This window comes from Microtus pennsylvanicus, chromosome 15 (assembly GCF_037038515.1).
Source record: "Microtus pennsylvanicus isolate mMicPen1 chromosome 15, mMicPen1.hap1, whole genome shotgun sequence".
Classification (NCBI taxonomy): domain Eukaryota; kingdom Metazoa; phylum Chordata; class Mammalia; order Rodentia; family Cricetidae; genus Microtus; species Microtus pennsylvanicus.
The window spans coordinates 33,593,663-33,837,455 of record NC_134593.1 but is presented as its reverse complement, the minus strand read 5'-3'; the positions used below and the strand labels follow the sequence as shown (position 1 = coordinate 33,837,455).

Genomic DNA, 243,793 nt, shown 5'->3' with positions numbered 1-243,793 from the left:
CCCTTTCCTGACACAGTGTGCGAAGCCAAGAGGTTCCTATTCTCTCCTAAAGGATAAGTTTACCCGGAAGAATAGTGTTTTGTTTGCAAAGTGAGAATCATTGACAGTTCCACCCCAAAGTTATCTTTATCTGTTCTGCCAGCAATTACAACCCAGATTAGGGCTCATGGCAAAGCTGCTGCTAAGCGTTACATTTTTATTCTTCAACTTACCAACAAGATCCTGTGGTCCCTTATCTGGTACTACAGCCAAATCACTAAGAGCAGAAGTTGAAACCCTGACACTTGAAAGCCCGGGGCATCCTGAACAAGCTGCTAGTTGTTTGTGTTGGGTTTTGTTAAACAATGCTCTGGATTCTGCGCCAATAAAAAGCCCTGGAGCCTGGTTTCTAAGGTTACTCTCACATACATAGCTCTTCATGCTGCCTACGAAGAAATGGCTCTTCTCAGAATCAAATTCATGTTCCCCCTGTGATTATATGTGTTTTGTCAGCGCTCATAGGAACTCTGGGAGGAGAGTTGGTCATGTAAGCGTGAGGGTCTCAGTTTGACCCTTAGGGCAGAGGTAAAAAGCTTGCTGAATGGGTTGGTGGGGTGAACCTTTGTGATCCCAGAGCTAGGAAAGCAGAGAAAAATGGATCTCTGGCATCCATAGGCTGTCAGCATAGCCTTCTCTGTGAGTTCTAGACCATTCAGAGATGCCTGAGGAGAAAGAAAGAAAGAAAGAAAGAAAGAAAGAAAGAAAGAAAGAAAGAAAGAAAGAAAGAAAGGCAGGAAGGAGAGAGGGAAAGGAATGATACCAGTCTTCTGGCCTCTGCACACACGTTCACACTTGCCCGTCTGCACACATACACACACCAAGCTGAAACAAAACAAGATAAAAAGCAAGGCAAGCCGGGTCTGATGGCAATGCCTGTAATCTCAGCCCTCGGAAGACAGAAGCAAGCAGATCTCTGTGAGTTTGATGTCATCCTGGTCCATATTGTGATTTCTAGGACAGGCATGGCGACATAGTAAAAATAGTGTCAAAGGAAAAGAGAAAAATGAATGAATGAAAGAAAAGAAAAAGAAAAAGGTAACTTTGCATGGGAAGGCAGTATAGAGGTCATTTTTCCAACCCCCACACATCCAGACAGTACCTTGGAGAGCCATGGTTCCTTTCTTCACTAGCCTCTGCCACCCTCCACTTGAACCCTTTCATTGGCACTCAGCTCACTCGTAGAATACTGGAGACATCTTACCATTGGTTTTGAACCCATTACAGTGCTTGGCCAATGAGATCTCCTTAGCCCTTTCAACCTCTCCCAGGGTTAGCTGCACGGCAAAGACGTAACCGACCCCGTGATGCTCAGCTGCCAGGAAGAGCAGAATCCAAACCCATATCTGTTCTTCCTCAAAGCTCAGGCTTTTCTCTGGTAAGTGCTCTGCTTCCCAGTATCTTTCTGGGAACCCCAGTTCTTCAAAGACCCCTCTGAAGAACTTAGAGTAACAAGTTAATCGCTTTATAGTTTAACCCCATAGCAAACTGGAGATCAAGTGCTGTTGTTGGCACTGCAAATAAGTATTACATTCATGTTTACAAGGAGTTTCCAACCATCATATTTGAGACTCTTCACAGTCTTCTAGGAGAGCTAGGTCAATCTCCATTTTGCCCATTACATAGTGGTCACTGAAACTTCCAGGTGGTATACAGCTAGGAGCAAAGTCCAGGTCATCATTAATATTATTACATGATGTCATGTACAGCAATATAGATTATAATTATAATACTGTCTGATAATAGTAATGTTATTACTAGTGTTATTATTCAACAATGCTATGCTTATCGTGTATCCTGGGCTGGCTTCGAACTCACTGTGTAGCTTGAATTTCCAATCCTCCTGCCTCCCTCCTCCTCCTCAGGGCTAGGATTACAGGCCAGCGGCACCATGCCCATTTTTGAAAGGCTGGAGATGAACTCATGCTTTAGGGCAGGCTAGGTGAGCCCTTCATCTGCTGAGGGGCGTTGTCATCCCCAACCAGATCTTTTAACCGTGGCTTCTGTGCTCTTCCTATGCCTCCGTGCTCAGTGAATAATGCAAACCACAGTCAATGAAGGCTGTTGATGCAGCCTCTTCTCCAAAGTAGCGTGTATGGGCCATGAGGAGACATCGCTCTGACCCTGGCTTCCGTGCTGCTTCCTTTCTTTCCTCCAGTGCTCCACTGTAGAGATTTGGTCTCCCCCATCAATCTGTCTCACGCCTACTCTTCAGGCAGCAATCCCAAGGAGCAATTCAATTCCCATTAACATTGCTACTTGACCTTTGAGCAAACCACATTTGATCAACAATGTTCTGGGGACTGGGTCTTTGAAGCGGTGAGATCAGACACAGGCAACCTCTGGCCACAGTGGTATAAAATGCTTCTATGTGGCCCACAGGATGCCAAACTGCCGCCTCCGAATATCCAGATGTTTGGCATTCATGTAGAACAAAACTTTGATTTGTTGGCCAAATATGCCTTTGTCATGTAATCAGTCTGAACCCTCTGGGATTTTTTTTTTCTTTTTTGGCATCCCGTAGACACTGCTTGTTTTTAAGTGTGTAGATTTTAGCATTTCAGCTTCTAGAAGGTACCCCAGCACAACAGACCCCACACCGCTTTCCAGTGCACAGATCTTGTCTTGTTGCTGGTCAGTCTGACCAAAACAGAAAGACAAAGTCAAACACATATTTTATAACCTCTTTAATCAGCTAACCACATACGCCTCAGAGGCCGAGGCAGTGTTCTGATGGGACACGAGAGAGAAGGAGAAAAATAATCCCTAAATTTTCGGTTACATCATGGAGCGTGACGTAGGGACGATGGGACCTCCTTTCATCCATCTGGTTTTCAGTCCTGGACTTTCCCTAGAATGGCCAATGAAAAATGTTTCACTGTGGTTTATTCTTGTTGTTGGTCTTTACCCAGCACCTGGAAGGAAGCACATTTTGTTGTTTGTTTGTGTTGTTTTTTGTTTTGTTTTCTCTGTAGGTTTTTCTACGGGGTTTCTCTGTAGCTTTGGAGTCTGGCACTAGCTCTTTTTTTTTTAAATTTATTTATTTATTAAGGATTTCTGCCTCCTCCCCGCCACCGCCTCCCATTTCCCTCCCCCTCCCCCGATCAAGTCCCTCTCCCTCATCAGCTTGAAGAGCAATCAGGGTTCCCTGACCTGTGGGAAGTCCAAGGACCACCCACCTCCATCCAGGTTTAATAAGGTGAGCATCCAAACTGCCTAGGCTCCCCCAAAGCCAGTACTTGCAGTAGGATCAAAAACCCATTGCCATTGTTCTTGAGTTCTCAGGAGTCCTCATTGTCCGCTATGTTCAGCGAGTCCGGTTTTATCCCATGCTTTTTCAGACCCAGGCCAGCTGGCCTTGGTGAATTCCCGATAGAACATCCCCATTGTCTCAGTGTGTGGGTGTACCCCTCGCGGTCCTGAGTTCCTTGCTCGTGTTCCCTCTCCTTCTGCTCCTGATTTGGACCTTGAGATTTCTGTCCGGTGCTCCAATGTGGGACTCTGTCTCTGTCTCTGTCTCTGTCTCCTTTCATTGCCTGATGAAGGTTAATATTCAGGAGGATGCCTATATGTTTGTCTTTGGATTCACCTTCTTATTTAGCTTCTCTTGGAACTAGCTCTTATAGACCAGGCTGGCCTCGAACTCACAGAGGTCCGCCTGCTTCTGCCTCCTGTGTGCTGGGATTAAAGGCGTGTGCCACCACCGCCCGACAAGGAAGCACATTTTATAGATACTTAACAAGGAGTATTGAAGAGCTCACTAGAGAACAAAATGGTTAATTTTCCCCTTGGAGAAGTAATGTTTTCCCCACCTTTAAGGATTCCAGACACACCTCAGCCTCCTTCTGTTCCTACGACAACCTTGGCACTCAGTCTACCAATCTTCGTGTCTCTTCTGTTTGCAGCTGTTGGTCCTTGTCAGGATCTGTGTCTGCCTGCTTCTCTGGTGCTCTTCACACTCTAGGAGCTTCAGGAGGCAGAAGATTCATCATTGACCCACAGTGTGAGAAGTCCATCAGCACTTATTGGATAGCTGATGGACTAAGCGGGCACGCATCCTGAGGATGTGGTGGAAAAAACTGTTGGTGATGAAAAGGCAGAGAGAAAACAGTACAAAGGGGCCAGGTATAAGATACTCCAAGGGCCCACTATCAGTGACCCAGTTCTCCAGATAGGCCCTTTCTCCTAAAAATTCCAGACCTCCCTACATAAAACCACAGGCTGTATGCGGTGGAGCCCCTTGCGCATGGCCTTTTGGTAGCTTAGCCCAATCAAAACAATCATCTCCGGGGAGCCAAGTTTCTGCCTTCTATCAGGCCTGCCAAAGTGACCTTTGAAGAGAAAAAGTGCGGGCTTTCCCGCTGAGTCCTAATCCTGTGGGACTCCATTGACTCAATCCCGACACTAGAAAGATCACGATCAGTGGCCACATTATAAACAGAACTGCCGTTACCCAGCGATGGGGATCCAACTCCATTCAGTGAGAGTGGGGGAGGGGCGCTCAGCAACCAAAACAACAGAGTTCTGTGGAACTGTGCCCCCATCAAGGGCTGAGATGCAACTTTCTTGAGATGGAGCAGCCAGACCTTGTTGATGAAGTCTTCATTCTCAGTGGTGTGGGGTTTTATTTAAGACGGACCCTTTAAACACCAGAAGGCACTGAGCCAGAGAGGAATGCCTTTCAGCAGAGCAACTGTAGATAACGATGGATAAGATCTCTGGAGAAAGGATGTCTCCAGATTATTTCAGCTCCCCCATGTAGATAGCTGGACTGTATCCACGAAGTTATAGAGCCCTGCGTGTTAACATGGATGCTTGCGTCGGTAGTAGAAGCTACTGAGCAATGTGTTATCCCTGAGACAAGCAAAGCACGGGGTCCTAACCTCTCTGGAAGTCCTGGGTACCAGTCATGGCCCTAAGGCCACCACTCTCTGAGTTCCAACAGAGACCACTTTGTTATCTCTTGGAGACTCTCTCCAACCGTGTTGCTGTTTGAGTCTGAAATATCCCCTACATTCTCGTGTGTTTAACAGTTGGCTCCTAGCTAGTGGAGCTGTCTTGTGAACTTGTGCAACCTTTGAGACTATAGACCAGCTAGCAGAAGTGGGGTGCTTGGGGTGGGCCTTGAAAGGGACACCCATTTTCAACCCTGACCCAGCTCTCTGCTTCCTGATACACTGAGATGTGAATCTGAGCCACAGGCTCCCACCCCCAAGGATAAAGCCACTCCAGCTCCCATGCTTTTCTTGCTATGGATGGACTGCACTGTCTGGAAGAGTTGACCGGCCTTAGCCTCTCCGCCCTCAAGCAGCTTCTGTCAAGAGGGCACAGGGAGAGGAAAGAAACTGACACACACTGTAAAGGGTGAAACAACAACAATCTGGACCCAGGCTTCGGAAGAATCAAATGAAACAAAGGACAGAAAGCTGAGAGCCATAGGCATGTTGTTTACTATGCCACTTTTGGGGAAAATGGGAAGCATTTGCCATAGTCATTTAGAAGGGAATAGTATATAAGTTATCTATAACTATTGGCCTTTGTAACATTAATTCTTTGTACTAATTAAAATGAAAATATTCAACAAAAACAATGTGGGGAAACACCTGTCCTGCAAATTAAAGGGAGATTATTAGCAGTCATTTACACAGCCGTAAAGGAGGCTCGGCAGTTAAGAGCAGGCACTGCTCTTCCTCGGTACCAAGGCTGGTTCCCAGTGCCCACACCAGGCAGTTCACAGCTGTATCTCCAGTTCCAGGGAATCCAGTGCCTTCTGGCATCCATCGCACCAGCACATATTAGGCATACACATGCGCACACACAAACGCACATGCACACGTAAGCAAAAATTAAAAATAATTTTTGCATATTTTAGTATCAATTCATTAAAATTTGCATTTGTATAAAAAGTAACTGGAAGGAAATTTAAATGAAAACTCACTTTTTGGAGAAAATGGTTTTGGAAGATGTCTCAGTTAGGGTTACCATTGCTGCAATGAAACACTATGACCAAAAAGCAAGCTGGGGATGAAAGGGTTTATTTGGGTTATACTTCCACATCATTGTTCATAATTGAAGGAAGTCAGGGCAGGAAGTCAAGTAGTGCGTGAACCTGGAGCTGATGCAGAGGCCATGGAGGGGTGCAGCTTACTGCTTGGCTCCTGGAGGCTTGCTCAGATTGCTTTCACCGAACCCAGGCCCACCAGTCCAGGGACAGCCCCACCCACTATTGACCTGACTCTCCTCCATCAATTATTCTCCGTGAAAACGCCTTACAAGCTCACCTACACCTGGATCTTAAGGAGGTATTTTCTTAATTGAGACACCCTCCTCTCTGATGACTTTAGCTTGGGTCAAGTTAACATAAAATTAGCCAGCAAAACCTATCCCTTGTCAACTTAACGCACAAACACATCGCTTTTTAGCTAGAACCTTTCCTTTCTCCTTTATCCCCAAGATGGAATGTTAATATGAACATGACAATATAAAACATAAATAGCTTTAAAGGTCCCACAGTCCTACAAATTCAAATACATTAAAACCCCAGTATCTTTAAACTATCCAGTCTCTTTAAAGAATCCAAAATCTCTTTTGAAAGTTCAAAGTCTTTCAACTGTGGGCTATTGTAAAAGTCAAAATTAAATCAAATACCTTCTCACTTCAAGAGGGAAGAACCAGAGCACAGTCAGAATCAGAACCAAACTCCAACAGTATAAATAATTCAACAGGCAGTGTCTGGGATCCACTCTCAGCCTTCGGGACTCCTCTTTGAGCTGGCCCAACACCCAGGGTTCTCTTGCTAATCCTTGATGAAATAAATTTGTATACAATTTATTATATATTATTATACAGTTGTATGCTTTTACCCTTCAAAACTAACTTTTGGCTGAATGCATCTGGAGTACCAGAAACCAGAAGCAGAGTCATATCCATCCTCACGGTCCCTAATTCATAACTTAGGTGTCTGTGACACTGGTGTATCAAGCATCATGGGGATTCTGACCTTTCTGTGACTAGCTGTTAGGGAGAGTGGTGTTCGAGATTGTTGATGGGGGATCTCGGTTCCTTTTCCAATGTGAACATTGAATCCTTTCTCAATACCTTCTGGGGGGTATTTTGGTTCCTTTCTGGAAAAAATAGAGATTCTTTGCTCATGGGTACTATAGAAACAGGCTATCAGGATAAGGAGCAGTAGCTAAGGGGAGTCTCTGATGGCTGAATTTTCCTGCCTGTACATAGCTCAGGCAATACACAGATTACCGTATGTTTTGTGGCTGGCTTGGAGGAGCAGTTTATTGGATGGCCAGTGTTGACCCATTCATCCTCTCGTCCTGCTCTGATGAGGCAAAGAACTCTTTCTCTGGATGGAAAGCATAGGAAAGATACTTTACGTAGAACAGAAAAATCCAAACAGCTGCTCAGACTGATTTCTAAAGTTCGGAAATTCGGAGGAGGAAAAAGATCTTAGGCACGAACTAGCCACTCCTTCCCTTTCATGGGACCATGAGGAAATTGAATTCTAGAGAAAATAAATAGCAGCCCAGCTGCCGGGCAGAAAGAGGGTGCATTTTCCTAATTCCAAAACTGGCTCTCTGGCTCCAGGACCCAGTTGTATTTCAGTGACCTTAACCTCCAAGAACTCCAGTCGGAACAGCCACCAGCAAGGCACAATATTGTCGAGGAGTGCCAGCGTCTTGGCGGCAACCAGCAGCTCTCAACTGGCTGGAAGGTCTGCCCGCCAGCAAAGCCTGGGACTGGAAACCCAGCCAAATGCCCGGGGCTAGTGAGGCGGTAGATCTTAGAGGAGACCTCACAACTACTACTTTAGGGAAGCAGTGTAATTCCTCACTGCATTCCAAATAGCTATTCTTATACAGATAAGTGCAGCTCTCACCCCTCTTCAAAGCACCGTCTCTCTCAGCAGATGGAGACCATTACAGAAAACCATAACCCATCAAAATGCAGGGAACAAGTGACTGTGGGTGCCTGGCCCCAAGTGATACATTTAGAACACAACTCCCCTCTCTGCGGGTCAGGGAACATTTTAGAAGAGGGTGCAGAGAGATTGTCAGAGCCAGAGGGTACCGGAAGATCTTCTGTGGGATCTTCTGGAAATGTCAGGAAAGCTACACCCGTAACGTTGAAACAATATGGCTTCCTAAACAAGAGCTGAAGAGAGGTAAGACTAATGATATATTCACATGGAAGGCGGAAATCTCCTAGACAAGAATTGCGACAACTGAGGAACACTAGGAGTGGAAAAAAAATAATCTTTCCCAGGGAAGAGTCCCCCAACTGGTTATCCAGTACTAAGTGGTCGACCTTGAAATCATATACATACAAGTAATATTATATTATATATACACACTTCACATACAATTTTTAAAAGGGGCCATGACTCGGGAGGCAGAGGCAGGCGGATCTCTGTGAGTTCGAGACCAGCCTGGTCTACAGAGCTAGTTCCAGGACAGGCTCCAAAGCCACAGAGAAACCCTGTCTCGAAAAACCAAAAAAAAAAAAAAGAAAAGAAAAGGGGCCATGAATTTGAGAGAGAGAAAGGTGGTGGTACATGGAAGGGGTTGGAGAGAGGAAAAAGGGAAGGGAGGAAATGATGTTACATTCTACTTTCAAAAATTAGAAAAATATTTTTTAAAATATTAATTAATTAATATTAAGAAATAAATATAGAAGTCAGGTGATGGTGGCACATGCCTTTAAACCCAGCGTTTGAGAGGCAGAGGCAGGTGGATGGCTATGAGTTTGAGGCCAGCCTGGTCTACAGAGCAAGTTCCAGGTTATCCAAGACTACATAGAGAAACCCTGTCTCAAAAAACCGAAAAGAAAGAAGAAAAAGAAATAGTGGTAGCCTGTGCAATTTTTCTGAGCTTACCTGATCTTTCCTGCGGAATCAAGCTTTTTCTTTACACATACGAAGAAAAGCCCAATGCAAAGTCAAAGGGAATGAGATTAAATTGCAATCGGCAAACCAGCATTGTAAATCAATGCCAGATTGTCACTGTTATTCTCAGTAACTGCGCCAGGTTACATGACTCACACATGTTAAAAAAGAAAAACGGAAAAGAGAAACCGGGATTTTCTCTTAGCTTGCTGGGATTATGCAGAAGGTGGTTAACGGATCCCAAATATGTATTTGTTTGCCTACTTAATTCACATGGTTAATGAATGCTTAAGCCAACAGTCAACTAGCTCAGCATTCAACATTTCTCATTGGCGTTCAAGTTATTTTTCAAGCCCAAAGAAGTGGGCTTGAAAGCAAACAACAACTTGTCCTCACTTTTGGGAAGCCAACCCCCCCCCAATCCACTCCCCACCCCTGCAGGTTTTAGAGTGCCCAGGGTTGAACCCAGGAGCTAGTGCACCCTACCACTGAGCTACAAAAAGGCCTAGCCTGAAAAAAGATGTATCCGTTAACTCAGCCATCTGGATCTAATTTTTTTGTATAAATGGGAAAAGGCACAGAGCATTTGAAATTGCCGGTGAATCACTGTAGCTTAAGCAAGAGCGAGGCGCTGAAATACGTGATGATTTTGCATCATGAGTCTGCACTCCACTGGGAGTCTTTCCTTCTTTTGGTCTCCCCACCTTCTCCTCCTCCTCCTCTTTAACTCCCTGGCACCCATCAGCACACAAGGTAATCTACACAATTGCGTTCCCCATGACATAAAACATGAAAACAGAGTTGGCTGCTAACGGCGCGCTTTTGACATCACACTTCATAGTGTTCTTTCTCTTCTGAAATCACTCACTGAGAAAATGGAGGTGGTGCTAGGTGAGACTCTGGGTAAATTAGCCCACGAAGTTGCTAGAGAAGGTGTGGGTATCGGCTCTTTAATCAGATAGCATCTGTGCCTTTGTGCAAGACACCAGTTAGCTCGTGCCAAGCACAAGGTTCCAGGTGACTTAAATGGTACCCGAACACCTGTTTACCATTTACCACAGGCTCAGCCAAAGTGGGAGTGGCCTCAGCCATGTGCTTTCTGCAGACTCAGGCAGATCACTGGGTCACCAGGAAGTAAGCCACACACTGGGCTGCCAGGCTGCTCATGATCGGTAGGTCTGGACTCCAGCAAAGGGTGGGTACTCACATCCCGCTGTGGACATATGGTGTTGGGTCATCAGCCAGATGGCAAGAACCCTGGCAAGAGCCTGGGCACAGATGAATGAGCTAACCTGAGCAGGCAGAGGCAATTAAGAAAGGCTAGGTGGAGAGCCGTCGGGGAGTTTGGCCCCAGAAGCTTAAAGGGAGTTCTGAGTACGGAAATCAGGGCCTGTGTTACCATGGCACATTCGAGTACCATCTGGATTCACCTCCACCCCGCTGGTGTGAGGAAGACAGTCCTGACCGCCTATTGTTCCCTGTGTACACTGCTCCACTATCAGAGTGTCCTGAAAATAAAAACCTGTAGATAAAAGGAATCTTTTCAGAAATATCCTCATGGAACTGAATGCCTTTCAAGTCTGTCTGTCTGTCTTTCTTCCTTTTTCTTTTTGGTTCTCGAGAAAGTTAGTGTATAGTCTGGTGGATGACGTTACCTGACCAGCCCTGAGGCCTCAGAGACTCTCTAATACCTTTGAAATGTTATACATAGCCCTGTGTGTAGAAATTAAGATTTTTCTGAGGAAAGGGTCTATATTTTCTTTTTATAATCTCACATGACTGAAATGATCTGTACCACAAAGGGAACCCAGCCCTTGGGGTCCGGAAAGGCCAACAGACAGTGGGTGTCAGAGTCTTGTCGTGTGCCTGGCCTTTGGGTACTTGCACAGTCCAGGATATACCCCCTGTTTCAGCCAAGAGTCAAGTAGGCAAACCCTCTGAGGTCCCCTGGCCAGCTGAAACCACAGCCTGTACCAGCATCAGCCTGTGTGGTGGCACTGAGGCCATGGCCCTTAAGGAAGCCACACTGAGCAGCAAGCAGAAGAACACAACAGACCCAGCCTTGGCAGGTAATGGCATGAGCCATGACTTTCGTCCCCAAGAGGATGGCACTGGTTACTTTTCCTCCATTTGACACCAACTAATGTCACCTGGAAAAGGGAAGGACTCTCAGTTGAGGAATTGCCTTTATCAGAAGGACATGTAGGCACATCTGTGGGGACCTTTTCTTGATTAATGATTGGTGGGGGAGGGTCCTGCCCACCTTGGGTGGTGCCACTCCTAAGCTGGTGGTCCTGGGCTAAATAAGAAAGCAGGATGAGCAAGCCACGGGAGGCGAGCCAGTAAGCAGCACAACTCTGTGGCCTCTGCTTCCGTTCCCACCTCAGGCTTCTGTCCTGACTCCCCTGATGAGGGACGTGATGTGGGAGTCTAAGCCAAATAAACCTTTTCTTCCCCTAGTTGGCTTTGACCAGTGTTTTTGTCGTAGAGACAGAAACCACACTAGAGCAAGGACTGAGGGGAAGAGTAGTTAGGAGTTGGAGGCCACGTTCCAGGCAACACTCTGTCAGGTCAGTTGAATGGTATTGGCCATGCACCTCCAGGCACTTATTTTAATTTCTCAATCTGGAGAACTGGAGAAACTGAACTAGATTCCTAAGGCCTCCTTGACCAAGCACCAACCAGGCTCACTCCAGACTCCAAGGTGTGGCCTGATTCCAGAGAGGAATTTGGAGATGTCTGTTGTCTTATTGGAAGCAGTTTCTGTTGCAAGGAGGAGGGCCCACTTGTTTGTCCCTGCCGCCCGGCTAGCTTAGCCCTGAAACTATACTAATTAAAACACTGCTTGGCCCATTAGCTCTAACTCCTTATTGGCTAACTCTTACATCTTAGTTTAACCCATTTCTATTAGTCTGTGTATTGTCACACGGCAGTGGCTTAGCAGCTAAGTTTCAGCACGTCTACCTCCGGCCGCGGATCCATGACATCCCTCTCACTCTGCTTTCTTCCTCCCAGAATTCAGTTCTGTCTTTTCTGCCTACCTAAGTTCTGCCCTATCAGGCCAAGGCAGTTTCTTTATTCATTAACCAATACAAGCAACACACAGAGGGGATTCCCACATCACGCTTCCTTATTTTTTTCCTCCAATGACTTGTTTGTTTGGCATTGTAAAGATGAACCAGAGCTTCACATATGTTAGGTGAGGATTTATAAGTTACCTCTCTGACCCTCGAGAGGGGGGTTTCCATGTGTATCTCAGACTGGCCTTGAACTCACAATGTAGCCAAGCTATCCTTGAATTCACCGCCCTCCTTTCTCTAACTAACGAGTACTGGGATTACAGGCCGGCATCACCATGCTCAGGGTCTCTTTATTTTTTTAACTTAAGCATCAAACTGTATGTTGTTTTAAATTTCTCTCTGTGTGTATGTATGCGTGAGTTCATGTGTGTGAATGTGCACATACATATCATGACATGCATGAAGAGGTCAGAGGATAACCTCGGGTGTTGGTCCTAGCCTTCCATCTTGTTGCTGGTCTCTGTGTTTGCCAGGGTAGCTGACCTGTAAGCTTCCAGGAGTCTCCTGTTTCCATCTCTCACTGTGAGGGCTAAAGTTGCGTTTTAAGTTTAAATTACTGTGCTTTAAAAGATCTATAGAACAAAATGTCTCTAAACTGTAAGCTTCACTTGCCCAAGGACAGACAACTTCCTAGAGTGTTGGGGGCTGTTGCTCTTATAAAAAAACAAGTCACGTGTTTTCACTTCTGTAAACAAGGCTGGTTGTCCCAACTGCACATGACTGCTTGGTCACACCTAAGTGGGAGGTATGTAGGCAGGAAATATGTCAGGGTGTATGCTTGGCCCTGATTGGACGAAAGCAGAAGTATGTATGTGGGTTTTGCTTTTATAACCCCCTGACGAATGTAATTTACTGCTATTCTCTGGAAATCGTTGGTATGGACCTGGCCAGCATCCATCTTCCTGGCCAGTATTTAATACAGCTTGCTTCAAATTTGGCTCAAAAATTGTGGTAGTGGTCTTATTTTTCCCCTGGTAGGATTAACATCATCTCAATGTAGGATCACGAAGATTAGGTGCTACTGACTCTGGCTTTCCATGGATTCTGAGGATCTGATCTCAGATCCCTAGGCTTGTGTGGTACACGCTTTAGCCACTGAACCATCTCCTCGGTGCTCAAACGGAAAGTTTTAAGAAAGTTCCTCCCTTCCTCCCCTCCTTCCTTCCATGTATCTTGACCCTAATCCTGACCTCAGCTCCTAACCTTTGACTCTAACCCAGAATTCTGCCCATGACTGGGAAGTAGCTCAGAATTAACTGCTGAATGCCATTACTCTGCTGGGTTTCCCTTAGAAATACTTCTCTCCTCCACGCATCCTCTAGCCTTCTCATGCTTGGCCATGCTAACCAAGAACTACTTCCTCTCATTGTAACACTATTCTGGCTTGCTTCTTCACGTCTATTTCATCCTGTATAGTAATACACCCATTAATTTTTTTGTTTTGTTTTTTGTTCTTTGAGACAGGGTTTCTCTGTGTAGCACTGGATGTCCCTGAACTTACTGTGTAGACCAGACTAACCTCCAACTCAGCGCTCCACCTGTCTTTTCCTTCTGTGTGCTGGGATTAAAGGTGTGTGACATCATGCCCCAGATAATTGGTGCAATTAATTATTATAAAAGATACAGATGTAGGGGCTTGTTGCTCTTCCAGAGAACCTGGGTTCAATTCCCAGCATCCATAAGGTCCCTTACAACTGTCTATAACTCCAGATCCAAGGGGATATGATATCCTCTTTTAGCTTCTGTGGGAAACAGGCACATAGGTGCAGGCAAAACACTCATCTACATATAATGAAAGAAAACTACAGATGTCCAAGATGAAACTTTTAAACTGACAAGAAAAAAAAAGGCATCAAAGGAAGAGAAACCTTTCTCTGTCTGCCCCTGGTGTAGGAGGGTCTTCTTTCTATGTGTTGCTTTCATTGGTTGAATAAAGAAAACTGCCTTGGCCTTTTGATAGGGCAGCCCTTAGATGGGTGTGGTAGACAAAACAGAATTCTGGGAGGAAGAAAGCAGTGTGACAGACAACATGGCTCTCCTCTCCTAGATGGACGCTGGCTAGACTCATGCTGGTAAGCCACAGTCAAGTGGCGATACAGATTAATAGAAATGGGTTAATTAAGATGTGAGAGTTAGCCAAGAAGAGGATAGAGAAAAATGGGCCAAGCAGTGTTTAAATGAACACAATTTGTGGGTTGTTATTTCAGGGTATAAGCTAGCCGGGCGGCTGGGAGCAGGGCAGGGGATGAAAAGCAGCTGCACCTCTTACAACATTTCCCCAGTTCTCTTTCCTATAGCCACACTGGTAGTGGTTTCTGGGTGGATCTTATGGAGCTATCCTGTCCCACACAGACACATCAAGAGTAAACTCACCCCTGTGCCTGGAGCCCTATCTTAAACCCTCACCAGTTAGACTGTAGTCCTGTTGGCCTCTTGGATATTTTTCCTCGAGCAGAAACTGCTGTACACATGTCCAGGTAGTGGCTGTGATTTCTTCAGACCACAGGGCCTATGTTTGCTTATAGTAGATTTTCTGGGATTTCTAGCAGCCATGAGCAGATCTAAAGATGAATGGGCCCCTGTGGAAACAGTGAGGAGTCTGATACTGAGCACCCTGATTGGGGTGAACCTCCTTCCAGGTCATTTCCCTGATCCCATTTCCACCCATCCTAAGTTTTCTCTCTCTGTACCAGCTAGAAACTGAAGTGACTCCATTTTGCTTCTGAAACAAAGGTTAGACTGCCTTCTGACTTCAGGAAGTAACTCTTTTCTTTTGCTTCTGCAGAAAGATCTTATCGTTGTTCCAATTGTTCCCCTAGTTCTAGGTGTGCCTTCTCTGGAAGTGATGCATTGGGAAAATGTGAGAAATAATAGAGGTTTTCTTCTCTCTCTCTCTCTCTCTCTCTCTCTCTCTCTCTCTCTCTCTCTCTCTCTCTCTCTCTCTCTTCTCTTTGTTTATTTAGACTCAGCCCCTTAGCATGCAGTACCTGAAATGTCTGAATTGTTGCTTAAGTGTATAAATTTTCTCCTATGTTTCCTGGTGTTCTTAGGATTTTTTCCTTTCCTCCTTTCTTTTTGACTTTGAGACAAGGTCTTACTTTGTAGCCCAGGCTGGCATAGAACCCACTATGTAGCCCTGGCTAGCCTCAAACTCACAGTTCCTGCCTCAGTTTCCTGGACTGCTGAGATAATAGACATGAGCCACCATTCTTGCTTTGAGGTTCTAGACATCTAGTGTCTGATATAAGCCATGTCAACACCCTTGGGCATAGGATCCTAAAGGTATTGCAACCGGAGTACACACCCTGTTAAGTTAGCAGAGATTGCCACTCTGGAAGCGTCTGACTAGTCTCTAATGACAGCCTTGGATTTGGAAACTATCCCTGCAATGACATCCCATTCTTGAGCGCTCCCTTTGAGGAACACAAACCAACGCCTTAGTAGATGCAGATGACCTTAAACTTGAGAAGCTCTGGACTGCTTTTAGCATCTACCTGAGACATAGGCTGCAGTGGTACATGTTGACACACACTAGCCTAGTAACATCTGCCGTTCATGGACTGGGATGAAGTTCTGATGGGCAGACTGGGGTTTGCCCTAGTCTGTGGGTTCTCATAGGATGGACTTGCAGAGAATCTTGCAAGCAGAGAATAATTTTTATGAAGCGTATGTGAAGAAAATGCCCCAGAAACCGTCTTTCCTTCTTGCACATTCACAAAGTATAGTAGCACACCCAAGGCTCTGAGAGGTTCATCATAAACTCACTTCTTAAGGTTTTGGTTTGTTTGCTAGAGACGGAGTCTCAAGTAGCCTTGGTTGGCCTTCACCTCACAATACAGCTGAGGCTAACTGGGAACTCCTGATCCTTCTGTCTTCATCTCCCAGATGCTGGGATTACAAACATGAGCTGCTGTGTCTGCCTACACAGTGCTGTTTGTTTGCTTACTTGCTTTGTAATGCTAGGAATTGAAGCCAGGGCCTCCCACGTGGGTAAGTGCTCTGCCACTGAGCTGTCTCCTCAACTCTCCACCCTTGTTATTTTTAGCAATAGTACTCTTTATGAATAACGTCCACCAGCAGCCTAAAGAGCTACAGCCACAGAACACACACCGAGAAATGCTGCTTTAGTGTGTCCACCCGTGCAGGTTCAGCTCCCTATAGTCAAACTGCCAGTTCACCTAAATAGTATATTGCACTCATCATATTACAAAGCAATAACACAGTAAACCAAAATTATATGATAGGCTACAACGATTAGGTAAAGCATATAAGTAAATCAATTATGTGTACACTATTGCCAAATGTTAATCCATTAACTAACATTTATATTTGCATATTTAAAAAGCTAGGTACAAGTGAGGTATGGTGGCACCCATCTGCAACCCCAACATTCAGAAGCTGAAATAGTCAGGGAGAATTGCAAGTTTGAGGCCACCCTGGACTTGTACAGGTGAGTTCCAGCCAACCTGAAATACGATGAGACATTGTCTCAATAAAACTAAAACTAAGTAATTAAAAATAAAAAGCAAAGTGGTTTTTTGTTTTGTTTTGCTTTGTTTTTTTGCAAGCCAAGCATGGTGAGGCATATCTGTAATCCTGGCATTTGGAAAATACATTCTAGGCCAGTCTGGGTCAAATGAGACTGATGTAGTTCTTGGCCTTTTGGATTGCATAAGCGAGTAACAAGAGGAGAACTGTGAGCTCAAGTTGGCAATCTACTTTTGTTTTGTTTTGTTGTTTTTTTTTTCAAAAAGGGATATTCACATTATAACTAATTATCACTGTTTTTTTTCTTCCAGAAAAACGTAGGAAAGGCACAGTCTCAAGACTATACATAATTCTTAAGATTCAGTACATCTAATTTTAATATAAAAATTTTACCAAACTTGTCGTAATTTTTCTTATTTTATTAGCATCATTTTGTCACTCACTGATTCATAGACTAGTGTTCTGGAACACTAGGAAAGCGTCTGAAACATGTCCAAGAGAGTAACATTTGGACTCTTCGGAGAAATCCCTGTTGATCATTTTAGCTGCGCTGCAGACCTCCGAAGATCTCAGTCAGACAACATGATTTATTGACTCATCCAGGCGCTGGAAGAAAAAGGCCCAATCCCTGCTCTTGAAAGCTAATGAATACAACATGCGCTGATCACTTACAGATATTTACTGACAAATATTCACAGACATATTACAGAGAGAAAACTTCAGTGCTGAGGGCATGTGACAGGAGTGACCAGAAAAGGGCCATGTTCACCAGGGACTATACTTTTTTTTCCTTTTATTAGAAAAGAAGAAACAAAGGCAGAGAGGTTAGAGAACACCGAAGTAAATCAATGTAAATAAGGCCGGATTCTGCTGACCTTGGGGTCAAATGCCTGTTCTTATTTGATTGTGGTCTCCATGTGTTTCTGATTGAATTTCCAATCGGGACAGAGATGACAGGACTTGTCGGCCATGGGTGGCTGGATCTGGTGTCAGGCTTCCTTTTGTCCACTTACCTTCGTGCAGAGGGAATCAGGAAGCACAGACTTGACTTTGGGTTTCCACCCAGAGAGGATTCTTGGTGATTTTCAATAGATGAAATATTATAAATAAAGTGGTTCCAAATAAAGGGTGTAGGACCTTCCTGTGGATAACGGGCCCTGAAGATGCTGCAGTCCTTTGGTCCCCCACATACCTTAAGTTCTCTCTAGATCCCCTGTAATACCTAATTCAATGTATGCTGGTTCCCCGTAGTATGCTGTTTGGGGGGAAAATCTGTACATATTTGATAGACTTTTTTTTAATAATGTTTTTAGCTCATGGTTAGTTAAATAATGAGGGAGATGTAGGACTGGGGGATGCCACATTTGGGAATAGGGAGGGCCTGCTGTTTACTATAGACAGTTCATAGAAGCCAAAGGGGAAACCATGGAACAGCAGAGCCCGAGTTTGAACTCAGGATGCTCTGGGTGCTCTAGAACATTTCTGTGAGTCCGGTTACCAGTGACTGGGGCTGGAGAGATGGTTCAACGGGTGAGAGCACTCACTGCCTGCTCTTCCGAAGGTCCTGAGTTCAATTCCCAGCAACCACATGGAGGCACACAGCCATCTGTAATGAGATTTGGTGCCCTCTTGAGGGAGAGACCTGGTCAGTCATATATGGGCTGCCCATGCACGCTTCAGCATTGCCAGGGCATACATTTTTTTCTTTTTTTTTTAACCAATGAAACACCAATGGCCAGATGAAATAACACAGCCAATCCTAATAGACTATTACATGTACAGACACGGGCGGAAGAAAGGAGAGGGCTCACTCTGCTTTCTGAAGAAACAAACAGGGAATTGAACAAAAGAGACAAGCCCATGCTTTTGAGGAAACAGGGAAACAGCTAACAGCCACCTGGAAAGACTGGTTACATTTCCCAATTTTGTAGAAGTCATTCATGATTAGTTTGAAGAGTCAAATATTCCCCTCAATGTGAAGGAAAAGCTCCTTTGTGCAGAAAAATCGCTTAAAATTTTAGAGATGTACCAGCAGACAGCTACATGTTACGATGCCCTCTGCAGTCATCACAGGCAGAAGACAGAGAGAAGGCTTTGAGGACTTAGCACGGATCTTGGTGACCTTGCCGGTCAGAAATCTGCACAAGGGCCTAAGAGACTGCAAAAACCAGGTCAGCATGTTAGGAGGACTTCAGGATTTATTCCCAGCGAAGCAGAGACTCGTGGTCTTTGTTTCCCTTAAGAAAGGATTGTTTTTCGCTTGCTGTTGATGTCCTGTGTGCTGTGTGCATCCCCACGATTCTTGTTCTGCACTGGGTTTGTCATCTGTTGGGGAAAACAGTCTCTACCCCCCTCCTCAATTTTAGGTAAGGGGCTACTGAGGACCAGGGAATGTGGGAAGAGTAGGCAAGTGTAAATACATTTTCATTTATTTGAAGTCATTTCAAAGCTCTTTGGACCCTTTTATCAGTGTATGTGCTGGTTAGGTTTTTTTGTTTGCTTGTTTTTGTTTTTTGGTCAACCTGACACAAGCTAGGGTCATTTGGTAGAAGGGAACCTCAATTGAAGAAATACCTCCATCAGACTGGCTTGTAGGTAAGTTTGTGGGGGCATTTTTCTTGATTGATGACTGATGTAGGAGGGCCCAGCCTGGCAGTCAGTGCCATGCCCGGGCAGGTGGTCTTGGGTTATATACAAAAGCATGAGAAGCAAGCCAGTAAGCAGCACTCCTCCATGGCCTCTGCATCAGCTCCTGCCTCTTGATTCCTGCTCTGACCTGTCTTCATGATGCGGAAGCTGTAAATTGAAATACATGTTTTCTTCCTAAGCTGCTTTTCGTCACGGTGTTTATCACAGTAACAGAAAGTAAGTTTGTACTTTACCTTCTGAGAAGTGTCTGTCTGCTTGCCCACTTGTTGATTGGATTGGTTTCTTGGGTGTTTTAATTTTTGGCATTCTTTTAAGATCCTAGCCATCAACAACCTAAATTTCAAAAGATGCTGGGTAGTCAAAGCAATCCTAAATAAAAAGGTAATGCAGGAGGCATCACAATACATGATTCTAAGTACCACAGAACCACAGGAAGAAAAACAGCCTGGTGTTGCCACAAAAAGATGTAAATCAAAGGCACAGAAGTCTTAGAAACGAATCCATGCCCCAGCAGCTACAGCTGTCCCACTGGAGTACACGCTGGAGAAAAGATGGCCTCCAGCTCATGGTGCTGGGAAAACTGGAATCTACACGTGGAAGAATTAGACTTGATCTCTGTCTTTCACCCTATCCCCAAATCAATTCAAAATGTAGCAAAGCCCTAAATGAAAGATGCACAGACCTTACACTGTCAGAGGAAAACAGGAAAACCCCTTCATGATAGAGGAATAGGGAAGGATTTTCTGAAAAGAGCCCTTAAGCCCACGGGAAATTAGGGTAAGAACTGACAAGCAAGATTGAATGAAATTCAAATGCGTCTACATTACAAAGGAAGAAACAGAGCGAAGAGACAGCCCACAGAACAGTGAAGAAACTAAGCTTGATGCCTAGTTTTAGAAGCTTTGAGGGACTGCAGGGAGAGGAGCCAGAGACAGGAGGATGGCGAGCGCACCAGTAGGTGGCGCCTGTTTCTTCCGGCAAAAAGTATGATTTGCTCTCAGCCTGGAATCTCAGGAATTAAGGGTAGTCCTTTCGTGAAGTCCGTGCAAGTGACATAGATCACGTCATACTTTTAGTGCTGAGTCGATGACGTCACTAGTTCCACTAGTCTGCTGCCTAGACTATCACAGGTCGCATTACTGTATGTATGATAAAGTTGTATCACGTCCGCAAGTCGCCCCAGCCTCATTTCCCCAAGCCAAGTCACCCACAGAGACTGCCAAGCCTTTGGTGCAGTCCCAGGAAATTGGCTCTCAAGGTGTGGGAAGGGAATGGGGCATTATTAGTCCTTCAGCTGGGTGGCCTTTAGGTGACACAGGTCCTCTGGCCCTTCCACGTGGGGCAAACCCTGGCTCGGTGTCCACTGTAGGTCACCCATGGCAGAACATTTGCTAGCAGACACGTCAGTTCCTGTGTCCCATATGGACAAGGAGAAGGTGCACATTGAAAAATCTCATAGCATCTAGGCTTGGGTTTAAGATGTGACCTTTTGGCGTATTAGGTCTTTGGCTTTCTAACTCTTGGGGTACCACTATCTTATTTGGGGCTCAGTGTTCTCCCTCATATGACAAAACAATGTATTTTATCATAAAACTCATCCTTTCTCAAAGTCCTTCCTTTAGATTTGTCTATTGGCATTTAAGTCTGGTCCCTGTGGTCTGCAGTAAAGGTTCAAAACTTAGTGACTGTGGGCTGCGAGTTCAAGTTTCCTCCCACTTTTGTAGGGGTGATTGCGGCTCGTTTCTTAACTTCCTCTGTCAATTGAAGGAAGCAATTTTTCCATTCACAGACTTCCTGGATTCAGAGAATTTGTGTGGTAAGTACCTAAATGCCAGGGGGCGTCAGTGAGGGTAAACCCACAGTGTAAAAACTGCCCTGTGGGGGGAACTCTGGGTCAATCATCCTGAACTACTCTTCCTCCCTGACACCTTATATTTCAGATCGCTTCTCTCCTCTCGCCCCGGTTTTCCCAAATGGCTTAAAAAAACAAAAACAAAAATAATAATAATAAAAAAAAACTCTGAGTCGCACACGTAAACCCGAAGGGGCCGGAGTGAAAGTCCCCAGGAACGCGCATCCAGTTCCAGCCAGCGTCGGGGGAGGAGCGCGCAGAAGCTGCGGAGGAGGGGCGGCGGGCGGGGGCGCGGGCAAGGGCGCGGGCGCGAGCTCGAGCAGACACATGCGCGCGCGCCGCCGCCGCCGCGCCGCAGCCCTCGGCTTCTCCGGCTGGAAACCTTTGCAATTGAGCCGCTGCTTCTAGGTCTGCGCCGCCCGTCGCCCCTCCCGCCATCCCGGGGCTTGCGAGAGAGCGCAAAGGGGACTCAGGGCTGAGGGGAAAACCTGTGACCCCCGCGCAAGAGCGGGGCGGGGGACCGGGAGAAGATGGCGACGCCGGGAAGCGAACCCCAAGCTTTCACGCCCGCCCTCTCGGTAACCGCCCTGCACCCGCACCTCCACCAGCACCACCAGCACCACGGAGGCACTGGAGGAGGCGCGGGCTTCAACCTGCCCTTGAACCGTGGACTGGAGCGCGCGCTGGAAGAGGCGGCCAATTCTGGGGGCTTGAACCTGAGCGCAAGGAAGCTGAAGGAGTTTCCCCGGACGGCAGCCCCGGGGCACGACCTCTCGGATACGGTTCAGGCAGGTGAGACGGGCCGGGGCTGGCCGCGCGTGTGCGGGACTATCGCACCGTCCCGCCGGGCCCGAGTGTTGCTACTAGGCTGGCTTGGCAGGAGCGGTTCGATAACGTGTGCGATGATTGCAGCGGGCACAGTGGCCCGTCTGGCCCGTCGACCCGTGACCCTGGTGCAGGAGCTCAGGGATGCGCCTACGAGCTGTGTCTGGCGCGCGGGAAGTGGGAGATAGCAGGCGACCTCGAGCTAGTCCGGAACATGAAGCAGGTCACCGAACTCTCCATGAAGCATTCTATGTCCCGGTGGGTGGGGAAGCCCAGACAAAGGTGGCCGGCCCTCGGTCAGCCCCGTCCTTTCCGCGCGGTGTCTTGGCCCCGGCCACGGCGCCGCGCGACCGTGGATTGCTGCAGCCGGAGAGGCGGTGCCAGCCTTGCTTCTGCGCCTGTGCGAGCAGAGCCTGGTGTCTGGCTCTCCCGCCCACACATTTCGGTTCCCTCCACCGGGACTCCCCGGTTCTCACTAACCCGGCCTTTGCGGGGGCCCTGCAAGGGAAGCGTGGCGTAGTAAATGAAAAGTAATTAAAGTGAGCCTGTTCGCCAGTGTGAGCCCGGCAAGTTGTAACTCGCGCCAAAGAGCAGCCGGCTTCTTCAAGTTGTGTCATGTGTTGACATATTTCGGAGATGTCTGCTTTCCCTTTGGTAGTCGGAGTTGTGGGAGCGGATCCATAAACAGGAAGGAGGGTGATGGAAGAGGGTTGGGGCCTTGGGATCCGTGCAGATCTGACTTGGTTTCCGACCATCCGGTTCCGTTCTCTGCGGGACAGTTTGTACCCCTGCTAGCGTCTAGCGTTTCTTGGGGCAGTGGGTGCCCCATTTTTGAGCCATTGCTTAGACCTCACGACTGTCTTTGCGTCTTCCGAAGTGCATCAGGTCTCTAGGGTTTTGAATTCTTGACTCTCCTATCAGGATCTTTCAGCTTCCTCTTATAAAGGAAGACTAGGGGGCGGGGCCGGGGGGCCCGGGAGGCCAGCTGCGCCTTTCGGAGGCTAGGTTTCTTGTTAGTGCCATAAACATTTATCAGAAGGCCTACTGAAGATTTAGATGGAGTTCTGAGTTCATTAGAGGCCAGAAGCACTCCTCTGGGGTCATTAAACGGTGATATTTGGACTTCAGGATTGTCAGGAATGGGCAAGCAGAGGGGAAATTCCAGAACTTAGTTCTCAACAGCTGGAGAGACTCTTGATAGGACCTCATAGTTACAGCTTCTCAAGTAGAAGTTATTCTTAAAAGTTGCCTGAATCATTAGCCTTAAAAAAAATGGTTGTGTACTGCAGAAAGTGGAGCCAGCAGGACCAGTATCAACACATGTTTGTGCAGCTCCGTTGCAGGCTGAGAGTTGTTTCAACGCTTTAGTATTGCTGATGCTTACTCCTGAAGTGGGGGTAAAGTTGCCATATATGCTGTGCTTGCATTTCTTTGATAAAACCAGTGCAAAAGTCGGAGGGGGGGTAAGGTGGGGGATACATCTTTCAGTTACAGTCTGTATGAGTGGTCAGTGCTTGTAAAAGGTCCTCTCTGGTTTCTTCTGGTTCTGTACGGCCTGGGGTTTGCAGGTGTTTAATTAGGAGCTTCACATATATTTAATACCCCATCAGAGTCCTAACTAGTTAAAATTAAGAGGCTTCATGTTAATTCCGCAGCCTAAAACACTATTATCTCGGGGGCAGAAGAGGCAGAAAGGGTGGCAGCTAAGTTTGCAGGCACTTGAGGCAATATAACGAAGAAAAAAAATAGTAGTGAAGAGTCAGTTGTAAAATGCAATACTCACACGTGTTAAGGATTGTTTTCTTTGACTCAGGTCAAATGCTGAGTGTAAACACACATATTCTCTGTTCTCTAGAAATGCTTAGATTAGACCTGGGGACTCCACCCTGTGATCCCAGGATCTGGAGGTCAGTCTGGACTTAACAGTGAATTCCAGGCCTGCCTAGGTTACAGGGTGAAGCCCTTGACTCATTCCTCATGCCTCCACACCCCCACACCCCCCAAAGAATATATTTAATTGAGCATTATTCGTGTGAGAGCAGCAAAGCAAAATAAAGGCATTCGTGGGTGGTGCTGACATTTCCTACACGGAAGGGGTTCAGCGAGTTGATGAACGTTTGGCAATAACAGATTCCATGCAGCTAGTGGTTTCTCCTGGGCTCCAGCTGACTATCTAAGGATGGCATATGAGGATCTCTAAAACCTTTTCATAAATTTTCCTCGGTAGTGGGAAGTAGAGAAAGCTGCCCTCTCCCTGTTAAGTTAATGTATTGTCCTGTAAAATGTAGCTTTTCCAGCAGTCGCCTCCGCAGGCAGGACTGCATGCTTGGGCAATACAACTCTGAGTAGAGAGATGCAGACTCGGAGACTAGAGACCCTGAACTGCACAGCAGAAGTCTAGGCCCTTGTCACCTGAATGCACGCACTTCGCTAACACGAACAAAACAAAACGAAGACAAAAACCCTCTTGCTCTCACTTTGAGGCTGCTTATTTACTTGACTTTCACTCAAAATGAGGTTTGTTGTGCGATGGCAGGAAGTCTTTCAGTAGGTTTGGCAAGAAGGGGGATGGGGGACAGTAGCACAGGTGTTCCTGTCCTGCCCAGATTAGAACTGGCGTGGGCATGGTACCTATGTGGTTAACTGTGAAATACTTGGTATCAGAAGCACATGGAGTCTCATTTCGAGGTGGAGAAATTGACCTGGAGAGAAACCAGGCAACATTGCTCAGGTTCCTACCCCTTCTCAGACATGGACCAGTGATTTGAATCCAGATGGCTCCTCGCTAGAGTTTGTGTTCTGAGGGCTCCTGTTAGGCAGAGGTTCATAGTGAATAGGGCTAGAGTTTGCTAGGCTCCTTGGAGGTTCACTCCATAAATGTTCATCTCTTCTCTCATTCCTATGAAGCTTCCACTCTGGTTTAAGGAAGGGATTGGGAGATAAAGAAAACAAAACCAAAAAATGGTTTATGTTGCAAGATGAGTAAGAGGGGTTTTTGGATGCGTGCGGTGTCTTTGTTTTCTAAACACACAGGCTGATTCGCACGGGCTGGAGGTTGCTCATGACAAGAGCACATAATGACCGGTCACAAGTATAAACGGAAGCACAGAATTGGACCTCATAAGAAGCCCATGTCAGCGAAGCACCCCCGTTCCTCTAGCGTTGGTTCATCACATAACATCAGTTCAGATGGAGATTTCCAAAAGTTTGCACTTATGACTGACATAAAGTAGATTGAAAAGAAAAGAAATTTAAAAGTGACTGGCTGCCTGAGCCTCTAGGAAGTAAAAAGAAAACCCTTCCTCACACAAGACTTTGGAAACACTCCTTGAAAACTGGTATTGTTTAGCCAGGCCTGGGTGGCACGTGCCTGTAATCCTAGCACTTGAGGGGTGGAGGAAGATTAGGAGTTTAGGGTCATCCATTGACCCTACATAAGACCATACCTTGAAAGAATAAAAAGGTTGGTATATTGTGACTGAGTGGCAGAGTTCATCATTGTCGGTGTTTCACTTACCAAGATCAAATGAGAGATGAAGAGCTGGTCTGTCTAGCCACGTAAATACTCACAAAGGCTGGGGCTGATGGAACTGGCCTGCCACCCCAGCTCCTCAGGACCGAACCAGGTGGATCACAGTTTCAGCGGATCCAGTTTGCCTGGGCTACAAGGTGGGTTCAAGGCCAGCGCCGGGAACTTGTCTCAAAACTGAAAGTTCAAAGGGCTTGGGCTTTCACTGGGTGGAAGAGTCCTGTGGGCACGTGTGAGTCTATAGGCTGAATGGTTCAGGACCTGGAACGTTCTAGGCAAGTGCTCTGGCATTGTGCTACTCCCAACCCCTGCATCTCCCCCCTCCCCCAGTGTGTAATTTTGTGTTTGAGTGGGGAGTGGAGTTGCGAAGTGTAAGGTGTGAAAAGCGAGGTAGGAGTTGCAGGAAACCACACAGGCGAAGTGAGTGTCCAGATAGCACCAGGCACCATGTGCAGCCTTCAGAGATTAGGGAAGGGTTCGGCAGCAGAGGTAGGATGCCCTTCAGGGTGTGCAGGATGGATGTGGGTGGACGTGCCTGCCCATGAACATCCTGTGGTTGGAAAGAGGAATCTAGAATGGGGAGGGAGAACCTGTCATTAACGGAAGAGAGGGTGTTGAGGCCTGTCCCCTGGTCATCTCCTCTCACCCCACTCCTGCCTGACAGTGGGAGTCAGCCCATGGAGTTTTTATGTGGTGTTGTTTGAGGACTCTGGGAAACCGCTGAGGCCTGGGTTTTGTCAGCTGGTGGGACTGTCATTCGCCCCTGTCTGACCCTAGCTCTCTTCAGTGTCTGAGGATTCAAGACCTGGGGGCAGGCTTATCTGCTACAGGCTGACTTCCTCTACCCCACACCCATCCTGTAGGCACAGAGTCCTTGGATGTGAGCATATTTTAGACATCGGAATCCCTACAGGGTTTGAAATGAAATCTGGTTTTGATATCATATCGTGCTGTGTTCCATAATTTTGGTCGTGAAGATTTTTCAGTGTTAAATATAGCGAAGCCTTTGAAATCACGTTTTCTTTTTTTTTCAAGCGTGTGCCACCAGGCCTTTCTCTTAAAACTTGTTTCTTAAGACGCGTGTGGTGGCGCACCCTTTTAATCCCAGCACTCAGGAGGCAGAGGCAGGTGGATCTCTGAGTTTGAGGCCGGCCTAGTCTACAAAGTGAGTTCTACGGCAGCCAGGACTGTTACACAGAGAAACCCTGTCTTGAAAACATCAGGAACAAAAACAAATAAACAAAAACACTTGTATTTTTTCATGAATATATCTAGTTATAGATTTTTTTCTGCTATTGAATTGATTTACTACTTATTGATGACACTTGACAATTTTTATTAATTTTTAGAGATTTTTTTACATGTATATAATATATTTAGATCATGTTCACCCCATTGCTTTCTCCTTTGCTCTGCCACTCTGGCCGAACCCCTCCTTGCAAATGAGTCCCCCTTCTCTTTCCATGACTTTGTGTGTGCGATTTCCCTGAATTTAATTAGGGTTGATTGGCTGGTGGCGTAGCGACTGTTAAGTTGTCCGTGTTCTGTTCACGTTGCCCTGTGCTTATGTGGAGCGTTTGTTCGTTGTTTGTCTACCCATCCATTCAGGAACCACTGGCGGTGTCCCTTTCCTTCCTGTTCGCATTCTCTTCTGCTGCTGATTAATTCCTTCCTTGCCAGGGCACAGAGGACTTCTGCTCCTAAAGCTTTTAATGCACTGTGATTCAGTATGCACGGGGGATGTGAATCACGTCCAGATGTGCTCGTCCCCGTGGTGCGGTGCGGCCCAAGGGTCTCTACCAACACGCGTGTTAGACTGCTTTATTGAAGAGCCGGTAGCATATACATGCTTCCAAAATAGTAACATACAAGTATAGGCCAAGACACCAGTTCATCATCAAAGAATAGCCCACAGCTGTTAATCTTGGTCTTTGAACTGAGTCTGTTAGAGGTTTCGTGAGTCCTGGTAACATCTTTAAGTTTTGCTGGTTCATTATAGGCCCAGATTTGCCGCCCGTCCAACCACTGACAACTTTTTATTTCAAGCGTTGACGAAGAATATTTCTGAGTTGCTGGAGCGAGGCAGCCTTTCCTACTGTATTGGTTAGTGACTCTGCCATCAGTATTTAAAGGGTACGTAGATAGCCTGACTCTTGGAGTCAGTTCCTAGCTTTGCTGAGACTCCTCTGCTTTGCTCATCTTGGCCATTGCTTGATCAAACCGAAATCTCCCCCTTTTTAAGTGAGCTTTTCTGTGCCCCCCTCCTGTGTTCCAATACATTGCGAGTCTTATATATAAAACCCCTGGATACTGAGCAGTGTTTACTTCCTGTTCCTGTCTCTGTTGTTGACTCCCTCGCGCTTTGGTGTTAACTGCAGTGGTCAAGTTATAAAGTTACAATGTATTATGAAATTGTTAATAGCTCACTGGTCTCACACACCTGCTATCAGAGGTTGAGGCCAGCCTGGGCTCTGGAACAAGGCCCTGTCTGAAAAACAATACCAAAAACAATAGAAGTTTAAGTTTGTAGCCATAAAACCGTACTATATTCCAATGGCTGAGTTGTTTATTGGCAAGGTGGCACAGCTCTTGGGGAGCCCAGCTCCTTCCTGTCAGTTGCTCCTGTTGTGTTCCGTGAAAGCTGTTTTTTGTGTGTGTGTATGTACACACGTGTGTTCCTGCGTATTTGACTATGTGCATGCATGGTGTATGTACACACGTGTGTTCCTGCGTATCTGACTATGTGCATGCATGTGCCAGAGATGGAGGATGTTCTGTTTCTTTTGTAGCTTTCCACCTTTTGAGAAAGGTCTCTTCCCTAGTCTGAGCTCAGCTCCTGGCTGTAGGGATCTGCCTGTTTCTGACTCCCCCCCCCCCAACCTTCGCAGGGCCTAAATGGGGGTGCTGGGGATCTGAATTCAGGTCCCCAAGGTTGTATGCCATGTACTTTACTGACAGAGCCTTCGCTCCAGTTCCAAAGTTTCTATTTGTGCCGGAACTTTGCTATGATAGGTTTTTTTATTTATAATTATTAAAAGCGATGAGAACAGAATAGAACAAACAATAACAGATTTCAAGAAAGAAAAGCGAAAAAAGAAGTTGGAATTCTAAGTTAGACTTAGTTTAGGAAAACTGGTCCTGTCAGTAGAAGGGAGGGTGAGGCATGCTTGCGTTGTTTCCCTCTTCCATACACTGTAGGAAGAAATGATACATTTTACTCTGTAGTAAGAAAGTATGCATTTTAAACCATGAAGTAACTGAAAAGACCATGAGACTGTTCACCTGAGCAGAAAGTTGAGGGGAGAATTAGACTGCTCTTGCGTATTCTGGGATGGGAAAAGAAGGGAAATGCGTTTTATTTTTTATATGCCTTATGCATATAAATGTTTTTCCTGACTGTATATTTGTGTACCGTGTGTGTGCCTGGTGCCCACGGAGGTCAGAAGAGGGGGTCGGATCCCTTAGAACTGTAGATAGAGATGGTTGTGGGACACCATGTGGAAATGAATCTAAGGCTTCTGCAAGAACAAGTGATCTTGACAACCGAGCCAGGAGATGTATTTTTGATACGAATTCTGTGTGTTCACAGTTGCCTTGGTTGTATTCTCCTATACTGGCTAAATAAGGAGAGTAGAGTCCCGGGGGGGTGGGGTGGGGGATGGGGCAAAGACAAAATCAAATCAGAAGTTGTTTCCTCCCTCTCTTCCTCTTCCCCTCCCTTCCTCTCTCCCTTCCCCCTCTCTCTTTCCCTCCCCTTTCCTTCCTTTGTTTCTTCCTTCCTTTCCCTCTTAAGACAGGGTCTCCCTGTGCAGCTTGGCCAGCCTTTAATTTTCCCTACAGCCTTGAACTTGACATGTGGTCCAGACGGGCCTTTCGTTGAGGTCTCTCTGCTTCTGCTTTCCAATGTTGAAATTTCTTTTTCTTAATTATAAACAATTGCTTTGCAGTCGATATGATTTTGGCTGAGGCAGGTGACCTTGCTTGACATGAAGCCAGCAGACTGCATTTAGGTCATTTGGGAATAGGTGATGGATCGTGGCATCTTCCTTGAGGCTGGCTTTTCTCCCAGTTTTCCTTTGCTCCCTCTGCTGCATGGGCCTTAAAAAGAGCACGGGATGAGATGAACAGGACGGGAGCCTTCCAAGGACTCTAACGTTTTCTCATCACTGGTCCTTTCCTCATCCTCTGGCTTCCCACGTGACCTCGATTTTCGACCGCAGACCCCTGGGCACTGTGCATTTGCCACGTTACGTGCTCCACCGGTACTCTTCCGTACTTTTGGTGTCTATGTGGTCTGGTGTTCCGTATTTTTGGTGTTTGTGTGGTATGGCGTGCCATACAGCTTCTGTATGCCTGACCTGGTGCTGCAGTCCGGCCTAGTTCTGGTTTAACTCACTTATCTCTGTCGGCAGCAGTGACAGTTCAAAGTTACACCTTGCCTTTCTAGACTGTTTGCATGCTGCTCTTCCATGTCATCAGCACGCGTTCCCACTCTTCACTGCCCTGCGGGATTGTGCATGCCCAGTTCATATTCCATGCAGTCCCAAAGCAAGCTGTGCTCCCCACCCCCTCCGCCCCACCAGCCTCTTCTTGAGCGTTTCTGTGTGGAATCATATGTTACTCCAAGGCATATTTGTGCCATTTCCTTACGCTTTTGTACTTCATTGTCTTCTTCTTTGGGTATGGGAATCTTCCCTCACAGTGACTTTGCTCCCCTGGTTTTTGTTACCTGTGGTCAGCTGTTGTCCAGAAATATTAAATGGAGAATTCCAGAAATAAGTCATACATTTTACATTGTATGTTATTCTGAGTGGCATAATGAAATGAAGCTTCGTTCTTCTGCATCCTGGCCAGCATCTGAGTCACCTGGCTGCCGGATGTAGCTATGCTCTATATGCTATTAACCCATTACTTACGGAGTGGTCTTTTTGGTTATGTGGTCCTCTGATGTAGTATAGCAGTCTTGTGTTCTGGTACTCGTCAAGTAGTAGTGTCACTCAGCGTCAGTGAACCTTGCTTATCTCACGTTGTCCCATCGAATGGGCGCTGTGTCTTCTTAGGTTGAGTATGGTATAGCAGGTATTACTTGTGTGAGTGTGCTTGTGAGTGAATGTGAGTGCATACGTGTGTGTGTGTGTGTGTGTGTGTGTGTGTGTCTTGGGGGTAGAGACAGACATGGCCTGAAGGGATGATTTTGGGGAGATGGTTCAGTAGGCAAAGTACTTGTGAGGACTCAAGTTTGATTCCTAGCTCCTATGCTGGAAAAAGCCAGGTAGGGTGGTGGTCTGAATCCCAGCGCTGTGGGGACAAAGCCAGCTGGATCCCTAGTGCTCTATGGCTGTCCCGGCTAGCCTGCTTGATGAGTTCTGGGCCAGAGACCACGTCTTAAAAAAGGAACGGAGCAGAATAGTACCTGGGGATGTCCTCTGGCCTCTGCATGTGCAAGCACACACGCACACATGTGCCTGCACACGTATGGGTATGCATACCCCACAAGAGAGACCACATTTCTCACAGTATTTTTATTTTATTAGTTATTGTTTCTTCATATATGTTTTTGTTTTTAATTACATGTATTTGTGTGTGTGTTTATATGAGTATATGCATTTGAGGGCAGGTACCCAAGAAGGCCCGTAGAGGGCACTGCTACAAGAGATTGTGAGCCCGATGTGGGAGCTGGAAACCAAGCTCAGGTCCCCTGTGAGAGTAGCAAGGGCTCTTTACTGCCGAGCCGCCCCTCTAGCCTCTATTAGTTGCTGTTTTTTATGTCCTGCTTTGCCTAGTTTGGAAATTACACTTCAGCATAGGCGTGCGTTGACATGCATTCTGTATACAGAGTTGATTACCACTGTGTTTTCAACCACCCATCTTGGACTTGGAGCATTTCCCCTCTCAGGAAAAGGGGAAGTGCACTGTTTTCTCCAGGTTTAGGTTTCTTCCTCCTTCCCTGGCTCATGAAAGTGGCTAGACAGGGGCTTTCCTGATTTTCCTGTGTGTGCCTTACAGGTTTGCCTCCAGAATAGTGAGCTGAACTCCGGGGCTCGTCTGACTTCTCTGCCCCTGGGCTCTGCACTTTCCGCTGCTATCTCGGATCCACCATGAGTTTGCCCTCTGCTTGTGTATTGTTAGCTCGTCTGTCATTTTCCTGGTGCTAGCTTTATTGGACATCAGGTGACCTAGAAGGAATTCTGGAAGAACTGGGCAAAATTTTTATGGAACCAAAGAGCAGATAAAGAAACTGGTAAATAAAACCTGGGTGAGCTGGCACATGGCCAGTGATCACAGCACTCAGGAGAGGCTGTGCCAGGAGGCTGTTATGTTTGAGCCTAGCTTGGGCTACCCTGCACGTTTCAGGCCAGCCTAAGCTACATAATGAGACCCTTTGGCGAGCACGAAATCAAACAGCAGATGCTTGTGGAGCTTTGGAGAAGAGAGAACCCTTATTCACACAGTGTTGGTGGGAATGTAAATTAGTGTAGCCACTATGGAAATCATAGTGGAGGTGTAGTAATATGGAGCGGCGGCAGGGCTGCGTCCCCAAACACCCCAGCCGCCTGCCGGGCTCGGCTAGCTTATGCCCCGAAATAATTACACAGACACTGTATTCATTTAAACACTGCTCTGGCCCATCTCTATCTAGCCTCTTCTAGGCTAACTCTCGCACCTGGACTAGCCCATTTCTTATCATCTGTGTAGCGCCCCTAGGTGCGCTTACCGGGAAGATTCTGCCTAAGTCCATCTTGGGTCAGAGCTTCATAGCGTGCGTCTTCCCTGGAGCAGGTAGCATGGCGTCTCTCTGAAGGCGTCTGCTCTGGAGAGGAGAGCTGTGGAGTCTGACCTCACTTCCTCTTCCTCCCGGCATTCTGTTCTGTCTACTCCTCCCACCTATCTTCTAACCAATGAGAGCCAAGCAGCTTCTTTTATTTTAACCAATGACCTTCCTCCATCATTTCCCCTTTTTCGGTTTAAACAAAAAAAGGAAGGCTTTAACCTTAACATAGCAAAATTACATATAACAATACAGTTATCAAGTAAAAGTTACATCAGAAACATTTATACATATAACAAAATTGACCGTAAATCTCTATCAATAAAGCAAAATCTATACTAATGCAAATTATTCATATCCATATCATATCCCCCTTTAAATGTAAAAGAACATTTATAAACCATATTTGGGAACATGGGCGCAGTTTTTTCTCTCCAAACTGCTTCCTGCTGAATGGGGGCGTCGTTAATTAGGTCTTTCATGGTATAACCTGTGTGCTAGTTTCATCTCAGTTGGCAGTTGAGCAAAGCAATTTTCTGAAGATGTTCACAGCAACCCTTCAGGAGGACGTGGTCCATCATACCAAATCGGAATAGAAGAAATCCATAGAGTCTCATCCTCTGTGAAAACAAAAGAAGAATCTCTTTTCCAAAGTATCATATCCTTAGATCCAAATTCTGAAATCATACCCTCATGATATCCGTTCTGGTTCCACTGGGCAGCCCATATAATGAAATGTCTCTCTGTACTTAGCTCCTTCACAGTCAAAAATTTTAAAGAAAACACAATAATACAAAGAATCCAGACTCTCTGTGAATTTTTCATTTTTACGCGGCTTATTTTTATTTATATCTATAACTATCTGTACTCTGTCTCTTTAAAGACTTTACTTTTACTTTTTTCTTTTTAAACCATTAACTTTATTCTCTATATTCTTTTTCTTCTCTCTCCCAAGCCTACGTACATTCATCCAACAGTGTGACTCATTTAGTGGTCTGAATCTGTCCTATTGTGAATCTGCAATTTTTTACTATTCAGGAGCACTTTTGATTTACGCCTTTAAATCACTAGGCGCTTAAGAATCTAAGCTGTGACATTTCTAGGTTAACTTTTTGCTTTTTGAGCGCACATCTTTGACCAGGCTGTCTTTGAACTCTCAGAGATCCGCCCGTCTCTGCCTCCCAGGCATTGGGATTAAAGGTGTTTGCAACTACACCTTGAACTCACAGAGATCTGTTCGTCTCTGCCTTCTAGGCACTGGGATTAAAGGCGTGTGCTACCACACCTTGAAGTCACAGAGGTCTATCTCCCTCTGCCTCCCAAGTGTTGGGATTAAAGGTGTGTACACACAACAACTCTCTTCCTTTTTTTGTTTTTTGCTTTAAGAACTTCAACTTTCAGCTTGCATACATTTTTAACACACTTTAAACCATTCAGAAATTTTCTCTGTCTTTGAATCTCTCTTTACTGTATATCTCTCTTTTTCTGACCACAAGAGCCTTTAATTTACTAAGCAATCTCAGTAGGACTAAAGGCGTGGCTTTGCCGGCTGGATCCTTAGCTTTACAGGCTCATGGCTGAGGTACTGGCTGTAGCCATGTTTATAGCCACAACTGGCATTTCAAGGTCCCTGCCAGTCAGCGAGCTACAACAGACAACACTCAAGTCCTCTCTCCGTAGCCGGCCCTCCTGCCTCAAACAGTCAGAGTTTGTCCTGGTAGGATGGCCCAGAAAGCCGGCATTTTAAAACAACACAGGTTTGTTCCTGCTTTTGAGTCAGGAAAATTTCAAAATGGAGGACGTACCATTTTGTGCTAGCTCTGGGGCTACCAGGTAGGAGCGGCACTCAGCAGTTTAATTCTGAGACTGAGCACGCAGCACAGAAATTCTTTTCATCCAAGTTACATCCAAATCTGACACGCAGAGCACTGTGCAGTCTGAAAACACGTCTCTGTATGGCGGCAGGAATCTGCCATGCTCTTCCGCCTGCCTAAGCCTGATTCTGCCTTCTGCCCAGGAGCAGGCGGGGAGCTCTGAGTCATCGTCAAGGTCTCAGAGCACTCTCCTTCAGATCCCAAGCGGGAACACAAACATAAAGCCAGAGTTTGCACTGGCTGCACGGCCCCAGGAAGCCACGCTTTGAAATGACACAGCGTTTTTTCTGCTGCTGTTGCCGAATCAGGAAATCTCTCTACAGCACACCACCAACAAACAGCAAAAATCTGTGTTAAACTCTCTCTCCCTTATTTTTAAGCCTTCTCAGGTTTTCTGTGGACTCAGTTAGCCACACGTCTGGGCGTCATTTGTAGTAATATGGAGCGGCGGCAGGGCTGCGTCCCCAAACACCCCAGCCGCCTGCCGGGCTCGGCTAGCTTATGCCCCGAAATAATTACACAGACACTGTATTCATTTAAACACTGCTCTGGCCCATCTCTATCTAGCCTCTTCTAGGCTAACTCTCGCACCTGGACTAGCCCATTTCTTATCATCTGTGTAGCGCCCCTAGGTGTGCTTACCGGGAAGATTCTGCCTAAGTCCATCTTGGGTCAGAGCTTCATAGCGTGCGTCTTCCCTGGAGCAGGTAGCATGGCGTCTCTCTGAAGGCGTCTGCTCTGGAGAGGAGAGCTGTGGAGTCTGACCTCACTTCCTCTTCCTCCCGGCATTCTGTTCTGTCTACTCCTCCCACCTATCTTCTAACCAATGAGAGCCAAGCAGCTTCTTTTATTTTAACCAATGACCTTCCTCCATCATGGAGGTTCCTCAAGGAAACGAGAAATAGGGGGCTGGGGAGATGACTCAATGGTAGAGAGCACTTACTGCTCTTGCACAGGACCTGGGTTTGGTTCCCAACTTTCCATGGTGGCTCACAACTGTCTGTAATTACAGCTCCAGGGTATCCAGGTCCTCTTTTGACCCCTGCAGGCACATGATGCACTTATGTACACTGAGGCATAGCCACATACGTGTGCACTGTATAAGCCATGAAATGGAGCTAGCGTGGATCTAGCTGTACCTGTCTCAGATTTACACTTCAAGGAGTTCACGTCGGTGTGCGGCAGAGACATGCCCATCAGTAGATAGATTTTAAAAGGTGACAGATATACATAATGGTGTCATACTCTGCCACCAAGAACAAGATGCCATTTGCAGGAAAACGGATGGCACCGGAGCTCATGTTAAGCAAAATAAATCAGGCCCACAGTGATGAATGTTGCTTGTTCTCCTCTCGAATTCGGAATGTAGACTTTTAAAAAGAAGCACTCGAAAGTAGAGGGGACTGTTTGAGAAACGGGAGGAGCCCATGGAGAGGGGTGGGGGTTTGAAGATCAGAGCACACATGATGTTCATGCATGACGATGTGATTTTGCCCATCGTTTTGCGCAGTGAATATATTCTACTAAACGTGCAGATAGAAAATAGTCAGTTTGTGGTGTGTGTGCGTGCACGCCAGAAGTATACAATGTGTGTCTTCCATCTTGCTATTTTTTAAATGTATTAAAGTCTGATTTTGTAACTTATTGAAATCTTATCTTTTTAATTTAAAAATTTCATTTTTAGATTTTTAAATTTTATGTTTAAATTTTGAGTGTTTTGTGTCTATACAACATATTCGTGCCAGATAGAAGAGGGTGTCAGATTCCCTGGAATTGGAGATACAGCGGCTTGTGAGCTGCCTTGTTGGGACTAGGAATCAAACTTAGCTTCTCTGTAAAAAAATGAGTGTTCTTAAATGCCTTAAAACTTTGTTACAGAGAAATTGTATATATATAAAAAAATCACATTCTAGTTTATTTTTTTACCCTCACTGAATGTGGAGCTCATGGTTGTCAGCAAGCTCCCGGGATCTGCTGCCCTGGAGCCAGCCACACAGCCGCAGACCGTGGTATTTGGCAGACAGATAGAAGAAAAATAGAGGTGTAGTTTTATCCACGTCATAGACTCTGATGAAGATGAAAGAAATAATACATTTGAAAATACTTCACACAATTAAGCATTCTCATTAGTAAGTGTGAACTTGCCTATCAGGAGCCCGAGTGGTTCAAACTGGTTTTCTGTAGCTTCTAAGACTTGACCAGGTTTTATCTTTATCTCTGAAAACCTGTCTCTTCTTATCTCTGAAAACCTGTCTCTTCGGTCAGATAAATCCTGACTACTGCTTTCTTTGCCTGTGGAACGGGGCTAATCATACCTCAGAGTTGTGGCGAGGGTGGTGATTACCCAGCTCTGCGGGGCCAGATATTACTTCAGTGTGTGTTCTTTGTTTAGCGCTAGCCAGGTGTTTTGCTTTGAGCATGGGCGGGGCTTAGTCAGTGTTGGCCACGCCTTCCCGTTGCCTTCCAAAGAGGGAAGAGGGTGGCTAGAAAGGTAGAAACCATTCTTTCCGGTCTGCTAGTGAGCCCTATAGGATTCTCTCATTGGGCCAAGGTCACAAGGTAGCAAGCGTGGTGGCTGCTTGAGCCGGTTAGCCTCTCAGTGCCTTGTGTGAAAGAGCTGTTGCCGTGGTCAGGAGGCCGCGCTGTAAAGGAGGGGAGGCTTCTGTCCCTCTGTAAGGATCTCAGCTCACACTCCACTAGTCCAGCCTTGTGGCAGACCCCCCAACGATCAGAAAATGCTCTGAAACCTCTAATGACATCTGGTCCAAAGCTGGGGAGAATGTCATAAAACCCACAGTAGTTCCGGATTAAGCATGTTAGTTCAGGATTTTACTGCCTGTGGTTTCGGGGGACGCGCACAGGTCCCTTGTGAGTTGACTTCCAGGCACTTAACAGTCCTGCAGAGCAGTAGTGGTCCGCAAATTGTAGGGCACAAAGTTCTTTTCGTAGCAACCTTTGTGAGTGAGAATTTGCTCTTCCAGGTTTCCTGTGGAAAGAATGCCAACCCAGGAAGGCCCGTTTAATCCTAGCAGGGGCAGGCCTTTGTGTTAATGGTGAATTCTTTCATCTTTGTTTCTTGCGTTTCTGGGTGTGTATGTGAATGTAAGCATGTGCCTGTTCGCGCGTGTGCATGTGTGTCTGTGTGTGTGTGTGTGTGTCTACGCGCTCACAAGCGTTCCTGTACAGAGGACAAACGTCAACCTTGAGTGTGGTTCCTTGGGAGCTGTTCTTCATCCTTTTTTGAAGGCATGATCTCTCTCTGTCCCGGAGATCATCGATCAGGCGAGGCTAGGAAGCCAGCAAGCCCTGGGTTCCCTCCTAACTCCACTTTCCCCAACGCTGGGATTACGAACTGGCACCTGGCCTTTTCGTGGTCCTGAGGATCGAACTCTGGTCCGCATGCTTGGCTGACGTACACTTTACTGACTCGTATGTCTTTGGGGACACATGACCACAGTTTTGGAGTGATACCCTGAGTTCTGAGACATGGCCATCAACCCGTAAACCAGGTTCCTGCCGCTGGAAGATAGTTCTTTTCTCCTAGTCATCCCCAGAATGTGCTAGAGGGGTCTCCACCCCACCCCTAGGCTCCTTGGTCAGTGGGCCCAGGCTGGGTGTAGCTCTTCCACACTGGTGTGGGCAGCAAAGACTGCCGCAAGTCAGGGGTGCCTTGAGTTGGTTCTGACGCTCAGAGAGGCTGCTGGGCACAAAATGTCCCAGATTTATATACTTCCCTATTTATTAATTTATAATGTAGATCTAACTGACACAAAAATGTCTTCCAACTCACTGCACTTACTCTCAAGTGCTGGGACTGCAGGTATGTGCTACTGCTTGTGCTTCCCTGCTTTTTAATATTTGTTATCTTACAAACTATAAATTGTAGAACTGGAGGGAAGTCATTCAATGTGTCTAAAGCTGATATTTGTAATGTGTTAAAACCAAAAAATACCCGTTTCTGCTTGGGTCCTCTGTAAAGTCACAAGGGACCTACTAGAGCTCCACAGATTTGGCTTAGGGTGGGTGACCAGCAGAAGCCTAGGTCTCATAGGGACAAGTGGATTAGTTTCCATCAATCAAGGCAGTGCTTAGAAAGTGCCAGTCTGTCATTGGCACGGTGCCAGAGAGCTCAAGTTGCTAGGACTTGAGCTCCAAAGGAAATAGCACTTCACTTTCTGTGCCTCAGTTTCCCCAGTGAGAAAGGAGCGTGGTGATCCTTGGGTTACTGTGAGGAGTAAATGACGGGTTATACGAGTTGTTTAGATCAACACGGGGCACAAGATCTGCCATTCCAAGGCATCTTTAGAGAAGATATCCACGCTTTAAGGATACGAAATCCTGTGACATCAGCAAAGCAATCTCAGTACCCTGAAAGGCTGTGTGTGAGCTGGCAGTGTGTGGGGGTGATGCTTGTACTCCCCTGACAGACTTGGAAAGATGGAAGTAGGTCGTAGCGTTCCATATGCAGGCCAGACAGATGGTGAAGTGTTTTTCTTGGTTTCCACTACTAGTCTGGTACAGACAGAAGCGTGGTTTCTCTCTCTCTCTCTCTCTCTCTCTCTCTCTCTCTCTCTCTCTCTCTCTGTGTGTGTGTGTGTGTGTGTCTTTTCCATTCAGTCCTCAGCCTGACCATGGTCTTCCATCTAATTTGACAAAGGTATCCTGAGGGGGGTGAGTTGGTAGTGAAGAATGTGCACATTGGGTCTGCATTCCTGAGCCACACAGTAGACTGAGGAGCAAGATGTAGCATTCAGCTCTTCTGTCTGGTGAACTGAGGGGCTGGGGAGGATAGCTGAGCCTGGGAGTACTTAGCTGACCTCACTGTCAAGACTCAAACCAATTTCTTCTTACTGTTTTGCCTTTGCATTGAAGTTTAATCAAAATTCATTTCATTAACCCCGCTCCCCTGAGGATGTTGTTACAGAAACTCATGGGAGGGGTACTTTGTGTTAAGTGGTATCACTCGTGGGTTCCAAACCCTTGTCGTGGTTCTTACTGGTTCCCAGGTCAGCCTTAAGCAACTCGGCATCTTTGTGTCTCAGAAGGGAACTCAGGTGGTCCAAGGACACTGTGAGCAAGCAAAGGTGGTACCCAGCTTGAGCTCAGCTCTTGCAGAAGGCCGTTGGCGGCACTGGAGGAACGGATGAGAGGGAGGCGTGAGATGAGATGATGAGACTCAGACCTGGAGCATTGGGACAGATGAAACTTTGGGTACTAGAGATGCTGGAGTCCGTCCTAGACTGATTCCTAACAGGGATTCCTAACCTGGATGACATCTCATGTCCTTCTGAAACAGTGTGCAGAGGGAATGTGTGCAAGCTGCGGAGAGTCCAGCCAGAGCCTTGCTCGTGTGTCATGCCAGGTATTAACTCCGTTGGTAAAAAACAAGATCTTAAGGAAGGAACTTGTTATTTTTTAAAAGGATAGATACATATTAAAAACCTCTAGCTGTAATGACTTGGAGCAGTCATTTAATAAAGGATGAGACAATAAAAATGTAGATGTATATGCTTATTATTTCTTAAGCATGAACGTTTCCTAGACTATACAAACTGTAACCCACTTGATCTTTCATTGACCTCTTACTAGATTTTAATCTCTCTAATGAGAAATGAGCAAATATCAGTTTGGTCAGAGACCAAGAAGTTCAGGGTCCGGAACATCGCAAATATCTACTTTCTGAAAGTTGTCTTTTTAGGGGACAAGAATCATTGATTTGATTTGTTAAAAATGCGTCTTAGTCAGTGCATTGCTTGGTTGCGCTTAAAATCTTCTAAGTGTGGAGCCAGGCCCGGGAGGGTAGGCCTGGAGTCTCAGCTACTGGGGATGTTGAGACAGGAGAATTGCTAATTTAAGACTAGTCTCGGGCATAAAGTTAGTTTCAGAGCCAGTCTGGGCTAGTCAGGAAGACCCTGTCTCAAAATAGGAAGTAGTAAAGAGGGTTGGAGATGTGGCTTAGTGGTGTTCCCTAGTGTATGTGGATTATTCAGTCCATCATACTGCCCCGAAAACATAAGGAAACCTAGGTGGGCAGAGGGTATGGCTCAGTGGTTGAGTGCTAACATGCTTGAGCCCATGGGGCTTGATCCCCAGCCCTGGAAAAACCCTAACATTTTATTGGTTTGCAGTTTGAATCTATTTTGAAAGAAGACTCCTTTCTCACTGTGCGTAGTTCTCTCAGAGACGTGGATGGTAATCTAGCCATGCAGTTTAAAGTAGGCATGCATGTGTGTGTGTGTGCGCGCGTGCGCGCACGCAAGCACATGCGCACGTGAGCACGTGTGTATGTGCATGTGTGTCTTTAGAAAGCTCAGATAAATCCAAGTTAATTTTAGTTTTGGCCATGGTTCAGATAATGCTTTCTGGTAACTGTGGAGTACTTTCAGGAATATTGCTACAGGGTTGCTACATCAGTGACCTACACTCCGCCACAGTTTACAGCCAATTGCAAGTCTTTATTCCAGCTGGCTGGGGCTACACTCAGGCATTTCAACCTAAGTGTAGCCCGGAGCATTTAGACCAAGGGGCTTTTAAAGACAGAACCCACCTCCTGTTACCAGCTCAGTAGCTGCAGGGAGGTTCACAGAGCATGCATTTTCACCTGAGCAAGATAAGTGGCTAGCTGGAGGGCGTCCTGCAAAAGCAGGTGGCTTACCCGAAGCTAAGAGAAATTAGATGGGGCATCTTGACCTCGGGTCCTAGAATAGAGTCGGGTGATTTTCTCCGGGATTCTCCAGCAGGAAAATCAGATTCTAGTGACACCTTCAGTGGCCTCAGCAAAAATATAAGGTGGAGGAACCTTTGCATTGTCTCTCCTTGTCACAGTATTATGTATCATAATCTATATGTCTGTGAGTTGGAATATGTTAAATGTGATGTATTTTATAAAGCTCAGTTGGGGGCTGTGAGGACGTAACTTTTGTCCAACCCCCTGTACCCCACCCTGACTGCTTTCTTGAATTGCTTGGTATGTTAATGAGACTGGATAGCTCCTCAGGCAGGGTGGGTGTTCTGAGGTCACCTGCTTGTACCTTTCGTGCCTGTCCCTGGGGAGGGCTAGGGATGAGGATTGTGAGGATTGTGTAATCCAGCCGGCGCTCATAGTCAGACAGCCCTGGAATTTCTAACGTGGCTTTACAGGGTTCTGTGTTTTTATTTGTCTGTTGTTTGTTTGTGGTGACTCTGGGTCTCAGACCCTTTCTCTCCTTGCATAGATAGCTTGTATTTGGTGTTACTCAGTTGCTGCCCACTGTATTTTATTTTTGAGACAGTGTTGGCCTGGAGCTTGCTGATTCAACTCGGATGGCTGAGCAGTGAGCCCCGGGATCCTCCTATCTCTGCCTCCCCTTGTGCTAGGAATTTATAAACACGTGGCAGAACGTGCAGCGTTTTCATATGGGTACTGGGGACTCAGGACAAGCATTGCACTGACTGAGCCATCCCCCCAGCCCTGTTTGGAACCTTTTACCCACACATGATGGAATGAATGGCTTGGACAAGCTCCAGCACCTCAGGAAGAAAGATTTTCACTTTTGCTCAGTCTTTCACTTTCTGTGAGAACATCCTAGATGCTATCAGAGGTACCTCAGGGGATGCTCATGAGTCCAGGTTAACTGGATGATTGTCTTACACCATTTGCTCTGGTTTAGTTACTAATAAAACCCCCTTTAACACATCTAACACATCGCCTATGTTCTGTAGTTATCCATGCACATAGGGCATGGTTGATGATAGACACCATCCTTAAAATTTTCATTCTATCTATCTATCTATCTATCTATCTATCTATCTATCTATCTATCTATCTATCTATCTATATCTATCTTCTATCTATCATCTATCTATCTATCTATCTTCTATCTATCATCTATCTATCTATCTATCTATCTATCTATCTATCTATCTATCTATCTATCATCTGTCTGTCTGTATCTGTATCTGTGTATGTTTGCATCCACCATGGTCCAGGTGTAGAGGTCAGAGGACAACCTGACAACCTGCAGGAGTCAGTTCTGTCCTTCTACCATGTGGGTCTGGGGCAGGGGGTATAGGGTGGGGATCAAACTCAGCAAGTGTCCTTACCCACTAAGTCATCTTTCCTGAATGACACTCATTTAAGCATAGTTTGAAATGGTGAAAATGAAGTGACTCTTCCATGTTTGCCCTCTGAATGGAAAACGAGGGCATGGCTGCTCCTAGGTACGGTGGAGCAGAAGGTTTATTGTAGATATGAGGGAGAAAACAGCCAGAGGCGTCTGGAAGGGTCTAGACTGAACTGGACCATGATGGGGGTGGGGATTGAGATGGGAGTGAGAAGGGAAGGGGGAGAAGAAGCAGGAGCCAAGAGGCCAGGAGCAAGACAGGAGCCCAAGAGGTAGCCAAAATGGCTGAGGTTCTATAGGGATCAGAGGACAGGATGGGATGGGATGCCTAGCAGTCTGGGCTAGAAAGTTTAGGGTAGAAGCAGGGTGAGAGGCGCTGGGGGTCTCTTAGCCACTGAATGAGAATGTCCAGGCTCCTCTGAGATCTAACACCAGTCAGCTTTGTTAAAGCAGACCCCGAAGTGGACAAGTGTATCCCAGTCGTCGTTGCCAGCTGCCGGGACTACCGTCCTTTGAAGGGATGAACAGCTCCCGGCTGGTTTTAACTTAGCATGCCAACAAATCATTTGATAAGGCACTTGGCATTGTTAGTAATTTTGACGAGCAAAATAATAGTATAAATTTAAAAAGTTCTGAGAGACCACACATTGAAAGGAGTATGTAGTCATGTAGACATGATTTGGAAAATGACACCAAGGCAGACACAGGGACCAAACAGACATAGAGCTGGGCCAGGGGGTGCCGCCTTGCGAGGGGCAGGAAGAATTAGGAAGCAGTTTTGTCCTTGCTGCTTTTCTGCTTGTTCTTGGGAAAAGGGATTGTCATGTAGTCCACACAGGCCTTGAACTTCTGATTCTCCTACCTCAGCCTGCCAACTGCTAGGATTGCAGGCATGCACCCCATGTCTGCTTGGAGAACCTTCGCATTGGTCGGAACACGCAGTGCACAGGTGAATACGTTTGTCAGCATTCCATACCGAAAGTTGGTGCATTCTACCGTCTGGCAATCATGTCTTCCTAAAGTAGACTAAAAGCACACCTATGTGTGTGCTCTCCCACCAAGAAAGCAGATCACTGTTGTATGGTCTCAGCCCTCCAGTCATTGCTGGTTCCCAGGCCACAAGCTGTTTTAAACAGCTGGAGCTTTGCCTGTCTCCATGCCTACATTTGGAAGGCTGGCTGCGTTGTTTTCATTTCTATTGTGAAGTAGCTCGTCAACGCTATCTTCATGAAATATTTTAATTCCGTTCAGAAGTGGCACTTGAAAAAAAACTAAAAAAAAAAAACCCAGATGAACAAAAAAAATCTAGTGCTGAGCCAGTTGCCTGTGACCACTGGGATACAGTTAGCTGACAGGCTTTAAGGTGGACGAGCATTGCCCAGCCTTTTGTGAATGCCACCTGCTATCGGGTAACCGTCCCCCTCAGCCTGGTCACAGGTATCGTTTATGTTTTGACAGCCAGGGCTTCTAGCTGTTAAGCAGCTTGTCAAAATCCTGCAGAGGCAGGGGGAGGGAGTCAGAATTTGTACCCCAGTTGTCTGCTTCTGAAACTTGAACCCCCTTTCTCACAACACCCTGTCATTGTGAGCTGCCCTTTGCTCGGTAAGTGGAGTGCTGGTTGCATCTGTAGCCCTGGGACCGTGTGGCCTGTCCCTTTCCGACTTCCTAAGGCACAGCTGCGATCCTGCACACTGCCTCTCAGACCCCCTCCCTGGTTCTCTCCCGCTGGCCCACCCAGGAGCAGCTGCTTGACAGGAGTCTCTAGGGCTTCTGGAATCTGGCGCCACCCTGCTTATCCTACCGGGGTCTCCCATGAGGCCTTTCTCAAGAGCCTCCAAGGCTCCAGCTGCCTTTCTCGTAAATGCCTTTATATATTCCCGGTTGAAGGCCTCCACTTTATATGTGATCGTATCTTTTCTGACCTCACTGTAGTTACCAAATAAAAGAGAACGGGAGCCAAACCCTGAAGTTTGTTTCCATCCCTGTAAATCATCCCCAAGTCTTAACTGCGCCCTCTTTTGCGATACCCCACTCCCACCCCCACATCCCCACCTCTCCCCTGCTCACCTTCATCTCTGGGCTCTGGTGGGCAGTCATGGTGATTCCATGACTCGTGATCCTAACATGTTTACACGTCTCGTCTCCAGTTAATAATCATGACCATAACAGCGATAGTATTTTGTTTGTTTTTGAGTCAGATATCACGCTCTCCCCTTGCTGTTGTTTTTTTCACGTTTAGTTCCCCAGACAGTCTTAGGAAGCAGGTACACCATGACTCTCATTTCCTTGAGGTTCAGAGAGCAAGGCACAGCAGCTCATAGGTACTCTGTGGAGAAACAGATTCAAATTCAGTTTGACTACTCCACCTACAGCTCCTCGATGGGAGGGGAGGGACTTCCTGAGGCAACGGAGAGGCCACAGCCTGGCATCTGCAAGAGAGCACCAGTTCTTCAAAGGCTGTGTTTAAACAATTATCTCAGGCTCACGGGCTAGATAGGAGGAGGCATCCAAGTCAAGCCGGAGCCTCTGCTCCAAGGGATGCCTGACTGTGTGGGAAAGGTGCCATGTTTCATTCTTTGGTCTCTCCGGGCCTGGCACAGGGGTGGATACTGGTGATGCATCTCAGTTAGTAATAGTTTGGTTGTTGGGATCATGAGCCTCGCTGGTGTGTTCTAGTAAGGGATTGTGCAGTCTGTAGTCTGTCGAATTTTTAAGAGAGCACTCATAAGCGGAGACATGTGACAGGTGAGTGACCCTGCTTAGCAGCCACAGGCTCTGTTCCTTACTTGAGAGAGAGAGAGTGCTGTGTGTGCAAGGCTTTATTTTGTGTGCGCACACACGTGTGTTCAGGTATGTGGGCATATGTGATGGGGTTGAGTGTCTACACTCATTCTCTGCTTCGTATTGATACAGGGGCCTCTCCCTGGCCCTGGAGCTCACAGGTTGACTGGACCAGCCAGCTTGGGAGCTCCTGGGATCTGCCTGTCTCGGGTTGTGTGAGCATGTGCCCATGTCGCACTTTGTTGAGTGCACGCTGGTGGTGATTTGAGTTCAGGTCCCCACGCTTGCGTGGCAGGCGCTTTACCAACAGAACCAGCTCCCCGTTCTTCTTTATCTTTAGAGGTAATTGCTCTGTGCTTTTCTAGAGTGGAGAAATACCACGGTGTAAGAGGGGAGGGACCCAGTGTCGTGGTTCTGATTTGTGGCTTGCTGCTGGTCTTCTCCAGGTGGTGAGCATCTCATCTCATCCCCTCTTCTTGCCTTTCATGGTTCAGAAGTCAATGGTAATGGCATGTTACTTTTTCCTTGGTGGGTTCCTGGCTCCAGGGCTACCCTAGAGCTCCTCCATTAGGGTAATTTATTGTATTAAAAGCTGTGACCAGGCCTGGAGAGATGGCTGAGTGGTTAAGAACAATGGGTGTTCTTCTAGAGACCCGGATTGGGTTCTCAGCACCTACATCCTGACTCACAACCACATATAACTCCAGTTCCAGGAGATCTGGTGCCCTCTTCTGACTTCCATGGGCACCAGACATGCATGTGGTGCACAGACATACATGCAGACAAAACACGCATACACACAATATAAATACATAAATAAAATAAAATTAAAAAGCCCTTACCTACAAAAAGGAACGTTCTTATGATATTATAAAATTAATATTACAATATATGGGAATCTAGGTTGTCAGGACATGTGTTTTTAACTGCCTGCACATCTTGGTGGTGGTTAGCATAGGTGCCCTAGCAGTTTTAGGTGACTGTCCTGTATCAGGTGTTTTCTGGGCTTTGGCTACTGACCCATTGTCATGGTTATCGGTGAGGGTTCCTGTTGAGGGCCTGTCTGTAGAGAACAGTTGTCAGTGGTGTCTCAGCCCTGCACGTTAACAGGACTGCCAGGGAGACTCATGCAACAGTGACTCCCAAGGTGGACTTTGCCTTTGGTACGCAGTCACTGGAGAAGAGCTAGCTGCTGGATTTCCGCAGAGCATTACGTCATTGCCAAAGTCAGTGGCGTTTTCCAGAACCGTAAATGATTCGAAATGGTGCTAAGTGCTCAAGTCTCGTTGTCTCTCACTGGCTGGTATCCTTTTCTTCTTGTGACCATTCATAGGGTGTAAGGGGCTTGGTGGCCCACATCAAAGTCAGATTCTGCCTCTGTCATTGGATGGGTGGTTTGGGGCCAATTCATACACCCTTCGAAACCTCTGATTGCCCCTCCCTCATATTGCTTATAGCTGTGCTTTGAACTCTTCTGTATACACAAGAACTATTTTAGAGAGGAGGGCTCGCCTCCTTGTTCCTAATCCCCCTCCCTGGGGACCTGCATCTGTCTCTGTCACTTGTCTGGGAACATAGCCCTTGAGTGCTACAGCTGTCTTCTGTTCCCCTGGCCTGTCAGTCCTGGGTGAGACCACTCCCCTCCCAGGCACTGCCTGGGGCTCCCTGCCCTGACTGTCCAGCTAGCTCACTGCATTTTGAAGGGAGGACGTCTGTACTCTCTCCCAGGCTCCCTGAGAAGCAGATAAAAAGTCTCTGAAGCTGCTGTAGTGCTCTGACCAGATACACTTATTGTCGTATTTGAGCCATGCTGGGACTTACTGCAATTCTTCTTTATGGACTGGGACTTGAGTTTGGCCCACAGCCTCTCATATGGCCCCGTGTCTTAGCCCTTGGTGACAGGTGAAATGGATGGTAACACTCAAAAGCAAAGTCTGTCTGTGTCATTGTGAGCACCTTTGAGTCACCTGGAACTCACTCTGGAGACCAGATTGGCCTCGAACTCACAGAGACCCCTCTGTATCTGCCTCCCTGAGTGCTGGAAATAAAAGTGTGTGCCTCCACTCTGACCTCAGAGTGACTCTTAACAGATGGGATAAAGTTTGGAAAAGACACTTTTTTCCTCTGGGTGTAACAAGATGCCATCTTGGACCTATGGCAACTGTAACAGTGTATTGCAGGGCTATGGTAATGGAGCTGTTAACACTGGCTGGGGGGGCTGGAGAGTCTCACTTGGGGGTCGCAGCCTTTCCTTCTCCCACCGTAGGTGGTCTTGACAGATGCTGGAGTATGTAGAAAGTAGAAGGTAATTGAACAGGGACTCCATGGTGCACTAGGCTGCCATCTTTGGTGGGGTGGGACTCTGCAGCAATGCAACTGTTTGGGGATTGCCTATGTGAGTAACCCATCATCCGTGTTTTGTAAACAACTGTTTTGGGATTGCCCATGTGAGTAACCCATCATCCATGTTTTGTAAACAAGCCCAATGAGCTCATTGTTGCACCACATTGGACTTCCGTGAAACTGTAGTTTGGTCTTTGGTTGGCATCCATCTGAGTTACGCATTTATTTGCACATCCCTAGAAAAGTTAATACAATTAATATTATTTCATTATATTGACTAGGGACAAAAACTGGATAAAAGTTGTACAACTTGTGGAATCATTTGTGGCTTGTGGTAAGAGCCTAGTGGATGCTTTTACTGAAAGATGTTGAAATAAGACAGAAAGATGGGTGGATGAATAGCGGGAGTGGATGGACGGATGGGGGAGTGGATGGACGGATGGGGGAGTGGATGGACGGATGGGGGAGTGGATGGACGGATGGGGGAGTGGATGGACGGATGGGGGAGTGGATGGACGGATGGAGGAAGAGGATGGACGGATGGGGGAGTGGATGGACGGATGGGGGAGTGGATGGACGGATGGGGGAGTGGATGGATGGATGGAGGAAGAGGATGGATGGATGGAGGAAGAGGATGGACAGATGGGGGAGTGGATGGATGGGTGGGGGAGTAGATGGACGGATGGGGGAGTGGCTGGACGGATGGGGGAGTGAATGGATGAATGGATGCTGGCAGGCTCTGTAAACTGGGTTCTTCTGAAGAGGATGTATCTGAAGAGAACATGGTGTCTACTTTTGTGGTGCCTCCTGTTCATTAGATGGAAGGAAAATGTGGCTACATTGGGTGAGAAGCGATGGGCAAGGAGAGATGAAGGTGACAGCTTCTACTCTCAGGGTTGGGGAGAAGCAGACCATGGTGAGTGATGAGCGGGACAGGACCACTTTCCTTTCATCTATTTGGAGACTTAAAACAACTGTTTATGCCCAAATCCCACTTTCTTTTTAGATAGATTTATTTTTATCTAATGTGTATGGTTGTTTTGCTTGTGAATGAGAAAATGAAATAAAAGGAGGAAGACCATGACTATCCCTAAAGTATGGAGAAGATTTTTATTGTAGAAGTAAGGGAGAAAGCAGGCAAAGGGAAGAGTCCATGAACATGGCTGGCCATTAAACCGGACCATGGGAAGAGAGAGGTGGAGGGAGAGCAAGAGAGTTGCTGATGACCAAGAGAGGTGACCTGGGCCAAGAGGCCATGAGACCAAGAGACCAGAACAGTCAAAGTGGTTGAGTTATCTAGGGATCAGACTGGGGAAGGGAAGTGAAACCCAGCCCCTGGGTGGGAGGGGCTTAGGATTGGGGGCGGGGTCAGAAATGCTGGAAGGAGCCACTGGCACAGGAGAGACTAGTCCTGTTTTGCTGTTTTGAGATCTAACAACCTGCGTGCCAGTATGTCTGTACACCTCTTGCATGCCTGGTGTCCACTGAGGCTAGAAAAAGGCATCGGATCCTCTGGAACGGAGTTACAAATGGTTGTGAGCTGCTAGGAATTGAACCCAGGTCTTCTGGAAGAGCAGTCAGTGCTCTTAACCCATGAGCTATCTCTTCATCCCTTCTACCCTTCCCCCCACAGTTTTTTTATTTTTTTAAAGAATTCCCATCTCAGCTATTTTTTCACTGTACTCTTGGGCTTATAAAAGGAAAATATAAGGGCGTTTTGCCTGTATGTATGTTTGTGTATCCCATAGGTGTCTGGTACTGGAAGAAGGCAGAAGAAGGTGTCAGAGCCTTTGGAACTTGAGCTACAGACAGCTGTGAGCCACTATGAGTGTCGGGAATCTAACCTGGGTCCTCTGGAAAGGTAGCTTAGTGCTCTTAACTGCTGAGCCCAGCAAAAGGGAAAGTAAACAATGTAATGACTTAAGAGGTCTTAAAAAAAAAAAGCCAGCCCAAATAACTTAAAGTTACAAAACACTTGTGTACCTTGGTTGCCTGGGTAACTTTGTGTTTTTGTGGTGGTTCTTCATCTTTTGCTTATCTGTTACTTTAGGTGAGTTCAGCCAGAAGAAGTGTTTTGTCAACAGTGCTAATAAAGGTCGGTCTGTACCTTGGTCTTTGGGTGAGGTTTACCTGGATAGTTCTTGAGTATTATAATAGCAGGTCCTTTTGACCAACTAGTGGTGAAATAAATGTAGGAAAAAGGTTGAAACAAAACCTCTCTGGTCATCAAGAGCTTTTCTCTTTTACCAGGTAGAGATCCCTGTTTGGTCTACGTTTCTGCTCCCCTCTCTCACCCCACTATTCAGACAAGCTGAAGGGATAACTCCATGCTGAGGGTCCCCATTGCCAGGACAAGGGGCCAGATGCTCTGCATGTTAGGAATTTAACAGACTTTCTATTGCATTTATTTATTTGTGTGTGTGTGTGTACATGTCTGTGCCTGCACACATGCAGATTTTTGAGCACGCTTTGTGCTCCTTCTACTGTGTAGGTTATGGCGGTTTTGCTCTGGTTTGTAAGGCTTGGCAGCAAGTGCCCTTACTGGCTGAGCCGTCTCATAGTGTTTTCTGCAGGTGTAGCGTTTAAGCTCCGCTGCTGTGTACCCCCACTGTTGATGATGGTAGCCACCAATGCGGCTTAGAGAACCACAACGATGTGTCTAAGTAGAGAGCTCTACTCTCTTGCATCCTTGCGGTCTGGCAAAGAAACTGGGCCCGAGAGAGCTTTCTTTGTCCGATTTATGCATACCAATGATTCTCCAGGTTGTAGCGTATGCTCCATCAGAGTGTGCATCTACAAAATTAAGAGCTGTGTGCGAGTGTGCGGGATGGCGGGGGGTGACAGAGTGGTCAGAGGTGGTCTCTGTTCTGATATCTCATGCTGTTCAGGTAGGAGCGTCAAAGCTTTGTGTGGAGTGTGTGTTTTGTGCCTCATTATATTGACTGTATGCTAGCAACAGTTCATTAGCACCAGGGAATGCTTAGAAAATAGTTGGTGATCACTTGCAAATGGAAATTTGTTTCCTCTAGGGAAACACACTACTCTTAAGGATAGACTGCATGTTCAGCAGTACACGGTCAGCTGAAGATGAACTCAGTGGCGTCATTGGAGTTTCCTTCTCTCATAATGTCATGTCAGGGAGTTTTCTTTTTTTAATGTTTATCTTAATTTTTATTTTATTTTATTTATATTTTTTCCTTCTTTGGGTATTATATATTATGGCTACCAGTTAAATGTTTTTATGGGATTCCTGGATGTGTGAATGAGTGGGTCTGTGTCTATATATCTGTTTCCTACTTTCTTCTTCTTCTTTTTGGTTTTTCGAGATAGAGTTTCTCTGTGTATCTTTGGTGCCTGAAACTAGCTCTTGTAGACCAAGCTGGCCTCGAACTCACAGAGATCTGCTTGCCTCTGTTGGGTTTAAAAGCGTGCACCACCACTGCCAGGCTATATCTTTGTTTCTTGAGTCTTTTCCTTCTGTTTGTTTGTTTTGTCCTATTCCTATGTGTTTTTTAAAAATTTGTTTTATCTTATTATATTTTATTATTGTTCCTTAGATGCTTGTTTGTTTTCTAACAAGAGACAGAAAGAGGATGGATCTGTATGGGAGGGGAGGTGGGGAGGAACTGGGAGGGGTAGAGGGAGGGGAAGCAGTAATCAGAATATATTATGTGAGGGGAAAAATCTGTTTCCAATAAAAGGAAAAAAAAAGCTAGTTGGTGATCAATGTGTGCTTATTGGGCAGATGTCTATGGAACTGAATGATACAGATAACATCACCCCGTTTACATAAGTGCATCGTGCCTGGGTCGGGAGGAACTCTGCTTTTCAAATGATGCCAACTTTGATGAATTTGTAGAAGTTGGAGAATCTTATTTCTCGTATCTGGATATTCCTGCCTGGCCATGGATAGTGGTCCCGTCCATGGTACTGTAGGAGCCTGTATTTACTCCTCATTACACTCTCTCCTGTCTTTCTATATTCGTTTGCCGTTAGAGTCCTAGTCCAGTACTAGAGATTACCACAGTGTTTGTGGCTCTCATTATGGTGATAAAGCTCTTGAGTTCAGTGACTTTGAAGAAGGAAAGGTTCATTTGGACTATAATGAACCTAAGTTTTGGTTTCATTGCTTGTGGCGAGGTAACACATCAGGGCAGGAACATACAGTGGAAGAGACTTCATATATATATATATATATAATATATATGTATATGTATATATATAACACATATGTTATATATATAAAAGATATATCTATATATATGTTATATATATAAAAGAAGTTTATATATATGAAAACGAAATGTCTTCATTTAACATACCAATCCAAGTTCCTGCTCCCTCCCCTCCTCTCATTCCCTCCACATACCCTCTCATCCCATCCCCCATCCCCTCCACTGAGAAGGGACATTGCTTTGTGGAAGATCCAAGGCCCTCCCTACTATATCTAGGCTGAACAAGGTGTACATCCAAAGAGAATAGGTTCCAAAAAAGCCAGTACAAGCAGTAGGGATAAATCCTGGTGCCACTGCCTCTCAGTCTGCCCCAGCCATACAACTGTAAACCACATTCAGAGGGACTAGTTTGGTCCATGCTTGTTCCTTCCCTGTCCGACTGGAGTTGGTGAGCTCCCATTAGCTCAGGTAGACTGTTTCAGTGGGTGAACCCATGGTGGTCTTGACCTCTTTGCTCACATTCTCGTTCCTCTCACTCTGGAAGAGATTTCTCCCCTCACAGCTGTCTGAAGGGAAAGGAAAGATAGAGCGGGAGGGGCTGGATTCCAGCACCCTCTGCAGTGCCGCCGTCAACCTAACTCTTACCATGGCACATGAAGGCTCCACTGTCTCCCAGTAGCGCTATACCACATGCTGCTGACTAATCCTTTGGCACATGGACTTTGGGGGACACTCAGTGGGGTGGGAGCGTGGTTCCAGCTTAGCTGAGTCCTCTTTTTGGCGTCACGGTATAGGTGTTTCCTGGGTCTGTGCTCGTCTGAGACTTGGAGCCTCCCATCCTGGTTCCCCAGGTTACTGACTTAATTCAATTCCTGTGGATGTGGAAGCCACAGTGGCCTTGTCCTTATTGATCACCCCCCCCTTTTCCTCCGTCATCTGATTAGAGCAGGCCTACTCAGGATGGTTCAGAGTGACTGATCAGAATCCTTAATGACATCTGCACAAACCACGATGCCCTGTAAAATGATGTATGTAACCATTAGAGTGCTACCTACCACATCCCCGGGTCTCACCCCCCCTCACTCAAGTGGAGGGGGTCATGTAGGATGTTCTTCCAGGCAGCACAGGTGTGGGGGTGATTGAATGGAGGGTGGATTCTGATTGGTGGTACCCTAAGCCATCAGCACTTGTGTAAAATACCTGAGCGAAGATACAGGTTAATGATTGTCGAATGCAGTGGCCAGCAGTGCATCACTTGCGAGCCGTTTCCTTGGTAACCGAAAGACATCCACGAAGAAGAACTAGAAAGAAAAAGGATGAGGGAGAGAGGAGGAGACAAAGCCTGACCTAGGTTGGTGTCACGTGGTATTTGTAAGGGCTCCCCCATCCCAGGCTGTTACTCCATTGCTCGGAGGTTAAGAGCTGGGAGTCTGGAATGGTCTGCTCTGTGGCACGGCTACTGTAGGTGCTCCATTAGTTAGACTGCAGTTTGCAGAGGTCTCTGCCTTGTGCTGAAAGTAGAACACAGGTAGGTCCCTTCTAATCATTGCACATGGGGGCTGCCCCCTCATATCCCGAGGCAGGGAGATGCAATGGGTGTTTGCTTGTCAAATCTCCTCGTTGTGGCTGGCTTTACAAAACAGAGTCGGAGTTGTGTGTCTGTGTTGAATTTGGCGAGGCAGAAGGGGTGTGTGCTTGGTAGTGCCCATGTGGTTCAAGTCTCCATGACTTAACACTACTCAGCCCAGCCCAGATTGCTTCCAGGGCAGACAAAGGCCTGTGTCCCTGACAGCCCTGGGCCTGGGTGCCATCTTGTGTAAACACCGCTGCGTTTAGCTCATCGCAGAGGCTGAAGGATGGTGTGTTAATAGCAGCTGGAGGCTCTCATTAAGATTCAGAGGAAACTATGATGGGCGATGGGCGCCGGCTGGTAATGTGCAGATGCGAAAAGCCTTTGTTTCCTCTGATTGGCAGACAGATGCGTGCAGAGATCCTTTTCGGGGTCTTTTCTGGATGGGACGGTTGATGGCAACTTTCTTTATTCCTTTTGCTTTTCAGTTCCTGCTCCCCTCCAAAAATAACCTACTGGTTGTGTGGACTCCCTTGAGAAATGAAGCAACTTGTTGGCCCTGTGGTCTCCTCAAGCTGGGGCAGAAGCAACAGTTGCTGGGTTGGACTCGTAGACATGCGAACTATGCAGTCAGATGGCGGGAGCTGGGTGTGCAAGCATGGGTGCCAGAAAGGGCAGGGCAGCTTCTGCGGGGGAGCTCTCTCGTGGAGGGAGAGAGGCAGTTCTTAGTTTGATTAAATTTTTTTTTTTAAACCGACACAGCCAGCCTCCTATTCTGCAGAGAAAACCCAGAGCTGAAAAGTTACATCCCATTGAAGAATGTCAGGGTGGTTCCTCCTGGAGGACCGTGGGTAGTGGTGGTGCTGTGGAGGGCATGCGGTGAGCAGAGAGGCTCGTGTTTTTTAAGCATGCATATGTGGTTTCTGGAATAGACACAGAATACGCTGAAGGACTTGTGTGGAAACCTTGGTGCAGCTGGCTCTGCCACAGGGAGGACTGCCACTCACCCCGCTCCAGTGTCTGATGACAGCACCTGCCAACATAGCTCGGCCAGCGGTCATCTGTGTTCATAGATCATCAGGGAAGTTAGTAGAACAAAGTGGGCCGTCTGAGAACTCCATGAGCAAGATGCTCCTCAGTTCACCGAGGAGGCTGAGGCAGGAGGATTGGGAGTTCAGGGTCAGCTTGGGATACATAGGGAGATATGTGTTCATATAATACACACAACTGCATGCATGTGTGTGTGCACACACACATATACACACTGGACTGATAAGCTATGGTTTTGTCTATACACCCCCACACATAGTGGAATGGTAGATTGATAATGTTTCTGTTTATACACCTGCACACATGGTAGATTGATGTATGTTTTTGTTTCTGCACACACACACACACACACACACACACACACACGCTGCGTTGATACACTATGTCTTGCCCTGTACACACATGACAGACTGAGGGCGGGATATTTTTGTCTATACACACACGGCGGACTCATGACCGTATGTTCTCACCTACATTCACGCGTGGTGGACTGATTACTGTATGTTTTTGTCTCTGGAGCTTGCTCTTCGCTTATCCCCTTTTCTACAGAGTCTCACTACACAGCTGGGCTGACCTCAAACTTGCCAGGATCTTTCCGTGAGCTGGTTTTACAGACAGGGGCAGCCACGCCAAGCTCGTTCTCCCCACAGCCCCCCATGCACGTTCACTTGGTAGCTAGTGGGGAGTAATGACTTTTCTTCTCCAAATCTTCATCTGCCTGACTTAAATGGGTGGTGGGGCCAGCAGTTCCTGTCCTGTGCTTTCCCGCCACAGAGCTGCTAATGTGGATCATAGATAACAACGTATCCATAGCCACTCATCCCCAGTTCCTTTTCCCGGGTGTCCTTGTTTTTTTGAGTTTCACATGCATCTCAGAATTTTTCCGCCCGTGCACGCATGGGAAGCTGCTGACCTTCTCCTCAATGCAGGCCTGCAGTGCAGACGTCCACATCACTGTCTGTTAAAAGGATCTTGCTTCTGAAATGTGTGTTGTATTCTCCATCGGGCAGTTTGATAGCTCAAAGCTGAAGGAACCCAGTGATTAGAATCTCAACACCATGAACTGCACGTGGTGGAATTTCAGAGTTCTTTAGGAGGACTTGGCATCTGTCCCTGGGAAAGAGGTTTAGATCTTGTCTCATGGAGAAGTGAACCGTCTGCATCCAGGAGCAGGTGCAAGAGGAGCCCCGGGGCGCTTGGCATGAATGCTGTTGTGGGTTTCTACTCAGTGCCTTTCCTGGGCCTCTGTTTCTCTCCCAGGCTCACTTCTGCCGCTTCCAACTTGGGGTAGGGGGGAAGTGGGGTCCGACTCATTCTTGTTTGATACTGAGCAAGCCTCCTAAACGCTTTGTAGTATTGTTTTCAATGGAGGAGTTCTTCAGACTAATGATATCACTTGCCTCATCTGCATCCAGGGAGGTAGTGAAGCTTGTGTTGCTGATGTTGTGAAGATGCTGGTTCTTTCTCATGGTATTCAAGAGCTGCTTAGCTATTGTCTGAATGTGAGGGTCTCTGCAGTCCCTTTCAGCCTCAGGTGTAGGGGTGGGAGTGTGCGCATATGCTTGAATCAGTACCTGCTCATGCTCTTGGCTGTGGTGTGTGGGCGGCAGAGGTCCGTGTCTGGTAGCACTCCTCAGCCCTTGTCTCCCCTGTGTTTGAGGCAGGGTGTCTCACTGGCTTGGACATTGTGCAGGCTAGATTATCTGGCCCACAGGCAATCCTGTTCTGGGATTCACCTGTTCTACATCTGCCCCCTCTCCTCCTGCCGGTGTTAAAAATGCTTGACACCATGCTAAACTTTTTAAAAGTGGGATCTGGGGACTGAACTCAGGTTGCTGTGCTTTTGAGTTTCACTTGCAGTTTACCAACTGGGCTGTCTCCTCAACTTTCCTCTGTGTCTTTTAGCTGTATCTCAATGGACTTTGGTTTCTTTAAGGTTTTATCCGTTTGCTATGTAAGTGTGTGGACTTCATACTTATTTACGGCTTATTTTGGGAGGTTGAGGAAGTGTGAGACAGGTCTCACTGTGTATACAGCTCTGGCTGTCCTGGAACGCACGCTGCCCATGAAATCGTGGCTATTCTTCTGTCTCTGCTCCTCGTGTTGGGGCTTCAGATGTGAGCTACCACGCCAAGCTAGCGCTCGACTTTAGCACGCTGTGTGGTAATTTTATAGTCCAGATCCACACGGACCCTATTAACACTGTTTTACAAAATACCACTTGTGGGAAATGGACCGTCTGGAACAGAACCAGATGCAAAACATGGGTGGAATGTGTTGTGCCAACTGGGGACCGCTGTGGAAGTCTAGTTTCGTTAGGTGTAGAAATTCCTCTTTCGGAGAGCTTTGGTGGGAACCAGACAGAGCTTTTTCCCTACTAAAAAGTAAAGGGGGAAGCCGGGCAGTGGTGGCGCATGCCTTTAATCCCAGCACTCGGGAGGCAGAGGCAGGCGGATCTTTGTGAGTTTGAGGCCAGCCTGGTCTACAAAGGGAGTTCCAGGACAGACTCCAAAGCTACAGAGAAACCCTGTCTCGAAAAACCAAAAAAAAAAAAAAAAAAGTAAAGGGGGAATCTATGGGGCTCTACCGGCGTGGAGAGGTAGTTCCTTAAGGGAAGTGCGGTTTGTGTAGGTCGTTGGAAGCCTTTCCAGATTGTCACACAAAGAGGTGCCAGTCTGTCCCCAGTGGGATGGGTTGGAGAGTGGCGGAGTTTCTGTCACCTATCTCAGAACATCTGGGACCTACCTCTCAGAGATGCTTGAGAGCAGATGCTGTACTCCTGTTGCTCTCGAGAATGCTTTTCCACAGCTTGCCAAACCTTGATGGGAACGAGTGTGAGCTGAAATCCAGGGTCCCAAATGGGCCCCCCTACCTGTGTATTGTCCGTTCAAGTAATTTTCATTTCTGATTCCAGCTCTTTCTTTTTACTTTTAACCTTTTTTCCCCCCCTGTCATGTCCTATAGATGTCTGCTTTTAGATCCACCCTGCTGTGTGAAATCCCAGTTCCTAGTGCTGTGAGCCAGTCTTGCAGGGGAAATCAGCACTCTGGAATTCAGCAAAATTCAGAGAATAGAGGTGTTTCTGTTGAGTTCGACCCCCTTAAAAGATTCCCGTATTCTCTTCAGAGGACCAGGGAAGCTATTTCTAGGCGGTCAGGTAGCTAGGAGAAGACAGGCTCAGATGATATTACATAAATATTGGCAGAAGGAGAGGGAGGAGGGGAGTGTGGCGGGCAGAGGGAGAGAGTGGCCATCGCTACGGCACAGGGACATTTTGCTGAACTGACCATTGTATTTGCCCTGGGAAGCTGTGATGGAAGGCCACATAGAGTATCTGTGACTGCTCGCCACTTGCAGTTGAGAGCTAGGCATGGCTAGAGCTATGGTTCCCACCCCCATCCTTATCCTCATCCTCTGAGCTGTACAGAGATCCCTTTTTGCACCAAGGACCGAGACTGAACTGTAAACGGTAGTTTTGGGGTCAGGATGGAATTCTGGAATGTTATATTGCATTTTGTTGGCATGATTGGTTTTTCTGGATCTTTCCTAGCAGGGAAGAATAGTAGGAATTTGGACAGATATAGCTGTTGGTTTCACCAGGATTTTATTGAGAATGCTTTAGTTTTTGCAGCACGGTCATATAAAGAACAGGGACTGGCCACTAAATGACCCGGTAGTGATTGCTGGCTCAGACTCATGAGATGCTGTCCTTCCTGAGGACCGAACAGCACGTGACAGGTGTGAGAAGAGGCTCAATAAGTCTAGGCTGTTCTTTGCCTCTCCAGGATGCTTGGGCTGCAATGACCACAGTCTAGGGACACTGCCTGCTCATGGTGAGGCCTCCTGTCCCCATTACCCTGAGTCCAGAGAATAGAGGGGTATGACCTCCCATGCCGCCAGACCCTGTGTCCTTTCCATCTCCTGGAAAGGCAGAACCCTTCAAGGAGCTCAGAACCCTTTCTAACTCTTCCTGTGCCCTCGGCAGCACTCCGCAGGGTCACTTGAAGCGCGTGTGTGACATCCATACTGATGGAAAGGGTGCCAGGGCAGGACCGGGTTTTGACAGCGATGAGCGAAGGCGGGTTAGGCAGTATTTCAGGACGCGTCTGATCGTTTTGAAGTAAGCGACAGACATTTTAAATAAAGGTGTTAAGATACACACACACACACACACACACACACACACACACACACGCGGTGACTGTTTGAGGGGAAGGTTTGAACGGATGGATAAATCTCTCAGGAGACTCATGACAAATATGATGACTTAGGAATTAAAAAAAAAATTCCAAAGTAGTTTGTTCTTGTGTTACAGTAAAATTTTAGAGATTGAATGCCGTTTGTTCCGCTGGTGAAAAGCTGACAGGTTTATCTACCTTACCTTTAACACTAGGCCTGATGTGGACTAGAAGAATCATAGCATAGGTTCGGGTGAATGGAGATGAGGATGTGATGGAGCCTAGGTATGGTTGAGGAGAAGTTTTTTATTGCAGAGATGAGGGAGAGAACAGCCAGAGGCATCTGGAAGGGTCCAGACCGGACAAGGTCTGCAGAACAGACTGAGCCAGGAGGTGGGGCAGGGTGTGGTGGGGGAGGGGGGAGCCAAGAGAGCACAGAGAACCAAAAATGGCTGCCTTCTATAGGAATCAGGAGTGGGGGAAGAGAAGCAAAGCCCAGCCCTTGGAAGGGAGAGGTGTTAGGGGAGGGGACAGTTTGAGAAGTACTAGGAGGAGCCAGGGGTACCGAGGGCGACCTGTCCTGGGTTTCTTGGGGGCCTGACATCAGGTAGCCATGAGAAGATGTAGCCCACTTGGATTTATCCACTGCGTGGGAACCTGTCTCTGTGTTCTCCCCTCCCAGCTGCTGACTGACTACCATGGTTTTTGTTTCATTTTGGTATGACAGAGTCACTAAGGGGTGGTGGGGCTCTGCCTCTTAGCTGTATGGGGACCTTTAACGTGATTTAGTGTGAGAAAACCAGAGGGCTCTGCGGATACTGGGCCACATTTCTCCCCGATGGGGCGGATAGAACTGTAAACGTGGAGTTATTTGATCTCGCCAGAGTGACTTCTTTCAGAGCTGTTTTTGTTTACAGCATGTTGTCAGGATAGTGTGAAAATCAGAGCCGTGCAGTTTCGGCATTATCTGAAGTCATAAAATACCTTTTATGCACACAGTAAATCTGGGATAGATTACAGTCGGAAACCTCCACAGACCCACTGTACTGAAAGTGGTGGCAGTTTTCAGAGATAAATAAGTAACCTATAATTCTGACTAAAGTCTCTGGCAGCTACGTGTTAAATAACCCTTGACTGGCCTCTTCCTGGTTCCTTCTTTTCCCGATAGGTGCCCGTTCCCTGCGATGTTTAAAGCCTCAGCGGCAGTTTCCTCTGCCCCAGCTTTTAATTATTAAGAAGCCTGAGGAACGTAGGTAGAAGAAAAAGAAAAAAACGGTACATTTTGCACACCCGCAAACCTTCCAGTTGGATTCATTATTACCCTTGTCCTGCGTGTGCCGTTATCTGTGTGCTGGTGTGTTTGGTTGTGTGTATGTGCACGAACATAGATGCACACTTACGAACGCGTCTGTGCATCTCTGTGCGTGTGTATACATACATGAGCAGTTCGAGGTTGCTGGAGTAAGCAGATTCCTTCCCCTCCCCCCTGCCGCTCTCCATCTTTTTCCTGCTCTGCATGTTGGACCAAGGGTCTGATACCCTAGGCTCTGTGTTTCTTCCCTGACACCGAAGTTTTCTCCTACATAAAGACAGTGACATTCCAGAATCCTGACATTGGCAGGGAGCTCATTCTCTTGTGAGGATGGGAGCTGTGTTCATCACATTCACAACCCCTCCGATGTCTCTGCGGTGTTCCTGGAAGATGTTTGTGTTTCCCGTGAGCTGAGATCCATTCACGTTCTTTGTGATGTGCCTGCTGGCTCTGGAACCCGTTGACATTTATGCTGGAGTCTAGAACGGCTCTCACTCGTCGCTCCTATCGGGCTGACGTTTCAGGAGCCCAGAGCCACTTTGAGGTGTGGGGTTGTTGTTGTTCGTCTGTATTCTGTATGGAAGGGAAGTCAGGATGGCGTTGTGTTGTTCATGCAGTCTCTCTCGAGTATGTGAGGTGGAAGGATTGAGGAGTAATTGGTGGTCTTTTTGCAGTGTGATTTTTGTGAAAACACAAACCTCCTCTGAGTATGGGGAAAAGTGTGGCAGGGTCACTTTATTGGACGTCAGTTCTGTACCCGCCTGCTATGAGGCGTCTCCTGATTTCCAAACACTAACTTGATCTGGCTGGGGCTTGTCCCCACGTCCATGTTTGCTTCTCCTTTGACTCTCCTGGCCATGAGTATGTGTCACTAAGAAGGTCCCATAGTGTGGCAACCCTTTCCATGCCATTTGTCTTACCCAACAGCCTCGGAGCTGCTTCATCTAGACTGGCCAGTAAGCCCCAGGGACCTGCTTCTGTCTGTCCCCTTGGCGTCGGGATTACAAGTGCATGTCACCTGGCTTCCTACATTAAGACTGGGGACTGAACTCAGGTCCTCGTGCTCCTGTGACAAGCATTTGAGCCTCCACGCTCTCTCCATCTCAACACTGTTACTTCTTCCATAATTTTTTGAAGGCCATCCCAAGTTAATTTATTCCACTTAGCACTTTTTCCTAGGTTGGGTGAGGAGGAGGTTTTCTGGGCCAATAGTGGATTTCCTCTGCTTCATAAGCAGATGCCTTCTCGAATACCTGGTGGATTCTGTTGGCGGTGTTCCTTTAGCTTCTTCCTCTCACGGCTGCTTGTCTCCTTCCAGGTAGGAGGAGATGTCGGCTCCCTTGTGTGTTTTTATTTTCTCCTTTTAGGAGTTGAGGTGTGCCTTCTCTCGTCTTAGCTTCCCATTGCTGCGGTATTTCTTGTCTTTTTGGTTCTTCTGTTTCACTCGCCCAGAACTGGGACTTGCGCTTAGGCAAAAGTCTCTTCCTGCTCTGCCACTCCTGTCCCATGTCCTTGAGACGCCCTGCCACAGAACTTTTCTGTTTGCCCCACAGCGAAACTCAGCCTTCACTTTGCTATAAATGGCAAAGTTACTGAATTGCTTTGGCTCCACGCCAAATACTGGAAATAATTTGAGAGTATAAAAACATAACTTTCAAATGAAAATATTTGTTTTAGGAGCCTTCGGTAGGCTTGTGTGTGCGTTCGCCATTTTCATAATGAATTAGTTCCTTTCTCCAATTGTGTGAATAAACCTTCCTGAACATCTAATTAACTGAGATGAAACTGATTCTTGTTGGGCGTTGTCATGACTCCCTTTTGAGAAGTCATAAATGATGCAATCGAATTTGAAGAGAACAATTCTGTTCTGAATGTGCATTTTATACACAGGAAAGGCTGCTCCTAGCATGTTCTGTCTTGTTTTTGTTAAGATTTGTTTTTACTTTACTTACATGTACACATGCATGTCTCTGTGTGTGCATGTGAGTGCCACATATATATATGGGTACCCACCTATGCCAGGGGAGGGTGTTGGATCTCCTAGAACTGGAAATATAGGATGTCGTGTGTCACCCCAGATGGGTGCTATGACTCAAACTGGGGTCCTCTGCAAGAGCAGCAAGCACTGTTAACTACCAAGCCACCTTTCTAGCCCTACTTGTCTTTTGTTTGCTTGTTTTTGTTTTTGAGAAGGAGCTCGCTCAGGCAGCTCAGACTGGCGAGGCTGGCCTTGAACTTCGATGCCCTTTCTTTCGCTGCCCAAGTGCTAGGTTCACTAGTGTATACCAGACATCCAGCGTTCACGTTCAAGTACAGTTTTCCTAGCTGAGGCTCCGTGCTAGCCACCTCACCCCTCTCCCAATGGCAATTAAGTGGATGAGTAAGGATAAGGCATAACTCTGGGTATATGAGAATGGCACAGTGAAACCCGTTACTTCATGTGCTAACTGGAAAATAATAATAATAAAAAAATTAAGATTACGATCTCTGAGAACCCTCAGTCTCCTAAATCACCCTCAGGGTCCTTCCACCTGAACAAGGCCCTAGGCGGCGTAATCAAGTTCCTGGCTTTGAGGTCAGTGAGACACTTGCCTTGGAGGAGAGACCTAACTGGCGGAAGCCATTGACGGTGCTTTGCATTAATAAAGCAGGCCAAAGGCTTTTTATCTCTCTAAAGATTTACATTTTCAGTTCAGCTGAAGCATCCACAGTGTGGGGCATGAGAGGGTCTCAGTGGTTATCTTTAGGCAGATTGTCTGTCACGGAGCCCTTAAACTTTGTCATCGAACTGGGTGAAAAGCCACCCCCAGTTTGCAAGGCTTCTTGGAATCATGTGGCTTACGAATCAAGACAGAGAATCCTGTTTTCAAATTCTTAGGGAGGTCCAGCGTCTGGCCCAGCATCTCCTTATGTCTCCCGGGCCTTTTTTAGAACGTAGCTGTGCAAACTCATGGCCTGCCAGTATTCCCTGCCGTGTGTAGTGGAATAGATTTTTAAGTCGTATCTGTTAATAGAGAGGGATCCCTATCACACGGTTATTTATTCGTATAAATATAAATATATGTATAAGCAGCTGGTCGCTGATGTGTGTACAGGAGTCCTGCTGAGGTGGGTCGCGGGGTCGTTACCTGTCTCTTGCTTCTGGGTTCCCCATCTTTGTCGGCCATAGACAGGAGGAAAGAACTAGAATGGTCAATGCTTCTTGCTGTGTCTGATGCTAAGTCCTTTGCAGGGATGTGTGTTGAAATAAGAGCGGCGGGGCTGCATCCCCGGCACCGGCCGCCCCCATGGCTAGCTTTCCCCAAAATAATTACACGGAAACTGTATTCTTTTAAACACCGCTTGGCCCATTTCTATCTAGCCTCTTCTAGGCTAGCTCTCGCACCTGGACTAGCCCATTTCTAATAATCTATGTAGCCCAAGAGCTGGCTTACCAGGAATGATCTTAGCCTGCGTCTGCCTGGACTGGGAGAATCATGGCGTCTCCCTGACTCAGTTTCTTTCTCCCAGCATTCCTTTCTGTTTACTCCACCCACCTAAGGGTGGGCCTATCAAATGGGCCTAGCAGTTTCTTTATTGCTTAACCAATGAAATCAACAGATTGATATATGACACTCCCCCATCAGATGTGGGGTCCCCCCCCCTCTCTGGTTGGAGGCTGTTGGACTCACATTGATTCCTGCAGGTCTGGCTTTCTCTTCTAAGTCCATGTTGGTAAAGGATGTTCTACCCCAGCAGGTGTGTTGCAAAGCTTTCTTGCCGTGGCCAATTCTATTACTCCAGAAGCTAGAGATGGCACCGCCTTCCCCAGCTCTGCTCCGTGTCTTGCCTGTGACTCTTGGCTGCTTTGCAGGCTAAAATCCAAACCAGTTTGTTGTGGAATCCCGCCCCGATAGGACCTTACCCTCTCCTCGTGTCTGGGCCTGGCTTTTGTGGAGGAGATGTAGGTTGGATAAAGTTTGTTTAGCATGCAGCTTTCTCCATTGCTGGCCCTTGTGCCTCTTGCATGTCTGTGTCCTTCTACTTCAGACTGACTCCTCAAATCCCTATGTCACTCTGGGCCAAGGTCCCCCACTCGCTGTAGCCTTTCCCAGGTCTCTTAAGCAAATTTTCGATTGCTAAGTGCACATTTCTCGTTTTCCTAAACCTTAAGGAAATTTAGGCTTTAATACAAGAAGTTTTATCAATGCATCACCAAGCATTACTGGGGATGTTTGGTTTTAATAGGTGTAGGTGTGCTTTGCTTGTCTGTGTGTCTGGGTACCATGCGCGTGCCTGGTGTCTTGGAGGCCAGATGAGGGCATGGGACCTGGAGTTACAGTTGTGAGCTGCTGTGTGGGTGCTGGGAATTGAACCCAGGTCCTCTGGAAGAATAACAAGTGTTCTTAACGGTCGAGCCATCTCTCTGGTCCCAGCTAAGCATGTTTTGACAAGACTTGAAACAAAAGTGTTTTGTATAATGTTGATTGATTTAGTCTTCCCAAGACATGAGTGGCCTAGATAAATCTAGCTAACCACGACATGTTATTCTTTAGAATTTTTTTTTTTAGGAGCCCTAGTGCTTAGTATAGGGCCAGGAGTTCAGAAGTTATTTATTGAAAAGTCTTCAGGGCGTGTCATGGGATTTGAATACATTTCTTTTCCTTGCAGCACTGGGTGAGCTGAAGCGCAGAGGCTGTGTGGACTTGGGGAGTGCTCCAGCCCTGAGCCACACCCCAGCCTGAGTCACGTGGTTTCCAAACTAGGGTAATCAAGGTGACTTCAGTTAAGGCAATAAGCTAGGTCCTCAGATAAGGGAGGCCACTCCGTGACCCAGTTGTTCCTGGGGTGGTTTAAGTGGCTCAACCTCTGTCATCGGCTGGCCACCATGCCTTTGTAATGAGTGCCTTGGTGGCTGCCTGTTGCCAGCTGTCTGTCCCTGGTGGAGTGAGGCACAAGGTGGGTAGATATCTCCTCTGTATCAGTTCCAGGGAGACGCCCAGCCTCTATCAACTTCCTGCCCCTCCAAATTCTGAGCTCACCCTGAGGTGATTTTGTTGTTATGGTTTTGATTAAGTTTTTCCCCAAATAACAATGTGGAAAAAGTCTGGATTATTTCATGTGACTTTAAAAAAACATATATCATTTCTTTTTATAAATTGGTAATGTATAATGCAAAGTTGTCGTTATTGACCTGATGGAACCTGGGATGACGTGTTCATGTAAATACTAATACTAGTAAAAGCGGATCCTTGTAGCCTCTGTCAGAATGTGACATGTGACAGAGAGAGTTTTAAGCTCTCTGCGAATTCGGTTGTCCCATTTAAGGGTCTATGAGGTGATGGCTGTTGTCCTCATTGGAGCACAGAGAGGTTAATAACTTGCCCAACATCACACAGCAAGTAAGTGGCAGAGCTGGATTTAAGTGCAGTCTGATTCCAGAAAACAAATCAAGATAGTCATTGCATTTTGTATTGTGTGTGCATGTGTTTGTGTGTGTGTGTGTGTGTGTGTGTGCATGCATGTGGGTATGTATGTGTTCAGGTGCACATGTATATGTAGGCCAGAGGCCAGGGCCTAGGAATTGCCTACTTGTTTGTTTGGTTTTTTGTTTTGTTTTGATTTTTCTGACAGGATCACTCACTGGCCTTGACTTGCCCTTTTGGCACGCTGACCACTGAGTCTCAGGGACCCATTGCCTTCATCATCCCAGTACTTCCCGAACCACCCCAGTACATCTCGAACCACCCCAGTACATCCTGCCCGCCCCCCCCCCCCCGCCCCCGTGCATCCCGAACCACCCCAGGGTATCCTGAACCACCCTGGTGCATACTGAACCACCCCAGTGCATCCTGCTCCCCCTCCCCCCCCCCCGTGCATCCTGAACCACCCTGGTGCATCCTGAACCACCCTGGTGCATCCTGAACCACCCCTGTGCATCCTGAACCACTTGGTGCATATTGGACCACCCCTGTGCATCCTGAACCACCTGGTTCATACTGAACCACTCCAGTGCATCCTGGACCACCCCTGTGCATCCTGAACCACCCTGGTGCATCCTGAACCACACCTGTGCATCCTGAACCACTTGGTGCATACTGAACCACTCCAGTGCATCCTGAACCACCCCGGTGCATCTAGAACAACCCCTGGTGCATCCTGAACCACCCCAGTGCATATTGGACCACCAAGCCTGGCTTTTCATACGGGTACTGATGATTCAGCTCTCACTTCCCTACTCCTGCTGCATGTCCTCCTGCCTACAACCTGCCACGTAGCATGCACCATCACTAACTCGGTACCCCTGCTCTGCATCTCTACCCCATGGCCTGATTCTCCTGCCTTCCCTACATGGCAGCCCCAGATGGGCAGGAGAGTGGTAGAACCACTGTGTTCAGGTCCTCATTTTTCCTCACTGGAGATGGATCTGAGCAGGCCGCCCCTTGGCTTTCCCTGGTTTATTCCTGACATCTGTTTCCTCTGAGTGTGTCCAGCTGGGGCCAGAGCTGCATCTGTTCTTCCAGCTTCCTCCTGCCTTTTCAGAGGTAATCTTCGGCTTGGCTTGTTTCTGTGGTGAATGCAGAAGACAGCGGGTTCTAGTCCCCATGTCATTGTCCCACACTTGTTGAGCCTTTGCACATGGCATGAACAGACCCAAGGAATTTGACAAGTCAGGCGAAGGCCTGTATGCAGAGTCCTACCTAGCCCAGGAAAAATTCTTTGTTGGTGATTGGTACAAGGTGACTGGCCCCTTGCAATCCATTTGTTCTTTGACTAGCCTAGTGTTCAAGTTGGGAAAGCAATTAAGTGTGGTCAACCTAACTGGGTGTGGCAGCTCACACTTGTAATTGCCAGCATTTGGGAGGCAGAGGCAAGACATTTACTGTTAGGCCAGTCTGGGTTACATTACGAATCTACTTCAAAAAAAGAAAAAAAGGCAAATGTATTTTAAGAATAAACAGTCACAGCATCAGTGAAAGCTCAAAACCTTTTAATCGTGATGTCAAAAAGCCTTTCACAGTAACCCAGTTTGATAGTTGAAAGCAGAAGTTTCCACAGGCTGTGCCTCCTATTTTAGCTTCACAGAAAGAAGAAGGTGCTCTTTAAGGTGGGGGAGGGAGGTGACAGGCTTAGGGTTGAAATGTGGCTCTGTGGTGCCTGGCCTATGTGCTTGAGACGTGAGTTGACTCCGGTCTACAGAAAGCAATCAAGTTTCTTCCATGGTGAGAATGTTGGGCGGCTGCACCCTGAACTTTCTATAAAGCATGGAAGACACACAGTTACCTCAAGGAGCTCCAGGGCCCTGGTCCCCTATCCCTAAACATTGAATCTCAAGCAGGCAGCCCATTCAGGTTGTAAATCCATGTGTCTGTTTTTCCTATGGAGTTAAAAAAAAAAGTCTGCGCTTGTTATTTTACTGCAAGGATGCTGTGTTAGGGACAGTATGCCTGCCATCTGCTCCGATTTCTATGATGTAAGACACTTGATGTTACCAGGAATAGCAAATTGGAACAAACCAGGCATTGAGTTTTATCTTAAGTGTGAATATGGAACTTGATAGAGAAATCTTGGAACAGAGACCCCTTTGTCAGGATGCGGAAAAAATATCTGTGAATTTTAATGCAAGTTAAATTCCAATTCGATGCAGAAGACATGAATAGACAAAGGGGATGGTTTGAGGGAGGTTTCTGGGGGCTGAGGAGGCCCTCCTGGGAAAAGAGGTGGCATGTGTTTGGGTCTAGGTCGTGCTGGCCTTCGACCCCCAAAATCAAATCTGCTAAGTTCTGAGCACCTGGCCCTTAGCCTGCTAAATTTCGGAGAGGAGGGGCAGTCTCCACCGTTCCTCAGCATCTGATGCTGGATGCTGAGTGTGCACAGCTCAGGGAACCTGATCAGATGACCAGAGAGCCACAGTTGATAGGGTCAAGTAGATTTTGTGTTTACTGCTGTTGTACATGAAGGTCTGAGAGACTTCAGTCAATCCATATAGTAAACGTTAAGGTTAGTCCACATCATGCAAGGTTGTGTATTTGTGAATGACCTACGTGTTAAAATTTGTTACCCCAAAGCAGCACTTGAGGTGCTTTCATGGATGTTGGTAGTCAGTAGATGTGAATGATAACAAAAATTTCCAGATGCGTGTACCAGGTGAGGCTGGACAAGGCTACACTCTTCTTGTCTGCTCCTCACACTGTGAGTTAGTGTCTCCATGGCGGTCTGCTTAACTCGGGGCTGTTTCAAATTGTCATGCTTCTGTTGTTGATTTTCCTGTTCAGAATGGTTCCAACCGTAGGACTGGTGTGTGTTTAGCGTTCCTAAAGGTGGGCTGTGACTTGCCTTAGGAAGGAAAGCCTGTGTGTTAGAAAGTCACTGTGGCCTGTGTCTCCAGTACTCATAAAGTAGCCTTTTAGTATAAAGGGTTTTTTTTTAAGTAGAGACAGAAATAAAACAAAGTTACGTGTTGATTGATTGAGGACAGTGTGTTGGGGGTTTGTAGGCCTCTGACCCTGAACAACTCGGTAGGATTAGAGGATCTCTAAGTGTTGATGGAGTGTTCAAGGTCACCTTGTACAGTAGGACTGGCACCTGGTAGTGACCAGGGTCACCGGGGGAAAGCCTCTCCTAACATCCTTCCCAGTCCTGAAAAGTACACAAGCCTCGTTGGGTTCTGAAGGGTCTTGAGACTGTATTGTGGTTGTGTTATCATTATTTATGTGTTACAGTCAGTGTGCATCCCCACCGGAGGGTGTGTATGCTCTGCTGGACCAGAAATGCGGACCAACAGTGGAGCCTAAACGAAAGGAAATCAGAGCATAGCACATTCTTTCCCCGGAAGCCCCGTCATTTCTTTATCTGCACCAATGGCTCTGTTGAGTGGTCCGTGTAGAGTTTCTGTGTCCTCCTGAACTGGTGTCCTGGCAATGCAGAGTCAGTGTGAAAACAGGCTCCATGGGACCCTCCCATGTGGGAGAAGTTGCTTTTCGGTCTACAGAAGGCTTTGCATTTCACTGTATGTTATTCTACAAGACAAATTTAAGGGAAAATATCCATTTCAAAAAAAAATTATCTAATTTTTTAAAAGTAGATGTGGCCCCATGCATGCTGGCATGTGTGTGTGTACCTTTCTGTAGTCTAGGTAACTTTTTTTTTTGTTTTGTCGCTCAGAAGGAAAAGAAGGGCAGGGGGAAGTGATAGAAACAAAACCAGCTCTGTTTGTCTGTTTGGGGAAGCATTTATTTTGGGGGGAGGGTGTCGGAGTCATTTGGCTAGACAAGAAATGAGAGACAGGATTTCCGGTGTGGGTTTTTGGTAGGGGAAGTGAAGGCTGCTACAAGGCCTGGGTTTGTTGTCTACAGAGTCATTGAAAAGTGACTTTCTACTTCTAGAACCATGGGTAATATTCCATGGTAGATGAAACCTCAGAACTAAGTGTGTGTGTGTGCGTGTGTGTGTGCATGTGTGTATGCGTGCACACGTGCGCGTGTGTGTATGTGTGTGTGCATGTGTGTATGTGTGCATGTGTGTGTGCATGTGTGTATGTGTGCACGTGTGCATGTGTGCACACACGTGTGTGTGTATGTGTGCATGTGTGTGCATGTGTGTATGTGTGCACACGTGTGTGTGTGCATGTGTGTATGTGTGCACACGCGCATGTGTGTGTGTCCATCCATCTCTGTCCATCTGTCTGTCTCCCTGTCTGCCTGTGGTGTCTGTTGATGGTTTTTGGATCTGGTGTGTATGTATTTGACTGTGGTAAGATACACATGACTTTTACCCTCTCGGCTATTTTAAGCGCACAGTTTGGTAGTGTTAATGCATCCAGACTGCTGTAGGATGGGGCATCTAGAATTCTGCCTTAGAACCCTGGAGCTTTGTCTGTGTCCAATAAGCACCAGCTCTATCTTCTCTTATCCCAGTCCTTTGAAACTGCTGTTCTTCTGTGTCTTGTTATGAATTTGATGACTATAAGTATGTCATGTAAGCTACACCTATGATATTACTGTTTTGTTTTTGGGTGACTGGTTATTTAATTTGGTGTAATGTGAAAAAGCTGGGATTGCGGGTCAGCCAGCCTAGTCCAACTAGTGAACCCTAGGTCCCAGGTAGAGATCCTGCCTTAAAAAACCCAAGGTGGTGTACACTGTTAATCCCAGTACTTGGGAGGCAGAGACAGGCGGATCTCTATGAGTTTGAGGCCAGCCTGGTCTACAAGAGCTAGTTCCAGGACAGGCTTCAAAGCCACAGAGAAACTCTGTCTTGAAAAAACCAAACCAAACCAAAAACAAACAAACAAACAAACAAACAAACCAAAAAAAACCCCAAAAAAACCCTCAAGGTGTAAGGTACTTGGAGCTTGACCTCTGGCCTCCACATTCACATACATGAAGATAAATCTGTATACCCTCACAAATATACACACAGCACGTGCACAGGGAATGGAGGTGGGAGATCATGTTCTGTTCTTCCACGCTGAGGCCATGCCTATGTGCTGATGTTTCGTGCTGTTTGGCCCTTCATTGTAATAGACACGTCTGCAGCTTGGGCTTTTTGTCATGATAATGTAAACATTTTTGTAAGCACCTTTATGTTTGGGGACTGTCTTTTTAAAAAATATTTATTTATTTACTTATTATGTATACAATATTCTGTCTGTGTGCCTATAGGCCAGAAGAGGGCACCAGACCCCATTACAGATGGTTGTGAGCCACCATGTGGTTGCTGGGAATTGAACTCAGGACCTTTGGAAGAGCAGGCAATGCTCTTAACCTCTGAGCCATCTCTCCAGCCCCCTGGGGACTGTCTTCTGAAGCTGTGTGTGTGTGTGTGTGTGTGTGTGTGTTTGTGGATGCGCCTCTGGACACACCTGTGCCGGTGACGTTTTAGTGTTTCATGGTGGTTTTCTCAGGTGTAAAGAGTGAAATCGAGGTCAAGAACGCGAACCAAAGGGTCAGCCTTTTAAAGCGTTCCTGCGCCTTATTTACTTGAGTTTGCCTTTCCTCTGACCACCGCCATGATTATACTTACTCAGAGTTGAGTTTGTGACTGACTTGGCAAAATGCTTTCCCAGCTTTCCTCTAAGAAGTGCACTCTGCCTCTTAAACCTCAGCATTTGTTTCAGTGTGCAGATACGTACGGTTATTGCTAATTTACATAGGATGCTTATTACTGGATCCGTCTTATATCTTGCAAATTATTTCATCTCATCTTGAATTATTATATTATTAGAGACAGAGTCTTTATCTTAGTCTGCCCTTGAACTCTTTTGTAGCCATGATGCCTCCACCTCTGCTTCCTCTAGCATTTTGGGGTTGCAGGCATGGGCCACCACACCCAGTTTACAGGGTGCTGGAGACCAAGCCTGGAACATGTGCATGCTAGGCAGACACCACCAGCTCTGCATGTACCCAGCCCTCATCATGCTTTTAATCTTAAAAGTTTGCTGTTCACAGGGCTGGGGTGCTTTTGGTAGTAAAGGGAAGAATGGCCCGCCTTCCCATGTGGTTCTCAGTGCACGGGATGACCTAACCCAGGGTTGCCTCATGACATTGCCACTATTGCCTAGTTGGTTGTTGATACCCATCTACTGAGGTCACACCACTGCCTAATTGGTAGTTGATACCCATCTACTGAGGTCAGATTTTCAGTAATTTTTCTTTTATAGTTTATTTCTAACTTCTTCCTGTGACACTTTGTTTATTTTTTAAATACAGTTTTACGATAAAGATAGAATTTCATCCCTTCTCCCCTTCCCTTTCCTCCCTCTGTGCCTCCTCTCTCCCTTCCTTCCAGTCCCTCACTTGTTTCCCCCACTCTCAAATTGATGGCCCCTTTCTCTTTGATAACTATCGTTCTGTAGTTGCTGGGAAACAGGCTCTTTGACAAGCTTAAGAATTAATAGTTGATATACTGTAGTTAAGTTTGTGTCCTGGATCTTCTGTCTTGCAACACTGTTGCCCACTGAGAGACATGGATCCAGCTCTGCTTTAATGGTGACTATCCTGGGTATAGACTCAAAAGGTCGAGCTCTGAATAAGCCACTTAAGCATGCCAAACCCGAGAGGTGTCAGGACTCAACATTGCAATATGCAGTCAACTCGGGGATATCTTTGGTTCAAATGGAACAGAACCTAGATTTTGGACATGCGGAAAGTCTTTGGAGAGAATCTCGCTTCCTTGGAGTTAATTTTGTTCCAATGTATCTTTTCGCCATGTCACAATCACCACCCAGACTGTGTGATATGTAGCAGCGACTGGTGTCTCCCGAAGGTGGAGGGCAGCATTCCATCAGCCCACAGCAGATCCCAATCACCCTTGCAGCTTATTGTGTTTGTAGCTTTGGATGGGCTGCCCAGCTTGTTGGCTTGTCCTTCCTATGAGATGAACTAGAAATAGGGGTTTTGCTTTTTCTCTTGAAGGGGATTTGTGAGCACTGAATGATGATGGACAATATGATATACTTACTGCACTGGCTGGCTGCCAGGAAGTGTCCAACCCTGTTGACACTTAGTCACAGGGAACCGATAGCTTTGAACTAAGATGGGAATGTCGAGTCCCTTTTTTCTCTGCTCTAAGGTGAGTCTGGGTTGTTTATTTTTAGCCGCTGCTCAACACTTTCCTAGCCGTCAATAGGCATTCAATTTAAATCTGTTGGTTGCTTGCTAGCTAGAGGGCTGTGCTGTGATAATAATGTCTGATTCTCTGGCTCCATCTTGTAACTGTGTTTTGTCTCTTGGGCTTTCTTGATCCAGGAGGGAGAAAGGTCTTTCCAGTGTTGCGGACATGGGACAGATATGGCCTGTCTCCAGAGTGCTGTTTTTGGCGGGCTGTGTAGGGAGCATGGGTGTGTCGGATCACCGGGAACAACAAGCCACCCTGTGGATCTAAGATCCTGGGAAGCCTTCCAGTTTCCTCCTCCTGAGCCTGACTCAAGTCTTCCCTGAAGTCTTCTGTCAGCTCCAGCCATGTTTTCTTCTGTCAGCCACCCTCAAGCTCCTCATACAACCCAAGTGGGTTACCAAAGATGTCTCCCAGAGCTGATGTCGCAGGGCTGTTTTGTGCCTAAGGAAAAAAAAAAAACCAAAAATGGGTGGGGGCAGGGAGCACTGGGTTGGTAATGCAATGATTAATTGGGAAGCCAAATACTAATATGGTATGGAGACAATGCCTCCACTTTTCTGATTGGATGTGTTATCTGATTGGATGCTATCCTCAGCATCTCTTTAGGTTTTATGTTTCAGATAATGATAGTAAACTCTTAAATTCAGTGATACTTAAAAATAATTAATTTTGCTGATGATGACATTGAACACAATTGGCTTGTTGGTTCTTCCCCACCACCAGGCAGGCTTTCTCCCCGCCCTCCCCCCCCCCCAGCTTATTTTTCTTTTTACTTTAAACTGTCAAAGACTATTGAAAGATGATGGGGCTAGAATGCCAGATGTGGAAAATAAAAAACAGAGCATCCATATAAAATGTTTACTTTTAAAACCCTTAAAAACATACATTCATTCATTTGTGTATGTGTGCATGTGTTTGCATGTGTGTACACGTGTGTTACCAAGGTATACTTGTGGAGGTCAGAAGGACAACTTGAAGGAGTTGGTTCTCTCCTTTCCCCACGTGGGTCCCAAGGACTGAACTCAGGACCACAGTTATAATGGACCAAGAGCCATTATCCACAGTGCTGGCTAGTCTTCTGTCAACTTGACACGAGGTAGAATTATCGGAGAGGAGGGAACCTCAGTTGAGAACATGCCTCCATAAGATCTAGCTTAAGGCATTTCCTTAGAGATTGATGGGGGAGGGCTTTGCCCATTGTGGGTCATGCCATGTCTGGGCTGGTGGTCCTGGGTTCTATAAAACAGCAGACTGAGCAAGCCATGGGGAGCAAGCCAGTAAGCAGTACTCATCCATGGCCTTGGTTCCTGCCCTGTTTGAGTTCCTTTCCGGACTTCTTTTGGTGATGGAAGTGGGAGCCAAATAAACCTTTTCCTCCCCAAGTTGCTTATGGTTATGACGTTTTCATCACAGCAATAGCAACCCTAACTGAGACATCCACTAAACTATTTTGACAATTCAAAAGTGATTATTTTCTTAATAAAACACAATCAATGGAATATTTCCGATCTACCAACATTAAAAATAACTAAAGAGGCTCTGAATATCCTCCTTCCCACTGGGTTATGGTCAGATCAGATGATTAGAAGTCAGAGATACTCTAGTTTTGCCAAAATCGTGAAAATGCTGCAAGCTTAAAGTAACCATCCTGGCTAACATCATGGTGCAGACTTCCTTTCTTGTTCTTGTTCTTTTTTATTTGCCCATTTGTTGAGAGAGAGACAGAGACAGAGAGAGAAAGAGAGAGAAGAGTTGGATGGGTGGAGAGGATCTGGGAGGATTTGGGAAGACTGAAAACCATGACCAGAATATATTGTATGAAAAATAGTTTTTCAGTCAAAACACTGACATTAGCCTGTAACTGGGCCCAATCATTTAGCATGAAGCATGTTTTAGAATAGTATTGACTTTATCATGTGATTTAATGGGTGCATCATGGAATGATTATGTGGGCATACCTTCCCTTCCTTCATTGTGAGGGGTTTTATCTGGGACTGTGTTTATCTGAAACTCAAACCAACCCTAGCAGCCTGTTTTCTCCTGCTTCCATAACTGGGGAGAAGGTGCTGAGGGAGGGAGGGCTGAGAGGTAGCCGGATAAAAGGGCTCAGAGTCTGGTGGCATCGTTGTCAGCCAGCCTTGCTTTCCTGGGAGTCCAGCCCTGTGCCTTCTCTCTGTTATCACTCAGGATAGGGTGATGACAGTGACTCCAGGCAGTGGGACAGCTTAGTTGTGAAGGACCACAGCAGCGCAGTCTCCTGGAAATGGTTACTCTCGGGCTGTGTTATTTTGACGCTCACTTGTCTGCCCTTTCTTTCCATGATCCTGAGTAGGGATGAAGTGGTAGCTGAGCTCCATAGGGTTTACCCTTCTCTGTTCTTGACCCCAGGGGCTTAATTTTTCCTCTCTTTCCTTGTCTGAAGAATGAGACTGTCCAGAACAATGTGACAAGGATTTGTGAGGTGCTCTTTACTGGCTGAGCTTCCAGGATAAGCCATTTAAAAAGGTCTTTTATCTCATTTCAACACTAGCTGCGGACTTTTCATCTCTCCTTCTAAGGAACCAGACAACTCCTGACCAAGATCAAATTAGCATCGCACTTAGCCCTTGAGTTTTGATGAGAGCCAAAGGTCCCGGGAGACTCTTAGCCATCTTCAGTAGTGGCTGAGGAATTAGGAGCAAGCGTTCAAATGGAGAAGAAAAGCGCTGGGCTGAGTGAGAAGCAGTGACATCACGGTGGGAGAGCAGAGCAAGGGTCCCTCGGATGAGGATGCTGAAGTACTCTTTGCAACCCTGTCTAAACTGTAGCTATTCAAAGCTCACATGTGGTTTCTCTGAGGAAAGAGGGAAGGGCATAGATCGCCCATGTGTGACATTATCTGAGTCCTTTCTGAAAAGACTGGAGACTGGAAAAGGACACCTTCGACTGCAGAGAGTGCTCCTGGGTTGGGCTCCGAAGCTGCCTGACTCCTGAACAATAACGTGTTCTTTCCATGCATCTTTATGTATTTATTTTACAGAAGCCCTGTGCCTTTTATTTGCTCAGATCCACCTAGGAAATATACTTGTATCCTGTAGGAGCAGAGGTTCAAATCTTGAGAAGACTATTCTGTTTAGACATTCCACAGTGAGAGTGGGCGGCCGAGTAGGAGGAGGATGAAGAGGGACCCCCTCTTCCTTTCGCATCCTCCTCCTCGCCCCTCCTCTCTTCCTCTCCCATCTGACTTTTCTTTTTTCAAAAATATCTATAAGCGTGCCCTTGCCGCTCATGTGCCTTTCTGTATTTTTGTTGGGCATTTTTGACCACCTTCACCATCCATCCCTATGCGGGGAAGGTTAAATATTTCTTCATGAGATGGATTCTGGGAAGATAGGAACCATTCTGATCTTTCAAGTTTTTTTTCCCTTATCATTTTCTCACTGTCTGAAAATGTGGTATTTCTGCTTATAAGGGTAGAGAGACCTTAGTTTGTGGCAATGGCTGTGACTTGGGATATGTTGAGGTAAGGTGTTGAGGGTTCTAGGGCTGGGAGGAGTCTTGCCATCTCAGCTTCAGTGCTCTCCCTCCCAAGACACAGAAGGTGCCCCACCACCAGGCCATCTAGTGGGGAAGCTGGCTTCCAGCCCTGCTTTGCCGGATTCAGAGACTTTCCTGCCAGCCGATGAGTAATCAGTGCAATGGAGCATCTCAGACAGCTGAAGTTCACTGGAACTGTGTTTGGTGAAAGTTGTCCTAGTTGTGATGTCGCCCCCACCTCCCAGGGTGTGGGTGGGATGCTGGGGGCTGGCTCTCCATCCCAGACCTACACCTCGTTTACTGGTAGCTGTTCTAAAGAAATTTGCCTTCTGAAACCTTGACTGTGTGGAACCATGATTCAGCTTGGTGACTGTCGCCATTTGGTGAAGGCTGGCTTTTCTCTGTGGTTTCATTCTTGGACCCCATTTCTCTGCTAGGAGCTGCACGAGAACAAGCCTCCTGTGTGGATCCGGCCCTTCCTCATTGTCACTTCGTGCCTTCCGCTGCTGTTGGGTGATAGTCAAGATCCTCTTCTCTTACCTGCTGCCATTGGTGACCAACCCACAGGATTAGAGTTGACTGAGTTGTTGAGTGGTACACAGAAAGGCCACTTGGCAGTGAAGAAGATTGTCTCCAAAGACGAGATGTAAATGTCATTTAGGCCCTCACAGGGAAGACACAGACTCAAGAGGGAAGCCTGGGCCCACGTCTTCCTGGGGGCTTCCGTGGGAGAGGCAAACAGGCCAGGAGACAGGGCAGGGTTTGTTCTTTGGAGAATGTCAGTGGCTTCTAGACTCAGTGTCCCGTTGCCTGTCGTCTGGCCTTGGTGACTTGGGGCAGGGGACATAAGTGCTGGGTATGTGAGAGGAGGAAAGGGAGGCTCTGAGCTAAGCGAGGTAGATGGAAAACACTTTGAGTGTCAGTTCGGCCCTGTCGTTAACGGAGAGCAAAAAACCACAGAACACTGCCCTGTTTTTATTCCTTCAGTTTATGGGGGAACCAAGAAATTCTTTAGCCAGGCCTGTTAGATGGTGTCTGTTGTGTGTGTTCTGTAGATGTCTGGAAGAGAGTGTTTGTTATTTTATGAGGCATGAGATCTATTTTATTTTGAGGTCTTCCTGTGATTTGGGGTTTACAGGAAAGACTAGATATTTTCATAACTAGAAACAAAGCTCCTTTATTTGAAACCTTGTAGATTCTTAGTGACAACTTCCTTGCCTTGGGGTGAGATTCGCTTTCTTTCTCTTTCTCTTTCTCTTTCCCCCTCTCTCTCTCCTTCCCTCCCTCTCTCCCTCCAACCCCCTTTCTTTCTCTCTCTCCCTCTCTTTCTTTCTTTTTGTATTGGAAAACCCTGCCCAGTTGAAATAGAGCCCAAATGCCATCTGCCATGTGTCCTTGTGTAAGCTTGTATAAGCTGTCATTTATTTATTTACATATTTATTACTTTAAAATTGATTTTATTATTTGTAGGGGCTCTCACTGTGTAGCCCTGGCTGTGCTAAGAACTTTGTATGCAAGCCAGGCTGGCCTCAAACTCAGAGATCTCTCTGCCTGCCTCTGTCTCCTGAGTGCTGGTGGTTAAAGGTGTGTACCACATGCCTGGCTTTGTGTCTCCATTTCCTCCTTCTTTATGCCTAAATCTGAAGCCTTGCTGCATTTCCAGGATGGCACTCACACCTGTTGGATTTTCTTCCTTGTGCATTTTCTTCCTTCCACTTGGCATAGCCCTTTGTCTTCCAGTGCGGTCCAGAGCCTAGGGTTAGGCCATGTGCTCAGCAGGTGTCTGCAGGGGTTGCCAATGGTGGCTAGCATCTCCCTGCTGCTCACCTGCTGGTGGCAGGCTTGACTCCATAGTTGAGTCTGTCTGTTGAGTGACTCAAGAGACAGTAGGAGCTGCTCTTCCCTCGGTACATGACGATGGTGATGCTTCTACGGAAGCCTTTTGAGGCATCACATCCGACAAGCCCTTCTTAGTCTATATGGGATTAGTGGAGTAGCCTAGTTTCTAGAGACCAAGGCCCTAAGGCAGAGGGAAGGGTTTAGAATAACTAAGGCCAGAGAGTAAATACTGCCTCAGAAGGACTTCTACCTAATCTTGCCCATAGGTGAGGTGAAATTATATTTCTATTTGAATAAAAGTCTCACACATCAAAGGCTTTTGGATAGCCCTGAAGCATAATTCAGTGGTGTGATAGGTTGAATAAGGACCAAAATGTCTGGATGTCTGGGTTGTAATCCTTGAAGCTTGTAAATACATCGTTTATAGGGATAGGGGGAGCCTTCAGATACAATTGAGGATCTTAGGGCAGAAAGATCTTTGTTCTTGGATTATCCCACTGAGCCATCACACACACACACACACACACACACACACACACACACACACACACACGCACCCCACTCACATACATACACAAACGTACACACACACCTTTACACGCATGCACACATATATACATATGCATAGACACACAGACACATACACACATACACACATACACACACACACACACACACACACACACACACACACACACACCTGTGCTGAAGAGAAATCGTGGAGAGAGATATATGTATTATCTTCTGTGTGGATGCTACCTCAGACCTGCACAGACAGCCGTTCACCAGAAGCTGAGAACCAGAACTCTGTTCAGGTGGCAGAGTCTGATGGTTTCTGCCCAATGCCAGTCCCACTGCCTTCTAAATTTCCGGTTTCCACATGCACATTTAAATTTTAATTTGGCTCGTTAAACACTTTTATTGGTACCATTGTAAAGCCTAATCTAAAATCTCAGGCCCTCAGCCACCTCAGGAAAACAACTGTCATTTATTGTCTCCTGACCAGGAGAGCCTGTTTCCTTGGGAGGAGGGGTGGGGTGGGGGGTCAGAGAGTCACAGGTGACTTAATCACGAGGAACTTCCCTGAGTGTGGCACAGTGGGCCTGTGCTTCTATAATGTAGTCGATACCGCTTTCTGTTTTGTTGCAGGGCAGCTGGCAGGGAGTGCGGAATCCCCGGATTATCCCTGTAGTCTAAAGGTCCTAAGTCACCCTCTGATCAAAGCAGAAGGCTGGCACCTGCTGGGTGCTCTGTGACCAAGTGGTGTCATCCAGGAAGGTGGGGGACTTGTGAAGGGAAAAGTTGTCAGAAGTTGGGGTGCAGAGGACATTTCTGAGTTTGGGTCCAGGGACGCCTTGCACAGACCATTGTTGGAGAAGGGAAGTGGAACATGTTCCGAGGTTTTTCTGCGTGTGCAAACTAAGGCGGAAGACGGCGTGCTCTCCCTCAGAGTGGCTTTGGACTCGTAGAGACACGGCCTGCTCTGCCGCTGGTCGCAGGCCCCACAAACAGGGTCATGTCATTTGGGGTGACTTTAGTATGTATTCCTACTCAGTGTAAGGAGAAACCCCTAAGGCAGAACTGGAATGATTGCTGAAGAAAAGAGCAATAACAAACAAAAAGAACCATTCCGTTTCTTAGCCTGTCATTTCAGTAACAGGTGTTTAGCTGTCTACAGAGTTGAGTCTACCATTTTCTTTCTCCCTTCTCCTGCTGTAACCAAGGAGACGAAGTTGAGTGGCAAGTGTCTGCCATTAATATCAAGGGACCCTTGTCAGCCTGCTGCTAAAAGTGTTAATAATGAAATAATGGGAACTTTCTCGTGAATTAATTTTTATAGAACTGCGGCAGAATGAAAGAAATAGCAATTTCCCAGGAGTTGACAGTGAACTTCGGGAGTTACTTTAAAGGCGTGCACATTTGCTAGGTCCTTCCTTTCCACCTGGGTTTTCAAGATGGCCTAGCCAAACACCTTTGAAAATGTTACTGAAGTATGATCTTGGGTTTATTTGTTATGCGTATGTGTGTATGCCATGCCTCTGTGTGTGTATGCACATGCCATGCCATGGATCTGGAAGTGAGAGGACAACCTACGGATCCAGTCTTCTCTTTCTGTGCGGGTCCCAGGGATTAGCGTCAGGTTGCCTCGCTTGGCGGCAGGCGCCTTTATGTCCTGACCCATCTCGCCAGCCACCCGCCCCCCAGCATTAAAATCAAGAGGTTGTTCTTCTTCACCAGCATCTCTACGCCTCATTAGATGAGCCAGGCCATGGGCTTTCATATCCAACTGGCTCTGTAATTATGCTTGTTAGCCTCTTTCCTTATTTTGAGTTGTGTGTATTGAAAGTATAGAACAGTCACGTCGTTTTACGTATCCACAGTTTCATTGAGTTACCACTCCTGTGTCTTCTCTTCTCCCTGTGGTGGATCGAGTACCTAAAACCTATTACACTGACAGATCTCCAGTATATAGTTTGATACTATTAATTACGGTTCCCGGGCGGTGCATTAGATCTCTATCCTGTTCACCCAGGATAATTGCATCTTTGTGCCCTTTGATCTACATCCCTCTGTGCTCCTATTTCTCACAGCTGTGCCTTAAGAGGGGGGCAGTATGGTCGTGGGCACCAGTGGATTCTGGGTGACTGCCTCCCCTCTTTTCATTTGGATGAGTGTGGGTGTGTGCGCACACGTACACGCGTGTGCACATGTTTGTGTGTTGGAGGCTTGCGGCCCATCTTGGGAGTCTTCCCCCGTCACTCCCGCACTCATCCACTTTATCCTTTAAGGTGTAGTCTCTCAGTCAGACCCAGAAACTCATTTCCCAGTGTGGGTGTTGCTAGCCCCCTTGCTCCAGGGATTCCCTGCTTCGGCTCTCTGAGCCTGGAATTGCAGGCAAGCTGCCCTACCCGCTCTGTGGGGATCCAGACGCCAGTGTTCGCCATTATTAGAAAAGCACTCTCACGCCAAGCCACCCCGGAGCCCCTGGGTGCATTCCGTCTGGTTGTTGAGAAATAAAATGGCTAGAGAAAGACCAGATTAAAGATGATAAATGAATAAAATCATAAAACTAAAGTTATAACCACCTGGCAGACGGATTATCATGATAAAAAGAAATATGCAATTCATAGAGGGTGAAGTCACTCAGGCGGTTTTTAGAAGAACACACCCAGTTAAGGAAGAACTTAAGAAAAAAATTCTAAGAAAGTGTAGTGGTTAGGGGTCGATGCTGTTTCCAAATCATATTTGGTGCTTTATATTGAATCAAATATTCTGGTTGGCATTTTTGTTTTTCATTGGAAGACAAATGCTTTTCCTTCGAAAATAAACCTCTTATTCCGACTTCCTTGTCCATTACAGTGTTAACTCCCTTTGCCTCGGGCTGTCACCTTGGAGGGAGGATATTGTGACATTTGAGATGTTGCTGATGAAAGAGGGACTTACTCTATTGTGTATCACAGGAAGGGAAGCTGGGGCTGTGACTCAGAAGATCCGATTGGAATTTTAATGTTGGAAACATTTCAGAACCACCGTCTGACCTTGGGCATGTGGACCCTGATGCTGACCTCAGTCTGTGGCTGCACCGCCTTCTGGTTTGTGTTTTCTGTCTCTGGTGCTGAGGATGGAACCTGGGGCCTTACAGCGTCAGCTAGTCTTCTCCCACTAAGTGACAGAGCCGTATCCTCCATCCTGACCACAGCGCCTTCCAGATTTTACTCTGAAGACCAGCTTGTCTTCAGGACTATGCCTACTTTCTTGTCCAGAGACCCTGATCTTGTTTCCTCATTGGCTAGCAGTGAATCAGGGTTATTACTGCTCATGATTGAGTTCTTAGTCTTAAAAACGTTTTCTCACTGGGCGGTGGTGGCACGACACCTTTAATCCCAGCACTTGGGAGGCAGAGACAGGTAGATTTCTGTGAATATAAGGCTAGCTTGGACTATGGAGCAAGTTCCAGGACAGACTCCAAAGCTACACAGACAAACCCTGTCTTGAAAAAAAAACAAAACAAAACAGAAAAGCAAAACAATTTTTTCTCATGGCTTTGTGGATAAGCTGTGGTCATCACAAATCTTGCTTTAAAAAAAAACCCCACCATAGGTCCTGGTCATGTATAGCACAGCCGGAGAGGGCTTGCCTAGCATGCACACAGCCCTTTTTCCAAGGATAAAGACGATTCAAATTTGTAAATGATTTTAAAATTTCTTAATTGATAATTACAATTGCATATGCTTTTGGGCACAGTGTGCTAATACTGTAATGTGTCATATACATGTTAGCACATGTATATTACATGGAATGATCCCATCGGGGTAGCTGGTATTTCCGTCTCTAAAAACAGCTAGCACACAGACATTTCAGTCTTGCTTTTGTCTTCAAGACTACGTATCTACCAGTTCTCTGTGTTTCTGATACATAGAGATGTGCCCAGCTGTGGTCCTCTGAAGAGATTGTGTTCTTACAAGTGAAGTATCACTGGTAATGGCTTGGTGGGAAAAATTTCCTGGAAGCTTTATGCTTCGAGTATTGGGAAAGAGACCCTGTTGGACACAGCGCTGTAATGATGTTTCATTTGTATTTTAATAAATAAAGTTTGCCTGAAGATCAGAGAGTAAAACAGCCCCACTGGTCATCCTTACAGATGTGTACAGGCAGTGCTGACACACACCTTTAATCCCAGTAACCACACTAGTTGCCATAGAAACCGAGCGACACATGCCTTTAATTCCAGTAGTGCGTGTCTTTAATCTCAGCCCTAGAGAGGATTATAAAATGGGAGGAAACAGCTCTCAGACTCAGTCTCATTCTGAGGTCCCTAGAGGCAGGATCGCCATTTTGGACTGAGAGGTAGGAGTGAGAGCCCTTGGCTGACTGCTCTGCTTTTCGGATCTTCAGATTGAACCCCAATTTCTCTCTCTGAGTTTTTATTAATCGAGCATCACGGCACAGCCTTCACCCCCCTCTCTGTTCTCTTGCCGGTGGCTCTCGGAGCTGTAGTTTGTCGATGGCATATATAGCTACCGCACATTCTGCTCCTGGAGCAGTTAAGTATTGCATTCTGCAAACGTAAACATGTGAATAGAAAATATCCTGGAGGGTGGTAGAGATTTTGCAGATCAGAAAAATAGTTTTTCAGTGTGTTGGAACATGTCAGGACCCTGTGACGTGGGTCAGTCCATCTTTTACTTAGGTGAACCAATGAGGCAAGACAAGGTACTAGAATTCACACTAGAAAGCGAGCAGCAGGAAACTGCAAGGGGCTGTACCCTGGGTGCGTGTGCACCTGTGTATGGAGGCTGGGGGTTGACCTGAGTTTTTCTTCCTAAAACTAGGCTGGCCAAACCCAGGGACCTACCTGTTCCCCGCCCTCAGCACAGGAATTATAAGTGTATACTACTAAGCCTGGCCTTTTACATGGATGCTGGGTATTGAACTTAGGTCCTCACACTTGGGCAATGAGCACTTTGCCAGCGAAGCCGTCTCCCCTATCCCTGGGAGCACTTTCTGTATGTGTATTTATTTTGGGAAGTCTGTGTCTTAGAGCCCAGAGAAGACCTTCCACTTGCCAGGTAAAGAGCCCCGGATGGTCTTGGGTGCTCAGTCTACACAAGAACCCCCAGTCGTTTACGCTTCCATGTTTTACTTGGCAGATGGCAGCATCTCAACCCTTCAAACAGGCAAAGGAGGTTGGTGACTTGGATATAATTTTGGACCAAGGACCTGTGACACTTGGTTCTCACCCCAGACGCATCACTGACTAGTGCTATGGTGTCATTTCATCCGTATCAACATTCCATTCTCCTATGGCTCTTGCCTTTCCTGGGGCAGCAGCAGGGGTGGGGGAGGTTCCTTCTGAAGTCTGACCTCACCGTGGGTCAGTCCTGTCGGCTTCCCCTTTGGCCCACAGCCAGGGAGACAGAGCAAGGCTCTCGCAGGGTGAGTCCAGTCATGGGTCCTTGGATACTGTTAGTCCTGCAGAATCTTTCGATCAGCTGCTCTCTTTCCCTGCGGCAATGGCGCACTTGTAGACTCATTCCCTCAGAGTTTCCTTAGAAGATAAAACAATGACAACAATAACATCAACAAAACAATTCCTAATGTTACCTTTCTTTTTCTTTTCTTCTTTTTTCCGTCTATGATAGGTCTGGAACTTTTTCCCTCATGCTAGACTGTCGTGTTCTCATTTTTATTTGCTTCATTTTTTTCATTCACTAAACAAATGTTTCTGAGAATCCGCTGAACACCCAGCGACACTAGATGTTTTTACACAAAGTTCAGTAGGACAAAGGCCCTGTCGTCGGGATGCTGTGAGGCTGTCGGTATGTTCCATAAACCGTGTGTGTGTGTGTGTGTGTGTGTGTGTGTGTGTGTGTGCGCATATGTACATGGAATGACAGGTGAGGCCTGGTATTAGGGGTGGTAGGTCTTCTGTGTGTTGTGTGTACGGAACTTTGCTGTGGCATTTCTCCCTCACTGGTGTCTAGAAAAAAGTGTCAGGAATTCTGTGCGTTTACATGAGTCCTGCATTTTCCTTGGAGATGATGAGAACATCCGGTGTTGCCGGACAGTAGACTGCCCTTGTGGAGACCCAATGAGGGCGTTCCCGTAAGGCCCAAGTAGAAGCCAGACAGGCGTCACGGCTGTGGCAGCCTTGCTGCTCTAAGGAACTTTCTCTTCAAGCCATGAAATATCTACCTAGTTGTGTTTTTCCTGTAAAGCAGCTCAGAGTTGAGTTCCATTTGCAGCTACTCAGGCTGTTACAGCCTCTCCGCCTACCTTGGGCTGTGAGTCCCCAGTGTGGGTTTGTCTTGTGAAAACGAAGGGGAGTTCCCTCCAGTTAAAAAAAAAGGCAAGTGTTAGAGAATGGTTCTTTACTCTTTACAAGTGCCTTTAGAAAAGGCTTGCCACCTACGTACCTAGAGTTCCTATTTAAGTTTCCTTCTTCTCCCTCAGTTTAAGAAGGTAGGCTTGAAGCCACCACCAAGAATTCTCAGGAACTCTGTTAAGGAAGAGATGTTTCAGCACAACAGGCTGAAGTGAAAGCACAGATCTGTAAGACGGGCCAAGGGAGGGTTTTATTTTATATTTTTATTTTTTTAAAAAAGAAAACAAACTTATCTTTTTCATTATACATACCAATCCAAGTTCCCACTCCCTTCCCTCCTCCCACTCCCCCACCTTCCCTCCCCCACCCCCTATCCACTCCACCGAGAGGGTAAGTCACATTGCTTTGTGGAATGTCCAAGGCCCTCCCTACTATATCTAGGTTGAGCAAGGTACCCATCCAAAGAGAATGGGTTCCCAAAAAGCCAGCACAAGCATTAGGGATAAATCCCAGTGCCACTGCCAGTGGCCCCTCAGTCTGCCCCAGCCATACAACTGTTAACCACATTCAGAGGGACTAGTTTGATCCTATACTTGTTCCTTCCTTGTTCAGCTGGAGTTGGTGAGCTCCAAGGGATGGTTTTATGTGAACAGATATTGGTGCTCACTGAGGTCATCATCGGGATTTTGGAAAGAAGTCACTGACTGAGCTCGGTGTGGGAGGCAGAGGGAAGAAAAGCGAACCTTTGGCTGGAGAAGCCGCTGGATCTTTGTGGTGTTTGCCACCATCCTTTCTTGGTGCGACAGAGTAGATGCTTGCCTCGCAGATCTCACGTGTGCAGACATTGAAGAGACCCCAGGTCTGCGCCCACGGATCCAGCTCTCCTGTTTCTGCCAGAGACACTTCCCGGAGTGTATAATTGTATTTTACATCTCACGTCTCTTAATACTGGGCTAAGCCTGTAGTTAAGGGAGGGCTGTGTTTAATTTCCTTTTGGATTAACACCAGTTTTAAATTATGAATGGAAGTAATGTAATTGTAGTGTCTGCTCTGGGTCCTTGAACTATTCCGACTCAGTAAAGCATTTCTGTATCTGGGTTCGACAGGCGTGATAAGCAGGTAGGCAGTGCAGAGGACTTTCTGGGTCCTTCATCAGCCACCCAGGCCCGTCTCTCCAGGCAACCGGGCTTAGCAAAGCTAGAAGTGTATTGTCTTCTTATTTTTATATTACTGGAGATGTGATGTGTCTGTTAGTCAGTAGTGTTTACAGCTACGTTATTTCTTGTAGAAAAATAAAGTAAAATGAAATAAACATAATTCTTAGAGAATTCTGTAGTTCTAGAGAAACAGGTATGCAGCTCAAAGAATTTTGAGGCTCTTAAAGAGTTTTATTTTTACTTGTGTGTGCATGTGCATGTCTGAGTATTTCTGTATGCTACATGTGGGTCGGTGCCCATGGAAACCAGAAGACCATGTCAGATTGCTGGATCTATAGGCAGTTGTCACCTGATCAGTGTGGCTGCTGGGAACTGAGCTCAGGTCCTTTGGAAGAGCAGCAACCTCTCTTAACCAGCGAGCCATCTCTCCAGCCCCCAAGATGGCAATTTAATCATAGCAAAAGCCAAAGCCGGTGTAGGTAGTCTATCAGAACAGGTTGCAGTATCGAGGGGTCCTTACATATTGTAAGCCAATAATATGTCTTCTGAAGCACTACACTGCCGAGCTCCATAGCTGAAGTCCATAGGAACTGGCCGTTTTGTTCTCCTTCTTAAGGATGAGGAGGGTTGCCTTTGCAGTTGGGCATTTCCATGCTTAGTGTTTAACCCACATTCTAGTTAAGACAGCACCAGACAGTATCAGATTAGTGTTTACTCCGTTCTCTGTCTGGTAGTGATGTAGAGTCAGTCATTAACTAAAGACAATTAGCTGTGTGCTATGGTGTGCTTGAAACATTTCCTGGATTGGTCTTAACGGCTCGTGGCTTCCGTGGGCTGTATAACCCAGTTTATTGAGTTCTATCTGTTGATCTGTTGCGGTTGTTGTGGGCATCTTTGGCCCTGAGCACAGAGGCTGGTCTTACGTGCTTGCTCAGCTCTGCCCCTCTGCCATGGAGTCACCTCAACTCTCAGTTTGGGGTCTTCTATGGTGGGTGTGGAAGAGCACAGATGTTTGTGTCCAGAAGCTTTTATCCCCCCCCACTTCGTTAGTGCTGATGAGGTTCTTTGAGTATTGTTGGACACACAGTGAACAGGACATTTCCGTCTGCAAAACGACGCTTGCCCGTTCTTGGGAAGTGTGCAGCAGGCTGGCTCCACGGTGCATTTTCTATGCCTGTCTGTGCATCTCATGTTCCCTGAAAAGCTTGTGTGTGTGTGTGTGTGTGTGTGTGTGTGTGTGTCGGGGGCAGCGGGTAGCGCTGTCCCACTGAGGGAATGCCAGGCACATTGTTCAGGGGAGGAGATGGCTAACTGACTAGCCAGACCCTGGTTCTACCCATGCTGCACTTGGAACAGGAAATCAAGTCTGGACTTTGGTCTGGGGCAGTAGCCTACTCTGAGAAGCTGTTGAACAAGTGAGTCCCAGGCTTCCCTATGCTTCCTAACGGGCGGCCCTGCCAGTGTTAGAAAGGAACAGGTAGAGATAAGGTCCCCGTCAGAAAGCTTCTCATAATGTCTGCTTGGGCCATGGGATATTGGTAGGGCTGTACCCTGATTCTTTGCTGCTTCTCTTAATTAGATCTCTCAGCAAAACGTTGTCAAACTTTTATTGCATTTGAGTCCATTTGATATTATAACACCCTTGATATTATAAAGTTCTGTAAAGCCAGCATGTCAAGAAAATATAAAGTTACCAAATTGCTTGTCAATGGTGATGATCGCTGTATTTTTGTAGGCAGTGTTTCTGGGAAGCACAGTGCGATGAAGCAGGGGCCTCAGGTGGGTGAGCTTGCTCTGAGGAGCTTCCTTTTCTTGATCCTGAAGGCTTCTGTTCAGTCTCCAGTTTACGTTCTGAGCTGCTCAGGGATTTATTTGATGAATAAGATATAGGTTTATTATGTCTGTGCGGCAGACATTAGACTCTAAACACATAGGAAATGGTATCATTCTTCTATGATAGGGTGTTTATGTGAGCTACTGTATAAACCAGTCCGAGGAACTGAGTGACGTGGAGTGTGCTTAGTTGCTGAAGGAGCCCAGGGCTGAAATGTGTGTAACAAAGAACAGTCATAGAACGGGGTGGAGTGGCGGCTTAGCTGGTAGACTGCTTGCTGAGCGGGCATGAGGACTTGAATTTAGAGCCTCAGCATCCATGGAAAAGCCAGGCATAGTGGCATGCCTGTAATTCCAGCGCTGGGGAGGAGACAGGAGGAGGCCTAGGGGTTTGCTGGCTGGCTGATCTAGCTGAGTCTGTGGGCTCTCCGGGTTCACTGAGAGACCCTGTCGCAAAATACGAGATGGCGAGCAATGGAGGAAGACAACTGATGTCAACCTCTGGCCTCCACACATCCTCATTCATGAATTTATGTGTCTGTACATGTAGCACACACGCACGCACGTATACATGCATACACACACCCCTTTCAGAAATGGAAACCCTTTATGCTTTTCTGTGGCTGTTCCAAAACAGAGTTAACTTGTGCCTTCTGTGTCGGTTGGATTCCTTCGGTGAATCGCCTGCCTGGTTAAGAGACGGTTAATGTAGTCAGTAACACTGAAGGCCTACCCAGGGCACAGAGCTAACCTGCCACGTCTTGGCTGCTGAGTGGGTTTTGCTTCCCTTCTGCCTGGGTGGGTATGATTTGCATCTTTGCGAACAGACAAGCGTCTGCTTGCGGATCGCCTGCAGAAGCTTATTAAAAAACAGTACAAATCCAGAGCCTGGCTCCCGCAGCAGGCTCAGACTTGCAGAGCCCTTGGAAGTGGACTGTATTCCAGCATCTGTTGAGCGCCTTCACCATCCTGCTGACTCGAGAGTGCAGCTCTAGAACATTCAGGAGAAGCGTCACTCACATAACCCCGAAAGGAGTTGTTCTGGGGCCATAGGACCCGGAAGATGAAAAATCCCACTGTGTGTGTGTGTGTTACACAAGTGTATTTGTTGAAATCAGTTCATACTAAGAATAAGCTAAGGATGTAAATTGGTTTCTAATTTGAACAATCCACCCTTCCCTTGGGTTTTCCAGCACTGTGCAGAGACACGGGGCTGAGGCTGGCGTGTCTATTGAGAAGGTCTTACACTTGCTGCTGTTTCTCTAGGAAGTCTGCCCTCGGTAATTTCCCTGACCTGGCTTTGTTTTTCGTGTGCTGCTCAGTGAGCTGAAGCCTTTGGGAAAACAGCGTTTGCCGGGGGCCCGAATGGTATAATAGCTGATCCCTCTGGCACGTGGCCCAGAGCAAGCAGGGCTTGAAGCTTTTAGTGTGGTTTAAAGATGCTGCTCTGTCGTGGGCATCCACTGTATTTAGGCAAGTGGTTTCGGATTAAGCCCAGCCTTCTGCTTCTCCTGGGAGCAGCTGGAAGGAGGCTGTTGCGTCCCTGTGAGTTGGGGACCCATCATCTGTATTTAATGCACTCTGGCTTTATCTTGGGAGCAGTTTCTTATTCGTGGTGACAGTGAGGCCCCATCTTAGTGCATGATAGCGCTGGGGTTATTAGAATGTGAAGGCTGAGTAGGGTCTCCCATGTAAACATTGTGGTCCTGCAGGAGACAGATATTCAAGAGAGTAGCAAGACAGCTATTTTTAGGGATGAAGAAATCCACAAACAGGATGGGTTTAAGAGTCTTTTAAAACTAAATCATTAAACTTTTTGTTATATTTATTTGCTTTAGTGTGTTTGTGCGGGCTCATGTGCCTGTGGAGGACAAGTTTCAGGAGTCTGTTTTTCCACCACGTGAGACCTGGGAATTCAACTCGGGCCTGCAGGCTTTGGCAGCAAGCACGTTTACCGACTGAGCCGTCTCCTCATCCTTGTTTAAGAGTCCTAAAAATCCTAGAAAGTGTTAGCTTCTCAGCACCAGGGAAGCAAAGTATGTGTTCTCTAGATTTTTAAACAACACCTACTTGTCCTCCTTGGAGCCCCCTCCCTCCTCCCGTTTATCATGGAAGTCAGTTCTTTCCTTCAGGGATGTGTTCAAGCCTGTCACCTTCATTCAGTGACATTGCTGATGGATGATTCTTTCCACTGCTGCCTCACCCTCTTCTCTTGACTCTGAGTGACTGGCACAGCCCTGCCTCTGTTTTTAATGCAGCAGTTCGCTGTGAGACTGAGCTGCTGAAAGACAGATTGAACAGAACGCCCTGCTGTACAGCCGCCTTTGTTCATTTTTGTTTTTGTCGCCTGGAATGTGAGGCGCATGGCGCGGATTGGAGGATGGAGGGAACGGGCACGCGTTCCCCTTAGCGTGGAGGGGCCTGGGTGGGGTCCACCTCACTTAGTTTTAGCATGAGAGCTCTTTGGTCGTCCCCAGTTCTCACGCATCTCCTAGCGCATCCGCCTCCCGTATTCAGTGGAATGCTCTTTTCCTTCTCTGCTGTGAGGGAGGACGAGGTCTCCTGACACAGTAGTTTGAGTTTGCCGAGCCTTCTAAGGGAAGCTGTAGAGGTGAAAAGTCTTGCTGAACAATCAGTGAAGCTGGAGAAGTTTCCCCTCCCAGGAGGTCCTGGGACAGGTGGAGGGCCTGGCAGCTGTGGGGGGCGGGGCCTTAGATGCAGCTGTTGGCACTGGTGACACAGTCTGTTTTAAATCAGGACAGGGAAGAAAGACATTAACATCATGACGGATTACTTGGCTAACCCCAAGAATGTTAATGATGTGCTAGAGCTACATTTTAACCCTTGTTACAGTGGCGGTGAGCAGAATTTTGTGGTGAGTAGGTTCATCTTGCTACCAAAATTCTTCTTCCTCTACCTCTAAAAAAAGTGAGCGAACAAACCAAAAAACAAACAAAAGAACCCCCAAACTAAAAATCGGCCTACCACCCAGAGCCCTTGGATCAGGCGCACAGAGACCCAGTGCCGTCTGGTCAGCCCTGTCTTCCGCTGTGAACTCCGTTCTAGCAGTTGTGCTAAACAAACCCACCTGCCTGTGCTACTGCAGCTCTGTCTGATCGCATCCCTAGCCCCTCTCCCATCCAAGTGCTCAGCAGTGATGTCCTGTTAGCGCCTTGAGATTCAGCCCAGATGCTCTGTTGGCTCCTGGCCTTCCCCGTCCCAGTTATGGACACTAAACTTCAAGCTCACCTCATATAAGTGTATGCTTTACCCAGTTAGGACCACGAAATTGCTCACCCGCAAACCGTGGCTTAAACCAACACTAGAGACTGAATGTTTATATTCTTCTCAGACTGTTATGTTGAAAGCCTACCTTCCAGTGGATGCTGTTAGGATGTGAGGTCTGTGGGAGGGGATGAGGCCATTTGAAGGAAGCCCTCACGAGTCAGTGACCTAAAAAGCCATCTCTGCTGGCACCTCAATCTCGGGCTCTGTGACTTCTAGAACGGTGAGAACTAAATGGATGTTGTCTGAGCTATACCTGTGAAGTATTCACCGTGGGCCAGAGCAAAGACAATATTAATCACTTTTTTGTTCTTGATTCTGGTGACAGGTGGGCTCAGCCAGGGAATCTGGCTTGGAGGGTCTCACACAGTTGCTGTCGGAGGGTGGAGAGAGCTGAGTTGACCCCAAAGATTTCTTCGCTCATAGGTCTAAAACTAGACCATGGAGGGATCTGACAATTGGGGCAGGGATTGCTGCGCTGATGGTAAATTCTCTCAGCGTGTTTCCTGCACTTGCTTTGTGGGAATCCTTTGTTGCTGCCCTTTTTGTACACAGGCCCAAGGCTCTGAAGCGAGTGTTCCAGAAGAAGCTCACCATGGAGATCACAGGTTAAGTTTCTTACATCCCATTCGTTCAGGTAGCACGGCCTGCTTACATCTGAGGACGGAAAACAGAGGTCCTTAGGTTCTTAGATGTCACCGCTTGGCGGCGGGGGAAATGTGAAAGAATGTGGAAAACCTTGAATTATTTTAGTTGGGGTCTAAAACACACCCGACATAAAATTCACCTTCTCCAGCTTCTCTACAGTTCAGCGGCCTTGAGTGCATTCAAATAATTTTGTAGCCACCGCCACATTTGTCTCAGAGTGCTTCCCTTATGTAACTGTAACTCAGTGCCCATGGGATGCGTCCTCCTTTCCCCTCCCACTGGCAACCCAATGTCCTATGAGTGGGGGCTGTTCATTTCCATGAATTTGACTCAGAATGCATCATCTGTTTGGCATATTTCAATTAACAGGGTGGCTCAGATCATGTTACAGCCTTTGTAATCCTTCCCTCCCATTTTTAAGTGTGTGTATACGTCTTGATTCTCTAGGCATCGCTTCACGAGTACGCGGTTCACTTCGCTTTTAGCTGTTTAAATAATGCCGCCCTTCTTGTGGGAGTACATTGGAAAGTGTGTTTTCTCTCACTGGACTGGACATTTCTGAGGGTTAGGACAGTGACTTTTCATATGGAAATCCCCAGACCTCAGCAGTAGCACAAGTAGTCACTGAGTGAGTGACAAACAGGTGGGTGGGTTAGGGTTAGCCAGACCTCCCAGGGGGCAGACTTGCCTTAAGAAGGATGACAAGGATGATTGGGTATTGCAGATGGTATGGGGAGTCCTGAAAGCAGCTGCCTTGAGGGCTGCTCTGTTGTAAAATGTTAACTGGATAGCACCCGGACAGGGTATTTTAGAAATCTGTGTTGTGCTGGCTGGTGGTGGTGCACGCCATTATCCCAGCACTTGGGAGGCAGAGGTAGGTGGATCTCTGTGAGTTCAAGGCCAGCCTGGTCTTCAGAGTGAGTTCCAGGACAGGCTCCAAAGTGACACAGAAAACTTGTCTCAAAAAACAAAAATACAAAGAAAAAGAAAGAAATCTGTGTTGTAAATTATAGTTGGCAAACAAGACATGAACTTACAAGATGATCTTTTAATGCTTCCAACATTTTTTTTAATCATCCACTGTGCTTAGCATATGGCTCTTTTACTCAGTAATGTCCTCTGAATTCACGAGATGATGATGTGAAACCACTTCCTGTGTCTATCAGTTAGCCTGTTTTTAATTACAATGGAAGCCTGTGAGTCTCGATGGCATGTTCTGTGCAAATGTATAACATAAGATTGGTTTTCATTAGCTCAGTATTAGATGCTTGCATGTGCAAAGCTGAATGGTAGCAGCTTATTCTAATAGCCCAAACCTGAAGTCAGATTCCTCTAGCGCTGACAATGGACACAGGGTGAGTAATAATAAAATTTGTGTTGAGGCTAGCTTGACTTGCCATTTTTAAATTAAGGACTATGAAGAAAGGAGACTATAACGTCATATAGCAAATGAATGGTCAAGCTTACTTTTTCTTGCATGAACGACGCTCTTGTGTGAGTTTATGAAAAGTTAAAAACAAACAAAAAAATCCAAATGACCGTGATATCCCAGCTTCCTGTCTTTATACCTGAGAGGACTACTGAGTAGCCTTTTCTTTTAATGTCTTGATTGGTTTAGCCTCACATTAGTGTTTGAGGAATGCCGGAGTGTTTTCAAATGCTTCCTGCATATTTTACTTAGGCAGTGTGTTCCGATGGAAAGACCTTTAGCTTTGGTAGCAAGGCTCCGTCATTTGTTTGTAAATATCCTATGTGGAAAGAGAAGAGAGCGTCAGGAAAGAGTCCTAAAGGAAAGAGTCGGGAGTCAGAACAGCCACTGGCCAGTGGACCGTGCTTGAGCCCATGCAACATTTGACGGTGATATTTTGGGGCTTTAGAGTGGGTGCTTGCTGGTCTCTGTGGGGGTGACACCGGCTGAGTCATTTAACCTCTTAGGAGCCCAGGTGATGTTGCCAAGGATGCCTTTCTTTCTGGCCCTTGGCGGGTCATGAAGTTTAGGGACCACTAAAGCTTTTTATTTGTCAGAAAGAAAAGTGCAGTTCGGAAAAGGAAAATGGTTTCTGCATCCCGGAGCTCATGAGAGGCAGTCAGGGACTTGGTTGGTGTTTGTCGTATCACACCTCACCGTCAGCCGGGTGTGTGCATGGATGCACATGCTGAGATGAGGAAGGATGCTGGGTCTGAGCTCCTCCTCCATGGAGCCTGCCCGTGCTGCTCCTGCTGGACACAGCCGTCAGTCATGGCAGCGGTAGCATGCCCTCTTCCCAGGCTTTCCTTGAGCCTGTGTGTTAGCTGCACTATTTTTTTTTTAATCATCCACATTATTTAAACATGTCTTCCCTTTGTACCTCGTCACTGTTCCAAGCCCAGGCTCACAGTGACATGATGGGGTGGTGTGGGGATGAGGACCGATCCCTTTAACCGTGCTGCGGTACAGCTATGGTATGAGTGACAAGGAAACACACGGTGACAACAGCAGCGCTCAGAAGACATCAGCTTCCTCCTGTGCACAGCTACGCTATGGTAAATATAGCTTGTTTTATTTATTCCGTGACTTTTGTTTTGTTTTTTTTTGTTTTGTTTTTGAGACAGGGTCTTATGTAGCTCAGGCTAACCTAGAACTCACTATGTAGCCAAAGGTGACTTTGAACTCTTGATCCTCCTGCCTTTACTTCCCAAGGGCTGGTATTGTAGGCATGTACCTCTCTGTCTTTAACATACTGAACTATGAAGGGCTACTTGATGGAAGGAAAGAGGCTACAGAAAGAATGAAAAGGAGATGGTGGGATGGTTTACCAGATAAAAGTGATTGCCGTGTAAGCCAGATGACCTCATTCCGTCCCTGAATCTCACAATGGAAGGAATAAATCAACTCTTATGGGGTTTGCCGCTGTGTGCACACACACGCACACACAAGTGCATGCACACACACACATGACAGAGAGAGACATACACACACATTGTGTTTTCTCTCTCACGCAGACACGTGCACACAATAATAATAGTATAAAAATATTTAAAGTTAAAAAGCAAGGCTGTAAGTCTGGTGTTAGCTGTGAAATATACAAAAATCTCTTGGACTCATCCTAAAAATATTTGTGTAGGGTCAGGCTTAAGGCACAAGTCTACACAGGCTCTGCCTGTGACATTGGACTTTGGAGTCACATGGAGGCTCTCTGTTGAGCTTCCTGGCACACCTAACCGCCAGCTGCTTTGAGATTCAGAACTGTTGAATGTGTGGTCCAATCATGAGTGTGACATGGTGGCTTCTGTACTCCGCTGCTTCCAGCCCCCAGTGACCAGTCCAACTCACCACAGAAATGTGGTGACCGGGCTGGTTTTGAACTCACAGAGATCCACCTACCTCAGCCTCCCAAGTGCTGGGACTAAAGGCGTGCACCACCACCAGCCAGCACAACACAGATTTTTAAAATACCCTGTCCGGGTGCTATCCAGTTAACATTTTACAACAGAGCAGCCCTCAAGGCAGCTGCTTTCAGGACTTCCCATACCATCTGCAATACCCAGTCATCCTTGGAAGGCAAGTCTGCCCCCTGGGAGGTCTGGCTAACCCTAACCCACCCACCTGTTTGTCACTCACTGACTACTCCTTGTACTGTTGCGAGCATCGTAAATTACTTTTATAATTTATTATGAATTTGACGGTGCCTGTGAAATCTCTCTGAACCCCAGGAAATAAATACTACAGATAGTCTGCCTTTCCTTTTAATCTCAGGTTCCCAAGAAGCTGGGGAGAACGTCGCAGAAGCCCAAGGGAAAGTTACACAGTTATTTAGGGCAAAATCAGTGAGTGCATTAGCAGCTCAGAACCCTGGGTCAGACTCCTTGAGCATCATGAAAACATTGTCTCCTCAGTGTTTGCCTGTAGCTCGTTTTGCCATTCATTTCTTATTTTGCTTGTTATTTTTATTTTTAACTTTGTGACCAGTCCCATGGAAATGCATTTGGTGTTATGTATGCCAAGCAAAAATGAAAATACCAGCATGGATACCGTTGCTAGCGAACTGCTGGGGTAAAAGCCCTCTAATTGGCTGGCTGGAGTTGTCAATGGGCTCCTGACTGGAACCCCTAGTAATTTAACCTTTGATTCCGTCTTGAGGAGTGTCCTCAGGATCCTAGAACCCAATGTGTGCAAGTCCAGTGGGGTCTGAGCCTTGGTGGAAGGCAGCGTGGTGCTGCAGCTGGTGACTGAGGAAATGACTTTGCGTCTGTGAGTCCAAGAATAACATTGATGACTTAGTTCTATAGCAAGGCTGGCATTAAGGCAGGGCTGTGTGACTCTGAGGTGTATCTGTCCTATTTTACATGACCTGCTGCCTAAGAAGCCGAGGCGTTTACTCGCTCCGGACTCGGATTTCAGTTAACATGCTACCAAGGGGTCAGTTCTGGTTTCTCTTTTAGTCTCCTTCCAAGATTCTGTGTGCATTAAGTAATGGCCTGGGGAATAGCATTGCTTGTCGGATGGGGATGAGACTCAGCGTTGAAGCTTTGAATTCTGGGAGGGATGGGTTTTGACTTTCTCCCCTTTGTGAAATGCTGTTAGGTTGATCCTAGAACAACATTGGCAAAGCATGGATTGATATGTCAAGGAAGGCAAAATATAGGTCGGCATAGTGAAAAAAGGATTTATAATCTATTTGTGTTGAGCTCAGACTTCAGAGAGGTCTGCCCCCACCAATGCCCCCACCCCGCCCCATGGTTCTTTGCAGTCCTCCCCTTGTGGCCTGGCCACCTAGATCTGCCTGGAGGGGGGATGTGCTCCCCATATCTGGTACCCATGTTTGTCTGAAGGCCTCGGGGAGATCTCTCTCAGGATTGGCCTCTGCTCCTTCTCTCGCCCTCCTCCCTCTGAACTCTATTTAGACTTACAGGAAAAGATTTGAGGCTTTTTGCAAGCTTTCCACTGTGAGGTATTTTGGAAGACTGTAATTTTGTTTGTTCCCTGCTGTACGCTGTGGCTTCTTCAAACATGAGTGTACTTATTTTCTACATCCTTTCCATAGCGGGCATTTCTTCCTCGACTGCCGGCCCCCAAAAGGAGGTTCTGGAATGCACTCTTCACACAGCGCCTGCTCCTTGGCAGTGGCCGTCTCTGCTGTGAACAAGCTGGCGGCAGCGCCTGGGCTGGCTCTCCAGGCACCTCCTTCTTCTTGCCTGGGCACTTGGCCTTGCCCAGTGTGTTGCAGGTTCCCTGGAAGCCGTGAATTACTGCTGAGTGATTATTAAACTTAATTTGATGATAATGAGGTGGTTCTGTGTAATAGCACTTTGGGTAGATTTTACCCATAAATTAGCAATTTGTGGGAGAGCATTAGTGAGCGGCAGGGACTCTCATGTCAGATTGTTGGGTAATTGGGGTTTGGAGCTTAGATTTTTCACTCCCCTGTACTCCTAGGAATTTTATTGTTCCTAAACTGCTACAATTTTAATCTCATTGGAATTTATTTTGGTATAAGAAATCAACTTTGGGCCGGATGGTGGTGGCGCACGCCTTTAATCCCAGCATTTGAAAGGCAGAGGCAGGCGGATCTCTGTGAATTCGAGGCCAGCCTGATCTACAAGAGCTAGTTCCAGGACAGGCTCCAAAGCTACTGAGAAACCCTGTCTCAAAAAACAAAAACAAAAACAAAAACAAAAAAAAAAAGGAAAGAAAGAAAAAAAAGAAATCAACTTTGTATCTAGTTATTCCTTTGAAACATTTTTGGAAAATGTATGTTAAAATAGATATACCATTAAATTTACCATCTTAAAACACTTGTGGATATGTGTGTCTTCCTGTACGTGTACATGAAGAAGCTAGAGGTTGAACTGCTTTTCTCAGTCGTCATTATGACCCCTATGTGCCCCCTCCAAACTTTTTTTTTATATATATACAGGATGGCTTACCGAACCTCGAGTTCTTGCTTGCCTAGACTGACAGGGAATCTGCCTGTCTCTGCCTTCCCAGCTGTGAGATTTCAGGCATCTACCACTGTGCCCACTTCTACATGGTTATTGGCTATTCCATCCCAAGTCCTGTGCCTACTATTATTACTGTCCACTCCTTTGTGGTCAAGGCAGAGAATTCCCATTGCAGAAATCAGAGCGTTTTCCATCACTTTCGTGTTGCCTTTAGCACAGGCCTAATAATGTGATTTGAACTTCAGGTGAGAAGGAGATTTTTAAAAAGCAGATTTAGATTACAAAAGAATGAGTCATAAAATGATAAGACCTCTTAATGTTTACATATAAAATAATGAAGGAGACTTGAAGTGGGGGAGGCCTTCTGAATATATTTTGCTATCACCTCTTTTCAGTGCCTTAATGGAAAATTTTTTTTTTAAATTAAGATGTTGCGAATAAGAATTGGACACATGGCTCAGCCTTTGACAGCATTGGCTGCTCTTCCAGAGAACCAAGGTTCAATTCCCAGCACCTACATGGCAGCTCATACTTGTCTGTAACTTGCGTTCCAGAGGGTCTGACACCCTCACACAGACACACATGCAGGCAAAACCCCAGCCTCCATTAAATAAATAAGTGAATCTTAAAAAAGAGAGAGAGAGAGAAAGAAGTTCTGAGTCATAGTTATTTGTTACGTATAAGGAACTCAAGATGAGCAAACGATGTGGTCCAAACAAGAAAAAGAAACCGTGGGAGAATAGGAAGTGTTTTGCTTCCGTTTATATCTCTTGGCAATTTCATGTATGGGTATGAACATCATACATCAGTGAAGTATAACACCCCGAATTGTCCCAGCAGGCCAAGCAGTTTCTAATTAAAAAAAAATAGTGTGAGATGGTGTGTACTTTACAGTCGGCAATCTTACCGCTCTTGGGCTCTGCAGGAGACATCCAAGTTTACTTGCAGAAGGGAGAGGAATCGTCCAGTCAACCCTTCCAGCTTTGAAAGTCGTGTTCTCACAATACTGTATTCAGCCACCACCACAAACATGCCTTTCTGATCCACGCCGTCCCAGCTAGGGGCGAACATTGAAAATTGGAAAACCAGGCACTTTTTAAACAGTTTGCTCTTTGTTTTATGTTTTTGGGCTCAAAAAAAAAAAAGTTGCCTAAGGAAAAAGTCATGGAAGGAGCCTAGCTTTTAGGTTGCCGTGGTGTTTTCGACTGTGATAATGTTCTTGTTTGGGGGAGTTGGTAGTAACTTCGAGTGTAATTGAACTCCACACTCTTATTTCTAAAGCACTGGTCATATTGGTTTCTAAATACGTCTAGTTAAATTTTGTCATCCAGTTACATGTGCTGGGTCAGGGTATCAGGGTAGTGCCATGCCACTGTTATTACTGAATTAAGTAATACACACCTAGAGGGTGCTGGGGTAACGGTGGGCCTGGGGTCGGAAGGTATGAGTTCCAGTCTTTATGAATTCCCTGCTTTGAGAAGTTCTAACAGTGTGGCATTGGCCTCATGGTGCAGCAGCTGTTGGTAGACTCTGTCCCAGCCTTTTCTCCTGCCTTGTCACATGCTCTCAGGATGGGGGAAGGGACGGGACATTACACTCCTTATTCATAGACCGATGTCTTCCTAACTAGCATTTTGCCAAGGTATTTCTCATGAGCCTTAAGCCCCAAATCAAGGGGAGAATAGACCCTGTCCTTGGCCGCCCACTGGCGATCTTAAATCGGTGTGGGAGAAACGAGCTTCACGGTGAGGCTCGCCCACGGCCGCTCTCCAGCCTCTTTGCTTTCCTGTATTCTTTTTAGCAAGCAGCATCCGCCGAGGCACTGCCCCGCATAGGTTGGAAGCCCCATGATACTCCCTGCGTGGCAGGTTAGACTGATGGCTAAGGCACTGCTACCTCCGCTTCACAAATGTCTCTCTAGTCTCAGTTCCTTTCCATTTCACCCTCCGCCTTCCCCTGCTTCTCTGGGAGGATATAAAGTAGATGATCCGTCATGAATCCCTGCTGAGTGTCAGTGCCCTGGGCCTCATGGTGCTAATAGTGGCTCCCCTGACAGCTACCCGCCCTTCTGTCCTGTATCCTGGCTGTGCCCTGGCAAGCTCCCGATTGATTGGTCCAGAGGCTCATCACAGGCCCATGATTCTTGGAAACCCTCCTCAGCCTTTGCCAGTGGAGTGGAATCTTACCATGTTTAGAGAGGCCCCTCTACTCTATGTACATTCTTTGTGTTCGCTTGTCTGCCTCCTCCCTGAGACTCAGTGTTGCTGTAGCTAATAAATTAGGTCTCACTCATGCCCGTTTATACCAACATGGCATATGTGTCTCACAGATAACATTCCAGTAAGTGACTGAGTGGCTGGGTGAATGTTCGAGTGGTTTTTGCCAGGATGGGAAGACACTCGCGAGTTTTCCCCTAGCACCCATGCCGGGTTGCCCAGCAACCTTCCATGATCTCCGGACGGAGAGATGCTGTCAGGGGTCTGTCTCCACTGTGACAATGACCATGGTCTCACTTTTAATCCAAACTCCTGTGATAGCCTGTATTGTGTGTCGCTATAGTAACCACTTTCCAGATGTTCTCTATCGACGACATCTTACTTTTCTTCTCCCCTTAAATCTTTGGCACCTTCTCTTGTGCCCACTCCCAGCTAACTGGATCTGCTGACCATCAGAAGGAACACCTCTCTCTGTCTTCACCCCATGTGTTCAGTTATCTGCATCTGTGTCTATATCCACATAGCCACTAGCTAGCCTCTCTTGCTGTAGGGGGGTTATCAGTGGTCCTGGGGAGGACACACTTGTATGCTTTGTCTTCTAAAGCACCAGCTTCCCTCCCTCACGTGATTCTCATCAGCACGCAAACATGCTAGCACGCTTCTTCCCTATCCCGGCCCTTTTCTGCTCTCCTTCATTTTGCTTTATATAAACACACTGCAACTTATTTCTCTCCTAAAGGTTTTTAGTTGTGATAGAATAATTAGAGAACGCACTTTTAAATTTATAGTATAGCAGGGAATAGTGGTACATGCCTTTAATACCAACACCCAGAAGGCAGAGGCAGGCAGATCTGTGTGAGTTTGAGGCCAGCCTGGTCTCAGAGCTACATAGAGAGCACCTATCACAAAATAAATAAATAAATGTTTGCATGGTTTGGGAATGTGAAGTACATCACATTGTTGTGTTGTGTCTCCAGAACTCTGCGTCTTGCAAAACGGGAGCTTTTCCAAGGAAACACTTGGCCCATGAAATGAGTTTTCTCCTTCCCTACAGACCATTCCTTTATCTTCTTCACTGTCCTTCCTGTGTATGATCAGTGTCCCAGGACTCAGCGATCCCCTCCGTTCTCACCCTTTCACTCATTCCTTGGTGAGTTTTCTAGAGAGATCTTCACTGTGCCACTTACGTCCTGACAGTCCTCCAGATCTGTCTCTCGACTTCTCACTTGGCATGCTTGCCTCCTTGTGTCTTTACCCGAGTATGTCATGGATGTCTCCACTAACAGGAACAACCGAAGGGAGGAAGGGCTTGTTTTGGCTTACAGTTTGAAGGGATGCAGTCCTTCATCTCAGGGAAGGCATGGTGTAAGGAGCGGGAGGCAGCTGGTCGTACTGCATCTGCAGTCAGGAAGTGGAGTCAGGCTGTAAAACCTCAATATCCGTCCTTGCCGACTCCCTCCCTCCAGCAAAAGTCCGCCCGCTAAAGGTTCCACAACCTTCCCAAATAGCATGGCCAGCTTGGAGGCCAGATGTTCAATCACATGAGCCCGTGGGGGGTTGGGATTTCATATTGAAAGCACAACAGAAGGCAGCAGCCGAGCCTGGCCATCCTGTGCTGCACCCATGGTTTGCTCTCATAGCCACCATGTCCACCCATCACTTTGGTCTTACCCCCTCCTTCCCTGCTGGTGGCAGCAGCCCTCAGCTGCTCTGGCCCTTGCTTCTTCAGTCTGATACACCTCTGGTAAGAGCCTTTTAAAGGTGAGTCATACCCCAGTTAAAATATGCAAATGTTAATAGGTGCTGCATATTTGCAGTTATTTGAAGCCCAGATTTTGCCCCCAGACCACATCGGTGTCGTCTTTTTATTTATATCTCACTGGGGTTCTCCCTGCGGGAGCCACACTGTCTTTTCCCCAGCCATCCTTTAGCATGCCACCTGTCCCCACCCTAGAGCCACTCACTGACTGTTTGCTCTGGGAAAGGATCTAGCCCCTCTGCCTTCGGGGACAATGTCTTTTCCTCTCGTACTACGAGTTCTTTCCTGGTAACTCCACTTGGAAGTCACAGCCCGCCCTGTGTTTCCTGGCATCCTTGTCCCCCATTTGCCGGCAGCTAGTCTGTCCTTGGTTCTACCTGCTGGGTCAGTTTGTCTTGCCTCCTTAGAATGTCAGTTCTGGGGCTGGGATGACGTCTGCGGTGTTTGTCTTCTGTGTAGAACTATTTCTGTCATGTAGTAAGTACGCTGTCAGGATTTATCAAGTAACTGAAGTTTTTCCCAAACAAGTGTAATTAATTGCCCAGTCCCCACTCTTTTAGACTTAATTTGAAATGTCAAAGTCTTATTTCATCCAAATCATTACCAAGATGATTTTTAATTTTCCCAAACAAAAATTACATATATGAAAATGTCATAATGAAAATTATTGTTTTGTGTCTTATCTAAAAAATTCCTTAAGATGACCTGTTTTCTAAGAACATACACGTGACATTTTAATTTTTCTAATGCTGAACATTTTAATATGAAATGCCATTAATGATAGTTTTATTTCATGCATACAAGGGAATTGCTTTAATTTTCAAGTAGATTTATATTAAAATTTTTTTCTTGGAGTTGTTACATTTAAATATGTTAGAGTACCTTTAAATCTTCCAAGTTCCATCTGCGTGGTAATATCACTGGTAACAGCTTTGAGAGGTTTTGTGGCAATGCTTTTTTTCTCCGCGACTTTCTAAGGAACATATGGAAGGGACACCGTGGGTAGCTTTTGAAGTTTTGCTTATTTGAGATTCATTTGACATGTGTGATTGACACCATGTGGTATCTATCTATTCTGAATCCCCTGGGTTTCTACTTCGAAATACTGCTGCCCCCTTCACTGTTGAGTCTGACAAGAGTGATTACTCGGGCTTCTCGACTTGCTGGTTAGCCTGAAGTTCACTCCAGATCAAAGCAGAGATCCATCCCGCTGTCTTGGACCCCTTTAAAACGGTGCTACACCTTCTGTGCCAAATTCAAAAGTCTCCTACGGGGTCAATAATTTCATCTTTGAGGATGAAAGATCTGATGTATGTGGTCTCATCTCTGAGATCATTTATAGTACATTTTTAAAAAAGAAAAAATCATTCTTGACTTGCCTTTAAAAGCCTTTTGATTTTTAAAGAGGAGTGACCAGATTAGAAATAGATGTGGATGTTTCATAAGCTATGAAAGCCTTGCATGCACTTGACCTCGGGTGGCAGAGAGGGGGGTTGTACTGATTTTCCACTGGTCTTGTTTGCCTTTTTATCTTTATTATTGGGAACAGACGTGTTGTTCAGCCTCTCTTCATACTTCAAGGATCCCGTACTCCTCCTTATTCAGTCTCCCAAGTAGCTAGGAGTACAGGTGCGCACTCATGCCCAGTGTATTGTGTCATTTTTTTCATATTTTTATATTTACCGTTTTGTGTATAATAAAGTAGCCAGTTAACGGTGGGGGCCCTGGTGAACTGATGCTTAATAGGCTTTTAATGTCGTGTTTGATTTCAGACGTTTCTAACTAAAGTCAAGACCTTGGAAAAATCTTTATGGTATGATCATTTTCTTATAAGGGTTTGAGGTTTCCCCAACATGCTTCCCTATCTTTTGTGGTTGAGGACCAGCCTTGCTGTCGGCATCCTCACAGTGAGCAGCGTTTCATCCTTGACGACAGGTCTACACTGCCGGTGACGTGCGAGATGGCGGAGTCCACTTACCGGTCCTTAGCATTTCTGGGCATTGCAACCTTTGCCCTTCAGCTTGGCTGACCTAGCAGCACTTGCTAGATTCCTTCATCACCAGGAATTCGTCTTGAGCAATTGCAGAGCAGAGCTGCTTCTCCCTCTGTTATCAGCTGTTCAGTTTCATCAGTGAGAAAGACCCCAGAATGGGAACTCCCAGAGGCCTCTGCCCCCACCCCCCCAGTCTCCTCCTCTCTCACCTGTTGAGCAGCTGCTCCAGGCTGTGTTGTTCCTTCCAGACAACCTTGGGCCTCTCTGCACCTGGAGGAAGCCCATCCCTCCAGCGGTCTGTGCTCCTGTGTGAATCTAAACTTCTCTCTAGAGTTCCCCAGCCTTCTTTGGACATGGAGACTGTTAGAGTGGGAACCATGAACTACCTGGGTCAGCTGTCACCCCTTGAGCCTGGGACGCTGCTAACTGCTTCCTGTGTTGCATTCCACTCCCCAACAGCCCAAGGTGCAAGCCAGTCTGGCGCATGCGGCCAACAGTGTGTGAGGAGTGGAGGGAGAGATGGGCTGAGCCACGGATGGAGGTAGACAAAACTAGCGAGTGTGACGTAGTGGATAGAGAAGCCATCAAACTGATTTTGAGATTTTTTTTGCTTGTTATACAGAAGCACAGTTAGTTTGGCCAGCCGTCACAGCACACACATGTAATCCCAGCACTTCAAAAGCTAAGGCAGGACCGTAAATTCAAAGCCAGCCTAGACTAATAAGATATTATCTGAAACAAACACCTCCCCAAATAAAACATATATATCTCTATGTATGCATAGTTAGTAAACAAGTATAATTCGTTTGCTGATATTTCGTGCGGAATATGCTCTCCAGTCTAATCTACTCTGTTTGTCACTCAGGCCTATTGCTTGCTATAATGGAATAAGTCAGTGGCAGCCTATTTGTGCCGATTCTCCTTGCAGTGCCATGATCTATGTGCGCGCCACTCTGAGGACTTACTCTGGAGGGCCTAGTCTAACCCTGTCGAGAACTCTGGAGCAGCGGCTGCTCTTGTCTTCATGCTATAGCCGAGGAAACTGAGGCACAGGCAGATTACCGTTTCCAAGTCTCCCTAGCCAAGTGGTAGGCCAGAGCTTGAAGTTTCACCGTGTGGCCTGAGCTCCAGCTGTGTGTAAGGGCCTCACCATTGTAGAATGTAGGTTCAAGGCTTGGGAAGATAAATTAGCAACCATCGTACACGAATAATAGAAATCCAGGTACCAAGGGGAACAGAAGAGCTTTGTGGCAAATAGTTCAAGCCTTATGACGCCGACCCGTGAGACCTCCTTCTGGGTAGATCCCTGAGAGCTGGGCTCTTCCCAGCCTTTTAGGAATCTGCTGTTATTTCTGCCTGTTTGGCCCTTGCAGTATCTGGTGGTTAAATCTGCCGAGTCAGGTCTGAGTCAGCCATGGGCTCTGTTCGGTTGCCTGAAGCCATGATCCCGTACTCTGGGGCCTTTCTAAACTTGCCCCTCCTGTGGGTGGGTGGTGAATCTTGGGGCTGGGCTCCCGTGTTTATGGAGCGGAGTAGAAAGTGAGGAAGCTGAGCAGGGATAGAAAGGCAGGAGACCTGAAGAAGGCCGGTGACCCCAGGCCATCTCTCTGCACAAAGATGGTCTGCAGAGGAGAGGCAAGTGGAAAGAGCCCCCACTACAGTCTTGGGAGGCACAAGGATGCATGCAGAGGTGTGCTGGGGCTTTTGACTTCCGCGTGTTGGTGACACATCTCGCCAGTCAGATGTCATGGCTGGTACTAATACAGTAGTTCCCTCCTATCTTGTTTCACTGTTTGTGCTCAGTTCCTCGTGGTCAGCTGTGGTCCAAAAATAACATTTGTCTTACCTCTCGAGAGAGACACCACAGCCATACAACGTTGATCACAGTCTATTACTGAAACGGTTCTAGTCAATCGCCCCTTATTGGGATTCTCTTGTTTGGCCTAGTTTGTAAACTCAGCTTTTTCGCAGGCATGCTTATCGAAGAACAAACAAAGGATGGATGGACTTCATCCTATCTGGGCTCTTTAGGCTTCCCCTGGGAGTTGGGAGATGCAACCCTACCGGCCATGGGGGAGATTGCTGGCTTCTGCAGTTACTTGACATGGCAGTCTGTTTACAGTTATACTTGGTTTTCCTGAAACTGGTCGTGATCTTGGCTTCCAGGAGTAGGCCTTTCCTGCTGACCACCCAACAGGATGTGGTCCATGAGGTCCCCAGCTGTCCCAGCCCACAGAGCTTGTGCCTCAAGGATGGCTAATGACGGCAAACTTCGGATGTTATTGCTGGCACATGGGGGCTTCAGCCAGTTCCCTGGGAGCTACCGCTTCTTATATAAAAACAGCCCGGCGCCCTCCCTCCCATCAGTCTTGCTGACTGCACACTGGCTTCCACGTACTGTTTTTCTCCCCTACCCTGCTTATTTTTATTCATTTGGCCACTTTATTTTAGGGCTCTGCATAGCTTATTTTGGCAGTGTGATACTTATTGTTTTATTTCTGGCTGCTTGGCTTTCGTGCGAGTACTTGAATTAAGCAACGGATGTGGGCAGATGTGTCTTAGGGGTGCTGGTTTGCTTCCCAAGTGTGTGTGCGCTTGGGTGTACTTGACTCCCCACTGTAGAGCAAGACCTCCAGGGTGGGTTTCCAGCAAGGACAATTGCCCACTTGGGCTGGGTGGAGACAAAGGCACCCGAGACATACCTTGTTCATTTGGAGACACCCTGTTCATTTGGAGAACACGTTAAAGACTGGGCCAGAGGTCATGTAGCTTTTGTAAGACCGTGGAGTGCTGACCAGGCCCCCAGAACTAGGCCGGTGGTTCATAGTTTTCCTTCTGACAAGATATACTCAGATGGGCAGTTGATCTCTCTGGTCCTCCAGTCTTGTGGGGCCGAGTGAAGGAAGGCTCTCAGGACATGCTAGTGGCTGTTCCCAGGGGTGGGACTCGGTTTTGCTGTTCCCTAGTCTGTGCCTTACTGGGGGTTATAGAGGCATGAGATGGAGAATAATTGTGGCGAGCACCTGGTGTCGCGTCCTGGTGTCTGTGTGTGGTGCACACACATAAAACAAAGGGGAAAAAATTAAACTAATTTTTTTATGTCTGTGGCTTTTTCAAAATATGTAAAACTTCATTCCTGGCCAGATTTTTGTTACCTGGCTTATACTGGAAACTTGCTGAGAAGGAAGTGAGAATAAGGGGTCAGAGCCAGCAAGAGCTGACTCCAATTGGGGCAGTATTTTTATCCTCACCTTAGGAGCCCGGTCAGGGGCTCTTTTCTTTCAAGCTTCCTCTTGGGCATAACTCCTACCCCTGGGAGAGCGCCAGCTGCTGAGGCTTGGTGTGGAGGCGGAGGATGCCAGTGGGGCTGTGTATCAGCATCTCCTCCTAGCTACCTCTGAATGGTGAGGAGGGGGAAGGAGAGACATCATGTGGACACCGCTAGAATTCCCATGGCTGAGTCTTGCGCTAGAGTTTCCAGCCAGGAGCCCCCAGCTTCTAAAACCCTGCCAGTCACCCCAGCATGCCAACAGGTATCTACTTCTATTTAGTTAATGAAACAGCCCTAAATAGATTCACTGAGAGCCCAAAGGCCTCAGAGTTGTAAGTGATCAACACACACACAAATCCTATGTTCAAACCCCTCTTTTTGAAAGGCTCAGGCCTTATTGGTTCTCTCACCACTGTGCACCACTGGTTTCTGTTGCCATTCGAAGTTAAGATGTGAATTGTCCTCTTACCCTGTGCCTGAGGTCTAGACTTCTTGCTCTTGCTGTGTTTTGAGTGGAGAAGTTTCATTCCTCAGACTCTGGGGTGTCTGTGATTCTGTTATTAGTGGGGTGGGTAAGTGTCTTCTTGGCTCCGCTGTCTTCTGTCAGGGTCTAAATTAGGGGTGTTCACTGCCCTGTGCCTTTGATTACAATGAAGTCGGAAATTCACTCCCTCTTCCCTTCTCCTCTTTTTGTCTCCCCTCCCTTCATTTTCCCTTTCCCCCTTCCTTCCTCCTCCCCTCCCTTTTCTTCCCCTATCCTCCCCTTCCTTCCCGCTCTCATTCCCTCCCCTCCTCTTCCTCCATTTCCAGGTCTTTGGACCTCTCCCTTCCCATCTCCTCTTCTCTCCTCTCCATCTCCTCCCCTCCCCTTTCCTTCCTTTCCTCTCTTCACCCTTCCCCTCCCCTTCTTTTTCTTTTGGGCAGGGGGCATAGAGTAGCTTATGTAGCCCCCAGCTGGCCTGGTCTTGTCTTTCTGTCTTGTCTTCCTCTGTTCTCCCTCGCTCTCTCTATCCTCCTGCCCTCTTCCGCTTCTGCTTTTCTTCTTGGTTTTCAGGGAACAGGAAGCATTCTGAACACATGTTATTTTGTAATCTGATAATCCAAGTTGAAACACCTTAGTGCGGACTTCCCTTCCACGCTAGGCATCCGATGGTTTGCTCTTACACGCTAGGCATCCGATGGTTTGCTCTTAGGCTTTATGTAAAGCTCAGAGGAGCGTCCATGCCCACTTTTTGGTACTCTTCTTTCTGTCTTCCACTAACAAAGTTGAAAATTAAACAGTGCATATAGAAAAAAAAGCCATATATTTGAAAGCCTACCAAGCTCAGTGCTTTCCTGTTTGTACTTGAGGCACGACTTTGCTTCCCTATGCCACGGTGACTATATTTTGGTTGAATTTTGGACAAATCAAACTGGAAGATTGATGTGTTGTCCTGGTCTTGTTTGCATCATTTCTTGAATAAGGGTGATCTACTGGGGGAGCACGGTCAAGCTCTGTGCTTTAGGCAAGTGACCCAAGCCTGTTCTTACCCATAGGTTGGAGGCAGTACTCTTCCATGTAGGGTTTGCATGAGGCATCTGCTATGTGCTGTACAAATTTCACCACCAGCTATATCTGTTCTTACAGGCACACTCAGCTCCTGATTTAGAGCACATATATTATATGTATGTATATATGTGCTATAAAGATTTCACCAGCTATATCTGTTCTTACAAGCACACTCAGCTCCTGATTTAGAGCATATATATGTATGTATGTATATATGATGTATATATACAATTTTATTCTTCAATTATGTGTTTCTGTGTGTGGGTATGAGCATGCAAGTCCTCTGGAGCAGGAGTTACAGTTGCCAACCACAATACAGGTTCTGTGCACCAAATTCAAGACCTCTGCAAGAGTAGCACAGGCTCTTAACTGCTGAGCCGTCTTTCCAGCCCCAGATTTATTAAGAGTATATTTCGGAATATCCCGAGTTATGGTTTGTTGTGAGTTTGCCGCATTTTTCTATTAAACATTTAAGCTCCTTGATTGCGTGTGGTTTTTCCATTTCTGTAGAAAGCATATACTCAGGAAATGTTGATGCGTGTGTAAATAATTCAGCTCTCGGTTCATTAACCCAAACAAACCCTTTTTGTTTTGCTTCAATTTCTGCGCTGCTGACTGAGGCAGCTGTTTTGTGTAGGCATCGGCAGAGTCTAGGCTGCATGTAGATTTCTTGCCTTCTGCTGTAGAAACTGATGCAAATCCAGAAGTATAGGCGCTCATGGTGCAGGGGAATTGTCACTAGCTTGGTACATATGAAGATGTACTTATTTGGGGACAGTGAAGGCCTGGTCACAGTGGATACCCACGGTCAGCAGCTTAGACCTTAATTTGTGATGGGTATGTGGCCTGACTTCTTTCAAGGAAGGACCTTTGAGAAGGCATATAGAGAATAGTACAATTAGAAACAAAAGTTTTAATATAGCCCCATTGGTAGCATCTTTACCTAGTGCGCATAAGGCCCAGGGTTCGAGGTCTTGGGTTCATTCTTCAGCTCTGAATAAATCTATGTGCTAGACGTTGGGGCATCTGCCTAAACCCAACAGGGAGATCAGCAAGTTCAAGGCCACCCCTACTAGATAGAGAGTTCAAGGTCAGCCTTGGCTAAGTTAGACCTTGTCTCAAATACAACCACAATATTTTCAGAGGGTCCTGAGGAGGCAGGCCTGTGGCAGGTGGTAACACTGGCAGCTGAAGCAGGAGGATTGTGAGTTCTAGGCTAATTTGAGCCTGCATAATAATATCCCGTCTCCAAAAGGGAAATCAACAAAATCACCAACACAAGCAAAGAAGCAAAGAGTTGAATAGGAAAATGTTAGATCGAGTATATAATGAGGAAGGACTAAGGGAGGACCAGCCCCACCTCTGCAGAGGCCTCTGTCAGCGCAGATCAGTTTGCCCAGAGGAAAATGGGGGGAAGAATGCTGAACTTTCCCCCACTCCTGGAGACTATGAGGAGATAAGAGGTGGGGACAGCAAACACCCTGTACTGTAAACACTGGAGACACCAGACCGCACGCCACAGTTGTCTCTCTGTGAACTTCAGTGGAACTTTCTGAGCTGAATTCACAGGAAACAGCCGTCTGTTTTCTGGGCACATTTCCTGCTTTGCAACACACGAGAATCTTCATGCCTTCAGGAATTGGATTTTTTTTTTCCGTTTTGGTCCTAAACATTCACGAAAGGAAATTTGTTTCACGCCCTGCCCACCCCCATCCAATGCCCAGGACTTGGCAGTCACTTCAGTGCTGTTTCTCCTTCCTGGTGTGGGGCTGGGGATCTAACCTGGGACTTGGCACAGAGCTGGGTACCATTCCCCTGCTGAGCTGCATCTTCAGCCCCCATCCTCCTGACAATAGCATCTTCTTCTCTTTGTATAAGAGTCTCTTCAGCTGTGAATGTAAGGACTATCGTCCCCCATTTTTTTATCATGGTTTTCAGGCATCTTTTTGTCACAAGCATTGTGCTCCTGTGTCAAGTTCACCCTCTTCCTTCAAGCTGTCTGGGAAGTTTTAAGTTCACGAGCATCAAGTTCCCAGTCTATCATCCTCTGGGTGCTAACTTCTCTCTTCACGGTGGCGTCCTTTCTTTCCTATCTTTGGTGCCATGTCTGCTGTTCTCACCTTTGCCCGTTAAGAATCTTGCATCATTTTGTTTGCGGGTGCTGCTGTGTGCTCACATCTCTGCACAGGTCATTGCCCTTGTTTTTGTGGACTTGGCTGTGGGGTTCACTTTTACTGGTAATTGTTTGGCAGACACATATTGACTCTTAATGGACATAGTTGGTTAATGTTAGCCTTGTACATTGTAAGTATTCTAGTGAATAAGAAATTTTTTTTTAAGAAGTGCTGGTTATGTGTCTGTTTGTAGGGGATATAACAGACAAATCCCTCCTACGTTAGGAGAGTTGGTCTCTGATTGGAGTCAGTGCATGTAATGAATGCAAGTTTGAGTGATGGTTTTGGGAACTGTGTGTATTTGTCTATGTGAAAAGATATTTCTTGTCTAAGATAATTTCCAAAGTTTAGTGAAGAGCTCCTTTTGTGTAGCCAGATGTACAAGTCAGATACCAGAAGCCCCACTGGCACCTTTGCTTCCCTAGTGCATGTGCTTCTGAATTTGCCCAAGAGATGGAAATAGTAAAAGAGGCAGAAAAACGATGACGTTGGTGAAGTTCAGATCATTGCCTGGAAAGCAGGAACGGGGCATCTATCCGGGATGTTGATGTACTCACGGCGCCTTCTTTCCTTTCTCTCGTAGATCTGTCTAAAAACAGGCTGGTGGAAGTGCCGATGGAGCTGTGCCATTTCGTGTCCCTGGAAATCCTTAACCTGTATCACAACTGCATCCGCGTCATTCCTGAGGCCATCATCAATCTGCAGATGCTGACCTACTTAAACCTGAGGTAGGTTTAACTGGGCACTTCTGATCACGTGCCTTCGGGGACCAGCCCAAAACCATGATGCGTCTGTCTGTCGATCATCGTGATTGACATCAATGATTGAGATGCCATTCTTGATCATTCTTGCAATTAAACCACAGAAATATTAACGAGGCCCTAAGTTTATAGGGCCCTTTGTATTTGCTCTTGGTGCTGGACTTCCCCCAGATGTCAGCAGGGCAGGGTTCTAAAAGGGAATATTGACATAGCATCATGTGTATAAGGATGCTAGCATGTTGTCTTCAGGAGTTCATGCAGATTTTGAAGGAGGAAGGGAGAAGACTGACAGTTAAGGCATCTCAAGAGAAAGGGAGGTAGCCAGTCTTTTTGAGTTCAGTCACTTTAAGAAAATTGCGGAGGATCTGATTTGTGTTGTGGTGCATGCCTTTAATCCCAGCACCTGGGAAGCAAAGATGTGTGGATCTCTGAGTTTGGGGCTATCCTTGTCTACATAGTGAGTTCCAGAACAGCTAGGGCTACAGAGGGGAAACCCTGTTTTGAAAAAAACGAATGAATGAATGATAAAACCAAAACAAACAAAAACCAAAAAAGACCTCCAAACAAACAAAAGAGAAGGATGTGGATGACCACTGAGCTCTCTGGCCAGAGAGTTTGCCATCTTAGTTCCCATTAAATGAAGCTGGTGTGTGCTGAGTCTTAGCCTTAGTCTGCCTTGGGTAGCATCGTGTAACACTGCACCGTGTTAATGCTGGAGACTAGAGTTTCAGGAAAATGAGTTCTTCTAGAATCTTGGTTTTAAACTTTGTAGCTGGATGCTGTGGTCAGATTCTCACTCCTTGTCCCCCAAATCCTTACCACACACTCAGGATCTCAGGAGAGAGGGTGTTGTTGTTTTAGTCCTTCTGTTGTAATGAAAGCCAACTCCCCTGTTCCAGCCGGAATCTTTTCTCGTGCCACTAGCGTCTTGATGAGTATAGGGTAGGAGCTAATTAATCAGCCAGGCTCATGGTGCGTAACAAATACATCAATTTTAAAGTTCAAAATTCCCAGCAAACCAGAGACAGCAACTCTTTATAACATAGTAATGCCAGTGTTTTTTTTGTTTATTATTGTTTGTTTTGTTATTGTTCTTTTGATTTTGCCTTTTGTTTTAGTTGGCTCCTGAAAAATTAGGGGCCTTTTGCTTTTTTTTTTTTTTTTAACCAAAACAACAAAGAGGCTTCCATCCTATTTCATAGGCATGCATGTTTTTCCTCAGGGTGAAGCATTCCGAGGAGTAGTTATCACGGGCTTTGATTTATTTATTTTTTTGAAAATAGAGTAGGGTGCTATTAGGTTATCTGCAGGTTCATCATCTATCTAATCTTTAGTTCTGCAGGCTCCTGGTGCATCTGTCCAACTTCAGTTTTCTTGCAGTTTCTGCCAAGCAGGAAGCTCGCTCCCTTAGACTTTCCTGGGAACCCACACAGCCGAATCTGTAGATTTTGATTCCCTGACTTCTCAAGAGATTTGTTTGTTAGTTGTGATTGTTGCCAAAGCATTTGACCCCAGTAGTTAGCCTATAATAGGTATGTATTATTATATACAACAATATGCATAATCAGTGTAACTTCATGTTGTTCTATTAAGTCCATATCTTTGGGGCATAGTTGACTATAAAATCCTAAAAACACTTGATGATCTATATTTGCATTAAAAAATTAGTAATGTATTTGTTCTAAGAAGTTGTAAGTTTCTTATTGATTGAGAATGGGTCATTGCTGTCCTCAAATGAATAGAAAGACTATCATGGAGTGTGGACTTGAGAATTCTTTAAGACAAAGAAGGGGGGGCTGGAGAGATGGCTTAGCGGTTAAGAGCACTGACTGCTCTTTCCAGAGGACCAGAGTTCAATTTCTGTCACTCACATAAGGGCTCACAACTGTCTGCAACTCCTGTTCTGGGGACCTTATGCCCCCTTCTGGCACCAGGCATGCAATTATTATATAGATATACATGCAAGCAAAGACTTACACACATAAAGTAAAATTAAAAAAAAATAAAAACTTCAAAAAAAAAAGAAAAAACAAAAGACAAGTTGTTGTTAATGGCTGAAGAGTAAGTAATGCGGTTGGCTCTCTGTGGTGAGTTCCTGTGTAAGGGAAGAGGAAAGAAAAGACTGTTCCAATTGCTTTCTGCATTTCACCCCATGTCTCATCTCTCATTGGTATTGGGAATTTCAAAATTTTGTCTGTTTTTCTTTTTCCACATTTCCTATTTTGAATATTAACATTTCTGAGACTTACTCTCTTGGATCAAACCATGTGTTCTTTGAAGGAACACGATAGGAGGGGAAAAAATTAAGAAAGAGTATGCCTCAGCTCTCAGGAGCTTAATGTGAGCATTCATAAAACACATATGGTTAGCCTCTAAGTTTTTTTTTAAAGCTAGATGATAATGCTATTATTTATTACATTTTAAATCTCTTTCAGCGGGGTGGGGTGGGGTGGGGGGAGGGATAATGTGTGCCATGCAGTGTGTGCGGTGGTCAGAGGGTGACTTATAACACTCAGTTCTCACCTTTCGCCTTGTAGTCCCTGGGGATCGAACTCGGGTCCTCAGGCTTGTTGGCAAGAGCCTTTACCCCATGGACCACTTTGAGAGCCCAAAATACTAATATCTCAGATTGCTGCGATGAACCTTTCTGACCCAAAGCAACCTGGGGAGAAAAGGATTTATTTGGCTTACGGGCTACAGTTCATCACTGAATGAAGTTGGGTCTGTAGCTCAAGAAAAGAGCTGGTGCAGAGGCCATGGAGGGGTGTTGTTTACTGGCTTGGTTCCCATGACTTGCTCAGCCTGCTCTCTTACAGAACCCAGGACCACCAGCCCAGGGGTGGTACCACCCACAGTGGGCTGGGCTGGGTCTTCCCCCGGCAATCATCAATCAAGAAAATGCCCCATGGAACTGGCCCACACACCAGTCTCATGGTGGCAGTTCCTCAATTGAGGGTTCCTCTTCCCAGGTGACTGATTTGTGTCAAGCTGACAAAAACTAGCCAGCCAAGTAGTTACTTTTGATGACCTCCTGCAGAAATCAGTCTGGATATGAATATGTAAATATGAAATGATGGTGAGAGCGAGTTTTTTTTTAAAGAAACCAAGAAGCTAGAGTTGTGTTATTCAAATAGTCTTTAAATGCTGCTTGACTAAAAGATAAAAGTTCCTCAGAACTGTATCTCTAGGATACTTCTAGGCTTGGGAGCGATTTGGGCAGAATGTGTCATAATAGCTCTTGCCGGAGAGTTTTACTTGTTGATTTTGAAATAGTAGGTGACTGCTGTAGCTGTGTACTTGCGAATATGTAACCTTGTCTAGACAATGCTGTTGGCACCCTCTGTGACGCTGAGTAATATCATAACCCCTGTGCCGTCCGTTGTCTGCGTGACAGCTTCCTGACTCAGACTGGCCCCCGCTCCAGCTGGATGCAAACTGGTAACTGGAAGAACTGAGGAGGCCATATTTGGGCAATAGCTTTAACAATTGGATGGGGGGGGGGGTCACCTACTTTTAATAAATTTTAAATATTCATTTATACGTATATATGTGTGGAACAGCTTGGGGGAGTCCAGTTTCTCCTTTCACCACGGGAGTCCTCGGGATTGAATTTAGACTATCAGGTGTGATAGGTGAGCCATTTCAATAGTCCTAACTCTATCTCCTTCCTAAGCAACTAAAATAAGTTCTTTTCTGTGGTGTTTGGCACTTGCGCTCCCCCTCCACCCCCATTAACTAGGAAGAAAAACTTTTTAGATAAAGTAATGCAAAAATGTCTTCCCAGATCTCATGTTTCCGTACTTAAAATGAAGCCGTAATGCTGGTGTGTTTCCGTGACGGTGGGGATCACACCAGGGCATGGACATGGAAGGCTTATGCTCCACCATGGAGCTTCCAGCTCCGTTCTTGCTATATTTAGAATTCCTCCCTTTCTTAAACAAATTACATGCAGGAATTACTAATTTTATACATTCTGAAATAAAAAAAGATCCCATATAAAGATACTTGGAATTTATGGGAATGTTCAAAGTTGGTTCCGTCCCCTGAGGATCATGTACATTTTGGCAGTGTAAACAACCATAAATATTTGAGAATTGTCTTGGTGATGATGAAGATGATGATCATGGTAACGGAGCAGGGACATGTTTTAACTGCGTAGCCAGGTTCTTGGCTGGCATCCTTTCTCCCTCACGTTATCTTCATCTTTCCGATGGCTGCTTTTGTGCCAAGAATCCTCGTGTCTTCTCCAGAGGCGGGATTGATTCACACATGAAAACATCCTCGCCGTAGACTGCAGTTAAAAACATGAAACTGGTTTCCACTTTCTCTTAGATGATGGAAATGTAGTATTTGTGGAAAATACTGTTTTATTGCTGCTTATGTAGCCTGGTTTGAAGCATCTAGCTTCTTTTAATCTTTGCTTCTTGCTGTTCGCAACCAAAGGTTATGTTAGTTCAGTGTGTGTGCCCCCTGCCTGCCTGCTAGAAAATGTCTTTGTCCAAGAAATGTGGCCAAGAACAATAAAAGTGATTCAGCAAGCCTGTTGCTGTATAGCAACAAACACTTGGAACCGGAAGCGCACAGAGAAGCCTAAAATCTATTTTAAAGGGCTGGAAAGGTGTTAGTGTTCCAGAAGAAACTAGAAGAGCCTGGAGCAGCAGAGGGCTTGGCTGCAGTGAGTGTTAGGAATCTTAGAATGGAGAGCGTGGGGGCTCATCTTGGAGAAGTTCAGGGATGGAGGCATCAAAACCCAAACTTTTTCAATGGGACTGCTTCCAGGACCAGGGGGAGCGGGTTTCCTATTCTCAGAGGAAACAGGACCAGCTGGGCCTGGGTTGCTCCTCAGAAGCCCTCTCTTCCCAGCTTGAGTTTGGAGCTGTTGCCCATGAAGGGGGTTGTCTGTGGCATGAAATGTTATCACACGGTAAAAGGAATGCATTCTGGCTGCCGCCTGCTTCCGTGGTACCCTTTCTGGCTGCTAAACAATGTGGAGAAAGAGCCAACTTCCTGATGGTCATATAACCAGTAGCCCCACATTCTTCTGGGACTCGTTCTCAGAAATGATCTTTAAGGCTCAGAATACCCACTCTCTTGTTTGAGGGACCCTGGGTTGGGGCAACTTTACAAGGCACAGTTGTTTCATTTTTTTGTTGTGAAACAAAAATTAATTTTCGTTGATCTCATGCCTTACACTGACCATTTCTGAAGAAGCTGTCTGCGGGAAAACAGTATGTCTTTGCTCTAGAAAATGGGAAAATTGATACCATTTTTTTCTGAACTTGGAGGTTTTTTAAAAAATTAATACAAACTTAAATCCCTACCTTTTTTATGAAGCTCTGTTCAAAAGGAAAAGAGTGTATGTGTGTATGGGTGTGTATGTGCATGCACGTGTGAACTCATGCAGCCACGTGTGTGCACATGCATGTGTGTATGTTTGCATTTGTGTGTGGTCATGCAGTGTGCTCTTGTGTATCTGTATGTGTGTATATGCATTCAAATTGTGTGTGTATGCATGTGTCTGTGTGCATGTAGCTGGTCTATGATAGTCACGTATCTTATGAAATCTCAGATACACAGAGACACCAAAACACAGTGAGCCAGACTGGAATTTGATAGTATTAATCTTAAAAAATGAAAACATTTTCCATGGAGTGGTAGAAGTGAAAGAGGCCATTGGGATGTCCAGGCTGCACGGTGCGCCTGTCTACACGTGGCTTGAGCCTTGGGTTTTCTAAGCCCTGGCGTTTGTTGATATGGACAGACATATAGTCAGAGAACCCTAAACTTTTGGATGTGTTTATAAATTGCTCTGCGTTAAGTGTGTGTAAGTTTCTGTCTCTTTGTTTTGTGCTGGCGTGCTACCAAACACAAGTAAGTTAATAATGGGATATTTCTTACCAAATTCCATTCCTTTTAGCATAGCCCAGGCTTGGCAAGACTTCTGCGGAGGATTTTTCCATTATACGCACCTGATCACAGATGTTTTCACTCCCTGTTTGTATTGGGAAAAAAAAAAGCCGGCGACACAAGAGTGACATTGTGCTCTCCCAGCGGAGCGCAGCCGGGGTTTTCGGGCTTTGTCTTCAGTCTGGTTCTGATCTTTATAGTCATGTTAAGGTCTTCGTGCCCCAGAGTAGCCCTCTGGAAATGAAGCAACACTTGCTCTGAGTTCACTGCAGAAATTCCTTTCCACTTACAGTCGTTCCCAGTGTTCGTTCTGTGGTCCCAAGTGAGCAAGTTCTAAATTGCATTTATTTTCCCAACTAGACCAATAAAAACACCTTGAAACGTTGCTGTTTCACTAATAAGCAACTCACTACATTTCCTGTATATAATATGAGAGATGGGAGAAAAAGCGCGTGCGCGCGCACACACACACACACACACACACACACACACACACAGAATTCTGGATCTGGGGAATAATTGTACTCATCACCACCAGCACCATGTAGCTGTGATGTCACTAAACAAGTCTTTCTGCAGCCCTTGTAGCAGGTGCGAGACAGGCGCACGCTCTTCCCCTGGGTCACACTGGGGGTGATGGAGTGAGGGGGGGCCCTGCTTTGGCATTGCGTAGGTTGCTGAACACTTTGCCCCTGTTATCTTGCTGAGCGCCCTCTCCACTGCATTCCGTGCTCTGCAGAACTATTTCATGAACCTGAAAGTAGTTGTTCTGGCATTTTCCAGGGAGCAGCCTAAGTATAGAAACAAGAAGAGAAAAAAAAAAAAACCTTTGTCTTTGAAATGCTGCTATAGTTCCCCCTTTAGCCTTCACACTGTAAGCGTGTGCATTCGCTTCTCATTTTTTTCCATAAGATTTTCTTTTTTTTTTATTTTTATGAGACAAGGTCCCACTATGTAGCCCTGGCTGACCTGGAACTTGAGGCCAGTGAGACTTCAAATTTCACCCAGATCTGCCTGTCTCTGCCTCCTGAATGCTGGGTTTAAAGGCATACATGACCGTGCCCAGCCCCCATGATTGATTATTTTTAATTGAAGATGTTGGGTGTGTGTGTATGATCCTCCCAATTTTTGTTTATATTATCTGTTGATCCTTCATCTTGTATTTCACTCATTTCTAGTCTGATCTATCATTTCCTTCATTCTGTTTTGCCTACAGGTGTTTTAATTTTCTAACCCAAGCTTTGGCTAAACCTGTAGTCCTCCTTGTTGCGGGATACATGATAACACCACGAACCACGAGTTTGTGTTTGTGTTCATTAAATATAATCAATGGAAGTGGAGCTAGCAACTAGTTGGTAGAAAGTAATCATAGAGACTTGGAGGGAGTCTGGAAGACTGATAGAGAGGTGCCCAGAAAATAGTAGGAGGGACTTTGAGTGTGGCAGTATTTCTTGGTTTGTCAGTGAGGGAGGGAAGCTCTTTTTGGAGACATTGGTAAGCTAGTTGCACCACAACCTCTCTGAGCTAGCAAGTTTTTACCCCAGCTTCCTACTCCTGAGCCTTATTGAAAAATAGAACGATAGAGATTTAATTAAAAACTCTATTTGATGGCAGTGGCAGGAGGTAGATCTGGTGGTGGCTTCTGGAGAAGTCCTGCAGAGCCACAGTTATTGAAGGAAACAGCTGTGCATACAGCTGTAGCTACTGTGCTGGAGATTAAATAACACGTCCTGCCTCGGTGCCCCCAGTACTGGGTTATAGTCTTGTCCCACTGAGCCTTCAAGGCGTGGGTGCCTATAGCTTTGGGTGGATGCCTATTTTTATATGTATATTTTAGTTTCTGGTACTAAACAAACTATAAAGACAATGAATGTAAAATGATTGTGACTTAGTTATTGATACCTCAGTACAAGATTGGGAAGTACTAATGTCCCAAACAAAGCATGTTATAGAAGAAACCAAAATGCTATTCACCCCATGAACCAGAAAGCAAAAAAAAAAAAAAAAAAAAAAAAAAAAAAAAAAAAAAAAACAAAAACAGACAGAAGGGGCTCTCTTCCAGAACACGCCCCAAGTGACCTAAGAGTACAGCAAAAGGCTCCACCTACTTTCTCAAGACCAATAGCTCTTCCTTTCCTGAGATCACCACACCAGGTGCCCAAGCCTTTAATGCATGAGCTTTGGTGGGGGGGTCAGTTGTCTAAACCGTAATATGCACTGATTTTTTAATCACCCTTCAATCTTTTCTACTTTCTAGCATTACTCTGACCAACAAGCTTTACATTTCCATGCCCTTGCTTTAGGTTACCTTTTAAAATTAATTTGAATTTGTTTCACTGTTTCAGGGAGTGTTTCCAGTTTGTAGATTCTTTAGATGGGTCAAGATTTGCTTTCTAGCCTGGGCAGTTAATTCTATGACTAATCCGTCTGCGCTTGCTGGAGAAAAAACAATATATACATGTAAAGACAGTTGTGGGTGACTTTTTAATTGGTGTTTACATATCTTACACTGTAACACACGGTGTGTGTGTGTGTGTGTGTGTAGCTGGTGTGCTAATAAGACTTTCATTGCTGTGTTTAAATGAGCAGGACATGGGTGGAAAGCATCTTTTGACTCAGAGTTCCCGAAGCTTGAGAGGCCCCTGCTGGGGAGGGAGTGGTGGAGCAGGGCTGCTCTCTTCACAGCAGCCAGGAAGCAGCTGGAGAGGATATCAGCCCTAAAGGGCTTCCTCCTCCTGCTCTTCTTCCCCCTGCGTCCCCAGCCTGTGAGCTGGTGCCTTCTCCATCCAGGGCACTCATTCAGATTTCTATCAGCACGTGAAAGAGTTGTACCTAGTGAGCTCATCGCTATAAATGGGGAAACTATTTCCTGGAGGGTGTGCATCTTTTTCCTTTTGGAGCAAGCATCCCTAGGACTACGGAGACCCTGTTGCCTGAAGGTAGGTGGGGCAGGACCAAAGAGTGACCCGCCCGTGTGCTCTGAGGGGAGTCAGTCAGCCTTCTTCCATTGGCCAGTGTTTGATGGGAGCCCTACAGGGAGGTGACGCAGAACAGTTTTGAGTGCTGCGGTGAGACCATGGTGACCTCAGCCAGAATGTGCCCTGGAAAGCAGCCTGACTTCAGTGGGGTGGCCCTACAGCAGCACTGACATCTGCAGCCCTTACGTAGAATCTGTAGAGCTTGCCAGGCACCCTTTATCACCATTCTGTGTAAAGGCAGCTTCTCCGCTTTGTTCCTTGGGAGTCCTCAAGCTTTTATGCTGAGATCTTCAGAAACCCCATAGGAAGGCTCTGCAGCGTTTACTACTGTAGAAAAAGCATGATCACAGTTGAGGCAGGATGTGGCTGATTGTGGCTCAGATGATGTTGCCTGGTCTGTTAGGGATGAAGCTCAAGGGTTCCTTATGCCTTTCACAGTTTCTGAGAGCTTAACACTGATTCATGAGTGGAAAAAGAACTCAGGTAGGTGTCAAAAATAATGGAATTCTGTTAGGTACTGGTGCCAGCGCCATTTTCTTTCCGTGGCCTCGATCATGCTTTCCTGTTAACTTTTCTGCCTCTTTCTGTTTCTTCTCCGTTCCCACATCTAGCTGCCCTTTCTCTTCCTGCACTTATTCAAAGCCCAATTTTCCCAAGACCTTATAGTATCTTCAAGACCTGTCTCACAAATCCCAAGTTTGTTCTCTGTCTCTTTGGCTCCTTTGAACACCATTCCTCACGTCCTTCTTTGCCTGCCATCTAGGTCCTCTTGAATGTCCCATTTATACCTCAAAATCCAGCACGAGGGGGCTGGAGAGATGGCTCAGAGGTTCAGAGCACTGACTGCTCTTCCAGAGGTCCTGAGTTCAATTCCCAGCAACCACATGGTAGCTCACAACCATCTATAGTGAGATCTGGTGCCCTCTTCTGGCAAGCATACATGGAAGGAATGTTGTATACATAATAAATAAATAAATCTTTTTAAAAAATTAAAAAAAAATCCAGCACGAGATAAAGTGTAGAGGTTTGAATATGTTTGAATACTTAGTCCCCTGTTCTTGAGGCTGTTTGGGAAGGCTTAGGAGGTATGGACTTGCTGGAAGAAGTGTGTCACTGGGGGCGGGCTTTGAGGTTTTAAAAGCCACAGGCAATTCCTGGTTAGCTCTCTCTGCTTCCTATTTGTGTTTTGAGATGTGATTTCTCAGCTGCAGTTCCAGCTGCCTGCTACCTGCTTGCCTGCTACTTCCTCTCTGACATCACGGACCATTAAACCTCTGGAACTATAAGCCAAAGAAATCCTTTCTTTATGCTGCTTTCATTGGGGTGTTTTACCACAACCATAGAAACATAACCAAGACTGTGTCCATTCTGTGTGTCTCTTGGCTTCTTTCACTCTTTCCCGTTTATGCTTTTTCTCTTCTCCATCACCTCTACCTGAGGTCTCAGGATTAGTTTGACCCCTTTCCTTCATGCCTTTTTGCACTAATCATTAATGACCAGTGCAGCATTTTATTGCCTCCTACTGGAAAATCTGTGCCTTTCTCCTGCTGTTTTCCTGCATTGCTTTTGCTGTTCTTATTCCAGAATGAATGTATGGGGGGGATGACCCACAAGCTTTGGCAATCCTGTTGCTGAGAAGGCTGTTGGATATCAAGAGCTCACTATCCTCTCCCTACCCCCCAGATACACACTCTCCCTATAAACACGTGCAAACATATAACCACAACCCAATGTTGTTGGTTCTGAAGATGTTTGATAGATTAACCATTTTTGGTGATGGCTGTTACTGAGTTCTCTTCGATGATCCTTTTGATTTTTAACCATTTGTTTCCATTTTAAAGGAAGATTTCAAGCCGTAGTTTTTTTAATAGTGAACACCATCCTCTTTGAATTTACAAACTCTTAGACATAAGGAGAAAAACTATGTGAGGTGGAGGCATTATCTAAGCGAACCGGACATTGCCTAGCAGTGGTTGCTATCCGCTGGGGTGTAGCAATATGGAATATCTTAAGCAGTGAGTTATTTATATTTGAGAGGAGACTGATGGTGTGTTATTGTGGGAAACAGTGCAGTTGTGCTACCCAAATATGGCACAGGCATGCACAGCTGAACGGCTGTGCAGCAGCTACTGCAGAATTGGGCTGGATTCTGAGGAGTGGCTTGCAAGGTTCATTCTGGGGGTCTGGCTTTGATAGAGTTCTCCTTTCAAACCAAATCATTGACCTTCTTAAAACATGCCTTTTATATGCGTGGACATGAAATTAATGGGTATAGTTTTAAAGAACACAGTTCAAGTTTTAATGGAAGTGACCATTGTGTGTTTCTAGTTTTAAGGCATTTTAAGTTTGCAAATGAGGGTCATACACAATTGCTTTCAAAGTGAGGTTTAAACTTGGACTTCCAGACTGGATGTGCGTATTTAACTTCAATTAAATCCTGGCTTTGGGCTGAGGTTAGTGCACGGAAGTAGCGCTCGTGAGACCCTGGGTTGAAGTCACGCTAGTAAGGAAGTAAACTTTCATATTGAAAAAAATTATGTAATGTATTACCTTTGTTCTACAATTAAGCATAAAGATAGTCTCTATTTGATTTTCACTTTATAGTATAGGAGAAAAGCGCATCAAAAATATCAGAGGTAACTCAAAGGCAGGCTGGTGTAGTTAATTGTGGAGACACATTCCTGGGAATGAAGGACATGGGAATGGGGGTGTTGTGATGAATGGGGAGGTCTTCATTCATGAAAGGAAGCAAGGGTGAGACCCTTTGCCCTGGGGGCTCTTCCGGAAGGAGGAAGCAGGAAAAGGAAGTGGTTCTCTGCGGACTTCGTTCACTGCCTTGTGTGTATGAAAACAAGCAGGTGTCGTTTGTAAAGAAGACAAGCCATGCTGCTTTTCGTGGGAGGCGAACAAATTTCACACCAAAGAATAAAAATAGAATCAGGTGAGGTATCCTGTAAAAAAGGAAAACTTCCTGGCTAAAGTAACTGCGGCTTCCTGCAGGTCAGATGCCCAGCGCAGTAGACAGTAACAATTGAGTCCAGCACAGGCAGTACTAGTTGAGCAGTAAGTAGAGATGTGTACACATGCTCTCAGCTGAGGTTGAGCCTCGTGTGGCCACACTGAAACCAGCCCTGCAGCTGTTAAGGCCTCTGGTGTTTTCTTATCAGTTCTGTGTAGGCTGTTTCCGCGACCTGTGACTGTTTAGAGACCTAGAAGTATGTCCCAGGGTTCCTGTTTTGTTTGAGAAAGGCACTGGAGTCAGGGAAGACCATGGCGTAGAGCTCCCTGTGGAAGCCTGCCCTAGTCCTGACTGACTAAACACGGACCTTGACTGGGGCTGGAACCCAGTTTGTCTCTCCTCAGCAGGCCTTAAAATGATTACATTTATTTTTGCCCAGCTCAAGTCTTTTAGGTCCCCAGTGATGTCACCCCTGCCCTGCTTCTGACATCTTGCTCATCGGTTTTTAAAAGCAGCTGGGACATCAGCGATTAAGGACAACAAATCTAACTAGCTAAGCACACTCTGCTCTTCTGTCAACTTTCCTTTGTAAACCGTGTGAGTAGTTGGATATGAATGGCTGCCTCAAATACGGACTGAGTGTTTGTCTGGCACTTTTGCGTCTAGAATCTCATGCTAGGTAGCTCTTTTACAGATGTTTTCATTTACTCATTTGTGTGTTTATATGTGCATGCGTATGCACGTGTGTCCTCCGTCTGCCCGTCCGTCCGTTCGTCCGTGTGTGTGTGTGTGTGTGTGTGTGTGTGTGTACGTGTGTGGAGGTTTGAAGACAACTTTCTGCAATCACTTTTCTCTTTTGCTAGGTGGGTGCTGGGGTGTACGTACAGTCAGCGTTGGTGATGAACTTCGTTACCTGCTGAGCTGTCCTACCAGACCAAGGCAGATCTTACTAGTGCATTCTTTTGTCCAACTAAACCAGAGAGGCGAAATAGAGCTTATCTAAAGCTGTAGAAATGGATGTTTTGGCAAAAGTGGGATTTGAATTCCTGTCTTTTGGCTTTAGAATTGGTGAGTATTCTACCCAGTAGTACAAAGGTCCTAGTAGATAAGTCTGTGGTAAACATTTATTTATTCATTTATTCATTCATTTATTTTGGCTTTTCGAGACAGGGTTTCTGTGTGTGACTCTGCCTGTCCTGGAACTCACTCTGTAGCCCAGGCTGGCCTCGAACTCACAGAGATCTACCTGTTTTTACCTCCCCAGGACCAGGACTAAGGGCATGCGTCACCACTGCCTGGTGATAAACATTTTTTCTATAAATTATTTCTGAGTCAGTTCTGTATCTTTAAATTAAGTGAAGATACATACACATCTATATCCTGTAGAATTAGGGGAAATAATATTGTTCCCTGATAGTGAAATCACATAAAGAATAATACACATCTGTGTTTTTACTTATTTCAAGAAAAATAACGCAAAAATATTCAGCAAAAAGTAATTAATTTAGCCACTCGAAATGGACACTGATAAGTCCTTTAGTCAAAATACATATAACTATTGCTCTCAGAAAATAACCCATCAAAAACGTCTCGGCCTGTGAATCCCTTAATTTAGGAACAAAGGGTGGGGTGCGGGTTTTTGAAAACTCTTCCTGGGGATGTAGGCAACAAACCAACAGAGCCAGAGATGGTCTTGAGCTGTGTTACTTGGTTTTATGATAACAAATGCTTGAGGAGTTACTCAGCTGAGAAAGACAGAAGTGAGATAAAAAAAAACCTGGTGAAAGCCAAGCCTCGGTCCCTCTCTAGTCTCCTTGTCCTTGTCCTCCCAGGCAGGGCAGGGACAGTGGCAGGAGGAGGTAGGCACGGCTCTCCAGAGGTGATGACAGGAATCTCAGGCCACCACAGTTGAACCTGCCTTTCTGTATCAACCCAACGAGCCCTTTTCACTACAAATCAACTCTTCGTAAAATGTGACCGAAATAAACAACAATAAATAAAATTAGCTTTTAGACAGGCCTCACTGGTTAGAGCTGAGAATAAATATTGGCCTTATCAGGTACTGTGTGAGCTTATTCTTAAACATTCTTTCCACGAAGGGTCTGTGTATAGCCTGGAGGCTTTATAGGAAGCAAGTGGGGAGTGGGGGAGGGGATGGGCCTTTGGGGCTTGCCTGGGAGAAATAGCTGGTGGCCTCAGGAAGCTAGGGCTGCTGACTTCTGTGGTGGATGTGGGCCTAGAGGAGACAGTTGCCCTTCCCCTCTGTCAATAGTTCTCTGGGGGACCATGGGTCTTTATTACTCATGTGCATTGCCTTCAACTGTCATGAAACTGCACATACCTTGTAACACAATACATGAACCGATGCTGAGGGAACAGGTGGGTGGCATGGAAGGAACACGCCCCTGCCTGTGGCCTGCTTTTATCATGACTAAATCACTAACCCTGTGGATTTGAGGCATGATAAGCAGCTTTTAGTGGGGGGAAAAACATTCAATCTCACCAGAAGAGGCCATGAGTGTTTTTATAAACTTAGATTTTTTTTTCTTAAATGTGTATGTATGTGTGGATGTCCTGTCTTTGGTCAGAAAAGGGGTAATCCTAAAGTTGGAGTTGAAGGTGGTAGTGAGCCACCCGGCATGGCTCCTCTGGAAGAGCAGCAGGTGCCTGAAACGACCGAGCCATCTCTCCAGCACCCAGAGGCTTAGCCCGTGTTCTGCCTGAAGCTAGCTAGCAGTGGCCCTCAAACAACTCCCGGGAGGTTGAGCCCGAAGAGCAGAGCCTTCTTAGCCTGGTGTTTGGTGTGGTGGTAATGACCTTGTCGCTTGTGGCGCTGGCCTGGTTAGGTGGTGAGACCTGTAACAGTATTGGAAAGATTTCAGTGTGCATCGGAAAGTAGAAATTTCTGGAAATATCCATCTCCCCCTGTTAAGTCAAAAATAAAAAGAAGGGCAGCTCCGCTGGCGCAGAGAAATCCAATTAGGTCAAATCAAGCCAAATCAAAATGCCCATGGTTTTATTAAGTACTGCACTCTTGGGTAGCCGAGGACATGGCGTGGAGACAGGACAGTAGGAAGCCCATGCAAACCCAGAACCATGTGTTTCTCCCCTGGGAGCCCACTTAAATACCCTGTGGGAGTGGTCCTGGGATTTGGAATCCGGAGCAGTGCAACTCCCAGGCCAGCGGGGCTAGGATGGATGCCAGGGCCTGGGGGCTACGCTCCAGACTTAACACCCCTCTCCCCCATAATCCTCTCTTCAGCAGGGGGTTGAGAGATACTTCCATGCTAAGGGAATTGCCTTGTTAACTTTCTTTTGGGCCCGTCCTCACTTAGTGAAATAGGATGTTTATAAACTGTTCTGCTTGTTTACAGTTTTGGTTGTGAGCTTAGCCTTTTTTTTAACAGCTGAGCCCTTTCCAGCCCCTGTTCCGCTTTTTGAAACCAGGTCTCACTCTGTAACCCGGGTGTCCCCTCCTAAGTGTCAGATTATAGGTGTGTGCCACCATGCCCAGTGGACACATTTATAAATATTTCACAATCACAAATTATGTTGTGAATTATTTACTCGTCACCTTTTAATAACCGAGTTCTCTTTTATAGAGGTGATGGCTACAGCGCCCTTCTCAGAGCTGAGAAAAGCCTGCAGAGCACCAAGGGGACCCTTATCCAACCAGTTTCCTTAACGGGTCCTTTCTAGGTGGGAGAGGTCTGTGGGAGGACTGAGAGAAGGCTGGTGGCCACTCCCTCTATCCTTAGAGCCTGGAAGAGTGTCATAGTCTGTTTTTCTAGAGGGGGCCCCCACCTTCTCTCTTCTGCTGGTCCTTTATGGGAAAGCTCCTCTGCCCACTTGGAAATAGCTTTCTTGCAGATCTGGGCCATGGGAGAAATTGCCAATGTGCTCTTTCTCTCCCTGATAGTTAGCTGGGCAGCTACTGCCTGCAGGAGGAGTCATACTGAGGTGTTGGTTAAGGGAGGGCCTCGATTAGATAGGTGCTTAGCACAGCGCCTGCTTTTTCTGAGCCCATAGGTTAAAGATGCCCTTTGGTGCCCAGATTCCTCCTTGCTGTATACAGGGGAGGTAGAATCTCTAGGATAGCAGGGCATGGGGTACGTACGTATCTCAGGGAGTTTTCATATATAGAAACACCCATGCGAGGAGCGTCTAATCCAGTTTATCTTGTTGTAGGATGGTTCTTTTCTGATTATCAAAGTCCTTGTAGGAATTTCAGAAAATATTGCAAACTGTGCAAAGGAAAAATAAAAACCACTTTTTTAGATACCCCTAAGCGCTTGCTAATGATATTTTGATAGGTTAGAAATCTTTCTTATTGTGACTTCCAGATGTTTTTGCCTGTAAATATGCATGCACGGGGCATGGCACTGAAATGTTACGCATGTGCGCACAGACACGTGGAAGTTTTTACCAGTCGCAACCACACGCCATTGGCTTCATCTGCAGAATAACGGGGAAAGAAAATCAGAGGAACTGTCTCTGTGGTTGGTGGCAGGACAGAGGCGATTTGTGTGGGGGAGGAGGCTGAGCTAAAGGACTGACAGGGACGTGTGGAGGGGCAACAAGGTTTCTTTAGTGGACTCTTTCTCTAAGTTAGAAAACTAAACGCCGGCAGTAGGAAGTTCAGAGACTTCTGTGTGAGCTCTTCGTGCAGAGAGGAGCAAAACTCCCTTCAGACTTTGTCGGCTACTCTGGGAAGCTGAAGCCTGGCTTCCAGGCATCCTTTCGCCTTTTCCCCAGCCCCCTTGCAGCTACTCAAGCTGACTGCAGTTGTAGCCACTCTTGTTTAAACTGTGCAGCTGAGTCAAGCATCAGAACTCCACCCACTGACTTAGAGGTTGCAGCAATTCTCTCCTGACCAACAGTGACTCGCCTTTGAGAAGCCGCACCCATGCACATGGCTATGTCTTACTTTTCACCCCCAGCGCCTCTCTCCCTCTTCGTGATTAAAACGAATGTTAAAACATCTCGAGTGCTGGAGAGATGGCTCAGCGCTGTGCTTCCAGAGGATCCAGGGTCAGTTCCCAGCACCCACATGGTGGTTTACAGTCTTCCAGTACCAGGGGATCCGAAGTTCTCTCCGGACCCCTGTACTCATGCGGTACATGTTCTTGGGCAAAACATTTGTAAACATTTAAAAAAGAAATCTAGCAGCAAATTCAAAATGTGCTTTTTAAAAAATGGCCAAGCAGTGCTTTTGGAGTATTTGTCCTGTCTGACTGAATTTCCTGTATATGTTGTCAGGAGAGGACAGTGACATCGCTCAGACAATGGTCTGTCCATGTAACAAAGCAATCGAGAAAATCAACTTTAAAAGACGAAAGGTTTGCGTTGTCTTTCCTTTAGAAGTTCCAATCTAGTCCGTAGACACCATTGCTTTTGTGCCTGTTGCGAGGCGCTACATCACGGCAAGAGCAGCGTTGTGTTCTTAGGAGGTGGTGTGCTTTGTTTGTTTGTTTGTTTTGAGACAGGGTTTCTCGGTGTAGCCCTGGCTGTCCTGGAACTCACTGTGTAGATCAGACTAACCTCGAAATCACAGCAATCTGCCTGCCTCTGCCTCCTGAGTGCTGGGATTAAAGGCGTGCATCACCACTGCCTAGCTGGTGGTGGGCTGTTAAGAGGCATCCTGTAGCTCTGGACCTTTGGGGACTACCTGAGCTGTAGCAGCACCTGCTTCCCTTGGTCTTGGTTTGGGGAAAGGTTGTCCTTCAGTCTCCTTCTGTCCTGTTCAAGGAGCTCCATGGTACCCTACTGTGCAAAGTCCGCCTCCTGCCAAGGCCAGCCCCCCCACCCCGTGTGTGTGTGTGTGTGTGTGCATGTTTGTGTTTATAATGCATGCCTAGGACTTGGGGAGAGTTGTGAGCTGCGGAGTGGTGATTTGATACGCATACCAGTGAAGTGGTTGTGCCTGGTGCCTAGCATCTTCCCGTCCTTAAGCAGCGGTCATCTGTTCGTGGAAACCTTCCAGTCAGTCCGTCACTGATCTGAAATATATGACAGACAGGTGTTGGACTCTTGACTCACCCGACTCTGCTTCAGGACCCCGAGCTCATTTTCTCTGTCAGATTCCATTTTTTTCAGAATTGTAAATTGTTTTCTTTTAAAAAAAATTAATGGTAATTTTAAAAAATTGGAAATAGTTTTTTACACAATATGTTTTGATTATAGTCTTCCATCCCTCAGCCACTTCCAGATCCTTCTCACCTCCCCACACCTAAATCCATGCTCTTTCTTGTTCTTTCTCTTTAGAAAACAAATAGGCTTCTAAAAAATAAGTAAGTAAAAAATAAAAAAATAAGATAAAAACCAACAAATGTACAGGCATAAACAGACAAACAAACAAACAAATAAAAAACAACACAAGCCAAAGAAAAAGCCCAAGAAACACATGTAGACACAGAAACACACACATCCACATATATAGAATGCCTTAAAAATCCCAAACTGGAAACCATAATATATGAGCAAAATACCTGTAAGGTTAAAAAAAATATTGTTCAGACTAAGCATTATGAGACCAAAAAAGAAAAGAAAAGAAAAAGGACTTCTAGAAACATTCTTCAGGTCATTTTGTGTTGGCCTTCTACTGCTGGGCATGGGACCTTCCTTAAAAGTGGTTTGAACATCCATTGAGACTCCATTGGAGAATGTTAATTTTTCTGTTGCAAACACTTATCAATTGGAGAGAGTTTCTGGGTTGGGGTAGGGGCTTGTGTCTACTTCCCCGCTTGCTACTGGGACCCCATCTGGCTTAGACTTGTCCAAGCCCTGTGCATGCTGCCATGGTCTCAGAAGTCCTCTGTGTGTCAGGCCTGTTGTGTCTCCACGACCTGTTTCCTTGGTATCTTCCACCCCCTCTGGCTCTTGCGATCCTTCTGCCCCCTCTTCTGTGGGGTTCCCTAGCCCTGACCGGAAGGATTTGATGTTGACATCCCATTCAGGACAGAGTGTATCAGAGTCTCTTACTCTCTGCACAGTTTCCAGTTGTGGGTCTCTGGCTTTGTTGCCTTCTGCTGCAGGAGGAAGCCTCTCTGATGATGGCTGAGCTAGGCGCTGATCTCTGAGTACAGTGGAAGGTTGTTAGGAGCCATTGTATTGCTACAGTCCTTTAGCAGAACAATTTGGTTTTCCCCCAGGTTCATGGCTTATCTGGTATCAGGTTGTTGGCCACTGGAGCAGTATCATGTCTGTGTTCCCTCTCTGGAGTGGGCCTTAAATCCAGTGAGAGAGAGGTTGGTTACTCCCCGAACTTTTGTACTTCTGCTGTACCAGTGTATCTTGCCCGCAGGTCACCACTGTAGACTGAAGGTTTTATAGCTGGGTTGGTTTTGACTTTGCTCTTTTGGTAGCAAGCAGAGTACTACTCTCCAGTACCATGGCACTAGGCAATAGGGATGAAGGCGCTAGGCAGGCACCAGCTAGGCTTCTCCGTGTTCAGTGAGTTGTGTTGGTGTTATCTCCAGCAATTGACCTTACTCTCAGTAACCTTGGTAATAGCCTGGCTTGGGTATGGGTTTCCATGGGGCTCTTATGCCCAGTAACTCAGATGAGATATAACCTCTTCCTGACACTGAAAGTTTCCCTTGGTGGCTAGAGATGTTTTGTTGTAGCTTTGTCTCCTGGCCATTTGATGCTTCCATTTAGATTTTTTCCACATTAGTGTATATTTTAAGAAGCTTCTACTGCCATAGATTTTTATATGACCCCTCAAATGGCCCTTAGAGTTAGCTGTTGCCCCTCCCACATTCCCTCCCTTATGCCACGTTTCTTTTTCCTCCCTGTTTGATGCTCCTGTTCCATCCCCATCCCCCAGTCAATACGTATTATTTCTTTTTCCTAGGGAGATCCTTCCTTTCTCCATAGTCCCTTGCTCTATACCTAACCACTGTGGTTATATGGATTGTATTCTGCTTATCGAAGACCTAATAGCTAACATCCACATATGTGCAAACACAGACAGTATTTGTTCTTTTGGGCTTGGGATACTTCATTCAGAATGATTCTTACTAGCTCAATCCATTTACCTGCGGATTTCCTGATTTTATTTTTATTTTTAAACATCTGAGTAATAGTCCATTGTGCAGATGTACCACATTTTCATTATTCCTTCCTCTGTTGAGGGACATCTAGGTAATTTCCACTTTCTGGCTATTATGAATGGAGTAACAGTGAATATGGGTGAGCAGGTGTCACTGTGTTAGGATGAAGCATCCTTTGAGAATATGCCCAAGAGTTGGCTAGCTGGTTCTTGAGATAGATCAAGTCCCATCCTCCTGAGGAAGTACCGTACTGCTTTCCCTAGTGGCTCTCCAAGTATGCAGTCCCACCAGCAGTGGGTGAGCAGTCCCCTTTCTTTCTATATCCTTGCCAGCATGACCTGTCGTTTGGTTTTACCAATCTTGGCCATTCTGGTTGGTGTAAGATTAAATCTCAATGTAGTTGCCAAATTGCATTTTGATATTTGTTATTCAATCTTGTCTGTCCACTCCTCCATTCTTTTTTAATGTGTTTTTTTTTTCTTGTGCACTTAATAATTTGAGTGATTTCATAGACAGAAGCATTAGAGTTTTTACATTTATAAAATATCTTCTCATGTTCACAGATGGGCATGGTGCCTCTGGCTATGAGGCAGAGGCAGAAGATCTTATATTTAGAGCCGGCTTAGATTGTGGAGGGATGCCACGGCCCCCAGGGTTACATAGGGAGCCCTTATCTTAAATAACCCAGAGAAAAATGCACTTGCCAGCCAGAGAACCCGCTCACAGGCAGCATCATGAAGTGGCCTTTCTGTTTACATGTATTCTTGTTGTATTGTCTTTACAGCCGCAATCAGCTGTCTGCCCTGCCCGCCTGCCTGTGTGGTCTGCCTCTCAAAGTCTTAATCGCGAGTAACAACAAGCTGGGATCACTGCCTGAAGAGATAGGTCAGCTCAAACAGTTAATGGAGTTGGTATGTTATTGATTTCTAAGACGCTCTTCTTTGCTAACTGATCCTAACCGTTAAAGGTCTTCTGAAGAACTTGGTTATAGATGGGCAGGGAGAAGGCTATAACCATCCTTTCCCACCACTATAACAAATACCTGAGATTGGGAATTTTATAAAGCAGGTTGTGTAGATCGCAGTGTTGGAGGCTGAAAGTTCATGACCAAGCTGGCCTTACCTGTTTGACCTCTGCTGATGAATTTCCTTATCTACAGCTGATGGCATCATGGTGGGAGCAAATGAGCAAGGGAGAGAGCATGTGACTAGACAGGGCGCCAAGCAGAGGGAAGGACCAGTTTTATGCGTTTATAATGGTCCACAGTCATTGGCCCTTACTGGGATCCCGCAAGCACTGTGATAACCCTGTATAAGGAAATGGTCTGATCACGTCCCGCTAGGCTCCCTCCTTAAAGGATCCCCTACCTCCTACCACCATCACACTGAAGACTTAAGTGTGTGAGCCCCTAGGACCAACATGGAAACTACAGCAGGCGCCTATCCTGGAGGTGTGTGATAAAGTCATTAAATGGGGAGACATGGTAGTGACAGCCGTGCAGTGCTGGGCTATGGGTCCTGAAATCCTGTGGATTACACCTGAATTTTACAGGCCTTGCAGTTTTGAAGTTGGCAGGTTGTGGCATCATAGCGACATGATTTTTGCAGATCGCATTTACATCCAAAAAAAGTATGGTTACGTCAGAAAAAATCTCTACTATCTAAGGTAGGACGCCATACTTAAAGACGTCAAAGAGCAGAAATAGCTGTGATTCTGTATGGAGTTTGGCATATGTGGAACAGTGCTGTCTCCAATCCTGGATATAAGCTGTGGGTCCATTATGCTGCGAGCTGATCTTGGCTAGGGTGTCCCTTCATCCCAGGTCCTGTCCCACACCTTAGTACTGTCACAGTCCTATCTCCTCAGACCCACAAATTACAGAATGTCAGAGCCCCAGTAGATTGTAGCAGTGGTATCATCCAGGCTCTTGACCTCTTGACCAAAAGATGGTACCCAGGCCTGCGAGACAATGATATATGGAAATTCACCGCTCATGGGAATTTGAGCTGAAACACTCTCATCATTGGCACTGTTCAGCAGACATCCAAAGCAAACCAAAAAAAAATGTGGTTTAAATGTAGCAGCGGCCATGTTTAAACAGTTAAAAGAAACAAGAGAAAGTCCTTTCTGTGATATTATATTTAACTCTAGAGAGGCAACTATGATCCCTGTATGTATGACGGAAAGCTATTGAGATCTGTCTGTCTGTACCCTTCTGTTTGTACTGAGCCTTTCCTACCAAGTCCAGTGTGCATCTTTCAGGGGTCAGTTGCCACACGTAGGATCTGCCGCACACTGGGTCTCACTGCTACCGAGGCTGGGCCACCACTTTCCTGTGACAGCTCTGAGGCCTTACTGTGTTAAGTTCTGTTGTCCCTGGGTCTGGGCAAGGATACTTTTAGTAAAAAGCATTTTCGAGGGGATGCAGTCAGTTGGCTCAGTGGGGAAAAGAATTTGTCACCAAGCCCAATAACTTGAGTTCAAATCCTTTGGACCTGCATGGTGGAAGGAGAGAACCAGCTCCCACAGCTCTCCTCTGACCTCCACGTGTGCACTGTGGCATTCAAAAACCACAACATTTATTTATGAAGTAGGTGAGATTTACTAACAGATTTTCCCCTTTAACCACAAAGGGGTGATGTGGCCTGCCTCGGTTAAGGTCATACACTAAAAATAGATTAATTTTCCTTTCCTTCTCATTTATCTTTGATTTAGTTTTATTTATTTATATATTTATTTAGCTTAAAATAGTAGTGTTGCTATAGCTAACCACGTCATGTCAAGATATTTTTAGTTATCAATTGGGAAGGAGTTCCCTGGAGAGCTAGATGTCGTATTTGAACAGGAGGCTTTTGTTTTTGTAGTTACAGATTACCAATTTGTTAAAAAAAAAAAAAAGTAAAGTTGGGCACTCCCTGAGCATGCAGAAAACTCACCATTTAAGGCTTGAGTGCCGAGGAAACCGCTCAGCCCCCTGGACTCTCATTCAGCATTGTTTGCTGGCTGTTTTGGAAAGGCTGTTTCCAAACATTTTCACATCAGAGTGTTTGGAATAGAATCATGCCCACTTCTCTTAAGTGTGGACGAACATTCCAGACTTCATGTGCACTTTAGGAACAGAGACCACACACTTCAGCCTTCAGAAGGAACACAGTGGTTCCTTCTTCTGTTTGCAAGGAAATCAAGCTGCAAAATGTCATTTTAGCCTTTCCATCGCATCGCGATACCCAAGAGTCTTAAGACAAACAGTGCCCCAAGTCAGCCATTGCCTTGCACAGCCAACACCCTGCACAGCCAACACCCTGCACAGCCATCACCTAGCACAGCCATCACCTAGCACAGCCATCACCTAGCACAGCCAACACCCTGCACAGCCATCACCCAGTACAGCGACCACCTAGCACAGCAACCACCTAGCACAGCCAACACCCTGCACAGCCAACACCCTGCACAGCCAACACCCTGCACAGCCATCACCTACCACAGCCAACACCTACCACAGCCATCACCTACCACAGCCATCACCCTGCACAGCCAACACCCTGCACAGCCATCACCCTGCACAGCCAACACCCTGCACAGCCAGTCTCTTGTACTTCCACCTTGATTCAGTCCCTGGTGCATTTATGGAGTCCTAACTGGTCCTTTTAGGCTCACTATTGATATTAGTCATCTAGAATATTCAGAACTCCTTGCCCACTCTAAATGGTTTCCTCACCGTCTCTTTCAACATAGATACTGTATATATGTGAGTGCTGATTTGTGGGGAAGGGAAAGAGAGAAAACTAACATTTGCTCAGCATCCACTTCTATCAGGCTGTTGTCTAGTACATTTACCGGCATCGTTTCATAAAGCCTCAGAACCGAGGAAGGCATGTTTACGTGTTACAGTTGAGAGTTGCTTTTGAAGCTGTCTACCAAAGGGGATGAAGGTTTGTGTCTGATTAAAGTCCACGACAGGATTGAGCTCAGTGCTACAACACTTGCTTGGCATGTGTGCCTCTCTAGTTTACATTCCCAGAACTACAAAGATAGTGTCTTAGTAGGGTTTCTATTGCCGTGACCAACACCATGACCAAAAAACTCATGGGGAGGAAAGGGTTTCTTTGGCTTATACTTCAGCATTGCTGTTTATCATGGAAGGAAATCAGGATAGGAACTCAAGCAGAGCAGGATCCTGGAGGCAGAGGCCATGGAGGGGTGCTGCTTGTTGGTTTGTTTCACACAGCTTGCTCAACCTACCTTCTTATAGAACCCAGGACTAACTGCCCAGGGATGGCACCACCTACCATAGGCTGGGCCTTCCCCCATTGATCACTAAATGAGAAAGTGCCTTACAGCTGGATCTCATGGAGGCATTTCCTCAACAGAGGCTCCTTCCTCTGATGACACTAGTTTGTGTCAAGTTGATATAGATAGATATATAGATAGGTACGTAGGTCAGTAGGTAGGTTGTTAGGTAGGTAGATAGGTGTGTGTATCTCTATATAATATATTAGGTGTTATATAATATATATATTAGATATTGTTGATAGGTGGATGGTAGGTGACATATAGTCTAAAGCCCAAGGCAGCCCCTCTCTACCTAGACTGTAGATGAGCGACTACTTTAGAAGGACTGTTTTCTTCTTCTGGAACTCCAGAGTTTAGTTTGCTGTGACATTCTTAATAAAGCTGTGGCAAGTCATGACTTGCAGGTGAGCAGGAGGTATTCTCCTGATGACTGTGGACAAATGGACATGTTTGAATCTTTTCTTACTATAGAACCTGGTCAGGTTTTTGGGGATCTGTAGACGTTTCAACTAAATCCCATTTAACTCATTCAAATATTTCAAACTTATTCAAAACAAGGTGTTGGGGGGGGGCGGTATAGTGTGTGCATGTATGTATATACACATGGTAAGATCTGTCTGTGCGTGTGCATGGGAGGCCGGAGAAGGATGTTAGGTATTCTCCATCACTTTCTGCTGTATTCCCACGAGACAGGATCTTCCATAGACACCAGAACTTGCTATTTTTCGGCGGGCCCCAGCAGTCCTCTCTCAGCCTTCCACCCCAGTGCGGGAGTTGACAGGTACACCATCACGCCTGGCCTTTAAGATTGGTGCTGGAGATGTGACTCTGGTCCTCCGGCTGCGCGTGCTCCTCCCAAGCCATCACACCAGCCCCTCTGCCTTGTTTTCTGAGCTGGGCCCTCTCTCTGAACCTGAGCTAGACTGGTCTGCCAGCCAGCCTCGGGAATCCTCTGATCTCTGCCCACCAGGGCTTGGATTACAGGCAGCTGATGTTGTGCCCAGATTTTTACGTGATTGCTGGAGGTGCAGACTCAATGCTCCTACCAGAGTTTCACTGGCTAAGTCATCTCTGAAGACATGGTTCTTTTTTTCTGTGCAGTCCGGCTAAATGATGAGGTGTGTTTGGTGAGCGGCGCTATTGTAAATGCCATGTGTTATAGTTAACCGACAGCTGTGAAGCATACCAGAAAACATGCTAACGGTTTGAGCAAGCATACTAAGAGCTCAGTAAAGTTGGGGCCTTTTATGGATGACACATTTGCCAAAGGCTCAGGAGCTTCCCACTGCTAAGTGGCTTGCTGGCCTTGTTTGCTTTTTCTCGGTTCTGTTGTCTCCCACTCCCTCACCACATGAGCATCCTGTTGTCCGTGCAAAAGAACCCAAGCCTGATTTGGAAACCTGCCTTTATACGCCTACCCGGCTGGCCACAGTCATTCTGGTTGGAAGATATGTTTCCAGGCCCTACCTCTACACACAGTTTTTTAAATTCTCTTTTCATGAACTGTTGGGTTTTTCTTGGGAATCTGAGCTAAAGGGCGAATGACAGACTTCTGAATAGAGCCCTCCCCCATTATTTTATGGCTAATGCTCCTGCCTCTGAGTTAAGTGTGGGATTGTGTGGCAATGCGCCTGCTGTATCATTTGTCCATTAGCGGTCTCTGGAAATGTCTTTGACCCCTCTGGTTCCTGTGGAAACCCAGGAGTTGCTCAGGGCTCTGCTGTGGTTTCCATTTCTGCCTATTTACTTATCAACTACAGGACATGAAGCATGCGTTTGTGGTATACGCAGAGAGGCCTGAGGTGAAGGGTCACATTAGAGAGACAAGGGTGTTAGGAGATTTATCACATCAAAGGTCGCTTGGAAGGGTTCGGGTTTAAATTAATATACAATATCCTCTTCTTTTTTCACGTTCTTACTGTAGGCACTGAGGGTTGTTTTATTACTGAAAACTGACATCACTGAGTCCATTATTTCTTGTTTAGCCAGTCAGTGAATTCTGGTGCTGAGAGGAAATTAGGATTATTTAACACTCATTTATTTACTTGTTCGTTTGGCTTGTGCAAGTCAGGAAACTCGGGAAAGTGAGTGCCCTCCTTCCGCCATGTGGTTTCCAGGGGCCAGGGACTGAGCTGAAGTCAGCAGGCTTGGCAGTTGGTGCCTTTTACAAACCGATGCTCGGTGCTTGGGTGCTCGTTGCTCCCTGTCTGTGAGCTCGCTGAGAGTAAGACACTTGCCGAAAGTCGCTCAGAGAGGCATACAAAAGGCATCTCTGCAGAAGGGCATGGTTCCGTGATGCCTGGAGACTGCTGATAATTTGCTTTCCCACCAGCTACATAGAAACCTGACTTCTCAATAGACCTTCCTCTGCTGCTCCGTTTACAAGCGTCGTCTAGCATTGTTAGTCTAGTCGTTGTTAGACTCTAAGAGAGTTGGGTTGGGTAGTCCATGAAAAGCTTACATTTGAGTATTAATACTGTTATAATTAGATTCGCTTCTCTCTTCGAGGAGAATTAAGTCGGTAAATATCTGTAACAGTTGCTTATGATCCTCACGTTGTACAGTTGTCATGTTATAACACTGATGCTCAGCTTAGTTATTCTCTGAGACATAGTAGCTTGGGGCTAATAGAACATTCAGAAGGAATTAATTTGAATATTTTAGTAAGTAAGTGAATGCGGAATTTACAATCTGATAATTTTCACTAATTGGAGTAAGGCAGTGCTATTTATTTTTAATTTATTTTTTAAGTATTGTCTTTTCAAAATAATCTTTAAAAAGCCCGAGGCCTTATTTAGCCTAAATATGCATGGAAATGTTCTAGAGAATGAGGCCATTCTAGAAATATTGCTTGTGCATTTTTAAAACCAAAACATCCCCAGACATGTAGACTATTATCTCCTTTTCCTCCTCCTCCTTCAGCTAATTAGACATAATTACCTGTGGGGTTTATTTTAATGATGATATTCATAACCTCTCTAAAATTTGGTTAGGTTCAGTGGCTCCTGGGGAATAGGACTTGCCCTGTTTTACCATATTGAGTGTACAGTGGTCACAGCCTGTCTGTCCCCTATGTAACAGATTTGCTTGGGAATTTTCTCCTTACTGTTTTATTGGGAGGCATAACTAGTAGGAATATAGACTATCATTAACATAGCCGACTTCAAAATCTGCACAGGCCGCTGTGCTTACACTTGTCCACAGGCTTTCTGTCTCTTAGGTGGAAAGTCAGGCGCCTTTGGGGTGCAGCATTGTTTTATGTAGGGTAAGTGGGTGCTATGTCTACCAGTATGTTTGAATACAGCCTGCAGGAGTTGGTTTTGCTCATAAGGCCATAGCGTTAGGGGTGTGTGCTGGGAGGAGTCACCTGGCTTTAGGGGACCAGCATTCTTCCATGCTAATTAACTAGGAGCGGTTGACACAGGGCAAGATATATATATAGTTTTCTGTAAGAATGGAGCAAGGCTGAGTTTGATCTCAGGACAGGGCATCCTGTGAGTGTGTCGCCTAAATGTGTAGGTTATCCTTTAGCTTCTCGTTTCCCACTCATGTTTTAAAATCATATTCATTACATCTTTGAAACTTGTGGGAATTGTTGAGTTCCCAGTGAGACAGATTTCCATAAACAGTGGAGCTCGCTTATAAGATTACAGAAGCTTAATTTGTAGTTCAGTAACACACGTCCTCCCGACAGATAGAAAAGAATCCCCCCAGATTCTTCCTCACAGCTCTGCCTCTACCTCTGACCTCAACCCTCCTGCACCAGGCCTGGTCTGGAGTACAGTGACCTGATGTGACGCCCGTCTCAGGCATGCCTGGGTTCCATGTGTGTGAGGGCTGTTGTAAACCAGACTGGAATGGGCCCATTGCGGATTCATAACTTAGTTAAGACATGGAAAGATCCAGTTCTCACAGGAAGGATTTGGTTTTGGACCCCTTGGCAGAATTGGCCATGGCCTAATTCTGATTTTACTTTCTTATCTATTGTTTCTGGTTCATTTGTGTTTCTGCAGATGTACTGGTGGAGGTTTGTTGTTCTTGCTTTGTTAATTTGTCTTCAACTCTAGAGGTGTGTGTGACTTTTGCGGATCAGGAGAAGGACAGCATCCTGAAGATGCTGTGACCTTAACCCCTCTCACCCTGCTTTTATGATGACAGGAGAGTGTAATGTGTCACCGAATCTGTGCACACCATTTTCATAGACTGTGGCCTCGTACTCTTGTACCAGAGGTGCAAATTGTGCCTCTGTGAAGAAGTGTCCTCTGTGCAGGCTTGTGACTGACGAGGATCACCCGAGGGGTTTGAGACAGAAGCAAAGCTAGAAAATAGAAATCTCTGACTGACATAGCCCTGGTCGAAAAGAGATCCTGGCTGTGGGGTTGAAGTAGTGAGCAAGGGATTGACTGATTCGTGAAGCATCATCTAGTCTGAAGGAAAGTGAAATGGGGATTTTGTAACAAGGCCTTGGTGACCTCTAAAGAGAAAGGATGTTTTGCAGGTTCATAAGTAACATGGGCTATTAATGACTAGACCTCATTAGGATAATTCTCAGTCTGCGTTTGGTTTTGGTTCTGTAATAGCCAGTGGAACCTACATGGAAATTGAGGGATATGTTAAAACATTCTGGGGTCCCAGCTGCAAAGCAGAAGGAGCCACAGTATTATGGGATGTTTACATCAGAGGGTACTGGAAATTTCATCTCTGCCTTATATCTGGCACTCTGGTAGGCACCAGAAAGGTGGAGAGAATAGTCCAGGGGTCCTCTCACCTAGAAACTCCCAGCTTTGTAGGAGGAGGAGGGTAATGGAACAAGTGAATTACAGGTACCACTGCCTGTGTAGGACCACAAAAAGGAAGGGGAAAATACCCATCCCTGGGTGTTGTTCAGAGCAGGAGAGGATCGTGGGAATGTCTCAAAGAGTAAAGATGAGGCTTGAGTTGAGCCATAACAGATGTGGAGGAGGCCAAGAAGACAATACCAGATTTTGCATATCAAGCAGAATGAGTCTTGGGGCTGGGAGACAGCATGGCCTACACCGAATCTCCCAAGTGGTGACTGCATGGCTTGAGCGTAGAATGCAAGAGAGAGCATTCAGAAAAAGTCAGGGGAAACTGATAGGTCTCCTCGCAAGGGCTGGGCCCTACTAATGTTTAAGTTGATGAACAACAGAATGGAAATTGCACTGGGATAGCTCTGAGGGGATGGATGTTGGGGGGACACTACAGAAGCCATCCAGAGAATTTCACATGCAAGAGTTGTTCTGAGAGAGAGCATAGTCAGACTGAAGGGGGGTTTAGAGTTGTAGGAGAAGAAAGCAAAGCCTGGCAACTTACTGGAACTGAAGGGAAAATGTGGTGGTGATGGGGATAATGAGTTTTTATAGGGTAAGAAGAGCCATGTCTTTATTTTATGTGGATGAGTTTGTATAGGGTAAGAAGAGCTGTGTCTATGTTTGATGTGTCATGAACTGGTTCTAATCAAGGATTAGTGGGGTACTGCCCTTCCAAAACAATGATGACAAAATCCTTTTACCCCCCATAGACTTGCTTACCAAATGTGTATGCAGTGGTTGGCCACAGCTTTCTGCCATGTGATAGGAAGTCCATTTGGAATAACTTGCACCATCAGCTGGTGTGCTCATGGTTCTCTGTGTAAAAACTTGGTATGATGGGAGGCCGTTTCCTCTCCTTCTGATCAGTGCCTCGTACTTCCTTCCTAAGGGCACCTGGCACCTGCCTGCCTGGGCTCACAAAGCCTCCTTTTCTCCAGCTGTGGACATTAGCTAGCATCGCCTTGCAAGTTTGTGGTGGGAATTGAATAAGATCTGAGCACCTTCGAAAAGAGAGTGACAGAAACGGCTAGTGAATGCTACTGACATCTCTTCTCCTTTCAAAGGACACAGGAAACCAAACTCCGTCTCTTCATTGTTGAGGCCCTCTGAGTGGGGAGCTGGAGACCAGTAGAAAAGTGGAATGTGGAGTTAGACAAGCATTTGCGTTCTTTGAGGAGAATTCACATGAAGGGGAGGGGGGCATTTTTTTATCCCTTTCTGACCACGCCCTCAACCCTCCTCTTGCTACAGGATGTCAGCTGCAACGAGATCACAGCCTTGCCCCAGCAGATAGGCCAGCTGAAGTCTCTGCGAGAACTGAACGTCCGGAGAAATTACCTTAAGGTTTTACCACCCGGTAAGAAAATAGGGCAAGAGGAAGAGCATGCAGGAGACATAAAAGAAAAAAACGTTTTTCTTTTATGATCTGTAGTGTGTCTTGTGTGCCTGTGCACTTTGGTTGCTATTATTAAGAATTTGAATCTCGCCGACAGATAGCAGAACAATGATGGTCAGGTTGTACAAATCAAGACTATAGGAACACAACCATTAACGGGATGGATGTTAGCTCTTTAGGACTGCTATGGAAAGGACCACAGAGAGGGCAGCTTAAATGACAGAACTGTGTCTGTTCATCGTCATAGAGGCTGGAAGGTGTTGGCCAGTTTGTTCCTTCCAAGGTCTTTCTCCATGGCTCGCAGATGGTCTTTTCCTTCCCGTCTCCTCAGAGCATCTCACTATTTGTGTCTCTGTCCTGGTCTCTTTTTCCTATTACACCAAAGGATTGAAGTCTGCTCTAATGGCCTCGGTGTCTCTTAAATTACCCCTTTAAAGGCTTTGTCACCAAATACCATTAAATTTTGACATATCGGGGTTAAGAGTTCTATGTCTGAATTTTGGGGTGAGGGACTTGGCCAGTCCATACCAGGGCAGAATTAATTTTTTTGGGGCTGGTGTGAACTGTTCTAGAACATGAAGCCAACAGTCTGGAGAGGACAAGCTGATTTCCTGAGATCACATTAGATTTTCCTTGAGGGCCCTCTGATGTCCAAATTGTTCTTTGAGAGTTTCATATAACATGTTTTGATTATGTTACTCCCCCTTCCCCAATCCTGACCAAACCCAGCCCTGCCTTCCTATCCAGCCAACTTTGTGTCTTTTTTTTTTTTTAAAACTCATCAAGACTAATTTTTACTCCCCAAGTATTCTTGGATGTGTGGCCTTCCATGGGAACATGGTCAATTCATCAGGGCCTACACTTTTTAGAGAAAATTGTCTCTCCCTCTTCTGGCAGCTAACAGTTGACAATAGCCCCAAGGCTAGGGGTAGGACTTCATGCCCACTTTCCATCTCCTTGCTGGGATTTGGTCCTACCTAGGTTTTGTGTGTGCTGTTGCAACTGCTGCAGATTCACATGCTAAGCTGCCCCTGCTGTATTTCAATATCATTTCCTGTCCTACCCACTATCTCTGGGTTTTACACTCTTCTCACCCTCCCTTCCTCAATGATCCCCAAGCCTAGGGAGGAGAAGGTAGAGCATTTATGTTCCATTTGGGGCCCAATCTCTTATCTTCATTTGGCGATTTGCCAGTCATTTACTACTTCTCAGATGAGGGTTTAGAGATGCGCTGATCTGTGGGTATAACAATAAGTTATTAGGAGCCAGTTTAATATAATGGCAATTTTTAGCAGAATAATAATAGTAGATTCTGTCCTGGGGTCTATTACCCATCTAGCCCTAGGTTCTTTGCCCTATCTTTAATGGTGCTGGATATGGGTCTCATCGTGTAGGGTGGACTTACATCCAATCAGAAAGTGGTTGGTTATTTGTATGATGTTTAGCCACCCTTGCACCAGTAAGCATGCCTTGCCAGGCTAGTCATCACTGTGACTCCCAGGGTTCAGAGTGTAATCCCAGGGTAAGAAGGAAGATTACTCTTTTTCTCTGATAGCACTTTTGAGTTCTGTGAATGCTGGCTACTAGGGATGATGCTTCCGGGTCAGTACCTGCTTGATTTTGCTGTGTTCTATAACTTAAGTACGTTGCCCCATCTTAGGTTCCAAGGTGACTCCATTTTAACTCCTGATATAAGTGCATATGATTACATTTAGGAAGCTTCTGCAGTAGCCAATTTCTGTGACTCTTTTGGAAGGCATCTCAGTGCCAATGTGCACACTTGGAGGCAGCTGCCGTCCAGTTCGGTTGGTGTTCATTAGTGTGGCATTTTGAAATCTGCCGTCCTGTTTTCACTTTCTTGTTCAAGACATGGAAAAACAGCTTCTGAAACAGTGCGGTGGAGCCCTGTAAAATGCATCATATGTGATGATAGAGGGCTCGGGGAGGGGTTCCCCTTGCTCATGCTGGCTTGCATTCGAAGAAGAATTATAAACTTCCTCTGTGTAGGTTCCGTTGCTTTCTCTGAGATGAGCTCATTGAAGAGATTTACTTTCTCCACTGGTTCCGGGGTGCGGTTTCATTTCTTTGAGTGTATAAAAAACATTTTCCCTAATAATAATAACTACAAACAATAACAACGATAACGACAAACAAAATTTTAATTCGCAGCACATCTGCACAGTACAGCCTTCCGGGCTTGTTATGAAGAAGCCCCTCTGCATTCGAGTGCCTGTGATAATCATTTTGGAAATGTCATAAATAATTGACTCCGTTTCCAGAAGGGAAAACCAGTTACGTCATTGTATGGCCACAGTGTGGCTCGGGGGAAGAGAACACACCTGCCGAGCCTCGGTTTCTGTTTCTCTTCCTGCGTCTCTCCCACCTTAAGGACATTCTTTTCCCTAAAAAAGATAAGAAATAAGTTGCCACTTGCTCTGCCTTCCATAATTATGTTTTCTCAGCTTTGATTGTTTTTTTAAAACACCCAAAGCTGAAATGTTAAGTTTACTGGAACATCCTTTTTAAAACAGAAAAAAATAATTCTGACTATCAAGTTTCTTTCTGCCTCTGTGTAGAGAACTCTGTGGACAAGAGTGTTGGTCCCTCCAGGCAGCCCATCCGTGGCCTTCCATATTTACCTCTGTTTGTTCTCCTGGGGATTCTTCCCTCGTGTGTTTTCAGTTTGAGGAGGGGGAAAAGAGAAGTTTGCAGCCCAGTCACCCTCACCAGTTTTGTGTATCTTACAATGAATAGAATGGGGAGGTCATGCTTCCATCTTTTAGGCCCTGATGGCAGGGGGACTAGAGGGTTATTCCTGGCCTCCCTTTGAATGGAGAGAGAAATGTTGAGTTCGTCCTCCTTTTCCACCTTCCGCTCCTTCCTCTTGTTTTCTTTCTCCCCCCTCCTCCTCCCAACCATCTTTCTTCTGCTTCTGCTCCATTCTTCCTCTTCTTTTCCTCCTGTTTCTTTTCTTCTTTTCTCTCTTCCTTTTCTTCCTCCTCCTGTTTGCCTCCGTCTTCCTGTTTTTCTGCTTCTCCATTTCCTCCTTTCCCCCTTGTCAACTTGCTTTCTTCCTTTACCTGTTCTGCCTCTTGACCTTTTTTGGATCAGCCTTGCAAGACTGTCATTACCTCCTATGCACGGCTGCTGTGGGAGCGTAGAGGTCTCATTCCCCTATGCTACTGCCCAGTGAAACCTATGGACCAGGCAGTGGTCGCCGGAAAAGCGTCCTTGGCTCTTCACCTGTGAGTTCTCCACTCCTCAGAACACTCCTCTGGTTATGCTCATAGTCTTCATTTTAATGGATAAACAATTGCTGGGAACACTTGCTACATAATAGCTCTTGTCTAAAAAGCCCCCTTTCTTCTAGCAAAGGAATCATAAAAGCCAGAACACAGAGTCCCATTAAATTTTAACACTGGTGTGAAAGCTTAGCTCTGAAGCAATCCTGCCCGGGAATTTCAATCCTTAGGTGATCCACAGACTGTACCATGAGGGATGTATACTGGCTAGTCAGTTTGTTCTTGGTCAACTTGACACAGGCTAGGGCATCTGGGAAGAGAATGTCAATTGAGAAAGTGCCTGCATCGGATTAGCTTGTAGGCAAGTCTGCAGGCATTTTCTTGATTGGGGGCTTCCAGCCCCCTTGGCAAGTGATGCTGGTTTCTAGAAGAAAGCAGGCTTAGCAAGCCTTGAGGAGCATGCCAGCACTCCTCCATGGCCTCTGCATCAGCTCCTGCCTCCAGGTCCCTGCCCTGCCCTCCCTTTGTGGTGGACTGTCAACTGTATGCTGAGATAAGCCCTTTCCTCACCGGGTTGTTTTGGGCCATGGTGTCCATTGCAGCAATAGAAACACTAAGATAGAATCCTACTTTCCCTTTCCTTTCAGTCCCATGCTTCCACCTCCACAACCTAGCTGCCCCCGCCACTCCTCCCCGTACCACATCCAGACAGCCCTAGGAGATGGTCTGAGACCCGTGCCGGCCGCCACTGGGGATGTGAGCTGCTCGGGGCATTGTGGACACACGGATTCCTTGGCATAGGTTTCGACATACAGTTCCCGAGTTTGTCCTATAGAGCCTCCACGGACTTCACTTTGAGGCCTGGGAGTTGGGTGTCCTTCGTCGTTCTAGAATTTTCTGTCCCGTCACTCCTTTCTGGAAGATGAAGTAATGCCCGGAGGTGTGAAAGGTGGAAAGCCCCTTACTTTCCCTGGGCCTTGAGTTCTGAGAAGACACAGCGCTCAGCCCCAGGGAGTGGTGTCGGGGGAGCCAAAGTCCTCTGCAGGGTTGTTTGAAAGCCTCAGCCGTGCAGTGGAGGAGGAGAAACTGCTGAGTCTTCCTTTAGGTGGGTGCCCTCTCCTTTGGGTCCTCTCCCTGTCTGGCTTCGGGCTGTCTTCCTCTTTAGGAGGCCGGAAGTATTTGAAACCACTATATTTTGGCCTCTGACAGCTCCCGTACCCGAAGCACAGGGCACTGTTCTGAAGTGACCCCACTGTAGTCTTGACCCAGCCAGCTCCGAGATCTGCCAGCGTCACCCTGGGTTCTGGCACTGCCCAGCCTCGCTTGGCTCTCTGGGAATCTGTTTGACTTCATTCCTAGCAGCTGCCAGTGTCGGTTGGAATACTTGAAATTACTGAGTGTTTGCTGTGCCACTGGGTGGGGACCTCAGTCTAAATGCAGCATCTTCTATGAGCTGCGCAGGGGCCAACTTCAAAGGCAACAAAACAAAGCCCAGCCAGATCGGAGTTATGGGGCCTTTCAGAAAATCCTAAATTAGGTAACACTAGGAAAATGAACAAAACACGACAACAACAACAACAACAACAACAACAACAACAACAACAACAAAATAGCCTCTGAGAAAATCAGGAGCATAGTGACCGAAACTTTTTCTGGCTTCGTGCCAACCAAGCGCCACTGAATAGATAAGGATTTTCTGTAATTAGCATGTCATTCCTCGTCAGCAAGTGCTTCAGGAAAACGGGTGACAGTTAGAACAATCGTGTTCTGTGTGACAGGGCTCCTGCAGTTCCTTTGCTGGAAGAGAAGTGGCTCCGTAGATACTATGAATGGCAAGTGTTCCCAGTGCAGCTTGTGGTGACTGAGCACCCAGGAAAAGATCCCTCCATTCAGGGAAATACTTTATATGTGCTTACCTTGTATAACAGCTGGCTTTTGGTTTTACTACACAGCATATCCCCCGATATGCAGAAGGTTAATTTTTGAGGGCGTAGCTGCTTGATCCTGCTGTTTTCTGAGATTTTCTTTTCTTTTCTTTTAATTCGTTTTCCTTTCTCTCTGTTTCAGAGCTAGTAGATCTCCCCTTGGTGAAGTTTGACTTTTCCTGCAACAAAGTTCTGGTGATCCCCATCTGCTTCAGAGAGATGAAGCAGTTGCAGGTGCTCCTGCTGGAGAACAACCCTCTGCAGTCCCCTCCGGCTCAGGTGAGGACCCGCCCAGAGCCTTGACCCAGTGGCCCCTGCTCTGGGACTCTCTGCACACCCAAGACTGCGCTAGGCATGATGGGTGCAGTGGGTATTCTCCTGCCATGAGTGAAGCTTTAATACATCTGGCTAAGTTAACCTTGGGATGCATCACATCTGTGTCACTGTTTTTGAACGCCCCAAGGTCAAAATTACAGGTTTGGTAATGTACCACTCAGTCATAGAATATTTGGACTACAAGGGGGTAATATGTTCCATATTTGAATGTTTGCTAGGAAAGTGGAATTTAAACATCTTAAAAATAAATAATCACTGATATTTTTGAGACAGGTATTAAATATAAAACTATAAGAAACACTCTAAAGTATGTATGTTTCTTCATACAAATAAGATTTTACAGTTTATTTTCTTTTTAAATAATGTAATGACTTATTAAATCAATTATTATCTTTGAAACTCTTAATTGTTCTCTATAGACTTGAAAATTAATGGTTTTTTTTTACCTTTTATGGTTGGACTATTACCAATATGGGCCCACTTTTATAAATTTTACACTATTGTCATTTAAATACATTTTTGTTAAAATTTAGTAGTTTTAAAAGGTTAGGAATTTCTTGAGCATGATTTTCTGTTCAAAGTAGAACTTGGAGGGAACAGGCCTGAGAATCCATGTGTGTTTTGTGGCTGTCATTAGGCGGTTGCTCACCAGGACATTCTGAAGATTAAATTGCACGGTTAGGGACTTGGAGCTTACATTTTGTTTTGTCACTGAGGAGTAAATACGTGTTACTGATGTCTTCCTAGATTTGCACAAAAGGCAAAGTGCACATATTTAAGTATCTGAGTATACAGGCGTGCCAGATAAAGACGACTGATCCCCTCTACCTCCACGCCATGGAGAGGCCTCATTTACACCAGCACGTAGAAGACAGGTGAGTTAATGCCTTCCTTCCTGAGAGAGCCTGCTTAGAAGGCGCATAGTCGCAGCTGCCCCGATAACTGGGAGCCAGAATACCTGTGTTTCATTTGTGTGATTCACACTTATGACTTAGAGCTTGGAAAAAGAATGGCGTTCAAAACGCTGATGCAGGAGAGACTCAAATCTACCTTCTCATCAATAATCAATTCTTCCCGAATATGTGTGTGGATGCTCATAAACAATATCTATTCTGGATCTTATGCTTCCAATTAACATAGCTATCTTAAACTATTATTGTAAAGCATTGCATTTTTTAAAGTTGGTGTTCTTAAGCTGGGCATGGTGGCATACACCCGTATTCCCGGTATTTAGGAGACCGAGCTAAGAGGATCGTGAATTTTAGGTCAGTCTGGGTCCGTACATAGGTGTATATATAGCAAGATCTTGTCCCGGCCCTGCTGTTCTTGATTTTAATGACTGTATCAAGCTGAAATGTATTAAGAGTTACTGATTTTCTGTATACCTGCACACTGTTAGTTGTATCTTAACACCGTTAAGACCCGCGGGCTTCAGTTTTTAAAATGCATGGATAATTTTTTTCCCATTTTTTTTCCTCTTTCTTGTGAAAGTGTGAGGATTCCTTCAAGCTTTCTTGGGCCATCTGTGCCGTAAGACAGGCCATGAGCATCCTGAGAGCAGAGTTGCCTCAGGGACACTAAGGAACAGCCTCTTCTAGAGACTTCTCCAGGGCAGGGACCTTTTGCTTTGCTCTTTGCTAAACAGGGTGACTTGAAATTTCATACCACCCTAATGGCATTTTCAAAATAATGCTATAACTATATATTGTTTATTTTATATTTATATTACCAGGTATAGTGAATCACAGGAAAGGTTTTCAAAATGATTGAAAATAGTGTTTTATTACCTACCAGATAAAAGCAATTATGTATCTTACTGTTTTTATATATGTACAATGAAATAAAATTAGTAACTATTTCAAAGCAATAAGTTGCCTCTCAGAGGAGGAAGTCCTGAGTACAGAGAATTATGATGTCCGTGGCAGCTGTGTATAGGTTCTCATTATGTCCTTTTCTTCATAGTTCTTAGGAGTAGACTGATTCATGTGTCACATAATCATAATTACAATAATGATGATAAATTTTCTACAGTGAAGTTATTATATTACTAATCGGTATATCTGGGTGGTCAGCTTTATGATTTTTAAATTTTTTTTTTCCTAACCGAATTCAATGATGATGACATCTCCCCAGTAAGAAGGATTCTGATTCGGGAGTTGGAAGTGACAATGGAGATAAGCGGTTATCTGCCACCGAGGTAAATCTGGTGACCCCGGTATTCTCCTTGGTTCTGGGTCCATCTGTCTGTGTCCACTAGCGTCTTCTTCTGGAAGAAGCCACGGGTGCGTTTGGATGATTTGCATTGACAGTTCAGTCACATGTGGGAGCACAGCTCGGAACCCCTAAGGTTATGTAAACAGTAGCTTCTGTCGCTCTGTCTCTGTCTACCTTATTATGTTAGAAATAACTCAAAAATACAGTCCCTGTCTTTTTCCCACTCCCACATTATTGGAATAGTCTTTACTGCTGAGTAAATATTATGAGAGGGCCAAGTCCTGTCCAAGCATGAAGCTCTTTTAGAAATACACCTGTCTTTAACAGTACTTCGGGAAGCGTAGTTATATGTATTCAGAAGAGTTAAGGCGTCAAGCATGCACTGTGTCTGAGTAGCTTATTCCCTGAAATGTTTTAAGTGAATGTGTGTGTTAGGGTGTGCATGTGCCACACCATGTGTGGGGGTTAGAAGGCAACGTGCAGGAGTCAGTTCTTTCCTTCCACCATGCGGGTTCCGGGGATTAAATTCACACACTCATCGGACTTGGCACCTCGCACCTTTACCTGCGGAGCCATCTCTCTGGTTCTTACCTGTAGTTTCTAGAACAGTATTTATAGTTCTGCCACTTCAGCTGTGTTCTGCTCAGAGAATTAAGTGTATTTGTAAGGTGAGTCAAATCAGTCTGCGTGACAGAGCTTCCTCTAGTGACATGGAGCACGCCATGCATGCCTTTTGTTTATTTTGTTTTTGAGACAGGGTTTCTCTGTGTCTCTTTGGTTGTCCTGGAACTCACTTTGTAGACCAGGCTGGCCCTGAACTCAGAGAGATCCACCTGCCCCTGCCTCCTGAGTGCAGGGATTAAAGGAGTGTACCACAACACCCAGCCATGTGTGGTCCATTAGGTCCCACAGGGTATCCTTGAGGTTGCAATAATTAGATCAGTTACTTCATCTAAAGGAATCACAGTTTTATTGAATGCAATTTCAGGAAGATTTTTTTTTCCAATTCTCTTCTGGTTTTGAGCTTTAACAAGCAGAAAAGTTTATTTTCCACAAAATGTGCTATAAAGCAGTGTATTTAAAAACAAAACAAAACAACCTAAAATTTGGTGCCGGGGCATGGATTGGGTAGTCTTGTAAAATGCTCGTTGTGTACCATGAGTTCAATCCTCAGTGCCCCTGGAAAAGCCAGCTCCAGAAATACAAGCCGGTCATCACACTGTGAGGAAGAGAGACAAGAGGAACCTGGAGCTCAGCAGCTCCGGCTAACCAGCCCAGCTAAATCCGTGGGATCCAGGCTCAGTGAGGAAGAATGTGGAGAGGGAGGGGGAGTTTCAGCATTAATCTATGGCCTCTACATGCTACACACACCACACACACACACACATTAAAAATAAAATAAATTAAAATTCCTCAGCATTTTTCTGATGAATTTCTTTTAAAGCATTTTGAAGAAGAGTTAGTAGGAAGTAAAAGGCAGCCACTAGCAGTGTAAGAAAACGCCCCACGTGAAGCCACATTGACAGTTGGCCGTGGTTCCCGGGTGCGGTGGGAACGCTGACTACATTGCTTTTCTATGTTACTGTCTATTTAACCCCTTAGATTTCACGAAAACTCCTAAGTCCTCTCAAATGGACCATTGTTGCAGAAACTAGCCACCCTGGACTTATTTTCCATTAAACTGAAACAATCTCTCCTTTATCTCTCTGCTAAGAGTAATTAAGTTCATTAATAAAACATCTCACAAAGAGCTTCATTATCCTTCTCCACTTATAAGTCGGATGCTAATCGCATTCTGAAGAGAGCCCAAGGAATTGCTTTCCCCCTTTAATTAAATGCATATCTTTGGACTTCTGCTAACTGTAAGGGTGGGAGGTGGGTGGAGGGAAAGGGGACTGTAGAAATAATTATAAATCAGTAGAATAAAATGAAGGAGTCTCTCCTTTGCCTGTCTCACTCCCATGCTAGCCTCTTGTCTAAGCATACCTCTAAAACGCTTGTTTTGTTTTTAAGGAATGGTAAGGTTTTGAATTATACTTGATGGTGTGCTATTTGTAAATGTTTTGGCCAGATCACTCCCCACTGAAATCTCATTGTCAGGGTCAGGGGTCACACCGGTACCTTTTCTCTGACGGTTGCTGTTGTCTGACTGACTTAACATTTGTTATGAAGGCAGTAGATGCATATTTTCCCCAAGTATAATTCAGCCAGAGCTTGTGGGGAATCTGTGAATATTTGTTTGCTGAGTGCTTGCCTTCTGCCTGTTTCTAAATCGGCTGTGCTTGTGTCCAAGAATGAAGAGAGCTGCAAACCTTGAGCAACAAGCCGCACACCTGTTTGTATGCTCTGGGGATGCCCTGCTCCCTGTGCCTTGGGATGCTTGTCACTTGTCACTAAATGGCAACACCAGAAATGGAGATGGGAAGATAAATGAGGATCTGTGTCTTAACTTGTGATACAAGAGTATGGCTTAGGGCCAATGTGATAGTTTGTGTCAAACATTCCCCTGTTACCTTGGGCATTGCATGGTCCTTGAGTGCCTATGGCTGTAAACTCAGAACGGGAGGAACCCTACAAGACTTTAGGTCGAAGCTTATATGTGGAGGTGTGTGTACAATGTTAACATTTTACATCTGCGCTCATCGCCAGCTCTCATTCATAAAGCAGAGCTCCCTAGCTTGATGAAAGTCTCACTCACATGTCCACCATCCCCCGTGAACAGCAGCTCTCCTGAGTTCAGACATCACCGTCAGGGTGTTTCTGAATTTGTATAGGTAGGTAGTTTGTCTCTGCTGTCTTTTACTCAGTGTGCTGTTTTAAGGCCAGGAGGCCACTTTCTTACAGAGTTCTCTTTGTCTGCACCCACAAGACTTCTCCTTTGAGTGACGTGATTCCCTTTTTATCTTTTTAGCCCTCCGATGAGGACACCGTTAGCCTCAATGTTCCCATGTCAAATATCATGGAGGAAGACCAGACCATCAAGGAGGATGCATGCCTTCGTCTGACCCCAGCTAAAGGTCTGACTGAGATGTGTGTAAAGAGCGCTTGCTTTGTAGGTTTGGCCACAGGGCTTCCAGCACCATGTACAGATGCGGAGACGATCAGTTTACTCTTTGTGTTATACATACTGTGAGCCAACTGACGTGCCCACAGGTGAATTTCATGTCAAGTCCCAAACTCTAGATAGCTCTTCTACAGGTGGAGAGACCAAGGCTCAGATAGTTTAAGTAACTTCCCAGTAATTTCTCAAGCCAGCTCTGCTCCTAACGGTCAATAATAGAGCCCTCATCCTGAAGATTATAGGAGAGTCTTTAGATTGATTTTTGAAAAGAAAATATTGATATGATACATAAGACTTAGGACAGCTCTACTTGCTATCATCAAATCTCCATATCTCAGTGACAGTCCAAATCGAGACTGGTGGTTGGCAGACAGCTGCCCTCCAAGGGTTGATTGGCAGGCCAATGCTCATTCCTCACCGTTAGCATGGATTCCCAGTGTCTTCACATCCATGTGTGTTAAGCTAGAGTGGTTGTGGGCTGGCCTAGAAGTGCCTATCTTTTATAAGACATGCTTTATTCCATGGGCATATCAATAGACTTGAGGTATGGGCTTGGGAATCTGTTGGACTGTAACCAAGTCAGTTGGTCTCATTCATCTCCTATAAAGACCATTAAATTAGATGGCCTCCAAAGGACTTTGTAACTCAAGAGCTTTGACTCTTAATCATCAAGTGATCACTAAACATTGTAGCTTGAGCGTCTCAATCCTCGTGAGAGCCACACTGTCATAGATAATGTGGCAGAATGTTGATGGCTCTTGTTTATTCAATGACTTTAAAAGAAAATATTGCAATTTACTATTCATGATTGAGGATGGAGAATGTTGTACACAAAGTGTAGAACTGTATCAGTGATAGATCAAATCCCAGGATGATCACTTTCTTTCACAGTTTGTTAGATTTATTCATTTTATTTTATGTGTATAAATGTTTTTCGTATGTGTATGTAAGCATACCATGGACGGGCCTGATATCTGCAGAGGTCAGATGGGGGCATTGGGTCCCCCGGGACTGGAGTTACAGTTGATTGTGGGTCACCATGTGAGTGCTGAGGGCTGGGAAGGGAACCTGAGCCTGGATCATCCCTAACAGCAACACACACTCTTACCTCCTGAGCCGCGTCTCCAGTCCCTGCCATGGTCTTCTTAAGGATCAGAAAGCTATTTTAAGGCCACCCAAACACTTTTCTTTTTTTTTTTTTTTCACTTCTTAGATTTAGGAAATTTGTATTTGTTTGGAACAAGGTCTTCCTACTTCCAGCCTAGGCTGGCCTGGGCCACTCTTCCTGCTTCTGCCTCTCCGGTACTGGGTGTAGATGAGCACCACCTCACCCGACTCTTAGCTTTAGATTTTTTTTGTGTTTTCTGACATATTCTTACATGATTTATTTATTCTTATCGTATGTGCATTGGTGTTTTGCCTGCATCTGTATCTGTGTGAGGCTATTAAAGATCCCCAGGACCTGGAGTTACAGACAGTTGCAGGTTGGTGTGTGGGTGCTGGGAATTGAAGCCGGGTCCTTTGGAAGAACAGGCAGTGCTCCTAACCTCTGAGCCTTCTCTCCAGCACCATAGATTTAGATTTTTACATTTAGAACTTGAGGGTAGCCTTAAACAAAGAGATTATGATAGAAACCATACGTGAACCCAAAAGTCTAGCCGAATACATACATGAAGATATAACTGTCACTGTGTTCATTCATGTAAATCTTATCACAATATGTAGCATTGGGGGTCATGTTTGAGACATATTTTTTCAAGTAAAATAATTAATCTTTTACTAGTAAGTTCCTCCTAACCCCTGACAGGGTTACTTTTTAGACTTCTGTAGTCTTCTGTGCAGACTTCACACAGTCCCCTGTGCTCTCCGTTTGTCTGTGCTCTGCCTGCTGGGACAGGTGATTTCTACCCCAGCCAGCATGCTCTTGCTTCTGGAGAGCCTTTCTCAGGGGGTAGTTTCTGTCATTGGTAGGATTTGGGGGTCTTGTCATGTTCTACATTTTCTGAAGATTTTTGGTTGCTTAAGGACAAGTCATTTACTCCCTCCAATGGACATGAAGGTACATATCTTAAGTGGCTTGATGCTTCCCATGGAACAGCCAGTCAGTATATTTTGTTGAACTTAGAATTTGAATTAATTAGCCACATTCTGCTGAGAGTGTAAAAACTCTCTTTTATAATTGTCTTGATTCTTTAAAACCATGAGGTGACATTTCAGGTCTTTTGTGGGGAGCTAAGCCATCAAACAGCCTTGACGTCTGACATTCAGTTTGGGGTCTAGTTTATTTTTTATTCCTTCTCCCCTGGTGAATTTTCACTTTATATTTTACGGGGAAGATTAAGTGTGGTTTATTCCTGGACCTTCCCAGGGGGTGAGAGAGGGTTTGGTAGCAGTTATCTGTGTGTTTGAGGACCTGTGCTTCATGCTTCTGTCCTGAAAGTCCTTTCTCTGTGTCTTCCTGACAGGAGAATTTCAGCCAAAGCCTTCCCTCTTGGGTGACAACAGCAACTCAGGACAAGAAAGAGACCAGTTTGCCGATGGAGCAGATGCTCTCCACTCGGGGTTTATGAACTATATTAAGGTAAGATGGTGCAGCTCAACTCATATTCCTCTGCTTGGCACCTTAGAATTCAGGTTCAAAGATTTCAGTCCAACTTTCCAGTCCTGTTTGCTGTTTGCTCCTGAAGCCTCCAATATGTCTGTGTCTATCATTGGGAACTTGCTCCAACCATGCTTGTCTCTGAATGGGACGAAGCTTATATATGTTTTTCGTTTGTTTTGTTTTGTTTTCTGGTTTAGGAGTTGCTCTGCTCCTTCTTCCTCACCCAGCCTCACAAGTCAGCAGCCTGACCAGGATTGCCATACTCATTTGCAAAGGCTCAAAATCATTTTATTTCCTCATCATGTTTTGTGTGACTACTTCTTGAGAAGCTCAGGCTTGAGAGCTCAGGCTGAGCACCCTTTTACCTTAAAACTAGAAATGCCAGCTGGGCAATGGTGGTGCACACTTTCAATCCCAGCACTCCGGAGGCAGAGGCAGGAGGATCTTTGTGATTTGAGGCCAGACTGGTCTATAGAGCAGTCCCAGGACTGGCTCTTTAGCTACTGAGAAACCCTGTCTTGAAAAACCAAAGAAAGAAAAAAGAACTAGAAATGTCCCAGGTTCCCGAGCTCTTCAGATTTTGGGACATTCATGTAGACATTAGAGAATGAGGATCTATAGTCCAAAATCTGAAATCCAAAGTGCTCCAAAAGTAGAAGCTCCAAAGTCATGTGGTTCAAAGGCTTCAGCTTGATGGGCTAGCAAGATGGCTGCCATATGGATGTCAGAGGACAGCTAATTCTCCTTACACCATGTGGATCCCAGGGATTGAACTCAGATCATCAGGCTTCGCGACAGGTGCCTTGACCTCCTGAGCCATCTTGCCAACCCCTCATCCATGTTTTGTGATGTTCACTTTGATGCTTTGACCCAGCTTAACCAATATTTTTTGGTCATTAACTCCAAGGACACCAGGAGAAAGACAAGCTAAACTTTATTTATGCTGCTTAAGATTCTAGTGACCTGTAGCTTTCTTTATGCCCTTGAGGTGGAGACAATTAATTTGGCAATTCCGTAATCAACCCTACTTAGTTTGTGCAGTGTGACAGTCTAAAACCAGTGATTCTCAACCTTCCTAATGCTGCGACCCTTTAACACAGGTCCTCGTGCTGTGGTGACCCCAACCATAAAATTATTTGCATTGCTGCTGTAATTTTGCTGTTGTTATGAATTGTAAATAGCCGTATTTTCTGATGATCTTCGGCGACGCCCGTGAAAGAGTCATTCAGCCCCAGATGGGTCGTGACCCCCAGATTGATAACCACTGGTCTAAACGGGTTATAGGCATCCAGAAGGGTAAAACTCAAAGTACAGTATCCCAGCTTTTTACTTTCGGAGCTTCCTCTCATCCTCTGTCTCCATCCCTATTGCTTTAGCTGAGCTCGTCGTGTCTCACCGTGATAGTTAGCGGTGGCCCTCGGGCTCCTCCGCCAACACTGGCCCTCTGCCACCAGCTGTTTTCTTAGAGCCCAAATCCAATGCGATTTCTCTCAGGTCCCTCCCACAAGGTTCTTTTGCATTTGACTCCTGTCTGTGTGGGACAGTGAGAGTCATGAGAACATGGGAAAATGATTGGGTCTTCATTGCCTCAAGAGTTTCCCTTAGGTTGAGACTCTAAGACTTGAAAAATGTGTTTGGAAGATTCAAGATCCAGTTCAAGTTCCAAAGGAAATCAGAGTAATTAGTAGAGCACATTGTCCCCCCAGATTCGAGAGTTCCAGGATGCTGAGGATCCTGGAAATGGCTGCTGTAGAGGGCGGGTCCTCTGGATAGAGACGCAGGAGTAAGCATGTGTTAGTTAGGCTCAACTTCTATTTTGTAACCTTATACCTAAGGACCAATTTGTGTGCCGTACAGCCCTGCACATTGATCATTGAAAGTTCTGTAGTCTATATAATCCTTTCTTACTTCCTGAATTGGCATCTTGTGTTTTGCTATTCTGGTCAGTTTTTTTTTTATCATTTGAAATAGTTATATTGTATACAACCACTATGCATATTAAATTATCCAATACCAAACCAGTCTACTTAGAGAGAATACCAACTTAGATTTCTGAGAGCCTTTGGCTACATTTTTGTCAGTCAATACCAAGCTTTGTTTTACGTATGTCTGTTGTTAGAGACACCTGGCTCAGTGTCAAGTCAGGTACGCCTTAATGGCGGAGGTCGGTTTTGAAAAATGTGTTGTTATAGAATTTCATCACTGTACCCTTGCCAGTCTCAGGTGGCCACAGCATCGTTATGTGTGGCTGCCTGTTACTGGTTTATTTGTATTGCGTTCACTAACACCGTCGTGCATACCTGTATTAAACTTACCTACCACGTCTTTCTTTAGTGAGGTGCTCTGAAGCTGTCCAGGGCTAGGCAGCATCTCAGCATCATAGTGGGGGCCCATTGTGAACTGTGAAAACATTTTTTTAAAGGCACAAACATATGAAAATGTGCACCAAGTGGGCCAGTGGTAACGCTTGTTCAGTTTTCACTATGAGAATTAGAGCCAGAAGGCAGAGCGCTTCTTATCCTGCCTCATCTGGAGCCTGCACGTGTTTAGTTTTCATTTTTGTTAATTACTGTGTGTGGTGTGTGTGTGTGTGTGTGTGTGTGTGTGTGTGTGTATCTATCTGTGTCTGTGAGTGAGAGTGTGTCTGTGTCTTTGTGTTACTCTGAAGTACCCCAGCACTGCTTTGGAGACTACAGGTGAATTTTTGTTGAGTGGACCTGTTCTTGAACGCTGCCTAATTTGAAGGGAAAAAAAGAAAAAAAAAACAAACAAGCTCAGCCGGCTAATGTCAGCTTGTTCTGTGCTCTCCATGTTTTGGCGACTTTTCATTTTGAGGTTGCCAATGAGAAGGACACCATGTCTCCACTAGCAAAGACTTAGAAGAACGGGGACACGTTGCTTTGGGTGTAACATCTAACAGTCTGTTTCTGTGGATTTCACTGTCATTTGCAGAGTGACGCACAGTTAGTTTATATGGTGGTTGTTAAACTGCGAAAGTACAGTCGGTGTAGTAAAAGTCTGGGTGGTTTTTGAAACACCCTCCTCAGGGGAAGTCTGGTCTTAAAGATACACTGGACCCAATGCTGTTGTGCCCCCACATCCCACAGTCCGATATTCTTTCTTCCCTAATAGGGAAATGTACCCACTCCAGGGTGGCTCCCTGCCAGTGTTGCTCAGCCTGGATGTTTTCCTTGTCTGAGGAGAAAGTCCAAGGAAGCACATGGAAGGCCCATAGCAGACACGGCTTTCCCAGGGTTCACTCGCTCTGTAGCATCTCCAGAGAACTTTGGTGAGGGAGGCTCAGGGAAAGCATTTGAGTAGTGTAGGGCCTTTTTTCCTACTGTTAAATACTAGTTAGTTGAATTAAACAAGGAACTCAGGTAAACTATGTTTTTTTAAACATTTAATTTTCTAAGGTTTTATTTGTTTATTTACTTTTTTTGAGACAGGGTTTCCCTATATAACAGCTATGGCTGTCCTGGAACTTACTTTGTAAACCAGTCTAGCCTCAAAGTCTCAGAGGTGAGCCTGCCTCTGCATCCCTGAGTTCTGGGATTAAAGGCGTATGCCACCACCGCCCCACTAATTCTAAGTTTCTAACTTTTTAAGTAATTGTGATAAGATATGTATAAAAAAATAAAATCTTTTACCTTAAAAGTTTTTGAGTCAAGTCTTGGTAGGTAGCTCAGGCTGACCTTGAAGTCACGATCCTTCTGGCGTAACTGACCTTCTGAATGCTGAGATGCAAGTGGACACTGCCTATACACCACCCCAACAGATCCTCCTAACCAGATTTCAGTGGCACAGTGCAGTTTGGGTTAAGGATATACATATTGTTACACTGTCCTCTTACCGCCAAAACCCTTTTCGTCGTTTAGAGCTGAGACTCTGTACCTATTAAATCTGCCCCATCCTGCCTCCTCTCTCTGGCAATCACTGCTTTCCTTCTCATCTCAACGACTTTGACGACTATGAGTACCACACATGGGTGCAGTCATGCAGAGAGTGTGTGTGTGTGTGTGTGTGTGTGTGTGTGTGTGTGTATGTATGTGTGTGAGTGTGTGTGAGTGTATGTGTGTGTGTGTATGTGTGTGTGTGTGTATGTGTGTGTGTGTATGTGTGTGTGTGTGTGTGTATGTGTGTGTGTGTGTGTATGTGTGTGTGTGTATGTGTATGTGTGTGTGTGTATGTGTGTGTGTGTGTGTGTGTGTGTGTGTGTGTGATTTCATACTCGAGCTTTTCTGGATGTAAAGACTATTTCATTATGTATCTCTAGCGTTTCAGTGGATACCTGGTTGGTTTTTGCCTTTTGCCTCTTGTGAATTACACTCCCGTGGACATGGGCCGGCACTGATTTTAATTTCTCATTGGTTGTCTCATGTGTTTGTTCTGTCCGTAGGACCAGGCAGAAGACTGTGAAGAGCTGTTGCGGATAGAAGAGGACGCTCACTGGCCGATGGACGGATTGTGAGTGTCAGGGCCGGGTCATAGGTCATCATCACTCCTCTTCAGGAACACTGGCAGTCATGTCCTGATCGATTTTGATCCATTTTTCTTAGGGCAAGTCTAGAGTCTTCCCCAGGCATACTAGTAAGAAGTTGCCAGCTTTTCTATGACTTTTTTTTTTTTACAGTACAGGGCTGTACACTATCTCTTCATTTGTGCTTTTATGAGGGACTATCACATAGGCTAGGTGACATGGGAGTTTAATTGGCCTGCAGTTACAGAGGCTTAGAAGTCCAAGATCAAAGGGCTGTGTCTCATGAGAGTGTGCGACAGAGCCGAGCTCCTGTGAATGAGCAGCCACCTCCTGTGATAACGGCACCCATTGCTCCCCTCGAAGCCCTAGATTCCCTCATGAAGGTCCCATGCCTAACACTGCCGTCTTTGGCATTGAATTTTCTACACATCAAGTTTGGAAGGTACATTTGAACCACTGCATAGGTGAATGTTTTATATATATAGTTGGCTTTGAGGTTTATCTGACTCGATGTTGTCAATACAGAAAACATAATATTGAGAATGTCTTCTGCTTTCCTTTCGTTTTGATTGAAGAAGCCAATAGCCAGACCTAATGTGAGGAGAGCCAGTCCCTTCAACCAGGGTCTTCTGGCTCAAATCTTTGAAAAGCACTTCTTCCGTGTCCAGTCTGATAACTGTCATAATTAGCACATATTAAATTCTGCGTTCCTGGCACTGTTCTATTTCACAAAGCACAGCTCAGTTCTTCCTTTTAGCTGTCCGTTGTCTGCCATTGTGCAGATGATGAAATTGCAGCACGGATTAATGATGTTCTTGTGTCTAAGGCTACAGAAGGCTAACATTTGACCTTGAGGAATCTTGTACCAAATGGATGTCTCTTTTTGTCCTACTGTATATAAAGATTTATTTGGCAAGATCTCCGGAGTGCAAATGAGTGTCTCGCCCAAAAATGAGCCTCTTCCAGAAAGTAGACTTGGTACCTATAGTGTAGGTAGATGTTTACTTCATAGGCTTTTTGCTTCCTATGGTCTGAGATATACGTAGGTCTCAACCTTCCACTATACTTTGTAAGGATGGTTTTTTTCCTTAAAAGGGGCTGGTACAATTGTTTAAAATGTTCTCTACTAGTAGGAATTCTTTGGCCTACATTGTACGGCAAGAAGAGCCAACTGTGATCAGATTTCTCCTCCTGGGATGCCCCTCCCTGCCATTCTGTTCTACCAGCTCCTAGTATGCACTTCTGAGATGCCAAGGAGCCCGGCTTACTGTAATAGCATACTATCCCAAGAAAAGAGAACTGAAAGCAGATAAATCTTTGGATATCTTGTTTTCAGTTTCATATCTTCTTTCAGCTCTGGCTGTAAAGTCAGGATCATTGGTAGAGCTATCTAGAAGGCCTGTCTTTATACAAGGTCAGATTTGTTTAGGTGTGTTGGGCCTGGTATGTTTGTTTCTTAAGCCCCACAGCTGATTTTCCTGCATTTCAGAATCAGGATTGAGAGCCACTCTCCCACACTGAGCCCCTCACACCGTAAAAGTAAGAATGTCCAGCCCTGCTAGTGCAACCTCAGAACGGATACAGCTCTACTCAGGGGAGCCCTTCGAGGATCTTAGAGAACTCAGGAAAGTGTGGAGCCCAGCTGACCTTGTCTATTGCCTGACTGGCCTGGGAGTCTGGAGTTAACATGGGCTTTTCTGCCCAGGGATTTCCCCCACCACCAAGGGACCCAACATGCAAGATACTGGCATGGCGCCATTACAGTATTGAGTCTGTCAAAATCATTTTTAGGAGGTTGATGGAGTTTTGCAAGGAGGCGCTTAAGATGTTTCAGTAGTCATTCTGCACTCATAACGTGGTTTTGTGTTACAGACTAGGGTCATCCAAAGATCAGGATTTGGATATAGTGATGATGGAGCAGTTCCGAGAGGCAGATTTGCTTCAGGATCCCAATGGGTATGTGCGTCTGTTCCCAGCCCGGGTCTTGTGTGTCAGTAAAGCCTGCTAAGTTACTGAGGACATGACTTCACTTTCTAAAATAGCTGTACACAATTTGTTCTCCATGTAACCACCAACAAAGTAAAGTCATTTAATTGCCTAGTCCCCAAGATCCAAAAGTGAAAGTCAGATTTTTGTAGCTATTGAGATAAGTTCATGCCTTCTCAGTCTTTGATGATGGATCCTTACCTCTTATGAGGTCCATATGGAATGCTTGGTAGAATTTACAGAAAGCAGATATGTGATAGAAGCACAAAACATAAACAAATTCTATTAAGGATGGAAATTTACACCTTCTGTGTATTTCTAGTAGTGCTAGGTATATGATAATCAGCCAATGTATTTCTAAAGATTTGGGTTGTAGATTCCTTAAATTTGAATTGGGCTCTATCAGGGACATTCTCTCTCTCTCTCTCTCTCTCTCTCTCTCTCTCTCTCTCTCTCTCTCTGTGTGTGTGTGTGTGTGCATGCGCGCATGTGTGTTTATGTATATGAGAGAGAGAGAGAGAATTTCTTAGATAATATAATTTCCACAGACAAAGCTCCTTTTTAGCCCAGCAGTGTCTGATGTTAGATGCTAACTACGTAGCTACTGCAGGAATAGCCCTAAACCTCTTCATCTAAATTTCCCAGGAGTCCCAGGAATGCGAAGACGATGGGGTCTTACTGTGAACATGGCTATTGCACACACATCACTTTTAGCTGGAATTTATAAACAAGGTGGCTCAACAGTCCAGGCAGCACCTTCTGCGGTGTCCCCTGGCCCTTTAAGAATAGTGGAATGTCCGTTTGTGTATGACTGGAAATCTTTAGCAATTGGTTGAAAAACATCTAAAGTTTTTAACATTACACTGACTGTGTATGTGTAAGAGCGGGAACGAGAGTGGGTGCAAGCGAGGGAGCTAGCACACTCTACAGCGTGTGTAGAGAGACCATGGGGGCAACTCAAAGGAGTCTGGTCTTCTCCTCCCACCATGAGGATCTCGGGACTGAACTCAGGTCAGACTTAGCAGCGAGCACCTTTCCCCAATGAACCATCTTGCTGGCCCATGAAAAGCATTGTAACTCTGAGGACATTGATTGATTTGAGGCGTGAGCCCGTGTGTGTGCGTACAGAGAATCAGGACTTAGCATGGCTGGTGCTAACAGCAGACTTTGAGTCACCCAGAAGCTGGTTTTGACCCAGTTCCAGCACCTGAATCCCATTTCTCTAAGATGGATCTACAAAGTAGAGAACCCACTTGCCTCTTAGGGTTGTAAGGATTTGAAATAATATAGAAACAGTTATAATAAAACTAACTTGGTCAGACATTTAAGTCACTTTAGTAGTATGTAAGCAAGAATTTAAAAATATGTGGCCCTTTCAAATGACTTGGGAAATTTCCTTAAGGAACAAAAGGACAGGAACTGTTGTTTTGTTTGATGAGAAATGGATAACTTTAACAGCAATATTTAGAAAAAAGGAAATGAACCATTTGGGAGTATTTTAAATATGTTTTATGGCTATTGTTACCGTTGGTGCTGAAATGGTCCTTATTTAATACTAACTTCTAAAAAGTTTAATTTAAAAATGCATAGTTTGAGTTCAGTTGTAGATACAGAATTAGGTCCCCATTGCATAAGAGACTGAAACAAATCTGGAAGGAAATATATTAAAGTATTTTGCTGTGGATCTTCCAAGACCTGGGCTGCTGGTGTCTCATCATCCCATGACGAGAATATGGCGGGAGGGCATGGCCGACCAAGGAGTGAGGCAACAACTTCAGTTGAGCGCGTAGTGAACACCCATCAAACAGCCACATGACATTGTAGGGCGGAGAACTGGGGCGGTGAGAGTCAGGTGCGGGAGAAAGCTGTGTGAGGCGAGGGGTGAGGGGCCGAGGATAGGAGTGAGGGAGGAAGGGCACGGAAGCCAGAGTGGAGAGCTGGAACACCGACGTCACGGGGAGAGGGCTCCGGTTTTCTGTGTTTTTGAGTATTTCGTCCTTACTCTACTAGTAAACGTTTTTGGTTTTTACAAAGTCTCACTGGTTAGCAGGTGATTCTCAAGGCGAAAGAGAAAAGAAAAGCAGGTCCTAGTTTTGTGGAAATAGCTGTGTCCTGCTGTGTGGGTTAGGACCCCGTCATAAAACAGGAAGACTGGGAGGAAAGGGTCTGCACCGGGGTCTCAGTGTTCTCTGTTGGGAAGTAGGTTGGGTTGGTATCCTCCAGACCAGCGGTTCTCATTCTGTGGGTTGACCCTCTGTGGGCTCTGATGACCCTTTCACAGTGTCACCTAAGAGCATCTGCTTATCAGATACTTGCATTATGATTCATAACAGTAGCAAAAGTATAGTTATAAAGTAGCAATGAAAACAGTTTTATGGTTGGGTGTCACCTGTATGTTGAGGAACCGTATTAAAGGATCGCGGCGTTAGGAAGATTGAGAACCACTGAGTTAGACAGACAAGCTCTGGAGTATATGAGATGAGATGAGTCGCTGAGAATGCCCAGTTTGCAGAATGGCAGGTGTGTGCAGCTCTGTAGGAGACCATCCCGACAGAATTCCAAGTAATGCCTAACTTGACGTATCAAGGCCCATGTCGAAACCATTTCATGTGGGACACTTTCTTTTCCACTCCGTTGGCTACTTCCATATACTTGTTCTGCATTTTAAAATAATTGAAATAAATTCGACAAGCTTGATTTTTATGGTAATATTCTTGTGAGCCAATGGATTCTTGTTTTGGTTTTTCAAGATAGGGTTTCTGTGTAGCTATGGAGCCTGTCCTGGAACTAGCTCTTATAGACCAGGCTGGCCTTGAACTCACAGAAATCAGCCTGCCTCTGCCCCCGAGTGCTGGGATTAAAGTCATGCGCCACCAACACCCGGTCCCAGATTCTTAATTTTTAACTGTAGAGTTGTAACTCAGAAAGACTTTGCAGTCAAAACCAGAGGTCATTGATGCTGTCATATTAACGTGTGAGCACCTTGGTGTGTGTCTGTAAGTACATCATTAAGATCATGATTTTATAAGCAATTATTGTGCCATTTTGTTCATAAATTGGAGTTAGGTGCAAACAGCTGATAGGAAACTATGTTGGGGAAGAAGCGTATTTGGAAAGCCTTCCTCTTTATCCTGAAGGCAGGCTTTGCGTGTCACTTGAGTTTGTAAAGTACATGGGCCAGTAGAGTTCACTGGAAATTTAATGATTTGACTTCTGTCTCTTTTCCCTCCTCTTTAGTCTGAGCACCGACATCACAGAGAGGAGTATTTTGAACCTGTACCCCATGGGCTCTGCAGAAGCCTTAGAATTACCTGATCCTACGTTCAAGTACGTTCACCGTTCATAATTAAGTATATTTTCTGTTTTTACAACAATGCATTTTTGAATTTCCAAATCCACTTTGTCTCTTTTTCTTCCCTGCCTTCCTGCAGTGGTCAGATGCAGCTAGAGACGTCTCCAGAGTGTGAGGTAAGGACAGAGCTTGGCATTGCCCTGTGGGAGGACAGTAGCGGCGTTAGTTCATGACACATGTTACCCGTTTCCTGCTTTTGTTCTCTAGGTCTGTTAGCCACTGTCCCTCGCCTTTCCTGAAAGATGAGAGTTGGCTGGTTGTGTTAGATTCTCTGCATTTCTTTGCCAGGATAAACTCTTTGGGTCAGACAGTGTGGCCACCAAACATGTATAGGAAGCCTGTGTCGGGTTAGAAATGGGAGGGAGGCCCATTTGATTCAGACACTGGAGCTGAGAAAAAAAAAGTCTGGTCACAGGAAGAACCTCAGGGACATGATGAAATGAGCTGAGGACGTCTGGGAAGATTAAAGGAGTTTATTCGGAGTTAGGAGACAGATGTCCGCACAAGCATAAAGATCTGCATTCAGATCCTCAGCATCTGTGTAAGAAGCCAGGCCTGGCAGCCGATAGCTGTAATCAGTGCTACAAGATGGAGACAGGAGCATCTCTAGAGATCACTGGTTAGCCAGCCTTGCTGAATGGGTAAAGCCCCAGGTTCAGATACAGCAGTGGTTCTCAACCTTCCTAAGACTATGACCCCTTTATACAATTCCTCATGTTGTGGTGACCCCCAACCATAAAATTATTTTTGTTGCTACTTCATAACCATAATTTTGTTACTGTTATGAATTATGATGTAAAGACTGACATGCAGAATATGGCACCCCTGTGAAAGGGTCATTGGACTCCCAAAGGGATTGTAACCCACAGGTTGAGAACCACAGAGCTAGAGATTCCTACTCAGAAAAAAAAAATAAGGTGGAGAATGATTGACGAAGAGTCCAGATGTTGACACCTGGTTTTCACATTTGCATACACATAGGTGCATACACGGATATAAAAGAATATTATAATGAGAAGCTGGCGGGAATCTTTGGGGACAGGATTAGATTGAGTTACATGGAAAGAAATCTTTGTGGTCATAGGGAAAACATTTTTGACATAAAACTAAGACAGATCCTGGAGAAAGCTTATCCCCGTTGTAGAAAGGTGGTTCTGTGCTAGTAGTTTGGGGGTTACAGCCCGTTTTTCTGTTGTTGTGATGAAACACTGTGATCAGGGCATATAAAAGAAAATGTTTAATTTGGGGCCCCAGAGGTTTAGAATCTATGACTGTTGTGCCAGGGACCGTGGCGGTAGGGGGCGGGGAGAGCGCACTAGCTGGGAATGGCATGGGCTTTGAAACCTCAAAACCAGCTTCCATTGACATTCCTTCTCCAACAAGGCCACACCCCCTAACCTTGCCAAACAATTTCACCGGCTGGGGACTGAGCATTCAGCTCTGTGAGCCCATGGGAGCCATTTTCATTCACATCACTGTGTTATACTCCTCCGGCCCCATAGGCTTGTGGCCATATCATAATGCAAAAGTGCATTTCAGTCCAACTTCAAAAGCCCCCATAGTCTTTTACAGTTTCAAAGTCTCTTCTGAGACCCAAAGCAGTTGTAACCCCTTTAAAATAAAAAAAAGCATAGTCCCAGTATACAATGGCCTAGAATATCTATCACCATTCCAAAAAAGGAAGGAACGGTGTCATAGTGAAGAAGGTGGATCAAAGAAAAGTCTAAGCAATTCAGCAGGGCAAGCTGTAATTCCATGTCTGATGTCAAAGAGCTTAGTGGCTCTGCCCTTCCAACTCTGTTGACTGCAGCACCCTTCTCTCTCTTGGGTTGGTTCCGTTCCCTGTCTGCAGCTCTCTCTGGCAGACATCCCGTGATTCTGGCACTCCAGTGTTCTCAGGGCTCTAACACAATCTAGGCTTCACTCTTGTGGCTTCACGCATTGGCCTTTTGGGGCTTCCATGCAGGGACTTCCCTACCATACACTTGACCTCAGAACTCTCTTTAACTATGGAGCAGTGGTTCCCAACCTTCCTAACACTGTGACCCATTAACACAGTTCCTCATGTGTGGTGACGCCAACCATAAAAATTATTCCATTGCTACTTCATGACTGTAATTTTGCTACTGTTATGAATTGTAATATAAATATCTGATAGGCAGGATAAATAATATGTGACCTCTATGGGTGTCACAGCCCACAGGTTGAGAACCACTGCCATAGGGGAAGGTCCCACCACCCCTTCTCTCCCTGGTCCATCATAACTAAACCAGACATCACCAGTGCCGCCAAATTCAGCTGTCCTTACTGGATGGAGCCTGACTATCTCCTTGAATTACATTTACACAAGCTCTGGTTAGATGCTTTTTTTAGCACCAGAAAAATGTCTGGGCCCTTTTCCAGACATTGCAGACTAGCTGGGTGGGGCCATGTCCTGAGGGCACCCCTCCTTTTGCCCCATTTGGCATTTAGCATCTTCTTATCTCTTTCAGCACAAGCCTGGGCTCCAACCTTCAATTTCCTGGTGCTCTTTTTCTTCTCAAACTGTATCTGTTGAATTTTTTCTTGTCATGCTGGATACTTTTCATTGTAGAGCTGTGTACGAGTTATTGCTAATAACTGCACAATTTAATAAATGTGAGTCTGTCTTCAGATATCTTCTGCGAAAGAAACTAGTCTCAAGCTTTTCAGTTTAGCTTCAGGCAGATTCTTAGGATAAGGGCAAAAACTAACCACATTCTTTGCCAAAATATCACAAGAACGGTCTCTAGCCCAGTTGCTAATATTGTCCTTCTCAGAAACCACCTGTACTTGGTCCCATTGCTCTTGGCTCTGCTGTCTTCCGCGCTCCTCCTAGGCTAGCTCTGTTAAGCCATGCTTACAGCATCCGACTGCTTTCCTCGTTCAAAGTCCCCACATTTTTCAACCTTTCTCTGAAACATAGCGTGGTCTGGCCTGTCACACTAGCTCCCTGCCTGGTACCAATTTCTGACTGCTTTCCTATTGCTGTGATAAAACACCATGACCACGGCAGGTTACAAAAGAACATGTTTAACTTAGCGCTCCTGGTTCCAGAGGGTTAAGAGTCAGTGATCATCATGGAGGGGAGCGTGCTGGCATCTAGGCAGATCTGGAGCCAGAGCAGTAGCTGAGAGCTTACAGCTCAGTTCATAAGCAGGCAGCAGAAGGAACCAACTGGCGGAAATGGCGTGGACTTTGGAAACCACAAAGTCTTCTTTCAGAGACATACCTCCTCCAATGAGGCCACACTTTCTAATCCTTCCTAAGCGTTTCTACCGACTTGGGATCAAGCATTCAAATTTATAAGCCTGTGGGGACCATTGTCACTCGGACCACCACAGAGCCTATTCCGGGAGTGGGTTCAAGATGGCTACTTGAAATACTGAGGTGCCCTACAAACCAGTACACGTCCTGGAGCTGCCTGCACACGTTCTATGAAGTAAAAAAGCAGTTTCACACTCAACATGCCTGTGCCAAAGAAATGAGGAAAAAAAGACATGTAAAGGGGATGAGCTGGGTTTGCAGAGTATGGTTACATTGTTAACGTCAGGGGCTAGTGTTTACATGATGTAGCTATCCTGCCTTTGAATTGCTAACTTCTGTGGGACTTAATTAACCTCTCTAAACTTTACTTTTAGTTTTGGTCATCTTTAGTCTAATAATAGCTATTGTACATCTCAAATGAGATGATTCAGAAGAAATCTCCCAGCAGCGGCAGGGAAATGCTAGCTGCTATTCTCCTGCTCTGTTATTGTTATTGGTGTAGTCTTCAGACAGAATCACAGCGCCACCTTTGCAAGTGAACCAGGATTGAACATCAGGGGACTTTGATTTGCATGCAGCCGTGTGCTGGTTTCTTACGCTCTCTGAGAATGAGTTTGTTTCTCTGTAGACCCACTTTTTAAAAGATTTTTTAATGCATATGAGTGTTTTGCTCTTGTGTGTACTACGTGCATGCCTGGTGCCCACGGGGATCAGAAGAGGGCCACACATCCCGTTACTGGAGTTACAGATGTTTATAAATTGCCATGTGCGTCCTGAGAGTCAAACCTAGGTCTTTTAAAAGAAGCGTTCTTAACCCCTGAGCTGTCTCCCCAGCCCCTCCCTGGTGACTTACTTTTTAAAAAACTTTCATATTTGAAAATATTTTTACTTCAAAAGGATTATAAAAATAAATTACAGGTTCTTTAAAAGTTATAAAAATATTATAATCTACCACATAGATTTTTCAGTACGGGCTAAATATTGTTAGTATGCAAATCTAAGATGTTACAAAACTCTTTTTAGCACTACCAGGACACCACAGGTATAAAATTCTGCACTTGGTCTCATATGACAGGTCAAAGTTTTGAAAACACAGAATCAAATCCCCTCAGATTTGTAGGGCATACATGAAATGAATGCAAACTGTGTAAATTAAGGTCCTGTTTCCAAGTTCCTAGTATGTATTTACAAATATTTCAAACCCAAGATTTCTGAAGTGCAGACTTCCAGCCCCTTCCCTTTGGGCAGGGCGAGTCAGCCTGGTGCTTTCCTGCATCTGTTCTGTTGTGTGGAACCTCTCCCTTTTCTCCACATCTGCAGTTATTTGACATAGCCGAGAGCGTGCAGACCACTCTCCGCTCTCCCTAGCATGTCGGTGTCGCGTCGGGTACATTCCTCTTCTGTGGACACATTTCCGTCCTCCACCTCCTAAGTGTATGCTGATTGGCTGCTTGCCTGTCGTCGGCCCTCCCGATTCCAGATATCAGTTGATTTAAAGTCGGTGTGGGCTTCCGCCTAGTGTCAGGCTTTGCGTTTGGTTGACACATCTCTCTGGTCTTTTTATTGTCTCCTTTGCTTTGCAGCATTTCTGAGAACTATGATGCTACGTTTGTTGAAAGTGTGGAGAATGCAGGCCTTTTCTGTTTTGGTGTTTTGAAATGGAATCTTGTGTAGCCCAGGCTGTTCTCTAACTCTAATAGTTCAGAAGATAGCCTTGAACTCCTAATCATTTTACTCCTCGCTCCCAAATTCTGGGATTATAGACAGGTGCCACCATAGCCCCAGCCAGGCCCTTTTTTTTTTTTTTTTGTAGCTAGGGTCGAATGTACCCCAGGCTGGCCTCAGACCCGCTGTGTATCAGATGGTGATCTTGAGCTTCTGTCTGTTGTGCCTCCACCTCTGGAATGTCAGGATTACAGGTGTGCACCGCCAAATCCAGGTTATGTAGTGCTGGGAATTAACACAGGGTCTTGTGCGTGCTAGGCTAATACTCTACTAACTGAGCCACAGTTCTAGAGCCACCCCCTTTCTAATGGAATGTTCTTCCTTTGCTGTTTGTCTCACGTTTCCTCATGATTGAGAGTCTGCATTCTCAGTTTGGATATTGCCTAGGTGCTGTTGTGTGCTTTTCCCAGGCCATCAGATCTAGGGACTTGCTGTGTCCTCTCAACCATGGCTTGTATTAATTCAAACGAGTACTAGCTAAGCCTATTCCATCGCTGTGTTACGATTACTTCATTTTCCCCATGTGACCGATGACAAGTCTGTGCAGAGATGCTTCAGCTCCCTGTGACTCTCCGACTCTCCTACTGCATGACTTCAGAGTGAGGATGACACTAGACTTCTAGACAGAAAAAAAAAAAGCTTCACTTCAACCTCAGGGCACGATTCCAACATTGTGTCCCTATTCAAAAAGACTCCTGATATGGAGGAAGAAAGAAGGCTTCGCTGGGTGCCCCGTCATGTGCCTCATAGTTTATCTGCCTCATCAACACAGGTGCTTCTTGACTTACAAGGGGTTTCTGTTCCCAATAAACTCTTGCTAAGTTAAAAACATTACCTTGAAAATGTTTTTAAGCCACGTACCCTAGCGGGCATTGTCGCTTTGCCTCGCGAAGAGTACTTGTTAGCTTGCAGTGAGGCAAAATCATTTCATATAGTGCCTACTTCATAATAGAATCTGAAGTAACATGTTGACCGTTGTACCGAAGCCATTCAGTAAATGACATGGTAGCATACACCTATGACACCAGCACTTAGGAGGCGGAGTCAGGAGGATCAGGAGTTCGGTGCTAGCCTTGGCTATATGAGGAGCTTGAGGCGGGCCAGGACTGTGTGAAACCCCGTCTTAAGAAAAAAAAAAGTGGAAAACAAAATGGTGATGGTTGGATTGGTGCATTTTTTACACAAGAGTAAAGCAGAAATTTTCTAAGTCAAACCTTCACGAAGTCAGGATTTTCTACTTCCAGCTTGTCAATAAATATTCTCTGGATGCTACCGTGCGTCACCATGGAAACTTCAAAGACCACGAAGGTCCAGCTCTTAGCAGTGTATATTCCAGGTGACTATTAGGAAATGCAGGAGTTAGCACGACCCATTCATGGATACAGGACGTGAAACTCAAGGCTGAGTGATGGGCTGGGTCCGTTACTATGGTAATGGGTAGGCCCAGCTATTTCATCACACTGCGTTGCCTTCTCTTATTGTTCAGTCTTGTTACAGTCTAAACTTTCACGAGGCCTGATTGCGTCAAACCTCTCCATCAAAGCTTGGCTTGGCAGAAGGCGAGAAGCCCAGCACACTTAGGAGGTCATGAGCAGTGCTTCCAGGAATGTGGAATGAGTTTGCAGAGGGCAGAAGAGGATAGCTATGTGCTAAATATAGACTGAGCCCAGTTCATGATTTTGTCTCTGTCTCTTTTTGATTCGGCAAGCCTTGCACAAAGCCAGGTACTGAGGTCTGTTATCATCCAAGCCGTAGCTGCACATTGTCCCCCAGGGTGAGCTTACGTTCTGGCCAGGCCAAGACAGGTCCAGCTTACTGTCCCGCCTTCCCACAAAAGTGCAGCCTGTCTGGCTGCAGATGGTGGCACATACCCATAATTCTGGCACTGAGGCAGGAGGATTCCAAGTTCAAGGTGAGCCTGGACTGTAGAGTGAGACCCTGTCTCAAAACCAAACTTATCCATTTCTAAGATTTGCCGGGGTCAAAGGTTCCTGAACTTGTCTCTGTTCAGCTTACAGTGCTCTCGGATATTTTAGTATGCTGTGAGCTGTTTTCTTTGCCTCAGTGAGTAACGGTTTTGGCATAAGGCATTCTCTTCCTTCTCAAGGCAGCTTTGGGTCCACAGCAGGCAGATCTCTGTAACTTCCAAAAGGAAGGGATGAGCAGCTGGTCTGATGTGATGAAGGAGATGAAAGTAAGGCCGCTGGTCCTGCTTCTGAGGTCACGTTTGGTGTTTGGCTACATGTCTGCACCCCTTTTCATCAGACCCCCATCAGTTTGCAAGCATTTGTTGCCTGCCGTGTGCTGGGTATGGCTCTTTGGGTGTGGAGGACTGGAGAGCGAGCACTGTAAAGTAGTGAAATTGTTGAGTGGCTAAAAGATGCTGATGTTGAAAACATTCTGAGAAGAATATGGTGCAGTTTGCCGTCCCGGGTCTGTTTTCTGTGTTCTTCGGGAAAGGGTGTGAGAGTGTGGCATGAGGGGAGGACACATAGTTTGACCAAAAGGTGGGGCAAGGCTTGCAGAAGATCTGCCTCCACGCACGCCATCTTCCTGAACCGTGTTTAGAAGACTGGCCACGTGAAATTGGGGATCTATCTTTGTGGCCATGCAGTGAGAATGTACCCCGACGGTTTGGACAGAAATGGGATCGAAGAGAGGAAGGTTTTGAGGGAACAGTGAGGAAAACCGGAAGAAGTCTCTTAAAGAGTCAGCGTAATACCCCTTGCTGGCAGGTCTAACAAAGACCCTTAACTGGGCAGGGACATGGATGGCATCTTATTCTAAAGGTAGTTTTCACTTTGGCTCGTATAAATGAGGACTATTTTTAAATAGCACTCCTCAACAGAATGGGCATCTTGGATTTACACTTTTATGAAGGCATGTATGAAGGTGTTTATACCTACCCCTAAACTTCGTATGTATTTGCGATTATATGTAAGTCACAGTTGGTCCCATAGTGTTTCTTATAATCAGTGATTGCCACTGGTGTGTGAATGAGGCTTCTCAAGGTCACTTGAGGTTCAGGCATATGTACTTACTAAAAGCTCCCAGTGTGCTACTGGATATTTGGAATTACTAGCTTGGAACATTTCTAAAAACCCATAATTTAAATGGAGAAGGGAACTAACTAGCAGGCAATTTGGTAACCCAGCCAGGTAAGATGTGTTCACAGGTACTTGGGAAGGGTCCCTATACCAGGGATCTCTTATCTTAGTCTGTGCTCTCCTCTGGATACTTTCTTCTATGACTACCACTGTGTAGCTTTAGAAAGTAGCAATATGATCCTCTTCACTACTTCACACTCAGATTAATTTTGTTTTTGCCAGCGTGTGCTTCTGGGGCCAGGGCTATGATGGAAATAGGAAAGATGCTGTCCTTGCCTCCTCTTTCTCACAAGCTAACAGAATTTGTGCATTTGTCTCTTCCTTAAGGTGCAAAACGACCTGATGTTACAGAGCAATGGGAGCCAGTATTCTCCAAACGAGGTAAGCTTCCTGAGATGAATGGAAGCTGAAGAAGTTCATGAAGACCGAACTGAAGTTTCTTTCACAGAAATGGGCACTCTCTCACACTGGGATGGACGAGTTAGTGGACGGAGAAATGCGCAGTCTCTAGCGCTGGGGTGAATGAGTTAGTGGACGGTCTCTGGGGTCTTTCATTAGTTGCCACTGTCACAAACCTGTTTGGCTGTCTATATAACTAAAGGTTCATTTCATGAGAAATAGCTTTTGGAAACTAGGGTTGGGGGTGTCTTTACAGAACACGTCAGAAAGTCACTCAGTTAGGTGGCATTGCCGCGGTTGTCGCGTGTGTGGGGTCAGCGTGCAGTTGCTGGGTAGAGGAGCTGTCTGCTCAGCGGTAGCTATTTCATCCCTCCGAGCTGGAGAGACTTCCTCGTGTGCCCTTTGGGATGACTGCACACATACGTTCAGCTGTGTCGGAGGAGTGGGTCGCCAGCGTTACGTCACCACAAAATATTTTTATAGCAAGCAAGTAAAAATTGGATGCAACCACAAAAACACTGCTAGTAACGCAGTTTACCAGGGTGCCTGGAAACAGTTTGCTGGCTGCCTCATGAAGCATTTACAGAATGATGTTTTTTTCTGTAGCCAAGAATGAAGCCAGGACTCCATCACTTTGCAGGAATAGCGAAATGCAGAGTGCTTTTATAATCATCCTTGACCCTACAAGTCCGTCTGGTTCTTCCCTTTTGCCCCAATCGTCTTCCCTTCTCACCCCACAGATGAGAGAGAACTCCCCTTCAGTGTCTCCGACTGCAAACATCACAGCTCCCTTTGGCCTGAAGCCTCGCTCAGGTATGTTGACCTCTGCTGATTCTTCTTCTGAATAACTCTGATTGCCTTTAGGGCCTCTCAAATGTCTACCTGAGGAATAGGAACGCGGCCAGCTCTAGTCAGCTGGGGTCCTGGCATCTGCGCGGCCGCAGCTTTGGGGAGATCAGGTGACTGTCTCGAGCTCTCTCGTCTGTGGTTCCAGGCATGGGCAGCCTGTTTTCTTTTGAACCACGGCAGAGGGGCTGGCGGCAAAGGGAGCCTGCGTGTAGGGAAGGAAGGTTCCCTTGAACTTTCTCCCCACAGAAAATAAAGGAGTCCCCTTTACCCTAAAGGTTTCTGGTGCCCCACTGAGCTAAAGGGCAGCCTGAAGGCAGAGTCCTCCCCAAGATGTCCCCAGTTGCTTTCTGAGCTTGGTATAAGGCCTCTGCATCGACTCATACAAGAGGGTGAGCATTTTAAGGCTTATATGAGTGGTTAGGAGTCAGGAGAGAATTTTTACAGGAAAGTGCCTTTGGCCTACTTGATTTCGATTTGTGTTACTATATCGACAAAAACAATTATAGCAATGGGCAAAGTTACCCTCAGTCTTTAAAAAGGACTAGCGATAGAACAGTACTTTTCTTTATTTATTTATAGCTTGGGTGCTATCTGCCTTTTTTTTTTTTTTGGACCACCTTTGTTTTAAATGTTTTGTTTTTTTAGTATTTACCAATAGTGCTTTGAAGTGGGTTCTAATAAAGGCCCTGGACACATGTGTGTAAGCACACCTGGAGGAAAACACAGGTGTTCTAAGCTTTGTGACAGCAGAATAAATTACAAGTCTCTGACTTGAAGAAATGATACCTATGGGAGAGACAAGATGATTCCTTTACGAAAGGAAATATTTTGTTCTTGGAGCACGTGGTTGATGGGCAGCGTGTGGCCAGGTGTGGAGGTTTCCGGGCCATGAGAACAGAGTGGGGGGCGGGGACAGTTGGGAAAAACGCTTCTAGAGGGATCAGAGTTCCTAGATCATTTTGCTTTTGGTTTTCAGTCCTGGAATTAAACCCAGGGGCTTGCGGATACCAGGCTAGTGTTCTACCACCACGCTATATCTCCAGCCCTAGAGTATGTTCTAGAAGGGAAAAGCCCAGATGAAATAGCATAAAACTCAAGTGACCAGCTGCCTCATGTATGAAACTGGGCATATATAGCTAAATATTGGCCGTGCCTTGATTTCCACAATCCCAGATCTGTTCGGGGAGAAATGGAGGTAACCACGGTTCTGCCTCCACTGCCTCATCTGGGGCTGCGGGCTATTTTAAGCCTTTGGACAGTTCTCTAAGAATGTAAAAAAAACATTTCATAATCGAAATCAAAAGTTGGATGACTCTCCAAAGATTAGCAGTCTTTTGGACCCTGTAATTTAGTTACAAAATGGGTTCAGTGACTTTTGATGCATTTATAGAGTCCAGCCTCAACTCACCAAGTCATAGGCTGCCTTTTGCCCGCACTGTGCCCAATTCCAGTACTGTGACGAGGTGAAAATGAGAATATTTATTTTACACTGGAGAAAACATATGCTATTTCCTTCCCAAGTTTCCAATTGCAGATTCCTTAACTACCCAGTGAAATTACTTTCTGGATATTGAGCCCAAAGATAAGATGTCTTATCATTTTATAAATAGCGAACTCAGAAGTTCTTGAGGGTTTTTTTTTTCCTTCTATGTTATGTGTACTGAATATTCAGAAACCATTTTTATTGAGCAACATTGAAAAGTGATTTTTAAGGCACTTCAAGGGTTAAAGGAAGAGTTGATGCGGTCAGTTCTTAGTTAAAACACCCTGTGAAACCTTACGGAGTGTCTTTAAAATCTACTGTCTTGATTTTTAAAAAGCATTAGCATATGCAATACTCTTGGAATCCTTTTGTTTTTAAATAGCAGATACATTTATCCACTTTGAGCTTTGTCTAATGTGCCCTGCAGCTCTGGCTGAACTGTGCAGTTGTATCTGCTGGTTAGGTGGTTAGAAGGGCCTGCAAAGGCCGGCGGGTAGGCCTTTTCCTCTCAGCTGCATAAATGATGAGTTCTGCCCTCTGCTGCCATGACCCATTAGGACTCTAGACGGCAGGCTTGTTGAACCGTTAAGATTACGGCTATTAACTGCATGCGAAGTATGTGACCAATGAGTACTAACTAACGCTCGGTTTTTATCGTTCTTCTTATTCCATGCGCCATCCTTCATTCTCCTCCTATATTGTGCATTTGAATTTAAATCCCATGTAACGAAATCCACTTCATTTCCACACGAACCCTATGCCACGCGTGAAATGCTGCGGCCCCTTTGGTTCCCCCTGGTCCTTGTGCATCTGTCCACCTGGCTCTCTCGCTCTCCTGCAGACCCAGCCCTCATTCTCCCTCCTATCTCCTTCAACAAACTTACGCAGGCACAAACATGGGACAACTCTAGCTACAGTGTTCCATCTGAAGGAGACACTGACAATGGTAGGTGTTTTGTCTCTTCTTCAATGTTTCTGTGGATAAGCCAGTGACTGTGCTACACATTGCTTAGTGTGTAGCTACAGACAGTAGATACTGACCTGCATGCTCCTTACTCGGGAAGCCTCCAAGGCGAAGTCTAGACAAGTGCATGTGAGCTCTTGCCCAAGGGCTGATGGTGGGACAGTTTACGTACCCCAGGGTGCTGAGTCCGGGAAGGGTTTCACACTGCTCTCTTCTCTCTACCTGCTCTGCTTGGGGTTTGGTTGGTTTGTCTGTTCATCTGCAAAGATTTGAGCTCACACATCGGGGTTTAGAATGTGGGTGTGGTGATACACTCCTATAGCATCAACATAGGGCAGGCTGAGGCCATATATATAGTGGAGCCCTGCCTCAAAAAATAAGGTTGATCTTTTATTGTCTGTATTTACCACATGGGGGTTTTAAAGGCAATTTAAAGGTATCATGGTGAATCCTAGAGTTTTGCACTGGAAATAACGTTGATATTGAACAGTGTCTAAAAATGAAATTACTCTTTTTTTCCTCCCCAAAGTTTTAATACATTTTGACTTTTATACTTTTTTGGTGTGAACTCCCTCACATTAGGATGCTGAGGATACTGAGTTCGTCTGATCATAATAAGTGCACGTTTTTAAAAATTGGGAACACCCAGTGAGTCTTAATATGGATATCCTAATTTTGTCTTATTAGATAGCTCAAGTAGTTCAAATAAAAATTGAATTATTTAGAACTATATACCACGTCTATCTAAATCTCTGTTCTGGTTTAACGCTGGTTGTAAACGCTTTACCTCAAACTCCAAAGGGATAGAAGAAAACAGTAAAATGAGATGTGAGGCTTAACCGCCGCACACACCAGCAGCACGTGTGTTTTCTGACGCCGGGTATGTCGTCTGTCATCTCTACAGTGCTTAGCAAATAAAGTTAGCACACTCACTGCGATCTCTGCTTAAAATTCAGCCACATTTCCAGCCTAATAAAGAATAATGCATATTCTGATAGGCTGATTCTACAAGAAATAATAGTATTTCGTAGTTGTCTAAATCAGTGGTTCTCAACCTTCCTAGCATTATGGCCCTTTAACACAGTTCCTCATGCTGCGGTGACCCCTACCATAAAATTATTTCATTGCTCCTTCATAACTATAATTTTGCTACTGTTAGGAATTGTAGACATCTGATTTTTCTGATGGTCTTAGGCGACCCCTGTGAAAGGGTTGCTCATCCCCAAAGGAGTCCTGATCCCCAAGTTGAGAACTGGTGGTCTAATATTTTTCACTGAAAATAAGCATGATTTAAAAAAAAAAAAGATTCTGAAACAAAATCCCCTCCTTATGTTATCCTACTTTAAATTCTGGGAGCTGAGGAGGGTTTGGTGGAAACTTTGTTCACAAGCTGTTCTTTTTAAGAATAAATGACCAACGAGAAAGAGGAGTTTCTGTTCTTCTCAAAGCCCAGTTGTTCATGGTGTGATATTGCTTACCAGAAATAAGCCTGGTATGAAACACTTTTGGGTATGATTTCTGAAACCAGAGGACTTTTTTTTTTCCAAGTCTGGGAAAGATTTGAAACTTTGAAACAGCAGAATTTCTCTGCTGGTATGTGAACCGATCACTATCAGAATATCTAGAGGTTGTGTGGATGTCGCTGTGAGACCGGGATTAGGGAGGCCTGCCTTCCTAACTCTTGAGTGTCTTCTGTCAGACAAATCTACATTCATTGCACCAGTAAGGACCTGATATGCAAGGCTGTAGGCCAGGCCTTCTTTTTATTAGGGATTCTGAGGTGCTGACAGCCAGTAATGAACATCTAAAAATGAAATAGCGTTGCATCTATTCTATGACCTTTTCTCCGTGTGTAACAACTCCAGCGGCTTACCGCATAGTACCACAGCAATGATAAAATGGATTGGGCAATCATGTCAGATGTGTTTTTCATTTTTCTTTATTTGATATTTGATTTGTCCCAAGTGTGGCACACATCTTCATTCCCTGTGTGTTTGACTTCGCCTTGTGACCGTAGTGTGCTCTTGCTCAGCTGAAGAAGCCGTGTGTAGAGGAGCGGAGGATCATGGCAGCAAGCTCTCTGTGTTGTTCTCAGTGCTTCCATAGAGCCAAACTGCTCTACGCCAGGCCTTCTCGGCATGTCCAGCAATGCTTCCTTCCACCTTTAAAGGCCTGTCTCTCCGGTGTCTTTATTATCTGACACCGTAGTTGTCCAGCCTTGTAAATGTTAGATTAGACTACCGTAACGTAACTTTTGGTTATTAACTTTGGCAAACTTGGAATATTCATCCCTTTGCTTATTGCCTCACTTTCCACACAAAACCTTCTTTTATTCAAGTCCCTTCCAACATTTTGTTCAAAACTGAGCTCATTTTAAATTCACGGTTTCCTTTGTAACATATTCTTCAAAGAGGTTTTTTTTTTTTTTTTTTTTTTTTTTTTTAATGACAAGCAGGCTGGACAGACCTTGGGCATCTGGAGACCCAAAGATTCTGAAGTCAGTCTGCTGATCAGGACAAATGGTGTGGAAGTCCATCTGTGACCCTGCCTGCTTCTGCTACTGGCTGGGGTGGCTTTCCTTCTATCTGATCATTACTGGGAACTCACCCTCTTCTTCCGCCTTAGCTGTCAGGCCTTCTTCTGTGGCTGAGTCTTCCCTTTCCCCATTCCCTTAGAAGCTGGAGACCCATCCTGGCCTTCTACTAATTTCGACTTATTTAAAATTGATCTTCACGTAAGGGCGAGTGAGTGGCCGACCATCTCAGGCCAGTTTGCAGACATCTCCATCTCATTGTGAGGACAGTGTACCCCTGGGTGTGGGAGGTTCCTTAGTGACTTTCAGCTCTGGATTCAGATTAGAAAGTCTGGTTCCCAGATTCAGAGACCTTAGGTGATCACTGGCGTTGCTGTTGTGTGACTTTTATTTTGGAGGTTAACGTGTTCAGACCTGGAAAGTAATTTGGTGTCGTTCTGTGAGAGGAAAACTAGAGAAGCTAGTCATCAGGACGAGGTCATTTCTGCAAAGGTGTTTCCAGGTGCATCCCTCCTTCCTGAGAGATCTGAAACACTTGTTTCCTTTGCTCACCAACAAGCCTGTGCCGGCACTGCTTTTGTGGGGTGCAGTAGAGCAAGCCACCAGCTCTTCCGGAGTCGCATATAGCATGCAGTAGCAATACACAGTGATGAGTGCTAGGAGATGCAGACAAACGTCTTTGGATGTGCACGGGAAGCAGCGACTGTGAGGAGAAGGTGAAGAGGCCAGTGACTGAACCACAGAGTGGAAAGATCAGTGGAATCCTTTATACGCATATCTCACCATCCTCCACAGGCCTGTGTTTAGAACTTTCTCTCCAGTCAGGCGGTGGTGGCGCACACCTTTAATCCAATAATATATGTACATTTGAAGCATTTGTTTAAAACTGTAAGCTACAGTTGAAAGACTTTTTTTTTTTTGATTGTTGGCTGTTCACAGAACGAACACCCCGGTGTGCAGGTTTTGCCGTGAAGAGGCCCAGGAATGTAAGATAAGCAGGCATGTCAGGGAATGAAAAGGCAGACCTCATCGCATGACCCCAGCATCCCTCGCAGGCTCCGCCAGCACAGATGCTTGGGTCGTGTGCAGTGAAGCCAGAGTTCACAGTTGACTCAACTTCCTCAGATTTCCATATTCACAATGGAATCGTCCAATAAAAACATATTGAAAATATCTAGCAGGTCGGATTAGATAAGATTTACCCAGGAATAAGTGCAGAAGGGAAATGGCCTCCACAGCAAACAGTAGGCCTGTTGGAGTGGGGTCGAGGCGCCCCTTGGTGACATATGGGTGCATTACCAAGCTCCATCCACATTCTTTGACGTTTTTGGTAAATTCGGTTAACATCTCTACGACATGAAGTTGCTTTTAGGGTTTATGCTGCTTTTCTCTTCCCATGGCTCTGCTTCCATTGCTTCTAATTTGCCAACTTGCCCTCGCTTTCTTTTGTAACTCCCCCCCACCAACTGGATCACTTTTTCCTTCTTTGCTACCTTTGGCTTTCTTTCTCTTTTTCCCTCCCTCCCTCCCTCCCTCCCTCCCTCCCTCCCTCCCTCCCTCCCTCCCATACTTCCAATTGGTCTTACTTCAGAGACTCCTGTGACACGCCTTCTTTTACCAGGGACTTCTCAGTTTGCTTCCCTCGTAAGTCCAGGGCACAGGCTCCATTCTGCCATTCCAGAAAGCCTTGTACGCACTAGGTCAGCCTTATTCTCCACAAACTAAATCAAAGATTGTGTCAAACTTCTCATCTACCCAAGCATCTCAGTGCTGCGTCTGGCATCTCTGGACTCATGTAGGACGAGAACTGGAGGATTCCGATGGATACGGTCTCACAGAACTCCATATTTAAGTCCATCAAGAACACACAGTCTCCCCACAGGTGTTGTGTTTACCAGCCGTATTTAAGTTTTAAAGTGTAATGAGCTGAGGCCATTTCTAAAGTGACCTTGTAGGCAGTGACAGAATGGCCGTAGACTCCCTGTATCCAGCGCTGTTTGAAGGACAGATGGTGGAACTGCTGCGGTTGCGGTGTCCCTGTCACTTGCTAGACGGTGGTGACTTCTGACGTGGGAATTCTCTGCCCAAACTGTCCTGAGTGTGTCGGCACTGCCACCACCTCCCCGCCAAATCTAAAAGTCCACACCGAGAGAACCAGATCATCCTGCCCCCAACAGCTTTGTGTCTCCAGGCTAAAAAATCTCTAGTAAGAAAAACTTAATTAACCTGCTACAATCACCCCCCCCATCCCCGTTTGAGACAGGACCTCACTGTCTAGCTCTGGCTGGCATGTGACTTGCTATATAGACCAAGCTGGTCGCTAACTCACAGAGATCCATCTGCCTCTTACAAGTGCTGGGATTAAATGCCTGGCCACTGAATTCTTCACATGTAGAATATTTTTATAAGGCAGCAAATCCACTTTTATTTATGTCCTTTCCATTAGCTTCAACCCGGAAGAGGTACAGCATCACACAGATTTCGTGTCCACTGGCCTTTGCAAATAGCTTGCTTTGGAATTTGGCTTGAACCAGGTCACTGTTTCCGGGGGCCAGAGTTATCTTTCCCCAGATTATTCTGGTTTTGTTCAGTTTGCCTCCAGGCGTCTCTAGGTTGTTCTTTTCCTCTCTACACACATCTCTTGCCTAAGAAGAGTTCAGTTTCAGCTCTGGCATGCACAACTTCAATTTCTAGAAGAGCTGTGCTCTCATTGGTTCCTGAGACCTCCTTATAAGCCAGCAAAAATGGCCTCGCAAACACGGCCTTCCTAATCCACTTGGCTCTTAGAAGTCCTGTTCCCAACATTCCTCCACAGGTGCAGAGATGGTGGAGAGTCATGTGGAATGTATTTTAATCATCTCAACTGTTGTTATCTCCGAGAAGTTTAGTGCATTTGATTTTTATGAGTCCCCCCCCCCCCCCCCCGTCGTCTGTTCATTCTGTTCTGTTCTATACAGTGCTAGGGTCTGAACCCAGGACTTCATATATGCTGAACAAACTACACATACAGCCCAGGAGAGTTATATATTTTCCTTTTTTGTTAACTTTAAAAAAAAAGATTTATTTTTATTTTATGCACATGGATGTTTTGTCTTTCATGTATGTCTCTTTACCATCTACATCTTTGATGCCCTCAGAGGCCAGAAGAAGGCTTCAGGTCCTCTGGAACTGGAGTCACAGACAATTGTGAGCCACCATGTGGGGGCTGGAGTTGAACCTGGGTCCTCTGGAGGAACAGACAATTAATTGTGAGCCACCTTGTCGGGGTTGAATTGAACAGACAGTGCTCTTGCCTGCTGAGCTGTCTTTTCAGCCCCAAGAGTATGGATTTTCTGAACTTCTCCAGAGCAAGCACTGGTTTCAACTTCTGCTCTGATAGGAAGTCCAAGGTCCCTGAGCCAGCGGTGATGAAGCCGCTTGTAGTTCCTCCAGTCTTTGCGACATTAATCCAAGCACATCTGTAAAGAGCTGACTCTTTGAACACCTAGGTGATAGGACAGACAGAGAATTTTTCCATTCCATTCTCAAATATATTGTCCCTCATGTCATTACCTAGTTCTTGATAGAAGCTTATTAAATGTGAAGCTAACAAGAACTGTTCTCTACACCTATCTTTAACATATAAAACAATTCTAGTATTTTCTTTTTTGATCTAAATTACTTAGATTTAAAGAAAGGTAAAACATATGATTAGAATATCAATTAAAAACAGGAGAAGTTAGAGGTGTGGGTGATGGCGTGTTCTCCCAACCCCATGAGACCCATCCCCCCTCTGGTTTATTCAGTCAGTCGCCACAAGACAGCTTTGCTGTCCACACAACCTGGAACCATAGCTCGAGATAATTTCCTTTTGATTACGCACATCAAACCTTAGCTGTGATCCTTGCTTCTGTGAATGATCAATACTTTGGGATAAATAAATAATTTAGTTAGTTGTACTAGGACTAGTCCTGTGTAGCAACATGGATTGATCTTTTCCCCCCATCTCTGTTGCAGTGTTTCTAAGACCTCAGAGAAACCTGGAATCCATAGACCCACAGTTTACGATTCGGAGGAAGATGGAGCAGATGAGAGAAGAAAAGGAGCTGGTGGAGCAACTCCGCGAGGTACTGGGGGTGGCACGTGACTGAGCCTGATGGTTACCGTCCCAGCAGCATTCTGTGTGTGGCAAACGCCTTCCCGAAGCATTGCACACATCCTAGTTACAGATCCAGCTAGGTCGGTCCCTGCTGGACTGTTTGTTACTGTGTGAGTCACTTAGCCTTGAGTTTCAGTTTCTCCCTATACTAAAGACCTGCAGTGAGTTCTGGTAGACTGTAAAAGAATGCCTGTTGTTTATTTGCCTAATAGTAATATTTTGCTAGTTTAAAGGCATGTATGTAGTATTCTGAAATTTGTATTCCAAACCATTCAGAGCTTTGAAATCCACCCTGTAATAAGCAAACCATTTGAATTCCTGTTGAAGGTGAAGACTTGCCTGAATGCCGTCCAAGACTTTCAGCTTCATAATGGTGGGGACTGGGAATGTGTGTTCGTTCACAGTGCTGTGGAACCTCATGGGCACCCTGAAAGTCTTTGTGTCTGCATAGGAAAATTATACATTTGTTTAAGATACTAACAGTCCCGTCACCAAGGAAGAAGCTGGTGTCAGCTGTGAAAGGTGGCCTGTAAGTTACTCATTCAAACAGACCTATTATGGTGAGGGCCGCAGAGGGTGAGAAGGCTTCTTCTGAGAGGCTGCAGATTTTATGCTGAAACCTCTCCTTTCTCTGACAAAAGCCCTCTCCCCAGTGACACACCTTTTCAAGCCTTTCCAAACAGTTTCACCAACTGGAAATCAAGCATGGGGTCCGTTCTTATCCAAACAGCTACACCAGCTTTGGGAAGGCATAGATAAGTGGATCCCTGGGGTTAGTTGTAAGAGATCCAGGTAAAAGTAAGCATTTCTGTTTCCAAAAATAAAGGAGAGAGTGAGGAAGAACCCCAAAACTGACAACTAATCTTCTTACATGCATGTGCATGCATACCCATGCATACCCATACATGTACACCACACACACACACATACACGGTGCTTACACACATACACACACACATATACACATATACATACACATACCACACATCTGCACATATATATGCATTTACATACATATACCACAATACACATGCACACATACACACCACACACATACACACACAGTGCCTACACACAGATCTGTTCTGAATGTCCAGCTTCATGAGCTCCCTCCAGTTTTCACTCATTGCAAGTCACTAAATTAGCTGCCCCATTCATAGCTGTTACTCAGTTCTAAAGAGCTTCTGCCTTAGCAGTAGCTTTTTCTCAGGGTTTAAAGTTATTTCTTGCTAGAGGATAGACTAGTCCCACCCATCCCCATCCTTCCAGTAAGCACACCTGCACAAGCTAAGTGCCCTGCAGGGCCAGGCATGGAACTTGAAGAATAACATGGCCTTGACCTCCATGGATTTTTGTCTCACCTCAAGTCTCTCTGGAGCCAGAGACACTAATGCACACACATTGAAAGCTTGTGTCCTCTACCCAGACAACTGGAGAGTGAGTGGTCTTGCAAGACAGAGAACTTTCAAACTATTGGTGTTCTACTCGCTCTGGACATCAGAGAAAAGATGCTAGTCCACCCGTGCCCTACTGGCAAGGGCCGAGTCAGAGACCGTCCTGTGGGAGCGGTATCAGAAAAGCCAAGGTAGAAACCAGAAATTCACCCTCACTAGTAAGGAGCCTGTCTGCTCTCACAGAGTCAGGGGAGACCCGTGTGGAGCCTGGGTCATTCCTCTGGAACCCCGCCAGAGAACGACCACTACCATCCTGCCTGCTTCCTGAGGCCAAGTGGAAAACTTAGACCTCTACGTTAGTCTCGCCATAACATGGTGGGAGTCTTTCGTTTTATATCAGACTAGTATCCTTAAACAGATCTGTCTAAATCCGAGTTTTAAGTAAACCTGAATCTCACAACACAATACAAAGAGCTAGCCAGATTTGGTCTTTATCAATCCGTTCATTCTGTTTTTACATTCTCATAACCAAAGCTAGGAACATACTGAACTGAAGTGATTCCAGGTGTAGTCACACAGGTGGGTAATTCCAGTCCTGAGGATGTGGAGGCAGGGGGACTAGGAGCTCAGGGTCATCCTCAGCTACACAGAGAGTTTGATTCTAGCCTGGGTTACATGTGCCTCTGTCTCAGAAACAAGCTACCAAAGGATTTTCTTATTACTGCAGTTTTAATTAAACCATATCAGGACAACTGAATCCATCTTTATACAGAGGGTTTTTAAAAAATGTTTGAAAATATTTAGCATGAGTATTTTCCAAACAGTCTCTCTGTGCCTGGAGTGTGTAGGTATGTCTGTGCATGTGAGTATGCGTGTGTGTGTGTGTGTGTGTGTGTGTGTGTGTGTGTGGTGACCAGGACATGACCTCAGCTGCCATCTACATTTTTGTGTCTGAGTCAGGGTCTCTCTCTCACTGACCTGAACCTTGCTGACTAGGATGGCTGGCTAGGTAACCTCAGGGACCCTCCTGATTTCACCTCCCCATTGCTGGAATTACAGGCATAGATTACCATACCAGACTCTGGATTCTGGTATCAAGCTTGGGTCCTTGCAAACCCTTCACTGACAGAGCCACCTCCCTACCTCCAGAATTCTTACCCTTGTACCCCTATTGAGAATAGTGTTCCAGTTCATATATCCAGCTGTGTTTAACACTACACTTGCTTTGGTGCCCATAGCAACTGGCTCTTTCTGCTTTCTACCCCCAGAGCATCGAAATGAGGTTGAAAGTGACCCTCCATGAAGACCTCGGGGCCGCACTCATGGACGGCGTTGTGCTCTGCCACCTGGCCAACCACATCCGCCCGCGTTCTGTCGCCAGCATCCATGTCCCCTCACCTGCAGTTGTAAGTAAGGCCAGAGAGAAGGAAACTGGCATTAGACAGGCTCTCTTTGCATGGAGTTATTGGTTAAAGATGCTAGTGGGATCTCCAGGAGTCTGCCCGGAACCCTTCCGTTGGGCCCCATACAACCAGAAGAACGGCGTGAAGCAAGGAGTTGGAGAAAGCAGCACTTTCAGTAAAGGGAGGCTGTTAAAAAACATGTGTGGGAAAGACAGAAAATAGCTGTTTCAGGTGTGGAGTCTAAAGAAGTTATGGATCAATGTGCTGGTTTAAAGCCATAGAGCACAGATTTGACCCTCACAAAAGGGTATTTACACAGCGAGGTACCTCTTCAGAAGGCTGTCTGGTTGAAGGCTTTTTCTTAGTGGTCTCTCTCATGCTTTTTTCTCAGTAGGGCTTCACTAGCTACTCACTAGCTAGCCCAAGCCGAGCCCTCCTGCCTCAACCTCCCCAGTGCTTGACAGATCTCTGTTCATCATTGGGAATCTTGTAGTGCTTATGGAGATAGGTGAACATAGAAAGCATCCTGAATCACCAACCAATCCCGGCACCAGGCACCACTCCGCTGCTTTTTCTCCTCCCTTCCCATCTTCCTTCCTCTCCTTCCTCTGCCAGGAATCAGACCCAGAGCCTCTGTCTGCCATGCAGGTGCTTTCCCAGTGAGCTGTATCCTAGCCCTGACTCTTGTCCTAGATGTCACAGCGCCTGGGACAGGTGGGAGAAAGCTACAGGGGCAGTTTGTGATCCAGCCTGCAAGAGTGGGCAAATCAGAAATAGGATCATCTGTGAAGTCCACATAGGGTTATACAGATAAGAGCAGAAAGAGTTTATGTCCACAGATTGGGTGTATTGGGGAAAGTTGAGGAGCTCAGGGGTGAAAAGGCAACCATGGATTCCAGATCTGTGTCTGAAAGCTTTGGGCAGGTTGCATCCTGTCTTTAGCTTGATACACCCGTCTCTGAAATAGACCTGCTCCCGAGAGGATGATATGAGGTACTGGAGAGACAAGTCCCATAAATGAGCCACCGCCACCGTCCCTGTTTATATATAGCTGAGCCACTCGTCTCAAGGTGCAATTTGGACCATGTAATCAGTGTGTCAGGTGACCACTTGTTGAAACCCCTGCCCTCCACTTCAGGGAGCTCTCGCTAGGACAGTTTTTATTCTCCTCTGTTTTGTTTATTCTGCTCTGTTTTGTTCTGGCAGCAGAGAGTAGCTGATTGTCTCGTTTTAGCTGTCAGCTTCTTTTCTATAATGTTGACTCTGCTTTTTCCTTTCAAAAATATGGCCACTTTTTTTTACCCCCTCAGCCAGCTCCGGAGGATCCAATGCCCTCTTCTGGCCTCCTCAGGCATTGGATTCCCTGGAGCTGGAGTTGGCAGCCATGAGTGCTAGGAACTGCGCTTGGATCCTCTCTTAGCCACTAAGCCAATTCCCCATGACACTGGGTGAGCTGTGTGCCCAACTGTGAGTTTTCTGAGACACGCTGGATTCTCTGGCTTCCCAGCAGAATGTGCACTGTCACCTTGCAAGGTGTCAGGAGACGTTAAGAGTCGTGAACCCTTACACTTTTATTTATGTTTCAGGAAAAACACCATACTTTTAAAGAGATCTTTTCATTTTAATAACTTTTTAAATTGAAAACACATAGGAAACAGTGGTTGGTAGGAGAAAATAGCAGAAAACACTGTTCTTCTGTTTTTAACATGCTCCATACATTTGTGTTTTGAATTATGATCTTATATACTCTATATATATTTAAAATCTATGGGAACCTATATTGTCTGCACCAGATCCTTCTTCATCACCCTTCTACCATCAGCTGCAGGGGTCTGTTTGTTGCAGCTCACTTCTAAATGCCCACTTACCGGAAATTCTCCTGTGGTCCGCTTGAAGTGTTTTTATTTTTAAAGTTAGGGTGTGTGTGTGTGTGTGTGTGTGTGTGTATACATGTGTGCATGTGCATGCGTGTGTATAGACATGTATATGCCACAGTGGTTATATAGAGATCATGGGGTAACTTACAGGAGTGGGTTATCGTCTCCTACTGCGAGTCCTGGAATCGAACTCAGGTCATTAGGCTTGGCTGCAGGTGCCTTTACCTACTAAGCCATCTTGCCAGCCCCTCAAGCAGTTTTGGATGGACCCAGCCCTGCTGTAGCTGTAGAACCTGGACCCCTGGTGCCCACCACAGTTCCTGCTCTGACACAGGAGAATGTGGTTCCTTTGTGTCTCCCTCACTGCAAACACATCACCGGTAATAACTCCCCATGTCACTCTACCCTTTCTTTTGGCTGTTGTCTCCAGCTACACTAGAGCTGTGTGGCCTAAGGTTTGTGTCCTTTTGTTCCACTGTTGCGCCTTCAGCAGCAAATGCAGCATGGGGAGAATAGACAACCAATATGGTTGCATCTGCATCGTCAGCAATGCTGAGTTCTGACCGTGCTACTGCAAGCATTAAGTGTTCTGATCTTTCCATTTCATGAGCCCCATGGTGTATGGTTTTGTAATGCCAAGCTCAGGGAAGGTAGTATGGACAGAGTCATTGCCATTCTCAACATAGTAAAGATTGCTTCAGGAGGAGAAAAATTCACTTCTTCAGTTTTTCCAGGCTGTAAGCAAAACATTGGCATACCACTTGGTGTGATTAATGGGAGTTTTGATTACCAGTGGTGAGGCTGAACCTTTAACCTTACACCGCCGCAGAACTGTCCCTGAACTAGGAGTACAGGATGGTGGCGGTGGACCTGTGGGACCACAGGGTGCTTCTGGCGCCTCACTTCCTCTAGAATCCGTACTTCTCTATTCCCTGAGTTCTCTCTGCTCCCCCTGTCTGTGTGTGGCTGTGCACAGCTATCCTGTGTTTGTCTGGGGTACTTGTGAGAGGACTTCCTCTTCCACCACGAGGAACAGCCAAGTTGTTTCAGCCATACTTTTTGCTTTCCTTTTTAAGGAAATTAATAGTGGAATATTTTTTTAAAAAATGCTAAGAAGTGTTGAAAATTTTATCATCATTTTTTTTTTTCTGTATGAATCCATCTGTGCTTTCCACGGTGGAGGTCAGTGCAGCAGTGAAGCTTTGGGTTAAATCTGCCGTTTTTAATGCTATTTTCCTCTTATGTGTCTTTGTAATTCAACTTTTTGTTTGTTTGTTTGGTGAGGAGACAGCTTCATGGATTTTTTTAACCCTTAGTATGGAAAGACATTTGTTGTTGGAGAAAGCTGATGTTTGTGGTATATTTTTAGGTGAACTAAAATGGGCTCTCCATCTGTATGATGAGAGTTTTTTGAGTGCACATACACAGATGTGTGAGCAGCTGGCATACATCCATGTCATCAGCACTGCGTACTTGTGTCTCTCTAAACCTCTCTCTACCAAGCACATATAAATGTCTGTGTTTGCACACATAGTCCAAGAATATGACCCACACTAGTGAGTTTTTTGTCTGTAGATGGATGTTTCTGGACCATGTCTTATCTTAATACTCTGTTGTTTTTCTATGTTTGCATTTCCAGCCCAAACTCAGCATGGCCAAGTGCAGGAGGAACGTGGAAAACTTCCTGGAAGCTTGCAGAAAACTTGGCGTTCCCGAGGTAACACCAGACTTAGTTCAAATGGCCACGTTTTGATCAAAACGTCATTATAGCTGTTTGAACCGTTGAGTAGACATCTTGTTTTTGTTTCACATCTTTTTTTTTTAAGTTTCAAGAAATAATCTTGACTAAGTGACACACATTTTGAACGGAAATTGTTTTCTTGCAGTGAAATTAGCGTGGTTTTACATGTGTGTTTGGTTCTAAGGAGAAGGGGGAATCATTTGTTTTAAAATGTAAAATTCCAGATTTGAAAGAAAAGGGCTATCAGAGAGTTAATAAGAATCAGAAATTCTGGGGGCTGGAGAGATGGCTCAGAGGTTAAGAGTACTGGCTGCTCTTCCAGAGGTCCTGAGTTTATTTCCCAGCAACCACATGGTGGCTCACAACCATCTGAAATGAGATCTGGCACTTTCTCCTGGAAAGTGTGTATATAATAAATAAATAAATAAAATCAGAAATTTTCTTAGCAGGAATTGCTGAGACAGTGAGTGGCCTAGGACCAGACCCATAGAGTAGCTAAGAGCAGCAGGTCAGAACCCGTGGGCTCCTTAGCCTGGGCTGTTTGACAAAACCCCTGACGGCATATTAATGGCTGGCTTCCATTCCCAGTGGCTGCATTTTAAGAGATGAGTCAAACTAATATTCATTAAAAATACAATTATTGTTATTGTTGGTGATAACAATGAGTGTGGCTTTGTAGTTGGCTAACAACTTAAATTTTCATTTTATCCTTCTGTCTGCTTTAGGCCCAGTTTGCAAGTCTTTGTGGCCCAACTAGTTATACAGTTTACTCCCCCCACCCTCCCCATCCCAGGCTCATCCATAAAGGCATCCTCAGGAAGGTGCTAGGGGGTTTTAGAGCCTTCCATATTTAACTTAACATAAAGTGACTTCAGGATTTAGGTAACAGCCACACAAATTAAGATGTCTCTTGCTGGGTGGTGGTGGTACATGCCTTTAATTCCAGCACTCTGGAGGCAGAGGCAGGAGGATCTCTGAGTTCGAGGCCAGCCTGGTCTACAAGAGCTAGTTCCAGGACAGGATCCAAAGCTACAGAGAAACCTTGTCTCAAAAAAAAAAAAAAAAAAAAAAAAAAAAGATGTCCCTCATCATTATGGTAAACAGAGATAAGTAGAAATTACATTTCTTATGACTTCAATGTTTCTTAATGATACAGGGATAAAGCAACTTTAAAAAAAGAACAAGCAGTTAAAAAACAAACTCTCCCACAAAGCCAGCACATTACGTAGGATCAAAACCCCTTGCCATTGTCCTTGGCGTCTCATCAGCTCTCATTGTTCGCCATGATCAGAGAGTCCATTTTTATCCCATGCTTTTTCAGTCACAGTCCAGCTGGCCTTGGTGAGCTCCCAATACATCAGCTCCGCTGTCTCAGTGGGTGGGTGCACCCCTCGTGGTCCCGACTTCTTTGCTCTTGTTCTCCCTCCTTCTGCTCCTCATTGGGACCTTGGGAGCTCAGTCCAGTGCTCCAGTGTGGGTCTCTGTCTCTATCTCCATCCATCACCAGATGAAGGTTCTAAGGGGGGAGGACCTAGGACTTACCACAGGGCAGGGAACCCTGACAGCTCTTTGGACTGGAAAGGGAGGGGGAAAGGAGTGGGGGGAGGGGGAGAAGGGTGGGAGGAGGGGGAGAAGTGTGGGAGGAGGGGGAGGGAAATGGGAGGCTGGGAGGAGGTGGAAACTTGTTTTTTTTCTCATTTTCTCAATAAAGAAAAAGATTAAAATAAAAAAAAACTCTCAGGAGAGACTCTGAGCTTGTGCATCAGTTTCAAAGTATACTGCACCCCTCTCCTCCTAGCCCCAACTTTCCTTTACTTCGCCCTCTTATTTTGGCTTAGGCTAGGTTAGTAGAAGGATTCCCGGATTATTTGAGAAAAGGCAAACTGTTTGTAAAGTGTCCTTCTATCAAGCTGTGTCAGTGCCAAGAAGGTCACCGCTGCCGTTTCTGAGAAACAACATCTCGTTTTGTTTACTTGCCTAAATGTCTTCGTCATCAGGTCTGCTTCCAACTCCGTTACTCTGTGCGTCTGTGTCGTTTGTGTGTCTTTGGATATCCCATAAACAAACACTCTTGGCTTCAGATATTTGTGAAAATACAATTTGTCTGATAATATGATTCTACCATGAGCTGGTAAGAGTTCCCCACTGTGAATCGGAACTCTCAAGCCAATGGCAGATGTAAGTTACTGCATGTGTGTTGGAAGGCCCAGATGAGTTAGGAGGGATCATTCTTGTCCCTTAGGCTACCCTTAGGTCACTACTACCAGGAAAAGAATACATGAGCAACTAAACTTCTTTACTGAGAAGGTTAAATAAGGAAGGCACACTTGACTGGAAAACCAGAAATTCTCGATTGGAAAGTAATTAGCAAATCTTCCTGCTTGCTCAACACAGAATGTTTTCATCTCACAAGTGCATGAGGGAATGCTTCATTCAAAGAGATGACGTGAGGTCTGTCTGTTCTCTGAGACTGTGTTAGTTCCGTGTTGTGATAGAATCGGAACTACAGCCTAAAGCCAGCACAGTTTGTATAGTTTATCAGGTACATAGGGGCGATGCCAGAGCTGGGCAGAGTCAGTTCAATGATTGCATGCAAAATCAGTTGATGGGATGGGAGCATTTTTAAAATTGCTCTTACCTTCATAATTTGTTCCATTTTATAAGAAATCTCCACCAGTACCATCCCAGATACTTGCTCCAGAGTTGGCAGTGCTTGTGAAGTATTTATGTACAGTTGAGCAGTTGGTCCTCAGAACTAGGAGGTGGTCTATTAACTATCCAGGAAGTGTGCCCATGTGGGGTGCTGTGAGGCAGCATTTCAGCTCACTAGATAATAGTGGAGGGTGTAGGTAAAACTCATCTCTTGGCCTGGTAAGCCCACTCCTTGCCGTAAGTGGTTCCAGCCTGGCTCTTGTGCACACATGGTGTCTTTGGTAGGCGAGATTCAGAACTGTAGACAGTATCAGACAACAGTAGTACCCTGTGTGAGGCTGCTGGTCAGACTGGCAGCTATCTCTGACCTTAGCCTTGAGGACAGTGCTCGGCAGGTGCCTAAATCATTTGGGATAGAGTCTTTGTATCAGCAAAGAATTTGAGTCTGGTTAAGTCTTGGGCCCATGAAGCCATTTACACAGCTGAGCTTCCTTTGTTGTTTCTGAGTCAGTTTGGCCTTCCTGTCCTCTGGTTTGCACGTAGCAGGTTCATGGTTGGCTGTCATTCCACATCTAGGCTACTTTAGAACTAGCAGTCTGTCCGGCTGAGAGAAGTCTCTCATTGATGAAGAATCAAAAATATAATACAGCAAATACTTATGTGGTTCACTGGGAAGTTTTCACCCAAATCTAAATAAGTCATCATAGTCATAGAACATCTTTCTTTTTATGTTGGAGAAAATAGACATTGGCATGTAGAAGAATAAAACTAGATTCCCCTCTTTCATACTGTGTAGAAGTCAGTTAAAATTGGATCATAAGTCTTCATGAAAGTTCGAAAGCATTGGAGGAAAACCTTTCAAGATGAAGGGGTAGGCCCTGACCCTGAATAGGACTTCAGTTGTTCAAGTTATGACAGCAACAGTTGACCAATTGGATTTCATCTGATTAAAGGGTTCTTCATAGCCAAGGAAGGACAGAAAGCATTTGCCAATATCAGCCCACAAAGGTTAATAGCCAGAATTCAGAAAGAACTCAACAACAGAAAAACTAGAAGAGTAAGAAGTTCTGTGAATAAATAGATAAATGAATGGAGGAGGCCGTTCTCAGGAAAAATACAAATGTCTAATCAATAGCTGGGAAAAAGTTTATTGTTCTTAGCCATCAGGGGATTTTAAAATAAAACCGTCAATGTCAGGAGTGGCTATCATTAAGAAAACAGAAAAGTGTGAGGTGGTGGTGGCGCATGCCTTTAATCCCTATACTGGGGAAGCAGAGGCAGGCGAATCTGAGTTTGAAGTCAGCCTGGCCTACAGAGCAAGAAACACAGAGAAACCCTGACTCAAAGGAAAAGAAAAAAGGCAAGAAACCAAATGAACAGAAAAGCTAGCGAGGGTGCCTGTCCTCACGGATGGAAATGTTAGTTACATCAGGGACTGTGGAGGTCGAGATTGCATTTCCTCAGAAACCTGAAGAGCTTCCATGTGACCCAGCTCTACTTTTCCTGGGTACACACTTAAAGGAATCCAGGCCAGCATCCCAGGGAGATACGTACACACCCTTAGAAGCACTGTTTCCGGTCGACAGGCTTGGAATCAGCCTCGCTAGCCATCACCAGATGAGTGGACAAGGAAACAGTGAACCATCTGCACCGTGCAGTTTTCCTCCCGCAATAGAGTAAAAGAATATTATTGTGCAGGAAAACGGATGGAACTGGAAACCATCATTTTGATCAATAAGCCACTTCAGAATGACAGACACTGCATATATTTCCTATATGCAAAGCCTGGGCATAAATAGTAGTAATAAAAATGTAAAAGTGGAGGGGTGGGCACTTTGGGTGGAAGATAAGTAATTTGGGCAGAGGCAGGCAGATCCCGGAGTTCAAGGCCTGTTGTATACATCGTTATAGCGAAAGCTACAACGAGACTGCCTCAGAATTTTTATTTGTTTGTTTGTTTGTTTATTATTTTGTAGACAGGCAGACATCCAAATTTGTCTCTGTTTCCTGTTAGTAAGCACTTGGTGTTTGGAGCGTCTAAGTCAATCTTCATTTTCAATTTCAGTCACGTTCTTGAGTTTAATCTTAGCTGATTTCTTAGGCTCTGCTGGCTGTGATTTTTTTTTTCTCCGTGTAATGGGAAATTAAATCAACATTTGCCTCAGAAGGGTTCTGAGTGGATTAACTGTTTTGCAAATGTTTTCACTCATTACAAGTAATCTGTGAAAAATGAGGGCGTTTAGTCTCTGCAAATGTAGTGTTTTCTCATTTAATTCTCAGGGATCCGAGAGTACCGTAACCTCAGAATTCCTCTCCACAGGCCAATTTGGGGAAAGCACAGAGGGTCAGGAAATCCCAGTTTCTCTCAGGAATTTCCTTCGTGGTTAGCCTCGCCAAGGCTGCAGCTGGGTTTTGGCTGTTGGCGTTGTCATGTGGGACCGAGTCAGCACCCAGTTCTATGGTGGTTGCAGCAGCCCACCACGTGACACACAGCGGTTGCCATGGCTTCACAACCGGGCTTAGTTAGTCCTGACCGTTTTTCTTAAAGGTCATCTTGTAATTTAAATGATCATAGTCTGAGCCATTAGGCCTCAGCTGCTTTAATTAAATCTAGCTTCCAGGACCTGGTGAGATGGCCTTTATGTCCCCAAAAGCGCACTCACAAGCATGTCCGCCGCCTCACTGACGTAACTGTCTGACCCTCTGCCACTGCTGCTCGGGAGCTGACCAGTGGTGCTCCTCGGTGTTCCTGCTTGCTTTTTTTTCTTTCTTTTTCTTTTTTGACAGAGTCCTGTTAAGTATCCCAGGCTGACCCCAAACTCTCGGGCTCTTAGGGGCTGGGATTATAAGTGTGTGTTACCACCCCTGTCAGAGTGGGTGGCTTCTACCACGGAAATACCCTGAGAAAGTCACATGGGCGCTGTGTTTAAGCCTCCGTCTCATGTCTGCTTTTCTCAGGCTTCCCTGGTCCCTGGGAAACTCATGTTTCAATTTGTGTTGAAGCCTCTGTTTTATGTTGACTTTTCTCATACTTTCCCGGTCAGATATAGCACTGCCCCAGAATGTTCTCAATGCAGTGGAAACCTCCGCTATGGGAAAGAGATAGTTCCCATCTCTTAGTTCATGGCCAACATCTGCCCCCAGTAAGATCCAGTTTCCATGTGGCTGCTTTGATTCTTGGGCGGACTCTTCATGTTATCTTGGTTCTTTGAGATCCACTGGGAATGCATGTGAGATTGGGTGGATTTGACATGATTTGTTAATTTTAAAATATCTTTTGTTGGGCCTGGAGAGATAGATGGCTTATTGGTTAAAAGCACTTGCTGCTCTTCAGGAGAACCTGAGTTCTGCTCCCAGCACCCACGCAGAACAGCTTAGAGCAGCCTGTAAGTTCCACTCCAGGGCATTTAGCGCCTCTTCTGGCCTCTGTGGGTACTGCGTGTGCGCACACACACATGCTGACGCACAAACACAGTACATACGTGCACACGTAACATCCGAGTAAATCTTTAAAAGCGTTGATTCTTTTTTTGTTAAGAGCATTGATGTGGGACGTTCTGTATATGTGCTGCTTTATTCACCAACCAATAAAAGCAACACACGTACAGAAGAACTTCCCACACCTGAGCATGTTTGCCATCATGAAGGATTTCCATCCTCATCAGCCCATCTGGGAACTTACCTGAGGTATCGGCTGAACTCTGAGGATGTAGGCAAAATGAGTCTTTTTAACTGGGATTGGTGTGCTTATCCAGGAAGCTACAGTACAAGACTAACCCTCCAGCAAGGTATATACAAACATACATGTAATAGGTATTTCAGATGCTTTGCTCACTTGGAAATTGTATCTGTGAAAAGTCACAAATATCGTCAATCTTTGTTAAAGTTGAAAGCAAAACATTTTTTTTTCTTACTGGTCAACAAGTTATAATTATTGTTAATATTGAGCTGCATGGATGGCTTAAAATCATGTTTCAGGACTGCTGTGGTGACACATACCTTTAATCCTAGCCCCCAAGGCAGAGGCAGGTGTATCTCTTATGAGTTCAAGACCAGTGTGGTCTATACAACAAGTTCTAGGCCAACCAAAATTACACAGTGGGACCCTAGCAACAGAAAAACCAAAACTCTCCTGGTTCAGAAATTCATTGTGTAAGAATATTTCGTGCTGACAGTGGTGGGCCAGGAGAGCTGTTCAGAAGTCTGAACACCGAATTATTACACACAGGCTGCATGACTATAAAACACAGAGACTGAGGCATTTTGCCATACTTGCGTAACAGTAAAAGGATTTAGATAATAACCTGTCATGCGCTAGCAGCTGTCCTACTGTGTATCTCAGAGGTCCTCTTTAGCCGATTCTGTTATGTCACCCCCATGCCTGGGAGGCCAAGTCTGGGGCTCTTGGGTTTGAGGCTGCCCTGAGTTATATTATGAGACCCTGACTCCACCCTCCCCCCTGAAAAAAAAAGATTGAAGATTCAGTTTTAAGATTTGTATTTTTCTTTAATAAAGTTTAAGCCCTCGATGTCCCTAATAGGAAGCTCATGCTCTCGTGCCACTGATGAGCACAGAACCATTTCACTGGTCCCAGGATTTAGTGTACATCACACAGCGTGCAGTGGTGTGACTGGGGCTAGGGGTTCTTGTCCAGTTTACGTAGGCGACCCTGGGAGGTTCTACTTTTGTCATGGATCGTCACACCTGAAATACGGTTTGACTCCTGCTATTTGCTAGTAAGCATAAATGTGTGCTTCTTTCCGGTTGTTCTTCTGTGTGTTGTTAATCGTATGCACTGTCTCTTTCTGTTCTAATGGCTGCCCTTGGATTAGGCCGACCTCTGCTCTCCGTATGACATCCTGCAGTTGGATTTTCGTCACATTCGAAAGACTGTTGACGCTCTGCTGGCACTCGGGGAGAAACCCCCACAACCAACTTCTACCCTCCGCGCCAGGGACCTTATAGGCTTCTGTCTTGTCCCTGTTCTCTTTATAGTACTGGTCTATATCACTTACCGCTGGAACGCTCTGTCCGCGTAACCCCTGCACGCGCATCCAAATGCTCGGCTCTGGCACCCTGGTCCATCCCAGCTCCTTCCTCCATTGGAGCCTTTGCCTTGCAAACTCCCATCCCTCTCAGCTCTTCAGTAAGCTATTGAGTTTTGAAGTTTATGAACATTTATGAACCAGATTTTTTCCAGAAGCACAAACTTTATAGAATGCAGTTCCCCTTGGGTAGTTTCTTTCCCTTAACAGTGACAGCAAAGCCTGTCAATCCATACCTCATGTTTCTTCATGCACACAGTAAGGGCGCCAATGCTGCTGCTGCGGGCCCTGCTCTCTCCCATGAGCCTTTGCTGCTCTGGGTAGTGGATAAGGGGAGCCAAGACAGAACAGGCTGGATTTAGCTTATGGGAATCTGGAGACTTGATGCTAGTTCGAAGTCAGGACTGGGAATTGAGTTGTAGAGGGGTTGCCTTGCAGAGACAAGAAGTCAGCATTTTGGCCCTGTATGATTCATAAAAGTCTCTAACGATGCCATTGCTGACCAAGTTGAGAAGTCTTATCTGGAGAATGGCTGCTATGCCGGCTGGTTAGTTGGAGTCCTTTCTGTTTGCTGCAAGAGAATTGTGAAGGGCACCCAGAAGGGTTGCCGCCCACGTCCACCACAGCATGCCTTCTCTGCCCTATGCAGGCATGTTCTGGGGAAGTGCCTTCCTGGTAGAGCGCCACCTGGTGGATCTGCTTACACTGCTTTTCCTTTTCGTTAGGGTTGTTCCGAGAGTCTGAGAAAAGTGTTTTCTAGAAGGGATTTCTATTTTTGCATAATGTATTAGGTCATTTTACTTTCATGATATGTCACATGACTGCAGATCCAGAATGTGATGGATTTGACTATTCAGTCTCTAATAAATCTATGGGTCTTGGAACATTCTTGGTACCGGGGCCTCGAGTTACTATAGCAGCAGCTACTGATAAGATTGCTCTTATTTTAGATGAACCTTGTTTTCTACATTTACTTTGTCCACTTGTCTTTTGATTTCCAGACCTGTTAACGTGTTTAGTTTTTAAGTCAGTTTTTAAAGGCTTGCTTATCAACACTCACTTTTGGAGCAAAACAATGAGCTTTTCATTAAAGGGGAAAAAATGTTAGACTCTAATGTAGACCCAGATTTTGCTGAGTTCTGGGATGCCTCTTTACAATATGAGAAGTCCTGCTGCAAGCTCCAGCCACTATCACCTGCTTTGTTTTATACCTTCTTGCCAAATGCTGCTTCTTGGGTGGGGAAGATGGTAGAGTTATTGTCCTCAAGGTAAATTTCAAGTTTGCTGGATGCAGACATTCCTCAGATACAGCTGCTAAGGATAGTATCTTATTTTTCTGAGCCAATTCATGAGTCCAGGGAAGAGGAGATTCTGAAAAAAAACCTCCATACTTGAAAGGATATATTTATAATGGTTCCTTGCTGCTAAATCAGATCAGAATTATTTTTAAACAGGAAGCATTCTTTACATGGTATGATGTTAGACTGTCCGAGCCTTTTCCTCCCTTCTTTGTGTTGACTGGGGAATACAGGGTACTTGGAAGCTGTTGGACATTGAGTTGTGTCTAAATAACCACAGATGTACTGAATTGCCTTTGGTGCTATCTTGTACTTTCAATCTGTAACAATAAAATCCCTTTGTACAGTGTCTGGTGAGCACCCTGAGCCATAAGTTGCTTAATAAACACAATTTGGGTGATTAATCCAAGTTTCTCTTGGCCCGTTGATGCATTTGTTCCTAGGTCCCCAGAGTGTCTCTTGGCATTCCCACGCAGCTCTGCCATGCATGGGGGCTGACTTTCAGTGACCACCACCGTTTGTTTGGATTTCTTTCTCCTCGCTTTCTTTATGGTGGGTGGAAGGGGAAAAGAGAAAACATACTGGGTTGCTGTCAATAAAAATTGAGTGAGTAGCGCAATTTCATGAACTGAGATTTGAACTTCAGCATTAACTGTCTGTGTATCTCTCCCCGGGCACCCCGAGGATCCTTTGGCCACACTTCATTTTTCATGTCATTAATTTGCACCCTAATGTGTCACTCCCTTTGACACTGGCTGTGTGATATTTCTTCATTATAAAGTATGGTCACTCAACAGACCGTAATTAGTTCAGCCCTTCAGGCAAAACTGGGAGCGAGTCATTTTGTTTATTATGAGCCCAGGCATTAATTTCTGCTTGGAACGCGAAGCCTCTCTGTGACACTTCTCCAAGGTCCCAGACACCAGCTCATGTGCTTAAGTGACACCTGCCTTTGCATCTCATCTGGGGACCCCTGACTGATCTGCCTTGAGCCTGAGAGGTGGGCGCTGATCCAGCAGTGTGATCTGTGAGGCACACCAAATCCCCGTCTTCTCATAAGAAAGGATGTTTTAAATATCCCCTCCTGTAAAGATAATATAAATGATAAAGAGAAACAACTCTTCCCATTTTCATTTTGCAGTAGCCCTTCATGACATCTATTTTTCTTTCCTCACTGCTATTGGTTGAAAATGTTCCCCTTCGTGTGAGGATTTCCAAACTTAGTGACAGCCCATTTCTAATGACTCCTTCTGGACTTCAGGGCCAGGTTACTTCACTGTCCTTAACACTACAGAAAAGGGGCCTTGTTAAATCCCAAAGCAGGGCGGCTCAGCTGGGCTTTACCGGTGAGAGTGGTTAAATAAATCACTTGATATCACAATGCATTCGTTTGTAATAATAATAATAATATTTAGTGCATGCATTGTCTCCAAAATTCACACAAGTCCCAGTCTGAGTTAAAATTTCAGGAGCCTGAGTATGACAGAGTGGTTACAGGTTAGCTAAAATGTCCAGGTGCTGAGAAGCGCACCTAGGGTCTTGCGTATGCTGAGTGCATTTTCTTTGTCCAAACTGTGTCCCATCTCCTGAAAAATACTTTAATCTAATGTTCTTTCAGAGTATTTAAAGGCGAGGTTTGAGACTTCAGAATTCCCTTTCAACAAACAGCCCTTTAGGTTGGTGGACCGCGTGTGTTTTACTTGACTTTCCCTGCAGTGGTGTTCATTCGTGGTTCATTCGATTACTCCTTGTGTATTGAGTGTGCATTGTGCATTGGCCCCTCTGGGAAACTCTGCAGGTAGAATAGTGACCAAGATCTATGTCCCTGTCTTCAGAAAGTCTGTAGTCCATGCCAGGTTCCAGCATTTGGGGGGCAGGACAGAAATTTTATGGTTTTTTTTTTTTTTTTTAGACTGATGGTCTCTGTTGCAACTGCCCAGCTTGTCATTGAAGCATCAATACTGGCACATGAGCTGATGCGCAGTTCTGTGTGCCAATAAAACTTTATTCACAAAAATAGATCAGGAATTGGATTAACTTGCAGGCCCTGATTTGTGGACCCCCTGATCAAATGGCTTCTTAGAAAACAAAGAGAGATTCAGTGAGAAGGACCTGGGGGGGGGGGCAATGACAGGATCTGTGAAACATATCGAAAGATGGCCTGACACTCAAGAAGGGGCGCCATGCAGATCCCTTGAAACAGCAAATATCCACTAAAGATTAGAAAGGTGTGTAAGCTGGGTCTGAGAGGGAAGGCTGTGGAAGGATGGATGTTTGTGGATAACATGGGGTGAGAAGGACCAGAGAATAGCCCGGCTACACCACACCACGAGGAATAAAGGGAGAGAAGTAGGGAGGGATTGACCCTGGGGGCAGAACTTGACCTTTGCACTCTTGTGCATTAAAATAACACACACTTTAAGCTTCACACAATTCAGTCTTAGAATGTTTCCTTTAAAGAAACAGGTGGAACCAGGGGAAGTAAGCTGGTGTGGAGGGCTTCATTTTAGACCAGTGGCTGGCCTCGGGGTAGGCTTGGCTGTCTGCAGTCATCGTAAGAACATGGCAGGGAGAGGAGAGCCAGCACTGGCAGCCATCTAGCCTTACTCCCAAGTTAGCATTGTTTCTCAGTGGCTCGCCTGCCTTTTCTGATCCTATTTGCTGTGGCTCAGGAAAGTGTGAACGAGAGAGCCTAATCCAGTGGTTCTCAACCTGTGGGTCAGGACCCCCTCGGCAAACTTGTATCTCTAAAATAATTTACATTACAATTTACAACCATGACACAATTAGTTACAAAGTAGCAACAAAAATAATTGTATGGATGGGAGGTCATTACAACATAAGGGACTGTATTAAAGGATCGTAGTGTTAGGAAGGTTGAGGCCCAGTGGCCTAATCATTTCCACCACGGGGGCAGTAACGCGAAGCACCTGCTCCAAAAAGCAGCCGAGTGTTTTAGGGTTAAGCTGGGTCATATTTGTGATTTCACCCCGCTTAAAAAAATAACAGCACAGGCTGCCCACGGATAGACTAGGCATCCTCCGTCACATTTTCAACAAGTCCTCGGACATCCTGCAGCAGGGCGGTTTTAGTTCGTGTACAGTCAGTTACCACGCACAGTGCTTTCTGCTGTAAGTCCTTTCCTGCTGTGGGCTGCGGAGGTGGCGCCTGACCTGCCTGACCTGCCTGGCTCTTAGAAGCCCTCGATCTTCCGCGTCGTCCCCGGTCCCAGTGTAAATCCACAGGAGCTCCAGTTCCGTTCCATCCTCTGAGCCCGCTTTGGGGAGAAGCAGGGACACAACTGCTGTGATAGAAAATGACCTTTCTCCACAATGGGTGACCCTGCTCCCCATTTCTGAGGAATCTCTGTGTTCATCTTTCCAGACAGCCCCTAGAGTTAAATCCCGTGTTCACTCCAGTCTTGTGGTGGAGTACCCAGGGCTGCTTCTAGCCTTCTAGCCTAGTTTTCTTAGATGACTCCAAGCTATCCACTTGATCTGAGGCTACCTCTGGCTGGGCCTGAATGAGAGGAGGAAGGAAGGGTACGAGGGTCATGCTTTTGTTTGTGTTCATAGGCGGTCCCTGACTTGATGATACTCAGTTAGGATTTTCTACACCTAAGATGGTGCCATTCTGAAAAAATGATATCATTTTCGCTTTCAGTGTAGGACTCAAACTGCATGAGCTATTCACTATATAGAATACATATTCTATATAGGTATAGAATAACTCTCCCCCCACCGACTGGACCACTTTATCCTTCTTTTGCTAGCTTTGGCTTTCTTTCTCTTTTTCCCTCCCTCCCTTTCTCCCTTTCTCCCTTTCTCCCTTCCTCCCTTCCTCCCTTCCTCCCTTCCTCCCTCCCTCCCTCCCTCCCTCCCTCCCTTCCAAAATAATGCCTGACACCAGAAGCTTAACTTTATTAAGTGTATAGTTTCCTAGTGGGTTAGAGGTGAGCTTGGGTGCTGGGGAAGTTAAGAAGAATGAGGAGGACATACCCTGACCCTTTAACCAGCTGCAGCAGAGGAACAACAGAGCCTACAGATTTCCTGGCCTGTACAGAGAGTGTCAGAAAAGGATGGGTACTGTCATCTAGGTATAGATGCCCCCTGAGTCACCATTCCTCCTAACCGGGGTCATGACTCCCTCTGAGTGTCAGTCACACATGGCGTCCATCCTTTCTGACCCTGACATTTGGCCGTGAGATTGACTAGCAGAGTAAACTCACCTGCTTGCCTAACAGAGGTCATCCATGAAGGCAATGGTAAAATTGTTCTTACGTTGCCATATGTGGTCATTTTCTAAGGTCCGGAGTCCAAGCCTCTCTTACTTAGGTAATGGAACAGGGCCACGTGACAAAGGTGCAAATGTCTTTTCATGGTAGTTTGTATACTGCCTTGTAGCGTGTGAAAGGTGGTACACCAGGCGGGGCTCCAGGTCGCTCTCCTTGAGGACTGTGCCTCAGACATCTCCCACAAGCGAAGGCAGAACATGAGGAAGTCGTATGCTCTGTGTGTCTTTGCCAGTTTAAAGAAAAGACCTTTGAAGGAAAGGTCATTGGGAGCTGTGTTCCCTGCCGTCTGTAGAGGCTGGAGAGATGGCTCGGTAGTTAGAGCACGCTGCGCTCTAGCAGAGGACCCAAGTCTGTTCCCGTCACCGCATCAGGGCTGTCACTCCAGCTCCCTTCCCGCCTCTGTGGACAGCTGCATTCAGAGGCTCACATGCTGACACATAGGCATGCACAAGATTGGAAATTAAAAAGCAAAACATTGGGGGAGCTAGAGCAATGGCTCGGTGGTTAAGAACACTTCCTGCTGTTGTAGAGGACTTGGATTTGGGTCCCAGCCTCCACATAGCAGGTCACAACTATCTGTATCTTCGGTTCTGGGGAATCCACTGCCTCTTCTGACTTGCAGGCACCAGGCATGCATGTGATGCACATACATACTTGCAACCAAAACACTCATGCACAGAGAATAGAAATTGCCATTCAAAAAAAGACCTTACAAAAGATTTCGTATATACAAACTGTGCCTAAACCACAGAAGGGTCACCTAGCATGTACACACTCTAGAAATGACAAAAAATAAAGTGAATTAGATCAAGGTTGGTGGTCGTTATAACCCTCTGTAGTCTGTGTAAATGAGTAAGAGATTTCCTTTAAACATGCGTTATTTGCGCTATTTCTTGCCCAGGCTAAAAGCTCTGATATTCTCGGTGTATGGGTTTTTTGTTTGTTTGTTTTAACTCCGTATCACTCAGTTATATAGTGAAAAGTTTCCTACTTGTTTAGATCTAGTTCAGAGTTGGGTGTGATTAAGAACCTTTCTGAAACAACCTTCACATATGAGAACTCATTTTCCCTGCAAGCCCAGAAAAGGAATCGACAATGGCTTGGCCCCCAGGGGAGGGAGCACGGACTGAGAGAAGCAAGCGGCATAGCCATTGGGTGACCCAACTCCCCTACTGTAGCAATAGTTCTCCGTCCTTGGCCCGTCATCTGAACTCTGGTGTTTTGTTCTTCCTTTCAGGAAAAGCTCTGTCTGCCTCATCACATCCTTGAAGAGAAAGGTCTGGTCAAAGTGGGCATGACTGTTCAAGCGCTGTTGGACGTCACTGTCACAAAAACTCTGTTCACATGAGGCCCAGCCCCCTCTGCTGGGTGGGCTCAGACTCTACCCAGAGCAGGGACCCCAGGCTCTGCCCCTGGCACCTGTACTGCTCCCCCACTCGCCACCTGCCAGTTCCCTGACCAGCTACGTTGACAAGACTTCAGCCGAAGGGAGGATTCGGGTCCTCTTAGAGTTGGTCTCCAGGGTTCAGGTTGGACAGGTGTTGTCTGACAGCCAGTGAGGGAGCTGGCAGAGATCGGAGTAGCACACCATTGCCTTTTCAACCCCCTCCATCCCTTCCACACTTACCAGCCGCCATTACCAAACGCCAAGCACAAACCGTTTCACAGTGAGTCGTGTCTGTTGTAGCAAAACCAAACTCCTTGCAGAATCAGTGGTGGGGGGCAGGGAAGGGGATGCAACCAGGTTCTTTTGCCACCAAATTTCTTCAAGATGTTTCTTGAGACCATTGCCTTTTTTGAGAAACTATTTTCAACACACAAAATATTTATATAAATATTATTTATTAGTGAGTCGTTATTCATCCTTTGGATGCAAATTGTAAATTAGGAGACTATTTTATTACTGCTTTTTTGTGGTTAAACAATTTATTTTAATATTATAAATACTGAGTTATTTCCGAGCCTCTTTGGCACATAGGAGTTCCAGGTCTCAGTGTTCCTATTTCCTGGTGTATATGATTCAGAAAAGGGAAATTAAGTAAGAAACACGTGCTTCTGTGACAGAGAGCTGTATTCTGGGGAGGTGACACACACCTTTTGATTTGTGGAACATCAATCTTATTTATATTTCTGCATTCCATCCAGTTTCCTACATTCCAGCAGCCCTCTTGGCCCCTCTTAGAGTGAACTGACTGAAATCGCCAGCGCACCCCAGAGTAATTTGTAAATAGCTATGTGGAAAAAAAAAAGACATATTAAACTTGAAGATGAAATGTGAACAGGTTATTTTTTGATTCATGTTTCTTTTGCTATGCGCAAAACATTCACATTTTAACACAGAGAAGTGGGACGTGTCCAGCCTATGTATCATTTTGCACTGTATTTTGGGTAATTGAGTAGCATCTAGCACCAAAGGTAGACGTTGAGGAAATGGATGAGGAACTGGAGATGATGGAAGGTCTAACTATAGGGTCTTAAGAGTTGGAGTCAGGAAACCAGCACTTCTTACAACTGCCGCATTCAAAAAGCGTGAGCTCCCAAAATGTCGACCGGCTCATTTTTATTGTAATGGAGCTGGTGCTTTTTAAAGAGACCAGACGTGGAAGCTTCGCGGTGTCTGGTAGGAAACTTGGGAAGTGAGGTGGGTCGTGGCGCCTCTCGTAGGCAGCTACATGCACAGCCATGCAGTGTGGGTAAAGGGCAAGTAGGCAGAGTGTATGAGCAGCCAGTGGGGAGCAAAGACAAGCATATTAGGACTAGAGAGGAGCCAGCCGAGGAGAGGAGCCCAACCCATCCTGCGGGTGCGAGAGCTTCCTTGAAGGCTTCGTAGGACTATACCGGGCAGTCACACCCATGCACACTCACGCTGTAGGTACGGATGGATACCCTAGCCATTCATCTGTCCAAAGCCTGCGAATGCTGACTGCACTTTCACCTCTGTACAAAGCCATTAGCCACAGTAGCTATGGGGGGTGACTGTCACGGTAGGTACAAAAAGACTTCAGTAGGAAGGAGTGTGTTCAACAGAGACAGACCCTCCACCAGGACATGGTTGGTGAGGTTTCTGAACACGGGGTTCCGACCGGCAGCTAGGAAATTACTTCCTATCAAATGTACTGTGCACTTTAACATAACTCTATTTTAATACTTTACTGCACAAATACCTGTTTTGTCAGATGGCGTAGCAATGTAAAGATGAGAGGGTTTTTAACAGTGTGTTCGACCGGAGCAGCATTCAGAGCTTAGCTACACAAGGATTTGGAATGTTGCGTCTTCGTGGCTTTGCAGCAGGGGGTCCTGAAATATATTTTTACATGTATCTTTGATGACATGAAGCTCAATAACCATGACTTTTGGATATTTTTTTAATTAAAATATTTCTTTTGATATTAATTTCCACTATTTTCTTGGAATTGGCTGTATCATACAAATGGCTTCAAATATTTTGTAAAAATGTTTTTTTTTAATGCAGTTCTTGTATGGATAAGATGTCTTCAAGATCCTTGTACACTGTTTATATGTGCAATGAAACGTGCGTGGCTGGCTGACAGAATGATAAGTGGACAGAATGTATATAGTGCAAACCTTTTTATTATTTAACAGCCATTAAAATGTTGAACTTGTACCAACCACCTTTGGGTTGACTTAGTCTGATGCTAATGTTGACTACACACACACATACGCACACAAACATAGGGTACCATTGCTCAAATAGATCATAGCAATCATATATTGTGAATATACATGAATCTAACTATATATATATAATTTCTCTTGTAACTTCTATTTTAATAGTTAGAATCTTACTAAATTGATGTGTAATTTAAATTTATTATAAATATGAAAAAATAAGGTTCAGTACTGTCTGTAGTTCTAGAAGGTCTTTGAACAGCTGCTAGGTTGAGAATAGATAAAAGGGCACGTGGGGAGAAGAATACATATATACCCTCCCTGCAGGTTAATATGCTTTTCCCCCCAAGCTAAAATTTACTTGTTATACAAAAACTAAAAGCAAACTTATTATGATAAGGCAGGGGGTACAATGAGCGTGAGAGTGGGGCGTCCCTCAGATCAAGACATCTCGAAGATGCCTTAGTTTCTTGACCCGAATTATGAAAATCATTTATTAATTGTCGATCTCAGTGTCTGTGCTGCTGGTGTTAGTGGAACCCAGGCTGCTGCCTCTATTGCCGCGTGCTCTGTTTCCCCACACCTCCGCTGGTTTCTTCTTATCACTGGAGCATGGGCAATACTTCCTCTTCACCCAAAGCCCCAATTCTTCTGATGACTTGGAAGCTAGTCTTTAAAAGGAAAGCTCAAACAATCACAAATACAAAAGCCCTGGCATTTTGCGTTTAGTGAGGTAGTTTTGGTTTGAGAGGTTCTACAGACAACGTAGTCTGTTCCACACGGTATATCCCCAGTAGACCTAAGTATAAGATTGCCTTGAGCAGGAAGCCATCTGCACTCCCTGATGCTAATATCCAGAACAACCTTTGCTAGTTGATATATGTCTAGACTATAGAATCTTGTCCAGGGTCAGGGATGTGGCTTAGTCTTGGTTTTTTTTTTGTTGTTGTTTTGTGAAACCTGAATTTAATTCCTGGAACCTACACATGAGAGAGAACTGATTCCCAAAAGCTGTCTTTTTACTCCCCGTACATGGGCTGTGGCATGTGTGTTCACCCCCAACCACCAAAATAAATAAAAAAAATCCTTCCCACTTTTACAGCTTATTGCATACACACTTCAAGCTATTGTAGGGGCTGGAGGGGCGGCTCAGCAGTCAAGAACCTTGCTCTTGCTGAAGAGGTGGCTTCAGTTCAGTCCCTTCAGCAGCTTCATGGGTGACTCAAAACTCTCCCAGCCCTGGTTCCAGGGGACCCAATGCCCTCTTCTGACCTCCACAGGCCCCAGGAGCCCATGTGGTGTATATACATACATGCAGGCAAGGCATTCATGCACATACATAAAAAATAAACCAAAAATACCTTAGATACATAGTTTGGACATGCTTATTATTCCACTATAAAATTTCACAGGGAAAAAAATTTATCTAAACTCATTTGTGTCTTCAAAACCAGTATGCCACTCAGGGTGTACTCCGCAGCGTGACATGTCACCTCCTCTGAGGGTTTGGAGACACATCATTGAATCAACAGCTGCTGCCGCCTCTGGAGATTTTACCCAGGATAAATGTCCTGTGTCAGGCATCAGGATTTGTGAGTGTATGTCTGGTCTTCATAGATGGAGTACTCAGAATACTCTTAATGGTAAGCTTTCTTGAAGAATAGCATGTGTGGGTAAAGTGGAAGAATTTTGTGTATGTCCTGGTAACTTTTCAAAGTGAACCGTCCCGTTACGCTCCAGTTCCCTCTTTGCTGTGCCTTTCCATTGTCCCAGTTTCTACCATAGATGAATGTGGCCAGGTCTGAAACCTTATGTAAAATAGTCACAAGTTCATATGTAATGTCGCCTCAATACTTTGACTCTTGTGTGTGGCCAAATCTGCTTGTGATGTGTTCGTTTTTATTAGAGTATCTCGTCACATGTTCAATTCTATTCATCCTAGTGCAGATGGACATCCAGCTCATCTCCAGATTTGGGCTTCTGCGATTGGTGCTGCTGCGACCATTTTCATTTGATTGTGTGCTCATATCTTGGAGTGGAATTGTTACATGGGGGCATGGATACTATGTTCAGACTTAGCTGACACCAACCTGCACCCCTCAGCAGTAACAGTGCATGTAACAGTAGCCATGTCAATAAGAGTCTGTTGTCTTCACTACAGTAGCTTTATCAACAAGAGTCTGTTGTCTTCACTACAGCCATTCAGGAGGGTGTGTAGTGGCATTTCATTGTAGTTTGTCCATTTCCTGCTTAATGAAGCACACTTGTGATAGAGCCATTCACATTTTTGGCCCGTTATAATAAACTTGTGTGAGTACGGTACCTTACATAGGCTTTGTCAGACAAGCCTATTGCAAACACCTCCTTTGTGGCTTGCCTTTTTATTTTTGTGGTCTGGAGGTTGACTGTAGGATCTCATGCATGCTGGGTGGCATTTTACCACTAAGCTGCGTCTTCAGCATGTTTTTTTTTTTTTAAATCTTTTTTCTTCTTTTCTTTCTGAGACAGTCTTGCTAAGGTGCTCAAGCACACCTAACTCTCTAGTCAGTGACAGTCTCTCTCCTCAGAGGCTGGTAGCTGCAATGACAAGCCTGCACTTAAGTCTGGCGTCTAGATACTGCATCATCCTTGTCCCTCTGCTTCTCAAATTCGTGGCTTCTTTTTATTATTGTCACATATAGTTGGATATCTGAATATATAAATAGCACCTGCTGAGTTCATATTGTGTTGCTTGCATGAATGACTGCTTGGGGAAGACTTTCTCCCTCTTGCTTGTAGTTCTTCATCTAGAGGTGGGAACCTGTGAGAGTTCTCCCATTTGCTTTGGAATGTCATCTGGCGTCACTGTCCAGGTCTTCTTTAAGCCGACATAACTTGTTGAGGTTTCACAGTTGAAAGCCTCTCTCTTCTAACTAAAAGACACAATCTGTCAGCTGTTGCTTCTTAGAGGAGGTGAGTTTTCATCCAACATAATGCTTTTTAACCTAATTCTGTCGCATGACTTATAGAACATGCTAACTTAGTATTGCAAGATCATTTTTTGTTGCTTACATCAAGCTATTTAGATGTATTCTTTAGAGAATGTGTGTGTGTGTATGTTTGTGTGTATAAGGGTTAGTAGAAATTCCTTTTGCGTTTAGGTATTAGGGTGTGTGTGTTGGGATAGTAGAAATTCCTTTTACATTTAGGTATTAGGCATCAATAAGAAACTGTCCTTGCAGGTTAGGATTACCTTACATAATGTTTGAGTTCAGACGTCCTGACTACCTGTCCATCTATAGGGGCCACTTGGGCTGTAACTGGCGTTTACCTTTGTTGCCAGTGATTGGCAGGACATGTGCAAAGCATAAATGTTAACAATTTCTAGGAGATGGGCGGCACTCCTGAGATCATGCCTGAGGTGGTCTTTGAGTATTTACATGCATGCGCACACACATACATCCATAAACACACAAAATTGAAAAATACACACAAATCCTAAAACTCCTATTAAAAAGGACGTGGGGTAGTATTCATAGCTACAGAATTGAATCTTTCTTAGCCTGTGCTATGGGCAAGTATGTGGGGCATTTTCTTGATGACAACTGATGTGGCTGAGGGCCCAGCCCACGGGGGCAGTCTGGGCAGCTGGTTGGTCCTGGGTACTCTAGGAAAGCTCAGCAAGCCACAGAGAGCAAGTCAGTAGAGAGCATTCTGCTAGTTCCTGCCTCAATTAACTGATGTGGACGTGTCAGATGGCAAACACTTTCTCCTCTTGATGCTGTTGGTCATAGTGCTTGACCCTAACAACAGAGGGAAAACCTTTGTTGACGGTGCTTGACCCTAACAACAGAGGGAAAACTAGGACAGAACCTTTGCGTTAACAGAAAAATCTAAGACTATTAAAGCAGTCAGGCTCCATATCATATTTCAAAAGGCTCTCTATTAAGTTCTTTAGGGAGTGTGTGGGTATTTACAGTGACCAATCACCTTTCTCTGTGAACTCACCAAGTTAAACTTTTCCATGTAACTAGGAGAAAGCGTTTGTTTAGAGTAACATGTCCGCTTACATGACTCTTTTCAGATTGGGTCTTAGTATATAATCTTGAGAGACTCAACAAAGCCCAAACCAGTATTTACCAATGCGTTCAGCTCAGTAGGTAAGAGAACCCTCACTGGACTGGAGCTGAGGAAGTCTGCAGACAGCTATGTGATGATGTGCGTTTACTAAAGTCTCCTGGGCCTGCTTCCCTGTCCTGTTAATGATCAGTTAGCAAATGCCTTTTAAAAATCAAATCCCTGAAGACACGGTGAGAGACCTGGAGGGTGAGAAATTTGTGCGAATTCCCTTTCAACCCTGACATCACTCCAACAGAACTGTATTCAGTCTAAGCCTTGGGGCTATTTAACAGGGATTTCCAAAGGACTCAAAAACTATCAAGTATTAAATTCCTATGTGAATTAATAACTGTGGAAAATAACTATCAGAAAGTTTGATATCTTTATTCAGAAAAGTGATTCAACTGCAGGAGGATGATCTTTTGAGAGGAAACCCCAAATCTTTTACTGAGCAATTCCGTGTAGTCCAAGGTTTATAATCCCGGTGAGATTCTTCCACCTGAAGCTATTCATGCGTTCAGGTATTTTGCATGATGCCTGATGTGGTCGGTGATGAAGGTTGCAATGAAGTAGTAGCTATGATCATAACCCTGGAAGACAAAGTAAGACATTGTTCTGTGCCATTCAGAAACTCCGACATAAATGTCTCTCTTACGAATGAGTCATTCAAACTCTCCTGTCATTTAATTTGCTTTTACATGCTCCAAAAAGTGACAGAATCTGAGGCATGTCACCTGATGTTCACCTTTGGCCTTTACATGCACAGGCACACATGGGTACATGTACCCTTATGGAAAGAGGAAGAAAAAATTCTCTTACCCATGTCCTATTTTTATTTGAGAAGAAAGGAATTCATCAAACTCTACATCAAATGGGGCAAGCTGAATCTATTCCAATGAAAACCACTGCTATAGGGGAAGGAAATGCAACCTTCTCTCCTCTGAGTACAAGGTAAGTAGCTTTGAAAGAAAAACATTAAGACTGGACGAACTTCTTAGAGATTTAAAATATCAATGGCCTGGGGAGCAGCACCACAAAATAAACTGAAAGTGACATAAGTCTAAGAACTTGTGTGTGTGTGTGTGTGTGTGTGTGTATATATGTATGTATGTATGTATGTAAGTATGTAAGTATGTATGTATGTATGTATGTATGTATGTGATTGAACAGTCTCTGATGGGGAAATTGAATTTTTCTAAGCATGTAAGATAAAAACAATCCTAACAAAATATCAAGCTTTCACTGGAGAAATAGGGAACTGCCTACATTTTCTTGAGTCAGTACATGTTCTCTTTTCTTGCAAAAAGGTCTGGAAGGTCACTCTGGATCCATCATGAACGAAGTTCTAATGCAGCCGTGTCCCAGTAACTTAAGAGTAACCTGTCTTCGAATGTGGAAGAGCATCCAAGAGGAAGGTCATCATGACTAAGACTGTGGCCTAGAACCACTTGATTTCCAACTTCTCAATAATTAGAGTTATGCCCGCTGCCTGCTGTGAGGGACCAAGAAGGAGTTTTGAAAGTGTCAACAAGAGGTAAGAGAACACGCTGACTACTGGAGTTCTGCCGAAGGTAGACAACTGGGGCTAAGCATGCCATCTTGGGTAGGGCTCAGTTTCTGCTTACTGAGCTTATTAACCAAGCGCCTCCCACTACATTCTCTAACTAACTAGTCAGTTTGGCTTGTCAAGCAGCTGTGTAATTCCCTATATTTAGCGACACTTAAGGCCCTTTCTCCTCCGCTCCAAACTCTAAATGGAAAAACGCTCAGTAGGAAAGCTGGCTCTGAGAATGTAAACCCATTCTTTCTGTCTTCAGTCAACTCTCAAAAGGGAAGCAGTGCTCCACACACTATGGATCTCCACATCAAAAGGTAGCACCTCCCTACATACTGTCTAGACCCAATTAGAAAGGCTCAGGTTGAACTTCGAGTGAATAAAGAAGAGCCGTGAAAGACCTTCATTTGCTTATGTACCAGTCAGAGTCTAGTGCTAGATAATGACCTTACACACAGCAGCAGAGATGGGCAGAGGTCAAAACAGCCCCGAATCTTCAAAAAAGCCCTAAGACTTGAGCAGAAAGACTAGCCTTCCCCTTTTTTCTAAGAAGGGGGTGCTATTTCTGGATGTTTCCTCAGCATTAGGCCACTGAACTTTTCTTCCCATTTTGTAACTTCAGTAACTAAAATCAGAGCATCTAAGGTCCTACTGTCATAATCAGAGTGTCTGAACACTGCCAGAGTTCTGTTGCATATCACGGTTTTTCAACTTAGATGCCACAAAGCTCCAGATTAAAAACTAAATGAAATAAATAAATATCCTCATGAACTAGTCCTTTCCTCTCAATCTTCTTTGGCAACTGACAAAACGTAAACATAAACTGAGAACATCTGACTTGACAATGAAGACAGTTAGCATGCACAGAACTGCAGTCATTTTTGTCTTTTTGTCTTTCTTTTTATATAAAACCTGTTTCCAGCTCCTGTTCACAGACAGAGAGTTAAAATCAAATAATCCTAAAAAAAAAATGCTATTACTTAAGGATGAAATACACACAGAGACTTAATAAGTGGAGATAAATATGAATGTGCATATATACACACACATTTTTATATGGTCCATACGATCAAACCACCCTTGTAAACATGGAATTACGAACTCTGTGAAAGCTAGAGAGGTAGCAGGCTACACCCAGTCTCCCCTTGTGCTAGCTCTAATTCATCCCTTTGCTCTTCAGAACACTGCCTAGAAAAGCCAGAAAGAAGACGGGCCAGAACTTGTGGCCATGATCTTGTTTAACAGTCCTGATTCCACCACACATTGAGTCCGTGCCGTGAAAGCATGGTGCGAACTGTAGGGAGCCACGCTGCACACTGCCTGCATTTACCTGAGCATTTCTCGTCATAGTTACACTGTAGTAGACATGTCAGACACGGCACCTTTAAGCTTTAACAAGTTTTTTATAAAACATGATCATATGATTTTCAGTATTCATTTTTCATCTTGAAATGAATGCTTTGTTTATATTATATTCTGAACCTCTTGAGTATTTTTAAAAACTAAAAGTAAAATTTCTAAAACCAGAGCAGCACAAAAAGGTGACCCAGTGGATGGTCAGAAGAATTTCAGAGGAAGTTTGCAAGCCAACCACACTCCCCCTCACAGCAGCACTTGTAGGAGACCACAGTCAGTCTCCGAGGTCACGGGGTACATGAAGCCTAGCACACATTCTAGAGTGCCAGCGGTGAGTCTGTGGGAGACTATGCCATTCAAGCCTTACACTTCTTGTTTCCCACTGCCTGACAACGGGGAAAACTGCATTATTTTTCACTGTCAAAAGCTTTCTTATTTAATTTGGCCTTAGGAACCACACATTTCACTCCAGATGTCTTAATGTAACTAAAGACTCCTGCAGCCAGCATCATCCTCTGTCCTCAAGTAGCTAAAATGAAATCTATGTTGTACATAATCTAGCTTTTTAAAAGTTTTGCTATGTAGATAAACAAAGGTTTCCCAATACTTGCCTCCTGTAGCCTATAAACAACAGGGATTTTCTTTTCTGTGCAGGCAGCTATGAAGTTATCAGGGAGTAACTGCCCATTTGTAAGAAACTCGTCATCTTTTCCTTGATCAATTAATATGTCAATCTGGGAACCTGAAGAGGACTTCACGAGACAGGTTGCATCGTACGCCTATAAACAGAAGAAATATTAAAATTTTACAAGTGTCCAAAACAGTATTTTCCAGAATATACTATACTAGAAGCAAAATTAAACTCAAAATTATTTTAACTTTTAGCCTAAATCAGTCAGACATCCAATTTAAATTTTTGTAAAATTAATTTAGAGTAAATGGTAACTTAGAAATATGAAAGCAATCACCATCAGAGAAAGCAGCCTCAGGACAACTTCCATGATCAGAACAACCAAAAACCAAGGTTACTATTACATAGCTGTCCCCGGGCATCTGGGGATTGGCTGTGGAACCCATCCAAGGATGTCAACATGGCAATGCTTCAATAACTTGTATAAATAGCGATGTTTGCATACAACCCACATACCTTCCCTAGTACTGGAAATTACTTACAGATTACTCCTAGTACCTGCTACAGTGTCAAGGTGAGGTAGCAGGGAACAGAGACAATGAGGAAAGGTCTGACCATGTTAACTAACTACAAATGTGACTAAAATGACAGCTTCTTTTGGTTTAATCTACAGATGTAGACCCCACGAGCATGCAGGAGTTAACTATACAATAGTCAACATATATGATTATGTAACACACACACATATATATATATACACACACAAATACACACGTGGTATATAGACATATACATATAGATGTATATATAACAAACCTAAAAATTTAAGAATGAGTATTTCTTAAACATCACCTACCTTCCATTTACTTTCATCTGGTCCCAAATATCCATTAAAAACTTTTTTGCCCCAAGGACAGAGCACTGGGTTGCAAATTGGAGCAAATGCTGACACAGACTTGAGAGACAAAGGAAATTTAAGAATAAGTTATATGTTGCTAATCAAATATGAATGCATACAACTTGCAACTCTGATTTAACACAAAATCCCTGCAACTGTGGCCTCTTCATACTACACTTTGTATAATTTATTTCAAAAGCTCACTAGCTGAAGTGCTTCGTGCGCACCATGCCTTACAAGTCAGTTTGTGTTCAGAGTTTCCACTCCTCATTCCTGCAGAAAACCGATCTGTGCTGATATGAACACTGATGTCTCCCTTAGTGAAGCTCTCGTTAAGTGAGGTGTTTCTCTTAAGTGTCGCACAGAAGCAAGGAGGACTGCCTTCACACACAACGCCAAGTCTCGGTGGGGCAACAGTGTGTTTCTCAGCTCTAGAGTTCTCAATGTTCACAAGTTCATGACTACTCATATTTTTAAAAAAGAAACAAAAAATTAAGTTAATAAAATATTTAAGTTCACTTTCTACCTTAGACAATAAATTCGCTGACTGCACCCTTATGTTCCAGTGTTGGGTTAGGGAGCTGCTATGAGTATCACTGCATCTCAGCAGCAATGCCTAAAGTGACGGCAGCCTTCCCAAAGGAAGGAAACAGATGAAACCATCTCAAGATGCCAAACACCCTGTTTTAAAACACGCATCCCGCTTTTAAGCACACTTTATTTCAGTTGATGAATTTAGTATTTCAGTTGTGGCTTTTCAATCTTGTCTCATTAAAAGAAAAGAAAATCTACAAAGCCTTAAATAAAGCGGGGTGTGAGGTAGGGGTTTAGGGCATGAGGAATCAGGGATGTGAGAGATATGTTTCAACCAAGTTGCATTTCAGCCTCATTCAGAGCATTCATAAACATAAAATCCTAAAATATGAATGTTCTCCACTGTAGGCAATCAAATTCAGCATTACAGAGATGTTTCTCAAGTTGAAGCAATGATAGATAGTGTCACATAATAACAGTAATCAAGACTAACAATCCTGAGGGAAAATATGTTCAAACCTACAGTCCGAAAAAGAGCAATGAAAATATAAGCTGTATTTCTACTACTTCTACCAGGCCAATAAGAACCATTCTGATGCAATTCCTATGATAATAATTGTATAGCATGTATCACATGTGATCAAGTTTCAGCGTACTTCCCGAAACCCCAACCCAAGAAATGTTTAATCCCTGACTGATTCTAAAGCCAGTTCAAAATCTCAGTCTTTGAACATCCCCATTACTCTCCAGAAGTGTTTTATCAATGAAGCTTATTGTTATCTTACTTTGTATTTTCCAGGATTTTTCAAAGCACAAATCAGAGCTCCGTGGCCTCCCATGGAATGACCAAAAATAGACATCCTCTGTGGGTCCACTGGGAAATTGGCGTTTATGAGTTGTGGAAGCTAGAAAGAATTTAATGATATGATTAAGATCTCAGAGGAAATATTAGACTTTTTCCAAAGTTATAATAGCAGGGTGATCTGCTGCAGATCAAAAGCACAGTGGCTTGAACTGGTGTGGATTACAAGAAAAACCCTCAGGTGGACAACGGTTGCTAATATGTCACTGAAAAATATGCGCCCAGATGTTTTATAAATCAATGGATAAAGTTAAGGACATGACAGAGAAGAACATTCGAAACATTCTGACCGCCGCCCCCGTAATTATTTTACTTAGTGTGTGTCCCCACGCATATCTGCACTATGCCCCTTATGGAGTCCACAAGACAACTTGTGACAGCCCAGCTCTCTCCTTCAGGTGGCTTCTACCTTGCTGTAGAACTCAATCTTCAGGCTTAGCAGCTAATGCTGCTAATCTTATAAGGAATGAGTACTTCACGGAGAAAAGCTAGGCAGGAAGGTATTTGTTATGGTAAAAGCGTTTTCAAAACACAAATGTCTTACATAAGAAAAAGTATAAAGTACATGGAAAATTATGAAATCATTCAAATTAGACTAATACTGAAAAATACTTATAAAATCCAGCTAACGCGAATAGGATAAAATTTTAAAATAACATAGTCTGAAAGTGCATGGAGACTGGAAGGACCACAGTCAAAGGCAGCCAGAGCCTTAAGACAAGGATTCCAAGAAAAGGGCAACAGCCAGAAAAGTGTGACCTCTAACATATGCAGAATACTGAGTGCCTATCACCCTCAAAGCAGCATTCCCTGCCGAGGGCTGCTAGCTTGCAGGGGGCAGGGGTTCTCCACCTGTAGGATGCCATCCCCCGAGGGGGAGTTCAAAGGACCCTTTCACAGGGATCGCCTAAGACCATTGAAAAACACAGTTCTGAAGTAGCAATGAAATAACTTTATGGTTGGGGTCAGCACAGCATGAGGGAGGGACTGTATTAAGGCCACACCATTGGGAAGGCTGAGAACCACTGCTCTAGAGAGAAGAAACTCAGCCCAAATGTATTGGTTCAAATTCCACTGGGCCACTGAAAACTCACCAGGTTTGAACTGGATATACAAATTGCACCTCCACTACAGAAAAGTCATGTGAAACAATGCAAAACCCACCCTACCAAGAAAGAATTACTGACCCATGCTACATTTAAAAAGACTAACTGACTTTATTTTTACATCTTAAATATATTCTCTCTTGCACATTTCCTAAATTTATGTTTTCTATTGCTCAAGTAGTTTTAGGATTGTCCTGTGTTCCACTAACTTCTGCACCCGTTTTATTCTACAGAATTTTCCCTATGCACCGTCCACAGATGCATCATCATTCCTACCTCGTTCCCTCTCTCTCTTTACTTTTTAACTATAGCATCCTGTAGCTTTAACAATCTTTAATCCCCGTGGGATCTTAGCAATATTCCAAGGCTCCCCATTCCTTCTACTTTTCCCTCCTGATGTCTTTCTCCTCTGCTCAAACACGAATCCATATACTTCCTCAGCATATTTCTTTTGGAGTCTTAACTTTAGTATACCCCATACTACCTTTGTTCCTTTATGACTCAAATATTAAAGTTAAATAGATGACCAACTATATTTGTAAGTGGACCTGTCTAGCATTTGTAGTTGCTTCTGTGGTGAACAATATTCTTGAGAATTATGCCTGGTACTATTGATCAAGTGATCTGAGGGGTTAGCCAAGAACTACATCTCAGTCTACTGTGGAGGAAAGACACCTCAATCCTACAACATTGCCCCATGTAAACCTTGCAAATTCTTCCCATGAAAGTAAACAATCCAATCTATGATGTATATAATAAAATCTATGAAGTAACCATAGGTACACAAATTCCAATGGGCAGGAATACGAGACACATTTAATTAAGGCAGTATGACACCTGAAAACCAAAACCAAACAAAAACCCCCAAACAATTCCACAGTAGTGGATTCCATCAGAGTGCTTTAGATAGAATCTCAGACAAATTCAAAAGGACAAATGTAAGAATGATTAACAAAATCAAGAGAAAACAGTAAACTAAATGAATTAAAGAACATAAGTAAGCAAAGTAAACAAGGAAATCAATACAAGATATGAAAGAAGGATTCAATAGAAGGAAAGCTACTGAAATAAAATCTAGTTGAAATTTTAAAATGAAAAGTTCTTGATTAAACAAATTAACAAGTAGAAAGCCTCACCTGCAGAATGGATAAAGCTTATTTAAGACAGAACATTAGGGACAGAAGATGAAATAAATGAATATGAACATTTGGACAATGATAAAGACAAACCAAACAAGATCTCTGGGATACAAATAAAAAGTCAAACTTATGACTCATGGAACAATAGGAAGAACCTCAGACATAAATAATATAATCAATAAAAGCAAAGCAGAAAAATTTCTAAGTCTAGGGATGAAATGGTCTTCCAGATTCACCCAGAAGGCATTTAGAATGTCAACAGACAAGACCAGGAAAGAACCTCCCCATTCACATCATCACTGAAACTGAGTACAGAGATCAGAAAGCACTGAAAGCAGCAATAAGAAGCACCAAGTCATACTAGCCCACCATAACACATCAGATTTCTCAACAGAACCCCTGAAACTTGGAAGAGCATGGGGTAACACAGTGTACACAATGAAATGATAGTCAACTCAGATTACCATACCCAGCCAAACTATCCCTTCATAATTACAGAAAAAAAAACCTTCCATAATTAACAGTTTAGAGAATTGATGATCTACTATAGAGGATATATGAAGGAATCCTATGTACTGAAGAAAAATAAACACATTCATGAGGCTACAGTAAAGAATAAGCCATGGTATAATAGTGGATAAACAAACAAAGAACAAGAAAATGACAGGAATTGATACATACTTTTCATTGAAAAGTGCTCAGAGCTAGTGAGAGGATAAAAGTCACTTGCCTCTAAGCCTGACAATCTGACAATTCTGAGCCTGAATCCTAGGACCCACACATTAGTCAATATATCACAGAGACATCTGCACATCAATCTTTACTGTACAATACCTAAATTATAAATCAAATTAGGTGTCCATCAACAGAAGAATGGGTAACAAAAATGTGGTTCATATTCTTCAGCCATGAAGAATAAAATTATGTAATTTGCAAGAAAATGGATATAACTGGAGATTAACATGTTAAGCAAATTTAGATAAATCCTGTTTTCTCTCATTTGTGGATCCTAGATACATAAAATCACTTATGTGATATAACGTGAAAGAAGAAAGCAGGGTGTGCAAATGCAACACGATGTTGTCCTCTACAGAGCTCACACTTAAGAATAAACAGACACACATACACCTTCAGTAAGTTTGCTGTTTTGTTGGGCTGTATTCGTAGCTATCCTAGGATGCATGTGGCCCTGTGCTGCAGGCTGGCATGTCTGATAGAGGAGTAACTAGCAGTAAGGGAGCAGAGAAGTCAAGGGTATTGCTTGTATGAAAACGTTGAAACCTAGGATAATGTACAATGGACAAACGCTAATAGGAAAAACCGCACCAATAAATCATTATATAAAAAATAAGTAAAAAATTAAAAGCTCAGAATATAGCAAAGCATAATTGCTATCTTAGGGTTAAATTATGGGTGCCTGGGTGCTGGGGTGCCTCAGTGGTGAAGTTCTTGCCTAGTATGCATGAGATCCTGAGTTTGACCCCAGCACCAAAAACAACAAACAACTCACCACAAACTATACATGAGCAAGATTTCAACTGTTTCTGAGTTTTTATGATATATGTGATTAAAATCCAGGAAAATACATACACTGCATATCAACATTACTAAAGAAGTCATGCTTTTCCACTTGCCCTTTCCAATCAAGCCCTTGCTTATTACATAAGATACCTAACTGAACTGGCTCCAGAACATGAAGGTCTTGTCATGTGTTATTTTCTCAGATAACCTGGAAAGTGTGCACAGACCTACACATAATTATAAAAAAAAAACATTTAAAATCCTACAATTATAATATTAGCAGACCTTGGAATTTTTCTTAAATTAAAATTGGTTTTCCAGTGTCATTCCTATAACTTCTCAGGTTTGGAAGGGCTCCGTAATGAAAACTAAACTCTCAGTGGTCATCAGTCAGGAATTACCTCCTCGGTTACGTAAGAGTACATTCTGTAATTTGTTTTCCAGGGGTCTTCAGTAGCATTCACGTAGAAGCCCGCACCAGTGCCGAAGTCCCAGCTGTCATCTTCTCCTTTAATGTTGCAGCCACCTAGCAAGGGAAGGGTATATATACTTTTACCACTCTACGGCTGCTCCCCATGCTCAGTAACACTTTGAGTAACGTACAGTGGCACCTACCTACAATCTCAGCACTTGGGAGGCTGAGACAGGGTACTCACTCATCGCCCAGCCTGTCAGCCTAGGCTACTTAGTAAGATAATGACCCCCACACCACATACACTGTCCACTGAAGATGTGCATCAACACACAGTGGAGCTTTCACGAAACACTGTGAACTCTCCTCTACTTTTTGAAATACATTAAGGGATTCAGCTTTCTGGGTCCTTTTCCCTTGAGTGGTACATGGCACTTGTTCTGGCCAATGAGGTGAGAGGGAAGACTTCCAAACAAGAATTCAGGAAGCAAGGCAAGCTACCCTAACTTCAACATCCTCCTACACATTCTGAAAATACGTATGTTTATTCCGTTACAAGAAGCTCATGTGCTCTTTATTTTCCAGGACTGTGTTGTGATGCTTTCCCTGACGACCCTCCTGGACTACTGAAACTTCTGGAATTCTCTTCACTATGAGGAGACAGATGTCAATGGTGAAAATCACTATCTTGAGCTAAAAATGTCCCCTAATGTTCTCTGGAATTATTTCATCCAGTTTCCCCAATCTACTCCCAGTATGGTATTTTAGAGTCATGATGTTGTTTGAATAACCAAAAGATAATGGAAGCAAAACTTGGAGGAATTATATAATGGGCATTATTCTACTTACAACTTAGACGAAGACTTAGATGTCTGTAAGGCATTTTGCACAGGACACTTACGGGGACTGGTATCTGGAGCAATGACGACAAGGCCGTGTTCTGAGGCAGCTTGCTGAAAGCCAGACTTGGTTATGAAATTTTGTTCTGTGCAAGTTAAACCTGAAGGTGAAAAAGGTTGTTATGTCAAGCTCCACTGTGACTATTCCACGAGCTTTAATATTGTACATACAGTAAATCAGCTACTGAAGACTGATACGAGAGTGACCAAGTAAACTAGCAGTGATGCTCGAGCGGAACCTAACACGGAGCACTTTTCCAAAGGTCACTGCTAAATATCTGAATAGTTGCAAAAATGAAGCTTACTCAAATGCATATGCTACAAATTAACTATAAAACATTTATAGTTATTAGCCCACAAGAGAATAGAGACTAAGCCTACTCATAAACAGTATTAAATTAATAAGACACAAAGTTACAAGTAACATTAAAAATAACTGAATGCTCTTTTGTAGCACGGATAACAAAAACCCAGAGACATATATTGGGGTTCAACCTGAAGATCGGGAAAACAAAGCAGCCAGCCACTAGAGAGATCTTACCTCCACCAAAGCTAGGATGAACAAAGGGGCGATCCTGCAATGTTCACCAATCTCAGATTCCACACTCCAGTGAGTTCCTGTCTCTTCCCCTTTATATTCCTCTCTCCACCATATTGCTCCTGTCTCCACCTCCCTAGTGCTGGGATTAAAGGTGAGGGATCCCAAGTGCTGGGATCACCTTTGTGTGAGCTCCATTTCTCTTTTAGACAGACCCAATCTTGTGCAGTCCAGGGTGGCCTCGAACTCCTAGAGATCCAGCTGCCTCTGACTCCTGGGATTAAAGGTGTGTGCCATCACTGCCTGGCTTGTATGTCTGACTAGTATGTCTGCTTTGCCTTCTAATCTTCAGGCAAGCTTTATTTATTAAAACACAAATAATATACCACTATACTCGTGAGACCTAATATTTTGCTCTAGACCAGAGTTCAGCATTCAGCCCATCTAGAAAGTTTCTTGTCTGCTTTCTAATGCATGCATCCTTGTGTTCTGTTTGACCGCTAGAGTCTTTGCAAACTCCAGAAATGATTGGACGGGTACAAATTACGTATAAGTTTCCCAAACCCTTATCACTGAGTACTGAACTTTATGTTCTCAGCTAAGTGACTTAGTCTAATTGAAGAGGAACTAAAAGTGTAATTCTCTTAAGTCTGAAATTATTCTCAAGATAAAGCCATAAAATGGAGTAGGATAAAATTTAAAATTTTAAAAGCATTTATTACTTTTTAATTATGTGTGTATTGTGTGCATGTGTGAGTGCAAGTACCTGTACCCTCGGAATCCAGCAGAGGGCATGAGATCCCCTCGACCTCTAGTTATAAGAAGTTGCTAGCTGCCTGGCGTGAATTCTAAACACCAAACCACAAGCTCTAAGCCACTGAGCCATCTCTCCAGCCCCACCTGAAGATTTTTATAAATGACTCAAGAAATAGATAAATAGGTCACAATCAAAAGCAAGACAAAATGCTTTTATGAAATTCCAAAGAAAAGTACTTACCAGACAGCCAGTAGAGCGCAGGACACTTGGCACTCTCTGCCCGTGGAGGCAGGTAGACAGCAAGTCTCATTTTACATTTCAGCTCAACACTGCAATGTTAACAACCACAAAGAAGTAGTAACGTGCTTCATTAATCAAGACAGAAACTAAGTTAACAATTTTTAAAAAGGAAGAATATACAGTAAAGAATTTTTAAAATGTGATTTAACATTTAAAGTAAGTACTAACATTTAAGAAATATACCGAAGCCGGTTTAGTAGACTGAGCCTATGCTCTGAGGTTGAATAAATTTCAAAAAATTAAATGTAATGCCCAATGTAGCATTTCTATGAAAAAGTCTGTATTTCTAATGAGTATGACACACCAAAGCAACTTCTATAAGAAATGAATTCTAAAACCATGGCTCTTCAGTTCTACGTTTGCTTCTGGGCACTAAAGTGTTGATTTGGGTATGGCTCATGAACTAACCAGTATCCTAAAATAAAATCTCAATCCATTTTCTCCTCTAAACGTTTAGAAATTTTCTTTGCTCCCAGTGCTCTGATACGTCATAGCATTGTGGTGTTCTGCGCTGGATAGCCTTTTCAGTCTGACAATTTAAACCATGCAGTTGAAGAATTCTAGAATTATCCCTCATGGTGAGTTAGTATACACCGTGTGGGTAGACACACCATGGTACCTGTGTAGTGGTCAGGATAGCTTGTGGGAATCAGTTCTCTCCTTCCACCAGGTGAGTTCTGGGGTGTGGTGGTTTGAAAAAGAATGACCCCACTGACATATATTTTAATGCTTAGTCACAAGGGAGTGACACTATTTGAAAGGATTAAGTGGTGTGCCCTTGTGCAGAAAGTGTTTCACTGGGGGTGGGCTTTGAGGTTTCAAAAGTCCATGCCTGCCCCCCTCCCAGTCTCTCTCTCTCTCTCTCTCTCTCTCTCTCTCTCTCTCTCTCTCTCTCTCTCTCTCTCTCTCTCTGCCTACAGGTCAGGATATAGCTCTTAACTACTTCTCCAGCACCATGCCTGCCTCCTGCCATGCTCCCCATACGATGATAAAGGACTAAACCTTTGCTAAGTTATGTGGTATGTGACTATCTGCATTTATGCATCTGGAATATTGTTCTTAGCTCCTGTCCTCTGATTCTTTGTCTCCGCATATGTGTATGTGTGTATGTTTAATGCATTCACCTAAGACACAGTAGTCAGATTTCAGACAGTGGTAGAAGCAAATATGTCTGTTTAAGCTGCTAACTTAATCAAGTCTAGGTTTCTTTGCTATATTAGGAGATCCACAAGGAAGATGTTCTCTGAATTTTTAAGAGCAACACAGATAAAGTTCCAGAAAATTTTAGAAGACCACCAAGCCACAGCTTGAAGATCGTCTGCAGGCTCTCCTTCTTCTCCTAGTGCCCAAGCCAGAAACAATTAAATGTGGTGAAATTCTCAGATACACAGTGGGCATGGGACAGAGCAGGCAGGTTTATAAGTGGAAGTTTTATTTAAAATGATAACAAAATACATAATAAAACTGAATGAGAGGTCTCTACAACTGCATCCTAAATGCTTACCTGTCATGTTCAAAGACCTTCTGGAGCCCCCCGAAGCACCTGCTGCTGGAAATCTGCCTCAGTGCCATTCTCCTCCTGTGGGTGAGGATGAATCCCATTCATTTGAAAGGCATTTCATCCCTAAAATCCTTGAGACAGAATTGCTCTCGGATCCATTATCTAAACACAACTGTTTTCACACTCACAGGTGTGCTAGCCACACTCGTTTCTAGAAAATATCAGTACTTTGGTATGTCATCCGTGAGGTTTGTTGTTGTTACTGTTGTAATTGTCTGACAGTCTTTCAAGACAGATCTTAAGTTATATTAATTTAGAAAATTACTGAGCACTTCCAGCATCACAGGCATCTTTATATGTGCGTCCATTACTCAACTTATGAGTTTTTGCAAGAAAGTGACAAGCTATCTTTGATCAATATTTCTCCTCTCAAACAAATTAACAAGCAAACAAACTCTCAGCTATGAATTAAAGGAAGAGCTTGTCAGGAAATTTTGAAGCATGGCAATGAATTCCTTTTCTCTTCAGTGAATCTGGTTATCACATGAAGATAAATTTAAACATACATATTACCTTTCAACAGAAAATGCATGGGAAAAACCTGGAATATTCTTTAATCATAAATACCTATTACACAGAAAAGAATCAACTGATTCTGGTGTGCACCTCACAAAAAGATTTCCTCCCACCCCTAGAAGCACCACTTAAAATATAAAGGAATAGGTTTTACACCCAGCACCTTGAGACACCAGAAGCAGGTGTTACACTCTTGGTGGTCTTCTCAGTGATGTAACTGGGTACTGCTATTCCAGGCTACTCTTAGATGTGCAACATCAGTTTGAAAAGCAAATTTGGAAATGCCTTTGCACAATTCTAAATGACAGTAATGTCCACCCTTGTCTTTAATCCAGACACTTAGTTGTACATTGGAGGAATGTGATTTGAACTTGGTGGGCGACATCGGTGATGCTACTCGTAGCTGCTTTGTGGCCCTGCCACTGAGAGGACCATGAGCTTTCTGTTTTCTTCTCTCTTTCTCTCTCTCTGAGTCCAGATGAACCAATTCTATAGAGTTAGGGTACTTACACATAGAGAAAGTACCCTTTGTTCATAGATAGCTTGGTTTTTAACTTACAAAATATTAACTCTTAAATGGCAAATTATTCCATAACATGTTATTATTCTATATAAATTTCAGTTATTCTCAGTCATGTTCCTAAAACATTAACATTACAGAGGTAGACAGTATATATATTTTATGCACATACGAGACTGGGGAATGCAATTGATTTGCTAAATGATTCTATAATGAAGTCTTGTTTCCTTTGCTTACCAGAAACTACATCTACTTCCTTAAAACATGGCACATTGAGCACATATTTGGTACCCAAGAAGTACCTAATCATTGTGATTTGTAGAACTGACGAGTAATTTTTTGAACTTCATTTTTGATACTTTTTTGTACCATTTGAAACTGTTACTTGCCTATCTGAATAAGCCACAAATACTTTATTTCCAATTGTAACTGAATTCTAAATAGAATTTTTTACTTGGCCAGAAGAAACATGGTTAAAACCTTTTTTAAAAAAATTGGTAGAATGCCAAAAAAAGAGAGAGAAAAAAACTTAACATTTTCTCCTTTTATTTGTTTTATAAGTTCAATTTTAAATCTAGTAAACAAGTGATTATATTTAGGTAATTATATTTTTCAATAAAACTTTTCTGTGTGAAAATTAACAACTGCTTTAAACCATACTATTATCATTTTTAACTGAGTCACAAATAATGACACTTAAATTTACCTGTTAAGTTGCTACTTGTTCTTTCTGTCTGCACCAAAGGGCAGTGGATCTAAAAAGAAGAAACAGATTGTAATCAGAACATACTCCACCACAGCACAGGCTACCCAGAGGTTATACACACTGACATATTCCCAACAGAGATACTCTTTTGAGGGAGGTGATTGTTGACCTCGGAAATATAGTTGACGGATGAATACTTCAACCCCTTACTTAGTCTTCCTTAATAGACACAGTCGGCACAGAGAGGATTTATGAAAAGTTTCTGCACCCGATAAGCTTCTCTGCTGATGTAATAACCCAAATCAGACTAAATCAGACCGAATTAGAAAAAGCTCAGGTTTAATGATACCAATGCTCCCGGATAACTTTCCAGCCCCCCAGAGAGGAGCGGGGAAGGAAGACCGGAAAACCACATGTTTGTTCTCTAGGGTGCTGTTTAAATATCCTGTGGGAGTAGTCTTGAGCATCTCGGAGGAGGAGTCTGGACTGAGGCAACTCCCAGGGGAGGGGGTTTGGGATGGAACTTCCACCCAAACAGTTTAGTCAAGGACATATGATATATATGATGGTCATGCTGTAAGAGCTGAAACCGCAAACACACACATAGCTGTAGAGGGAAGACAACATTCAGTGAAAGATTTAACAGAACCATTAGCAAAGCTCAGTGAGATCTTTAATTCTTTAAAAACATGAGAACAAACACTAAAAGGTATAGCACGATTAATAAAAACCCAGAGGCAGAAATTGAGGTTCAACCTGAAGGTCAGAAAAGCAAAACAGCCAGCCACTGACTGGCTCTTACCTCTACCTCAGTCCGAAGTGGCAATGCTGCCTGCAGGAATCTCAGAATGAAACTGACACTGGGAGCTGTCTCCTCCCATTTTATATTCCTCTCTAGTGCTGGGATTAAAGGCGTGCACCACTACCGCCCAGTTTTCTATGGCAAACTAGTGTGGCTACTGGGATTAAATGTGTGTGTCACCACTGCCTGGTCTGTAAGACTGCCCAATGGGGCTGTTTTACACTCTGATCTTCAGGCAAGCTTTATTTATTAAAATACAAATGAAATATCATCACAAAAAGGTTTTTATTAATAGAGAGGAAATATGATGGTCATCAGTCACTTATCAAATTTAGGACTAAAAGGGAAAATAAACAAGACACACTCTCCTCTCCAACTCCTAAAAATAAAAGCCTCCTGCAGGCCTCACATGAGGGATGCTGGGAGAAGGCATTGCTACTGTGGGAGAGGACAGTATGTGTACTGCCCTAAGGATCTCCCAGTGGGATAAATGGGGAAGGAGACAGGAATACTGACGGAACGACCCTGTGCAATCAGCACTGCCTATTGTGGGAACAGGTCTTTGTTTTTATAAAAAGTTTGTAAAACTTAGAACAAAAAGCGGATAAAATAAGAATGTAACATATTTTGCATAATTATAATGTTAAGTAGTTCTAAAAAAGCTTATAAAAGAAAAAGTTAAAGTATGCTAAGGTTGATTTATTATCAGTAAGATATTTTAAAGTAAATTTAGTGCAGCTCTAAAATCAATAGATTTTGGAAATCTATAGACATCCTAAGCATTCGGGGTCACTTCCATTCACTCACTGCCGCACACCAGGGCTACTCCTGACTTGTAAGCTCCATTTGCAGTACGCATTCTTTTCCTGGCACCCTATTTTATTTTTTTTTATCTTTTATACCACATTTTACTTCACCTTCTTTATGTGGAGATACACAATTAGTCACCACTGTGTTAGAATTGCTTACCATAGTCTATACATGGTACATGTCCACAGCCCAAGTAGCATCTAGGCTTGTCTAAGCTTATCCTAGGATGCTCGCACAAGAATGAACACATTTCTCAGGACCTAGCCTAGTTGCTAAGCAATGTATGACTATTTGCCATAGACTTAGGGTTTGGTAGAAAACCTTTGACAATGAACACTTTCCCTACTTCACAATGAGTAGGCACTTTCTGTTGCTTTGTGTGTGTGTTTGGTACAAACTCATAGTAATAACTACCATGTCTTTACCCAAAGTCTCTCCTTGCCCAAAACTCTAGCACCTCCCCCCTTTCCTTGATCTCTTAGCATATTTTCCCCCTAACTCACATTCCCTAAATTTCAACCATAGTTTCTGGGTTAAAAAAAAAATCTAAATCCGCCTTTTTATGTTCAAATTTTTACGCATTACTACCAGAATCGTTAGGTCCTTCTGCACCTTTCTGTGGAGATACACAAGTCGTTACCACTGCGTTAGAATCGCAGACCATATTTTATAGTCAAAGAACCATCTAGGCTTGCCTAAACTCATTCTGGGATGCTCACTCACAAATGATCCCTCTTAAGAAAACATTCTCAGGATCTAGCCTAGTTGTTAAGCAACCTGTGACTGCATCTGTTCGCCACAAGGCTTAGGGTTTGGTCAAGGAACTTTGACAATGAAGGCAACACTTGCAGCTTCACAATGAGTCTACATTTTCGGCTGCTCGGGGGCGGGCACAAACTCAACAGTACTGACTGGCAAGCATTTCTTTACTCAAAGCCTCTTCTGGCCAAACACTCTATTTCAGGTACTCACACACACACCCAGCCGCCCCCGCCCACGTGCCCCTTTCCTTGCTCTCTTCACATATTTCCCCCCTAACTCAACTAGTTTCTGGGTTGAAAAATCTAAATCTGCCTTCTTATTTTCAAACTTGTAAGCATTACTGCCAGAATTGCTAGGCCAGTCTATCATCAGCTAGTAAAACCCCACACATTTAAAACTAAACTTAGGTTGTTCATCTTCAAGTCAACTTCCTTTCTTATTTCTGGCTTGTTTCCAGACCGTTGCCTGGACAGCCTAACTGACATCTGGACTGTCTCAAAGTTTAACTTTAAAAATCCGCACTAGCAAGACGAACTTGGTGATGCGTGCCTTTAATCCAGCAGTCAGGAGGCAGAGCCAGATGGATCTCTGTGTTCGAGGCCAGCCTGGTCTACAAAGTGAGTTCTAGGGCATGCATCAGTTACAAAATAAAAATAAATAAATAAATAAATTCCACTACCACAACGGCAATTATATATGGCTAATAGATAACTTTAAACTTAGTCTATTTTCTTACTAGTATGTTCCACTACAAACAATACCGTTATAGAAGGCTGTGTGTTCAGTCACTTAACTTCTTTCTCAATGAATGCCTTTAAGTAGCTCATCTTTAGGCCTAACAGGGCCTACAAAAAGTGATAGCAACTTTTGTTAATTTTCAAAAACTGTAAATGCCATCTTTCTGATGACCCAACCAGGAACGACCTACCGAGGACAACAGACACCTGAACTGTGAGCACCGGGCTCCAGCTCCGGGGTGCACGGGCCCCGCGCGCTCCCGACGGCGCCTCAGGGTGAAGGGTCGCCGGGGCCCCGGTGGCGTCGCCAGCAGCCCAGGCGGGGTTCCGGGACAAAATGCTTTCCCGGCAGCGGGAGCTCCGCAGCGGAATGCGCTGCACCAAGCTGCACTAGCGGGCACTCCACCCACCAACCCGGGCTTCCCAGCAAGCGCGCGCGGCGCCCCAGGTCACATATTGTTTCCAGCTTCCCGGAGCTAATGCGATTAGCAGGCCCGGCGGGACGAGGCCAGCCCTGCCTCGGCGGGACGGCGCAGGGATCGTCACCACTCTCGGGCCGCCGCCATCACCGCCGCACGGCTAGGCGTCTACGGACGGCCACCCCCAGACCCAGGCCGGGGAGGGTGCCGGGGGTACCCCCTCTTACCTCGGGGAGAGACCGCTCCAGGGGTGGGGGTGGGGAGACCGAAGGCCAGAAAAGAAGGGCGGAGCTTTTAACAAGTCCGCCTAGAGTCCCGCCCCTATGACCCCGCCCACCCAGGACGGCTTGCTCTGCCCCTTTCAGACACGCCCTTAGAGGCGGGTCCTACGGCTAGGCTCCCCCTCAGACACGCCCCTAGAGGAGGGTCTCACTCTAGTCTCCGCCCATGGACACGCCCCTCCCTTGTCCTCTCTCTGGGCCCTCCTCACGGCCCCGCCCTCAAGGCCCTCCCTTTCCCCCCCCCCCTGCAGCCCGCCCTCCAGGGCTGCTCCCATTCCGCGGCCCCGCCCTCTGGGCTCGCTCTCCCTGTTTCCCGGCTCTAAGAATGCTCCCTGCCCTCTCCGGGCCCCGCCCCTCCTTCACGAGGCCATTCCCGACAGCCTTTTCGCGGGCTCCTCTTTTCACTGTGTTCACGCCAGGGTAAGCCAAAGTGTGTTTGATCTGACGTTGGATCTCCTGATCTCTGGAGCGCGCTTCAGATGCTTCCGGAAGGCAGCAAGGAAATGAGGCTCCAGTACACTCGCTGGCCTGCCGCAGTTAACTTGTGGGAAGGGCTTAAGTGCCACTCTTCAGTTGTTCAGAAACCTGGGCGGAGTTTCAAATTTCCACCCCTGTCCCAAGTCTTCGGTGCACCTGCTTGAGTTGGGGATTCCAGAAGATGACACACAGTAACTCTATCAATGTCCGTTTTCCTTCCCTCGATAAAAGTTGAACTGTTTGAGAGTTGCTGGTTAATCATTCACAGCAGATCTCTGTTCCACCAAATTAACCAACAAGTGGACTTTGTTCAGAAAATTAAACATTGCAACTAATTTTTTTAAATCAGTATTTAGGCCGCTAGGTTGTACATACAGTACACAGCCTGAGTTTGTCTGGCCTAATGAGCATGCAACCCTGGGGTCTGCTCTGCCTTTTAGTTTTGCTCAGACACCTGTACGTTATGTGGCTAGTCTTGCAGAAATAACAAGGAGGTGAACTGACCACTATAACCCAAATGTGGATGAGCTGCCGTGCAGCTTTTCTGTGTCATGTGACTCAGGTATATTTATGTACCTGTTCGTAAAAGAATATTATATTGAGAAGCTATTAAGGTGAATTCTTAAATGTATTATTGTTATTATTAATACTATGACTATTATTTGAGATTTGGTCTCAAATGTAATCCTGGCTAGCCTGGAACTTGCTCTGTAGATGAGGCTGGCCTTGAACTCAGGCATCCACCTGCTTCTCTCTCCCCAGTCCTGGAATTAAAATTGTTCTCTACCACTCCCAGGTTAACTCCTTTTAAATGTAGTTACTGAAAAAGTAGTTATCTTCAAACTGAGTCTCACAACCAAAACAATACAAGAATGCCCAAGTCTGCAGGTTCTTTCTAATTCTTAAATGTTTGAGCAAAGTTTAAAGGGTGTTCGATTAGTAAGCTGATTTCTTTTAGGTACAGACTACTAATTAAACGTTCACATGAGGTAATAATAATCACGATGACACTTTTCTTTCAGGTAGCATGAAATTATAGTAGATCAAAACTTCTATCTTCTAGAATATTAAGAGTATGCATTATTATTTGGGTATGAAAGTAAAGTAAGCTGAATGAGAAAGTAACGTTGATATTTCTGATAATGAAAAAGAGCGACTATTCGTCATCTAAAGAAATATGTCCAAAATTACCTAGAGCAGGGGTTCTCAACCTTCCCAATACTGCTGCCATTTAACACAGTTCCTCATGCTGTGGTGACCTCCTAGTCATAAAATTATTTTATTGCTACTTCATAACTGTAATGTTGCTACTGTTATGAATCATAATGTAAATATCTGTGTTTTCTAATGGTCGTAGGCAACCCCTGTTAGGGTCAGTTGATACTGCCCCAAAGGTGTCGTGACCCACAAGTTGAGAACCACTGACCTACAGGTACGTGACTGAGACTATTCAGTTTCTCAGTCTGAATGAATATGAACAGGGTGTAATCAACCAGGGAAGGCAATGGAAATGCTAAAAGCTCAAACCTCCTTCAGATCTGTGGGAATGGAAATTGTCTTTGCTCTCCCAAACCTTTGTACTCTGGGGTGGAGTGTAACAAGTTTATTCGTTTTGATTTTGAGAGCTGGGAAATCCTGTCCTGGTGAGAGTTCTCTTCCTGGTTTGCAGTGGAGCTCCTTGGGACAAATTCACTGCAAAGGGCAAGAGCTCTGGGCCTTCAGCTTTTGTTAGGGGCGTTAGTCACCCTTGGGAGGACCTTCCTTCTCATGCAATAATCATCCGCTTCCAAATGCCATCAAATTGAGGAGATAGATAGACTTCAAGTATAAAGCTGAGGACCATATAAGTGGAGTCTGCATCAGATTAATATTTAATCTACAGAAGGAACCTGGGATACTGAGCATCTAGATGACTGATTCTAAAATACATGTTTAACCTGTAAAGTTAACGCAGCTGGCTCTGAGTCTAGTAATATAAATATATACTTGTGAGAACCATATCTCTCCTCTCTGAGAGAATTTAATTTCTGCATAGGTCAGGGTGTGTGTGTGCACGCATTGGTAGTGAGTCATTGGTAGGTATTTTCACTCACAAACCTGGCATTGGATGCTGCCTTCTGGCCAGAGTGTCTATTTGTCTATATGGTGGCTCAAGTACATAAAGAAGTCCCAGGAGAAAGAGTCAGGAACTGCATGCCCTTTCCTAAAACACACACACGCATGCATGCACACACGCATACCTCATATGTGAATGACTGCATGCATGGGAACAACTGTTTGTGTCCATGTCACATACATGTGGAGCCTGGAGTTCATTCTGGGTATCTCCCTCTGGCTCTCCCCCTTGTATTTTGAGACAGGCTCTCTCGTTGATCTGGAGCTCAACACCTGGTGAAACTGGCTGTCCCGTGAAGCCCTGGAATCCTCTAGCCACTGCCTCTCAGCACTGAGGTTACAGGTGTGCAGCTCTTTTTTTGTAGGTGCTGAGGTCTGAACTCTGGTCCTCATGCTTACACAGAACACTTAATTGGGGGAGGGGGAGGGAAATGGGAGGCGGTGGCGGGGAAGAGACAGAAATCTTTAATAAATAAATAAATTAAAATTAAAAAAATAAAAAAAAGGAAAAAAAAAAGAACACTGTACTCCAAGCCAGCTCTCCAAACCTCAGCAGCTCAACTTGAAAACCTTTGACTGCAAAGTGGGATGTGTGTGTGCATGCACGTGTGTTCACACGTATGTGTACATGAATAATAATGAGAGTTTTTGCAACTTGTAGTGTGATTGTTTAACTTTTCAAAAGCATTCTTTTAATAATCCACGTTTTCTGAAGAGGTGATCGATTTCACTCATATTACATACTAGTGCCATTAAAAATGTCTTCACCGCTATGACTGTCATATTGTTATTGTTAATTGTTGAGAGTTTGTGTTCTTTTTCTTTTATCGATTTTTTTTCTAAATGTGATTTATTTCTGTTGACGTTTTCAAGCAGATGCTCTTGGATTTATGTTTGGACGTAAACATTTTTAATTTACGATATAGTCCTACAGGAGGAATTATTGGGTCAATTGTTCTGGACATTTTTATTGTTCTTGAAATCTACTGCCATATTTCTTTCTGGAAAGTTCATAAGTGCAGTGTTTATCATCCTCACTTTCGTACACTAGGGTAATATGTATTATTATGAATTATTATTATTCTTTTACTAGCTATGTGCGGTGTCAGTCTGTAGATGTGCCACATTTCACTTAACAAATGCCACCTTGGCCTGGTAACTAATCCTGCACAAACTATTGCAAAGCATAGTCATGTGAAATGCCACCTTGCTTTGCTCGTTCTGGGGTACAGAAGTTAGACAAGGCACAAAGAGGAATAAATTATCTCTGATCCCTGGTGTTTGTGGATTTAACCGTGAGATCCCAAAGCTGAGAGATCCAAAAGCTGAGATGAGTCAAGAGTTGGGGAACGGAGTCATCGGTAGGTGTTTTCACTCACAAACCCGGCAGTGGATAGAGCATGTACCTGTTTACGTGCTGGCTCAGGTACAGAAAGATGAGGCAGGAATTACATGTCCTTTCCTAATATCACCTTGAAATGCTGATCATGGAAACCACAAGCTAACCAGGCTACAGAAAGGAGGCTTGATAAACGGGCCAAAGAATCTGTGGACATGTTTTGTGTCCACTATCACACTTATTAAAGACATCAGTCCACTTATTGATTCTATTCAGTACAAAACAGCAATGCAGGAAGAGAGAGAGAGAGAGAGAGAGAGAGAGAGAGAGAGAGAGAGAGAGAGAGAGAGAGAGAATAAAGGAAAGACATCTTAAGAAAGAAACGCATCAATCATATGGAAATCCATAACTATCTTAATCCTCATCTCTAGGAATGGATATTTTGTGTACAATATATCTCTTTCATGTGTACAATAAAAAAAAAAACCTTCTCTATGCTTTACCATCTGCCATTATATCCCTGTTGCTTTGACAGCAGCATTCCCGGAACAATACTTTGGCACTATTTTCTTATGTAAATGACTAAGCAAAAAACATGTTATTTGCAGCAGCCTTATATCGTATGTATTAAGGTGACTACAGTATAAAGCATTGGTTCCTTGAGCTCAAGGTCTTCTGTTGGTATTTTTCTTAGCAGTTATCTACATAAAATATGTTTATTTTTCCCCAGGAAGCAGAATATACCTTATTTCTGCTTTCTGGAGGGAGAATGTTTGGTAATCTTCCTTTAGTAATTTTTTTTCAGGGGTCTCTGTGACCTTCACAGGCAGCAGAATGCTGAGTGAGAAGCAAGAAGACAACTTAGCACACGTGTCTCAGTTGCCAGTGTTGGCTCAAACGTAGGGAGTTTGGCCCCAAGTGGCTTATTTGGGGATTAAGCTCAGCACAACCTGGTGAAGCCTATTTTTTTTGTGTGTGTGTGTGATGGCTAACTCAGTCTCACGTGCACAACAAAGCCTACACAAATCTATTTGAGGGACAAAGTAAGCTAAATACAGACAAGGTGTGACTACATTGAAACTCTTTGTAAAGTACCTGTGATACCTTCCATAAAGATGGGGTCTATATATTGACTGAGAAGAACAAGTTGACAAGAACGGGCCTGGAGCAGGGTGCAGTGCTGGAACATCCCCAGACACACAAAGTGTGCAAAAGTCACTGGGCTAGAAAGGACCTCCACTTTAGCATTCTGGGTGGAAAACAGATTTTCCATTCTCTCTTGGAAGGAACAACTTTTTTTTTTTTGTATATTCCAGGCTCACCTAGTGCATGTCTATGAACACAAAGACCTCTGTGTCCCCTACAGTTTTTAGAGAGTGAAGAGGATAGTCAAGTAATAAACTAATCAATAAAAATGGTCTCTTCAGGAGCTAGAGAGATGATTCAGAGGTTAAGAGCACTTTCTGCTCTTCCACAGATCCTGCGTTCAATTCCCAGCAACCACATGATGGCTCACAACCATCTGTAATGAGATCTGGTGCCCCTTTCTGTCATGTAGGCATACATGCAGGCAGAACACTGTATAGATAATAAGTAAATACATATTTTTTAAATGATCTCTTTTATTTGGGAGCTAAGTTGAATACAAATTGAAAGAATCTGTCTCCAGACCGTCTATGATTTGTTAGAGAAAATTCAGGTTTTCAAGAGGAGCAGGAGAAATGGAAGCTAGTGAATTCATACCAGTGCCCATGGCTTCCAGCCCAGACTAGCTCAGGCAAACATGACATAGCCAATATCTTCCAATAATGGTTGAATACTGTTCTAGCCCAGTCGTCTACCTCCTAGAGCCAACTATACAGCCTGCGAGCCAGTGATATAGTAACAACATTTGAAAATCATGATGTTGTTAGTCGGGGGCGGGAGGAACAGGCCAGATGCACTCTGGCATGGATGTGACTGCCCATGGGCATGTAGAGCATCTCACTCTAGGACCCGGGTGAAGGCTCTGAGTGCTCTCTTTGCCTTCAGTGTATACGTATTTAGTGGGAGGAAACTAAAAGGACCATCAGGATGTGGAGGGTTTGGGGGTCTCAGGGAGCATGACTCAAATTCTCAGGGGGATGAAAAGTCCATCTTTAGTGGGATCTTAGCTCCCGGATTATAAAGCAGTGTTTGAAAGCTTATCTATCTCAATAAGGCAAGTGGAAGAAACAAAAGGGAAAGAAATAGGAAAGGGCATGGTCAAATTATCTCTATCGAAGAAGGCTGAAGTCTACACAACTGCGGCAGAGCAATAGCACAAGCAAGTGCGTGCAAGCTCACAATGAGAAAGCAAAATTGGCCAAGGCAACCTGTCAGTGAATGGTAACTAATGACATGCGCTGCTAGCCAATCACAACACACCAGCAGTGACCACCAGTTTCAAAAGGACCAAACAAAAACATTCCTGCAGCAGCTCAATTTCTTAACCCCATAAAAGCTCCCACTTTTTTTTTTTTTTACTATAAAGAGCGTCTGCATTGGAGTCTTTCAGAGTCTGTACCATTGACTTTGTCACCCCCTACCTCCCAAGAAACGGGGACTGAACACAGACAGCAGCAACAAGCCAGCAAAAACTACACATGATGATGGTAGTCATGACTTAGCTATACATTTTTCCTTTTAAAAAGATACTTTTCATTTTAGTTTCAGTTGTGTGTATTTGTGTGCTCCAGTGTCGGAGAATATGTGCACATGAGTATAGGTGCCCAGAGAGGCCAAACGAGGGTTTCTGATCCCTTAGAGCCGAAGTCTACAGGTGGTTGTGAGCCACCTGATATGGGTGCTGGGAACTGAACTTGGGTCTCTGCAAGAACAGTTGAGCCAGTTTAACTGCTGAGTCACCTCTCTAGCCCCACACACTTCTTGTCTGTTACAAACAAGCACACAGCTGCATGGGATCTTGCAGCGCACAATGCCTATGCCTGTCTGCACTCTTTGTGCTACCATACAGTTCGCGAGTTTCGGGCAAAGGGCTGGAGGTTGAAACACACACAAAGACACACAGACAGAGAGACAGAGACACGGACCTCTAGTCGCTGGTAAGAAGCCCTTTATTCAATAGCATCATGGAGGCTTATATGCCCAACATAGTCAGGTGGGCCAACAGGTGAAAACCTCATCCTCTGATCCTCAAGGCAAGGCAACACGTGCTCATGAAGCAGAGCTGGTAAACAACTTTGACACAGCTTTCAGTAACTCAGATCAGAAGGAAAGTAAAGATCTCTAGCAGGAGGCCAGGACTCCGAATGGTCCCGACAGGATCTGATCAATAATGTCTACTTGGTCAATTGATGACTAATAACCATAGTTATGAACTCAATTGTATGGAGTTAGTTTCATATCACACCGTGGTGTGGTGTCTGCCATGGTTATGGTATTCGGTCCAGGGGATGCTTTCAGGAACTTTATGATTAGGAAAAACAAAACAAAACAAGTATTCCCCCTTCCCTCTCTGCTCTTTCTCAATTTGATTTTCTATTTTTCTATATGTTGTGTTTTTTTTCTATATGTGTTTTTCTATATGTGTGAATAAACACCCAACTATACATTATAAATACACAAATAAGCAAACCACCTATCTGACAGCTAGCTGGTGAAATTTTAGAACTGGAAGAACCTTTCTAGAAGGGGTCACTGTCTGTGGTTGCTATGAGATGAAGAGTGGATTGTATATTAGTTTCTTACTGTTGAAGCAACAAGGTGATTGACTTAAAGCACACACATCCTGCAGTTCTGTTGGACTCTGCCACACAGAAGTCAGCTGGGAGTGCCCTGGGAGGGGGCGCTGAGGCTGAAGAAATGTTAGATTAAGAGAAATGAAGACAGAAACATTGGATAGACCAGGAGGACTGAGTTAATACCAAACAGCCCTGAGTTTATTTCTCAGCCAGCATATATACTAATTACAGGCAAAAGGCAAAACAAAGGGCAGTACAGTCAGCTGGCTGCATCCCTGCACTGTCCTTAGGAGGAAGCTCAAACAGGTGCATTGTCTCATTCAGCTAAGCGGCTTCTCATCTCTAATGAGGAATGCCTCTGGCTGGCATACCCCAGCCCAAATCTTAATAATGTGTTCTTTCTCATGGGTGAAAATGCTCCTTCCCATGGGCTTAATGATGAACTTTCTCACAGTCCTCAAGGATATTTGGAGCAAGAAGAGCAGGCAATCTTGAACTCAAATGACCTCTTTTAAGTCAGTAATGACTCCAGATGGAAACTGAGTCACACGTGAGCTACTACACAGTTCTGGAGATCTGGCATCTGATATGAGTCTCTGATGTGGGAGGTCCTTCTGTCTTGATTAATGAATAAAGAAACTGCCTTAGCCTGTTGATAGGAAAGAACTTTGGTAGGTGGGCAAGACAGAACTGAATGCTGGGAGAAAGAAGGGTGGAGAGAGAGAGAGAGAGAGAGAGAGAGAGAGAGAGAAAGAGAGAGAGAGAGAGAGCATGGATCCGCCGCCAGAGTCAGATGAAGAACCTTGCTGGTAAGCCACAACCATGTTGCGATACACAGATTATTAGAAATGGATTAAATTAAGATGTAAGAGTTAGCCAATAAGAAGGTAGAGATAATGAGCCAAGCAGTGATTTAATTATACTGTTTATTAATTTCTGTGTGGTTATTTTGGGGCTAAGCTAGCTGGGGTGGCTGGGGTGGCTGAGAACCAACAACCACCTCCTCCTACAAGTTTCTTGGTTTAAAAATCAAGGTATTAGAAGAGAAGAGCCATCTTCAGAGTAGGCAACAAATTTCAAAGGGCTATTCAGATGTGGCATGGTCCAGGGGAAAAGCGACAGCTTCCCGCTGCGATGGTTGTCAACTTGACTACATCTGGGATTAGCTAAAAACCCAACTGACTGGATAGACCTGTGAGAGATTTTTTTCCCCCAAAGCATTTGAAGCGGAAAGACCCAGCTTTAACCTTTTGAAGAGGTAAAATCCACTTCAAGATCCATTTTAATCTGAGCCACACCTTCTGCTGGAAGCCTGTATAAAGGACTGCTCACTCTTACTCTCACTAGCAAGTCCATTCCTCCTTCACAGCTGTTAGACCTGACTTCTTTGGGATTTTCTTTGGGATGCTAACATATACTGAAGACCAGCTGAGACATCCAGCTTCATGTATCAAACAAGTACTGGATTCCCAGACCTTTCATTGGTAGACAGATATTGTTGGACTAGCTGGAAGCCATTCTAATAAATCTCCTTTAGAGATATAATGAGCACATATACATTCTAATATATATATATATATATATATATATATATATACACTAATGTATATACACATGTTGGTTCTTTCTATATTGGCGTAGGTCTTCCAATACAGACTTAATATCAATGACTTTCCAGAGAACTAGACTTCCAGTGCTGCATTGGGACTGCCAAGGTATCCAGAATTTTTGGTTTGAGTGCTACTGTGTTTTTCTCTGGTGTGCATACAGCCATTGTTTTCTACCCAGTCTTTAGGGTGTAGCAAATCTAATAAATTTCCTTTTAAAGTATTCACACACACATACACATTATTGGTTCTATTCTTCTAGAAATCCCTGTTTAATATAATATTCTCATAACATTGACACACCTGTTGAACTTATACGTGATACTGACATCTTTTTCTAGGTCACACTGAGCTTCATTTAGGCAACCTGTACATAACCTCAGCACATGCTTTCTCAGGGATCCAAGGTGACCGAGACAAATATTTGGCGCATAGAATTGGCAAGGGCATTGCAATATGCTATGCGACCATCTGATAAATATAGAACTATAAAGAAAAATGCAATCAAGGATGGAACAGTTGAATTTATTATTAACTCAAGAGATGGGGGAAGCAAACAAGGTTAATAGATATACAGATCACTGCAATTCTCTTTCCACTGGGGAAAATCTATTGACAGAAAACAGTGACCAAATCATACGGAGTACTGAACAGGAGAGGGGTATGGGCTTCCATGTGTTCCCCCAGAAGCAGAAATAAGTAATGTCGTGCTATTTAATGAACTCAGTAGAGACTCCCCTGGCACTGGTGCGAAAGCACACACTGCTCCGGAAATTCCTTTCCTGGTGCTCTCAAGCCTCTCCTTGTCTATAGGGGCTTTGCTGCTAGGGAATCTATCTTCTGAAACTTCATATACAGAAAAGCAACGTGAATCTGCATTGAAATGAGAACTTGGCAGAATCTGTAAGCACAAGCTAACAAAAATTTAGGGGGGCTATCGAGAGGCATAAATACTGTAGTTTGGGAACATGATGAAGTGCCTTACCCAGCTCACACATTATTGTTTTTGTCTTCATTTATCTGAGTTTTAAGAAGTTTGAGGTGACAGGGAAAATGTACCCATAAACAAGATCAGCATACCGGTAACATCACAGATAAGCCAACATGGACAGGAGAAATCCTACATTGGTCCATTCCTAGATGGAGGGCTGTGCTTAGTCAAAGGCTGCTGCGAGGGAGAATCAGTTTTCTTCACAATAAGATTCCTCATGTGTTGTCCGATCCCAAGTGGTCGGCCCTGGACATGTGTGCATATGCGCAAAGCTAAATGACTCAGTAGGTTGTATATGGATGGACATATATATATATATATATATGTGTGTGTGTGTGTGTGTGTGTGTGTGTGTGTGTGTGTGCATATATTTCTAAAAAGATATGAATTGTGGAGGAGTTGTATGAGGAAGGCTGGGAGTGATACAGATAGATGCAGTGCCCATGTATGAAGTCCTCAACATTAATAAAAAGAAAATGAAGCTTTAAGTTGGACTGACAAGTGGAGTTTTCCAAGTATGACTAATGTATTCATTTAAAAACTGTTTTCAAAAATGAATAACTTGAATTGAAAATTATATTATTTAGAGTAACTTCCCTTGAACATTCCTTAGTCATTAGTTTTATTTTCTTTTTCATTCTGCATGGTGATGGTCTCTGTTAGCATCAGTCCATACCAGAGATGAGATTTTGTCTTCCCCTTCATGCCCGTGGTCCTTTTTTCTCTCTGGTGCTCTGGTGTTTAAAGTGGGTAGCTCACTAACTAAATAAAGTAAGTAGCAACTTCAGTTTTTGATATTTTTTGGCTTTGGAATTGAGGATAAAAAATCTTGGCATGATGGTCAGAAGACTCTGGGCCTGGAGTCTCTAAAGAGCTTCATTCAATTGTTCTCCTATCTCCTCTTTATTCTTTTTATTTCCAAACATTGTCAGCATTTTCTACTTTAGGTATGGCTATCATGTTCACTTCCAACATCTTTACTTTCAATACTGTGATCCTTTCTAGTGTCTGTGTAATCAAGTCATGGTGCAACCCAGTGAAAGCCTGCGTAGGTAAGGGTTTTGTTTTTGTTTTTAAGATAGGGTTTCTCTGTGTAGCCCTGGCTTTTCTGGAACTTGCTTTGTAGAACTAGGCTGGGATTAAGACACGCCTGCCTTTGCCTCCTGATCGCTGGGATTAAAGGAGGTATGTGCTACCACACGTGGTTTAGGATCCTCAAGGCATGAGCCAAGAAGCAGATCGGCAGCTGGACCAGTAGGGATAAAATCCGCACAGGTCTACTGCCTCCACCTCAACCCCATCTCACAAATGCACCACAGACTTCAAATTTCATCTGCAAGATGTGTGTATGTGGGGGGGGGGGGGTAGAACCAAGTCCCGGAAACACAAGCCTCTGAGGGGAGTTTCAGGCTCTAGGCGTCACACGTCAATCTTCTCATCCACAAATACTTTCCAGACCTGCTAATGGCCGGTTTTCCATTCACTCTTGTGCCTGTGTATTCAGCCAGGCTGTGAACTTTCTGAAACCAGGGACTGAGCCTTTGTCAGCATCCTTGCAGTAATTCTCAGCATCTCCCTAAGTAACTGGGTGAACTTTACATTTCTCTATTACTTAAGTTTGAGACAGGTCTCATTATGTAGACTTGGCTGGTCTTGAACTTGCTGTGTTCCTTCTTTCTCTGCCTCCTGGGTGCTAGAGTTACAGGTCTGTGCTACCATGCCTGACCACTTGGCTGATGGTCTTGAACTTGCTGTGTTCCTTCTTTCTCTGCCTCCTGGGTGCTGGGGTTACAGGTTTGTGCTACCATGCCTGACCACTTGGCTGACGGTCTTGAACTTGCTGTGTTCCTTCTTTCTCTGCCTCCTGGGTGCTGGGGTTACAGGTCTGTGCTACCATGCCTGACCACTTGGATGTATTTCAAGTAAATGTCCACTGAAATAATGAAAAATGGGGCTGCAGCCACACCTTTAAGTCAGTGTTTCCTGAAAAGAGGTCCGAAGACTATGTAGAAACTGTGTGTTATATACAACTGTAGATTACTGGCCTACACCCTACATGTTTCCAAACAGAATCTCTGTGTGATATTTTGATTGCATTCTGATGCTCCCAAGACTATCAGTGAAGTTTGTTTTGAATTAGAGGGCTGAGCTATCTACTAGTTGACCAAAATTAACCATAGAGGTTTTGGAGGACTGAGAACAGATAGAGAGAGGGCTTCGAAGTAGTAGGGCAGGGCTTAGAGAGGGTTTCAGTCTTTTTGGATGGAGGAATGAAAGAGATAGGGAGGTCACTGGTCGCTTCTCTGCCACTTCTCTGATCATTCAGGTCTTATCTTATCCCAATATCTGACTCCCAAGTTTTTATTGCTAAAGAATAATTAGGTAAACGCATTGAGAATCTCTGGAAAGGGACCCTGCAGTGTGTATTTTAAATGTGTTCCAGAGATTGAGAACTATTGTTCCGGAGTTTTTGAAAGATGCAGGTTGTCATCATTATCAAAACGAACTGTTGGACTCTGGTGATTTTCTTCTGCTGTTCACTTGTAGTTTATCCACACCTTGACAGTGGCCACCACTTGACTTGACTGCTCTTGAATCCCTGTGTCGGCCTTATTTTTCCATCTTCTGCTTTATTCTGACTCACGCTGGTCACTAACAACCCCTCATCACAAGACTGTTACAACAACCCACAGGTACCTGTGAGTTCAAACTTGGAAGCCGTGGGTACCACAGTATTGCTTATGTGTGGAACAGAGGCTCCAATTGGGGGCATGAGGAAGGTCTCTGTAGACAAGGGGCAGACCTGTGTCTGTTCCTGCTGAAGAGTCATCTGGAGATTTGGTGGCTCCCTTGGTTCTTTTCTCGAGTTCTGAGGGGCTGAGGCTGCTTGACAGTAGATGCCCAGCAGATGTCAGCCAGTGGTAAAAAATGAAAATTTTTTACTGCTTCAAAGATGGCTGATAGGAATAGAAAGAGCCTCTCGCCTCCCCAACCAACGCAACAGACAGTTTTTCATACCATTCAGAGGAAATGTACCTTGAAGTCATAGTTTCCTTACTATTAATCTAAATAATAACATTTCAGAGAAAAAAATTTCTAAATCAAAATTACTCTGTACCCAACTTCTGTTCTGCCTTAAAGATTGGTAGGAAAGTACAAGGAGATGCTCCACCCCCCCCCACCGCCCCACCCCACCCCCCGCCCTGTGAGGCCCTTGTCTGTGGGGGTGGGGAGGTGAGAAGGTGAGGAGGTGGGGAGGTGGGGAGGTGGGGAGGTGGGGAGGCTCACTCCCTTCACACAGGCTTAGATGTGGAGCTCCTTTGCAATCCAATGCATCTGATTTTTGCTCACTGCTGGTCCATTGGCGGCCTGAAAGAAGTCTTCTGGATTGCCAGCTGTTGTCTAGGGTGGAGCAGGCCATTGGTCTTTCTCACGTGTAGAAGCACCAAGCCTGTGTTTTCCCACATCTCTGAGGAACACTGGTGAAGGCATGGCTCCCACCCTATCTGCATCCGATGTGACACAATCCAGGG

The 243,793-nt window shown here is 45.0% G+C and overlaps 2 protein-coding genes and 1 pseudogene across 5 annotated transcripts; 1 reads left to right on the top strand and 2 right to left on the bottom strand.

Annotated features, from left to right (window-relative positions):
* The first annotated feature begins 21,298 nt into the window (after nt 1-21,298).
* Lrch1 (leucine rich repeats and calponin homology domain containing 1) lies at nt 21,299-206,288 on the top strand. Of its 4 annotated transcripts, none has more exons than XM_075948992.1 (20): nt 21,299-21,793; nt 110,678-110,822; nt 131,538-131,664; nt 141,130-141,235; nt 146,584-146,720; nt 147,525-147,652; nt 148,911-148,974; nt 151,903-152,008; nt 154,518-154,633; nt 159,054-159,121; nt 161,007-161,090; nt 164,358-164,447; nt 164,552-164,588; nt 172,917-172,970; nt 173,729-173,801; nt 176,162-176,266; nt 182,814-182,923; nt 185,618-185,755; nt 189,269-189,346; nt 203,897-206,288. In XM_075948992.1, the coding sequence occupies exons 1-20, from the start codon at nt 21,532-21,534 to the stop codon at nt 204,005-204,007; spliced, it is 2,139 nt and encodes a 712-aa protein (XP_075805107.1). In that variant the 5' UTR covers nt 21,299-21,531; the 3' UTR covers nt 204,008-206,288. The 4 variants fall into 4 exon arrangements, with proteins under 4 accessions (XP_075805107.1, XP_075805111.1, XP_075805110.1 ...); XM_075948996.1 differs by lacking the exon at nt 176,162-176,266 and adding an exon at nt 174,113-174,193 and having other exon boundaries at nt 203,897-204,149; XM_075948995.1 differs by lacking the exon at nt 203,897-206,288 and adding an exon at nt 196,855-197,146.
* Nucleotides 181,220-182,648, bottom strand: LOC142836085 (large ribosomal subunit protein eL33-like; annotated as a pseudogene).
* Nucleotides 206,289-210,750: 4,462 nt separating the features above from the next.
* On the bottom strand, nt 210,751-230,049 carry Esd (esterase D). Its single transcript, XM_075949465.1, has 10 exons — nt 229,956-230,049; nt 226,199-226,247; nt 224,400-224,474; nt 222,836-222,924; nt 221,303-221,401; nt 220,391-220,515; nt 216,147-216,266; nt 214,786-214,884; nt 213,910-214,077; nt 210,751-210,977 (listed from the first exon to the last, which is right to left on the bottom strand). Exons 3-10 carry the CDS (start codon nt 224,465-224,467, stop codon nt 210,897-210,899), a joined length of 849 nt encoding a protein of 282 aa, XP_075805580.1. The 5' UTR covers nt 224,468-224,474; nt 226,199-226,247; nt 229,956-230,049; the 3' UTR covers nt 210,751-210,896.
* Between the last annotated feature and the right edge of the window lie 13,744 nt (nt 230,050-243,793).

Excerpts from the sequence above, each read along its gene's own strand:
- Lrch1 (XM_075948995.1), top strand. The coding sequence starts at position 21,532 with ATGGCGACGCCGGGAAGCGAACCCCAAGCTTTCACGCCCGCCCTCTCG. Across the intron at positions 161,091-164,357 it reads TTGCTTCAGGATCCCAATGG|TCTGAGCACCGACATCACAG; the intron begins GTATGTGCGTCT and ends CCTCCTCTTTAG. Across the intron at positions 182,924-185,617 it reads TGGTGGAGCAACTCCGCGAG|AGCATCGAAATGAGGTTGAA; the intron begins GTACTGGGGGTG and ends TTCTACCCCCAG.
- Esd (XM_075949465.1), bottom strand. The coding sequence starts at position 224,467 with ATGGCACTGAGGCAGATTTCCAGCAGCAGGTGCTTCGGGGGGCTCCAG. Across the intron at positions 216,267-220,390 it reads ACTCTTACGTAACCGAGGAG|CTTCCACAACTCATAAACGC; the intron begins GTAATTCCTGAC and ends AATTCTTTCTAG. Across the intron at positions 214,078-214,785 it reads CAGATGAAAGTAAATGGAAG|GCGTACGATGCAACCTGTCT; the intron begins GTAGGTGATGTT and ends TTCTGTTTATAG.